We start from the raw sequence: 229,138 nt of genomic DNA on the forward strand, positions 1-229,138 counted from the left end.
CAGGTCAGGATGCCATTGGCCTTCTTGGCCACCTAGGCACATTGCAGGCTCATGTTCAGCTTACCATCGACCAGTACCCCCAGGTCCCTTTCTGCCTGGCCACTCTCCAGCCACTCTGACCCCAGCCTGTAGCACTGCATGGGGTTGTGGCCAATGTGTAGAACCTGGCACTTACATGTGTTAAATCTCATGCTATTGGGCTCTGCCCATCTGTCCAGCCTGTCACGGTCCCTCTGCAGAGCTCTCCTACCCTCTAGCAGATCAACACCTGCCCCTAGCTTGGTGTCATCTGCAAATTTACTGATGATCAACTCAATCCCCTCGTCCAGATCATCAATACATATATCAAGCAGGATGGAGCCCAGAACTGATCCCTCGGGGACACCACTAGTGACTGGCCTCCAACTGGAAGTGGCACCATTCACCACCACTCTCTGGGCTTGGCCATCCAGCCAGTTCCTAACCCAGTGCAGAGTGCTCCTGTCCAAGCACCAAGCTGACAGCTTGGCCAGGAGTTTGCTATGGGGGATGGTGTCTTGGTGAAGTCCAGGTAGATTTCATCCACAGCCTTCCCCACATCCACCAGGCAGTCACCTGATCCTAGGAGATCAGGTTGGTCAGGCAGGACCTGCCCTTCCTAAATCCATGCTGGCTGGGCCTGATCCCTTGGCCATCCTGTAAGTGCTGTGTGATTGCACTCAAGATGACCTGTTCCCTCATCTTTTCTGGCACTGAGGTCAGGCTGACAGGCCTGGGATTGCCTGGGTCCTCCTTCTGGCCCTTCTTGTGGATGGGCATCACGTTGGCCAGCTTCCAGTCTTCTGGGACTTCTCCAGTGAGCCAGGACTGTTGAAAAAATGATGGAGTGCGGCTTGACCAGCTCATCTGCCAGCTCTCTCAGCACCCTAGGATGGATCCCATCCGGTCCCATGGACGTGTGGGGATCCAAGTGGCTAAGCAGGTCTTTATCTACATCCTCCTGGATTACAGGGGGACTATACTGCTCCCTCACTCCATCTGCCAGCTCAGGAGGCCAGTTGTCCAGAAGACAACCTATCTTGCTATTAAAAATTCAGGCAAAGATGGTGTTAAGTACCTCTATCTTTTCCTCATCTTTTATTACTATATTCCTCTCCATGCCCACTAAGGAGTGGAGGGGAATATTGTCCTTGCTCCTCTTCTTGCCATGAATATATTTATAAAATCAGTTTTTGTTGTCCTTCACAGCAGTGGCCAGTCTAAGCTCTAAATGGGCTTTTGCCTCTCATTTTTTCCTATGTGACGTAGCAACATCCTTAAACATTTCATGGGTAACCTCTCCTTCCTTTCCAAGACAAAACACCCTCTTTTTTCCCCATAATTCACTCAGAAGTTTATTGCCCATCCAGGCTGGTTGTCTACCCTGGCAGCTCATCTTCTGGCATACTGGGACAGCCTGTTCCTGGGCCTTCAAGATTACTTTCTTGACATAGGTACAGCCCTCCTGGACCCCGTTGTTTTTAAGGGCTGTTACCCAAGGTATCTTCTAAGTTAGTTCCTTTAGTAACCTGAAGTCCACCCTCCAGAAGTCCAGAGTGGAGGTTTTCTTGCTGCCCCTCTTAGCTTGACTGCATATAGAAAACACAATTATCTCATCATTACATGCAACTTGGGTGATGCTCACATTTCTTTAACTTTGAATTTCCAGCAAATACTTGTGAGGTTTTTCCTGTTGAAACTGCAAATTTCTTAGTCATTTGCCAGTGAACTACGTCACTCCAGCTCAACTAAAACTTTGCTTGGGTTACTTTGCTTGGGTTCTGGGTGCCTAACCTAGCATCCTATAGTTGTCATGTGCAGCAGAAACATGGTAAAGAAAAGGTATTTTATAATGCTGGGGATTTAAGGGTGATTCCTGTAAGCGTTGTCCTAACTGGAGCAGTGAGCCCTCACTCCCAATGTTTAAGTAGGAGCTGGAAGCGTGGGCTGTACTGCCAGAGAGTTGGGCTGATCAGCCTGCTGCATTACAACATGTTGCTCATTTCTGAGAGATTTTGCCAGTAACAGATTTATCAAATCCAGATGCCTCCTTTGCTGAGGGCCTGGCTTTCTCCGTATAAAAGCCTCATGCTGGCCTCAACATTAATCCTATAGAAATCAGGGGGATTTGAGTCACTTCTCTAAATATGTTCTGCTACAGGCTGTTGCTTCTGGCTTGTGCTGGCTGCCTGTGGCTTCTACCCTAATAAGCATATTTCATGTGTTTTTTCAGCTCCTTCTCACCCTCACAGGCATTGGTGGTAAAAGGCCAAACAGTGACTTCAAGAGGCAAAGTTTCTTTTTTTCATGGTTGAAGTTTATGTTGTCTAGCCATACGTCCTACAAGTGGTGGTATGTATTATGGGCATAACCATAGAGAAGCCTAGAGATGGGCCTTACATTTACATCACTGGGACATGCAAATGCCTTTGAGGAGCAGTGGGAAGAAGGAGAGGCCTTTCTTTATCTGAAAAGTGGGTCAACGTGAGCTTTATTCTAATTCTGCACCTAAAAGAAAAGCTGAACTCATCACCAGGCAGAATTAATCTCTTTCAAGTAAACCATTTCATGGGCTTGCACTTCACCCAAAGAAAGCCACTGTAGCTGAGGGGAGACTTCTGCTGTGCTGAAAACATTACCACCTTACAAGTACAGATCCCCATTCTCTCAGCACTGGACCATTAGAATCATAGAATCAATAAGGCTGGAAAAGATCATCAAGTCCAATCTGTCACCCATGACCTCATGACTACTGATGCATGGCACAAAGTGTCATGTTCCCCTCTTCAACACCTCCAGGGACAGTGACTCCACTACCTCCCTGGGCAGCCCATTCCAATGGCTAACAACTCTCTCTGTGAAGAACTTTCTCCTCACTTCCCCTGGTGCAGCTTGGGACTGTGTCCTCTTGTTCTGGTGCTAGTTGCTCGGGAGAAGAGACCTAGGGATGACTTCAGCCTCTGCAGTAGCTTAGGTGGGTTAGAGCAGGGACACCCCCAAACTTACTTGTTTACCACATGGCAATGCAATAAAGATTCAGTCTGAGAATGTCTCCAACCTTTAGGTATCTGCTTGTGAGCCCAGTTTCTGAGGACCTGCAATCAGTGGAGCCCAGCGAGTTCAACTCATCTGCAAGTCAAGAAGAGGCTGAGCCCCCTTGAAGAATGAGAGGTGTTTGCGCTGAGGTACCAGATAACATGAGACGGTGCATAGATACAGCTTGCCTAAAATATTTCACTTTAAATAAAAGTTTTAATGCAAACAGCTGGTTAACCTGACAGGGGTTGAAATTGCATTGTTCCATGCTTTCACATGTCTGTAAACAGGAAATGCACAGGACAGAGGCTTGCTTGTGCCTGTGGACAGAAACCATGATGTCTTGTGCTTGATAGGATGTGCAGGGACGCAGTGAGAGTAGAACCATCCCCACTGAGTCAATGTCTGTATCGACCAGCCACAAACTACAGCTACAGTTACACAATACATTTATCCAATTCCATAAACAGAGTATTTAAAACTTTCATTATTTTCATGTTCTTTGTTTGATTTTGTGAGGTTTTTCCCCAATTAACTTTTAGTTATTTCAATATATTTTTGTAGGGGTTTTATGCAGACAGACAAAATGCATTTGACTTTTCAACTTCTAGCAAGAGTTGACTCAGGCTTGGATAAATCAGATTCTGCTTTAGCAGAGTATTAAGCATTTAATGACAGTTCTATATTTTATAGCAGCCTGCATTTACCCATTCGGTGGCTGACCAAGAGAGGAATTCCACATCTGACTGGCTGCAAGTGGGGCTCACAAAAGTTAAATATTAACTCGGATCCTTTATTAGGATCAAAGGATGTCAGGGGCTGGAAGGGACCCAAAGAGATCAACAACTCCAACCTCTCTGCCAGAGCAGGACCATACAATCTAGCAAAGGTCACACAGGAACACATCCAGACGGGCCTTGAAAGTCTCCAGAGAAGCAGACTCCACAACCTCTCTGGGCAGCCTCTTCCAGTGCTCTGTGACCCTTACAGTAAAGAATTTCCCCCTTGTGTTGAGCTGGAACCTCCTGTGCTGCAGTTTACATCCATTGCTCCTTGTCCTACCGCAGGGAGCAAGTGAGAAGAGCCTAACCCCTCCCTCCTGACACCCAGCCCTCAGATATTTATAAACACTTATTAAATCCCCTCTAAGTTTTCTCTTCTCCAGACTAAAATGCCCCAGGTCCCTCAGCCTCTCCTCCTAAGGCAGTGCCCCAGTCCCCTAATTATCCTTGTTGCCCTCCGCTGGACCCTCTCCAGCAGATCCCTGTCCCTCTTAAACTGGCGAGCCCAAAACTGAACATGAACTCAAAATGAAGTCTCACTAGGGTAGAGTAGAGGGGAAGGAGAACTTTCCTTGATCTGCTGGACACACTCTTCTTAATACACCCCAGAATCCCTTCTTGGCCACCAGGGCACATTGCTGTCCCATGGATAACTTGTTATCCACCAAGACTCCAGCTCCCTCTCCACAGGGCTGCTCTCCAGCAGATCACCTCCCAACCTGTACTGGTGCAGTTTATTACTCCTCCCCAGATGCAGGACTCTGCCACTTGTCCTTGTTGAATCTCATTAGGTTGCTCTGTGCCCAGCTCTCCAGTCTGTCCAAGTCTTGTTGGATGGCCGCACAGCCTTCAGCTGTATCAGTCAAGCCTCCCAGTTTGGTATCATCAGCAAACTTGCTGAGCAGACACTCTGTTTCCTCATCAATGTCATTGATGAAGATGTTGAACAGCACTGGTCCCAGCATTGATCCCTGGGAGACTCCACTAGTTACAGCTCTCTAGCTGGACTTGGCACCATTGATCACCACTGTTTGAACTCTATCTTGTAACCAGTTCCTAATCCATCTCACTGTCTGCTCTTCCATCCCACATTTCCTGAGCTTGCTCACTAGGATGTCATGGGAGATAGTGTCAAAGGCCTTGCTAAGGTCAAGGTAGACCACATCCACTGGTCTTCCTGGATCTACCCATTCAGTTATGGCATCATAGAACATTATCAGGTTAGTCAAGCAGGATTTCCCCTTGGTGAATCCATGCTGACTACTCCTGATAACCCTCTTCTCTTCCAAATGCCTTGAGATGCCCTCCAGAAGGAGCCACTTCATCATTTTTCCAGGGATGGAGGTGAGGCTGACTGGTCAGTAGTTCCCTGGAACCTCTTTCTTGCCCTTTTTGAAGATTGGAGTGACATTGGCTCTCCTCCAGTCCTCAGGCACCTCTCCTGTCTGCCAGGATTTGGCAAAAATGACAGAGAGTGGCAGAGCAATAACATCAGCCAGCTCTCTCAGCACTCTTGGGTGCATGTCGTCAGGGCCCATGGACTTGTGAATATTCAATTTGTGTAATTGATCCTTAACCCAGTCTTCACTGACCAAGGTATCTGTGCAGCTACTTGGATTGAGAAGCCTAAGAAGTGCAGAGTTCTGAAAGTGCCAAGGAAAGCAACCTGTCAATGAGCCATCTGCACACAAATATGCCTCTCATTACACCCCTGTGTGAAAATCGTGTTTTGGACACTCAGAAATAGTTTCCACAAAGCCCAGTGCCACACACTCCCTGAAGAAAAGTGCAGATATTTAATGAACTGAGAATATTACATTTCTTTGGGAACAGTCCAGCTTCTCTCTTTTTGACATAGAGCCTTTTCTTGACATAGAGCCCTGATCATCTGAGCTGTGATGTGCCCATCTGGTTTACCAGCAACATCATCTCTCTCACCAATCCTTGGCATTTCTTCTGGTTCTTTATGAATAGGCATGGCTTTTCCAACCACAAACATCAGGTTTGTCTCCAAAGGATCCAGTTTTACGTATTCCTTAAGAAGAAAGAATATTTTTCTGCAATTACATAAAAAGTGGCCATTCAAAAGGAGCTATGAAGATGCTGCCCTGGGTTTGCTGTGTTTGGTAGAGTTAGTGTTAATGGGCTTGGTTTACAAGCCAAATCACCTTAGGAGGCTGCAGCCTATTTTCTTTCCAAACCAAATACTGCTCTCAAGTTCAGTGCTTGAGAAGAATTAATCTAATCCAACAGCTCATGACCGCCAAAACAGAGAGGCCCAAGTCCAGCCATGTGCTTCCACCATGTCTGCACTGGCTCTGGTCTTCTCCAAACCTCTGAGTCAATTGGTTGACTAACCCAACAGAAAACTAATTCAGGAGGAGGAAAAAACTTTTCTGCTGGGTTAGTGAGTGCATCAGCTACAGAAAAGGCCAAGGTGCAATACAGGCCCCCTAAGGGCAGGAACAGGACCATAGAGCCAAGGCCAGGGAGGGGGAAGCAGGAACCTTGCAGTGTAAGCTCTTGAACCACCTCTATTTAATAAAGCAGGAAGAAAGAAGTAAAGCCAGTATTCCTCTCCCAAGACAACAACTGCAAGGAACTGAACACCTGGACAGATTGGGTTTTTTGTTAAACCTTCAGATTTTTTCTGTAATGACTCTTCAGGACAGAGCCACTCCTTAAATTTAGTCTCTGGTCAAGGCAACAGGATGATTTCTCTGACCACAAGTTGCAGGGTATTAATCAAGCTAATGCCATATTCCTAGGGAAAAATAGAGGGGTTAGGTTTTTTGTTTGTGTTTAAAAACAAACAAAAACCAACTCGAGTAAGTTTGAATAAAATATTCAGGAGTAAAGAGACATTACAAAGAAGTATTTTCATATAGCAGGCCCTGCAGTTTGCACCATGTCTAGATCTTTGTTCATTTGCAGGGGAAATTGATGATGTAAAGTGATAAAGTTATCATACTCAAGAGTGTAGTTTGAAGGGCACCCAGGAAACATCTTTTCACATCTTAGGATGGAGGATCTCCTGAAGTAGGTGTCTCCACCTCTTTCAAGAACCACACAAACTCTGCCTATTTACATGTAACCAGTACCTTTCCATTCTCCCACCCTTGTGTTTTGCACTCAGGAACATCTTCATTCTAGCTTTCCACTGAAGGCTAACTGGCTTGTTGATCCTTTAATGTCACTATAAAAAGTTCTAAAAGGACCAGCATCCAAGAAGACAGGAATCTGTGCAATACCATAGAAAACTGTTGCTTGGTGACATTTGGAATCCTTTCCGGGTGGGAATCCAAAACTCAGTATACACTGACTCCTGGGACACCATTCAATGTATCTGGTGCTATCAGAAATGCCCATAAGCATCAAAAATACCCCTGTGAAGCTGGCCTGTATGGCAGAAGCTATGTGCTCTTCTGGATTAGCATCTGAAGGACAGGAAGAGTCTTCACCATCTCAAATAGCACCAGGTGCCTATGATTAAGCATCTGAATTGTACACTAGGTAAACGACATAAGAGTTTTTCTGCTGTATCACCACTGAGAATAGAAAGCTCCTGGCGGTAGCTCATGCTACTGAAACGTGTTTGTGTCAGTGAAAGACTCAATTACTTTAACTCATACCTGGAGGTCTTTTTCATCTTCATACAACAAGCTGTAAAGAGTTGGGAGGGAAAGGCTTTACCTGCAGCTCCTCATCACTGTCTTGAGGCTTCTCAGACTCTATTTCAGACTCAAGCTCTAGAAAGGTCTTATTTTCTGGACAGGGGACCATGGCACCTCTGAGGCTTTCCTCTCCATCTGCTTTTGCTATTTAAAGAGATGAACAATTCTGTGTATGTAATTGTTAAGCTTTATGAAGATCAGAATTAGTATTCAGTATGAGCACTAGCCTGCAATCTTTAATGTGGCTTGGCCAGTGTGATGTAATGAACAGATTGGTAAGATTTTTAATTGGCAATCCAAGCCACATGTTGATTTTGCACACTGATTTTTCTGTTTATTTCTGTTTGCAATTTCTCATCAAGATCCAGGAATTAAATTGATTAGAAGGGGTCTGTGGGACAGAGGGGGGGAAAAATGAGCTTTTATCAGTTCAAGTTAAATCCTCTATAGCCATGAGTAGTTAAATAAAAGGAAAGGCAGCAAACCAAAGTTAAAATCTTTCCTATAACAATGTATGTATCTCTGTATGTACATATATACACGTGCCTGAAGTACAGCTAGTCTATTTATAACTGCCTGAAGAGCTCACATTTACAGATGACCAATTCTCAGGGTGACAGACAATTCTGGACATGGACTGCCAAGCTATGTTTGCCTGGGACAGTGACTCGACCCCATCTTACTAGAACAAAACCTGCTCCTCCCAGTAACTACTGTAAAGATATTGCAAAGGGAATTGAGATTAACTGTCCAAAGTAAACATATGTCTAATTCTGAAGTTTTAGTCAACATCTTTGCTTGTTGCCTGATGGTTCCAGAAAGGCCCACGTATGGCTGGAAGCGATCAGAACGTCAACAGACTTGTTCACATTTTCATAGCTGTATAGCTTCAATCTTTGGAACTAAACTCTTCAATTCAATTTTGTTACTTTTCCCCCCCTCTCTTTCCTCTACTCACACAAAGTGAATACATAAAATAAGATACTAAGGAATCCATGCAAACCACCCTGAATAGATAAGCACACTCATACAGTCCTTCTTGCCTAGTGATATAACTTTTCCTGAGCACACCTACCAGAATAGATGGAGATTCAGCACAAAATTAAGTATTGCATACCAAGATTTTCAGTTCAGGCTGAGCTCCATGAATTTTCATCTGCTCTAGCTAAGGATTTATTGATAATTTAACTCCAGTGTATCTTTATGAGCTGATGACTGTATGATCACATACACTTCAAGTGAAAGCCAGAGCAGAGTTCAAGAGTGTCCTCTTAGGGACAAGATGCAATGAAGTTATGATGATATGGATCAGTAAAGAGCTGATTAAGATATGAATCGTATCTACATAAAGGATGATTGATGCTGCTAATCAAATCTCAGGCTAGCTGTATGTAAATAATTGCACTCAGCAATCTAAACACCAATTCCAATTTTAGAACTGTATTACAGGTAGTGGTTTTGTCCTCTTAACATGAAGTACCAACGAAGTTGGTAAGGAGTTTGGAACACAAGCCCTATAAGGAGAGACTGAGGGAGCTGGGGTTGCTTAGCCTGGAGAGGAGGAGACTCAGGGGTGACCTTATTGCTCTCTACAACTACCTGAAGGGAAGTTGTAGACAGGCAGACGTTGGTCTCTTCTCCCAGGGAGGCAGTACCAGAATAAGAGGACACAGTCTCAGGCTGCACCAGGGGAGGTTTAGGTTGGATGTTAGGAAAAAATTCTATACAGAGAGAGTGATTGGCCATTGGAATGGGCTGCCTGGGGAGGTGGTGGAGGAGGAGGAGGAGGAGACTTGATGGGGTGCTTGGTTGCATGGGTTAGTTGTTTAGGTGGGTTGGATTGGTTGACAGGTTGGACGCGATGACCTTGAAGGTCTCTTCCAACCTGGTTGTTTATTATTACGATTATTACTATTATCATTATTATTTACAATCTATCACTGCTGTGATGGCTGCAATTAAGTGGAAATTAAGTGTTCACCCTGTTAAATAGGCAACTTGATTAAAAAATTAAGAAATAAAAAGTAGGAAAATGTTCATCAACTGATCAGTTCTTACAAGGTGTTGGTGTGTGCATTACCTACATATTCTTTACACTCTGCTTCCTTCATTTCATCCTTCGGAAATTCATCTTGCAGACCAGTTGCCTGGATAAGAAATGAACGCCTACAAAATTAAAAAGATAAAGTGTCACATTAGAGGTCTGAATTTTCTCTTTAAATTGTCCTGTGCAATCTGCTGGGGTGAGGGTGAGGGCACCCCTTCTGAGAGCCAGTTGCTGCTTAACCACAAATGCAGAACAGCGCAATTGCTTAAAAATGCAATGGAGGCAGCCAGGTAGCTTAGCAGCTAATAAGCTGCTCCTTTTTATTCTTACTGCCTAAGTTAAACTATGTCCATGAGACTAAAAGGAAACAGATGTCTCCAGTCAGTCCAAGATTCAAACCACAACTGGCAGCTCTCACTTAAAAGCAGTCCAAAGTTTGGGCAGAAAAATGGTCAGTTCTTAAGACTTGGAGCTTTTTTATGCAATATGGCAGAAATCACTGAGCTGGGACTGGAAAATGAAGATGGATCTTTCCCATTGTTACATTGTACTTTTGATACCACTCGTGTTGACATTTTGCAGCTAAATTAATCTTTCTCTAGGGAAGAAGTTAAATAGTTTCAGTATAAAAGACAGTAATACTATGGACACCTCTACAAACCTATTCCAAGGTTTCTTCCTCACTCAGTGACAGCTATTCTGTATTACTTGAGATTGCAAGGCTCCATGTATTTGTATATTAATCTTCACATTCTTAAACATTTTGCTAACAGTAAAGGAAAAATCTATTATTCAGCACTTGGTCTGAGAAGCTGGGTCTGAGACAATTACAACAGAAGGAAGTTATTTCTAAGCATTATCCAACATTATCCCCACTTAAAGAAAGTGAGCATCACTAGGTCTTAATAAGAGGTTACAATGTCACTGACATCCTTCAGAGTCACAAATCCCACACATAGTCAAATCCTGCCTTCCCTGAACTGGGAAACTACCTTGACTTTGTTGTGGGAGAGCCCAAAGGGCTCTAGTGGCAGGAGAAGGCACTATCCTTTTTTAAAAGCCAAATCATTTTTGAGACTGTAAAGGCATCATTTTACCTGGGTAGTCTCAGATTCTGAAGTCTGCTGTCGATCAGTTTTGTCACTAAACGGGTATTTTCTTCTTCCAGGAGCTGAACAGAGGCTTTCAAATCACTTACTTCTTTTTGGTATATCTTAACCTTTTGACAGTTCAAGAAAAAGGATTCTCTTAGCATTTTGGAAGGCTTTTATTGTAACTATCGTAATAGCACACACCTAGAAAGAATGCAGCTGTACTAGCAAGATTGTGCATTTGGTGGAGAAGCATAAAGACACATTCCCAGGCAGAGGGAAGGCCTCTGGTTCTTTCACACCTCTCTTTACAACACTGTCAATCATAGCTGCACAGTCAGGTGATGCAATCCTGACAGCAGAACCTTCTCATGTAGCCAAACAGGTCTGGGAGAAGTAAGATTTGGGTTTTTCTTTTTTGCTTTCAGATCAGATCTTTGACAAAAACATTCTTTGCAGAGTTAATTCCAGGTTCCTTCTTAGCAAGTGTTGCTTTTCTAATTCCTGCCCATATACAAAACCTTCCTACCCAGAAGTGGTGAAGCTTTCAGTCTGAGTTGGCTATTACATGGACTAAACCCCAGGTTCTGTTTTCTCTTGGTCTGGTGATTACCCATACTGTCATGAAGTTATATAAACCAAAGCATGAGAGTTATTCAATCTCACAATTCCTCTCCATTTTCCTAAAGTACAGGCAAATTTGTACCCCTTCACTGGGAAGTGGAATGTACTATGGAGACAGATACCTTCCCAGAAATCTTAGCCTTGTGCATGTGTGTGAAAGTAGTACCTAGTGATATGAATGCATTTGTTCTCAATAAAATCAAATTAACCCAGCCCTAATCATCCAAAACTGCAGTTAAAAACTAGTTCCCATTTCTGCCAGGCATAAGAAAAGATGTAAGTAACAAGACAACCAGTAACAAAGTAGAGAAGAAGAAGAACCAGTTTCAAACTAGAGAAGGGTAAATTTCACTGTGTTCAGGAATTCATGCTCATTTGGTGATAGGATGCACAAATTCAAGCTCTTCTTTGTTTTTACAGATTACAACATTAATTCTTTCCTATTGGCCCCTACCTCTTTGGCTCAGAAGTTGTGGTTTGGACACCCTCCCTGGAAAGCTAAAGATGTAGGGCTCAGAACTCATTAAGGGGAAGACGGAAAGCTGTATCCCTGCATACTGGCTAGCATCTTAATCTAGTAAGTAAAACAGAGAAATCTCCGCCAGGTTTGCTGATGTGGCACTGAAAAACAGTAAGTTCATTTATTCATTTCCCAACCCCTTTTGCTCAGTTTTAAACTGTGAGGTTGTAAAGCCATGAAAGGGTATTTGCTCCTTCCAATCTCTTGTTTAGACTTGATGGCAACAAAGAACCTGTATTGATTGGAACAAGCATAACCCAACTTTCACCATGGAAAAAGCCAGTGTTTTAAAATTTGGTTCACAAGTAAGTTGTGGTGGGGTTTTCTGTATTTTTTTTACAAGAATATATCTAATTTCCTATTAAAGGACAGTATAAAAGCTATTAAATAATTAGTTTTCCTCTCTTTAGTGTATTAATCTCCAGGATAACTTTATCTCCTATGTAAAGCCCTTTCTCCAAAAATGCTTCCAACATCCATATCCATTTTCTTTCAATACAGCAGCACTAGAACTTTAATGCAAATCAAAACCACACCCTTCAGATACTTACATGGTTGAGCCTTTATTCTACATTATATTTCAGTCTATACAGATACCAATACATAATTCTATGGAATGTTGCAGTCCTTCATAGAGCTGCTTGGGCAGGAAAAGGCACCCTTCATTTGTGAAAGCAGATGTCCATCTTTACCTTTATTCACCACATACACTGTATGCTACCCAGGATATGGATTAATTACAGGAAAATTGCTCTCCTTGTTCTATGAAAGTCTTCAGAGGGCATCACTGAAAAACGGTTATGGCTGTAGGCCATGGTATTTCAAACAGGGTAAACTATACACAAGTGATCCTCTTACCTCCTCTTTTAGCCATGCATTCCCTTCAATTTCTCCACAAATGTTTTTGTGTAAGTATCTTACAGCATTCTGAGAAAACACAATTAAAGATAATCTCAGCTGAAAGCAGGACTTCGGCAGTGCTGCATACTATAAAGAAGAACCTTCTGCTGTTTAGCAGGAAATAATTAAGAAACATCCACACAACAGACTGTAGCATCCCCTGAGGGATTACAAGGGGATTTAGCCCTCAAGGCCAGCTGTTTCTTCCCCATTATCCTGCCCAGGGCAGTTCATATGTCAAGCAATTTACCAACATTTTGTAATTTCCCATATTAAGATAGGGTATTTTCCTGTTGCCCAATGAGTTTTGCTACGTTCCCACTACTGCTCGAATCCTGTTTTCAGGAAATCAAACCTTTAGTTACTAAAAAAATCCAAGAAAAATCACAGATGAGGCAGCAGTGATCTCTGACAAGTGACTTAAGCATGTAGAGGTCTATGCTAATCAGCCAAGGCTACAATTTAATTATTGTCAGTAAGTGGAGAGGAACACCTGGCAGGGAAGATGCCTCTGTAGATCGCCATAAACACAGTCCTTTGGATTGTGTTCAAATAATGAATGAATTCCAGCACTGAAGTCAGGGAGTTTAAATATATAATGGGATCAGCCAGTGATTTGTGCTGAAGTATGAATGTAAGGAATCATCACTATAAATACTTTGTCAATCATCTGCAAATCAAAGCTAGCAGACATGACCAAAAAATTATAAATGTATGTGTCAGGAACCCTGTATTTTACTGTAGATTGCACTGTCTTGGCATTTTAAAAACATAATTGACAAGTAGGAAAAAAAAAATCAAATTGATGCATATTTCCACGCAGACAATCTCTCAGTCTGCTATTGTTTTCTGAAGTCAATGCAAACATCAAAATCACAGCAGAAGTAACACATTGTTGAACAAAGCACATCAGTTCATGGTGCCCCAGTTTCCCATATCTCATTTGTGAAATGCCCTCACATCCATTCCTTGTCTGGTGTAGAGAAAAAAAATGGTATGTGTGTTTAATAGTAATTGATGCCATATTTAGTAAGATGATTTACAGTTAATTTTACTTTCAAATTATTGGAATATTTCCAAGTCTTGAGTTAAAATAAATCCGAACTATGATGCAGTTATCACTTTTAAAAATAAAAGACAGAAGGAATACCTCAAGGGCCTGCTCCTTACTTATCTCCACGTGCTCCTCAAGCAGTTGGTCATTTTTCTCATGCACTGCTTTTAAAGTGCCTCTATAATGTTCTTCAAAATGAAGAAACACAAATCAGAAAACATCATTTAACATCAATTTCTCCCAACAACAAATGGATAATTGGCATGTTGTTCCTAAACTGCAACTTCTCAGCCAGCACCACATACACAAATCATAGACTCACAGAATCAATAAGGTTGGAAAAGACCTCAAAGATCATCAAGTCCAACCTGTCACCCAAGACCTCATGACTACTAAACCATGGCTTCATGTGCCATGTCCAATCCCTTTCTGATCACCTCCAGGGACAGTGACTCTACCACCTCCCCAGGCAGCCCACTCCAATGACCAACACCACTTTCTGTGAAGAACTTTCTCCTCACCTCAAGCCTAAACTTCCCCTGGTGCAGCTTCAGACTGTGTCCTCTTGTTCTGGTGCTGGTTGCCTGGGAGAAGACACCACACCCCACCTGGCTACAACCTCCCTTCAGGTAGTTGTAGAAAGCAATGAGGTCACCCCTGAGCCTCCTCTTCTCCAGGCTAAACAATCCCAGCTCCCTCAGCCTCTCCTCATAGGGCTTGTGCTCAAGGCCTCTCACCAGCCTTGCTGCCCTTCTCTGGACACGTTCAAGTGTCTCGATGTCCTTCTTAAATTGAGGGGCCCAGAACTGGACACAGTACTCAAGGTGTGGCCTAACCAGTGCTGAGTGCACAATGACTTGCCTGCTCCTGCTGACCACACTATTTCTAATGCAGACCAGGATGCCATTGGCCTTCCTGGCCACCTGGGCACACTGCTGGCTCATGCTTAGCCTACTATCAACCAGAACCCCCAGGTCCCTTTCTGCCTGACCACTCCTGCAACTAAAGGTACTGATGACAAAATTACCTGTGCCCCTGACCCCTCAACCAGTTTTCCCAGAGCCTTGAAGTCCTTTTTGATTGTCTTTGGATCTCTGGTTTCAACCTCATTGCTCCCTACCTCCATAACTATCAAGGGAATAGTAATCAGAGGACTGTACCAGACTAGGCAGCCTTCTGGTAATATCTCTGACCCAAACTCTTGGGGGGCAGCAGACTTCCCTGTGGGAAGGATCTGGCCGACATATGGGGCCCTCTGCTCCCCTCAGGAGGGAATCACCAGTAACAATAACCCTCCTCTTTTTTTTTTTTTTTTTTTAAGGGAACAAGTCCTGATGTGGGGGGCAGGCTATTTGGCTTTAGGCAACACCTCAGATGGTGTGTCTTCTGTATTCTCATTTACCTCACCTTCAACTTCCAGTGCCCCATACTTGTTTTGTAAGGGCAGCTGGGAAGGTGAAGGGAGTCTCGAGGGTTTTACTTTGCAGGTCCTAACAGGGACCTGTATCCATTTCCTGCTGCATCTTGGGTCACCTCCCTCTGCTAGGGGACCCTCCTCAAATCCAACTCTCTTTCACATTCCCTTACAGTCCTAAATCTAGCAACTTCTTCCATCAGTTCAGCCACTAGATTAAGCAGATAATTGATCTGCTCACACCTAATGCAGGCGTTATCTCCATTGCTCTCCATTTCAGGTGCCAGGCTCCAGCACTCTCTGCAGCCAGTTGCCTGGACTCCTGCCTGCTTAAGTTCGACCTCAGTCTGGGTCGACACCGATCTTTTGTAAACAGTTTTGCGACGAGTTACCACCATCCCTATCCCTGGCCATGTGACCTCACTGGAGAACAATTCAGGAACGAGCCCATGTGACTCAGCACCTCCCTCCCTCTGGTGAAAACACCCGCTGCTGCAGTAAGTCTCCACCCATGCCGCACCAGCCTCCCCGGAGAGGAAAGCTGGCTCGGGGGATGGGGGGGAGGCGCCGTCCGCAGGAGCTCGTGCAGGGGTCCTGCCTCAGTGCGCTGCAGTTGCAGACCTCTCCCACATCATTGTGGAAGCTTGTTAGATTTTGTTTGTTTGTGTTTGCTTCTATTTTGTATGCTAAAAGACTGTACTCCCCAGCCACTTTCTAAGATTGATTTTAAGAAGTTGATTAAAGTAGAATGCTAACATTCAGTATGGGCAGCATCACTTGCCAGTATATTAATTAGGCAACTGCTATATGCACCTCTGTAACAGTCTCTCTATAAATATACTTCCGTCCAACCACAAAAGATTGGATCTGCACCCTATGACATGCAGGAGATCAGGCTGGATGTTCCTACTGGCTCATTCTGTATAAAAGCCCATTCTTTTTTTTTCAACTCGTATTTCAGCAGCTGTATAGCAAAGTTCAAAACTGATTAAGAACATTGAAAACACACAATGAAAAATAGCAACCTCTCCTGAACACAGAGATGGGTATTTGACAAGCTGTCTATCAAGATAGAAAACTGTGCAGATCTTAATTGTGGTAAAATATGTATCAAGGGACAAAAAGATAGCTAAGATGGCTCTTACTCACAATAGTTGATGCCTGGTAATGGCTGGCACAGAATGTACAGAGACCCTTAGAGCAGTGTCACTGCCTGTTACTACCAGCTGCCGTCATGCATACTGAGAGGGACATCAAGGGAGAAAACCAAGACATCCCTCTCCCATTGTTTTACTGTTATGCAACAGTAAAATATTTAAATTATTTTAAAATAATGCATTAGTAAAGAAATCTTTGGAAAGCACTCATTACAATACATAGGCTCTCAAATTAATTCCCCTGTCGTGTCACTACTGAAACAGTTCCCAGTGTTTGGATATGGCTGTACTGACAATTTTGCAGGGCCTTATACATGAGACTATGCAACTAGATAGCAAAGTTCAGACCACTGGCTAAACAGCTCCTTCTAATTCTGTAAACCTGTATGCTCAGCTGAAAAGACTGTTCCAAGAATGAACTCATGTTACTCTCCTGTCAAAGGAGTTTTCAACATGTAAAGTGCTTGTAGCATGATGAGATGCAACAGAAGTGGAGTCAACATTTTCAAGTAGGACTGCTACAGGTGTCTGGTGTGTAGGTGACCTAAATAGATGTAGACTTATTTTTAGAAAACTGCTGACCTTCACAGTAACATTTTTCTGATACTGAGTTGCCTGTATTTTACACAAAAACAATTGGAAGGCAAGACCAGCTGTTTCTTTAAATGCTCATAAATTCTGTAACTTTGTTGACTTCATTGATAAGGGGACTTTCACAAAGATAGAGCAAGAAAGAGTTCTTCCATTTCCAGGAATATGAAGCCTACCTTGAGTACACTGTCTGTAGTGGTTTAAGCCTTAACTGGGACTTAAGAGCTCAGATGGGGGCAAGGCTGAGAATCTCTTCCCCGCTCCCCGCTCCTCCCTCCTCCTTCCCAACATAAAGGGGAAAAAAAGCAAGGGAAGGAGCAAATCCACCAAGCAATAATTTGGAGCCGGCTTGGAAGTAAAGAGTTTTCTTTAAACAATATATAGCTGTATCTATATCTATATCTACACATAACAATAACAGGTAAGGTTCACAAGGGCAAGGAACAAGGATGGATGGGAGGGGGGAAAAAGGAAAAAACAAGAATACAAAACCAGTCTCTGAAGAGGCACGGAGGCAGCAGGGAGAAGGATCAGGCTCGACCACGTGGCAGAGGAGCAGGAAGGCAGCTGTATTAGCTCTTGTCCAGGAGAGGCAGGAGCCAAAAAGGAGAGCTAATGGCTGCAATGTCCTCCCTTTTATACCCTAGCTGGGCAGGGAGGGGGGAGTGGAACAGACTCAGTTTTCCAGGGGGAAAATGCCCTGCAGGGAGGCCAAAGCACTCGCAAGCCCTGCAAGTAATACTCAAAGAGCCTGTAAGACTTGCATTACACCAGCTGTAACCTACCTTTAGCTCTGTTAAGATCATCTTTTACTTCCTTAATGTCTTTTCCCAGATTTATAATCTTAATGGCCTGTACTTTTCTTTCCACATTTTTGTACTCCAACCAGTAATCTCTTTCTTTCTGCTTTGCCAGAAGTCTTTGTTCAGTTTCTTCCATTTGGGACCGCTGATCTATTAAAATAAGAACAATTTCATTACAAATTTATTGAACTAATACTTCATAATCTTTACAACTTCATCAAATTCCTTAATAAAGGCACTTTCACTGGGATTGGAGAATGAAGGATGATTCTTCTACACTGCAATGCATTGCAACATGATGGCCTTGAATAGCATTGAGGGTGACTATCACTGCTGAACACAGCTTGATCTTACTCTGCCAAGGACAGACAACAGTTCTCACTGAAATGTAACCAATGACACATGTATCTCCCACAGAGAATGATAGGGATGGCAGCCAGAACTTCCAAGAATCAAAACTAGTCATTTTTGCTGCCATCAATATTTTTTTTACAAATCTTCCAGTGGAACCAGTGCACAGGGCTTTCATGAGTTTCAATCTTACAGAAAAAAAACCAAAACAACAGACAAAATCAAGCCACTGTACTTGCAGAGCAATATATACCACATGGAAGAAACATTTACTTATAAGCCCTTCACAATCTCATACCACATTGAGAGAGCTTAATTTTGGGAAGGAAAAGTCTTATGCTTTTTATGCAACAAGAAAATTGAATCTCTATTTAAAATACTAAAAAGAGGTAGTCAATCCTGACTGCAATCCCCACTTCCATAACTCGCAACATACCTTTCAGAAGTTGTTCTTTGTCCTTAACATACTGACATTTGGTTTTCAGTGACTCTTCCACATCATCCCTAGTTACAACCTCCTTTTCATCCCGTTCTTTCTCCTCGTCTTCTAGATGTGTTATTATGCGTCTGACCTGCGTTTGCCATTCTTTCTTCAGAAGCTCATTCTATGAAAGAGCAACAGAAGACAAGGGATGCATTAAAACAGTTTCAAACCAGTTTTCAAAGTGACAAACGTAAGTAATGATGAAAAGTAAAACCTGACGTAGTGCCAGGATGCACTGCAAAAACACTCAGCTGAACACCCAGTCTTCATGTTTGGAAAGGATGGAGCAGAAGACAGAATCTGAAAGTCTCAGAAGTTTCTCAGTAAGTTCAAGACCATTACAAGGAAATGACAGACAAATCTCTTTTCGGTGGTGCACAGTGGAACAATGGATGCAAACTCAAACATAGAAGGTTTCACCTCAACATGAGGAGAAACTTCTTTACAGTGAGGGTGATGGAGCACTGGAACAGGCTGCCCAGGGGGTTTTGGAGTCTCCTTCTCTGGAGACTCTCAAAACCCGACTTGATGCATTCCTGTGCAGACTACCCCGGGTGATCCTGCTTTTGGCAAGGAGGTTGGACTCGATCTCTGGAGGTCCTTTCCAACTTCTAACATTCTATGATTCTGTGATTCTGACTGCTTGTGGTGGTTTTAGGCTATGCCTTTAAAATTTAGCTGCAGATTTTGAGCAGAAGAGTAGAAAAATATAAATAAATCACTATTGAGTGAAAAAAAGGAAAGCAAAAGATTATTCTAAACAAATTCATCGGGTAAATGTTTGGGATAAGAGGAACTGTACTATAACAATTCTTCCCAGTCCCATTTCCCATTCCTTTTCTCTTATCATGTGATCTCAGATGTTTTGCTTTGCTCAGGAGAGAGATAATGTGCTTCTGGCTGGCCTTGGGATAACTCTAACCCCCTGCTTTTCTCTCCACTTTCTCTCTTTTGGGACAGGGGGTGGGGGAGCAGTGGAACAGCTTCTGCTGGTCTTTTGACCGGGGGGTTTTCATGTTGTATGCTAATTGCAAATATCTGAATAATATTGAAAATATTGTACATTTTGTACATATTAATTGCATTCCATTGTAGAGTGTGGTTTTTGCTTGTAAATACAGCTTCATTTGCTTCTCACTGAGTTGGTCTGGCTAAAAGTTAATGCTGGGGGGGAAACTTCAACCTACCACACTGCTGTACTTGGTGCAGCATATCAGCAGCCCTCCACTGCCTAGAAACAACGTTCCTTGTGGGTCAATTTAATAATAGTATTTTTTGGTAGGAGTTATTTGCACCACATCAACATTCTTCCTAAGAATGTAGCACCTTCATATAGAAATGTCATCAGACAATCAAGTCACTTGCATATAACCACAGCAAAGAGTCTTGTCAGAGCTGGGATAGTTATATCTACCATGATTTGAAATGGCTGATTGTGTGTTTGCTCCCAAAAGAGACCATAAAGGAGCAAAAAAACACACCTGCCAAACAGTAACGGTAACTATGCAGTAGAGAGATTCCCAAGCATTCCTGACCTCTGGAAGGATAGAACTCTACACCACTCAGAAACATTAAACAGAAAACAAATACAAAGAACTGTCAAAACATGGGTAAATTAGGTAAACAACACTTCAAACATGCCCTGAAGTACCTTGCACAGTCTAAAATATGACTTTTTGAGAGACCATGAAATAGCAGCAAAGTGGGGGAATAACCATAAGAGACTCCAAATGTTTGCAAAGAGCCAAATGACACTTCCACTGATAGTTTAGGTCACAAATGAAACACTATCCAGGCTTCAACACCGAATGGGACACCAAGAAAAGCTAAGCAGCTGCTTATAAAAGCAGGGCAGCATCAGGCATGAGACATTGTTTATTTCAATGTTTCGCTGCTATAGGAAGTGAAGAGTGCGGCATTGTTTTTTTCTATATGATCTATTTTCAGGGTTCTTGAGTGATTTGAACTGATTTTGTTAGGTGCCTGTACATATATCCATTTTCACAGTTGACTCTCTCAGTCATCAGGTGCCATATTGCAATTCTTTATATATAGCTCTTTAAAGTATCACTCAGGTGCAATCAGTAGTTATAAAACCTTGTTCTAAAAATGATGCAACACAACTCTTAAACTCCAAGAAAACTAAGTCTTCATCAAGTGCTACAAGTTGCATCTAGACAGTTACGTGATGCTCTTTCTTCTTTGTTCAATTTCCATTGCAAGTAAGTTTGCAAGAATAACTAAACTCTTAGAGAAACCTGTGCAATTCCATTACCTCAGGAGTGAATCAAAAGTCAGGACTTGGTTAGGTCTGCTAATACTATTGACAAAAATGAAATTATTACCATTTATTCTTTCTGTGCTAAAATACTGAGGAGTATTTACAGGACTGCTTAAAAGGACACATCTGAATGTACTGCAGTGAAGTTACCTACCGGAAAGGGGCTTACTGTCCTGTTTGTTGCTGAGTAAGATTAAACACTTTGTTAATGAAGATTAAATGCTTGGCTGCTGAGGATCCCATCCCATGTGCATTGCAAAACACCTTCACTGAGCTCTCATAACCTCACTGCTGACTCCTGTTCTGCAATGTTCTGCTTCTGCAGCTCCTTTCGCTGCATGGTTAAATTTAGAACATTTATTCTTTATGTCACATTTAATTCAGATAACACCAACTTTTAGCACCTGAAGAGACTCACTCTAGTTTCATTGTTTGTAAGTAATTCACTGCAACTTAGTGATGCTAATATTAGGACTAGAAGAATCAAATTAAATCTGTGGGCTGGCATACCACATACCAAATGGGGAAGAAGGATATATGGTCACTCACTTTTTCATGATGTTCTTTGTTCTTTTTTTCCACTTGTTTCAGATCAAACAAAAGCTGATCAACTGCATCTTCTTTTGTCTCAACTCTGGAGAAAGAGTAAAGAAAGAGATATTCTTACAAGAATAAAAGCTAGATGAATGTTATTTAAACTAGACACAAATACTACTGAAATATTTATTTTTGTATCATATTGCTTGGCTCTTTTGGGTAGATACCACTGTGTGCTTACTCCACATCAAGAAATTATTTCCCATATACATCTGGACCTTCATGTTAGTTTGGACCTCATTCTTGTCCTGAGAAACAGACTCCCCGATTATAGTGCTCCTTTGTGAACACTAGGGACCATTCAGCTGGTTTATTCTTTCTGGATGTGGCTTTACTGACCTATTGCACAGGTCTTTTTTAGGACAAGACTATTTGTCCTCTGGAAATAATTACTCACCACTCGTTACAGAGGAAGCCTGGGCAACTCACTCAGACAAAAGTCAGATGACTTCTGAACTTGAGAATTAAATGGGATTCAATTCTTCTGAAAATGTGCTTTTTTTTTTAGTTTCATAAACTGCATTTGTACACCAAGAACTAGTTAGCCTTTTAGAAATGCTAAGGGAATGGGGAGAATCCAGGTAGTACCCTCTAATTATGTTTATATATTTTTGTCAAAGAACTATCTCACTGCTTTCACAATTTTCATAGACTACTTGTTATCTTCTTTGCCACAGCTGCAAAACAAGCTTTTTTTTTTTTTTTTTTTTGGTGTTCTCTCACCTAGAATGAGAAACAGTCAATTGCAGATGCTGTCTATTTGCAAAATTCTGTGTAATCTTTCCTGCTGTTCCTGGAATTCATGCAGCATGCAGCACAACAGAGGCAAGTATTACAATTATCACAATATCTTTTACTGTTTCAACAGCTAATGTTCCTTGAGGTTTTGTTTGGGAAGGGTTTTTTTGCCCCTCCTTATTGTATTAAGTTGTTTTGAAGTAAAGTAATTTTTTCCTGAATCACTCAGTCATGCAAATTCCAGGTTGCTAGATTTGCATCCTCCCAGGTATTCTTCAGGTTTTCCACTAAGTACAGGGATATTAGACTAGAACAAAGATGTAGGTGGTGATGGCTACAGCAAAAGTATATCACTTATTGGGCAGAGGTGGCACCTTGTCCATACAATAGGACCTCCTACATGACCTGCCATTTTAAACCATTTCTGCATTTCGAAGTATTACTGACAGTCTTAATTTCTGCTGATGAAAGATTTTCCATGATGTGGCAGTCTGTACCTGTAACTTTGTTAATGTCAACAATTTATATGAGTAGAATTTGCTATTTTGCCTGCTGCATATTGGAACTCTCCTCTTTAGATCATTTTTCTATGGCATTTGTTAGATTAAAGCTACAAACCAGATAGACTGATGTTACCTTTGATAATATTCTCTGTATATCAGGTTTCATAGAGACAATTTAATAACAAAGAAACACTTCTCTCCATACTACTTTGTTCAATCAAGTTATGGATTACAGAGATGAGAGAGGGAGAGTGAAAAAGGAGAAAGGGGAAGACAGAAAGAATATTTTCTCCCTTTTTCTCCTACTGTTGCTGTAGAAACTAAATATCCTGTGTTAATATAGCATCCATTTCAGTGGAAGACTTCAGGCAAACAGGTTTCCTTGGCTATTTGAATATACATAAAAATAATTTCATCAGAAAGCAGTGTGGCCTTTTTTCTTAGACTAGTATTACAGTTTGCTTATTTCTTAGCAAAATAGATGGGTCAGTTTGTTGACTTTTTGGATGCCATTTATTTGTGATATGATTCGGCTCAATCCAGCCTGTTTTGCTATGGAAACTTGTGCTCTGCTCTTGCATTCAAACCCTGTAAACTCCTATAGATGTTTCCAAAATATATGTAGTTACTCTTCAGTTTGTTTACCCCACTTTTTTTTTCATTTGTACACTAAGGCAGTACTCCTTGCTCCCTAAACACTGATAATTGTTCAGCATTGGATACTGCTGAGGTTTTCCCCTTTTGAGCTCTCCTTTATCAAGAGATGTGTGGTGTGGCTGACACACTGGAAGGAAAGGATGCCATCCAGAGGGACCTTGACAGGCTGGAGAGGTGGGCACAAGCCAACCTCATGAGGTTCAACAAGACCAAGTGCAAGGTCCTACATCTGGATCAGGGCAATCCTAGGCACCAATAAAAGCTGAGCAGTGACTGGCTTGAGAGGAGTCCTGACTTGGGAGTGCTGGTGGATGAGAAGCTCAACATGAGCCACCAGTATGCACTTGCAGCCCAGAAAGCCAATCACATCCTGAGCTGCAACAAGAGAAGCATAGACAGCAGGTCAAGGGAGGTGATTCTCCCCCTCTGCTCTTGTGAGACCACACCCCAGTTCTGGAGCCCATATTATGAGAAAGATATGGATGTGCTGGAATGTGTCCAGGGAAGGGCCACAAGGGTGATCAGAGGGCTGGAGTTCCTCTCCTCTGAGAACAGGCTGAGAAAGTTGGGGTTCTTCAGTCTGGAGAAGGCTCCAAGGAGACTTTATTGTGACCTTCCAATATCTGAAGGGGGCCTACAAGACACCTGGTGAGGGACATTTTAGGATGTTGGATAGCAATACGATTAGGTGGAATGGATCCAAACTAGAGGAGGGTAGATTTAGATTAGCCATGGGGAAGAATTTCTTCAACATAAGGGTGGTGAGACACTGGAACAGGTTGCACAAAGAGGTGGTGGAAGCCCCATCCCTGGATGCTTTTAAGGCCAAGATGGATGGAGTTCTGTGCAACCTCATCTAGTGGAAAGTGGTTGGAACTAGATGATCCTTGAGGTGCCTTCCAGCCCTGACAATTCCGTGACTCTGTGAAAATCACAGAGCTTATTTTTTCTCCTTTTAATCATCTCCTCAAAAGACCAAATAAATTAGACTATTTTGTAATTACTTCCAATATTGCCTTCTTGGCTCTTATTTTTCTTCGGTTGATTTTTTAAGAGACTTTGAAGTCAACCCTCCATTATTATCAAAATAAACCAGTTTCTTTTGTGCTCCACTCACAGCTGCACCAAGGGAGCAAACTGTAGGTCTGGCGGGTCTGGCTAGTAACTACATATCTCTGTGGACAGCAAGGAACCCTAAAAAAAACCAACAATCAAATGTGATCTTGCAACTTCAGAGTATGCCAATCCAATCACATACTCTGTACAAGTGAAAAGTTAAATATATTAAACCTACAGAAATTCTAGTAAGACTTCTGGAAAAGCTGTAAATTGCTCTTCTGATGTCTCCTCTTTCTTCTTCTCTTCCATTCTTTTTTGCTGTACTTGTGCTAGAAATTAGATCTAAAGGGATGAAATGGCAAGCCAAAAAAAAAAATATTATTTACAAAACGTGTTATGTTCAGCAGCCTGTTACAGAGTGCTCCAATCCTCCCCCCCCAATTCACGGGGGTTTCAAGGGGGAAAGATAAAGGCACGAAATTGCCTTCCCCTTGCCCTAGGGACAGGTAAACGGCACCCATTCTTCCCGCCGGGGCAGAGGTCCCTCACTGGTATGTACTGGTGGGGGAAGTCCGCTGGGTTTGGAAGCTATGATTAAGTGGCACCCATTATACATTGGCCTTGGACACTTTGTCTAGAAACGCCTTAAATAAGGGCTCTTCCTCTCGCTCTCATATTCCGCTCTCACCCTCATCTTTCTCTCTCTTTCTCGCCTTGCTTGCTCCACTCGGACCTGGCTTCTCCCTGGATCTGCCTGCCCTGGGGTCCTGCTCCCTGTCTGCCTGGAGGGACCCTGCCTGCCATGAAGCTGCGTCCTCCTTGCACTGCTCAGACAGTGGCAATGCACAAGCTTCCCTCGTAGCAGCTGTGTCTACAGACACTTTTATTCTGGCAGGTCCTCTTCCTTTGGATTTGTGCTGCGTTGTCCACAAATTGGATTATAAACCTGCAGTTCTGAGAGCCTGCCACCGAAGAGGGACCTAGGAACCGTCTCCAAATTCCGTCCTCGTGAGTAAAACCGGAATTCTCATCGGCTTTCTCAAGGTCTTGGCTTGCCTCTGATTTTATAAGTGGGGTGCAGCTGTTTTGTGACTTAGCCTTTTCCATTTTTTGAATCCTCTAAATTGTACTAAAGTTGCCCATAAGCATCCTGGTAGAATTCACAACCAAATAGAACCTGTAAATAATTTAATAAGTTTTACACATCATTTTGGGGCGGGGTTTTTGGGAAAATAAAGATAACTATATTTTTGTAATTCCTGCCTCGTTAATTTAACCCAAATCCAATCACAGCCTTTGTTACTTGTGACAAGTTCCCAAAAGTTCTGAAACAAAACAAGATTTTTTTTTTTAACAACAGTAATCCTGCCCAGGATAGCACTTAGTCCTATGGTTTTGGGACACCCTGAAGTGTTGTCCTGAATGAAGATACGCTCATGGACAGTGTCCTCTGTCACCAGTTACTTATTACATCTCTTGCTGCAGGCTGTGTTTTACATTCTTGCAAATGAAACAAGCAGTTGTTCCTTTTCCCATCCTTTGGTTCTTTTTCAGGCTTGTTTCATCAAGTCCACTTGTTAATATGCATCTCTTTCCCTCTCCTTCGGTTCTCCTAGCACTATGAATATTTGCCTTTCACTGCAACTGTGATATCAGTTTCCATTGTTGGAGCTGGAACAAAACCACTCTCTGAAGGGATACGCATGTCAGCAGTATTCTCCCTAGGCATGTTGCCACAATCACCAATCTCAGAAAGCAAATGACAATGAATAATTCTGTAGTGTTAGCATATATGTTATATAAAGAATTTTAAAGTCCCAAGAAAAGGGCACTTAGAAAGATTTCTCACTTCTAGCAGTCACATGATCAAATGTCATAATCAGATTACTGGCATCTACCATTTACTGGCATATCCAGCAGATCCCAGGACCCAAGCTGGGCTAACACTTCAGCATTACAAACTTGTAGAACAAATACTTCCCCCCTTTTCTTACAAAAAGAGAGACCAAAAGTTACATGTTTCTCTTTGGTTTATAGACTCCACTTTACTTGTGCCTGGATTGAACTTAAAAGAAATTTAGATGCATCTTTCTACTCCCAGTCAGCTAGCAGAAGGAAGCCTAGTGAAGGGGAAGAGATTAAAATGAAACTATTTCACTGGGCAAGAGAGAACACATCTCTGATTTAATCATTAACCATTCTAGTAATCCAGCATATGAGATATAAAAAGATATTTTTTTGTGGGGGGTATTGAAAGATCACCACTACAAAGCAACACAAGCAAAGGCAACATACTCAAGTGTTCTCTAGAGCATCAGAATCAGGACATGGTTTAATGGTCATAGTGGTGTTAGGTTGATGGGTGGATTTGGTGATCTTAACGGTCTTTTTCCAACTAAAATGATACTATGATTTAGTTCATACAACATAGGAGGTTCTGTCTGCCATCAGCAATACCTGGAACTCCTGAAATATCCCAGACTTAAGTTTTAATAGCTGCTACATATTAGTAAAATATTTCTACTATAGAACTCCCAATACAGTCGTGCCTGTCTCACAGTGTCACCATGTGATTGCAGTAAACCTGACATTTACCATCCAAGGAAAACCTCTTGTACCAGAGCATCCACTTGACTCTGAAGCTGTATTAAGTCCTTTACATTTATACACAACCTTTGCAGGTAACAATTCAATAAAGTCCTTTTAATGAAACTTTTAACAAGACTTTTAAAAGAGAACAGGTGAATTAAGAAAAAAAAATGAATCTGTGACAGGAAGTTAGGTATTTAGCTCCCCTAGCCCCCTTTGAAATGTACAGCCCAAAAGCACAGGCGCAGTTTACATTTTTAAAGTATGAGAAAGGATTTGCTGTCATTGGTATTGAGTTCACTTTCACTTAAGCACTTTTTTTTACTGATTATTTTTCCCAGAAGTGGAAGATCACTGCAGCAATCTCTAGTTTTCTTATTATTATTTCTGTATCACTTAATGGATAACCAAACCCTCTGCTTAAAACTGGACACAAACAGAAACATTTGGAGCAGTAGCACTTTGGAAAATTTTGCCTTTTTTTTTAACAACTCTACCCACAGGTGAGCTTCAATGACAGATTTATGATATTCTTCCTGTGCAGGGAGAAAGCCTCTAGGCTGTAAAACAAGGTAAAAAAATTTAAAAAAAAAAAGTCAATCTAGAATAATACATTTGCTGGATTGTGCAAACCACAGAAAATGCACACAAGAGATAAGGAAATGTTTAAGGGGACTGAAAACTGACTTGCAAATTCTAAACCAGCAGGAAAACATTTGCATTTCTTCTCCTAAATAAATCACGGGGCATAACTCGTTACCAGACCCCCGTTATAACTATCAGCACTTCTAAAATCAGTAACTGCACTGCTATTACAGCCTTGGGAGAAGCAAGCAGATCCCATACGCCAATTCAGCTACTGTGACTTCCCAGACACTGCATGGCAGCCCACCAGTTGCAGGAGCCCAGCCACTATCACCACCTACATCTGTGCTCAGACTGTGAGCCCTGCATCTCAAGCAGCTGCATTATCAATACCCTCTGCTCCCTCAGCCCTCATCAGCACTCTGCAGCTGTATCATAACCCCTTTCTAATATCTAAACCAGGCTAAAACCTTCCTCTGCTCTCACAGTATCACAGACATTGGAAGGGACCTCTAGAGGTCTAGTCCAGCTCTCCTGCTAAAGCAGGTTTGCCTAGATCAGGCTGTACAAGAGTGCGTTCAGAGGGGTTTTGCAAGTTTCCAGAGGAGACCCCACGGCCTCTCTAGGCAGCCTGTTCCAGCGCTCTGTCACTCTCCAAATAGTTTTTCCTTGTGTTCGGGTAGAACTCCCCGTGTTCTAGTTTGTGCCCCTCGTCCTGTCACTGGGGGGCACCACTACAAAGAGGATGACCTCATTCTCTCGACCTCCACCCTCAACACCTTTCTTCAAGACCGTAGCACATATTCCCCACTGCCCCCTTCACAACTGGATACCTCGGTGGACACAGCTGGGCCACCATTCACAGTGGCCTGGAAATGCCTCCTCACTGCCACCAAACCCCGCTGGGTGACTAAGCACACCCCCCCACCCCCACCCCCCCCCTCACCCCCCAGCTCCGTCTGTCCCCCACCACCTCTGAACACCCATCACTACCAACGAGGTTCCCTACAGGGCCAAGCTCTACCACGACCCTCATCCAAGCCCTCCTCATGGCCCATGGCACCTACGTTCCCAAGACCTCAACAGTCACAACAGCCGGCCCTGTTCCCGACACCCAGTCAACACCGGATCCTTGCTGCCCCCACACGCTGTTTCTGCTCCGCGGTCCTTCCTTCCGCAGGTCCAGCCGGCGGGGGGCGGTCACGCAGGGGCGGATGCTAGTCAGGCAGTACCCGCCCGGCGCCACCACGACGGCCAGGACCCGGCCGGTCGCCGAGGCAACTGGGGCCCGGCCCCGCCCCTCCCCGCCTTTCGGAGGCAGGCGGCGCCCTCTGGCGGCGACATGGGGGAGCCGCCGCTCAGGGAAAGCCCGCGAAAAGCGGCCCGCCCTGGGCAGTGAGGCGGCCATGGCTGCGAGAAGTGACGGAGACGCTGGAGGTGTGTTCGCCTTGTGAGCCCCCTGCCGGCATCCCAGTTTAGGAAGTAGTCTGTAGAGAAGGGATTAGGGGTACTGCTGGATGAAAAACCCATGCAAAGCTACAGGCTTGGGGCAAAGTGGCTGGAAAGGACCTGGGGGTGCTAGTGGACAGCTGGCAGTCAGATGTGTGCTCAGCTGGCCAAGAGCGTCCTGGCTGCTGTCAGAGCCAGTGCGACAAGCGGGATCAGCGAAGGAATTGTCCCCCTGTACTCAGCACTGGTGAGGCCACTCCTGGAATGCTGCGTTCAGTTTTGGACCCCTCACTACAAGCAAGACTTTAATGTCCTGGGATGTATCCAGAGAAGGGCAGGGAGGCTGGTGAAGGGTCTGGGGAGCAGGTCTCATGAGGAGCAGCTGCCGGAGCTGGGGTGGTTTGGTCTGGAGGGGAGACCTCACGGCGCTCCACACGTACCTGAAAGGAGATTGCAACCGGGTAGGTTTTCATCTCTTCTCCCTTATAACAAGTGGAAACAGCCTCACACAGTGCCAAGGAAAGCTTAGGTTGGATGTTAGTAGAATCTTCTTCACTGGGAAGGTTCTTAAACACTAGAATAGCTCCCCCAGGGGGGCTGCTTGGATCACAATCCTTGGACATGTTCATAAGATGCACAGATGCGGTGCTGAGGGGCATGGCTTAGCACCAGACATGCTAGCATTAGATAATGGTTGCACTCAATGATCATAAAGGTCATTTCCAATAAAAATTACTCTATGATTCTTTGAAAAGCTGGAGATGAGCTGGCAGTGTGCAGCCAGGCCAATCACACCCAGGCTGTAGCAAAAGAAGTGTTTACCATCACAAGTGTGTCAGGGGTGTGATTCTGCTCCCCTCTTGTGGTGAGGCCTCACCTGCAATACTGTGTCCAGGTCCAGGGTCTTCAGCACAGGAAAGAAATGTGGAAGCAGATCCAGAGGGGACCACAGAAATACTAGAGACTGGCATCCCTCTGAGGAAAGGCTAGGAGTTGGTCTTGTTCAGCCTAAAGAAGAGAAGGCTCCAGGGAGACCTTATTGCAGCCTTCCAATAACTAAAGAGGTCTATCTGCATCCAGTCCATATCTGCAGCTAAACTCTAGCAGCTGCCCTGCCACCCAATGAATGCTTCCCAGCAAGGAAGGGGGAATCAGGGAAAGGAGAGAAGACCCACAGGTTGAAATGAACACAGATTTAATGGAAGAGCCAAAATCATATCAATGTCATCAGAAAGTATATAAAATTATGCTCAGCAAAGATACATCACTCACAACAATCAGGAAGACAGTGCTCCAGAGCTAGCAAAGGGAAAAAGAACAGAGAGAAGAGGAGCCCATGCAGGAAAGTCCCCTCAGCAAACTTCCTTCTTTATACTGAGTGTGATGCTCATGGCCTAGGGTACACCTATGAACCAACACTTATCAGCTGTCCTGGCTAACTCAGAAAACTGCTGATGGGCTGCAGCACACAGCTGGCCTGTGAGTCACAACAAAACTAGGACATGGGCCTATAAGAAAGATGGGGACAGGCATTTCAGTAGGGCCTGTTGTGACAGGACAAAGGGTAACAGTTCTAAACTAGAAGAGAGGAGATTGAGACTAGATATAAGGCAAAATTTTTTACAATGAGGGTGGTGAAACACTGGCACAGTTTGCTCAGAGAGGCTGTAGGTGCCCTATCCCTGAAAACATTCAAGGTCAAGTTGGACAGGGCTCTGAGCAACCTGATCTACTTGAAGAATGCTCAGCTTATTGAAGACGTTTAAAGGTCCTTTCTCAACCAGAACTATCCCATGAAATGAGAAAAGCAAATGTTAACAACAGCATGGGAGTAATTCAAGCCTTGAGAGGGATTTACATGTGGCTGGCCAGAATTTTATCCAAACGGATATCTACAGCAGCAGGCTTAAGGGCATTGAAGTAAAATTGAAGTAAAATTGCTGCTGTCTTAAAGAAAAAGAGCATTTCCAAGTCTCAAAGTGGTACCTGCAGTTCCAAACCAACTGTGAGCTGGGTCAGCTATAACTGCAGAGATGTTTTCTCAGGAACAAGCTCCCTAAGTCATCCAAAGTACTGAGGTGGAGCAAGCTCCTGCACCTGCAGTAACAGGCAACCATGCACTTGTAATGGGTTGGGGAAGATCCCCTCCCCACCACAGGCAGAAATAACGACTCAGACAAACGGATTGCAAAAGTGATGGAAAGTTTGAATAGAAAAACAATAAAAAAACAACAATGAACATTTTACAGAGAACCACAAGCACCGTGACAAAAGAGAGAAATCCCACAACATACCCAAGAACGTCCCATCCCCACCTGGGGGTACACCCAAACCCCCCCCCCAGGGCTCTTTCCTCCCAACCCCCAGCCCAGCCTTGGGCCTGGGCAGGTGCAAGGGAGGCAGCTCAGGCCATTTTACCTAGGCAGCAGCAGGGGACAAAAGAGGAAGTGAAGACCCCGCATGGACATTTTATAGGGGAGCAGGGCATTATGGGAATGAAATACCTGGTTTCCTGTGACCACCCCCTGGGCTGGGCCCACCCCTTGGGACCTCCCAGGTGTGGTCTGTGCAGTGGCATCTGGGCCAACACCCAGCCTAAACTACCACAGCACTACTGCCTATAACTTCTTTTGCCCCATATAGCAATGTTGTGCAAAAAGCAGTGGGGGACAGAATGAGCATAAAAAGATGGCAGAGAGAGATGGAGGCTGATCCCAAACTATGTCTGTGTTGCTTTTGCTGGCCAGCGGACTTCCATTGGTTTTGGATGAGCTCTGTACATTGTCTTCCTTCATAGGACATTGCTATCTGAGCCACATAACCTGGAAACCACACTCTACCACAAAATTAAACTGTAAATTACTATAATAAATGCCTTTGTCCTCATCCTTGGGTGAAAGTCATATTTGCCTACTTCGTTCAGAGTATTTGGCCAGTCCTGTGTGAATTTCCATTGTCCTGTGATAACTCCTGTTTGACAAAGTATAGCAGTCTCTGTAATTAAGACATATTCATTAAAGCAAGGACAGAGCACTTTTAGTCCTAAGGGCAGGGATCTTAATCTGTAATCCATCTGTATTGAAGACAATAGGAAAATGCTATTTATGTTTATTCAGTGGCCTCATATATGGTAAGAAATGAGAAAGCAAAAATCAAACAGCCCCCCCCAAAAAAAAACCCCAAACCACCACAACAGCAAAAAATACTAAATCATAAAAACCTAGCTATTTTAATGTCCTTCTCCTATGCTATGGATTGAATGATGCTACAGAGTAGCCAGCTGACATGTAAGACAGGCATTAAATAGAAGACAGAGAATAGGAAAGAACATCATCTTAAGGCAAAGACAGGAACAGCCTTGACCTTCATACTTTGTAGCACAAGATCTTTAACTTGAACATATTTAAATGGTACTATTCCAAAAAGTTACAGGGCTTAAATTCACCTGTGGACAACATTTACTTTTTTCTATCTGCATGGCCAGGCAATATTTACATCTTTCAGAAAGTCTGCTCTTATATCCTGAAAGAAAAAAAAAAAACTAAGATAATACTAAGTTATGCTGGTTTGAGGCTTAACTGGAGTTTAAGAGCTCAAATGACAGCAAACTGAGAATTCCTCCTGCTTCCCTCTCCAGAGCAACCGCCAATGTAGTAACTAAAGTGATATTGGAAGAAATAATTTCCAGATATGGGTTGGTAAACCAGACAGATTCTGATCGAGGCACTCATTTTCATCAAAGGTGGTCCAACAATTAATGGACAGTTTGGGCATACATTGGGAACTTCATACCCCCTGGCACCCACAGACCTCAAGGAGAGTAGGAAGAATGAGCCAAACACTGAAACAAACCCTCACCAAATTAATGATTGAAATTCAGATGACATGGTTTAAGTGCCTACCCTTGGCCTTGCTCTGGATAAGGAGACAGCCAACATCTGATGTTGGTGTATCACCCTATAAAATGATGTTTGAGTTACCTTATTTACAAGGTGGGAGGGAAATGGCTAATTGTGAACTGGGGGACCAAAAACATTAGAAATTATGTGATGACAATTGGGAGAACTTTACAACATTTATGGGCTCAAGGGATGTTATCTCAGTCAGTTCCTTTAGATTTCCAAATCTACAAATTTAAACCAGAAGACTGGGTTATGATAAAAATGGGAAAAACAAACAGTTATACCTCAATGGGAAGGTCCCTTTCAGGTCTTGCTTACCACAGAGGCTGCAGTACAGACAGATAAGAGACGACAGACACACACAACCAGTTAAAGGACCTGTGGATCCTTCCACTGAATGGACTGTGGTACCCCAAATGGAGGACCTAAGGATGGTTATCAGATGAGTCCCAGTATCAGAATAGGAGTGGTAATGGTCCTTGCCTGAAAACATAACAAACTAGAAAAAAGTTGGGGTTCAAAATTGGTAAAACCTCTCTGGACAAGGGTACATAATCCAAGCAGAGTATTTGTGGGGATTGAAGGAGGCAAGACCAGGTAGACCTCTATAATTGCCATGAAGAAGATCTAGAACCACGGCTGTGGGCAGCAACCCCATAGGCCATGTGAGTGGAGTTGCAAGTCAAACCAGACTCCTAATTCCCGGGATTAACCACTCTGAGGGAGAAAGTTGTCAGCCAGACCTCGGTGTATATACACCATACTCATTGCGTTTGGTACCTGTTAAAGTAAGAGATGAAATGTTCTCAGGCAAGGAACATCAGTTGTTATCCCACTCCTTTTACCAGGAAGTTGAAATTAGAGTCCTTTTTGCTTGTCATAGAATTGTTGCCAGGTTATGTAACTGTTCCCCTCCCACATTTGAAACAGGTGAAATGGTGGAACTGGGTGGGGAAGAAACATGACTCAAAGGAATCCTCTTGGGAGGATTTCTTAGGTTATTATGGCTCAAGCCAAATGTAGTAGAAAGAAGGGGAGGGATTATGAGAATATGTTATATTTGGCTTTCACAAGGGGAATTTCTGGGGACAGTGGGGCTCAATCTTTGTGTATTGGGAGAGAAAGGTGAGCTGTTGAGATGTCTGAAAACTGGCCGGGTCAAAAGTGCAAGTTTTGTCCCAGCCCTGCTGGAGAGGGGTGGGAGCATGCTGTGGAAATATAAAGGGATTGGTGGAGATATGTATGAATATGTATGTTTGATGTCTATATAAGTTTAACTTGTGTTGTTATAGTGTGCCTCTAGCAAACTTGCTATGTGCCCAGCGCTGTCTTTGTCTTTATTTTACAATAAACTGTTTGTAAAATTCAGCAGTGAGCTTGTTCCTCACAGTTGTAAGTGGATTCAGTCCTTTAGAGAGCATGGGAGCAGCTTGGAGAGGCCAGGCCTGACCATGTGGAAGAATCAGGAAACTGGCTGCAGCTCTTGTCCTTTCAAGCAGGTGAGGCAGGAGAATGAGAGCAAAGGCAGCAATGTCCTCCTGTTTATAGGCTTGCTGGAATGGAAGAGGAAGTGGAATAGACCACCTTTGACCCAGGGCACCTCTCCTCCTGGGAGGGGGAAACCAAGTCCCTCTCTGTTCACCTGGATCAGGTTTCTTTTATCCTCCGTGGCTGGGGAGCAAGGCTTTCACAGCCCTCCACCCAGAATGGGTGTAACCCAGCACATATGTTCATCTGTTTTGCAGGTGAACAGTGTTGTCAGGATCAGGCAGTGCTTTTCAGCTCTTCCTTGACCCTCTAACAAACTTGAAGACCGAAGCCAGGCAGATCTGATCCATAAGCTTCCTGGAGCCTGAGATTAGGCTGACTGCTCTGTTAGTCCCCTGGATCCTTCTTCTTCTTGTTGAGAATCACAAAATCACAGAATGTTAGGGGCTTGAAGGGACCTCAAGAGATCATCTAGTCCAACCCCCCAGCCAAAGCAGGATCACCTATACCAGATCACACAGGAATTCATCCAGGTGTGTCTTGAGTATCTCCAGAGAGGGAAACTCCACAACCCACCTAGCAGCCTGTTCCAGTGTTCTGTCACTCTCACAGTGAAATAATTCTTCCTCCTGTTTCCATGGAACTTCCTGTGCCTCAGCTTCCACCCATTGCCCCTTGTTCTGTCACTGAGCATTACCGAGAAGAACCTGGCTCTGTCCTCCTGGCACTTACCCTTTACATATTTATAAACATGAATGAGGTCACCCCTTAGTCTCCTCCTCTCCAAGCTGAAGAGCCCCAGCTCCCTCAGTCTGTCCTCATCAGGAAGATGTTCTACTCCCTTAATCATTTTTGTGGCTCTGCACTGGACTCTCTCAAGCAGTTCCCTGTCCTTCTTGAACTGAGGGGCCCAGAACTGGACACAATATTCCAGATGTGGCCTCACCAGGGCGGACTAGAGGGGGAGGAGAACCTCTCTCAACCTACTGACCACACCCCTTCTAATACAACCCAGGATACAGCTGGCCTTCTTGGCCACAAGAGCACATTGCTGGGCATAACAATTGTCTTTAAATGGCCATCATGAACCAATATATACAATGTATGTAATATATATAATATATACATATAAAGAAATACATGTGCATAAAAGAGTTACCTAAAGGGAACCAGGAACAGAAGACAGAGGAGAGAAACAGCTTCACATTTCAAGGAAGGACCACATAAAAGTCACATGTGCCCCTGAATCTGAATCTGTTTCAGAACTGAATGCTGATGAGCTTGAGATTTCCCTTTGAGGCAGACCTGGCTGTGAATGCAATGTATGCTCATTGGTACATAACTTACAGAGGGACTTCATCCTCCTTCTTTTGATAGTTTTGTAAAAGTAACCAGACGATGGAAATCTCAACCTCCAATACTAGGAAAAATGTTCCTTCCCTCAAGTGGGGGAAGATGCATTTTGTGACAGGATTTACCCTTCATTCTGCTATGTGGTCAGAAATGTCAGAAACTGGCTGCACTGTGAAGTGAATTCTACCTTGCTATGTGTCCCATGAGCTAGGCCTGGAGAATTCCAGCTGAGAACCAGCTCAATACCAGTGGCCTTTCGGTCAAAAGAGATGTGGGTACAAAATAAGCAAAATACTCTCTGTACTCTTGGGCAAGGTCTTTTCCTCCATAGGAATAAAGAAAATAAATATTTGAAGGTTTAAACTTGGAGAGCAGAGCTCCAAGCACCACCAGGCTGATAGAAGGAGACATATTAGCCTTGATGGGTGTCTCGGTCCGGAGAGGGAAAGAGACTCAGTTCTTTTAGAATATTCCCGTGATGTGAAATTAGAGGCACAACAAGGCCAAAATATCAACAGCTAGACTATTTATTACATAAATAAAGTGGACATAAGAAGGGGAGAGGGAGAAAATAGAGAGGGAGAGAGAGAAGAGAGAGAGAAGAGGAAAGGAATTATATTACCACACCCCTCAACCCCCAAGACAGTTTGAGTCTGTGGAGGAAAGGTGCTGCAGGAGATGTTGGGTTGGTACAGGAACGGTGCTGAGGCTCTGGCTGGAGAAGAGCTGTGGTCCTCTGGGGAGATGTTGGGTTGGTACAGAAACAGTGCTGAGGCTCTGGCTGGAGAAGAGCTGTGGTCCTCTGGGCAGCCTGGGTCTGTAGAGAAAGGGTGCTGAGGCTTTGGCTGGAGAAGTGTCTCTGGGCAGCCTCTTTTCTCCGGAGCAGCATTGTCCCGGGCTTTCCCTTCTCAGCGGCATGGTCCTTCTCCTGTGTTTTCCTTCATCTCCATTTTTCTCCTGCGTTTTTCTTCCTTTAATCATCCAGTCCAGGAGACACAGTCCCCCACATTTTTCTTCTGCGTTTTTCTTCTTAAGAAGCCAGTAGTGGCTCCAGTCTTTTATACAGTTTTTAGTCCTTAGGTATGTATCCAAGTATTGTCCCTCAGGAATTCCAGGGGCCAGGAAATCATCCTTAGGTAAATGTCCAGGTATCGTTCCCCCAGAAATCCTCCATCCTCATCTTCATGCCCCCATGCTCATTACACATCAGGTGGTGAATACATTGTGTCACCCTTCCCAGGGTACTTGATGGGTGGAGATTATCTTGTACATGCATATTCCCGAAGGTGGCCTAGGTCCATTGTTGTCAGGCCAGCTGTGGCCCAGTGAGCAATGTTATCTTTGCACCTTCCAAGAGTCATTCCAGTAGCTCTGCCCAACACATATCAGCTATTGTCTGGGCAAGCAGCAAGTGATTTTATCTTTGTTGAGTCACACCAAGAGAGACAAACTTTTAGTCTCTCACAATGGGTCATAAACCATGGGAACACAATGCAGCAGTGCAGTTGTGAAAGAACACAGATACCTGATTACAAATGGTCTTTATGTCCTGAAAGTGCAAGAATTTGCAAATATCATAGATTGTTGTAACGGAGTCCCTGATCTTCTAATTTTTCTCTGACACTTGCTAAAACCTTGATAAGATATAGGTATTAGTGTGATGCATTTTCCTGTAGCCAATCCTAAGTTTACAACTGTTGCTCGAATGAGTCTAATAACCAATCACAAACTGTTTCTTTGTTGTGTTAGCCTTTATAAAGAAAAGATTTTGTACAATAAAGTTGACACCTGGCCTGAATCAGGTTGCGTCCCATCTCTTAATCATGGCAAATATTTTTTGGAAGAAGTAGCTTGTGTCTGAGAGATGCTGAGTTTGGTAACATTCACTTAGAGCAAACTTCTCACTTCCTTTTCTGCAGCTTAACCAGGCCATCACTGGGGCTGTGGTGGCTATGATAGGCCTCCTTCTTCACACAGACGACTTTCAAGGGTGCACATTTGGCCAGGTGTCCCAGCTAACTGAATATGGTATGAGTTTTAGGAAGATATGTAGGTTAAAATTGCCTTTCCTCTTTAAAATTGTCTCCTTGACTGGGGAAAGATGTCACCTCCTGTCCTACACTGCCTCTTCTATCTGGTGCCCTGTCCCAAACCCCATGGTGCACATGAGACTGAACCCAGGAAAGGCTTTCAGACTCTCTCAAGTGTTGCTCTGATTGGAAAGCCAGGGAGCACATGACTGTTTTGACCTGGGATTTCAGTCATTGATGCATCTTCCTGTGTCATTTCAGCCCTCCACTACCTGCACGAAGACAAGTATCTTACTGTGCAGCAGGCAGCAGCTCATAGAATCAGAGAATTGTTAGGGTTGGAAGGGATCTCAAGGATCGTCTAGTTCCAACTCCCCTGCCTTGGGCAGGGACACCTCACACTACATCAGGTTGCTCAGAGCCACCTCCAGCCTAGCCTTAAAAACCTCCAGGGATGAGGCCTCTACCACCTCCCTGGACAACCTGTTCCAGTGTCTCACCACCTTCATGGAGAAGAACTTCTTCCTAATATCCAATCTGAATCTACCCATTTCTATTTTCTTTTTCTGAGAAGACCTGCAAAAGCTTCACAGCATCAGGAAAGTGAAGACTAGGGAGACCATACAGTCAAGAAAATAGCAACCAGGCCACAAAGAGTTGGCTGCCAATGCCATCAGCAGAGAAGAATAAAGCATTGCACATTGAAAAGGAGCCAGGGTGCTTCCTTTGGACCCATGGTCTCTTGGCAAGACCTTGTCTGGAGGAGCATTGTTGGGCTACTTCTGGGAGTTTCAGCTCTGGTTATGTTGCCCAACACTCAATGGGAGCTTGTCCAAGAGGAATCTGGGGAAAATCTGAAGAGGGAATGAGAATTGCTGTTCCTTGTATTACAAAATACACAAGAGGTGTTCAAATACTCCAGTAAACATTGGAAGTCTTGTTCTGCTTTTATAACTCTGTCTGAAGGCTGAGATGGAGTGAAGGTGATAGGCACTTCCTGACAGAGAAACAAGCAGCTCTGGCAAGATTGCCTCTTTAAACGTTTTCTCTCTCTTTTTATTTTTTTTTTTTTTTAACTTTGGAAATGTGGTAAGAGAGGGCAAAGTCATAGTGACATTGGAAATTTCCATGCTAAGTGCCAGAGCCACCTTTTATGTATCAGAACTTCATATTCTAATCAAGTTTAAATCTGAAAATTCACCTTTTTACAGATGTGCACACACAGGACAATTGTCACAGACTAAAACTGTATATGGAAAGGACCAGAAAGCACCTACTATAAAGAGTCAAGTGGCAAAGCACTATTTAATTAAGTGTGAAGAAACATTTCTTCTCAAAAGCACAAACTATCTTGAGCAATCCTTGAGAAAAACTATTCATGAACTGCTTCTTACCTGCTAGTAATCATCAAACAGCAAATTAAGGCTTTATGTCTGTTCCTCAACTGATGTTTTAAAGCAATCTCTAGCAATGCTGCAAAATAGCTCATATTTAAAGATGCACTGCTCAGTGGCAGCAGGACTTATGTTTGTTTTATTTTGCAGCAAAAGAACAGAAAAATAATCAGGCCCTGCTTCTGCTTTTTAATGCCATCTCCTTCATGATCATTATTATCAAGCAAATCTATTTCTTACCACAGAGGGCACCATATACAGCTAAAGCACCCACAGTTTCCTTTCGTAGCTTACAATGTTGGCATGCATTTCCTTGTTATGTTTTAAAAGGATTTTTAAGACTTGCTTTTTAAAGATGTAAAGAAATTTCTACTTTATGGAGGGACAGCCCTTGCATACATAGTCCCACAGATTTAGTCTGAATCCATTTCAAGAACAAATCACTAACCTAAATGTGACTAGGAGAGAACTCTCATGTATTTCAACAGACACAGCACACACCCCCATACACAGTTTCCCAGCTGTCACTCGTCACAATGCTGCTGGCCTCTGTCACCTTGAACTTCCAATAGCAAGGAGCTGCTTTTCTCTAAACTTAGGTACAAAGTCCATGCTTAAAGGGGTGATGGTTTGGGCAATGGGTACACCACACTCATCAGTTCCAGCAGAGGCCATACACTCCCATACCTGCCAGCTGATACAATGTGTCTAGTCTAAAAAGGCTCAGCCTTATCCTTGCTCTCCTTCTTCTTTGGGACCGCAGTGAGAGGACAGGAAAATAATTTCATATACCAAGCGTGCCAAAAAGGCCTCCAGATCTTGATCTGCACTGAACAGTGGTTCGATGTCAGTTTGACTAGATACAGCTTAGTACACTGCATTAGGCTGAATAAAAATATGGGGATAAAAGATACCCGAATTGAAACTGTGGGGAGAAACCAAATTTCAAGGTTTTACAATTCACTTTGACCCATGCAAACTGAATTGAAGACTTGTTAAAGCTTATTAAGCCAGAATTTTACTGGATAGTGCATGAAGTGTGCTCTAGTCCCTATTGTTGTCACCAGGAAGGGCCATATGTAAAATACAAACAATTGAAAAGACAAGCAATTTGCCAAGCCTGTATACCAATGCCATGTATACAAAATTCTCTTTAAAAAGTGTTAAATAGTTTCAACACATCCAAGTTTGAGTAGGAGGTGAAACAAGAATTCACGGTTAGCAGGAAACCAGCACCAATGATTTGGGGAGTGAATGGGTCCAGGTTTGGAACATAATGAGGAACTAATTTAAAACCAAGCTGCCGCAAGTGAGACCAGAGCAAGTGCCTCCTGGGCTGCCCACAAGGTAGGCCTCATTCCCAGATACTCCAGAGACTGAACTCCTCCAGCTGCTGCAAAACACAGGAAAAGAACATGAATAACAGGAAAACGCCACCGCACCAACTCTCCGCATGGCAGGGGTCCGGTGCTGTTCCCTAGCTCTCAGAGGGACTCCAGAAATCACCCTGGTGCCTTGGCTTCAAGAGGAATGACCCGGTGAAACATCCTATGAAATGGCATCTTGTATATTTTGTGTTACTCATTAAACAGCAAAGCACTAACAGCTTCCTGGACTAATGACTGAAACCTCCATTATCACTGCCTGCGTCTTTACTGCAAACAGGGGCGTATGTTTGCACCTCTTAGGTTGCTTATCATCTGGTAAAGTGAAATGCTGATTATTTTACCGCAGGAAAGCTAGTCAAGTCCACTGGATATTCCCTGCGTGGCCTTCATGTCAAACATGGAATATGAAGTTTCCCTTGTGGAGACCTTTCTGCTGTGGACTGAACCCACTTCTACGAGCTTCTGCTTCAGAAGTGCCGCTCACATTCACCCCGAAGGCTCCTACTACACCTGAGACAGACCGCTCCTCCCCGGTCCCTCGGAACGCCCTCTCGGGGCCACAGGTGACGGGAGCCGGAGGGCAGCTCCGGCGGGAGGGGCTCCGGCAGGCCAGAGGCGCGGGGACCCGCCCTGCTCTGCGGGACGCGACGCCGCTATTGGCTCGGCGGCGGACCGGGGTGCCTCGTCCTGCGCCGCCGACTCCTTCCCCTCAGGCAGGCGGGGAGGTGGCGTGGACAGCGGCTGCTGGCCGGGACAAGGTAATTGAGGCTGTCTCCCAGAGGAGGAGAAGGACTGGGGGAGCCGCGGAGGGGTCCTGCGGTGTCAGGGTGTTGCACTGCCCCAGCCCGCTGAGACGGTGGGAGAGGTGAGGCTGCCCTGAGAGATTTCGGGGAGTGGGGGTGTCTTGCTAATGGAGTGACTCGCTGACACGAAAAAGAGGCACATACACCACACGTAATGCTGGAACAGCGTGAGGTGAGGAAGGGGTGTTAGCTGAGGAATGCGGCTTTCAGCAGCAGAGCTGCTCTGTGTTCCCGTGTTTTTGCCTGAGGATGGAGGAGGTCCCACAGGTGTCTCCCCTCGCTCAGCCTCTGTTACTAAGGCTGGGGGAATACGCCACTTGTCAGCGGCTTTACTCCGAATACTTCTCGAGAGCCAGTGTGAAGAACTGCTGGCTCCTGCCTGCAACGGGGGCTGTGTCCTGGGACACTCCTGTTCTGCTCAAGGGAGCCTGTCTGGTGGTGAGAGCTGAGTAACTGTAAAAACTTTCCTGCACCTTGTTTCTGTAGAGATCTACTTTAATAAAAGAGCTCTCCTTATTTAAAAAGGATGCTTAGATCTCAGTTGGGAGATGCTAATGACCTTTGTGTAAATAGCAAACACTTTAAACCGCTAAATTAGTTGTATCTTCTGTGCTGTGTCTGGAGTGACTTGGACCTAGCGCCGCACTCGGTTGCGTGTGAGCAGAAGGATCTTTTCTGCCTTTGCCATTGCAGGATAAAGGTCACTTAAATCTGGGGGCAGACTGTCAAGTGGCAAGGGAAATATTTCTGAATTTTCTCAAAAGTGTAAGGGGAGGGGATTTAAAGCATGTTTGGTGAAAACCCTAATGGTAAATGAAGCAATTAAAGTGTTGCAACAAAATATTTATGTGTTTGTGTGTATCAGAGAATTGGAGATGTCTGTGATGGGATGTTTAAAAGACTGATAAGTCAGACTGCTTTACTAAACTGATACACAGCAGAAGTACAGATTTCCAGTCTTTACTTCTCAGTTAGCATCAATGGTTATCACTATGTTGTCCAAACATTTCTTGAATATCACATCTCTAAGTGGTAGTAATCATGGAAATGCTCAGGGCAGTGGAGTTGATGCACTGTATTTAGCGCTTAAAAATACAGTTTCTGATGGTCTCTGTTGCCAGAGTTAAAGTACTAGAGAGCCTTTTGCCAAGAGGAATCACAGGCAGCATTTTTTGCTTTACATTACCATCCTTCTTTGCTCATTGTTATTAACTTAAGCACCTTGCTGCTTCCCTGGAAGAGAAGAGGGTGATCTCACCTGCCTTTGACATAGTTCATATTATTTGAGGGAATAAAACCCAAGTTTTGCTAGGCATCCATCTTATTATTTATTTTGCAGGATTATTGTGGTTCAATCAGATGTATCTCCTCTTTGTTCTGCAAGTTTATTTTGGCTTCACCCGCCCACTACACCGTTTGCTCTTATGTTGGAGATTTTACTATTATCAAATTTTTCTGTGTGCTATTCAGACGAGTATGCCACAAGTCTCGGTCCATTTACACTTGTGTGTTACCAATATATTTATGCATAGCTGTGTTATAAAATACTTCTGGTAATGTTACAGTGTTACAGAATGCCTATGCACTCTACACATCCCCTCCCCCCCCCCCCCAGATTTAAGTCCCTGTGCCTAGGTTTAAGGCAAGCATCCTGCTTAATCTGCTTCCTACTTATGGGTGCAGCAGCCGCTGCTTTGGTTGCAAAGCATGTTCTTGAATTTTCTGAAGCTGTCGTTGGACCTGTCTGATGTTAAATAAATTTCCTTTTAGCATTTCTAGTAGTCTAGAATAATGTATTATCAGTTATGTTGTCAGGTGTTTAAAATTCAGTGGAATAGTTCTTTATGGTCTTGTAAATGCTGACAAAGGCCAGAAAAGAAAACAATCCATTGCCCCTTAAAATGAATGACAGAAAGGTGGATTTGTCTTTTCTCTAAAGCACTGGGTAGAGACCATGAACAGGTATTCTCTGGTATAAACTCCTGTTGGTCTGCATGAGACACTTGCCAGATTCTCAGCTGGAAGTACTGCTCCAATTTAGTACTTGGAGGAAAACTTTGATGCTTGCCCAGAAGCTGAGATTTTGACTGTTACATCTGAAGGAAAGTCTTAACTAGGGAGCTAAACAGTCTGAATGTCTGAAGAATTACTTTTTTTTCTACCCTGTATTGTTTCCTGTGCTCCTAGCAGAAGGGAATAGAACAGACTTCAAACAAGAACATACTAAGAAAACATTACTTCCAGAGAAACATGAAAGTAAGTCATATACAATTTTTCTACTGAAAGACTAATTTTTTTATTTCAAATTGAAAGTGATGGTTCTATCATGTGGAAGTCAGTCTCTATTCAGTAGTGACTTGTTCTGTACCATAGTAAGAAATTTTTTTTCTCTCCACAGAAAGTTCTCTTCCTCCAGTCTGGCTGCTGACTAACAGACAGCTGCTAAAAGCAGTAGGTGGCCTTTTCATGGTTAAAATCCATCACCTGTTACACTTGAAGTCAACTTATTTGGGTTGCTCAAGAGCCAGTTTGAGGAGGCTTCTTAGTTTGGTCATGTCAAGCCAGTGATGTTGCATTTGCTGTACTAGCAGTCTCCAGTTGTTCAGTTTATTTGGGCATAAAGTGGCAGACAGCTGGTTTTAGCAGATTTACTCATGCTTCATTCTTGTGGTAGGGAGTTGTTCCAATTCACCTAGGTACAGCAAGTGGCTGGACTAGATTCTTACCTTATGGTATAATGTTTCCTTCCTATGTGTAACTTGACTCTTTATTGCATTGAGTGTGGCAACAGGAAGAGATATGTGCGTGAGAAGGGGGAAAAGACAGTTTTGCCCTCTTCTTGACTTATATCTCTTTGCCTGGATGGTGATGCCAGAGTATTTTTGACCTGAATCCTACATGGTATCCTGTGCATTTACAATATATTAATGGAATGATTTGATAATTCTGTTTTCTTCCATCTTACTCCTTTTCCTCTGGAGTATAAATCTTGTAAAAGTTTTTTTTTTTTTTTCTTTTAACTTTCTATCTCAGTCAAGGAAATTCTGCATCTCTTTCTCTGTCTCTAAATATGTGTGTGTAGCAATAAAAATGAAGGTTCTTATTTGCTGATTAACAATATCATTGACAGATGCATTTGTTCTACAAAAGAATGAAACTGAATATAGGTAATATCCATGCGAAATTACCTGCCTAGTGTCTGATTCTGACTCATAAATTAGTGATTTACTTATGTACAGGCTGGGTGGAGTATGGCTAGACTATATAATCTTAGCCATGTAACTAGAGCTCCAGCATATTCAGGAACTCCAAGGTTAGAAATGGTTTTGGACCATCAGATTTTTAGATGTTTAAAATCTATCTCCCTGCTTTTCTTCTCTGCTGAATTTAAATGGCCCATGTGATTCAGAAATAGCTTAGAAATTGAACATTGGCTATGAAAGATTAAGGGTGAGGTTCAAAAATCCTGTGTAATTGTGCTTTAGACACCATAAACAGAGATTCCTAGGTAGGAATATCAAGCAACCAGAAGTAGTGAGCCCTTTGACCTTCTTATTCTGATTCTGCCAGCACAAAACTGCTACGGTCTTCTTTCTGACCATGCTGAATTTGCAGGTTGCCTGTATTCCAACTGGATATTCCATGGATATGTAGCTCTTTAAGTTATGGGTTGGGGTTATTTTTTTGGTGGTGGTTGGGTTTTGATGTTTTTCGGTGTGGGGTTTTTGGATTTTTTTTTCTTAGGTTTGTGATAACTTGTTAGTGGAAATGTCATGAATTTTGATTTGTTTCATTGTGAATACAGTACTTGTCTGGAGATTAAGAGACCTGGATTGAAAATTAATACCCTTGGGCTATTCTCCGGTTGCTTCTCCTCTACTAGAACTCAGCTGCTATGTAGCCAAGAATACAGGGCTTCCTGGATGAAGAGGGAAGTCAGGAGGGAGCTTGATTTGCAATGTGTTGGCCTGACTGGGAGAAAGGGAACCTGGGCTCCTGTTTCTGCTTGCAGCACTTTAATGCTCATTCTGTGAGCCAGGTGGTTTAACCCTTGGTAGTGTGGTGCTAGGAAAGGTTAAAAATGAACCAACTGAAATGTGCAGAGATGGGCTTGAATTTGGGGATGTGAATTTGGATCCTCTTGGGCAAGACAGAGCTAACACCTTGCACAGCTATGTGCTTAAAGAATGAGTCACTCTTGCAAAACTAAATACCTGTCCTGGCATTACACTCCAAACCCCAGTCTCACCAGCTCTCGTCTCCTGATTTTGTTACCTGTTCCTGAGAAACAATTTCAATTACAATCTTTGGCTCCCCCTCTCCCATCTCTTTGCTGTTTAGGGCAAATCCCATTCACACAGTATGGTTTGACACACTGTATGTAGTGCAGCTGCAGGCTGACACAGAAACTGTCCCTGCCTCCTCACTTCTTATGTGTGGAGCTGGGGTTAGCCCTCATGCCTTTTGAGGCTTCTTGCATCATAGCACTCACCCTGTGCTCAGAGCCAGCTGCCTCACTTTTAAGGTGCCTGAGAGCTCTGTTCAGATCTGGCTGTAAGTATTCAGTGAAACTGGTGCTAGTCAGGGAAAAGACTGGGTTTTGTGTGACATGGCCCGGCCTAGCCCAGCAGTGCAAATAATCTTGTGAGTGAAGTTTTCATGGCTGGTAGACTTCCTGTTATTCTTACAATTTAATATCACTATTAAGGAGGACTGACGTTGCTGCTAGCTGGTTTCAGCTTGGCCTGAATGAACCTGCTCACAGAGGGAATATTCATATTATGGGTCTATCCATTAAAACATCATTATGCATAGATAGAGGAGTAATATTCCTCTTCATATGGAGCAATAGTAAGCTTTTTAATAATGAATCTGTTAACCAGCAGTAACTCTGAAATAAAGACTTGATTACAAGGATTATTTTTGATGACAGAGTTGAGATCTGATTCTGACTGTTCTATCTTCAGGCTGTAGGCAGATGGAATAATTGTGATATTTGTCTGGAAATTTCTCTAAAGTGTTTGATCACCCACCTCCCTCCTTAGCTTTCTTATCACTGCAGGACTCCTAAAGAACAAATTTCTTATTTTTTTTTCTCCTCTGGCACTTTATTTCTGTGAAAGGCCCTGTTCTGGGGTAGGCATCTACCTTGATTACTGTAGCAAGGCCCAGATTAATTGAGGCAAGCTTGCTTAGTAACCTTCAGATTACATCAATTGTTAAGTGGGTAATTTTAACCTTAAAAACTTGTATGAGTGTTTAAAGTCAGCAACTAGCCATCTCATGAGAAAGGACAGCCCAAGGGCTTGTTTTGTTCACTGGCTCTTTGTGCACATTAGTAATCAGTTAAACAGAGCTAGAGCTACAGTTAAAATAATAAGGTTAGTAGCTGATAGGTAAGCGAGGCAGTGACAAATTAGTGCGATTCAGGTCAAAAAGGGATGATTTTGTTTCCCACAGCTACTTAGTTATACAGATAATCAGGTCTGAGAATGATGGAGTGGTATTTTACAACATTCAGTGTGATCTTGGTTTTGTATTGGTGTACAGGCAAAGCTGCTCTGGTGAAACTGAGATGGGTGGCCTCCCTCAGGAGAGGCAAAGGTGATGCAGAAAGCACGGTGGTCTTGATGTGGCAGTTCTGTGCTCAACCTGTACCACAAACCTGTATTGTACTCTTCCTGCAGCGGGAATGTGATCTGAACACTTGGCTGTGCAGTGCTTTAGAGCAGATCAAGGTGATCTGTAAAAGGGGCAATCTATTTAACCAGCTGGCGGCTGTCCTTGTTCAACCAGTTCATTGCCTCAATTCATATGAGTGAGGGGGGAGATGGGAGACTCATCACAGGAATGCAACAGATACTGGCTAGTGCATTCCCATAATAATGAGATAAAAATCTTCTGAGAAGTCATGTAGACAGGTTTTGAAATAAACTTTTCAAAGTTTCTTCAGAAACTGTATGCTTAAGAGTCTTCCAGTGGATGTCCAACAGTGAAACTGCTCTACAACTGCTCTCTGCTTACTGAGTGAGGATTTAGTGAGACTGAGTCTAAGTATTTGAATGCAAACCTTTTTGCTTTTTGTAATGTGGATTTCTTTGCTAGCTCTGCTAGCTCCTTGTAGAGGTAACATCTTCAGAAAGGATGCATTAGCAGAATCAGAGCCATACAGTGCTATGTAAACTGCTACTCAGCTCTTTGCTTTCATGTAAGAGATTATGTAACCAAGGTGCAGGAAGCATGTAATTTCCCAGTGCCAATGATAGGAAATACTTGTTAATTAGTTGCACTGTTTTGCACAATTCCAACAAAGGAAATCACTGCTTAGATGATTTACAGTTATATGATATCTGCTCAGAGAATCTGGAATAATTTTTTTTAAGCAAAGAGGTGGGGGATATAGGGTTAGTTGCCCTGTTGAAATTCAGATTTCTTATGTATACAAGCTACTGAGTGTAAGCTGAACAAGGGAGAATTACACTCGCAGAATTAAGCAGGTTGGAAAAGACCTTTGAGATCATCAAGTTTAACCTATCATCCAACTCATCTAATCAACTAACTGTGGCACTAAGTGCCTCATCCAGTCTCTTCATAAACACTTCCAGTGATGGTGCCTCCACCACCTCCCTGGGCAGCCCATTCCAATGGCCAATCACTCTTTCTGTGAAGAAATTTTCCTAACATCCAACCTAAACCACCCCGGTGCAGCTTGAGATTGTGTCCTCTCATTCTGTCACAGGTTGTCTGGGAAAAGAGATCACAGAATCACCAAGGTTGGAAGAGACCTCAAAGATCATCAAGTCCAACCCCTCACCACAGACCTCATGACTAAACCATGGCAAAGTGCCATGTCCAATCCCCTCATGAACACCTCCAGGGATGGTGACACCACCACCTCCCTGGGCAGCTGATTCCAGTGGCTAACAAATCTCTCTGTGAAGAACTTTCTCCTCACCTCGAGCCTAAACTTCCCCTGGTGCAGCTTGAGACTGTGTCCTTTTGTTCTGGTGCTGGTTGCTTGAGAGAAGAGACCAACCTCCTCCTGGCTACGACCACCTTTCAGGTAGTTATAGACAGCAATGAGGTCTCCCCTGAGCCTCCTCTTCTCCAGGCTAAACAATCCCAGCTCCTTCAGCGTCTCCTTGTAGGGCTTGTGCTCAAGGCCTATCACCAGCCTTGTTGCCCTTCTCTGGACACATTCAAGTGTCTCAATTCCCTTCTTAAACTGAGGGGCCCAGAAGTGGACACAGTACTCAAGGTGTGGCCTAACCAATGCAGAGTACAGGGGCACAATGACTTCCCTGCTTCTGCTGGCCACACTATTCTTGATGTATGCCAGGATGCCATTGGCCTTCTTGGCCACCTTGGCACGCTGCTGGCTCATGTTTAGGCAGCTGTCAATCAGCATCCCCAGGTCCAGTTCTGTATGGCAGCTTCCAAGCCACTCCAACCCCAGCCTGTAGCTCTGCATGGGGTTGTTGTGGCCAAAGTGCAGCACCCGGCACTTGAATTTCTTAAATATCATCTTGTTGGACTCTGCCCATCTGTCCAGCCTGTCAAGGTCCCTCTGCAGAGCCCTTCGACCCTCTAACAGACCAACATCTGCTCCCAACTTGGTGTCATCTGCATATTTGCTGATGACTGATTCAATCCCCTCATCCAGATCATCAATGAAGGTATTAAAGAGGATGGGGCCCAGCACTGATCTCTGGGGGACGCCACTGGTGACTAGCTGCCAGCTGGATGTGGCACCATTCACCACCACTCTCTGGGCTCAGACCTCCAGCCAGTTCCTAACCCAGCACAGAGTGTTGCTGTCCAAGCCTTGGGCTGACAGCTTGGGCAGGAGTTTGCTGTGGGGGATGGCATCAAAGGCTTTGCTGAAGTCCAGGTAGACTACATCCACAGGCCTCCCCACATCCCCCAGTCAGGTCACCTGATCATAGAAGGGGATCAGGGTGGCGAGGCAGGATCTGCCCTTCCTAAATCTATGCTGGCTGGGCCTGATCCCTTGGCCATGCTTCAGGTGCTCAGTGATTGTTCCCCAAGATGATCTGCTGCATAATTTTCCCTGGCACTGAGGTCAGGCTGACAGGCCTGTAGTTTCCAGTTTCCTCCGTCCACCCGTTCCTGTGGATGGGCATCACACTCGCCAGTTTCCAGTAGTCTGGAACCTCTCCAGTGAGCCAGGACTGGTGGAAAATGGTGGAGAGCGGCTTGGCCAGCTCATCTGCCAGCTCTCTCAGCACCCTAGGATGGATCCCATCTGGTCCCATGGACTTGTGAGTATCCAGGTGGCTCAGCAAGTCCTGAACTAATTCCTCATGGATTTCTGGGGCAATACACTGCTCCGTGACCCCATCACCCAGGTGCAGGTTCTTCCTGCCCTTCTTTTTAGAATTAATGTATTTATAAAAATGCTTTTTGTTATCTTTCACAGAGGTGGCCAGCTTCAGTTCTAACTGGGCCTTTGCCTCTCTAATTTTTCTCCTGCATAATCTAACAACATCCTTAAACATGTTGAGAGAAGCCTTCCCCTCCTTCCAAAGGTGATACAGCCTCTTTTTTTTTCCTGTAATTCCTCCAGGAGCTGCTTGCTTATCCAGGCCGGTCGCCTTCCCCGCTGGCTCATCTTTTGGCACATGGGAACTGCCAGTTCCTGTGCCTTCAAGAGCTCCTGTTTGAAGTAGGCCCAACCATTCTGGACCCCTTTGTTCTTAAGGGCTGCTACCCAGGGAACTTTACAAATAAGTTTCTTAAGCTGAAGTTTGTCCTCTGGAAGTCCAAGGTGAAGGTTCTGTTGGTGCTCCTCTCTATCTCCCTGCATATTGAGAACTCCACTATCTCATGATCAATGCACTCTAGGCAGCCTCCCATGATCACATCTCCCACCAGCCCTTCTCAGAACAGCAGGTCAAGCAGACCCTGGCCCCTGGTAGGCTCACTTAACAGCTGCATCAGGAAATTGTCCTCCATGTGCTCTACGAATCTTCTGGACTGCCTCCTCTCTGCTGAATTAAGTTCCCAGCAGCTGTCTGGCAGGTTAAAGTCACCTACAAGAACAAGATCTGATGATCTTGAGACAGCCTCCAGTTGCTTATAGAATAATTTTTCAGCCTCCTCATCCTGTTTGGGTGGTCTATAACAGACTCCAACCAGGATGTCAGATTTGTTAGGCCTCCCTCTGATTTTAACCCACAGGCTCTCAATCCTTTCATCCTCCACTTCAAGCTCTATGGCAAAGAGCAACTCCCTAATATACAGAGCCACCCTTCTACCTTTTCTCCCTCACCTGTCTCTCCTAAAGAGCCTATAACCCCCAGTGTAGTACTCCTGTCATGTGTATTGTCCCACCATGTTTCTGAAATGGCAACTATATTGTAGTCATCCTGGTGGACCAGGACTTCCAGTTCTTCTTGTTTGTTACCCATACTGCGTGTGTTGGTGTACGTGCACTTCAGCTGGGCTCTCAATTTCTCAATTAACTCTAATTTGTGTCCCACTCTCTCCTTTTCAGAGAGACTGATTTCCTCACCCACTCCCTTCAGACCTAGATTAAAGCCCTCTTAATGAGCCCTGCCAACTCCAGTGCTAGTACCCTCTTGCCCTTTCTAGATAATTGCACCCCATCAGGATCCAGCAGGTCGGGTGCCGTAAAAGTTGCCCTGTGATCAAAGAACTCAAAATTCCATTGCTGGCACCATCCCCTGAGCCAATTGTTGATGGCATGGGTTCTCCTGTTCCTCTCAGTGTACACCCCTGCCACTGAGGGAACTGAGAAGAATACCACTTGTACTCTTGCCCCATCAATCAAGATCACACCCCACCTGGCTACGACCTCCCTTCAGGTAGTTGTAGATGGCAATATGGTCTCCCCCTGAGCCGCCTCTTCTCTAGGCTAAGCAACCCCAGCTCCCTCAGCCTCTTCTCACAGGGCTTGTGCTCCAAATGCCTCACAAGGTTTGTTGCTCTTCTCTGGACACGTTCCAGCAAGTCAACATCCTTCCTAAACTGAGGAGCCCAGAACTGGACACAGTACTCACGGTGTGGCCTAACCAGTGCTGAGTACAGGGGCAGAATGACCTCCCTGCTCCTGCTGGCCACACTGCTCCTCATACAGGCCAGGATGCCATTGGCCTTCTTGGCCACCTGGGCACACTGCTGGCTCATGTTCAGCCTACCATTGACCAGTACCCCCAGGTCCCTTTCTGCCTGGCTGCTCTCCAGCCACTCTGACCCCAGCCTGTAGCACTGCATGGAGTTGTTGTGGCCAATGTGTAGAACATGGCACTTAGACACGTTGAATCACATGCTGCTGGACTCTGCCCATCTGTCCAGCCTGTTGCGTTCCCTCTGCAGAGCTCTTCTACCCTCTAACAGATCAACACCTGCCCCCAGCTTGGTGTCATCTGTAAATTTACTGATGATGGACTCAATCCCCTCATCCAGATCATCAATAAAGATGTTGAACAGGGTGGAGCCCAGCACTGATCCCTGAGGGATACCACTAGTGACTGGCCTCCAGCTGGAAGTGGCACCATTCGGCACCATTCACCACCATTCTCTGGGCTCGGCCCTCCAGCCAGTTCCTAACCCAGTGCAGAGTGCTCCTGTCCAAGCCATGGGCTGACACCTTGGCCAGGCGTTTGCTATGGGGGATGGTGTCAAAGGTCTTGCTGAAGTCCAGGTAGACTGCATCCACAGGCCTCCCCACATCCACCAGTCAGGTCACCTGATCATAGAAGGAGATCAGGTTGGTGAGACAGGACCTGCCCTTCCTAAATCTATGCTGGCTGGGCCTGATCCTTTGGCCATCCTGTAAGTGCTGTGTGATTACACTCAAGATGACCTGTGCCATAATCTTGCTGACAGGTCTGTAATTCCCTGTCTCTTTCTTCTGGCCCTTCTTGTGGATGGGCATCAGTCATCTGGGACCTCTCTAGTGAGTCAGGACTGTTGAAAAATGATGGAGAGCATCTTGGCCAGCTCACCTGCCAGTTCTCTCAGCACCTTAGCATGGATCCCATCTGGTTCCATAGGCTTGTGGGGATCCAAGTGGCTGAGCATGTCTCTAACTACTTCCTCTTGGATTACAGGGCAATTATATTGCTCCCTTACTCCATCTGCCAGCTCAGGAGGCCTGTTGTCCAGAAGACCACCTATCCTACTATTAAAAATTGAGGTAAAGAAGGTGTTAAGTACCTCTGTCTTTTCCTCATCTTCTCTTACAGTATTTCCCTCCGTGTTCACCAAGGAGTGGAGATTGTCCTTGCCCCTCCTTTTACCATTAATATATTTATATATAATATATTTATAATTTATCACAGCACATTCTATCTGGGGAACACTGCAAGTGAGAGATAAAGCAGGCATGTTTTCTAACCTGCAACAAATACTTGTGAGAAGAGAGTGGAGGTGTTGGTGGCCCTTCTCGCTTCTATCTTCTGTACCAAATCTGTACGTTTAGGGTGGTGAGTCTCAACAGCATGAGCAATTCTTTCCCATAAAATAAAAAGAAGCCATTGGCATCTTTGATTAATTAAGAGATGTTTTATGGACTTTGTGACTTTCAGGTTTTTTTGGGTGGCAGTCTTCTGGCTGTTTCTTGTGAAACTTCTCGCTGGGATTTGAATGTCTTCTAATTCCATTGGGAAATGTTCAGAAAGTGTTAGCCATTAAATGCAGAAGTACATCAGATAGTCCTGCGTATGGTCAGGAAATAATTTCCCCTCCAAGCGATAGGCTTGCTTCCAATCTTTATTAAATGTTGTAGTGTTTTACTTAAATCCATTTTCAAACAAAATATAAAAGCACTCTTAGGATGGACCCTCTGTGTATCTAATGCCAAATACTGACACAAAGAATGAGACAGTGACAATGGGATTTTGAGTCTTAGGACACCACTCCACCCCCAACTGCCAACTTTTGGAGGAAGTCTAGTCCCTCTCTAAAGGGACATGAAAATAATTGTTACACAATAGGCAGTGCTCTTTCTTCGGAGATCTAAAGGTCTGAGCCACCTTCATAATTATATTCCAAGTCTCTTACTCTAAAAAATGTTCTTTGTATTGTAAATCTTGATGAGAAGAATTAGCAACAAGAAGAATGAAATTCTTGCAAGCAGGCTGTTTTTAATTCCAGCAATGTACCTATCAAGATTGAACCACAATGAAGTGCTGATGCTGTGCTGTGCAAGGAAATACAACTAGATCTGAAGAACCCTGGAATGTATAACGAGATATTATGATGCTGTTGATATTAATTTGCTGGAATCTGTGTATCTGCTTAATTTTAAAATTCTTTTAAGTGTTTTTAGGCTTTGGGTGATGTGGAATAATGGCATTGCATCTGTAGTTAATCTGACAGTAAGAGGTTACAGGGAAAAGAAAAGCTTAGGTATCTTTCTCTAAGGCTTCTCTTTAATTCATGAACCTGTTATTCTACAAACCATATCCTCCTGAAACACTGACCTAATGGTTGTATACCATCATAGAGAGACTGACGTTTTTAGGTACTGCTGCCAATATCCAAGCCCTGTGAAAGAAAGGGCAAGTGTGTGATTAGAGGGGATTAGGCTGCAACCAAAGTAAATAATTCTTTTTCTCTTCTAGTTTTTCAGTTGTTACCTTTTATCCTTTTTGTTGCTAACATTTTTCTTTCTTGCTCAAAGTAAATTTTGTATAAAAGCAGGATAATTGCCTGTATAGTCTTTGAAGTGATGGAGGTCTTGACTTCTTACCGAACAAGCATAAATTAAATCACAGGCAGAGCCACGTGGGCCAGCAAAGCAGATGTTCCTGGAGAAATGGGGAGTCTTTCTCAAGTGCTTGTATTACTCTAGCCACATTTCTCCTAGCTGGGTGAAGATCATTATATAAGATTGTTTTTAACCTGCAAAGTACTCACAAAAGGGATTGTTTTGGTGCTGTTGAGTAAGGGTGCTGTAAGCAACACTTGTTGTGTAATATATTTTCAGGACTTTTTTTCTCCTCCTATTGTGGGTTTTTTTGAGCAGTTATCTGATCCTATAATTAAGTAAGATTCTTTCCTTTAACTGTATTGTGATGAATATTGCACAGGAGAACATGTAGATTTACTACTGGAATAGAATGAAGCATTGCTATGTTGGTAAGAGCAAGTTCAATATTGCCTTATTATAGATATCTCCCACTTCTGCAGAGGTTCCTGTTCCTCCAACACTCCCCACAATCAACTAGCTAACTTCTCTACATTCTATGGACTGAACATACATGTTGGTAAATGCTATTCTCTCAGTCAGTCACTGGGACTTTTGGAGATAAGCTCTGTGCACGTAACCATCACCATTTTGAATGTGCTCTGATAACACCCCTTGAAAAAAAGCAGCTGGATTGGCTACAGGTACACATATCTGACTTAATGGTCTCTCCCTTTCTGCCCCGTGAAGAATTAAAATGACAACAGGCCTTCATGTGTTTGCTTGAAGGTCAGGTCCTTACTGTTGCTGACAACCATGGTTAAAACTCTTGAATGATGACTTAAGCCTCTCTAGGATGTTAGCAGCCTTTCTTTCTCCACTGCTCAAACTGAAATCCATAATCCTCTGATTTTCTGCACAAATGTGTTGATGAACATCTTAAACTCTTTGCACTTGTGCCAGCACTGGCATTTGGCTTCATTAGCTGCTGTCTCTTCATGTGATTTGCCTCATATTTACAGATAAATTATTTTCTTGAAGCCTAGGATGGTGCTGAACTGCCTGTGACTGTATTGCTTGACATGTCAGTGGGGAATTACATCTTTTTAGGAGACTGTGATGATTTATTTATAAAGCTGTAGCTTGTAGAACTCAGAGGTACCATTACTGCCTAATGTGACCTTACAGAGTGGCAGTGGCCAATTCTGTGGAGCTGTTACTGCTCTTGGTCAGGATTCCTTGCTTCAAAATAAAGGTTTATTATTTCCTAATCATGGTTGTAGGCCAAACTTAATTACTTCTCTTCTGAGAATGAGTTTCTCTGCAGATACAAATTATGTTACACAATTTCATTCATCTGTTTTCCTCAGCTTCCTGTTGCCTTAGGTTTGGGCTTCCAACTCATCCTCGTTGCTAACACAGATATATCAGTGGAGAAACATAAAAAATAAATAGCGTTCAAATGCATAACCCCAAACTCTCATTTTTAAGGGGAAAAAGGTGACTTGTAAGTGAATGAATGCTTTATGTGATGATGATCAGCCCAGCCTGCAGTTTCAGCTGAAGGAGCTGGGAAAATGGATGTAAAAGCAGCCAAAAGGGTGGAATTTGTCACTTTCTGCCGCTTCTAGAAGATCTTGCCTGCAAGAGATTCTTTGGAGCAAAATTCTAGCAGCTTAGCTCTACTGTGCAAGGATCACTTGAATGTAAATTTAGGTCATTATGGAAATCTCATTGATTTGGATGGAACAGCTGACTCTTGGGTTTTGCTGTTTGTTTTCTGATCCTGTTCATGAACATCATGTCAGCCATGGTAAACTACACCAACATCTTCCTTGCCTCTCCTGTATTACATCCCATATGTATGCACTGCATAAAAGCCTTAAAATCTAAACTATGCTTGTAGTACCTCCTAATGTGGTGTCTCATGATGTTTGGAATGCAGTATTTGAATTAATATTCCCCTTTTGTACTTAGGAGAAAGCAGCAGTTGGGGCAAACAAAGCTCTCTATAGGGTAAACAAGTTTGTGGACTGTAGGAAGAGGTTGTCATTCTGTTATGACTTCTGTTCTAGAAAACTGAAAAGTCTTCCTTAAAGGAATTGAGGTGTATAACTGCCTGAGAGGTTTTGAGAAATTGATCAGATTTTTGGATGAGTGCTTAGCCTAAAGCATTTGGAATTCGTGAGTGACTTAATGTGTGTGGAAACTACTTCTTGGATCTGTTTTCAGTTTCTTTTACAATATGAGTTACATAAAACAATTTCAGATTCCTGTTTATTACAGGGATTAGAAGCTTTTTATGAAAGGGGACTTTTTTTCATGGTTTCACTTGAATTTAAGGTTTAAGGGTGTTAAAAAAAGGCCAAATATCACAAGACTTACAAATGTTAGCCAACAGCACATGACAGCCTTTCTCCAGAAACCAGTCAAAGTGGTATTTCTGCTGATTTAATGATTTAATCAGTGTGATATGAATTTTTCAGTCCTATTTGACGCTTGGGTCTGAAAACTTTCCTGGCAAACGTCCCACTGAACCTGCAGGGACACCAAAGAAACTGCTGAGAACTCCCAACTTTTTGTTCAATAAATAGGGGCTTTTAAGAGAGAGAGAGGAAAAAAAAGTAAAAAAAAATAGGTCAAAAGAATTGAGCTTCGAGTGGTAGTAGTGGGTGACTTGGAGGAAGGTGTTGACTTGTTTGGTTGCCCTTTCCTAATTATTATTTTTAAATTAGCCAGAGGTGTTATAACAGGTGCCACCACTTTTTACCTTCTGTGCTTAGAATCACTGCTGTCCTGTGCAGAAAGCCAGCCTTGCAGTGACTTTTGTCAACAGGTCTCGTGAGGTTGGCCTGGTGTACTAGACACAGAAAGAGGTTTCTTCTTGCTTCTGCAGGCTAAAAACTATTGTGGTTTCAGTTTGTGACTGGCATAGTTTCTGTGACTAAAGACTTGCTATCACAGTGAAAAATTATATGATTTGCACTATATGAGTGATAGATGTTAAAGGGAGGTGGGAGAAACCCACCTGATAATTGCTGGGTTTTATTTATGGTGGATTTTTTGTTTGTTTGTTTGTTTTTAGCTCCTTATCCAGTGAGATCATGGCCAGTTTTTCAGGTAATTGGGCATGCCTTGACTGAATCACTGTTGTTAGCTTTGCAAAGGAACATAAAGCGCTTCAGTTGTACTGCTTAAGACTGGGGAAGCTTTAGATCATAAAGTTGGAAGAAAACCAATATGATACCATGTAAATCTGAATACCGGATGTGTGCAAGTGGATTGGCAGAACAAAGTCATGTAGGATTCTCCTCTGAGCGCCAGGATGGTAATGTGCTCCATTTAAGGCGGACATTGTATGTTAAACTTTGCAAAATACAACCTTGTGAACTGTGGAACCATACTGTATGGTATCTACTGGGTGGGGGGGGGTGGGTGTGTGGAATAAAATGGTCAAGAGCCTGCCAGGATAGAAGAGCAACAGAGCTGCTAAAGGGTGTAAAGAACAAGTCCTGTGAGAAGCAGATACGGGAACTGGGGTTGTTCAACCTGAAGAAAAAGAAGCAGAAAGGAAACTTCATCACTCTCTACAACTACCTGAAAAGAGGTTGTAGTAAGGTGGTGTTTGGTTTGTTCTCTGAAGTGACAAGTTATAGGACAAGAAGAAATATCAAATTGTGCTGGGAGGTTTAGGTTGGACATAAGAAAAGTTTCTTCACTGAAAGGGTTGTCAAGCCCTGAAACAGGCTGCCTAGGGAAGAGGTGGAATTGCCATTCCTGGAGGTACTTAAAAGACAGATGTGGTGCTAAGGCATATGGTTTAGCAGCAGATTTGGTAGTGGTAGGTTAATGGTTGGACTTGATGTTCTTAAGGGTATTTTCCAGCCTAAATGATTCTATGGTTCTATAGGTGGTATCTTGCAGCTGATTGTAAACAAGACGGAAGTGCAACCTGAGTTGCAGAAACTGCTCTATGGAATGATGGTATGCTCAGCCCTTGCAAACTGTTCTTTTGGGGAAGGCTGATTTAGGGAACTAGTTTTATTAGTTTATATATTGCGAGACTTTGATAAAGCTTGCAACTGGTTTTGTAAATGCTGTCCAACTTCTTTTTTTTTTCTTTCTTTAGATTTCTAAATGAACCTGATAGTATAGCGCTTCTTCCCTTCTTTAAACACAAAGACATGGTAAGATGCCATTCTTACAACAGCTTTCTTGATTGATCTGAGGCAAGAGAGTCACCTGACTTACATGAAAAAATCTTTGATAATTCCAGTTCAGAGCTGTCCAGGTTTTGTGGTTGCAACATAAGCCTGTGGGCAGTAGCGCACATGCTGTCCAGTCAGCCTCCAGGGCTTTGGATTAGTGCTGTGGATGTTGACTGATGTACCAGATGGTGTGAATAGTTTCCATATGATTGTCAAAACAGACATCCATAGCTCTTTGTAAAATGGAGTGGTGTTGTAGATCCTCAACAAATTGAAGACTGTTATGTTTGTTGGTAGCCTTACAGTAAGCACTCTTTACTTCTGCTTAAACTTAAAACTTTAATTTTCAAAATACAAATAAAGTTGGCAGGTTGTTTGAAATACTGTTACCGCAACCTCACAGAAAGAAATCACAACAAGAATCATGGAGCAGATATATGGCAACCAAACATAACCACATGCAAAATATTGCTGGGTATTGGGGTAGTCAAGGTGTTACTCATTAACTTGGCTGCAGCTGCTTTCCACATCTGTAAGAAATAGTATTATCTTTAGATGAAGCTTTCCCTTGACTAGTGCTGGTGCCACTACCTGGTTTTAATCTCCTGATTGGACTCTGTGACCAGGGGAGTGAGCACAATGACTTGTTGCATGACTCTAGCGCTTATTAGATCCATACAATGTCACCAACCTGCCTGCCAGATCACAGTGCCAGTCTGCAAGGCCCTAAGGCAGGCACACACAGACCTAAAGGGTTGTGGTAGTCACTGCCTAATAAAGAGAACTGTCCAATAACAACATCTGCTACTCTTCTGTCTCTCACCAGGTTTATCACTTCTGAGGCTTACATTTAAATTCAAGCTATTTATTTATTTTTCTCTGGCTTTATGACATCCATGGTGCTGTATCCCTGAGGCACCAAGAGACTTTAGACCAGATAACAACTGACTCCTCACCCCCCACACCTCTTTGTTCCTCTGAGGTTGTTTTGTTTTTTTTTAGAAGAGGTTTGTCTTTGCCAGCTGAGATTGCCTTGTAAATGCATAGTTCTCTGGAATCATGGCCTATAAAAGGCAGAGGCAAATCTGTATTTTAAATTATTGCATGTAAACGCAGTTTGGTTTGGATAAAGCAGTGAGGTTCATGTTACCACATGACTACTATTTCCATATACTCAAGATGGTTATGTAGATTTTTTTTTTTTCCACATCTATTCCATATGTTCTGTAGGATGTCGGCGACGGAGAACGGAGTCAATATGAACGACCAATATGATCTAGTATTGTTCATTTATTAAGGGAACCTCTACAGCTTATATAGACTCGGAGAGCATCGTTGGCATAGCTTCATTCATTCCCCACGAGTGACCACACATCGTACTATTATAGATTATTGGTCAAACTACTAATAACACGCAAGGTGGTTGATGCAGGTGCACGTCCTGTTATTCCCAAATAACTCTCTGTGTTTATAGCTACCAGTACCTTGCTTTAGTTACATGCTGCAGGCACAGCACTGTTTTGCTAAACTGCTAGCTACTTCTGCACTTATGCTAGGCACGGCCTACCACCACGTCAGGCTCTAAGCTTATATTGCCAGATTGCTTACACCACTTATTGCTATGATTGCCACAGTAGGATAGTGATTTGAATACATAGGATTGTATTCCTGACATAATTATATACTATTAGTGGTAAAATTTTATGAGTAAAAGTTGTATTTATATCTTGGGAACTAAATTGTATTGCAGCCTGTGGTGACCATAGATAACGACTTCCCAAAGCAGGGGCTAGAACAAAAGAAAGGGAAATGATTCAAATGAATGGTTACCTTCTTCTTGGCCTTAAGGTAACTAGTCAAAACAACTTGGCAGTTCTGACTCACTCCATCCAGCAACTTCTAGAATGTTTAAAAGGTTTACTAGTTTCAGTGAGGAGTGTCATGTGTTTTGGGGGGAAAGACTATTTTGGTTAAAAGTCTATTACAGAGTTCCCATTTGAGGGGATTCTGAGGAAATAAGCTCTTGAACCTGTTTTTAGTCTGAGTACCATGTGAGAGGCTCTTATAAACATAGACATTTTTGTTACAGAAGGAACATGAAGTCCTGCAGGAAGAGACATTGTACCAATTTGTAAACACACTCCCTAGTCTTGAATTGGAGCACAAAAATTCCTCTAACATTTACAGCCTCCTCTCAGCTCACTGCAATAAATTGTTGCAATTGGCAGGGTTCTGATTATTTCCTCAGGGGTTTTCCTTAGGGCTGCCTTTCTGATCCCCTGGAAAGGGGAAAGGAGTCTTTGAAGATTCAGAGTAGGAAGACAAGTGTGGAGGGCAAGGCACGCAGTTTGGTAGGAGTGCAGTGGGGTCCAAAAGTTCGATGATTTTTCCTAATGGAATGGGTCTTTTTGTTTTGTTGGATTGGTGACTTGACAAAAAAATGGTGTCCTGGAAATGTGCTAACGTGTAAACCAGCCTGGCAAGCTCATGAGCTTTAGTGTGACTGGTTGGGTGTGGTTTGGTGGTTTGTGTTGGGTTTTTTTTTGTTGTTGTTTGTTTGTTTTTAAAGTCTTCTGTTCATGGCATTCAGACAATCTTTCTTTACATAAACAAAATCCAACTAAAATCCAACTTCTAGCCATTGCCAAGTTAGTTCATGGTCTTGATCTAAATCGGTGCTGACAGAAGGTGAACACCATCGATGTACAATGGGCTACCTCACTCTGTCCACTGCTTTGCTATGAATCAGAGCTGCAAGTAGCAGTGAATTTTTCTTCTGAGACACTTAACTCTTGTCTATCTCTGTATGAAAGACAGACACAGATTTCTTCTGTGCCCTTGAATATAATGTCAACTTGTGACTACACTGTTGTTTTAAACTTTAAATTAATGTGGTAAGTATTCATGGCTTATTTTCTTGGTTGGGTTTTTTCTTTCCACTTCCCTCCACTCCAAATTGTTATGCTGATTTAAGGAACAACTCAAAATGCACTTACTTTAAAATGTTGTCATTTGAATGACATGTGGTTCTATGTTTTAGAGTGAGAGTTGTCATATTGGAAATGAATATATTTTCATGGCCCCCTTGTTTAGGAGGCCTGTAAAACAGGTTTGACTCTGACTGTTTGAACTTCACAAAGTAGTTTAATCACACTGAAAAACTTGTTTCTTTTAATTAAAACTGCATATATAATCTATTTCCCTGAAATTACAGCTTGTTTTTCGTTGTCTCTTTTTAGGGTATGTTTTGTTTGTTCTTGAACACTGGATGTGCTGGGTCACTGAGCTGTTACTCCAGGAAGCAGAGCTGAGGAAACAATCTGAGAAGACACTTGTGCCATGGCAAGAAGGAATGCAACGCTTTCCCAAAAGTCTCTCATCTAGAGGAGCATGCACATACCATACTGCTAAAAAAGTAATATTTGGGGCTCTTTAAACCACTTGACTGTAACCTGGCCCAACCTTTTCAGAACCTGCTGGAAAAGACTTATCTTTTTCTGTATATTTAAAGCAGACTACAAGACCCTCCTCAGCAGGATTTAAGAACTTCCTGGGCACTTTGCCAACCTCTGCACACATAACAAGATGCTTGACTTAAGCTTCCTAACGCAGGAGGAGCAAGAGGCAATAATGAAGGTACTGCAACGGGATGCAGAGCTTAAAAGAACTGAAGAAGAAAGAGTCAGGTAAGGGATCTAGTGCCCTGGGTTGTCCTGGGAGGGCCTACACAGTTCACATACTGAGTTACTCAAGGTGTAGGAGTAAATAAAACCACTTGTTGTTGTTGAGGGCCCCATTTATAGGCCCCCACTGTATATGTGGTTTGGAGATTTTTTACTCTGCACGAGATTTAGCATAGTCTCTGAATGAAATGCCTCTACCACACAAATGGTGCACTACTGGCTAAAAGGCTGTTGATTTGGACCCTTAAAATTCCCTAAGGAACCATGCATGCATGGTGTGCATCTGGCTTGATTTCCTCAGACAAGATTCAGTTTGCAAGTGCCAAAACCTCTGCAAACTGAACTAGTGTGTAATAAGTTGGGTGATTTGATTCCCAGACTGAGGTCAAACATAAGCAGGTAGGTGTCCAGGCACTGGCTGCAGAGAGTGCTGGAGCCTGGCCCTTGAAATGGAGGGTAGTGGAGACAACACCTGCATTAGGTGTGAACAGATCAACTATCTGCGTAACCTAGTAGCTGAATTGAAGGAGGAAGTTACTAGACTTAGGACTGTAAGGGAATGTGAAAGGGAGTTGAACTTGAGTAACCAGGTTCTGCAGGCTCCCCTAGCAGAGGCAGGTGACCCAAAAAGCAGCAGGGAATGGATAAGGGTCCCTCTTAGGAGACATAAAGTAAAACCCCTATGCCTCCTCTCACCTTCCCTGCTGCCCTTGCAAAACAAGTATGGGGCACTGGAAGTTGAGGGTGAGGTGATTCTGATGGCAGAAGACAACACCATCTGAGTTGTTGCTTGAGGCAAAACAGCTTACCCCAAACATCAGGACTTGTTCCCTGAAAAAAAAGAGGAGGGTTATTGTTATTGGTGATTCCCTCCTGAGGGGAACAGAGGGCCCCATATGTTGGCCAGATCCTTCCCACAGGGAAGTCTGCTGCCTCCCTGGGGCCCGGGTCAGGGATATTACCAGAAGGCTCCCTAGTCTGGTACAGCCCTCTGATTACTATCCCTTAATAGTTATGCAGTTAGGGAATGATGGTGTTGCAACCAGAGCTCCCAAGGCAATCAAAAAGGACTTCAAGGCTCTGGGAGAACTGGTTGAGGGGTCAGGGGCACAGATAATTTTTTCATCAATACCCTTAGTTGCAGGAAGGAATACTGAAAGGAACAGGTCAGCAGCTGTAATTAACAAGTGGCTCAGAGGCTGGTGCTACCAAATGAATTTTGGGGGTTTTGATCTTGGGGAACTTTCTATGGCACCAGGTCAGCTAGCAACAGATGGAGTACACCTGTCCCAGAGGAGGAGAAAGATCTTAGCACATGAGAATGGCCTATCCCCCAGAGGGAAAAAGGTTCTAGGAAGGGAGTTGGCAGGTTTGCTTGACAGGGCTTTAAACTAGATTCAAAGGGGGAAGGGGCTGAAACCAGTCCCCCCAGATAGGAGTCTGGGGGTGGTAAGCTGGAGTCAGAGGTGAAACCAGCAGCTCAGCTAAAGTGCATGTTCACTAATGCACAAATCTTGGGTAACAAACAAGAGGAGTTGGAAGCCCTGTTACAGCAGAAAAGCTATGATGTAGTTGCCATCACAGAAATGTGGTGGGATGACTCACATGATTGGAGTACTGTAATTGATGGCTACAGGCTCTTAAGGAGAGACAGGTGAGGGAGAAGGGGTGGAGGGGTGGCCCTGTACATCAGGGAGGCTCTAGATGCCATGGAACTAGAGATCAAAGATGATCAGGTTGAGTGCCCGTGGGTGAAAATTAGTGGGAAGACCAACAAGGCAGACATCCTGGTTGGAGTCTGTTATAGACCACCCAACCAAGATGAAGAAGTTGATGAATTATTCTATAGGCAGCTAGAGGCTGTCTCAAGATCACCAGACCTTGTTCTCATGGGCGATTTTAACCTTCCTGATATCTGGTGGGAACTTAACACAGCAGAGAGGAGGCAGTCTAGGAGGTTCTTAGAGTGTATCAAGGATAGCTTCTTATCCCAGTTGTTGCGTGAGCCTACCAGGGGTAAGGCTCTGCTTGACCTTCTTTGTACCAATACAGAAGGGCTGGTGGGAGATGTGGTGGTTGGAGGCTGTTGGGGGTCCAGTGACCATGAAATAATTGAGTTTTCATTATGCACTCAAGCTAAGAGAGACAGCAACAAAGCCTCTACTCTGGACTTCGGGAGGGCGGACGTCAGGTTACTCAAGTAACTAACTCAGAAGGTACTTTGGGAAACAGCCCTTAAAAACAAAGGGGTCGAGGAGGGCTGGACCTACTTCAAGAAAGAATTCTTGAAGGCGCAGGAAGAGGCTGTGGAAATGTGCCGGAAGATGAGCCGCCGGGGCAGATGGCCAGCCTGGATGGGCAATGAACTTCTGGGTGAATTAAGGGATAAAAAGAGGATGTATCATCTTTAGAAGAAAAGTGAGGCAACACATGGCATGTCTAAGGATGTTGCTAGATCATGCAGGAAAATAATTAGAGAGCCAAAACCCATTTGGAGCTTAGAATAGCCACTACTGTGAAGGACAACAAAAATCCTTCTATAAATATATTAATAGCATGAAGAGGGACAAGGACAACCTCCATTCCTTGGTGGACATGGAGGGGAACATAGTAACAAAAGATGAGGAAAAGGCAGAGGTACTTAACACCTTCTTTGCCTTAAATTTTAATAGTAGGATAGGTTTGTCTTCTGGACAACTGGCCTGCAGAGCTGGCAGATGGAGTAAGGGAGCTGTATGGTTCCCCTGTGATCCAGGAGGAAGTAGATAGAGATATCCTTAGATGCTTGGATCCCCACAAGTCCATGGGACTGGATGGGATCCATCCTAAGGTGCTGAGAGAGCTGGCAGATGAACCAATGAGCTGGCCAAGCTGCTATCCATCATTTTTCATCAGTCCTGGCTCACAGGAGAGGTCTCAGATGACTGGAAGCTGGCCAATGTAATGCCCATCCACAAGAAGGGCTGGTTGAATGAGCCAGGGAATTACAGGTCTGTCAGCCTGACCTCAGTGCCAGGCAAGATTATGGAACAGGTCATCTTGAGTGCAATCACACAGCACTTACAGGATGGCCAAGGGATCAGGCCCAGCCAACATTGGTTTAGGAAGGGCAGGTCCTGCCTGACCAACCTGATCTCCTTCTATGATCAGGTGACCTGATTGGTGGATGTGGGGAGGCCTGTGGATGTAGTCTACCTGGACTTCAGCAAGGCCTTTGATACTGTCCCCCACAGCAAACTCCTGGCCAAATTGTCAGCCCATAGCTTGGACAGGAGCACACTGCGATGGGTTAGGAACTGGCTGGACGGCCAAGCCCAGAGAGTGGTGGTGAATGGTGCCACATCCAGCTGGTGGCCAGTCACTAGTGATGTCCCCTAGGGATCAGTGCTGGGCTCTTTAATATCTTTATTGATGATCTGGATTAGGATATTGAGTCCATCATCAGTAAGTTTGTAGATGACACCAAGGTGGGGGCAGGTGTTGATCTGTTAGAGGGTAGAAGAGCTCTGCAGAGGGACCTTGACAGGCTGGACAGATGGGCAGAGTCCAGCAGCATGGGATTCAACGTGTCTAAGTGCCATTTTCTACACATTGGCCGCAACAACCCCATGCAGTGCTACAGGCTGGGTTCAGAGTGGCTGGAGAGCGGCCAGGCAGAAAGTGACCTGGGGCTACTGGTCAATGGTAGGCTGAACATGAGCCTGCAGTGTGCCCAGGCTTCCAAGAGGGCCAATGACATCCTGGCCTGTATGAGGAGCAGTGTGACCAGCAGGAACAGGGAGGTCATTCTGCCCCTGGACTCAGCACTGGTTAGGCCACATCTTGAGTCCTGTGTCCAGTTCTGGGCCCCTTAGTTTAGGAAAAATGTTGACTTGCTGGAACGTGTCCAGAGAGAGGCAACAAAGCTTATGAGGGTTTTGGAGCACAAGCCCTGTGAGGAGAGGCTGAGGGAGCTGGGGTTGCTTAGCCTGGAGAAGAGGAGGCTCAGGGGATGACCTTATTGCTGTCTACAACTACCTGAAATGTGGTTGTAAGCCAGTTGAGGGTTGGTCTCTTCTCCCAGGCAACCAGCACCAGAACAAGAGGACACAGTCTCAAACTGTGCCAGGGGAGGTTTAGGCTGGATGTTAGGAAGAAGTTCTTCACAGGAAGAGTGATTGGCCATTGGAATGGGCTGCCCAGGCAGGTGGTGGAGTCACCATCACTGGAGGTGTTTAGGGAGAGACTTGATGGGGTGCTTGGTGCCTTGGTTTAGTTGATTAGGTGGTATTGGATGATAGGTTGGACTTGATGATCTCAAAGATCTCTTCCAATCTGTTCTGTTCTATTCTGTTCACTAGCACCCCAAATAAACCTGTATGGATGCAGTCAACAATGGATGCCTGAATAAAGGTATACCTCAGATGTGAAGCACTGAAGCTGCAGGCTATGCTCCATTGCCAAGAGAAGTTCTTGCAATCCATGGCTGAAGCATTATGAGCAGCAGTTGCATAGTGGTTTCAGCTAATAGAGACAGCTGCCTGCTATTTTGGTAGTTATCCTTTTTTTTTTTTTTTTCAATGTGAAGGGAAGGATGTAGTGCAAATAAATGTTTATAGATCTTCTGTAGGATTCTTTCTCATTGCAATCTTCCTCATAAAGACATATTTCCTATTTAAATTTTTTGAAATTATTCCTAGCATGATGCATCTGTGATATATCTCTTCTGCTGAGGAATACCTGTTGACAAATGCCCTCTGTGCAGGCAGGTGTACCCTATCCAGTAAATGAAATAGCAGCCTGTCACTTGAAGTCCTTTGGTCCGCATGTTGAGTTATTCCTCTTGCTCCTTTCAGTCCACAGGCAAACCAGTAGCTTTTGCTGCTTAGAAAGGCTTCTTCTCTCAAGACATTGGCTTCACTGAAAACTGAAGGTGAAATCATTACAGGCAACATCCCTTTTTTTCCTTACCTTTTTCTCCCCACTATTTTAATTCAGCTTGAGGAGAAGGTATTTTCACCACATAGTTTTGTGTCTTGCTTCGAAAAGCAGAACACTGACTCTGCTGTAACAGAGTCGACTTTTTTTTTTACTGCAGGCAGACAAACACAAGCTTCAGTCATGGAATGGTGCATCAGTGCCAGGTCTGAAAGAGCTCAGGGAAAGTAATTGTAGATTTGAGTTTGAAAACAGTATCTGGGGAAATGAATCCTTCCTGGAACAGAAAATCAAAAAAACCCCTCTCAGTCATGGTCTGAAAGAGTTGTCAACAAGTATTTTTGTCTGAATAACTCTGTAATTCTAGTTCAACAGAGTGTGGTGGAAAATGTGAGGGACTGAAGGTTGTAGCAGCCTGTAATCAGCATGTTTGTTTCTACAATGAAATGTGTCTTCTGGTTTTTGAATATTATAACTTCTGGGAAGCTGGAAGCTTGCATCTGAAACTCATTTTTCTGTATACATGTGGCACATGGATAGAATAGAATAGACCAGGTTGGAAGAGGCCTTCAAGATCATTGTGTCCAACCTAGCATCCAATACCACCTAATCAACTAAACCATGCAACCAAGCACCCTAGCAAGTATCCTCCTGAACACCTCCAATGACAGTGACTCCACCACCTCCTTGGGCAGCCCATTCCAATGGGCAATCACTCTCTCTGTGTAAAACTTCCTCCTAACCTCTAGCCTAAATCTCCCCTGGCACAGCGTGAGACTATGTCCTCTTGTTCTGGTGCTGGTTGCCTGGGAGAAGAGACCAACCTCTGCCTGTCTACAACCTCCCTTAAGGTAGTTGTAGACAGCAATAAGGTCACCCCTGAGTCTCCTCTTCTCCAGGCTAAGCAACCCCAGCTCCCTCAGCCTCTCCTCATAGGGCTTGTGTTCCAAGCCCCTCACTAACTTTGTTGCCCTTCTCTGGACTTGTTCCAGCAAGTCAACATCCTTCCTAAACTGAGGGGCCCAGAAGTGGACACAGTATTCGAGGTGTGGCCTAACCAGTGCAGTGTACAGGGGCAGAATGACCTCCCTGCTCCTGCTGGCCACACTGTTCCTGATGCAGGCCAGGATGCCATTGGCCCTCCTGGCCACCTGGGCACACTACAGGGTCATGTTCAGCCTACCATCGACCAGCACCCCCAGGTCCCTCTCTGCCTGGCTGCTCTCCAGCCACTCTGACCCCAGCCTGTAGCACTGCATGGGGTTGATGTGGCCAATGTGCAGAACCCGGCACTTGGATGTATTAAATCTCATGCCATTGGATTCTGCCCATCTGTCCAGCTTGTCAAGATCCCTCTGCAAAGCCTCTCTACCATCCAGCAGATCAACACCTGCCCCCAGCTTGGTGTCATCCGCAAATTTACTGATGATGGACTCAATGCCCTCATCCAGATCATCAATAAAGATGTTAAAGAGCACAGGGCCCAGCACTGATCCCTGGGGCACACCACTAGTGACTGGCTGCCAGCTGGATGTGGCACCATTCACCACCACTCTCTGGGCTCAGCCATCCAGCCAGTTCCTAACCCATCGCAGTGTGATCCCATCCAAGCCATGGGCTGACAGCTTGGCCAGCAGTTTGCTGTGGGGGACAGTGTCAAAGGCCTTGCTGAAGTCCAGGTAGACTACATCAACAGGCCTCCCCACATCCACCAATCAGGTCACATGATCATAGAAGGAGATCAGGTTGGTCAGGCAGGACCTGCCCTTCCTAAACCAATGTTGGCTGGGCCTGATCCCTTAGCCATCCTGTAAGTGCTGTGTGATTGCACTCAAGATGACCTGTTCTATAATCTTGCCTGGCACTGAGGTCAGGCTGACAGACCTATAATTCCTTGGCTCATCCAACCAGCCCTTGTGGATGGGCATTACATTGGCCAGCTTCCAGTCATCTGAGACCTCTCCTGTGAGCCAGGACTGCTGAAAAATGATGGATAGTGGCTTGGCCAGCTCATCTGCCAGCTCTCTCAGCACCCTAGGATGGATCCCATCTGGCCCCATGGACTTGTGGGGATCCAAGTGTCTGAGGAGAGCTCCAGCTACCCCCTCCTGGAACCGAGGGAAACTATGCAGCTCCCTTACTCCTTCTGCCATCTCTGCAGGCCAGCTGTCTGGAAAACATTCTGTCCTGCTAGTAAAAATTCAGGCAAAGAAGGTGTTAAGTACCTCTGCCTTTTCCTCATCCTTTGATACAATGTTTCCCTCCATGTCCACCAAGGAGTGGAGGTTGTCCTTGCCCTTCCTCTTGCTGTTAATGTATTTATAGAAGGACTTTTTGTTGTCCTTCACAGCAGAGGCCAGTCTAAGCTCCAAATGTGCTTTTGTCTCCCTAATTTTCTTCCTACATGACCTAGCAACATCCTTAAACATTCTATGGGTTGCCTCACCTTTCTTCCAAAGATGATACACCCTCTTTTTTCCCTTAGTTCTATTAAAAATTCATTGCCCATCTAGGCTGGCTGTTTGCCCCAGCAGCTCTTCTTCCGGTACATTGGCACAGCCTGTTCCTGCACCTTCAAGAGTTCTTCCTTGAAGTAGGTACATCTCTCCTGGACCCCTTTGTTTTTAAGTGCTGTTTTCCAAGGAACCTTCTGAGTTAGTTCCTTCAGTAACCTGAAGTCCACCCACCAGAAGTCCAGAGTGGAGGTCTTCTTGCTGCCCCTTCTAGCTTGACTGAATACTGAAAATTCAGTACATTTTAAAACACTACCTGCATTATATCTCCAGCCAAGGAGATGCAATATATTTTAGAGTTCTACAGCCTTGCAGACTTGAAAGATCCCAAGAGCTGTGATCAAATGTCTTCACACAAACATCTCACACTGACAAAGTGTTGTTTGTATGTGTATATAACAGAAGCCTTTTAATGTAATCTCTTTCCCTTTAGAATAAATTCTGAGGTTTAAAAGGTGTTCTAATTATGCCATGTTCATGGACTGTGGACATACTGGTAATGTGACAAAAGCCTCTTTGAGCAACTTCCTAGTGGAATTTTACAAATCACCTGATGGAGTCCCTTTGCTGGTAACAGCTCTTAGTATTGCTTACTTGTGATAAAGCTGTGTTTATTAGACTAGCCCAGCAGCCTAAATTCTTTGAATGCTGCAATAAGTTCTTGCCCTGTCCTGAGGTTCCTTTTTTGTTGATCTGAATCAGGCTCATAGATTTAAGAACCACATGGTTTTGTGTACAGTGTCCCAAAGGAAAGTGGATATGGTAGTTTTCTTCTAATGGGCAAAAGGGTGATGAAATTTCAGATGACAAGAGGATGTGATGCAAGGAAATACATCCTATTTTATTCCTAGTGCAGGAAGATTCCTCTCTTTGCTCCATTATCCCAAGAGCTGCTGCCAGCCCCTGAATGGCATGTTACTGAGAAGGGGAAAACTGATAGGAAATGGAAGAGCTGAGGGACAGCTTGTCAGGACTAGAGGCTATTTTCAGCGTACTTCATACTGATTTTGGTTTTTTCCTTCCTTCTTGTCTAGGAATCTCTGATATAGCCTGCTCCAGATGAGTTTGGGTATCGAATTGAATTTCCTAACTGTTTTGTAGTTCAGAATTAACAGAGTTTCAGGCTCTTTCTGGAGACAGTAATAGGGAACAGAACTTCAGTGCCTATGAAGTTCTGGACTGTATTTGGGTGACTGGCCCCTGGCACCAGTGTGTCTGAAGCAGAAAGCTGTTGTGGTTGCCTTTGTGACAGGGTTCCCTGCTGTGGCTATTAACCCTTCCCAGCAGAACCTCCTGGAAATGCCTTTGGGCTATCTTTGGAATTGTTTGCTCACTGTGTAAACTGAAGGAGAGTGATGATAGAGGAAATTCTGATGTAGATTCGTTTGTGTGGTGGGTGGTGACTGCCATGTGCCAAACCCTTTTAATACATACATTGGTGTGGCACTGAAAAAAACATGAAACAAAACAAACAAAAAACCTCCAAACCCACAAACCCCAAAACAACAAAAAAACCCGAAACACATAGGGGTTCTAATTCTGCTGCATGCTACATACACTCAGTGTTCAGTGGGAGTGCTTGGCTGTTGAAACCCTGGTGAAAATAGTGCTTTGATTCTGGTCAACTTAACAGATATTATTTAAAGTCACTTTTCAACAAATTTTCTCTGTATCGTAGGCTGTCAGAAGGGAAACTTTTTGTTTCTTAGGACGGGATATATTTAAGATACTGAGGTGAGCTGAATATTTGTACTGCGGAACCAGACCGCTGTACTGTCAAAATGGTGTTCAATGACTTGCCAGAATACCTTTTGAAAATCTTCATAAAATACTTTGCTGATAGATACCACAAGGTGAGCTTAACAAAGACAAGGTTCCTGGTGGAGATGGTTTTGAACGTGGGTGCCAGTTCAAGTTTAAAGGGCCGACGAAGATAGAGTTTAGAGATGCTGTCAAAGCTACCTTTCTTGCTTCTGAAAATCACCTGTTTTTAATACGTGACCCCCAGGGTATTTTTTCCAAAAGTTCTATCAACTTTCAAACTTTGTCCTCTGCATCCACTCAAATGATTGTAGCAGCTTGATAGTGTCTGTGTAGTTAGGCACCAATTGCAACTCCATAATTATGAAGTATCACTCTTTTACATTGCCATTCAATACCTGGGGACTCATCAAAAGCTATATTTCTGCCAAAATATTAATTTTACCAGTTCTCCATCTCCTTCTTTATAAACACCTTTTAACATTTTCACTACTTCATGATAAACATTTGGATATCTATGAATGAATGAAAAAATAACACAGGCTTACAGGCAAGGCAAGAGCACAGTATGCATCTATGTGCTCTACATTCTCTTCTGACCAATAAACAGAATGGCTCTTTGTCTGACTGAGGCCTCCTAGGCTGGCCATCATCCCTTCTGATCAACACTGCTTTTTCTTTTTGAAAGTTTGCTGAAACTCTGGATCAGGAATGCCACACTAACTTTCTCTAAATGTAGATACGTTAAGATCCTGTCAGAGCAACATGATTCCGAAGTTCTGCTCAGGGTTCTGATGTTATCCTTAATCCCTAGTGGATTCAAATTAGTAATAAGCAAAATGCAATTAATAAGAAAATAAAGTAAAAAATTCATGTGGAAGTTATTATTAAAACACATTTATAAACCCTTAACTTGCTTTGAAGCATGCTTAATTCTTGTAACTTTTGGGTCATATATATGTGTCAACAAGGAGTTTGCTTATGATGGGAGCAAAGCTTTATAAACTGAAATAAAGTTTAACCTTAGTGATGATAAAATTTGCATAGGTTCATTTATTGTAAAAGACTAAGAATTGTTTTGAACGGTTTCACTGAAAAATCAAACAGATAAGTCTTAGTACTGGGAATGCTGTTTGGCAGAACCTATAAGTGAATGCACATACTCATACTTTCTAGCAACCTCTCTTCCCCAGATTATGTCATCCTATACTGTTGTCCAGGCTGACAATAGAATAGAATAGACCAGACCAGGTTGGAAGAGACCTTCAAGATCATCATGTCTAACCTATTATCCAACGCCACCTAATCAACTAAACCATGCAACCAAGCACCCCATCAAGTCTCTAATACCAAGGGTCCATAGTCCCAGGATAGCTGTCCCTTTGTTGTGAAGTTTTGTTATTTTCCATGGCAGATATACTTGGGTTGTATATGAAAAAAGGGAGGATTGGGGAACCTCCATGGAAATAGCATGATAGAATGGTTTGCACTGGAAAGCACCTTTAAAGATAATTTAGTTCTAAGCCCTTGCCATGGGCAGGGACATCTCCTACCAGACCAGGTTGCTCAAGGTGTGATCCAACCTGGCTTTGAACATTTCTAGGGTCAGAGTAACTTTAGGCAACCTGTTCCAGTGCCTTGATACCCTCATGGGGAAGAATTTAGTTGTAGTGTTTAATCTAAAACTAGCTTCTTCCAGTGTGAAGCTATTAGTCCTTGACCTGTCACTACATGCCTTTGTAAAAAGTCTCTCTCCAGCTATCCTGTAGCCCCCTTCAAATACTGGAAGGCTGCTACATCTCTAGAGTTTTCTCTTCTCCAGGCTGAACAGGCCCAACTTTCTCAGCCTCTGAAGATAGGAGACATGCTCCAGCCCCCAGATCATCTTTGTGGCCCCTTTTTAAAACAAGCAAACAAAACGGTGGAAGGCTGTTACAGAAACAAAACAAGTGGAAGCAAACAGAAACCAAAGGCTGATAGACCTTTAAAGATTGCTACCTCCCATATTCAAACCTCAACAGTCTTGCTACAGATGTCCTGAATAGAATAAATCTGAGCCTTCATATAGAGAAAAAAGTGCTTAAGCAAATGTACCTATTCTGTACGCCTGCCTAGGGAGTATCTAATGACATGATTTGTAACATATTGCTTGTAAAATCAAGCTTAATCCAAACTTAACAGTGCAGTATAAATGAGTGCTAACTGCAGGTGCCATAGTAGATAAACATACAGAGATGGAGTCTTTCATCATCAGAATTCATATATAGTTTAAGTGAAATTTGGGCACAGCATGCAGTCCACGCTACACGTGGCCATCTTCTATGAGAGAAATGATGTATAGTAGAGTTAATCTGGTCACTGTTTCACAGACACTTGCTTAGCACAGAAGTTGGGATCATAGTTTTGTTTTCTGGTTCTGGTGGAGACTGTATTCCATTGGACAGCAGAGCTGCCTGCTTTCTCTCCAAAATCAATTGACTTATATCACACCTGGCATGTGACTCCTTCATTCTAATGCTCAGGCACGGATGTGCCTGTTTCCCCTTCTGACTTCAGAATAAATGTCAGTTTGTGTTAGTTATCAAGACTTGAGCTGACTGCAGCCTTGTTAGCTATTCAAGGATCCAAAAACAAGATGCTAGCTGAAATGCCCCTGCTTACTGCAGAGGGGGTTGGACTAGATGACCTTCAGAGGTCCCTTCCAACCCAGACCATTTTATGATTCTATTCTATGATTAATTCATCAGGGTATTGTTAGTAGACCTAGGCATAAAATGGAAGAACGCACATGACTATGAACAGAACTAGACTGCCTTTTTTTTTTATGTCTACCTACTCAGGAACTCATTAGCCAAAGAAAACCCAACGGCAAGAATTAAAGAGGTGTTGCTGATAAGTTACTATGATAGCATGGATGGAGAAAGGTTGTGCAGCCCCATTAATTTGCTTTATTCTTCGTAGTGTAGCACTCCATCAGTTGAAAATTACATTGCTTAAACCAATCAAATAGTAACTGAATTTTTTTTTTTTTGGAAGTGTGCATTTACCATGCAAAAGGAATAATCCCTATTTCCAGCATGGGGCTGCCCATTACAAGTGTTTTGGCTGGAGTTCTCTTACAAATGCCAGGCAGACTTTTTTCCGATCTAGATACATGCAAACTAAAGAGGCATGCTCACGCAAAGTGGAGTGTTCAAACAATTACTCCTTTGCCATGTAAAACTTCATTGAGATTGGGAAACAGCCATTGAGGACAGAAAAATAAAAATCTAATCAGCAAGTCTGACACTCATAATACCTGATCTAATGCCTTTTTACTCCTGCACTTGTATGAGTGATACTACAAAAAGTTTATCTGGGCAGTGTTTGGAAGGTAACCCAGAACCTAAATAATTTGTAATCTTTTTGTTGGTTTCGGGTTTGTTGTTCTGTTTGCAGCAAATAGAACTGAGGATAAATTCCTCAAAAGTGTCTCTCCTTCCACCTTCTTCACTCATTTGGCATTTCATTTGCAGGAGGGAGCTTTTGGAAATGCATTTGTAGATAGGGTGGTGTTATCAGGCTTCAAAAAGCCTCTATGTTGCCACCTTTCTTGGGGCGCTTTTTTCATGGGTTCAGAACGGGGGATGTGAGAAGCTAATGAATTTGTCTCCTTGAGCCAAAGATAGACCCTTGAGTCAATTACTTCTTAGTTTGAAAAAAAAAAACAAATCCCAGAATGGACTAACACCACATAGGCACTCTTGTCACATCTTACAAATTTTGTGGTGGTTTGTAATACGGACTATGAATATGGTGTGCATGGCAATGAATTAAGAGACACTGAGGAGAGGTGCAGCTGAGCAATTTTAGGTACCAGTATATATTGCTAGGTGCCATTTTAAAAAAGAAACAGAAGCCATGATCACTTCACACTAACATGCAATGAGCTACTAGCCTACAAAGCACAAGATAACCACTATGCATTTGGTGATAAGAAGGTTGGCAGGGGACTAATTATATCAGAGCAGATTTCCTGCCTTAGAGTGCTACCATGTGATTTAGCCCATTATCAGATGTTTCAGAGCTGGGGAGAAACAGCCCAATCAGTACATGTGTAAATTTTCTCTTTGCCTGCATTGTGCCAGACAGTGTACTGCATGTACTTAGTGTCCTAATGGGATGAAAGATCTGTCATCTTGCCATGAAAAATATTTAACCTAGACATAGTAGAAAAATCACATTAAGTAATGGGAAGGGGGAAGGCAGGCTTATTTTAAAGAGGATTTTAGAGTGAGTTCCTTTTACCTATGTACCTTCATTTTCTTGAGTTTAATGTTCCTGTAGAAGAAACAAGCACTAGCTTTATTATAACTTTAGGCTGTTTCACTCTGAAAACTGTATCATAAGCTAACTGGCATTTTAACAGACCACTGAGGGACTCCAGAAGACATGAAACTGTTACTGTATTTTCTAGAATTGCAAGCTTGGCAACTGAGCCTGCAATCTGAATCTGTCTGGATGCCTACTAGTTCTTTGGTCACCAAGAAGGAACAAAATGTAATGACAATTTGGTGAGCCTTTCTGCTGACTGGGTAGCTGGTATAGAATCAGCTGTTGGCTTTTAATCCTGTTGGGGTGTGCTGGGATGCATACGTACCAGTGGAAAACCACGGTTGCAGTCTTTCTCCATGATTCCTCTCAAAGTAAGCCAAAATCTAAATCTAATGTTTAGCAGGGAAACAGGCCTACACAATGTAAGTAGTCTTACGCTGGATATTAGGAAGTGTTTCTTCACTGAAAGGGTTATCAATCATTACAATAGTCTGCCCAGGGCAGTGATGGAGTCACCCATCCCTGATGGAGTGTAAACAGTGTGTGGGCCTGGTGCTTAGGAACATGGTTTAGTGGTGATCTTGCAGTGCTGGGTTGAAGATGATCTTGAATGTCTCTTCCAACCAAAGATATTCTGTGATTCAGTTTGATATTACTGCTAGGGCTTGCTCACTGCCGCTTGAATTCTCAAGTGCTGCTATGTAAAAATTGCCATTCATAATCTCAGCAGTTGTTTTTGCAACAGGTCTGTGATGTTTCAGTGAACACAGCATTTTTAAAAGAATTTTTTTTCCTACCAAGATCTAGAACTAATACTTTCTCTGGCAATAGAAATCTGCTGCTTTATTTGTGGTTGGTGAATGTCAGGGAATAGCTTTAATACTTATGTCCCTCAAAAGATGGGATTGAGAGACTAACTACCCCTCTTGAACAGGAAAGTAAGCCAAGCTAACAAAGGTCAAGCAATGCCAAGGTGAGAAGGTAAAAGTAATTTGTAAGCCAGCTGCTATGACCTTCTATCCCTTCTTACCATATAAACTCTATCAGGTGATTTGTAGAGGAAATACTGGGTGAATTGGGAGCACATCTGTACCTTTGTTAGCAAGCATAGTTATCTCCAAAGCCTAGAAGGTCTGTTGAGCTGGTGATGTTAAGGTATGCTAATTTCTATAGGCAGCAAGGAGAGTGGGGAGCAAGGTCTCTGGCTTTTGCTTCCAGCTGCATTGGCCATGGGTGTCATTTAATGAGTATAGAGCCATGGTGGATCCATGCCTCCGTCTCTATCCTGCTTATGTGATGCTATTGAGTTATGGATCTGAGAGTCAAACAAGCAGGTAGGAAGGCTGACACAGTTGAGAGGCCTGAGGTCCTGTCTGTTTCCACAGTGACTTATTGGTCTGAGCTGATTTGTAAAGTCTCCTAACACACCCTAGTTTCAGTGATTGAATACAAAGGGGAATGGTGTGGGCAGTGTTTGGGGTAAAAGGGTTGAACCAAACAGGGTGAGGCCATTGAATATTTGTCCTGTGACTCAGTACCTTCTCCCTAGAGAATGCCCTGAAGCGTTAGCTGTGGTCAGAGCTCTGCTGCCCTGCAGGCTGTACAAACAGCTGAAAAGCCAATCCCTAGCCCAAAGGAGCATCTGTTCTGAAAAAGCAAATAATGCATGGGAAATGAGGTGAAAGGGAGATGCAGTCATCTGTGTAAAACATTGTTGCGTGCCATATTTTCACTATTCCTGCTGGCTGTGCTCATAAACCTGTTCAGCAATGAACACTTGGCTCATACCTAGGTAATATATTGGCTTGAGGACAGAAGGAAGCTACGGCTTTGTTCCTGTTCGAACTTGGAAGGCCTGCAGCATAGGTCAAGTACATATTTTGACTCTTGGTGAAGCATAGAGCTATAAACAAGAAGGAGCTCCAAATTTTAACTGGCCCAGCAGTGCTATGGACTGTTGAATATTGACATAAAAAATGCTAGTGGTGACCTCAACTCCTGGCAGTCTTGTCTGTGTATAGCTGATTTGAGACAGAGAAGTGGTTTACACTCCCAGGAGGGACTGGCACTTGACAGTACTTTCAAAAAAAAGTTTAGATTATATTCTAATATAGTTGATGCATTCAAATAGTCTTTTCATTTCTGGCCATACAAGGATGAAGAAGCTCAATGATAGGTGAGAATAGTCTACATTAGTGTGGGGGTTGGAACTGGTTCCTTGTCCTTTCTCTGCTGTGAATGATTATAGAATAGAATAGAATAAACCAGGTTGGAAGAGACCTTCAAGATCATCGCGTCCAACCTATCATCCAACACCACCTAATCAACTAACCCATGCAACCAAGCACCCTGTCAAGTCTCCTGAACACCTCCAGTGATGGTGATTCCACCACCTCCCCGGGCAGCCCATTCCAATGGGCAGTCACTCTCAAGTATATTATTATATACTTGACAGGCAAATACAAAGTATGAAAAAAGCAACTGTCTGTCATAGCTACTTGATTGCACTGCAAGTTCCTTCTAAACATATGAGCAATATAAATCTGGCATGACCCTCCTTAGGGTTGGAGTAGATGACCATTAAAGGTTCCTTCCAATCCAAACCATTTTACAGTTCTATGATGTGCCATCAGACATGTGGAAGATAGCATCATCCCACAGTGTGTAAAGGGTGACTGCCAGGAGGACAGAGAAAAGGGGAAAAAAGGGGTAATGGGTACAAGTTACTCCTGGGAAGGTTCCTGTTGGGATCCAGAAGAAAATTTTTCACTGTGAAAACATTTAGATATTGGCATAATCTCCTAAGGGAAGCAGTGAAGATTCCCCTACATTGAATAGTTTTAAGACTCAGCTTGTTATGAATTTATGAAATTAATATGACAAATATGGATATAAATAAAAATATTAGTAATGTTTATTAATATGAACATTTGCCTAAAACTATTAAATAGGTTTGATGTACAGTTGGAATATATATTTACAGTGGTAATGTACAGTATTTAGGCAAATATAACAATTTTAAGCAAACTGGGAGGAATGAGAGGGAAAGAGAGGATTCCCCAATGCAAAATGGCACTCAACTATGGGGGGGGGAGACTCAACAAGAACTGTTAAGACAAGGAGGCAATGAATTAATTACTCACAAAAGGTTCTACCCCACATAGGGGGGCTGCTGCTGTGTACAGCCATTGAGGCTTTTTGGGGTGCTCTCGTGTGCCAAGCATGGCTGGTTGCCAGCAGGAAGGCCATGCAGTCTTGATGGCTGGTGTGGCTCCAGCAGGACGGCGGGCTGGTTACGGCACGATTAGTGCGACGGGCTCTTGCATTTCCCTGGGTAAACTGAGGCATGGCTCAAATTCTAGTTGCAAGTGGAAGCGAGGCTTGGATCCAACAGCTCGTGGTTTCTGGGTGTGCACTGAGTAGGCTTATGGCTTCTATCCCAGGCTCTGGACCAGGCAGCTTCAAGCAGGCAAGGCCAAGGCAAAGCCAGGTGAATGCAAAATCAGCCTATATTTATCACTTGCCTGAGATTCAGTTGGGCCAATAGGGCAACCAAAGCCAGCAAACATTTACCCAATGAAAAGGAATTCTGCCAGACTGTGGCCATAAAAGGCAGAAACATAAGCCTGGCTGGGGAGAAGCAGTGGCCAGTGCATATGCCCTTATCCCAAAAGGAGACTTGTTTACCAGACATTTTGGGGCTACCTTTTGTTCCTTTTCTCTCATTACCCCAACTCCTGTAAGAAGGAGGGGGAGGAGAGGGATGGGGACCATGTCTAGACACATCAGGGCATGTCTGGGTTTATGCTGGGCCTGTTTAGCCCTACCACCACAGCTTGACAGGGTATTGGGCCATCTCATTTAAATTATGCTATCACTTAGAAAGGTTGGACCAGATGATCCTTGGGGGCACTTCCAACCTGGCATTCTGTGAGTGAGTCTGTGTTTAGCCTTAAAGTTTCTGAGGAACTTGATTTGTTCTGATCTCTCCCCTGAGTTCTGTTTATTAGCTTGTTTGCTGAAGTAAAGGACATCAATGGAGAAAGCAGATTGTGGTAGTTTCAGGCTGTGCCTGGAAAATTTTCCACAGATCCTGAACAGAAAGTAGTAGAATGTAAATAAATCACCATTGGGTGTAAAAAGGAAAATAATAAGTCTAAATAATGCCATTGGATAGATAACAAACATAAGCTAGTTGTGTATACCAGCTTTCTTTTTGGCTTCTTCACTCTCGCAGGTACTAGCTCTGGCTTCTGCTGGCTTTGCTGACCTTGGCTGCATTGCTTTGTTGTGGCTGAGTATCTAACAAACAACTCTGCTCTTTCTCCTGTCTCGTGTACAGGGGAATAGGGAAGAGAGCAGGGAATGGGAAGCTATTATTAGCCCCCTGGTTTGTCCAGGGGGGGGTTCTTGTACTGTTTATAAATTGTAAATACCTGTAAGTATTGTGTATTTTGTACATGTTTGTTGCATTTCATTTTAGATTGTAGTTCTGCTTGTAAATAACAGCTTCATTTGCTTCCATCTGAGCTGGTCTGGCAATTTTATGTTGGGGGGGGGGGGGGTAATTTCAACCCACCACACAGATGAAGCCTGACTTGACTTTTTAAAATTAAGTAATATTTAAATCTGTGTAGTATCTTTCCTGGTTTGCAGGTTATTTTCCTGGCCATGTATAAGCATATGCCTAGTGTGTTGCATGCCTTTCAAGGAAATAAAACAACCTCTCAGGCTACACACAGTGAATTCACATTCTGTTTAATTGTGCTCCAGGAAAGCAGGATGACCTTGAAGCCTGAAAAAAAATTAAAACTTTGTTTCACAGTATTTAAAATAGCTGCAGTTTGTGCAATAGATAAACTCCACAAACTTATGTTGCTGTTTGTGCCATATGATGTTGTCTTTCTTTGTAACTCAGTGTATTCATGTAAGGATTTTTAGTGTAACCCATGGGGAAAAATGGCACCATCTTTCCAGTGCACTTATGCAATCTGGACGTAAATGTAGTGGCATGTGAACAATCTGAAAAGGCATCTTCTGAGCCTCAGAACAGCCACAGACTTCATTCTGGCACAGACTTCTTATACTGCCCTTCTAGTTTGTAATTTTTATCTTTGAATTTGGCCTTTGGAGGCAAGAAGTAAAGATCTGCAATTACAGGAAGCTTCTCCACAGCTGTGTCTACTTGAGAGTTTTATCATAGCAAAGTGTTTATTTTTTTTAAGAGTTACTTCAGCTGATGCTTTGAGGGTAAGAGTGTTGAGGATTTTTCCATTCCCAGTTCATTGTCATCTTTCATAAATAAATAAGGAGAGTAATAGGCCATAGTGACCCCCCCCCCCAAAACAGTAGCAAAACCAAAAGCAAAACACAACACCCCCAGACCTCCTGAAAAGGTCTTTTACTGTGTTCTTCCTCCTTCACAGGCATTTACCAGAAAAAGTCAAAGATGATGTTCAGCTGAAGAATATGAGCGGGCAGTGGTTTTACGAAGCAAAGTCGAAGAGGCACAGAGATAAGATACATGGAGCAGATATTATTAGAGCTTCCATGCAACGGAAGCCTGCCACTCGTGGTAAGCATTTGGTTTCTATTTTCTTTTGGAAAGGCTGTCTCTTACTTAGCTAACTTCAGAGACTGTTGTCTGTGATATACAAGAATAATATCAGTATCTCTATAAAATTATGCAAAAAGAGATTTCCCATGTAGCTCAGTGTAACCTTTCCTCTCCCTCAATGCTAGGGATGAAAGACAATATTTTGTGATGACTGCTAAGAGGAGAGACTGCCTGCTGTTTATGTTTAGGACTAAAAGCCCTCTGTTCTCCTGGACTTCATTTTCATTTTAATCTTTGAGGCCTTATGAGCTACCCTAGAACATGCAAAGAACTGGAGACTGAGGAAATTGCGCTTCCATGTGGATTTCCAAGATTTTGGATGCTTGCTCTGAGACCTTTGAGGTTCCTTTTTATTTTTCAGGAGACCAAAGTTTGCTTTGAAATGGTAGGGATCATGAGCTAGAGCTAGTGCTTATGACTACTGAAATATGTATGCTGGGAGCTCTGGCAGCCAGAACTGACATCCTGTGTCCACTTTACCTTTAAATGCACCCACCATCCTCTACATCATGGTGGATGCCCTCAAGTGTTCTGCTGGAAATGTTTGTTAAAGCCATTTGTGTTCATATGCCAGATAAGTTGCAGATGTTAATTTAGTTGTACAGATAGGTAATAGTACATTGTGTGTAAAGTGAGTAATGTTGGCAAGCTTGGTGCTCACTTGATGGTAAATATTACATTCTGAAGGTCTTACTTGATTATCTTGGGAAGATAATGTGTTCTGTTTAACATCAGAAGTAAATAGTGTTTTGTTTGGAAAGAAACAAAATGAGAGCAGAACGTAAGATCCACTCTACTGGATCAGATCAGAAACCTAGCTCTCAGAATGTTAAGTGATGGAAGTGAGCTCTGGGGATCATCTAGTCCAAGCCTTCTACTACAGCTGTCTCACCTGGAGTACGTTGCATAGGAACATGTCCAGATGGGTTTTGAAAGTCTCCAGAAAAGCAGACTCCAAACCATCCTGGGCATCCTGTTCCAGTGTTCTGTCATCCTCAAAGTTAAAATGTTCTTCTTTATATATGTTCTTCTGTGTTCTGATTTGTGCTGATTTCCCCTTGTCATGTTACTGGCCAGCACTAAGAGTCTGACCCCATCCTTTAGATACTGATAAGCATTGATAAGATCCCCTTTCAGTTGTCTTCTCCAGGCTAAAGAGCCTCTGATCTCTTTATTTATAAGAGAAATTACCTCCAGTACTCTCATCATCATAGAATAGAATAGACCAGGTTGGAAGAGATCTTCACGATCATGGTGTCCAATCCAACCCACCTAAACAACTAAACCATGGCACCAAGCACCCCATCAAGTCTCCTCCTCAGGACCTCCAATGATGGTGACTCCATCACCTCCCCGGGCAGCCCATTCCAATGGACAATCACTCTCTCTGTATAGAACTTCCTCCTAACATCCAGCCTAAACCTCCCCTGGCGCAGCCTGAGACTGTGTCCTCTTGTTCTCGTACTGCCTGCCTGGGAGAAGAGACCCTGTCTACAACCTCCCTTCAGGTAATTGTAGAGAGCAATAAGGTCACTCCTGAGTCTCCTCCTCTCCAGGCTAAGCAACCCCAGCTCCCTCAGTCTCTCCTCATAGGGCTTGTGTTCCAAACCCCTCACCAACTTCATTGCCCTTCTCGGGACTCGTTCCAACAAGTCAACATCCTTCCTAAACTGAGGGGCCCAGAACTCATAGCCTCTGCTAGACTCTGTCTAGTAGATCCTTGTCTCGAACTGAGGAGCACAGACCTGGTCATAACACTCCAAATGTGGCCTAACTAGGGCAGAGTAGAGGGGAAAGAGAGCCTCCCCAGCACCTTGCCTCTGAAAGTTCCTGGCAATGTGTGTAGGCTCCAAGGCCAGGACTAGCCTGCAGCCAATTTGAAATAGAGGAAATATTTTCTGGATTACTATTTTTTGTCCCCATTAATTTCTTTAGAAAGTTCTTTAAAGCCATAAAACTTTACCACTAACTCTCAACACGTTGTATCTTGAGGCATTTTAAAATGAAGATTTCCCACAGAAGGAGTGACCATTTCCCATTCTGGTTTTGAACTGATCGCCATTAACATTACCCTTGAGAGAGAAAGTGAACAGTCATCTATCGTTACAAAACCATATATAATACAGTATACAGAACTTTATGGACTTCTGTTATCAATCTCCCTCCATCTGGCCGCCTAATCTGAAGATTCTTGGTCTATTTTATTGTTCTTTATACAGAAAGTTGGGGGGAGTTGTGGTGTGGTGCTTTTTTTTTCTTTATTTTTTTGTTAGAGAATTTGAGCCCTGTTTCCTCTTAACCTCCTCTAGTTCTACTAAATCCTTTTGACCTAGAGGCATGCCTCTTATGTGTGACTGTTTGAGGCTGTCCCCTTAAGAAAGGGAATATTGTGGTCAGATGTTTGTAAACGAAAGATGGATCTAAACTAATTTCATTGGTAGATTGGGGGGAAGCACCTTTTGAACTGGGAGTACAGCAGAGAATCCTGGGCATTCCTGCACTTTTCTGGTCAGTCTGTCTTCCCCTCCTTCGGTGGCTTGCAGCTCACAGCTGCTGGGCTCTCGGCCAGGTTTGGCCTTGAAACTGATAAACTGCAAGGCCTGTACTAACCGCTTTCCAATTAACACATAACTGCTTTTAATTAATTTTCTCTTTTCTCTCTTTCTAACCCTCTCTGGGGAAAGGGGGAGAGAAGGGGGAGCAGAGGTGGGGAAACCCCCCTCAGTAGAGGAGGGAACTCTCATTTCTGTGTTACTTTGTTGTATATTTCTGTATATATTGTAAACACTGTAAATTCTGTATATATTTCCCTGCGTTCCCTAAACTGCTTTGTAAATATACAGCACCCCCTCCTTTGCTAATCCGGCTGTGAGGTTTTTTTTCCCTTTCAACTTTCTTCCCTCTACTCACAGTGGGGGGGGGAAGGGCCTGGCCTTTCCCTCAACCCTTCGACATGATTCTACCAGATTGTAGTGAAATTTGAGTGTGTGTGGTTATTTATTTATTTTGAAGTTCTCTGAACTGATTTTGCTGTGTGAAGCAAGTAAAGTACTCAGTAGTCAGAATGGACAACAGTTTGCTATTTACTGTAGGCTTCATTACTACAATTCAGCCTTGGTTTTCAGTGGCTAATCCTGCAATTTTACATGTGATTAGTGGGGCACATTTGTGGTTTTGGCTGGTTTTGGACTTGAATGTTATGAAAATCAGCTGTCAAATTATAGCTAAATTTTACAGTAATTTATAGCATAAAGAAAAGTACTGAAAGCCATATTATCTTAAAGGAAGGTTAATTACTCCTAGTCTTGCTACTTGAACAAAGGGACTCACAGACACATTCAGAACTACATGCAACTACTTGGTTTAAATGACTTTTTAGATGTAAAGATACTTTTGCTCATAGTGGGAATAGTCTTACTTTTGCCTGCTAAGAAATTCTTCATTTCTCAACTATTAAAGTACAAAAAGCCGTAGAGGAAATAGTCTTATATTTTTGACTCTGAAAGAGGCTGTCAAAATAGAATTCTGTCCTACCCCAACATGAAATGCAAATGTATTTGTGTTTGCTAAATGAACTGGAGGATAATGAACTGAATCTGCTTGCTGGTGGACAGCAAGTTCTCCTTGGAACAACAATGTGCCCTTGTGGCCGAAAGAGCCAATGGTATCCTGGGATGAATCAAGAAAAGTGTGTCCAGCAGGTCTAGGGAAGTTCTTCTACCTCTCTACTCTGCCCTGGTGAAACCACATCTGGAATAGTGTGTCCAGTTTTGGCCTCCCCAGTTCAAGAAAGATGGAGAAATGCTGGAGAGAATCAAATGGAGAGCCACGAGGATGATTAGGGGACTTGAGCATCTCCACTATAAAGACAGACTGAGATCCCTGGGGCTGTTTAGTCTTGAGAAGACTGAGAGGGGATCTCATCAATGTGTATAAATATCTGAGGGATGGGTGTCAAGAGGAGGTGGGCAAGCTCTTTTCAGAGATGCACAGTAATAAGACAAGAAACAACAGGTTCAAACTTTAACACAGAAGCTTTCACCTCAACACAAGGAGAAACTTCTTTACAGCGAGGGTGATGGAGCACTGGAACAGGCTGCCCAGAGAGGTTGTGCAGTCTCCTTCTCTGGAGACTTTCAAAATCCACCTGGATGCATTCCTATGTGGACTACCCTAAGTGATCCTGTTTTTGCAGTGGGCTTTGACCTGATGATCTCTTGAGGTCCCTTCCAACCTCTAATATACTGTGATACTGTGAGCTGGGGATTTTTGTTTGGCTGATTTTTTTTTTCTTAACTACTTCTGGTAATTTTATTCATAAAGTATTAGCCACCTGTGTAAATTAGAGTTATTACCAACTTCCAGTTTACTGCTGTAGGAAGAGAATAATTGTCTTGATTAAACAAACTTCAACATATTTTCAGATTCCTATGGCTTAATTGTTTTTGTTTCCTCAGGGCACTTACATTTTTTTAAAATGTTTATCTAGCTGCAAAAAATGACAGGATCAGTCTTTTCCAGAGCTGCCGTAGCAAATTCCCCTTAGGATCACTTTAAGGTCTAAAGCAGATGTGCCTGGAGTAGTAGAGCAACGTATTCAGAACAGCATCTGACATTCATAGTAGCATTAAAAAACAAACAAACAAAAAATTCTTTAGAAGTCACCAGATCCTGCAACTGTAGTGGACTTCTGAAGTAGCTGTAGGACTGAATGCAAATACTTTCATTTGCTTCTTAAGAAATCCTGTATCAACATGCAGCAGATGAAAATACTCTTGTTCCATGTTTTAGCTGAAATGAGTCAGAACAAACCAAGCAAAGCAAAGAACAGCTGGGTGAGCAATGTTAATAAAGAAGTCTTTGTACCACCAGAGCTACATGGCACTGGGGAACATCAGGAACAACAACTGAAATTTAATTCAAGGTAAGCTGTTTAATCATACTTAATATGTATATATGGGGACTGGTGAAGCTTGTGAGCTCTAAGTTCCATCCAAAGTATTGTACTTCCCTCTTATTTCCAAGATCATTGAATATTTCCTCAGAATCAACCTAGGAATCCATGCATGTGAAATGCTGACAAATCGTAGTTCTGTATTGTTAATTGTTTCACATTCAAATGAAGAGCAATCTTTAGTTTACTTCTTCAAGGAAAAAGTTGTCAGTGGTGTATAGAATGGCCCCACACATGTTCTCATCTCACAGTTTGGTCTGGCTCCCAGAATTTAGGGCAGAATTTTCCTATTAGAAAACTCTGCAATAACCTCTGCATCTCTTCAGTCACTTAAAGCAGACTATTGATTCAGTGTCTGCTGTACGCTTGCATCATACTAAGAAATTGCTCTTTTAGAACTTTCCAGCTTTTTGGGTGCACAGATTTTTTAGGTGCACCTCTGAGACTTTTTAAGGAGGCCATATGCATTTCAGGTGAAAAGAACCAGAATCTTTAGATACTTATGGAAAATATGTCTGAATCTCTGGAATAGAGAGGCTTCCATTCAGAGTAAGGCCAGATGGTCAGTTTGGATATGCTCGAATGACAGGAAATTGTTTTTGCTGCAGGAAAGTGAATAAGTAGTTTCTGAACTACAGAGTGTTTTGTATTAAGTCACTCTCTCAAGTCTGTAAATGTCCCTAACAGCTCCATTTTGCTTTGAAATAACCTGCATTGATTTCTGAGAGACACATACCTTCCCCATAAAATACCTACATGTAGTAATTTGTTAGCTGTGTGGAAAGCTTTCAGAAAGCTTACATTTGAAAAGGAAAGTGCTGATCTCTTTGCTTAGAGTGGCAGCAGGTAGAAATGAAACATCTTTAAATGGACAGGTTCCTTAATATCTTTGAAACAAGAACCAAGGTGTAACACAGATAATTATTGCTTGTGCTTTCAGTGAACAGAGTGATCTAAGAGACAGTTACTTCTTAAGATGGCTGGTTTACTTCTGATCAGCTCTTTCTTGTCTGTCTTCTAAGCCTCTGTCTGTACCTCACTGTGTTTTCCTTTTGCAGCAATGCTTGTCTCCTACTATGCTTTTGTACAGTATCTAGTAGCAGTTGAATCTTTCCCTTTTTTTGTTCTGCAAACTGGGCATGCATGTTCATGTTGAATAGCACCAAGTGTAAGTATTTGCCTGCAAATCTATAACCTTTCTCTAGAATTGCTAAAGCTTTTGTCTTGTTGCCTCTTGGTTCCTGTCCAGTGCTGTCCAGTCTGTGTGGAGTGTGGGCCTTTATTGTGGTTCTCAGCCTTTTGTCTTGCTGAATTGCAGTGTAGGAGGTTTTTAGTCTGGGTGTATTTATCAGTTTGACTTCATACACTCTGAGATACACTGCATTCACAAAGCTAATCTGGGAAATGTTTGTTCCCTTTTCCCATCTCTGTAGGTTGAAGGTAAACTTGTATTTCCAGACCCTTTGTTGTGAAACTTAGCTGTAAGACCCTGGGTGAGCAAGGAAGAGATACAGAAATTTAGGGCTATGATTACAACTGGTATCTTTTTCCTAGCCTTATTTTCAGGCCGTTTAGTACTGTGTCACTTATGGAGAAGATAAATTATGTTTTTCCATTTGTAAAATGGTTTTTGCATTTGTGAAAAAAAATGTAATTAGGTTTTCCAACTTGTAGAACAGTCTCGAGCCTTGCAGCCTTTCAGTGATGGCTGCCAGATTTTTTTCTAAACCTCAAGGTTAACTGTATTTACACTGGAGAAGACGGGAAAGTTGTTCTCCCCTCAGAAGGGCAGACAATTGCCAGTTGCTTGATTGGAGAGATCTATCTCCATGTGAGGAGGCAATTCCTGTTTGAAATTGGAACTTGGTGAGAGCTGGGAGCTGTTTTGTCTTGCGATGCCACATCTACCCTCAAAATTATTGTCTCATGGCTCTGCTACTTACCAGGCTATCTGAAAGTCTTTTCATGCATACCCAATATTGCTGACAAAAGAAATATTCTATGTTGAAATCTCCTTATACATCTGTATTGAAAAAAACATAGGAGTTGCTTTCCTTCCAAGCTTGGGGTCATATTTTCTACTTGGAGGATATTCCTTTTTCTTGCCTTGACTGTTTTCCATGCCAGCATTTTCTGTGTGAAGTTAAGATACTGAATGCGGTTATGTAAAGCCCATATTTAAATCCACACCTAACTTCCACCTTCAAAACAAAAGCAAATACTTTTTAATATCTGACATATTTAGACAAACTAAATTTACAAAAACTCTGATTAATTGTGGGGGGGAACCCTTGCATCAGTCTGCAAATAGATGAAATAGTTCTTGATATAATGTAGGCGCTGTCTCTTCTGTCTGATTTAACTTCTCCTTACCTAGGCTATAGTTAGTCAGAATCACAAGCAATAACTTGCTTCTGTTATGCTATCAAACCACCGATTTTATAGATCTTAGTTGAAGGAATAGTATATAAGCTCTACCTCTGAGGGATGTGGCATGCCACAGTGGTTGGTTGATGTTGGTTTTTGGTAGTGTTTTTTTGTTGTTGGTTGTGGTGGGTGGTTGTTTCGTTTTGTGTCTTGCACATTTTGCCAAACTCTGCTTTTATCAGATTTTGGCACTTTCCTCCACTTTGATTTCAGTCCTAGAAGTATAAATGTAGGACAAGGATGGAGACAGCAGTACTGACATTGTTTGGAGAGTTGTTTTATTTACATAAAGCTTGCTCAAAGATCTAAAAGATACCAAAAATGGTTTCTGTTATGCCAAGCAGAAGTTGTGTTGAATTCTTTAACAAGCAAAAAAATGCTTGCAAGGAAACAAAGCAGCAGGAATGTCCTTTTGCTGTGGAAAGAAGTTCATGTGCTGAGAGGTTATATTCAAGCATGTATAAATGAATCTTTGGTTTACTTTTTCACAAAGGCTTAAACTAATTTCTCATTTGCTGAAGCTGTTATATGCTTTTTCTTTACAGTTCAAAAACAACAATGTCTCTGCTAGCCAAACCAGAGGAAACACATATGAAGACGACAGTCTCACCAGTGAAGGTATTGAATATAGCATAAGTTATCTTTGACACTTTGCATTTATTTTCTTCTGTGATAAAGTTAATTAAAAGTTTGAGGAATAAAGATAGTAAGTTTGGGGGGGTTGGTGGAAATAGTTTTGGAGGGAGATGATGGAAAGTACTAAAAGTTATTGCTTGACGTAATTTCTAACCTCTTCAGCCCTGGAAAGAATTGTCCTGCTGTGTTCCGGTATCTCTGAAGTCACAGAATTAGAGATAAAATTATTTAAATTGCAACAACTTGGGATTTTCTAGTGTCTTTAAGAAGTGGCTTATCTCTGCTGTTGGTAACTAGAAAAGGAGCAAGATGGAGGCCATCACAAGCACTTTTGATAGTTCTTTCGTTCATATTGTTCAGTTTTTTTGTATCAAATGAAGCATGCTTTCAGACTGCTGTCAGGGTAGTGAGGCAGAGGAATTCACTGCCTTTCATTTATTTTGTCAAGACTGTAGTGGTGTAATAATATTTGACTTCAATTATAGTGGTTTGGGGATTTTTTTTTTAGCAAAGGAGAAATCCATTTAATTCCACTGCATCAGGTGATACCTTAAACAGTGAGGAATCAGAAAACAGAGCAGTCACTCCACCTCAGTTATCAAAGAAAGGTAAGTATACTTATTTAGCATATGACTGAATTTTTTGTGGTTTATATGTTTTTTGTTGTTTTGGTAGGTTTTTTTTTACTTTTATTGATGCTCTTTGTAAGATACCAATCTTAACTACTTGAAGTTATCCCAAGCCCTGTGTAAAATGTGTATGTACTCAGGAAATGTATGTTTGTGAGAGTAAATGGATTTTACTTCCTTTTTTTTTTACTTTGTAGTTCTACTCAGTATTAAGCATATGAGAGGCCTGTTTGTCCTCAGCTGCTGTTAAGAGAACAGAGACATTTCCTTGAATTTGGCATAGTTGTCTTTATGGTCTTGCAGTCATTGTTGTTATTGGCTCAAAAGAAGCAGTTTAACTGTTTGATCTTTATTTTCCCCCTTTGTTTTCTCAGTCCTATTTGTTTTCAAATCCTTCCTTTTCTGCAGTATTCTCTGCAAGCAAGTAGATAAGTGATGATACATAACAATGCAGGCATTTGAAGCTGTAATTTACAGACTCGTACATGGAAATGAGTCTCCTATCTCTGTTGTGAAGCTTATTAACATGGACAAGGACTTGCCCATCAGGAATAATAAAAACAATTATTCCCCTACCAGGAGGTCATTTATGAGTTTTACCTTGTTCCATATGAATGTCGAAATAGCCTGTTTCCAGTTTTGAAAGTTTACATTCTGAACCTGAAGAGGTCAGTGTGTATTAAAAATCTGCCTTTCCCAGCAAACTTTGTCCCTTGCAGGACTAATGCTGATCAAAAATGGGATGCTGTCTCTGTCTTTGGAATTATCAAGTAGGTAATATTGCTAGAATTAGAAATAACTTTAGGATTTTAATCTGCTGAAAAGTCCTATTGCATACAAATGAAATTAACACTTACGTTGAATTTTTGCCTGTGTTTTACCATGGATCTTTTTAATAAACCTATTATTATGACTGTATTTGAGAACTTCACTGCCATATCCCTCTGTTTATGCAGATGAACATCATGTAAACTTGTGATTTCTTTTCTATATATCTTACAGAGGTCTTGTCATTATCAGAAGAGAGCCAACCTAAACTGAACTTACAAAATGATGAAACAGAGAAACATACAAAGCCTTCTGTAGAAGCTACTGATGAATCACAGAAAGGACTAATTAAGCGTCCTGTCCCAAAAGCTAGAAAGTTAATTCACAAAGCAACAGATCCTGTGTCACAGAGAGAAGTTGTTCCAAAACCAGCCAAATGGACCGAGAAGATGAATGGTGCTGGTACACCACCCAGGGGCATTCTGAAGCGCAGTTCAAGTTCAAGTTCCACTGACTCAGAAGCTCGTGTTAGTCAGATGTTAGATGTTCAGAAAAGGAATGGTCTTCCTACCACAACTATTTTTGAAGGAGAAGCTGAGAAGAACTCTCTTACAGAAGAAGCTGAAGACTCCACACAAAGTTCACTGGAAAAATTAAAACAAGTGAGGTTCTCATGTAGTATAGGTAAAGGAGAACCTCTGCAAGGCCCAAGGGTATACCACAGCAGAGAAAAAGCAGAGTTTGAATTGTTAGAAACTGACAAAATAAAGAGTAGTGAAAATGTTGCTATTGGATCAGATTCACTTGCGAACATGGAAGTTTCTCCTGTAAAGCCTTTTGGAACCAGTTCTTCAGCTTTACAAACAAAACCAATAGATGGCTTACAAGGAGGTCCATCGACATCTGGCCCTTGTGACACTAATAGGTCAGGCTTCCTGGCTAATCAAACCTTGCAGGGAAAGGCAGTTACTCCTGAGCAACTTGATACTTCACAGAAGACCTCCAGCAATACCTTGCCAAATAGCAATAATGAACTGAGTGGTGATGAGACACATGAAAATAAATTCAACCAGACTCTGAGCCATGGATCAAAGTCACACAGAAACTTTACTGGTAAGAGACTAGTGGGAATGGAGAACAGTTTGTAGTAACATATAGCATGTGTTCATTAATGCTTGAATTGCTTGCGTCTAAGAAATAACAAGCAGGAAGCAGAAATGGTAAGAATGTGCTGCATATTGCAGAACTAAATTAAAAAAACACTTTTCTGTATTTTAATGTTCTAATGTAGTAATTTTTAAAAAAATATCTTTTATTGGTAGTCTTAAGAATTAACAATCAGATCAGAGGCTGGACAGTCACCTGTATTGTGAATTATGGAGGAGAAGTGATAGCATTTGGATAAAATTCATGGTAGATCTGTCTGCACAGGAACTGGAGTAGTTTTGGTATACTGCTGTCAACTGCTCTTGGTAGTAATCCAGTTGTGACTTGGGCATTTGATTATGGGACTAAACAAAAATATGCTGGGTTGTCCTTCCCCAGCCCAGCTCTCCACCTCAACTTGCCCCCCTTCAATGTGGCCATTTTCCTTAGGATGAGAATAACCAGTCTTAACTGCTTGCACCTTCAAAAGTAATATGATTAATCTTCCAGAAGGATATCTCCTTGCATGAATCTATTTTTAACTTTACCTGCAGTGTTGCTCTTACAATAAACACAAGGACAGAGAACTCTTTTTCTGTGCCAAAAGTTTAAAAACCCTCAGAACTGAGTGATTTGTTCTGTTTTGTTTTTCCAAGATATGTTGAACATTTGTAGAGTTGTGTGTCTGATTCCTAACTCTAAGTTTGTTTACGTTGTAGAAAAGCATCAGCTTTCTGCTAAGACAGAAGTACATGTGGTGTCAAATACCAGTTCTACAAGCCTTCAACAAGGTAAGCCTGATCTTGTTGAGGAGCGAGATGTTAAAGCCACTTTCAAGCCTGACAAAAATGCTGAGGAACTCGTTAAAGTGGCTGATGAATCTGTATCAAAAGTTTTAGATTGGTTTAAAAGAAGTTCCAGTACTGAAGACAGGAAACATTTTTCAGCCAGATCCCAAGACAGGGAACCCCAAGAGGAAGTGAACATCTCATCCAGAACAGCAGTTCCTCCTGCAGAACAGAGTGGGCCTAGCATGGATAGAAAAACAGAAGTTACAAAAGAGGTAACATTTGGAAAGATTAAACAACAGAATAGTATTTCACCTACATTTATTTCAGAAGATGCAGATCTGATAGAGAGAATGAAACGTAAGAAGGGGGAAGAAAACGAGGAGCAGAATTACAAATCACTAATTGAAATTGACTGTACAAGAGTTCAAGAAGTAGAACATGGTCAAAAAATCAAGCAACAAAATAAAAAATCAAGTTTGATGGAACATGAAGAGCACAAGCTACCAGCTCAGAAATATCAGTCAGAGAAGGCAATACAAGAAAAAAGAAGAATAAAGGAGATCAGAGCATTCTGGGAAAGGGATAAATCTGTTCCCAGTCGTAAAGAGAGAGAAGTTAGTATCAATGCTAATGCATCAGGTGGTGGTGCATTGAAAGGTCTCAGAGATACTGAGAAAATAAAGCCTACTGCTATATACCTACCTAGTGGATCAGGTGATCAAAGCAAGTATACATTAAGAAGCTATGGACTAAGTTGTATAAGTCAGGCTTCAAAAAATGAACATCAGAACTCTTATGACCTTGGGCCAGTCCATCCACATGAAAAAGTAGAAAGAACAGCCTCATATGATGGTGAAGTTCCTGAATGTACAGAGCTGCCAGAAGCCAGTAACTGGCAGCCAAGAGTTGGTGCTACTTTATGTTTCCCAGAAAGCAAAGATGAGAAGGAAACACTTAAACAAAAAGCTGCTGCTCCTTATCAACAGAAGCCAAATATCCAGGTTTTGTCTTTAAAAGAAAAAATGAATGAGAAGTCCAAGAATCAAATTGCAGATCCTTCACAGTTCCAGAGTCTGAGAAACTTCTGGGATACTGGAATTAAATTACAGAATAACGTTGATTGGGAAGCTGTTTCTTTGCCAAATAATGCTAGTTTAATAACCTGTGAAGTAAAATCAAAGGAAGATGAAGGCAACAATATATTGAGCAAGCAAGAGTTAATTCAACAATCACAAACACCTGAGAGAGAGAAAACACAGAAACTAGATCCTGTAGTACATGAACTGCCTCTGAGATCACCTACCCTGAATGTGACACACACACAAAATACAGACACTGTCCAGCTGGACAGAAAACCAGTTATATCAAAACCCCAGGACGAGATTGGCCTTTCACAGCAAGAAGTTAAAGACTGTACAGAAAAAAATATTGTTTCATTAAAAGAGCATCATGCTTCCTTGCAGTTGCTCCAGTCACCTGGTGATAAAGATGCTTCCAAGGAGACAGCAGTAGGTGAGTGGCTATGTTTATCTATAGAAAGAGTGGAGAACAAGACTACTTCATTAGATATCAGTCTTCCTAAAAAGGAAGTTTCAGAGACTGTGGATAAGGTTGTCCTGCCTAAAGCTGAGCTTAGTGTATTCATATTAGGCCTGAATAAGTTAGAAAAGGAAGCTTCTGAGACATCATCTAGCTTGAATCTAAAAGAAAACATTTTGAAAGAGTCTGCTTTTCACTCAAATCAGTGCAGGGTCTTTGAAAGAGTGGTAGAACAGAGGCATGGCACTTCTGTTGATCAAAAAGAAGAAATTAGAAAAGGTATGGAAAAAATGAATGTGCCATCAACAGATGAGCATGCAAACAAAGGCCTCAGGAAACTCTTTAGGGAATTTGAACCTCTTTATCTACAGCATCAAGCAGCAGACAAGGATAATACTCTTGAGGGTTCTCAGAGCCCCCGAGCTGGTTTGCAGAACCTGCTCAGAGAAACTTATACATCTCAGCCTTCTGAATATAGAAGGGTGGGATTAAAAAAATCTGATGACATACATAGTATATCACAAAATAATTGTGCTGTAGAACCAATGTGTCAAGAAGATACTGGTCACCCTGAAGAGGTCAGCGAGACCATAGAAAAATCTGTTGCCCCATCCAAGGCCAGTGATTTGAGCTCTGCTTTAGAGAAGCTGGTGACGGAGGCCTCTGAAACACCACCTCCTAAAACAAAACATGCTGATAGTGCAGTGCAGAGAACTGCTGAGGTGGAATTTGAAAACAGGACCTATCAGCATGATGGAGAGTTGCCACAGGAGATCAATGAGACGGTAGAAAAGTCTGCTGCTTCATCCAAGGTCAGTGACTTGAGTTGTGCTTTAGAGAAGCTGGTAAAGAAGGCCTCTGAAACACCACCTCCTAAACAAAAATGTGGCAATAGCACAGTGCCAAGAACCACTGAGGTTGAATTTGAAAGCAGGACCTATCTGCATGATGGAGAGTTGCCACAGGAGATCAATGAGACGGTAGAAAAGTCTGTTTTCCCATCCAGGGTCAGTGATTTGAGTTCTTCTTTAGAAAAGCTGATAAAGGAGGCCTCTGAAACACCACCTCCTAAACCAAAGCCTGCTGACAGCATAGTATGGAGGCCTGCTGAGGTGGAAGCTAGTAGCACAGCTTATGCACATGGTGGAGAGTTGCTGCAGGAAACTGATGAGACCATCGAAAAATCTGTTGCCCCATCCAAGGTCAGTGGCTTGAGTTCTGCTTTAGAGAAGCTGGTAAAGGAGGCCTCTGAAACACCACCTCCTAAACCAAAGCCTGCTGACAGCATAGTATGGAGGCCTGCTGAGGTGGAAGCTAGTAGCACAGCTTATGCACATGGTGGAGAGTTGCTGCAGGAAACTGATGAGACCATCGAAAAATCTGTTGCCCCATCCAAGGTCAGTGGCTTGAGTTCTGCTTTAGAGAAGCTGGTAAAGGAGGCCTCTGAAACACCACCTCTTAAACAAAAACGTGCCCACAGCCAAGTGCAGAGAACTGCTGAGATGGAAGTTAAAAGCACAACTTATGAGTATGATGAAGAGTTACCACAGGAAATCAGGGAGAACATAAGAAAGTCCATTGTCACACATAAGGTTAGTAGCTTGAGTTCTGCTTTAGAGAAGCTGAGGGAGTCCTTTGAAACACCACCTCCTACATCAAAACATGCTGACAGCACAGTGCAGACAACTCCTGAAAAGGATCTTAAAAGCAGGACCTATCAGCATGATGGAATGTTGCTGCAAGAAATCAGTGAGACCATAGAAAAATCTGTGGTGTCTAAAGCCGAAAACAAAGTGTTTGACATTAATTTGCAGAAGCTACTGAAAGAGGTCTCTGAAATACCAGCTTCTGTGCTAGAAAATACAGATAAGAAATCACAAGGTAAAATGTAGACTAGTCAAAGTATGCATGCTCCGTGTCAAGATGAGAGAGATCCTCTTTGAGAAATAGAAGAAACAATAGCAAAAACGTCTGTTTCAAGTATTGCAAAACTCAGTGAATTCAGTAGCTCTTTAGAAGCTCTTCTTCAAGAAGCATCTGAATCTTCATCTCCAGAGTAAAATATCAATGCTTCAGTACACAATCTTGCAGTAAGTGAAATTAAAGATTTTGATATTTCCTAAAGAAATGGATCTATTTATAAAATAGTGAAGAGAAACCTGGCTCCAACTGATCTTCTTTCCATGGAAGGAGAGACCTGTATGACTGCAATCAAAGCACTTGAGACAAATGAAAATGGAAGAAGTGAAAGCACATCCTTGGATGCCTCTGACAATCATTCAGAATTTAAAGCACTGTTGAAATTCAGAAGAACAAGCATGCCAATTAAAGATGAGAGCAGCTCCCTTCAGCCAGAAGGAGATCAACTGCTTAATCTCACAGCATGAGAGCAGTGATGAGGAGGACAGGGATGGCTCAAACTTAGATTCCCTCTTTGGAACTGGAAGTTCAACTTGTGAGCTGTGGTTAAACCTGGCTACCGTTTTTATTTTGCTTTGGTAGCCAACTTGAAATAGGATAACCACAATTCTGTGTGATACTTATTTCTTAAATGAGTGCTGTGGATATGTGTTTGGGAAGGATAGGAAGACAAGTCCATTCTACATTTGGGTAAACCCCTTTAGTAAGAGAAATTTAGCTTCATGAATCAATCACCTTGTTTTCGTGATTAACCTTTTTTTCCTCCTCTTCAAATTAATAACATTGTAATGCTTAAAATCTTGTATTTCTTTTAAATATCCCAGATTAAGGGGGGGGGGGAATTTATTTTTTGGGATTGTACTAATTGGTTGAATGTCAACTTGAGTCAATGCAAAGACTGTGACAGCCATTGAAGAGCTTGAGGTAGAGGAGCTAACATTTTTCATCCTTCCCTGAGATACTGGGAATATTTTCCTCACCTAGGCAAAGTGAGGAATCTGACATTTCCAGGGCTTGCCAGATTACTCTTGAGCCTACTTTGAAAGTGAGGGTCCAGTGGAAGTCAGTCAAAACTCAAAACAAACGAAGGAAAAATAAATTATTTGGGTTTACTTATAATTACAGACAGCAACTCTGTAAGGTCTGATTGGTTGGCTGATGGGGAGGGAAGTGGGATAGGGAGAAGAATATGTCTTCAAGGTTGCTGGAGGAACTAGGTCTGTCTTGATTCTACCTTTGAAGACAACTGCTTAATTTCAGGGATCCAAATATCTCCACAGATGGAGTTTCTGTGGTTGTTACTCAAGTATTGAAACAAAATTAATTTGAGAATAAAACATAACTGACAAACTAAAGGGAAAATCTAAAGTTAGTAACTATTTTTTGTACTAATTCATAACAAGGTAAGTACAAAAGGGCTAACATCTGAGTTTACCATATAGGGCTCTTTGACAATGAAGTACTGCAGTTGGCTGAAACCCCTTTATTAGTTGGTACAGAGATACATACACAGGGTAAATGAGCCAGTCTCACTACTGATGACTGAGAGAAGTGAGAGAGTAAATAGGCATTTAAAATTAGACATTTATTTTGTTTAGTTATAATTTATTTTGTCTTTTCATTTAATGTTCATTGTCATTGCTAATAGTCAAAATAAATTCTCATGAGAAATCCATGGTTGGCTTTTTAGTGACTCACTTGAAATGACAGGTCTGTGTGTGCAGTGTTCATGTGTTTTGTCTCATGACAGGTTCAGAAGAATTAAATCCTGTTTTGATGGCTTTGAAAAGGAGTGCAGATAGGAAAATGCTTTCCAAAAGTCTAGAGGACATTCCATCAGCCACCTCAAGTGAGCACAAAGCTTGTGTGTTTCTCCCATGACCTCCAGTTTGGCTTAAATGTGTTCATGCTGGTCTTCCATAGTGCTTTGCCAAGTACTATTTTGCCAAGTGGTATGTTTCTCACCAAGCTGTATGGAGCTTAGTAGAACTGAACTCTTCTCATATGGTTTAGTTTTCAGTTCTTTGATTCTATTTTGAAGCACCATTGGTTTATGAAGCAGGCATCTTTCAAAGATGCATTCTGTTAATCAGTGATGAACTCTTTGTTGGATGGTTTTTCAGTAGTGAAAGTACTGGCAACTACCCAAAGCAGCACCAGCTGCTGTTGGCTGCTTGCTTGGGTTAAATTAGTAGACAGTAGAAGTATGAAAATATCATCTTAGTTTAGTGGTGCTTCACCTGTGTATTCTAGCAGTTAATATACCAAACTCATTTTAACAGTAACAGTGAGACAAGACTGGACTTCAGATTAATTTCTGACTTCCCACTGTAGCCTCCTAGGATTTATTTTTTTTTAATTTTATTTTAAACTACTACTTCTGTCTTACATTCTCCTGCCCTTGAATGTTTTTATGCTTACCTCCCATCTGATGAGGAAGACATAAACTGAACTGAAATTTGTAAGCTGAAGTATGAAGGTGTAGATTTTGAAAGATGTTGGCTATTGTTGGCAAATTATTCTTCTAATACTACTTATGCTGTTGCTTGCTTCTAACTAGTTTCTAGGTTTCAGGTATGCACTAACACTGTTGTAACAGCACACTGATAGAAACTGGGTCAACATGAGGCTGCTGCTTAGACATAGGCTTGAAGAATGTGTGAAAGAGAAAGCATCTCATATACACAAATCAGCAGAGCCATGGTTAAATACGTTTTGGCTTGGTTTTTGTCATCATTGCTCTTAACTCTACCACTGCCATCCATTTTACCACACTGAAGAGCAAAATTTCTAACTGTGTTTTACTTTCTTCCTGCACAGATAAAGGAAAAATAAATAATCCAAAGGAAGAGTTAGCTCTTAGTGCTGAAGATGGTAAATATATTTTGTATCTGCATGGAAATTTATTGGGTTTTTTTCAATGGCCTTTGTTTGCTAGTGAAGGATTTTTTTTCCAAAGCAAGCTTTTAGAGTTGATTAATTTCAGTGTGACTGAAATGCTTTTGTAGAACTTTGTTGTGGTTTATTGTTCAAGGAATATACTTCTGTTATGGCCTGATGTATCTGTAGAAACTATTTGCAATTTACCACTATAGTATTTTGGCCTTCGGTCATTCAGCTGAAACAGGTACTGAGCTTTGAACGTCAGCTTCTATGGAAGACTTGGCCAAAGTAAATATTGAATTTCCCTCCTTTCATGTGTTGCATTATAAGATACAAGATGACTTTTGCTAGTGCAAAAAAACAATAGCATGAATACATCAGTTGAAAGACAACCTCTCTTACAATCTCTGTCTCAATCCAGCGAAGCAGAATTGCTCCAAGCAATAGATGAACTAACTGCTAGATCAGCTACTGTTGATATCATTGGCCCCTTAGCACATGCCTTACTGTTAAATTTGTCTATATACCTTTAGAAATTCTACATCAAAATAAAAGTTCACGATAAACACAAAAGAAAATAATCAAATAATGTTCCATATAGTAGAATATAACAAACAATTCTTTATTTACTGTGTTTACTAGTTTTAGAGTAGTGCACAGCTGCATTTTTTATCATGTTTTGGATACTAGTAGCCTATAGTATAAATAAAACTATTATATCATAACAAGATGTGTGAGTAAATTAACAAGACTTAAGTACACTACTGCATTTTGCTTTCAGATGGAGACTCCTGCTAAAACCACTTTTCACATTCTGTATGGAACGTGTAGATACTTAGCAGAAAGTTGTATGGGGGTTAAGTTAAATATATTATGTGTGAAGTTTCAAAAATGATAAACACAACCAAACTGATAGCTGTGCAGACAGAAGAAAGCAAGTTTTCTTGCAAATACTATTCCCCTTTTTGTTTTTCTTAGCTCATACACTCACGTTACTGTTGTTATAATACAGCTGCTCCTGTTTTGCATCCTTCAGTGATGCAAAACACAGAAACATGGGGTCTGGAGAAGTCAAAAAAGTTTCCACATAAAATGTAGATGCTATTTATAACATTGCAAAGCTGTTTGTGCTACTGAATGACTGTTGTCAATACTGCACTGAGCAGGTCTGAAGCTACATCAGCATCAAGAAAGGAATGAAAATGCAGCAGGAAGTGAGTAATAAGGTTTTGCAGACAGCACAGAGACTTCTGCAGTGATACTTAAACTAACACATAAAATATCCTGTTTTGTTTAATAACTAACAAGTGATACATCTGTGCTAGATTCTTGCTCAGCAGGGCAACTGCATCTAACTGCAAACTGACAATTACCGATACATTGAGCACTGTTTGAACCTCAATAGCAAAAGCTTGCAAATCTTGCAAACTCTCCTGCCATGTGTATGGTGCTTCACTTTGTGCAATAGCAATGTGCCCCTCTAGCTGGCTGTTTGTTGACAAATAATTCCTTGTCACAGAATGCTCAGTATTGATGCACATCACAATGTGCACCTGGTTCAAAGATAGAGAGCTTTTGGGCATTATTAAATATAAGGCAGGCTTATGCAATTAAGCTTTGTACAGTGAAAGCAAAACATGAGCTTCTACAGAGGTATACAAGAGTTGAAGAGTTGGGCTGCAAAAAAGTGCATTGAGATATGCATCTTAGAACTAACTAGGACTACTTGAAAATTTCTTTTTCGGGTCTAGAAAATTCTTGATTTACATCAATATTCCAATTGCAGTTATTTAGATGGAGTAAATAAAACAATTTGCCTTGTACAGTAACTTCCTACCAAGAGCCTTACAGTGACTTAAAAGTCGATGATATGGTTAGTGCATAAATGCACATATCTGTGTTCTAGTTAAACTGAAAATGTTTTTCTTCATCAGATTTGATCAAAATTTGCTTGCAGCACCCAGGCTTGTACATCCTGTCAAGCAGTGTAAATACCTCTGCTCCTGCAGGCAAAGCTCTTGAATATCTCCTATAATGCTGACCAAAGTAGATTATCCTTCCTCATGGTAGCTTCTCTGAGTCCTAGTGGGTAAAAACCTCACACCTTTCATCCAGGTTGTAAGCTGGTTGTGCATGTGCATGGATTTAATCTGAAATTGTTTGTTTCTAAGTATGTCCTGTTATGGAATCTCACTGTTTTGGTGTACAAAAATATTTTGGAAGCCTTTTGAATTGCTACTCTTCAGTTTCCACAGTGCCTTCACAGCCTGATAAACTGTTTACCAATCCTGACAAACTCAAAGGGCTGAGCAAGTCCATACCATCATTCCTACAAGAAGAGGTAAGTTCAATGTCTGAAATACTGTTCCTAAAGCTTTTGATTACCCAGACAATTCGCATTTGTCAAGTAGTGCTTTCCATGGTCTGCCAAGTCATTTTACTGCTGGACCATGGCATGGAGTTGAGCTTGTGGTGTAGCAGTCAGGAGATGACCCCAAACAGCCAGTGGGTAATCAACCTTTCAGAAGCTTTAGTCCAGTAACCAAAGGCTTATTCATACTGTACAGCTCAACATACAGAGCATGTTTTATCAAAGAGATTGAAGCACGGTGAATGTTTGATATTATTCACAAAAGGGAATCTCTATCCTTAAAACAGGTGGTGGTCTTCCGTCTTCAGAACATACATAAATATGCATACATCTGTTTTCTTCAAAGCCTGAAATCTAAGATGAGCATGTAAGATCATAAGAAAGTTGTCATCTGGTAACCCTTCTCAGAGGGGTATTAGTTTGGTGTTCTGCTTAGGGATGTAGGTTAAGGTACCAGGCTGTTAACTATGTGTAAGTAAAACTTCAGAATTTCCAGCAAAACATTGGGTAATTATCTGTAATAATAAATAGACTGTAAGTCTGTTGTTGTTGTTATCATCATCATCATGGTGTGGGCCTTGGAACAGGTTCTGAGGCCATATCCAAATCTCCTAAAATGACACCAAACACTGATGTGGTAGGTGATTTGTACTGTCTGGGCTCTAACTCCCCAGAGTAAGTAAAGAGATGAGTGGAGACTCTACACCAAGCACAAACTTCCTGTTGTAAATGCCTAAAAGAGGTGACTGTTGGACACAGGGAACAGGAAACTCTGGAGAATAGGAAATATCACTGCTGAACTTGGCTTGGTGTTGAACACCAAGTTATGACTCCCACCTACCTTTTCTCTTTCCTTTTTTTTTTTTTTCCATTTTAACCTGATCTACAAACAGGTAGAACTAATAATTAGTATTCTTCAATTTAGTTTCTTAAAGATATATGTTCCTGTCACCTGATAATAGGGAGATGAGACCAACCTCCACCTCACTCCACTCAAGGAGTTGTAGAGAACAATGAGGTCTCCCCTCATCCTCCTCTTATTCAGACTAAACAACTCCAGTTCTCTGAGCTGCTCCTCACTAGCCCTGTTCTCCAGACCCTTTACCATCTTAGTTTGCCCTTCTCTGGACAAGCTCAAGCAATTGTTTATTCTGATTTTCTCTTACAAATGAAGAAATTATTGTCTAAGTTTGTAGTAAGAAGGACACTAGGGGAAATTAATCCACTATTGAAGGTGCCATCAAAACCAAAATCATTCTTGGCTTTGTGTTGAACACCATCAATTCTTTTTTTGTTGTTGTTTTTATTCTTTTTAAATGCCATAGTGTGAATGTGCATCTGTATGGCAAATGTGCATGCAAAGATTCCTCTTTCCCAAGCTGTTAGCAAATGGTGATGCAAACATTTGAGTCCTGTTAGTGAGGAATATGCACTGGTGGACACAGCCTTAAATGAGAGACAGGAATTTGGGACATAGATACAACAAATACCTGTGACTGTACTATAAAATGAGGAATTGTTGCTTACCCCAGCCCTTACTGCTTCAATGGAAGTATAAGCATGAATATTTTGGGTTCTTTTTCTGTGGCTAGAAAGTTGCCCAGTGGAAAAGCACCTGGGGGTATTGGTTGACAGCCAGCTAAATGTGAGTTAGCATGTGCCCATGTGGCCAAAAAGGCCAACAGCATCCTTGTGTGTGTCAGAACTAGTGTCACCAGCAAGAGTTGAGAAATTATTTGTCCCTCTGTAGAATAGAATAGAATAGACCAGGTTGGAAGAGGCCTTCAAGATCATCATGTCCAACCTATCATCCAACACCACCTAATCAACTAAACCATGCAACCAAGCACCCTATCAAGTCTCCTCCTGAACACTCCAGTGATGGTGACTACACCACCTCCTCAGGCAGCCCATTCCAATGGGCAGTCACTCTCTCTCTGTAGAACTTCGTGTACTTGGTATTGGTGCATCTTCACTTAGAATATTATGTTCAGTTTTGGAGCCTTCACTACAAGGACATTGAGGTGCTGAAGTGTGTCCAAAGAAGAGCAATAAAGCTAGAAAAGGGTCTAGAGCGTGTGTCTTATGAGGAGCAGGTGAGGGAGCTGGGGTTGTGTAGACTGGAGAAGAGGAGGCTGAGATGAGCCCTTACTTGTCTCCACAACTACCTGGAAGGAGGTTGTAGTGAAGTGGGTGTTGATCTCTTCTCCTAAGTAATAAACATTAGGATGATAGGAAGGAACTGCCTCAAGTTGTGCCAGGGGAGGTTTAAGTTGGATATTGTGAAAAATTTCTTCACTGGAAGGGTTGTCAAGCCCAGGCTATCCAGGAAGTGGTGGCTTTCAAGGAGCCTTGCCCTGGATAGGATGGACATTGCTCGGTCCTTAGCTTTTGGCCTCTGAACTGGGGAACAATCCTGATCTGCTGTTACTTAGCAGTATAGACACAGGCCAGAGAGGCTGCAGTAACTGGACTTACTCAAAATTCTCATTCTGGGTATTTATTTCTATAAACATTTTATTAATATGTGTGGAAATTTGCTTTACTAATCTTGCATCTGTTAGTAAAAGATCTGTGACAGCAGCTCAAAACTCTATAAAGGAGAGGAGATTCCTTGTAAATTGTTCATGTATGGAATGCAATGGGGAGATGATGCCAAGGCAGACGTGGCAGGTAAAGCGTTGAGGGATAGTACTGAGACAGAAAGGGATTGTGAACTCGTAACCTGATAATGACCGAGTAAACCAAAACTGCAGTTCCCACATGGAAAAGCAGGGCCAGCCTTGCCCTCTTGCAGGAAAGGCTTTTTGCAAAAGCTGTTTACTCCATCTAGTGCTGTTTTGCTGTCCATGTCACCCTCCAGCAAGCTACTTTCAAGAGAGAGGGTACAGAATAGCATTTGCTACATAGCAGAATGCTTAGGTCTCTTACCAGCCCTTTATCGCTTGCAGAAGGTTGTGTGACATAAGCTGAATTAAATTCTCTCAGTAAAGTTAACTTTGCACTTTTTAATTGGTATTTGAGATTTAAAACCAAAAAAACAAGCCTGATTTTCATTACATTGTTGTTTTTTATAAGCAGTAGGCTTTCCATCAGATAAATTCCCTTTCAGCTTTAAGTGTATGACATAATTCAAGACACAAATTATTCATGTTGCACTAAAAGGCGATTTAAATTCATGCTTCTACTGAGTCTTGGTCTGCGTTACAGTTCTGTTTGGGTTTGATTTTGTGTGTGGGGGGGTTGTTTGTTTTTATGTTCCTTGCAACTATAAAGAACCTACAAAGACTTTCTTTCTGTGATGTTTTTGTAGAGTGATGACAAAGAGACAGATACAGCATCAGAAAGCAGTTATTCCCTTGGCAGAATCAAGAAGAGTCCCAGTTCTCTAACCAATCTTAGCAGCTCTTCTGGCATGGCCTCCTTATCCTCTGTATGTAAACCAAAGCCGTCTTGTAATGGCATTTCGCTTTTGCTGACCTCTTCAGAATTGTTTCAGCTTCTTTCTTATTCCTCTTAATCTCTCCTCCTTGGCTTCTCTGTCTCCTTCCTTCTCAATCTGCTATGTGAACCTGCGCATGTAATTGGCTAAAATTAATTCAGTTTTACTTCTTTTGTTTTCTAGTAATATATTGGAGGCTGCTCAAGACTCTACTGTGCATCATGCTTTATAAATACAGAACCAAGAGATGGATTTTACTGTGAGAATTTATATTTGTAGCTGAAAACTAGGGACAGTTTGTATAAAACAAATATAAAAGGAGGAAGCAAGGGGAGAAATAAGTGAAAGCAAGAGACAGTATTGGTACATGGAGTGTATAATGAAGCCAGTGAACTACCTAACCAAAAGTCATTAGTTTATGTGGACTTTTTGGGGAAAAGTAGAATTTTGAGATATAAAAGATTGTACAACCTTCTCTTTCTACATAAGTAGTGTTTGATTTTCAGTGTTTTATTTAGGCACATCATTCAACCATACAGATTTTATCACTAATTGTGTTGTCAGTACTCTCAGAAGGCCTGTCATGCTAAACTCTTAAGCTCTGCCTTCTGCAAAGAAGATCAGCTGAAGAGATGCATAAGTAATATCTCAAGGATCTCATCACAGACCATCTCCAAATGTACAGCACCCTATCATTTTTATTTCTGCTATCTCAATGCAATCAACTTCTTTGTTTTTTCCTAGAAAACTTGGCTTAACACCTTCTGATTTGCAAATAACTTTCTTTTGTTAATCTGTATAACAGCTGACACTGAAGGGACATGGTTGATTTCTTTACTGTCTGAATTCTGAGCATGCCTTCTACTCTAATCTTGCTGTATCTCGTGAAATGCGATGACTGGACCTATTTTCTTCTGTTGTGTGATACAGGTGAGCGGAAGCCTAATGAGCATTTATAGCGCAGACTTTGGCAATGTTGATGTGAAGGGAAACATTCAGTTTGGTATTGATTATGTAGAACAGCTGAAGGAGCTCCACATTTTCATTTGCCAGTGTAAAGACTTGGCAGTGGCAGATGTTAAGCGACAACGTTCAGACCCGTAAGTACAGAGAATGTATTTTCTTTTAACATGAAAATGAAAACTGATGGCTTTTTCCAGTCACTCTACAGCATGTTGGAGTAAACAACCCAATAAGTAAATGAAGAGGATCTAACATGTTCAGTGGTTTTCCACTCTGAACTGACTGTAGAATTGCCCCTCTGAATTGGTGCATGTATTATCACGGAAAACTCAAAACTTACAGTTTTGAAAGGGGTCTACAAAAAAGCTAGGAAGGGACTTTTTACAGAGGCTTGTAGTGAATAGGACAAGAGGAATTGAAGCTTGAGGAGGGCAGATTTAGATTAGAAATTAGGAAGAATTTACAGTAAGAGTGGTGAGATGCCATAACAGGTTGCTAAGGGAGGTTATGGATGCTCCCTCCCTGGAGGTGTTCAAGGCCAGGTTGGATGAGGCCTTGAGCAGCCTGGTCTAGTGGAATGTGTCCCTGCCAATGCCAAGGGAGTTGGAAGTAGATGGTCTTTAAAGTCCCTTCCAACCCAAACCATTCTATGAATCTATGAAGAATAGGAAATTCCCTTTTAAAATTCAACTTTCCAGATGGTAAGTCCTGCTTTGATAAGACTTCAATAGAATTAGAAACCTAAATATAATATCTAGGTATACTATAGTTAAATGTTCTGTATTTTTATGTGTTTAAGAGACATTTCAACAGATTTCCGCCACCCCCCCCACCCCCCCACCCCCCCATAGTATGAGGCTAATGTCTCACTTTGGAAACTATCGTTACAATTACCCCTGCTGTTCCACTTCTTAAATGTAACAAGCTGAACAAATTAATGGCTAGTTAAGTGTACTTCTTTTTCCTAATGAGCAAATACTTGTGTATTTTGGAAGGGGAGGTTGGTTTTGGTTTGGTTTGGTTTTTATGTGTTGTTGGGGGTGTTTGTTGGTTTCTGGGGAATTGTTTTGTTTGTTGTTTTGCTTTTCTAACAAGCCTGTCTAAATTTTAGGTATGTAAAGACCTACCTCCTTCCAGAGAAGTACAAGCTGGGGAAGCGTAAGACCTCTGTCAAAAAGAAAACTTTTCATCCAGTCTATAATGAAATTCTGCGGGTATTTATCAAACTAATCCTAGATATGAAATACTGCATGCATAAAGTATGAGGAACCTTAACTTTTAGGTAGTGGTGGTCTGGATGCTCTCGAAAGAGAGGTTAGGATGAGAAGGATTGTTCTGGAGAAATACCCGTGTCCTCCCATTGATAGATTAACTGCAGCGTACTCTGGATATAGCATTGAGAACACCAGTTGTAAGTAAGAGCTTAAGATGGTTGAAATAAGTAAAAGACAAGAGTTTTGTTCTAATGTGAAGAAGAGGGCAGTTATAGATGTATAAACCCAGACAGTTTTTTTTTTTAACCTTGTCACTTTCAAACACAGCACTGATTAAAATCCAGCTTCTTTTAATTTTTTTTTATTAACTTTTTTCCCCTGGCAGTATAAAATTGAGAAGGTTCTCCTAAAGAACCAAAGCCTTAATATCTCTGTCTGGCACAATGATACCTTTGGGAGGAATAGTTTCCTTGGTGAAGTGGACCTGGATTTGGGAACTTGGGACTGGAATGATAAATCCAACAAGCAGATCAACTGGTTTCCACTCCAGCCGAGGGTAAGTTACTAAGGCTGAGTTAGCTGGTTTATATTTTCCACTGTGTAAGTGGAAAATCAAATCACTATTGCTTTAGGCCTGGTCTTGTGTGCTCTGTGGGTTTGGTGATGGCTATAAACACAAATACTACTTTATTGCTAGATGGAACATACAGTTCTGAGGCTTCAATTCGTCTAGTAAGCTAGCTGTTATAGGAGGAAAAACTTTCTCATAGTCTGAGGAGTAGGAATTTCAAGGTACTTTTTACTTACATCACATTGCTGCCACAGATACCTGAAGGCGCTTGTTCCATGGATATGATAGAAGCCTCCTTGAGAATATAGAGCAAGTTCAGCAGCAGTTTTAATATCATCTGTAACAACTTTCAAGTCTGCATGCCTATTGTTTGTTAATTGGGTGTCAGCCAAAATCTAAACTTCTAGCCAAGCCACTGCCAGAGGTTCTGGTTTCTTTAATTTTTATTTTTTTCCCCTTGAATTTACTTCATTCCAAACTTGGCTTAATACAGAGTTTAATAATTTGCAGAACAAAACAGGAATGTCATGGTTGCCTTCACTAGTTTAATTCCACTGATTTTAAAACTGCTCTGGGCAAATAAATATTACCAAATGTTAACAGGTGTCATGTACTAGCTACTGGTGGTCTATGACTCTCTATGAAGAAGTGACATATTTTTGTGACTTTTTGCAAAATCACTCCTCGAGGCTGATTTTTTTTGTTTGTTTGTATTAAATTAGACAAAACACTCCTATAAAAAAGACTTTATAAAAGTGTACTCTCTGTTGCACAAAGAGCAAGTTCACTGATTGAAAGAGCATATGTTCTACTTTCAGGTGCACAACAGTGTTGAAAAGATGCACCCACAAAGCCTTTTGGCCGCTTCAGGGTCTTGTTTTCAGCTTTAGTGGAGGAGCTATTTATGTGAAGCTCTGTCAAGTAGTTAAATATGCCCTAAAATCTCTCATGTCATTTAAACTGAGGGAAGACTATTGGATAATTCAAGAAGAAAAAACCAAGCTTGTCTCATATAGAAGTCAAGCTTGTTCCAGTGGAAAACCATGCATGAACTGCAAGGTTTCAGATTTCTTTCCTTTTCTTCCCTTTAAATTTCAGACTTCAACTATGGCTGTGACATTAGAAAATAGAGGGGAGATGAAATTAGCCCTTCAGTACGTCCCACACCCTGTTGGAGGTATGCATTGCTGCTTTGGGTTCGTCAGGCCTTTGAGGGAGTTGTTTTCCTTTCTGTTTCTTGTATTTTTTTGTTTTGCTTTGGCTTTTTTGTTTGCTTGCTTTTTGTATATTTTTTAATTGTTTTCTTGGTTTGTTTTGTTGTTGTGGGGTGGTGTTTTTGTGTTTTGCTTTGGGTTTTGTTTGTTTATTTTTTTTCTTCTGATAAAAGCTCTTCACTGTTTTTCAGCCAATTGTTTTAATGTGAAAGTAGAATTTATTTATTTATTTTGGTTTACTAGAGGATTAAATCAACCTGGTCTTGAATTCAGGTGAGGACCCAAAGATCAACCTGATCTCCTTCTATGATCAGGTGACCCGTCTGGTGGACGTGGGGAGGCCTGTGGATGTGGTCTACCTGGATTTCAGCAAGGCCTTTGACACTGTCCCCCACAACAAACTGCTGGCTAAGCTGTCAGCTCATGGCTTGGACCACTACACTCTGTGCTGGGTTAGGAATTGGCTGGAGGGCCGGGCCCAGAGAGTGGTAGTGAACGGTGCCACATCCAGCTGGTGGCCAGTCACCAGTGGTGTCCCCCAGGGATCAGTGCTGGGCCCCGTCCTCTTCAGCATCTTCATCGATGATCTGGATGAGGGGATTGAGTCAGTCATCAGCAAGTTTGCAGATGACACCAAGTTAGGGGCAGATGTTAGTCAGTTAGAGGGTAGAAGGGCTTTGCAGAGGGACCTTGACCGACTGGACAGATGGGCAGAGTCCAGTGGGATGGCATTCGACGAGTCCAAGTGCCGAGTGCTGCACTTTGGCTATGGCAATCCCATGCAGAGCTACAGGCTGGGGTCAGAGTGGCTGGAGAGCTCCCAAACAGAGAGGCACCTGGGGGTGCTGATCGACAGCCACCTGAATATGAGCCAACAGTGTGCCCAGGTGGCCAGGAGGGCCAATGACATCCTGGCCTGCATTAGGAATAGTGTGGCCAGCAGGAGCAGGGAAGTCATTGTGCCCCTGTACTCTGCTTTGGTTAGGCCGCACCTTGAGTACTGTGTCCAGTTCTGGGCCCCTCAGTTTAAGAAGGACGTCGAGATACTTGAACGTGTCCAGAGAAGGGCAACAAGGCTGGGGAGAGGCCTTGAACACAAGCCCTATGAGGAGAGGCTGAGGGAGCTGGGATTGTTTAGCCTGGAGAAGAGGAGGCTCAGGGGTGACCTCATTGCCCTCTACAACTACCTGAAAGGTTGGCCTCTTCTACCAGGCAACCAGCACCAGAACAAGGGGACACAGTCTAAAGCTGCGCCAGGGGAGGTTTAGACTCGAGGTGAGGAGGACATTCTTCACCGAGCGAGTCATTCGTCATTGGAACGGGTTGCCCAGGGAGGTGGTGGAGTCATCGTCCCTGGAGGCATTCAAGAGGAGATTGGACGTGGCACTTGGTGCCATGGTCTAGTCATGGGGTCTGTGTTGATAGGTTGGACTCGATGATCCTCGAGGTCCTTGCCAACCTAAGTTATACTGTGATACTGTGATCACATTAGGATCTTCTGTTAGATCTGATGTTGTTACAGAACAAATTGTCTTCTTGTTATAACCTTAGATTTGTAATGCAGTCTACATGTGTTGTGAAATTCCATTGTCTTGCTAATAAATCAGGTTATAAATAAGCAGGCAGGTGCTGTGCTTTTCTAAATAGACAGTGAGAACAAAGTAAATCCAAGCAAAATCAGAAGTAAAAAATAGCAATAAATATTTTAAATGCAGCACAGTCTGTTTGGTTTAATGTTGTCTGGCAACTGATACCTGGCTGATCTGACAGTGAACTCAGACCTTTAATCAAATATAAAGAGCGCAAAGGAGCTTTTTTGAAAATGCAACTGGCAATAAATGCTAACATCACGTAGACTGAAGTCAAGTTGATCTCTTTATCTAGGAGGCTTGGAAAGAGAAAACCAGTAGCATGTATTTGTTTATTTGTAACAGAAACAAAGTCATTGCAACAATACAGATGTGATGTATTACTTTGGGATGACGATTGAAGCTTTAAGAGTGTGGAGATGATAGTAGAATTAAGATGTGAGATGATGAGTCTAGAACAGATGTCACCTCTACAAATGGGCAGAAGCTGCTGCATCAGAGAAATTGCCTTCTAAGGGGGATCTACAAGGCTGAATCAGATGTTTGTTTTTACAGGGAAAAAGACTCTCTCAACTGGTGAGGTCCACATCTGGGTGAAAGAATGCCATGACCTTCCTCTCCTGCGAAGCAACAGGCTCAACTCCTTTATTAAGTGGTAAGAAGTAATGAAATGGTGGCCTATCAATGCTACTGTTGTACTTTGTCATCTTATCTTCTTTCTTCTACATTCAGACTAAAACCCACCTAATTACTTCCTGATTTTTCTTTTACTGTAGTGCAAATTGTCCTGCAGGGCTTCCACCTCGAAGATGTTAAGTGTAGATCAACAAGTAAAGCATACTGGGAGAACATTCTGCCCTTTTGTTCTGTCTACTCAATCACCTGGTGGAAGGGCTAATCAAAGCTATTCCAGCTTTTATTTGTGTTAAAACAAAGCATGTTTGTACAAGAGTATGGTTGAGTTTGGCAGAGCATGGGGGGAGGCAGAAGTGAGAAGCATAGCTGTATTTCATATAATCATAGAATGGTTTGGGTTGGAAGGGACCTCTAAAGGTCATCTAGTCCAACCCCCTCTACACTAAGCAGGGACATCCTCAACTAAATCAGGTTGCCCAGAGCAAGTAGAGATAAGAATGACTAGATGGCTGGGAAATCTCTGGCAGCAACAAAGGTTTCAGTGTCACTAATAATAACAGAGCAAATAAACTCATTTGTGCCCCTTCCCTACCTGACTTCCCCTTCCCTTCCAGACTTTGGTGCATGAGGGTGCATACATGCTGCCAGTATTGCTTGAAAGGGGCTGGGAATATAACCTTTGACTTCATCTCCATGATGCTAAAGCATCTTATATTCAATCACATTCTAACATGCAAAGGACAGTGATAATTAGTAGTTTTTGTGCATTAGGTATGTTTAGTGCAGGCTGTGCTGTGCAGGTGCATACTGATGATGCCTTTTCTTCCTGAAGTACCATTCTTCCAGATACCAGCAGAAAGAGCCGCCAGAAAACAAGAACAGTATCAAAAACTGCAAACCCAGTATTCAACCATACCATGGTCTATGATGGCTTTAGACCAGAAGACTTGAAAGAAGCCTGCATAGAACTCACAGTCTGGGATCACAACAAACTTGCCAACCACTTTCTGGGAGGTCTCAGGATAGGCCTTGGAACAGGTACTGGACAATTAACACTTCAATTTACAAAATACATTCTTTCCTTTTTTCCTCTTCCCTTTCTTCTCTCTTTTTGCAAACATCATTGGAAGGCAGGTTATCTTTAATGTCCCTGGAGATGAAAGTATAGACCACGAGTGGGTGATTAGGTAGGAAAGCATATAAATGTAAACAAGTTTTTAGCACAAGGGCAATAGAAGACATGCAGATAGAAGAATTCTAAGTTTTCCCTACCATCATATTTATCCCTTTCATTGTCTTCTCTGGTCTGAGGGGAGGATGTGTTTGGAGTCTTTCAAGCAAATACAACACAAAATTACATTTCCCACACTAACTCCTTGCATGGTTCGCAAGGATAACCTGTAGCACAAATTAGTATAGTAAATCCCAACTTAAATCTGAAAGTACCCAGGGTTATATGTCAGGACAAAATCAGTGTTCTGCTTTAAAGCCCCTCAGACGTTAATTGCCTATTCACCTTTCTCCTTGGGACTGTGATGAAAAAACTGAGAATAACAAGGGGGAAAAAAACACCTGGAGGAAGATGACAAAGCTTCTGTGTTGAAACTGTTGTTAATGGTATTTGACAGAATTATTCAAGTGTAAAAATGTGGAATTGGATCTTCAAAGCACTAGGTAATCTATCTGAGGTGAAAGCATTTTAGAAGACAGGCAGATTTTTGACTGCTCTCAACTCTGCAGCATATTAAGTAACATTTCTCTTAAACGAACATTTTCCTAGGCAAAAGCTATGGAACTACAGTAGACTGGATGGATTCTACTTCAGACGAAACTGCCCTTTGGGAGAAGATGATGAAGTCACCAAACAGATGGGTAGAAGATACATTACCTCTCAGGATGCTGATGGTTGCAAAATTTAAAAAATAGGCTGGCTTTTTGATTGCTGGTGTCAAAACGTTGGGAATGAAATTAAAGGTGTGGGGATGAAACTTGTAGAAGGAGCACAACAGCTCTTCTGAGAGTCTCCATTTTGCTGGGTTTGTGTCATTAAATGTAACTTCGTATTTAAAATTAAACTTCTGCCTGCAGATTTTGATGTAAATTTAAGGGATTCTTTTTCATATTCACTGAAAATGACTTCATGAGAAGGAATTCAGTGGCAGAGGTAGCTGTGGTAGCAGGATGCTTGTGTTGCTTAACTGAAGTGTTGCTGATCCCTTCAATCTAAACTACCAGGAAAAAAGAACAAGTCAACTCAGCACACTCCTAGGATTGTTTGTGAACTGTTATCAATATGATAGCAACAGGTTGCATTTTATTGATGATCATTAGAATGCCATGTTGGATCTCTCCAGAGAGGAATATGAACATAAAGAATATATACATTTTTTTTGTAGAGTTCCTTTATTTTTTAGGATATGAAAGAAGCATTGTGTGAAGTGGTACTGTTGGTGTCCTGTTCTGCAAGGTGCAGAGTACTGTTAGTTCCACTATACTATAAAAAATCAGGGCTATAATGTTTTTTTACATAACCTGTTGTTTTGCTATCTTCAAAAATCTTTAAGGCAGAGAGGTGAAACTTTTTGCATTAAAATGCTACTCTAAAGGATCAAAACTTGCCAGTTTTAGTGATGACAAGTGTGTTGGGTATTTATTCTGTGAAATGTACTCTTCTGTACCTATATCTGTTAGTGTACGGTTTTGCAGGAGAATTGTCTGTGTCTCAGTACCACTATCAGGAGGATGTGGGGTTATGGTGGTCTGGGTTCAGAAAGCTTAGCAGCACAGGAAACAGGACTGGAATTTGTAACTTTTAGAAATGCTGAAGATAAACACATGATTTTTTATTAAAAACAAAACAACCCCAACAACACAAAAGCACTATCCTTAAAAGCTAAATATGATTTTAATGTTTATTAAATGCCAGAGCATGTTGGCAATACAGCATACAACATAAATCATAGACTCAATAAGGTTGGAAAAGACCTGAAAGACCATCAAGTCCAACCTGTCACCCAAAACCTCATGCCTACTAAACCATGGCACAAAGTACCACGTCCAATCCCCTCTTGAACATCTCCGGGGACAGTGATTCCACCACCTCCCTGGGCAGCCCATTTCAACAGCTAACAACTCTCTCTGTGAAGAACTTTTTCCTCACCTTGAGCCTAAACCTCCCCTGGCACAGTTTGAGACTGTGTCCTTTTGTTCTGGTGCTAGTTGCCTGGGAGAAGAGACCCACCCCCTCCTGCCTACAACCTCCCTTCAGGTAGTTGTAGGCTTCTCAAGGCTAAACAATCCCAGCTCCCTCAGCCTCTCCTCATAGGGCTTGTCCTCGAGGCCTCTCACCAGCCTCATTGCCCTTCTCTGGACATGTTCAAGTGTCTCAATGTCCTTCTTAAACTGAGGGGCCCAGAACTGGAGAGGGTACTCAAGGTGTGGTCTAACCAGTGCTGAGTACAGGGGCACAACGACTTCCCTGCTCCTGCTGGCCACACTATTCCTAATGCAGGCCAGAATGGTATTGGCCTTCTTGGGCACCTGGGCACACTGCTGGCTCATGCTCAGATGGCTGTCATTTAGTACCCCTACATCCCTTTCTGCCTGGCTGCTCTTCAGCCACCCCCAGGTCCCTCTCTGTTTGGGAACTCTCCAGCCACTCTGACCCCAGCCTATAGCTCTGCATGGGGTTGTTGTGGCCAGAGTGCAGTACCCAGCACTTGGACTTGTTGAATGCCATCCTGTTGGACTCCGCCCATCTGTCCAGTCAGTCGAGGTCCCTCTGCAGAGCCCGTCTACTCTCTAACTGACCAACATCTGCTCCTAACTGGGTGTCATCTGCAAACTTGCTGATGACTAACCCAATCCCCTCACAGATCATCAATAAAGATGTTAAAGAGGATGGGGCCCAGCACTGATCCCTGGGGGATGCCACTGGTGACTGGCCGCCAGCTGGATGTGGCACCATTCACCACCACTCTCTGAGCTCGGCCCTCCAGCCAATTCCTAACCCAGCACAGAGTGTAGTGGTCCAAGCCACGAGCTGACAGCTTAGCCAGCAGTTTGCTGTGGGGGATGGTGTCAAAGGCCTTGCTGAAGTCCAGGTAGACCACATCCACAGGCCTCCTCACATCTGCCAGACGGGTCACCTGATCATAGAAGGAGATCAGGTTGGTCAGGCAGGACCTGCCTCTCCTAAATCCATGTTGGCTGGACCTGAGCCCTTGGCCATCCTTCAGATGCACAGTTATTGCCACCAGGATAATCTGCTCCATCTTTTCCCTGGCACTGAGGTCAGGCTGACTGGCCTGTAGTTTCCAGGTTCCTCCATCTGACCCTTCTTAAGGATGGGGACCACATTGGCCAGTTTCCAGTCATCTGGGACCTCAATGGTGAGCCAGGACTGGAGGAAAATGATGGAGAGTGGCTTGGCCAGCTCATCTGCCAGCTCTCTCAGCACCCTAGGATGGATCCCATCCGGTCCCATGGACTTGTGAGTGTCCAAGTGGCTCAGCAGGCCCCGAACTAATTCCTCATGGATTTCTGGGGCATTACACTGCTCCCTGACCCCATCAACGAGCTCAGGAGGCCACTCATCCTGAATTCCTGCCTTGCTGTTAAAAATTGAGGCAAAGAAGGTGTTCAGGACCTCAGCCTTTTCCTCGTCTTCAGTCACAGTGTTCCCCTCCAGGTCCAATAAGGAGTGCAGGTTCTTCCTGCCCTTCTTCTTACTGTTAATATATTTGTAAAAACGCTTTTTATTGTCTTTGACAGAGGTGGCCAGCTTCAGTTCCAACTGGGCCTTTGCCTTTCTTTTTCCTACATAATCTAACAACATCCTTAAACACACCTCGAGAAGCCTTCCCCTACTTCCAAAGGTGATACAGCCTCTTTTTCCCCTTACATCATGCAGGAGCTGCTTGCTCATCCAGGCCGGTTGCCTTCCTCGACGGCTCATCTTTCGGCACATGGGAACTGCCAGTTCCTGTGCCTTCAAGAGCTCCTGTTTGAAGTAGGTCCAACCAGCCTGGACCCCTCGGTTCTTGAGGGCTGCTACCCAGGGAATTTTACAAATAAGTTTCTTGAACAGGCTGAAGTTCGCCCTCCGGAAGTCCAAGGGGAAGGTTCTGTTGGTGCTCCTCCCTATCTCCCTGCATATTGAAAACTTCACTATCTCGTGGTCACTGCACCCTGGGCAGCCTCCCACAATCACATCTCCCACCAGCCCTTCTCTGTTGTAGAACAGCAGGTCAAGCAGAGCCTGACCCCTGGTAGGCTCACTTAACAGCTGCATCAGGAAGCAGTCCTCCATTCGCTCCAGGAATCTTCTGGACTGCCTCCTCTCTGCTGAATTAAGTTCCCAGCAGATATCTGTCAGGTTGAAGTCACCCACAAGGACAAGATCTGATGACCTTGAGACAGCCTCCAATTGCTTATAGAATAATTTGTCATCCTCCTCATCCTGGTTGGGTGGTCTATAACAGACTCCAACCAGGATGTCAGATTTGTTACGCTGCCCTCTGATTTTAACCCACAGGCTCTCAATTCCCTCATCTTCCACCTCAAATTCTATGGCAGAGAGTGACTCCCTAATATACAGAGCTACCCTTCCACCTCTTCTCCCTCGCCTGTCTCTCCTAAAGAGCCTGTAAACCCCCAGTGTAGCACTCCAATTGTGCGTGTTATCCCACCATGTTTCTGAGATGGTGACTACATCATAGTCACCCTGGTGGACCACGACTTCCAGCTCCTCTTGCTTATTGCCCATGATGTGTGCATTGGTGTACATGCACTTCAGCTGGGCTCCCGACTTCTCAATTGACCCTAATTTGTGCCCTAGTCTTTCCTCTGCAGAGGGACCAATTTCCTCATCCACCCCCTTCAGACCTAGTTTAAAGCCCTCCTAATGAGCCCTGCCAACTCTAGTGCTAGGACTCTCTTACCCTTTCTAGATAAATGCACCCCATCAGGACCCAGCAGGTCGGGTGCAGTAAAAGTTGCCCCATGATCGAAGAAACCAAAGTTCTGCTGGCACCATCCCCTGAGCCAATTGTTGATGGTGTGGGTTCTCCCGTTCCTCTCAGTGTACACCCCTGCCACTGAGGGAACTGAGCAGAGCACCACTTGAGCTCCCCCCCCATCAATCAATTGTCCAAGGGCCTTGAATTCTTTTTTTAATTGCCTTGGTGCCCTTCTTGTCAATTTCGTCACTCCCAGCTTGTGTTACCAGCAGATGGTAATAGTCAGAGGGCTGGATTAACTTTGGGAGTCTCCTTGTGATGTCCCTTACTCACGCCCCGGGTAGGGAGCAGACCTCCCTGTGGGATGGGTCGGGATGACATATGGGTCCCTCAGTACCCTCCAGGAGAGAGTCCCCAACAACTATAACCCTTCTCCTTTTCTTTGTGGAGCCGGTCGTTATAATTGGTGGGGACCACTTGGCCTCAGGCTCCACTGCAGATGACTGCTCCTCAGCCCTGTCATCCCCACTGCCCTCGGCCTGCAGGGCCTCCTACTTATTATGCAAGGGCAGCAGAAGAGGAGGAGAGGGCCGGGATGGATTTCTCTTGCCACCCCTGGCAGGGACCTGTTATCCATCCCTTCCCATTTCCAGGGACCCTTCCCTCAGCAGGGGAGATCTGCAGAGCCTTCTCCCACAAATCTAACTCCCTTTTGCTTTCCCTTATTGACTGCAGCCTAGATACCTCCTCCTTCAGCTTGGCCACTTCATCCTTCAGCTCAGCCACCAGACTGAGGAGAACGTTCACCTGGTCACACCTGACACAGGTTTTCTCTCCTTCCCCCTCTATTCCAAGTGCCAGGCTCAAGCACTCAAGCACTCTCTGCAACTGGGAGCCTGGACTCCAGCATGCTGATGAAGCAACTCTGTCTGGGTAGATGCTGTTTTTCTACCCTTCGTTCGAGTGACAACCATGATTCAATGTTTGGTTGAGAAAGAAAAAGAAAAAAAATTTGTTTTTTTTTTTAATGCAATCAGCCGAAAGGCTCTCGAACCAAAATGGTGCCGCACGCACAGCCCGGGCAGGATTCAAACCTCCCGCCGCTGCGTCACGCTCCCGTTCCCATGCAGTCTCCTGAGAGCATGATCCTGCCGGACCCCCTTGCCTACCAGGAGTCCTCCCGACCTGCAAAACCCCAAAAGGAAGGCAAAAAGCTGAGCAGAAAGCTCACAATTCAAGCAGAGCGGTCCGTAAGTGCCGGTTCCGCTCGGCTCTCGAACCAAAATGGCAAAACGGTGTTGCATGCAGTTGCATGTGGAACTGGATAAGTTTCCAACCAGCCAGTGTTTGCCTCTACCATAGTAAGCACATATTGCCTACCAGATCGAGAATGTGGGAGAGTGATATAGTCAATCTGCCAAGCTTCACCATACTTGTACTTGGACTATCTGTCACCAGCTTTGCCTGCTTAATAGCAGCACAAATGTCACAGTCATGGATGACTTGTGTGATAGCATCCACGGAAATGTCTATGGATCTGTGACAAGCTCACTGGTATGTTGCATCTCTGCCTTGATGTCCTGACAAATTGTGAGCCCACCGAGCTAAGAATATCTCACCTCGGTGTTTCCAGTCAAGATCAAGATCAGAGTCCATGTCTACTTGAGAAACTCTTGCAGGTAGATCTGCCTGATGGTTGTGTTGCTGTTCCTCAGTAGCTTTGCTCTTAGGAATGTGAGCATCAATGTGTCTCACCTTCACAATTAGCAATTAGCAATTAGCACAGTGTCCAGTGTTGGAAGTGGTGCCACTGTTGGAGCTATTAGAGTTGTCCTGGGAAACTGTGGAAGTAACAGCTACCCTTCTGGTATTGCTACCTCGGGTTCTGCCACTTTGCAGTTCCCTCAGCCTCCTGAAAAGATTAGAAGTTGGTTGTTGTGAGAGTCTAATAAGTTTGTCTCTCTCTATGTGAGTCAACAAAGATAAAGTGATAGCAGAGCCACTGGAAAGAAGGTGGAAAGAATCCTGTCCACCAATCCTGGATGCAAATCAGCTTGTGATTGCATCGTGATAACACGGGACTACAACAATGGACCCAAGGACCCAGCCATCACACCTTTAGGGCAAGATAATCACCACCTGTTTCCTGAGCTTTGTCTGGATGGAGACAGGGTAGACGGAGATTCCCCCCTCCTCCAGCCAGGGTCTTGCCCAAACACACAGATTTCCTGCCACTGGAATTCCTGAGGGACAATATTTGACTACATACCTAAGGAAGGAAAACACAGGAGACGGGCCAGGCCGCTGAGAAGCCGGGACAATGCTGCTCCGGAGAAAAGAAGCTGCCCGGAGGACCACAGCTCCAGCCAAGCCTCAGCATCCTTTCTCTACAGACCCAGGCTGCCCAGAGGAGCCTCAGCACTGTTCCTGTATCAACCCAACATCTCCCCAGAGGACCACAGCTGTTCTCCAGCAAAAGCCTCACCACGGTTTCTCTACAAACCAAACATCTCCTGCAGCACCTTTCCTCCACAGACTTTAACTGTCCTGGGGGGGATGAGGGGTGTGGTAATATAATTCCTTTCCTCTTCTATCTCTCCTCTCTCTCTCTCTCTCTCTCTCTCTCTCTCTTCTCCCCTTCCCTTCTTCCGTCCACTTTCTCTATTTTCTCCCTCTCCCTTTCTTATTTATCTAATAAATAGTAACTGTCCTGGGGGGGATGAGGGGTGTGGTAATATAATTCCTTTCCTCTTCTATCTCTTGTCTCTCTCTCTCTCTCTCTCTTCTCCCCTTCCCTTCTTACGTCCACTTTCTCTATTTTCTCCCTCTCCCTTTCTTATTTATCTAATAAATAGTCTAGCTGTTGATACTTTGGCCTCGTTTGTGCCTTTAATTTCACAACACGGGAATATTTAAAAGAACTGTGTCTCCGGACCGAGACATCTAATGTCTCCGGACCTTGACAGTTGTTCATGTTCTCACCAAGCTGATCACACAGAGTTATCCAAATACTTCTATGTGATTGCCTCTGTGGTCTGTTTTGGGTTGATCTGTTTTGGAATGACCTCCTTGGAGGACTTCTATTCCTCACAGATGAAACTTGTATACATCTGGAGGAAGAATCTGAATTATTTCCTTGTGTCAATTGGGATATGGAATTTTTAAATTCATCCTTCAGCTCTTTCGTGCAATTCTTTATCTCACCAGACAGAGTTTCAATGGCTGAAACCAAAGAAACACGTGTCATGCTATCCTCCAATTGTCTCATTTGATCGCGAATTGGCCAGCCGTAGGAGGAGCTCCACCATAATTTCTTGCCACAATTCTGCTTGCCAGAATGTTTGCATAATTAGGAGGAGCAAGTTTGATGAGCTTATGTTCTGCTCTGATGTAATCCTTCTGCACATGTCTAAGTGTGACCATTTTAGGCTGTGCCTTTAAGAAAGGGACAGTTGCTGGAACACTCTGGCTGAATGTTTTGAAAACATTCAGATATTCTAAATGAATTTCATTGGTAGATTGGTAGAATGCAACTTTAAGTTTTAGTTTTAGTTCAGTTTGAGTTTCAGTTCCAGTCTGTTCTGTCTTTTCAGCCTGTCTGCTTCTGTCTCTGGGCAACAGCTGCTGGACAGAGCTAACCTTGAGATAACAGATAAGAAAAAAATAATTCTTGCATGCGCTTTGAGCTAACAAAATTTTCCTCCTTAATAGTTACCTTTTCTCTCTCTCTAACCCTTTTTGGGAGAAAAGGGAGGTAGGGGGAGAGAGGGGGTATGGGGGGACACCCTCCTGGCTGGAGGAGGGAGTTTTGTTCTGTATTACGTTCTTTGCTGTATATTTCTGTACATATTGTAAATACTGTATATTGTGTATCTATTCACTGCATCTCATCCTGCTTGTAAATATAGCTTTAATTCATCTCTGCTTCTCTGAATGAGTTAGCCGTGGTTTCTTTGTGGGGGAAGGAGAACTGAACTTTCTGTCACCACCACACTAAGTTCTTGCCTCAGTGCCAAGGTGTTTTGAATATCATCGTCTTCCTCATCTGTCTCATCTTCCTGTAGTTGTTGTCCCCATGCTCCTGCTGCCAGTCTCTTAAGGATCTCTTTAAGCTCAGAAGCACCACCATTAGCTGTTGTCCTACCAGGACCTGCAATCTGCCCTGCTGGATCTCCATCCTGTGATGGTCTCAATAACTCAGCTATATCTTTAAGACAAACCTTCTCTTCCTCCTCAGCAGGTTCTTTTTTAGCAGAAGTTCCCTCATCAGCAGCAGTATCTTGCTGTTCTCCCCCATCAGCTCCTGGATCAGCTTTGTGCCTTCCACCTCTCTTATCTACAGCTGCTACTTGCTTAATTGGAGCCGAGTTTGAATTCACAGCCACTTTAACAGAAGCTGACAGGTTTTGAGACAGACCAGCTGCCGTGGAGGACACTTCTGGTTCTGCCGAAGAAGAAGGAAATGGCTTTGCCTCTCTTATGGCTGCCAAGGACATGGGAGCCACCATGTTAGGAGCTGCCACTGCTGCTGCAGCTGGCTAATTGCCAAAATCACCAACAACACTGTTCAAAGCAGCCTTCCCGATAGCCTGTTTAGCCCTATTCTTAACTGATTCAGATTCTCCATTCTCCTCATCACTAGAAATCTCTGGGGTCAAGTTAGAACTAGGCTTCCTTCTCTTTGGTCTATGCTTGAAGATGAAGCAAGTTTTAGATACCTTCTTCTCCCAGTACAGTGCATATAACAAGTATATAATCACTATCACCAGCAGCAGATTCACACACATCAAATAAATCACCTTTGGATCCCAGCTATCACTTAAAATTACTGTTTCACCTACTGGAATCTTAAACTCCCACATCTCGATGGGGAGAGTGGTAGCAGTTACATTTCTGTACCTATTAAGCCAAAAGAATCCCAGAAACCGGTCATAGAGAAGCTGAATCTTATACTTAAACCATAAATATAATTTATACATTTAAGTATCTGCTTAAACGATCACAAATTAGTCCTAGCAAATACTTATAAATCAATACACTGCAAAATGAAAAGAGTAATTGTTTAAAAATCCACAGAATTTTCATGTTGCTCTTCCGATCTGAGCAGACAATAAATCAAGTAAATTTTGCCCTGCTTCTGGAAAGCAATTATCCACAAGCCTCACATTGGTCTACCAATTAATTTATGTGGTGGTGAGAGAAGTTCAGTTCCCCCCCACACACACATATAAACCACAGCTAACTCAGTCAGAGAAGCAACAATGGAAGGGCTATTTTTTACAAGCAGGATGAAATGCAGTGAATATATACACAATATACAGTATTTACAATATATACAGAAATATACAGCAAAGAACATAACACAGAAAACCTTCCCTCCTCCAGAGAGAAGGGTCCCCCCAAAATTCCTTTCTGCCCCTTTCTCCCTTTTTCCCCAAAAAAGGTTAGAAAGAGAGAAGTAATTTTTAAGAGGAAAATGGTGTTATTTCAAAATGTATGATAAGGAAAGAAAAAAAAAATAGAATTAGTTTCTTATCTTGTTAATTGAAGGTCAGCAGCCAAGCTCAGAGAGAGAAACAGCAGCTGTTGAGACTCAGACTGAAACAGACAGAGACTGACTGAAATTCAAACTGAACTAAAACTAAAATTTAAAGTTTCATTCTACCAATCTACCAATGAAGTTCATTTAGAATATCTTTGTTTTCCTTTTCACACCAAAACATTCAGCCAGAGTGTTCCAGTAACTGTTCCTTTCTTAAAGGCATAGCCTAAAACAGTCACAATTGTGCTGTTTGCAACTGCATAGAATAGCATGTATTTTAATACAGGAAAGAGGTAGGCCATAATTTCAGGGCTCATTTTGGCTCTCTCCAGAAGGGAGATCAAATGGAAAAACCAATTTGGTGCTAGGCTTTTCCCTTTAAGTTTTACCCCAAAAATGTTTTGATTAGTTTCTATTAGTTTACCCCAAAAATGTTTTGATTAGTTTCTATTAGTCTCAGAATCAACCTGTTTGGAACTGCACAGAACAGCATGAATGTTAATACAGGAAAGAGGTAGCCATAATTTCAAGCACTCTGTCCAGAAGGGAGATAAAATGGAAAAAGCAATTTGGTGCTAGGCTTTTCCCTTTAGGTTTTACCCAACAATGTTTTGATTCATTTCTATTCATCTCAGAATCGAGCTGTCTGCAACTGCATAGAACAGCATGTATCTTAATACAGGGAAGAGGTAGGCCAGAACTTCATGGCTCATTTTGACTCTCTTCAGAAGGCAGATCAAATGGAAAAAGCAATTTCCTGTTAGGCTTTTCCCGTTAGGTTTTACCTCAACAATGTTTTGATTAGTTCCTATTTGTTTCAGAATCAACCTGTTTGCAACTGCATAGAACAGAATGTATCTCCACTCAGGAAAGAGGCAGGCCAGAATTTCAAGGTTCATTTTGACTCTCTCCCGAGGGGAGATCAAATGGAAAAATCAATTTTGTGCTAGGCTTTTCCCTTTTTGTTTTACCCCAACAATATTTTGATTAGTTTCAATTCATCTCAGAATCGAGAATTTTGCAACTCCATACAACACCATGTATGCTCAGTGCTTAATTGTTTTATGCCTGTGAAATCATAGTATCACCAAGGTTGGAAGAGACCTCAAAGATCATCGAGTCCAACCTGTCACCACAGACCTCATGACTAGACCATGGCACCAAGTGCCATGTCCAATCCCCGCTTGAGCACGTCCAGGGATGTGTGACTCCACCACCTCCCTGGGCAGAGAAAGGACATCGCTGCCCAGAGAGAACACTCCTTCCCACTGCAGGCTTGAACTCATGATCTTCACCATTAAGGGTCTTATGTGCTACCAGCTGAGGTAGGCCAGAATTTCAAGGCTCATTTTGACTCTCTCCAGAGGGGAGATCAAATGGGAAAAACAATTTGGTGTTAGGCTTTTCCCTTTAGGTTTTACCTCAACAATGTTTTGATTAGTTTCGATATGTATCTGAATCAAGCTGTTTGCAACTGCATGGAACAGCATATATGCTAATACAGCAAAGACATAGCCTAGAATTTCAAGGCTCATTTTGACACTGTCCAGAAGGGAGATCAAAAAGCAATTTGCTGTAAGGCTTTTCCCTTTAGGTTTTACACCAACATTGTTTTTATTAATTCATATTCATTGCAGAATCGAGCTGTTTGCAACTGCATAGAACAGCATGTATCTTAATACAGGAAAGAGGTGGGACAGAATTTCAAGGCTCATTTTGACTCTCTCCAGAAGACAGATCAAATGGAAGAAGCATCTTGGTGCTAGGCTTTTCCCTTTAGGTTTTAGCCCAACAATGTTTTGATTAGTTTCAATTCATCTCAGAATTGAGCTGTTCTGTTTGCAACTGATTAACAGCATTTATCTTAATACAGGAAAGAGATTGGCCAGATTTTCAAGGCTCATTTTGACTCTGTCCAGAAGGCAGATCAAATGGAAAAAGCATCTTGGTGCTTGGCTTTTCCCTTAAGGTTTTACCCCAACAATGTTTTGATTAGTTTCAATTTGTCTCAGAATCGAGCTGTTCTGTTTGCAATTGCATAGAACAGCATGTATCTTAATACAGTAAAGAGGTAGGCCAGAACTTCATGGCTCATTTTGACTCTCTCCAGAAGGCAGATCAAATGGAAAAAGCAATTTGGTCCTAGGCTTTTCCTTTTAGGTTTTACCCCAACAATGTTTTGATTAGTTTTGATTCATCTCAGAATTGAGCAGTTTGCAACTGAATAGAACAGCATATAGCTTTGTCGGTGATGGAGAACGGAGTCAATACGAATGACCAATATGATCTAGTATTGTTCATTTATTAAGGGAACCTCTACAGCTTATATAGACTCGGAGAGCATCATTAGCATAGCTTCATTTTGGTTCCTCACAAGTGACCACACATCGTACTATTATAGATTATTGGTTAAACTACTAATAACACGTAAGGTTGTTGATCAATGTGTCCGTCCTGTTATTCCCAGATAACTCTCTGTATTTATAGCTACTAGTGCCCTGCTTTAGTTACATGCTGCAGTCACAGCACTGTTTTGCTAAACTGCTAGCTACTTCTGCACTTATGCTGAGTATGGCCTACCACCATGTCAGGCTCTAAGCTTATACTGCCAGATTGCTCACATTGCTTATTGCTACAATTGCCACAAATCCCCCTTTTTGTTTTTGTGAGCAATCTGGTCATGGGAGTCCTTCACATCCCATACAGCATAAGTCGATCATCACATACATTGAAGAAAATGGCATTAGCAGCATTATCATTTATAGATCACAAGGGTACTTAAGCAAACTAAGAGTAAATAATGAAAAGAAGAAAAAACATTAGCAAGGAAGACCCAGTTAGGTCTAAATACATTGGAAACAAAGATCAAGGCGCAAAGATTCACAAATATGGCAACCCAATCCTCAGCACTATCCTCTACAATCTGCTCTAAAGGTATGCTACATCTTAATTTTTCCGAGATGGTCAAGAGTCACAAGTTGTTTAAAGTTAGCAAGACTCTCCTTGATCCACGAAGATGAAGCTGGCTGGGCTCCTTCTCCATAGATAAAGGAAAACTACTTGCAGGCAAGCAGTGAGAGTGAAAAAGCTTCCTTGATGGGTTAAAGATGACATTCTGAGTACTCATTATTTTAAAACTGAGCACAGCACAATGAGGCCTGTTTACTCATCCTAGTGATACTATTCTCTTAATGTTCACACAACAGTTAAGCAATCATGACACAGTTCTAAATTAGATGTTTTCTGTTGACATCTCGGATTATCGTGACAGTCATTGAGGTCAGTACTAGGCAGGTCTGATTGTCATTCTCATGACAGTTGTGCTGCATTCGTGCTGTCTTGTGCTGAGAGGGTTGCAGCACTTTGCAAAACTGATGTTTCCAGGTGTTGACATGAGCTAGCTATCTCGTGGTGGCACCATTAAAAACTTTTTGCTATAGGACATTCTCTTTTTTCCCCCCTTTTTTTTGGTTGTTATTTTTTGTTGGTTTTTTAAAATTTTTTGTTATTTTGCTATTTTTTATTGTATCTTTGTTTCTATTTTTTGTTTTAATATATTTTAAAATTATTTTTATTTATTTTTATTTTTCGAATTTTCTTTTTATTATTACTTTTTTGTTGTTGTTAAATTGGTTTTTATTTTTAATTTATTTTTTTAGTAGTAATCCTTATCTTAAAACTATTATGAGCACAAAGAGGACACCTAAAAGGACTTTCACTCTATAATATCCTTATAACAACCTCTTAACTTATGCTACTACCAAAAATCCTTAAAACTTAAGAACTATGTGAAAACCAAACTATCAATTCAATGTCTAAAAAGGAAAATAAAAGGAATGGTAGGCTAATGAAAGAATACTCCTGAAAATTAAAAGCTACTTAACACATCTTTACCTATATTATATGGATATCTCCTAAAATGCAATGGCACACAGAAAAAGAAATGCAGGAGAAAAAGAAAGCGTAAACCAAAGGAAAATTTTTAAGACCTAAAGTCATTACCCATGGTGGGTATACCAAGGTAGAAATCCTTGATACCTAATGCATCAGCCTAAGACAACCAAGCATTAATCCACCTAGGCATAAAAAGGAGATGGATTTGATCCACCTAATGCCATAAATGCACTTAAGTAGCAGAGGTATCAGATGCTTCTGGCAATTCCTCCTTCCATGGTTGAATCCATTTACTGGGGATCTACTGGCTACCACCATCTGTTAGAACACAAGCATAGCCACGACCCATTGTTAATAGTTCTACTGGACCTTCCCACGTTTCTGTTTCTAGATTGCAATATTGTATCAGAACCTTTGGTGGTGAAGGTTTGAGTCCTGAGTAAAGGGAATTGTTATGAATTACTATGGGGGACTCCTGTCGATTTTTTATGAGCTGCAAGAAATTCATAACATATACTGCTTTTGCTATGTGTTCATGAGGGCAGTCAAGTTCTTCTCCACCTTTCTGTTTCTGCAACAGTGATTTCAATACCCTATGGACATGGTCAACAAGAGCCTGTCCAGTAGGAGAATGTGGGATGCCTGTAATTGTCTTGATGCCTCAATTCGCACAGAAATGATTGAAGTGGTGAGAAATGTAGCCAGGGCCATTATCAGTCTTAAGGGTTTGTGGAACCCCAAGACTGCAATAGCTGAATGCATGTGCTTAATAACATGTTTTGCAGATTCCCCAGACTGTGCTGTGGCCCACATAGCATGGGAAAAGGTATCTATAACCACATGCACAAAACGTAGATGACCAAATTCTAAAAGATGAGTGACATCCATTTGCCATAATTGGAGGGCTTGTAGTCCTCTTGGATTCACTCCAAGGCCCATACCACAAGTGGCCTGTTGATAAGATGAGCAAGATTGAACGATACCCTGAGCATCGGAATGAGAAATGCCAAAATGATGTACTAGCATCTTAGCAGACTGATGAAAAAATCCATGAGATAAAACTGCCTGTTGAAAAATATTGGTGGGTGGACCAGCCCAGGCTGGAGCAACAAGCATATCAGCTCTGTTATTCCCAATAGCTAAGCCACCACACTGCTGATGACTGCGGATATGTGTAATAAAACATGAGTGTGCACAATGATTCAATAGAGACACGAGTTGCATTAACAGGAGATACAGACGTTCATTCTTTAAAGACTTCACCATACCACCTTCTGACCTGGTGACAATTCCTACAACATAAAGAGAATCAGAAACAATATTAACTGGTTGTGATTTCCAGTCATGAAATACTTGAACAACAGCTGCTAATTCCAAGGTTTGGAGAGAATCTCCAGGCTGGCCTTGCAGGAGCTGTGAGTGCCATTGACCTGTTTCATTCCAAGTGATTGCAGCACGGTGAGACTTTCAGCCTGCATCCATAAATACCGTATCACCATGTGGTGAAGGCACATTATGCCCCAATACTGAATCTTGTCCCAGCATGTGGGCAAGTTCCCCCTCCCTCTAGGAGGGAGACAAAAGCCAAGGCATTAGCCAGGCTTGCACGCACCCAGCGCATGCAGTGCTTGTGCTTACACCAAGTATGGGCATAATTCTAGCTTCACGCTTTCTATAGGCTGAAGCCAGTTGCTTATGAGAGTGCCCATTGGTCAAGCCCAGCCTCGAGGAATCTGTAAGTATCACCCCAGTTGGTGAACACGTTGCCCCCTCATTTACTTTGTCTCTGTGAGCTGCAGCCTTTGCCATTGAGCTTATTGTTGTTAGCTTCTGTTATACATGCACGCATACTGGAAGCCTCTGCATTGTTGAAGAAGCCCAGAGGGAGGACCTTCGCTGAGCCTGAGGAGCTCAGCATTGCTACAACCAGTCGTGCCGATCGGAAGAGCCCATCGTGCCACCAGAGGACTGGACCAACCCCCGCGGGTAAGATCTGCCCAGTTGCCGGGGAGAAGGGACTTGATCAATACCGAGTGCCGCTCTGAGGAGCCGCCGAGTGCCGCTCTGAGCCCTGTGAATTCCAGGGAAAACCAGAGCATTGTTCGTGCTTGTATTGCACCGGACCCGGGACCACTACGAGAGTCCTGTTGCTCCTTTAACCTCGGTAAAGAGAATCTGCCGCCTAACGCAGCCGCATTCTCCCCCTGAGGCTGTTTGCATCAGCCCCGAGAACCGCCGTGGTTGGGCCGACCCCCGTAGCTTCGCCTGCTTCCGTCGTTCGAGCCCACCTACCGGCCACCGTCGTCCCGCCCTGCCGTGCGAGCCGACTTCTGAGGGCCGATCCCACGGACCGACCCCGACCAGGACCGATCCCTGTTGTCTGAAGGGGATTTAATATTATCCACGTGCTTTCCACCCACTAGCACTCAGTTCAAAGTGTCCGCGTCTAGCAGAGTAAGCGCTGGCGCATAGAAAGATTATAATATTGCTGTGTATAGCCAGAAGCCGCCCGCGTCCCGCCGAGTCTCCATCTAGTGGCCAAGCGGCGGAACTGCACCCTTCGTTATATAAATATAGAAAGGGTTTATAGATAGTTCAATTACGTTATAATCATAACACTAAGCCAGTTGTGGAATGTATTTCACGAACGTGCACTAGAACATGTATATAAGTTGGTGATTCATCGGTTATTAATAGTTTGATAATTAATAAAATAATATTTTTCATAATTCATATTTCATATAAATTTAATAACCTCTTCACCACACACCATCTACAGGTCTTTCAGATCTCAACGGTTTGCAAGAAATTTCTTGGTTCTGCAAAAAGGGTAATAGCTTACTAGCGGGTAGGTGTACACTAATGCGACCCAAATAATCAGAAATTGCAATTTGAAAGGGAGTGGATGTTTCTAACAACCAACAAAAATATTCTCGGGCTACAGGTAAAAAGATTGAATGAGGATCATTTCCACTAATCTCAATGATACGATGCCTGCCCTTAATAACTAATGGAGCAAAAATTTCATCTTGAGAAAGTACAGTTTGGTCGATAAGACAAAAATATCCATTCAATGATGTTCAGTTTTTCCTTGCAGGGTTGACAAATAATTCCTGCCATGTGTTTTCATTCATTGATATGGTTAATTATTAAAAAGGATAATGCCTTGTCTTCTAAGATATGACAAGTGGAATCATGAAGCACCTTAACAAGTATTTTTTGCAGTGCATTTTGTTGACACTCATTAAGATGTCTGCTTTCATTCGTATACACTGAAGATCCTAAAAGAGGCATTAAAGGTGCTATGTCATCATTAGCTATCCCACAGATAGGTCATATCCACTGAATGTCACCTAACAGTTTTTGAACATCTGCGAGAGTAGAGATTTTAGTGGTAAGTGCAACTTTTTGCGACTGAATGGTAGCCTGATTAATTATCCACCCCAAATATTTCCAGGGGGCTGTTTGCTGAATTTTTTCAGGTGCTATTTTCAACCCTTTGCTTTCTAACATAGGTTGAAGCTCAGATAATACTGTCTTAGGATCTAACTTTTTTCCTGCAATTAGAATATCATCCATATAATGGTAGATGAGAAAGTCACGATGAGTCTGTCTAAATGGGGATAAAGCCCAAGCCACATACATTTGGCACAAGGTGGGAGAATTCTTCATGCCTTGAGGCAAGGTTACTCATTGATATCATTGGGCGGGTTCTGTCATGTTAATTGATGGCACAGTAAATGCAAATTTTTCTGAATCCTCTGGATGTAAGTAAATTGTAAAGAAACAGTCCTTCAAATCAATAATAATCAGGTCCCAATTTTGGGAGATCACAGTAAGAGTTGGGAGGCCAGGTTGTAAGGCACCCATCTCCTCCATGATCGAGTTGATTGCTCTCAGATCACGTAATAAATGTCATTTGCCAGATTTTTTCAAAATAGTAAAAATTGGGGTATTCCATGGACTGGTGGATGGAATTACATGCCCTAATTGCAATTGTTCCTGCACTAGGGTCTTGACAATTTGCAGCCTATCTGGTCTCAGCAGCCACTGCTCCACCCATACCAGTTCATATGTTTTCCATTTTAATTTGAGGGTTGGCTGCTGACCAGCGGCCGCTACAAAAAAGGATCAGTAACAAGTCTTGCTCCTAGCTGACTTAAGGCATCTCTGCCCAATAGAGAAACTGGAAGGGTTAACACATATGGTTTTACAGTGATTGATTTGCCATCTTGAAAAGTTAACTGCAGTGGCTCTTTGCTAACCCAGGTTGTTTGCGCACCTCTTACACCCATGACTCCAGAATTTGCCATCAGCAGTGGCCGCTGACTATTCCTCCTATGGTGGGATATAATAGTGACATCAGCTCCAGTATCCACAGGCATTGAAAGTTGTTCAGTTTGTCTGATGGTTACAACCTCTTCTGATTTTCCCTTTTGGATTTCTAAGGCACATAAGATATTAAGCATGCTGGTGGAACCAAAGCTTCCTTGTCCTCGAATCCTGTTAGAAGCTTTAGGTACTCGAGACTCAAATGGTATTAGCTGAGCAATTTTTGTCCCAGCAGGAATGCTAACAGGAGGGGTAATGGTATAGAGCATAATTTTTATAACCCCTTCATAATCAGAATCTATTAAACTGGGAACTATAAAGATGCCCTGTCTAGAGGTAGATGATCTGCCAATTAACAGAGGACAGAGTTCATGACCCAGAGGACTGCGTTGATCTGACTCGATAACAGCAACATTTGTGGACTCAAGGGTGACATCTACTGCTGTTGCCAGGTCCACTCCAACTCTGCCAGATGTGGCTGTGGGGTGGCGGTCCAAGCACCCTGATATGGTGTCATCGTGTGGGGTGCATTCACGCTGTGGGAGCAGTCTCCCTGCCTACGAAATCTTGGGTAGGATGATTAGGTCTTTGACAGTGAGCACACCACTTTTGAGTCTGTATAGCAGTCAGGCAATTTGATTTAAGGTGCCCAGGTTTCCCAGAATTACGGTGTTTTCTACCCAGGTCCTTTCCCTTTTGCAGTGGTCTCTAAGCAGATAAAAACAGACAATGGCCTGGCATATGCTAGACACTGAGTTAATAGATTTTTGCAACAATGGAGTGTGCAACACCTTACTGACATCCCACATTTACCTACTGGACAAGCTATTGTAGAGAGGGCAAATCAAACCTTAAAATGTTATTTGGAGAAATTTGACAATGTACAAGATCCACAGGAGAAGCTAGGGAGAGTTCTTTTTGTTTTGAACCATTTATGTATTTTTGGAGAACAGAAGAACCCTCATGCCCAAATTCATGGCTCTTTAATACAGCAACAACCCTGTCCACAAATGTCAGTTATGTATCACCATCCTACAACTGGACTTTGGATGGGCCCAGGTCCCGTCCGGTATTTAGGCAGAGGTCATATGTGTGTGTCTACTCCAATAGGTCCTTTGTGGGTTCTGAGCAAGTGGATTCGACCGGTGCATCCCACTACTCAAGTGACACAAGAAAATGAGGATTCTTTTGCTTTTGATGATGACCCTGATGGGTCTGACAATTACATCGATCAACCCAAGGACTAATATGTGGGTCACGTGAGCCAACCAAATGGGTAATCTGGACTTTTGCCTAAGCTTGCAGTCTGCTGTGGAGCCTTTTAAAACACACTTGGTTGATGTACCTGTCTCAGTCTGGAGAGGGAAAGAGACTCAGTTCTTCTTGAATATTCCCATGATGTGAAATTAGAGGCACAAACGAGGCCAAAATATCAACAGCAAGACTATTTGTTACATAAATAAAGTGGAAATAAGAAGGGGAGAGAGAGAAGACAGAGAGGGAGAGAGAGAAGAGAGAAGAGAGAGAGAAGAGGAAAGGAATTATATTTCCACACCCCTCACCCCCCCCCAAGACAGTTTGAGTCTGTGGAGGAAAGGTGCTGCAGGAGATGTTGGGTTTGTAGAGAAACGGTGCTGAGGCTTTGGCTGGAGAAGAGATGTGGTCCTCTGGGCAGCCTCTTCAGCTCCATGAGTTGCAGCAGGCAGATCTTAGGACATGGAGAGGGGGTTCAGTCTGCTTCTTCCAGGCTCCACGGCCTCTTTTCTCCAGAGCAGCATTGTCCCGGGCTTTTCCTTCTCAGCAGCATGGTCCTTCTCCTGTGTTTTCCTTCATCTCCGTTTTTCTCCTGCGTTTTTCTTCCTCCAAGCCAGTAGTGGCTCAAGTCTTTTATACAGTTTTTAGTCCTTAGGTATGTGTCCAAGTATTGTCCCTCAGGAATTCCAGGGCCAGGAAATCATACTTAGGTAAATATCCAGGTATCGTTCCCCAGGAAATCTTTCTGGGCATTCCTGTGTGTTTGGGCAGAGGTCTAGATGGAAGGGGGAGGGGGCCCTCCGCCTCCTCCTTCTCCATCTACATGCCCCCACACTCATTACACATGAGGAAACAGGTGGTGAATCCATTGTCTACCTTTTCCAGGGTACTTGATGGGTGGAGATTATCTTGTCCTGAAGGTGTGATGGCTGGGTTCTTGGGCCATTGTTGTAGGCCAGCTGCAGTCCAGTGTTCATGATGTTATCTTTGCACCTTCCAAGAGTCGTTCCAGTGGCTCTGCCCAACACATATCAGCTATTGTCTGGGCAAGTAGCAAGTGATCCATGGTCATGGCTGTGAAGATTTTGAAGGCATGTGTTGTTTTAATTTGTCTGATCACAGCCAATTCATAAAAAGCTTGCTTGGTTAGAGAATCATACTCAATCAATTGTTAAAGATGTTAGTCCTTTCGATCAGTGGTTTCGATCTTGGTTTGGAAATATGTCTCCTTGGCTGTTGGGCCTATTCAAAGAAGGTTTACGCTGGATTGGTATTGTTTTGTTGATTTTGCTTGTTTTGCGTATTGCATATGGATGTATTATGTGAAGTGTAAATGAGGCGACATCTCGGGCTTTTCTTGTTCAGAAGAAAAAGGGGGGAATTGTTGAGGAATGGCTTGAATCTAAGGGACATGGGTCTATGGAACAACTATTTGAGCAGAATGTGTAGGCCGTACTCCATCTTGTTTTTTACTGCTCACAGTTAGCTAAAATGCTGATGTAGCAAGGTCATCGTGGCCTTGTAGCTATGCTTGCAGCTGCACTTTAAGACAACAGTATGTGTCATCATAGCTTTGTAGCTATACTTGTAGCTATGCTTCAAGATAACAGTATGTGAAACAAAGTATAAGTAAAACAAAGAACTAATTAGAGAGGAGCTTGTGAAATTGCATGTAGACCTAACTGCAAGTAGACTGGATATTATAATGTAACCCTGGACTACTAGCCAATGGAATAATGACATTTGTGTATATTTAAATGAGATGCTTTATAAACCGTGCATTTCAACAATAAAGTTGAAGCTTGCTTATAATAATAATAATAATAACAACAATAGTAATAGTAATAAAAAAAAACAGGTTGGAAGAGACCTTCAAGATCATCACGTCCAACCCAACAACCAGTCCAACCCACCTAAACAACTAAACCATGGCACCAAGCACCTCATCAAGTCTCCTCCTGAACACCTCCAATGATGGTGACTCCACCACCTCCCCGGGCAGCCCATTCCAATGGGCAATCACTCTCTCTTGTGGTGAAGAGGTCATCAAATTTATTAATATGAAATATGAATTATTAAAATATTATTTTTATTAATATTTGAACTATTAATAACCAATTAATCACCAACTTATATACATGTTCTAGTGCACATTCATGAAATACATTCCACAAGTGGCTTAGTGTTATGATTAGAACTTAATTGAACTAGTTACAGACCATGTCTATATTTATATAACGAAGAGTGCACTTCTGCCGCTTGGCCACTAGACGGCGACTCGGCAGCTTCTGGCTATACACAGCAATATTACAATCTTTCTATGCATCAGCGCTTACTCTGCTAGATGCGGATACTGTGAACTGAGTGCTAGTGGATGGAAAACACGTGGAAGATACTCGATTCCCTCCAGACAACAGGGATCGGTCCTGGTCGGGGTCGGCCTGTGGGGTCGGCCCTCAAAGTCAGCTCGCGTGGCAGGGCGGGACGATGGTGGCCGGTAGGTGGGCTCGGACAACGTGGCAGCAGGCACAGCTACGGGGTCGGCCCAACCATGGCGATTCTTGGGGCTGATGCAAACAGCCTTGGGGAGAGAATGCGGCTGCGTTAGGCAGTGGATTCTCGTTTACTGAGCTTAAAGGAGCAGCGGGACTCTCAGAGTGGTCCCGGCTTCGGTGCAGTATAGGCACGAACAATGCCTTAGTCTTCCCTGAGATTCACAGGGCTCAGAGCGGCACACGTGACGGCTCCTCTCCCGCTACGGCGGGGCTAGGCATACGTGGACTCGGTATCGATCAAGTCCCTTCTCCCCGGCAACTGGGCAGATCTTACCCTCGGGGGTTGGTCCAGTCCTCTGGTGGCACGGTGGGCTCTCCTGGTTGGTACGACCCTCTCTGCTTCTCACGATGCAGAGGCTTTCAGTATGTGTGCATGTATAACAGAAGCTAACAACAATAAGCTCAATGGCAAAGGCTGCAGCTTGAGGCTTGCTCTCTCGAGCAAGCACAGAGACAAAGTGAATGAGGGGGCAACTTGTTTACCAATTGGGGTTATACTTATAGATTCCTCGAGGCTGGGCTTGACCAATGGGCACTCTCACAAACAACTGGCTTCAGCCTATAGAAAGCATGAAGCGAGAATTATGCCCATACTTGGTGTCAGCACGAGCACTGCATGCGCTGGATGCATGCTGGCCTGGCTAATGCCTTGGCTTTTGTCTTCCTCCTGAAGGAGGGGGAACCTGTCCACATGCTGGGACAAGATTCAGTATCTGGGTGTAATGTGCCTTCACCACACTCTGTATAGAACTTCTTCCTAACATCCAGCCTAAACCTCCCCTGGTGCAGCCTGAGACTGTGTCCTCTTGTTCTGGTACTGCCTGCCTGGAAGAAGAGACCAACATCTGCCTGTCTACAACCTCCCTTCAGGTAGTTATAGAGAGCAGTAAGGCCACCCCTGAGTCTCCTCCTCTCCAGGCTAAGCAACCCCAGCTCCCTCAGTCTCTCCTCATAGGGCTTGTGTTCCAAACCCCTCACCAATTTTGTTGCCCTTCTCTGGACTTGTTCCAGCAAGTCAACATACTTCCTAAACTGAGGGGCCCAGAACTGGACACAGTACTCAATCATATTCATTGGCTGCGAGTCTTCTCTCGACGTCGTCCTGACAAGAATCATCCCAGCAGTTCCCGACAGTGGTCATACTAGATGATTCATGATTGCTTCTACGGCTGTGGCTAGATACGCTGCCATTTGTTGGTGCGTCATTTGTTCTGCCACATCCAGCAGTTGTGTGGTAGTGGCACCTCTTGATAAAATGCTCAGAACCTGTTTAGTTTTGTTGTTAGCATTGTCAAATGCTAGAATATCCATCATTGTATTCTTCATCTCGAGACTCAAATCTGGATTAGAGGCTTCTGCTGCGTGCAGCCTATCCACAAAGGAACCAATTGACTCTGTAGAGCCCTGCTGAATGGTAAAAAATGTAGGGCCAGACTTATCGTCTTGGATTTTCTACCATGCTTTGATCGCTAAATCATGACTTAATCACAGAACCTGATTAGGAAGTCGTATTTGCTGATCTGATCTAATAAAGTCTCCTGCCCCAACAAGTTGGTTAGCAGTGACAACTTGTAAAGGGTCTGCTGGCTGCTGGGGCGTGGCTTCCGTGGCATTGCAAGCATTTTGCCATTTATCGAGAAATTGCAAGCGTTGGTGTGGTGTTAGTTGAGTATTTTCCAACATGCATGTGTCAAAGGGGGTTAACAAGTGTGTTGAAAACAACTGATCTATTATAGCAGTTGTGTATCCTGACTTTAACCCATAGGTAGTTATGGCTTATTTAGCTTCTTTTAACATTTTCCAATCCAGAGATTGCCATATTCTTTATTGACCTTTTAATACCACAGGAAATGCACGTACGGGAAAATCTACAAATTCTCCATCTATTGCTGCCTCTTTCACAATACCTCTCCACTGGCTCAACACCGGATTGGTTCCCCATCCTCCCACCTCCCGATCCCACACACTATTGTCCCTTCATAATACAACTTGATTTTCTGTTGCGATGGTGTTGTCTCCCAATAATTTTTGGGGGGGCTGCTGCTGGGGCAGCTGCCATGGCTACTGCCAGGGCCACCACTGGGGCTGCCACCATGGGAGCCACTGCCATGGCCGCTGGGATGGGGATCACCGGTGGGGCTGCCAGGGCCACCGCTGTGGTCGGTGCTGCCGGTATTCGTGGTGCATCAGTCTGAGCCGCCTCTGTCAGGACCACTGGGGTTCATGGGAGGAGTGCGGTTGTAAAAATCCGTAACTGCAAGCCTCTAAGTGCTCCATTTTGTCAAAAAGGAGCTGCAGAACAGAGTCGGCGCTGTTCGGCTTCTTGGCATTGGTATTTTCATCTTCCGAATCCGAGCTGTCGCCGGTGGTATTAGAGGAAGATGTTGATGAAGGGGATTGAATATGCTGAACCACACGTTTTGCTGCCTTTTTATCGCTTTTCCTCTGCTTGGGACGAAAGGCAGCTGTGGTGTCTGCTGAATGAGGTGTGTTCGCCAAGATGGTGGACATGGTGTCTTCTTGTGTTGGATCTTCATGCGTAGCGACCTCCATTTTGTCTGTGGGCATCTCCGCAGTCAGGTCAGAATTTGCCTCTGTCACTACTGACGAGATTTTTTTCTTGGCATAGGGCGGTAATGGAAGGGTCGCGATTCATGCAGGAAGAAGGGTGGTGGGTAGTTGAAATAGGAATTGTGGCAACAAGGTTGATGAAGCGGCAGGGAGGTGGGGGGCGGAGGGTGCAGAGCCTTCCGAATCTGCCTTTTTTGTCACAGTTACAACCAACACTGCAGCAGCCAAATCAAGGGCCTATTTTTCTGCTTTCATAGATTGCAGTGCATCTGTGATGGTTCGCAACAAGGTGTTATAGTGAAAAGCCCCTTTTGAGCCTTTAGACACCTCATCTCACAGCAAGGCTCCAATTTTGTCCCAGGCTTCTGAAGTAAAGCTTCATTTACTGTGGGGATAAGTCCGTGATCCCAGGCCCAGGCTACTAGCCCTTTTAAAGCCCCAGAATCGTAAGTAATACCTCTCATGGAGAGGATACTTTGGAGGACTTCTAGCACAGCCTCTTCTTCTTTGCTGAGTGCTATCCCCATGTCCTCCCCAGCCGCTTCACTGGATCCTGGGGAGATTCACTTCCTTTTCTGAGCGAGCGCTGCTTATTTTTCCAGCACCAGCACAGTGCTGATTCAACCGTCTTTCCATACCTCTTGGAGCATACCTCTTAGGCTGAGTCGAGCATCATCGTAGTCTGAGGATCCCATTCAGGAGTTTGGGTACCAGATCTTGGCGACAGAGAATGGAGTCAACACGAACAACCAATATGATCTAGTACTGTTTGTTTATTAAGGGAACCTCTACAGCTTATATAGACTCGGAGAGCATTGTTAGCATAGCTTCACTGGTTCCTCACGAGTGATCCCACATCGTACTATTATAGATTATTGATTAAACTACTAATAGCACTCAAGGTTGTTGATCGATGTGTGCGTCCTGTTATTCCCAGATAACTCTCTGTGTTTATAGCTACAGGTACCCTGCTTTAGTTACATGCTGCAGGCACATCACTGTTTTGTTAAACTGCTAGCTACTTCTGCACTTATGCTCAGAATGGCCTACCACCATGTCAGGCTCTAAGCTTATACTGCCAGATTGCTCACACTGCTTATTGCTACAATTGCCACATAGCATAATACAGAAAGGAGGTAGGCCAGAATTTCAAGGCTCATTTTGACTCTATCCAGAAGGGAGATCAAATGGAAAAAACAATTTGGTGCTGGGCTTTTCCCTTTAGGTTTTACCCCAACAACATTTTGATTAGTTTCGATTCATCTCAGAATCAAGCAGTTTGCAATGGCATAGAACAGCATGTATCTCAACACAGGAAAGAGGTAGTCAGAATTCAAATGCTCATTTTGACTCTCAGAATTGAGCAGTTTGCAACTGCATAGAACAGCATGTATCTTAAACCAGGAAAGAGGTAGGCCAGAATTTCAAGGCTCATTTTGATGCTGTTCAGAAGGGAGATCAAATAGAAAGAGTAGTTTTGTGCTAGGCTTTTCCCTTTAGGTTTTACCCCAGCAATGTTTTGATTAATCTCAGAATTGAGCAGTTTTCCATTGCATAGAACAGCATGTATCTCAACACAGGAAAGGGGTAGGCAGTTCTGGGAGTGGAATTTGGGTGCTTTTTCTCCCCAGTTGACAGGAAATCTACAGTGCACATAGGTATATTTTGATAGCTTGGATAGTTCTTCAGTCCTGGGTTCTGTGGGATTCTTTTGATGTTTGTGTGGTATGTACCAGTGGTCATGCTTCATTCACTAATCTTTAGAGGTCCTAACATAGCTCTTGACTTTTTAATTTCAATTGCTAGCATCTGTTTGAGGTGTTTTTCTATCATCACAGTGAAGTAAATAATTATGGTATAGCAAGTACCCTGCAGACATGATTAGCATATTCCATATGCAAATAAAAATACTATGTGCTTTGGCTGTACAGCATAAAAGATAATTATTGCCCAAATGCTTTCTGGAGTCATCAGAGGTGCACAGAATTAGAGACCAGAACTTTGTTTTAAGCTATCCTTCACTTATTTTATAAATAAAAGGGAAATGGAAATGTAAGAAATTTGTAGCCTTGTTAAATGGTCAAAGTGCGATAAATCCTTCTCTTGTCAGTACTGTGAGATGTAGGAAAGGGTGACATCTATGTCATATTAAAAGTATTTAAAACAGTATATAATATGTGTGCTTTTAGTTTAGCAATATTGCTTTTCTGATTTTCTAGCCTGGACAGAGGGAGCAAAAAGCCCTATCTTTACTCATTTGTGGAAGATGAAGGAGAAGCAGCAAAGTAAAGTATTGTGAAAGAAGACAGAGAAAAGAAAAAGAGAAGAGCAGTAGACAAAAGACATCCTAGGAAGAAGATGTTGGACTCTTGATGATCTTTAGTTTGTCTCCAGAAGGGAATTTTAAAAAACAGGAAGAAATCACTACTTAGCAATGAAGAAGAATCTGGAGGTAAAGAAGTAGCTGTGGAAAATTATAAATTTTAGGAGTTAAACACTTCTTCTGAGCCTTTAGTTAAGGCTTCTGCATTTCTGGGTGTTAGACAAGCCTGTTTTTCTCATTTCCTGTATGATGAGGTTCATTCACATCCTTTGGAAATTGTTCTTCATACTAATCATTTTCAGCATGTGTTTCCACAGGAAAGGGAAGAACTGAATAAAACACAGTTTGTCATATGTAACTTAAATTTCCATAACATGTGTAGTAGCAGTGAAGATGCAATAACACCAACCTTAGTACCTGCAAGTAAGCAGAGTATACACTCCAGTCCCTCTACTTCTTGTTACGTATTAAAGGTACATCTATATTGTAGGCATTAAACCATTGCATATGGCACTCAGTGCTTCAGAGATTAAATGGCTTTTAGTGGCTGAGCTAGTTCAGTTAAAGATGACATTCACAGATTGCACTGGGTAGAAAGGGACCCTCAAAGGTCATCTTGTCCAATGCTCTGCAGTGAGCAGGACACCTCCTACTAGATCAGGCTGCCCAGGGCCACATCAAGTCTGATCTTCAATGTCTACAGGGATAAGGCCTCAACCATATCCTTGGGCAACCTGTTCCAGTATTTTACCATGTTCATTATAAAGAACTTCCTCCATATGTGCAACCTAAATCTACCCTCATCCAGTTTAAAATCATTGCCCCTCATCCTATCACTACAAAGCCCTTCTAAACAATCCTTCCCCATCTTTTCTGCAGGTCCCCTGTATTTATAAGGTCTCCCTGGGGCCTTCTCCTCTTCAGGGGAAAGTCAGATACCTGATGAAGGTGTTAAATAAGACTATATGGTCATCCTCACAAGGTTTCATTTGATCTCTTTATACAATCTCTGTATGTGATTGTGTATTTATCCTTTTTGGGTGCAGATATTTGTCCCATTTTCACACTGTGCAAACTATTTAATAGGATTTTGTGTATATAATTTTGTAAATTATGTTAAATCAGTTAGTCTCTCTGGACCAGATATTCAAAATATCAGGTATCTAGCAATGCACTTTCCTGTCATGGAATACAGTGCTCAAATAAGGTTGGATGTTCAAGTCAGGAGTCTAAATTGCTAACTTACTTATGAGCTGAAACACCCTGTTTTCATCTTCAGGCACCCACATAACCCTGAAATCTCAGTTGTTGCCCTTCGCATGCTGGACATACCAATGTTCATCAGAGTGATCCCTCACCTGGGTTTTGTAGCAGTTATTTTCAGCACTTCAGTAGTTCTTTATTGTTTATAACAAAGGCAGATTTTTGTAAAATGGAGTTTAAAACCATCAGCAATTCCTGCATTTTCTGTCCAAAGTTTGTCTTGTCACTTCTTATAAACTCTCCACATACGTATATGTATTTTTAATAATCTGATTGGACTATGTTTCATAACTGCTCCATGAGTTAATCAACACTTCTTCCTATGGTTCTGCTGACTTCATGTGTACATTCATGTTATGTAAGGAAGTAAGCTCTCCTGAACTTGGATGAGTATTACCCAATATAGAGATAGACTTCTGTGTTCTCCAAGACAACGTGGATTCAGTGTGGTGGGTTGAAAATTCTCCCCAACATAAAATTGCCAGACCAGCTCAGTTGGAAGCAAATGAAGCTGTATTTACAAGCAAAATCTACACTCTACAATGGAATGCAGTGAGTATGTACAGAATACACAATATTTACAGGTATTTACAATTTATAAACAGTACAAGAATCCTCTGCCCCCTTCCCTCTACCCCCCTGTACACAAGAGACGAGAGGAAGAGCAGAGAGTTGTTTGTTAGTACTTAGCCACAACAAAGCACAGCCAAGGTCAGCAAAACCCAGCACAAGCACAAGCCAGAGTGGAGGAAGTGAAAAGAGAGCAAGTTAGTTTACCTATGTAAGTTTTATGGCAGATATCTGTCCAATGGGATTATTTAGAATTTAATCATTATTTTCCTTTTTATACCCAATATTAATTTATTTACATTCTACCACTTTCTGTTCAAGAGCTGTGGAAAATTTTCTAGGCACAGCCTGAAACTACCATGTTCAGCTACATGGCTCTTACAGAGGTGGTTAATGAAAACTTTTATTTCTGTGAAGACTTATATTTGCACAGAGCTGTGGGTCCTGTATGAATTAATGGAGCATTTTGGAATGTTTGTGATTTGATTTGTGCTCAGTTAAAATATTCCTGACTGTTAGGAGAAATCAACATCCTGCTTCTGTTGTTCCTGTTTAGGGAAACAAAGTTAACAGAAGTGAATAAATATTAAGTAATTGTGTTAGTTATTTAGTGTGTATTAGCTTCATTATTGTGTTGATTTTGTCATTTATTGCACCACTATTATATTTAATGTATTATGCATTAATGTGTATACTTGCTGCATTTGTTGTATTGTTTAGTTCTGTATGTTTGTAAGAGAGTGAATGAAGTCCTGGCGATTTCCTGCTGTTAGCAGACTAATAATTCTTTGTCTAGGTAACTAGAATAATACTACTGGATTGAATAAGATCAAAAATACTTCATCATTGGTTACTGCAGTAATTGTTTTTATAGACACCTTAAGAAACATGTATTTGTTGCCATAGAAAAAAAGCTTCTCCCTGTCTTTCTTGTATTCTTGTCCTGTGCCTAAAATCAATGTTAATTTCATATTATTTCCTTGTTGATTTTCCAAAATGGTTATCTAGTGAAAAACTGAATCAGAAAAGAGTTCACAGTGGAGTACAGGTATGATACACAGTAACAGACTTCATTGTCTGATGCATTAGGAGATCATAGCTAACAGAATCCAAATCTCCTTTTTAATTTGTAATGAGATGTGACATGCAGTAATTACACTGATAATTACTGTCACTGCCAGTATGGGGTGGATGTGAGATCTTTGAAAATGATAATCTGCTATCTGTGGCAAGTCTAGTTCCTCTGAATTGGGTTCAAGAGTGTAACAGCTGTAACACCTGGCAGGGCAGTGGATTTCCCACAGTAGAATTTCACATTTTTAGCACCCACTTATTTTCAGATCTCATTTTCCAGATAATTCATTCCGCATCTGGAGAAGGCTATCATAATAAAGCATTGTTCCCATCTGTTGGTCATGGCTTGTTTATTTATGCAGTTGATGCCAATTCAGCTATGCTTGCATCTGTTACTTACAGCAGCTGTGTGTTGTTAAGGGCTCCCCAACAGCCTCTAGTTTTAGCTTTTTCTGTTCATAGCCTGTAACAATTTGGCCAAAACAACTCTGTCATCTGTCAGGGTTGTCTGCTTATCAAAAGAGAAAAGTGTGTTAAACCTTCCATCTCCTTGTCCATAAGGAATGAAACACGGAAACATACAAAGGAAGAAAGTGCAGGCCCATTAGTGTAGGAGGCATGTGTTGGGATATATGAAGATGGAGAGGAAAGGCAATTCTGTCCAGATTCTGTGAGCAAAACCCAGGATAGTTTCTTTAAAAATCTCAGGAAGTTGCATATTTGACATGTGCACTGGGTAAAGAAAATAAAGGGGTTGTGAATTGGGTGCGATGGGGGACACTGCATCTTTCATTTCATTCAAGGTAGAAGTATGACCACAGTATCAGTATTGCAGTTCAGCAATGTTTTGCTACTACAGATATGCTGTCAGCTTACAGGAAACAGTCAAGAAATTTCCTGACCCTCACATAGACAAACTCCAGCTTCTTGTCTCTTAGGGTACCCAAAAGAATAAAAAAGTTCCTTTTGTATATCTAAGTGCTAATGTTATACATTTATAAGAGAATTTATAAGAGAATCCCACTTTTGATTTTTACACTCTCAGCTTCAGAGTCTTCAGTGGTAGCTATGGAAGATCATACTTTGTAAATCTAATCATACTCAAATCTTGTACTCTCTATTCAATCTGTGCTGTTGCTTCCTCACTCTGTTTATCATATCTTTATTTACACTGGAAGGCTGTGCTTCCATCCCAGGAGATCCAGACAGGCTAGAGAGATGGGCGAAGGCAAACCTCATGAAGTTCAATGAGGACAAGTGCATCTAGGGAGGAATAACACCAGGCACCAGTAGAGACTAGGGGTCATCCTACTGGAAGGCAGCTCTATGGAGAAAGACCATGGAGTCCTAGCAGACAGCAAGTCATCCATGGGATAGCAGTGTGCTTTTGTGACCAAGAGGGCCAACAGCATCCTGGGGTGCATTAAGAAAAGTGTGTCCAGCAGGTCCAGGGAGGTTCTTCTCCCCCTCTACTCTGCCCTGGTGAGACCACACCTGGAATACTGTGTCTGGTTTTGGGCTCCCCAATTCAAGAGAGACAGAGATCTGCTGGAGAGAGTCCAACAGAGAGCTATGAAGATTGCAGGACTTGAGCATCTCTCTTATGTTTAGTCTTAAGAAGAGAAGGCTGAGAGGGGATCTTATCAATCTCTATAAATATCTGAGGGGTGGGTGTCAGGATGAAGTTGCTAGGCTCTTCTCAGTGGTGCCCAGTGATAGGACAAGGAACAGTGGGTATGAGCAAGAACACAGAAGGTTCCACCTGAACACAAGGAGACACTTCTTTACAGTGAGAGTGGAACAGGCTGCCCAGTGATGCTCACTGTCATGTGAGTAACAACAGCTACAAGCTTAGAAAATGAGAATACTTAAAAAGCAGACTGGTTTGAACTTGTGAGGACAAAAGGAGAAAAGGAAAGCAGTGAAAACCTTCTTTACACAGGACTGTTGCTCTGTTACCATAGTCATGGAGTAATTTGTTCCATGATAAATTTCAGGGCATGTGTCAGATGGGTGTTGAATTGTTATATCCAAGCTCATGATGGGTCAATTATTCCTCTCACTAAAGAGTATCTGTTCTCTCCAAGTGTCTTCATTCTCCACTTCATTACCCTGTCCTTCATCAAGGTGTCAAATTCTGCAGTCACCAAGGACTTCAACTCCCAGCTCACCAAAGCATCCCTGTTGCTTGCACACTCCTGCTGTAGAAAAGCCTCCAAAGCCTGATAAAAGGAATAACATCAGAGTTATTAAGAGCCAACACTGAACAAAAAAAGATTGGCAAAGCAGTCTCAGCACCAGTGCACAGAGCAGAGGAAGCCATTGTTAAGGGTGCATGATGAAGGAATTTGTGAGGAAGCTGCAGATAGGAAAGATTTTTAACACCTGTGAAAAAGTTACCTGTTTAGTAACTGTGAAATTTTATTATTTGAATCAAAAATAAAGGTCTAGTTAATGATAAATTATTTATGATTTTGTGGCTTAATTGAAAGAGCAACAGTGTCAGAGGTTCAGCTGTTGTGCTGAAAAGTATCAATATGAGAAGACAGAATGGTAAATTTTATTTGTCAGGGAATCCTTTGTTTACAGTAAACCTATCTGATTTATTAATTGTGGGGCTTTCTTACAAAATGTGGGTTTTTTTTCCACAACTCTTTTCCCACAAGCTCAGTCTGTGAACATCTGGGAAGACCTTCTTCAGGGAGCTGCACCAGTTTTCCACTGGAGCTGACTTTTACACATATCTGACCTAAATGTTAGGGAGAAGTTCTTCATAGGAAGAGTGATTGGCCATTGGAATGTACTGCCCAGTGAGGTGGTGGAGTCATCATCACTGGAGCTATTTAGGAAGAGACTGGATGGGGTGCTTGGTGCCATGGTTTAGTTGATTAGATAGTGTTGGATGATAGGTTGGACTCGATGATCTCAAAGGTCTCTTCCAACCTGGTTAATTCCTATTCTATTCTATTCTATTCTATTCTATTCTATTCTATTCTATTCTATTCTATTCTATTCTATTCTATTCCTACTTCTATTCTATTTCTTTTCAATGATGGGGACTGTCCCATGAGAGCACAGGTGAGTTGCTTTGCCCTCAAAAACTAACCTCTTGGTAACAGACTTAGACCAAGGGCTACTCTGAAGGAAGGGAATTGTTTGAGTGTTACAGCACTATAAAAGAAACCAGGAATTTCACCTAGACACATTGAGGACCATCTTTATTCTTAGTTCCCAGATAATGGCTAGCTGACTGACCCTGGTGAAAAAAAAACGTGGAACCAAACCAAAAGAAAACCCAAACAAGGATTTGTTTTTCTCTTGTCTATCAAATGTAATGTGCTATTCACTGCCTAAGATGTGACATTTGAAATGGCACACAGCTGGGGGGAGGTAGTGTGTTTAGTGCTGAAGATCCTTACTGTCCTGAAGGGTCAAACCCCAAAACATACCCTAGCTCAGGCAGTGGGCTAAGCACCTGTGAGTGTGCTAACCTGGACAGTTCCTGGGGTACAGATGGCCAAGGCAAATGTATTGCACATGTGATTAACCTTGTAAGCACCTGTGACATTTCCTGGGGTCCAGATGAACATGTAGCACATGTGATTAACTTTGTAACACAGCTGTGAACTGTGCGCGCCCTGGCCATGTTTCTATAGGTCCAGTTACCAGGGCTCTGTGTTACCAAAGGGCATTAATTGTCTTGGGACAGTATTTAAACCAGCCAAGCAGTTAGGCAACTTGCCTTATTCTCACCCACCAAGCCAAATGCTGCTGGAGTAGCAGCTGAAGGGCCTGAGCTAACAGGCAACGACTATACCCAGGCCTTGCACCTGGACCAAGGCAGTAAAGGGGAAAAAGTTCCAAGAGAATTGAATCCCAGAAGAGGCTACAATCCAGCAATGGAGCATACAGGAGAGAGAGGCGCCCTAGCCCTCTGAGCCTGGAGCCAAGGACTACTCAAATTATAGATACAGCATCTGGGAAGATACCAGACAGAGGAGCATGCCGTGAGTCCTCGGCTAATCTGCCATGGAATCCCACTTGTGGGAAACTGCAGATCACAGAACTTGTATTTCCAATTTGAATCACTGTATTGGAGGTTCTTAGATCTATCTTGAATCATTTAACTGTCTTTATATGTGGACTGTAATACCCACAACCAAATAGAACTTGTAAATATACTGTGTAAATAAATTACAGCAGTGTTTGAAAATACCACAACCCAAGATATTAAATTATAAAATACATAAAAACATACATTTTATTACACTTACCTCAACCAAAATATGACTGGTGGATGTAGTAACACAATTGTATGGCTGTTTAGGGCTTTCTCTTAAGATGTTGATTCTGACTCTCACCATTTTTGGCATATCAAGGGGAATGGTGATAAACAGTTGACTGCAGATACCTATTCAATTTTAAGCAATACTTACTTTATCTTTACAGTGGAAGTGGAGTTGAAAAGAAACAGTGTGGCCAGTTAAAGTAAACACATATACACATATATGTTGTAATCCAGTGGTGCACTTACAGTGAATTCTAGCTTTTATCATAGCTAATTTAATCACAGACCTTGTTTGTCTGACTGCTTGGATATTCTGCTGATTTGATGTAGCAATGGTATTCCAAGTATTTTGTTTTCCTTTATTACCTCCTCTATGCTTTTCTTCTTCTCCTTTTAGGGGTCTTTCTCAGATTAAGAATATTATTGCTCTTGCATTCCACACATATTTCTGAATGAATTAGCAAACATTAAAGACTGCTGCATGATTAAACAGAGTAGTAAGGACAATTCCTCCTTACAAGATGGTATCTAGTTGTCCTGGCATTTCTGGATGCCTATAGTGTAAAATTGTTACTGCAGATTTCAAATGGCAGTGACAGGAGTGCTGAGCTAGCTGTACCTGGGAAGTCTAGGGCCTTCACAGAGCCAAGGTGAGCCAAGGATATTCCTGCAGCTGAGTGTAGATTTCTGCATGTTGTTAGAGAAGGTTTTTTGCATGGATATGTGGGAAAATAATTCCCACCAGTGGCAAAATGAGTGGGACAGAAAAACAAAAGACAGTTCCTCTACTCAGGAAAGGTTATCCCAAATGGAAGTTTCCTGGAGCCCAGGCATTTTACTATATGGCTTCTCTTAGGGGCTTTCTGTGTGTTTGTGTCAGACTAATAGTGAGGAACTGCCGCTTTTGAGTGATGGATCTCTGTTTCATGCAGCCCATTTCTGAGTACTAAATATTTCAGTTAGCACAATGTAGTAGTAGCATGATAAGAACTATGATTTTTTTTGCCCTGAACTCTGAAAGAAACAGAGTAATAAATAGGTCACAGTGCTCAGCTCCCACCAAAGGTCTTTCTGTGTTGCTAGTATTTTGCTGTTGTGAGGTAAATTCCCAGTACAATGGAACAGGTGAAATACTCTGTTCTGATTTTACAGACATAGGAAGGTCACATTTGGTTTATGGCAAAGCTGATAGAATCTCTCTTGAGGCCAGTGTGGAGACAACATCTGGAGCTGCTTGTAGTGCTTATTACCAAATCCCAAGAAGCCACTTCCAGGAGAAGGTGCCACATTATTTCCAGATGAACGGATGCTCCCTACTATAGTAGAACCAAAAGTACCATACTTAACACCTTGCTTCTTTTGGGCTTGAGTTTTCTGGCTGTTCTTCTATATACAAACACATTGAAAAATATCAAGCCAGGATAATTCAGTGGAATGTGGAAGAGATTGTTGAAATGTCTGCCTAGCCTGATTGAAGGAAGACAAACACGGAAAATGTGGTAATTCTTAATGGTCTATCCTGGAAGTTGCAGTTTGGAGAGTTCATGTTACCTTCTGTTCTACAGGTCAGACTGCTTATCTCCTCCATGCTGTTCTGGAGAAGGGAGCTGGCACACAGTCCCTGCCTATAAGAGTTCACTGGGGATCTCTTCTACCCAGAGGAAAAATTGAAAGTGATATCATTATAGCACAGCATCCATGAAATTTTTGGACAGGATAGCTGGGAAGAAATATTTTTGTTGTGGACATGAACACTTGGATTTTCTGGAGGAAATGTCACTGCCAATGAGTAGAAAAGCCCTATATGTCAAAGAAAAGTTTATTTTAACAGAAAATCTACTTTTCCCCCAAGAATGGCTTTCAATCACACAGACTTTAGAACACACCTGCTCACATTTTAGCAGAAGATGCATATTTGCCACACCGGTTCAAACTCTGGACCCCAAGGGCTGGGACTTCAGCCCCTGGCATTCAGCATTATATGCATTCATTGGTGCTGCACAAGAATACTTCATACTGAAGACCAGCTGATAGAATTGGAGAAAGTGGAAAAGCATTTGAAATGGAGCTCTTCAGAAAGCTATCAATAACCTCATACTCAGTTGTGAAGTCATGAAATCAGATCAATGTCCTATCTTCCACCAAAAAAAGATAGCTTTATGGAAGAAGTTTGTATAGAAAACTTTGACTCAATCTGCATAGGTATTCAAAGGACATTTTCCTCCATGGCTATATCCTTTCTTGCCTAGTGAGAATGTGCTAGCTTGACTGCTGCATGAATACAACTGAGGTCCAAAGGGCTCAGTCTTTTGATAAATGACACAGTGAGAGTTCACATAGCTGCTCTTAGCCACACATCCACACTGCTCCAAGTGGATTTTGGGGGACAGCTATAACCCCCTCCTGTTGATAAAATGAGAGGTTTATCATCAAAGCCAAGCTTTTCCTTCAGGTGTGAGGCAATTCTGCTGGAAGAATGCTTGTGCTGATTGCACAATTGATTGTGCAGTTAGCAATGCCAGTCCTCTTCACTGGAGGCAGGCTAACAGCACTAAGCAAGTGCTGTCTCTTACCAAGTCACAAGATGAAGTTTACTGATGCTGCTTCTGGAGGGACACACCTCAAACCAGGTCAGTAATACCCAGGTTCACATTTAATAGAAAACATGATGAAGGGCAAAACTGTGTAAAAGTTGCTTTCAGCACATTGCAAGCTTGCTTTTTTAAAATATCAAGACTGTAAGAAAAGTTTAGAAGCAAACAAATACAGACCAGACCAGACTTATTCAAACCTGTGCCGAACGTTGTTCTCAGGAGCTCACAAACTCCAGCTAAACTCTCCTAGGGTGTATTATGAGTTGACAGCATGGCACATCTGAGTTAACATATAGGTGACCATCTTTTTCCCTCTCCTGTTTATCCTTTTTAAATTTTCCAGGCAGATTTCTTCTGCAAACAGCATTGTCAGTGCCTTAAGTCAAACAGAAGCCACATGAAGGTGGTTATTGCAGCACTAAGCCCTGGCAATAAGCAGCCTGCATTGGTTTGAGATCTAACATGCACTACTAGAGATACACAGCTGCTAGTGGCCTCAGAATTAAAGCAGAGCCTGGTTGCTTGTTCTCAAAAACAAAATCTGGGTCAGTAGTAAGTAATAAATACTTGTGGATGGTAACTTCAAGCTCAAATTTCTCCTCAGGTTAAATCACTAACATTACATCCTCTTCAGATGGTCCTCTTGGCATCTATTTGAAGCTGCAGCTGGTGCCATATGTGGTGCAACAGTACCAGTACCACACCTGAACTCCAGGCATTGCATTTGCTGGAGCTATGTCAGGGCTTAGCTCTGTAGTATGGGGCCCTTTGGTCTTTGAGGCATTAGTCTTGTCTCCCTGCTTGCTGAGCTGAAGTGGGACTGTGTGTCCCGTAGAAAGGGGATTTCAGTTGGGGGGATAGTCTCCTTCTGTAATAGTGATTAATAGAATTAACATCTCCTCATGCTCCTGATGAAACATACTGTGAATCTACACATTTTCTAATGCTAAAATGGAAAACCAAACCTTTTACTGAGAAGTGTTTGTAGGGAGTCAATTCAGGCAATGTAGTGAATACAGATGGAGACTATAGCTGAAAATGTTGGTTTCTTTCTACTGTTCATCACATTTTTCATTTTTGCCTGTCTGCAAAGACATGTTCTGAAAGTCTTTTCACACATATTGCACTCAGTTACCACCCACAGATGGTGGCTGTTTATTCTTTTCTGTTGTTTTCATTGATCTAACATGAAAGTCACCTTGAACTGAAAGAGTGTTGCCCTTGCTAGGGTGCAAAGTATTAAAAAATATGAAGATATGCATAAAAAATTTAGGGGCTAGGAAAGCTTTTTTAGGGATTGCTGCTATAGGTGGTCATGGTATTAATCTGAAGAGTTCACAAAAAGGCAAGATGCTGTTAGCAGGGTGTGTCACACATTTCAGTATTTAGTTTGGTATTTATTTTTTCTTGAGCAGAAGCCTATCTAGGTACTTAGTGATAAGTTTTTCATTCACATTAAGACAGGTAACATGGGGTCAGTATGTAATTTGCCTGTGGATAAATTTTAAGAGGTATATAATGAGAAAAAAAAATCTTTTGCAAGAAAATTCCTGCCAAGGATAACCATTCACCTTTCTTTTATGCAGCTGCTTTATAGACAAAGGAAGCTCAGACCCTTCCCTGACAAAAGGCAATGCTTCAGTTTAACAACCTGGTCTTTAGTGCACAAATATTTTTTGGCACATGAATAAAAAATATATGTTTTCAGGCAAATGACATTGTGAGTATGTCTGCAGCACTGGCAGATGAGTGTTGGTCTGTTTGTTTTCTAAATATATGGCTAAATGCATTTAGTCCCAATAGTGATGGCTGGGACAAGTGGTCCTGTGCTTGCTAGTCCCATGCAGCTCCGTCAGCCCTTCTGGTCAAAGGGCAGCCACACAGTCATTCTGTGCTTTCATCCCAAGCACAAAAGCTACACACAAATTGCCTTCAGGTCTTCCTTGACAAAATTAATTTTCTTTGCCTATTTCTCACTTTTGTATCATAGAATCTTTAGCTTAATTCTGGCTGTAAGAGCATCAGGAGATTGCATATTTTACTACCACAGAGACATAGGCTACACTCAAGTTTATGAGGATGTGCTTTTTAAATGGCACAAAAAGAGCAAAACTCTATCATTTTCTGTAGTTGGTGATCACTTTAGAAATCTTTTCTGCTGTAAATGTGTGACAATTCATGCATGTTGGAATCTGGTCCACCAAGAGGAAACTTCCTAGTAACAAGCTGGTGGCTGATGAGTAACCTGTGGTCTGTTTTACTCCCTTTTCCAAGCCTACACACCCTGTATTGCTTAAAAAGAGATCAACACACTCATACCATAACCATAACCTTTTTGACTGCAAAAGCTTTGAAGTTTGCACCATGCCAAAACACTGAACACAATATCCCTCACTTCCCACCATTGTCTGTGTCTCCTACAGAAACTTTTGCTCCTGTATATATGTGGCCTTGTCAATATGTGGTTTACATGTGCTTTGGCAAGCACTTTTTAATTTCAATTAAGTCAGTGAGAAGCTGACAGGTCAGGTCCACCCCTTCTCAGCAACTGGCAAAGACAGATAGGAGAACACTTATGCAGTAGCTTGGGTGGAGAAGGTAATAGAAATCACAGGATCACAGATCACAGGATGTTAGGGGTTGGAAAGGACCTCCAGAGATCATTGAGTCCAACCCCCGTGCCAGAGCAGGACCATATAACCATATAACCTAGTGCAGGTCACACAGGAATACATTCAGATGAGTCCTAAAAGTCTCCAGAGAAGGAGACTCCACAACTTCTCTGGAAAATCTGTTCCAGTGCTTTGTGACCCTTACAGTGAAGAAGTTTCTCTTCATGTTGAGGTGGAACTTCCTGTACTCTAGTTTATATCCATTGCCCCTTGTCCTATCACAGGGTACGACTGAGAAGAACCTGTCTCCTCCCTCTTGACACCCAGCCCACAAATATTTATAAACATTTATTAAATCCCCTTTCAGAAATTTACATCTATTGCTAGGTTGTTTTTTTTTTTTTCCTTGAATTAAATTACAAGTGCTTCTACAAGGGCTTGGGTCTTCTTACAAGCTATGTAATACCGAGCTCAGTGGCACAGCTGTTTTGATTTTTCCAGCAGTGCTCAACACAAAACTTGAAGAGATTGTTGTTACAGGCACTCTAGACACCAATGCACACGACTTCAGTTAATTCCCATAATATTCACCTAGTACTTATGACCACATAATACTTCAAATACATTTCTTATTTGTGATCTAAATGGGGTTTTATGAACTGAAGTGTAGAAGAGAAAGCCAAGTCAGTGGTAAGACCCACACTTGAACAATTTTCATTTAAGAGTTGGAATCTAAATGCAAGCACTTGCTGAAATGTACATGTGTGTCCAGGATACAACTGAATTCAACAGGAGGAAAATCCAGTGATTCAGGATGCAGATGCTCATGAATACTGTAGCCACAAATATGCTTCCGGAGGAAGTCTAAATAAATTAAGGAACTTCAAAAATCTCTTTATGTGTTTTCTTCAGACACACAGACTTTAAACAAGATGAAGTCCAGCTGTCCACTGTTGAGTGGTATCTAGGATTCCTAAGGGTCTCTAAGACATCTGTTTCAGATTGGCATATATGACATAAGATTTATGGAAGATCCACTTGGTCTGGCTGCTAGATGCTGGGTGAGATAATCCATAGCACCTAAAATAGCACTGCTCCCTGTCCGTAAAGTCATTCCCACTGGTGGGAGGAGGACCCCACCTTTGCTCCCCTCGCCCCCTTCCCCTTTCCCTCTAGCTAATGAGAAGAAAAGAGAAGAGTAGAAAAAGGATGTTAGGAGAATTTTAGTTAGCTCAAAGCAGTTATTAAGAAGTTAGTTTTTCTTATCTGAGGGTTTGCTAGATAAAAGAGGCCTCCCTCTCCATCCAAGGGCACCATGCATGCCAAAAGAAAGACAGAAGGTGAAGTGAGAACAGAATGTAAGATCATAAAACTACATCCCACTCATCTACCAATGAAATTCGTTTAGAATTATCTTCCTTTTGTTTTCCTTTTTACACCCAAACATTCAGCTAGAGAATTCTGCAGCTCTCCTTTATTTAAAGGCACAGCCTAAACTGCCATAGGGGTCCAGGAGGGCTGCGCCTACTTCAAGAAAGAATTCTTGAAGGTGCAGGAACAGGCTGTGCCAATGTGCCGGAAGGTGAGCCACCGGGGTAGATGGCCAGCCTGGTTGGGCAATGAACTTCTGGGTGAACTAAGGGAAAAAAAGAGGGTGTATCATCTTTGGAAGGAAGGTGAGGTAACCCATGGAATGTTTAAGGATGTTGCTAGGTCATGCAGGAAAAAAATTAAGAGAGGCAAAACCCATTTAGAGTTTAGACTGGCCTCTGCTGTGAATGACAACAAAAAATCGTTTTACAAATATATTAATGGCAAGAGGAGGGGCAGGGACAACCTCCACTCCTTGGTGCACATGGAAGGGAATATTGTAACTAAAGATGAGGAAAAGGCAGAGGTATTTAACATCATCTTTCCCTCAATTTTTAATAGCAGGATAGGTTGTCTTCCAGACAACTGGCCTCCTGAGCTGGCAGATGGAGTCAGGGAGCAGTATAGTTCCCCTGTGATACAGGAGGAAGTCATTAGAGACCTGCTCAGCCACTTGGATCCCCACAAGTCCATGGGACCAGATGGGATCCATCCTAAGGTGCTGAGAGAGCTGGCAGATGAGCTGGCCAAGCCGCACTCCATCATTTTTCAACAGTCCTCACTGTTGAGGTCCTCAACAGACCTCACTGGAGAGGTCCCAGATGACTGGAAGCTGGCCAATGTGATGCCCATCCACAAGAAAGGACAGATGGATGAACCAGGGAATGACAGGCCTGTCATCCTGACCTCAGTGCTAGGCAAGATTAGGGAACAGGTCATCTTGAGTACAATCACACTGCACTTATAGGATGGCCAAGGAATCAGGCCCAGCCAGATGGATTTAGGAAGGGCAGGTCCTGCCTGACCAACCTGATCTCCTTTTATGATCAGGTGACCCGCCTGGTGGATGTGGGGAAGGATGTGGATGTAATCTGCCTGGACTTCAGCAAGACCTTTGATACCGTCCCCCACAGCAAACCGCAGAGCTCTGCAGAGGGATCTTGACAGGCTGGACAGATGGGCAGAGTCCAACAGCATGGGATTTAACATATTCAAGTGCCAGGTTCTACACATTGGCCACAACAACTCCATGCAGTGCTACAGGCTGGGGTCAGAGTGGCTGGAGCGTGGCCAGGCAGAAAGGGACCTGGCGGTACTGGTTGATAGTAGGCTGAATATGAGCCAGCAGTGTGCCCAGGTGGCCAAGAAGGCCAATGGCATCCTGGCCTGCATCAGGAATAGTGTAGCCAGCAGGAGTAGGGAAGTCATTCTGCCCCTGGATTCAGCACTGGTTAGCCCACACCTTGAGTACTGTGCCAAATTCTGGCCCCTCAGTTTAAGAAAGTTGTTGAGTTGCTGGAACACGTCCAGAGAAGGGCAATAAAGCTGGTGAGGGGTTTGGAACACAAGCCCTATGAGGAGAGGCTGAGGGATCTGGGTTGTTTAGCCTGGAGAAGAGAAGGCTCAGGGGAGACAATACTGCTGTCTACAACTACCTGAAGGGAGGTTGTAGACAGGTGGGGGCTGGTCTCTTCTCCTAGGCAACCAGCACCAGAACAAGAGGACACAGTCTCAAGCTGTGCCAGGGGAGGTTTAGGCTGGATGTTAGGAAGAAGTTCTTCACAGAAAGAGTGATTGGCCATTGGAATGTGCTGCCCAGGGAGGTGGTGGAGTCACCATCACTGGAGGTGTTCAGGAAGAGACTGGATGAGATGAGACACTTGGTTCCCTGTTTAGTTGATAAGATGGTGTTGGGTGATATATTGTACTTGATGATCTCGAAGGCCTTTTCCAACCTGGTTTGTTCTATTCTATTCTATGTGTGTGCAGTGCCTGACACCTGGCAGGATCCGGCCCAGAGCTGTGGTCAGGCCCTGCTGGTCCATTTCTGTTGCAGCAGTGAGGATGCAAGAACTGTGCTGGCAGCTCAAGCCCAGCTGAAGCCTGAGCTTGCCCTGCTGAGTCATTATGATGTGAGGGGACTAAACCCCCAGCCACCCCAGATAGGTTCTCTTCAGACAGAAAGAATTTGTGGAGCAAGGTTTGAAGCAAGAAGAGGGGGTTGTATACAATTTTTTAATTCCTTTACTTTGGTTTGAAGATGAGACGATGGACCACTGTGCTTCCCAGGACCTCATATTTTTGATGCAAATTGCAGCAAACAGGGCAGATTCCATACACTGTAATGAAGTTTTCCTTTACCACGCTCTACTGTTCACTTTGGCATATTGTGCATATACAAAACAGCCACAATGAAAGTGATCACTGACTTCCGTGTGGTACTGTGATTTCTAGAGTACTGCCCTAATTTTATTTTTGTTATTCTTTGACACTTGATCAGCAGGCCTTTATTTACCTGACCCTGTTTGTATATCTTTCAGAAAATAAAGTAACTTGCAGCAATGTCACATTTAAATAGTTTTGACGTGTACATCTTTGAGATTCATTTTTGAAAATACCCAAAATAGCCTGATAGTACTTTGATGCTGTTGAATGTTGGGGCCTTAGTTTAGCAATCAGAAGTTTGTGAGACTGATTTTTCTTTTTTATGCTATGTTTTTATTTGACATAATTATGAAAGTTGAATGGAATTTTGATGTGAAAGATGATTGCTTATATTTCAGAGGTTTTGATTTTGGAGAACACACTCCTGTGTTTATAGAGCCAATGTGAATGAGTTATTAGATTCTGAATTACCACATAAACCAGACATCTGGGCTTGCCTGCTTCTGAATTAGAGGCACATGATGCTTCAGCAGCTGTTTATGTCCTGATCAGTTCATGCTTTGCAGGTAAGTGGCCCTAGAACATTGGGCCCTAAGCCCAAATGACATGGCCCTAGAACAAAGTATTATTTGTGACTGGGAGAAAGGTGCTAAAACCAAAAGGACTTTTAGTTCTTTGCTATAAAAGACAGCTACATGGCCATGGAAGAGATAGAAGAAACTACTGAGTTTTTCTCTGCAGCCCCTCAGCAGCATGACACAAGTAATGCTCAGTTTAGTCATCTTATTTCTGTACAGAACCACCTAGCACATCGTGCTTCTGAGCAATCCCCCAGCAAGAAAAAGGTTTAAGGATAACCTACCTTTAGGAATGCCATTTTGCTAGGGGCACAAAACTTGTCTTTCAGTGCTACTCTTCCTGTGTGAGGCAATAAATGGGGAGCTAACCTTTATAAATACAATCTGCTAAAACACTTCTTCTTTTCTCAACACTGCTAGCAACATATTTACCAGTACTTTTTGTCCTGTGATTAGGCAGGTACGAGCATGGTTAATTCTTATCAGGCACGCAGGATTTTAGCATGATTAATCTCATGAGTTCTTCTGTCTTACTGACAACTTCTGAATCCATTTCCAAAACCTCTCTTGGTCTACTTCTAGCCCTCAGGTTTGCTGATCAACCAAAGTTTTCCCCTCTGTATTGAAAAAAGAAGCACCATCCTCAGAAATCCCTTTTCCTGGTGGCAGCTGTGCTGCTATTTCTAATTTGACTTTCTAAGAGGCATCAAAAGATTAATTGCAATCTCTTTGTAGGCTGCTAATCCAGAGCTCTATAATACAGTGCTTTGCTGTCCTTCTGAATATGACATTAAGCAGACAATAAACAGACTAGTGCTCATAGGTGCTGCAGTGATATTAGCAAATGTACATTGATACACCTGCCAGAAGCCCCCCTGAAATAACTGCAGCACCCCCAAGGCAATTCCACAGGTCTAGTAAGGTCAAGAGTCACAGGATGATGCATAGTCCTTCTTACTTCTTGTTCATGGGCATCATCAACTTTCAAACTTATGTACTGCTGACAGTTACTGCAATGGAATGTCTGGTTGTTGTATAGGATTCCTATATATGTTATTATTTTGCTGAAATAAAACTCTTCTTTTATATCAGAACTAGGACAAGCTGGCCTGAAACTAAGATGACTTCACTGTCTTGATGAATATATGCACCCTGATAACCTATGATAAGCTATGCTGGTCCATGATATGTTACCATGCCTTAGTCACATGTCTGAAGGGAGGTTGTAGCCAGGTGGGGATTGGTCTCTTCTCCCAGGCAACCAGCACCAGAACAAGAGGACACAGTCTCAAGCTGCACCAGGGCAGGTTTAGGCTGGATGTTAGGAAGAAGTTTTTCACAGAAAGAGTGATTGGCCACTGGAATGTGCTGCCAGGGACATGGTGGAGTCACCATCACTGGAAGTGTTTAAGAAGTGACTGGATGAGGCACTTGGTGCCAAATTTTAGTTGATTAGATGGTGTTGAGTGATAGGTTGTACTTGATGATCTCAAAGTTATTTTCCAACCTCGTCTATTCTATTCTATTCTATTCTATTCTATTCTATTCTATTCTATTCTATTCTATTCTATTCTGGGCATATGTAATTTAGGGTTCCCACTGCAAAAGAAGGTATCACTCCTAAAGAGAGACAGAAGACCCATCTAACAAGAACTTCTCTTTCTCACCAGGAGAGCTGTGAGAGCCAGTAACATGTTCAGTTCAGGCAAATCAGCAAGGGGGCACTTTAATCATTGACCTGAGCTCTCAGACAACTTATTTGTTTATGCAAACCTTGTATACAGTTTGTTCTTATTGGCAAAGATTTCTGGTGCCTTTGCCTTTGTTGCTACAAAAGTGGTCTTCTTGAAATCATAACACAACAGTTCCCACCTGCCCCAGTCAGAGATATTTGCTCTTTAATACTTTTTCTTATTTCAGCATTTCACCTTTGCCTCACATAATTTGTGTAAGCTGGGGCTAGCCATATCTGCCAGTGATACTGTAGTCCAATTATTGCAGGTCTGACTGCCAGTTGATTGTATGGAACCATGCTGGACTCCTACTGTCCTGCTTTACTCTCTTGTCTGCAGGAAGTTACATAAACACATTTAACAGTGTCCGATAATTGAAGATTCAACTCTTTGCTGAAATAGTGAACTTTCTGTTACATTTTTAAATGCAAGGCATACTTTACACCTTGAGCTTCATATACAACAAATGGAAACAAATGGTGTTGGCTAAAATAACTCCAAAGCAAAACCAAGAGAACAGGACTTTTTTTCCTTCTCTTTCTTACTCAGTAGTTGCTTTCTGGTAGGCGGCATCAGATTGCTCCAAGGGCTATTGAAATGGGAGTCGGTACATGGATACTCGGATTTGTTAGCCCCTTTTTAGTGTCTTCCTTTCTAAGTTTAGAGCTTGGCACAGTGCTTACAAAAAGCAGCTAGCAACTTACCACTGACCATTTGTTTCTTGTGTCTCAGGGCACAGTCCACCTCAGAGTTTGAGCAGACTGTTGTTAGACCGAAGTAAAGATATTTTTGAGTTCATGAAAGAGGTGTCTTTAATCTGTAATAACCTCCATTTTGGCTGCAGACTGTCAGCTGAGTTTCTTCTGACATGTTAGGGAGGCCCAGCAATGACAACAACTGCTTTCATAAAGCACAACGAGGAAAGCCTTTAAGTTCTATTTTATATTTCATATAATTGTCTCTCTTTGCTTATGCTTGCTGCTAATGGACTGAAAATGCCAATGTAGTTTGTTTGGAGCAGTTGGCCTGGATTCCTTTCAGTGCTTCAGGTGTGACTAACATTTTGCTGAAATTCCCCTAGAGACAGCAGGATAGGCTTATCTTCACTAAGAGATAGAGCTGTCCTGAGAAGTAACATTAAAAAATAAAGTATTCTTGCATATACTTACTACCCCAAGGTAGCCACCTGGGAAACATTAACAAGGCTGCATTTGCAATCGTGTTTGTTTAAAGAGAGCAGCATGAAAATTCACAGGAAATTCTCTACAGTTCCCTGAGTACAGCACAGCTTCTGCACAGCTCATCCAGCCTGTATCTTCAGGCAGTTTGACTCACAAAAGATGGTAAAGGAATTCACAGATAGGCCTACAGCCATCAGGAATTTCCCCACCTCTCTTAGGCCACAAGCCATGTCCTATGTACTCCCCTTTCCTCAGGGCTCTCTTCTGACAGAGAACCAGGCACAGGCACATATATATTTTGCTGTGACATGCTCTTTAAACTGTCTGTGCTACATAAATGATACAGATGAGTGCCCAGACAGGTAACAGGCAGGAAGGTTCCTTATCAATTGATAGATTGATTGACTGTTATGCAAATATCTCTATTTGCTGTGACTGGAACACCAAACCATATTAGAGATCTACCATTTATTCTTTAGAGATTTTAGCCTGTTATGGCTTGTATTGATTATGCTTGTAAAAATAACTGATATTAGGTGGGCACTAAGATTTTCATTTATACAGCAAGGACCCAATCCTGTTACACCAAAATATGTGTGATGCTCTCCATTTATTTCAATGGGACAGAGTAGCTGCTTTGTATTCCACATTCATTTTTGTGCAAACTAAGGAAAAATTCATTCATTTTGCTTAAAAAAAATAAGAATTTCACATAGTTCAACCCTTCACCCTTAATGTACCTCCTTCCATCTGATGCAGATTAAGGTAAAATAAATAGAGGAATGCCATCCAGAGGGACCTTGACAGGTTGGAGAGGTGGGCACAAGCCAACCTCATGAGGTTCAACAAGACCAAGTGCAGGGTCCTGCATCTGGGTCAAGGCAATCCCAGGCACAAATACAGGCTGGGCAGTGACTGGCTGGAAAGCAGCCCTGAGGAGAGAGACTTGGGGGTGCTGGTGGACGAGAAGCTCAACATGAGCTCTCAGTGTGCACTTGCAGCCCAGAAAGCCTGCAGCAAGAAAAGTGTGGCCAGCAGGTCAAGGGAGGTGATTCTCCCCCTCTACTCAGCTCTGGGGAGACCCCACCTAGAGTACTGCACCCACTTCTGGAGCCCCTATTACAAGAGGGATGTGGAGGTGCTGGAATGTGTCCAGAGAAGGGCCACAAGGATGATCAGAGGGCTGGAGCACCTCTCCTATGACGACAGACTGAAGGAGTTGGGCCTGTTCAGTCTGGAGAAGAGAAGGCTCCAAAGTGACCTAATTGTGGCCTTCCAGTATCTGAAGGGGGCCTACAAGAAGGCTGGGGAGGGACTTCTCAGGATCTCAGGTAGTGATAGGACTAGGGGAGTGGAATGAAGCTGGAGGTGGGGAGATTCAGGCTGCATGTGAGGAGGAAGCTCTTCACCATGAGAGTGGTGAAGCCCTGGAATGGGTTGTCCAGGGAGGTGGTTGAAGCCCCATCCCTGGAGGTGTTTAAGACCAGGCTGGACGAGGCTCTGGCCAGCCTGATCTAGTGTGGGGTGTCCCTGCCCATGGCAGGGGTGTTGGAACTAGATGATCCTTGTGGTTCCCTTCCAACCCTGACTGATACTATGACACTATACTATGAAAACTAGGGCAACACGGAGATTACAAGGCAAAACACTAAATGGGTATGTGTGCCTTTTTGCTTTTATTTATCAGGATATTTCTCATTCTTGTGGGACTAGCTTCTGAAAACAACTTGACCTTTTTCAATTTTCTACAGTAGTCAGTTCCTCACAGGGTTAGGCTGTTTCAGAACTGTGAAAACACCAATGAGGCGGGTTCCACATGCCCTTTTTGAACATTTTATTTCTTGTTTCTGTTTGTTCTGTGTTTTAAATCTTTCTGCCTTTCATTTGCATGTGTGAACTGCATGATTTTGTTCAGCTGACCTCCCATCCCACAGAAGAAGGCTTCATAACTTGAGCTGTTTAAATACAAATGGCTTTTAAAGACAGACCTAATTGGTGTTTCTTTTCATAACAAAACCAAGTGAGTTTTCCTCAGGTGTATTTGTACGCATGCATACATGTTTAAAGCCTTCTTATTCTGTCATTCATCCTGGTGGTGTTTTATTGCAGAGCAAAGTGCAAGGAAAAATTCTCTCTACTTAGAAGTTCCTGTTCACAACAGAGACGGAGGAGTTTAGTAAGGATTTATTCGAATAAAGGGAGAGCCCACAGGACAATTCCTGGTGGTATCTATCCAATTGCTGGGAGTCGCAGCCCCCTTTTATCCTAGATTCCCGGCCGCAACTTTCGCTTTCCTTCTCCCTATAGGCTAAGGTACTCAGGATTTACAGCCTTTCCCGAAAAGCCTACTACATGTCCCCCTTCACATGCAACCCCCCTACTACATACATTTAAATTAGGTTCCTCATGGCTTTGGGTGGAGAAGTTAATATTTAGTAGTCTATTAAGCCTGCGCTCTGGTCAGAAAGTTCAAAAGTTTAGATTGTGTTCAGTGTCTTGTTATCCTCTGACAGACTCCCACTGATTTGCCTTGAATTTATGATAAAGGTCTTTTGCAGCTGCTGCTTCATTGTTTATACACATAGATAAGGGAAACTGTCTGGTTCCCCTCCCTTCTTCTTCCAGTCCCCCTTCATACAAATCTTCCTTTGTAAAAATACTAGTTACTTTTAATCCCATTGTGAGAAATTGTTGTTAATATTTGGCTTTTGTAAGGGGAATTGCTGGGGACTGTGAGGTTTGATCTTTGGGCTGATTGGTTGGTCATGGTCTTTGTTGTGTGGGGGTTTGGGAGAGAAAGGTGAGGTGCCGACATGTCTGAAGACTGGCCAGGTCAAAAGTGCAGGTTTTGTCCCAGCCCTGATGGAGAAGGGTGGGAACATACTGGGGAAAGGTATGAATATGTATGAATATATATGTTTGACGTCTATATAAGTTCAATTTGTGTTGTTATGGTGTGCCTCTAGCAAACCTGCTATGCGCCCAGCGCTGTTTTGCTTTTATTTTATGATAAACTGTTGTCTTTAAAATTTAGTAGTGAGCTCCTTTCTCACACCATCAAAAGCAATCTTGAGGGAACAATTAGAAAAATGTCAATGGCCCTTACAGCAGAACCACACAGCCAAAGTATCAGATATTATAAATAAGCTCAGCTCTGTTGACTGGCTTGGACCCACACCATTACAGAGCAGCTGAGGATTTGAAGTTCATTGGAGTGAACGGATTGTATCACTTCTTGAATAATATCATTAGATATGTTATCATTAATCACCTAACAGATTCAGGTGATTTCTAGTAGTGCCACTAAACACTTCCTTTTGTACAACAAAGGATGATTAGTACAGAATTTCTACTTTGACTATTGACTGCCTTTCCCACAGGGCCTGACTCTCTATTTTGATTATTCATTATAACAACAGAAGGTCTGCAAGGTGTATTACCTTGGCTTACTGAACAAGTGATACTTATACACAGATGACTAATGCCAGGAATTGGCCTCAAGATGTGGAAGGGCAAGTCCAACATAATGTCTGCTCCAGCTTGGGGCCTGATCCCAGGCAACACAATCAGAGAAAGTGAACTCTGCATCAATGCTCTAAGCCCAAGCTAACAGAGAGCAGGGCAGATTTACAGAACTAAGTTCACAAGTCTCAACTAGCTTGATCCTCTTTTCAGATCTACCTTTTGCCTCTCAGACTAGACATCCTTCAAAATGCTGTCCTGCTACTAGATGCAGGGGGATGCTGCAATGTATCTTCCAGCAGATGGTGAGTTTTGAATAATTTCAGTCTTTGGATTTAATTTTGTGGCAGACTAAGTCAAGACTCTGCAAACCTTCAATTAACTCCTGTTTTCCTACTGCATTTGGGAGAAATTATTGCTGCATCATATTTGATTTATTTAAGTGTTTGCTTATTTACTTATTTCTCAGAGGTTACTGATGATTAACCTGAAATCTCAGAAGCCAGCTCATCCTGAAGTTAAAGTGAGCTTCAGCTTAACAGACTAACTGGAGGAATGGAAAGCAGCTGAAGAAACATATCTGTGCAAAATTCTTCCTTTCTCAGAAGACTGTTAAAGTACCTTTTATAAAAAGTGCAATTATGGATTCAAAACCGGTGATTTTTTTTTTCCCTCCAGTTTTGGGGTATTTTTGTTTTTAAAGAAAATAGTTCAAGGTTATATATCATTTTTATGGTCATGTAACGATTGTGAAATTGGCAGTATTTCAATAACTCATGATCATCTAGTGAATACAATAAACCAGATCTATTTAAAGACCACAGCATGATATGAGAGGCAATTTCATTTATATGCAAGTAAAGGTAATTAACAAGACAGGCAATGCAACAAAACACAGAAAGATGGGACAGCTAGTTATCTTTTTTTTTTTCTTCTCCCCTGAAAATAGTCTAAGCCATGCACTATAACTACCTTACTGAACATGAAGATAATCTTAAAGAATAATTAAAGATAATATTTTGAAACATATCACCTCAGATCACCAGCCATTTTCTAGGAGTTTTAGGATTTTTAAAGCTCAGATGCTCACTCTGAATTGGTGTTGGGGAGAGTGTATCATGCTCTGCAGGAAGAAAGGGATAATTCAAAACTAGAATGGGAGAGCTCTAAGAAACAAAACTTTCAGGGAAAGCCAAAGGAATGCGGACCTGTAACCATATCCTCAGGTGGGTGCAGAAAGTTACTGCAGCATCTAATTTCCTGGTTGATAAGTGGATAGACATTTTATCTTATCAAGGTCTTTTGACCAGAGGTTGCTAGTAAAGAAAGGCTCTGCTTTCAGGACATACATACTGATATTGTACTTATTTGTAGAAATATATGAGCAGTCAGTGAAAAATTTTCACAGTTCAGTAACTTGTGGATCCTTGTGGAAGTTAACTTGTTACTGATTATATTCGTGAGTGCATACAAACTACTTTTCTACATTTTATTTACATGGCTGTTTAATTCTCAGATCTATTTTCTATTCTATTTGTCTCTTGTGCAGCAAGTTCATTGTGTTACCTGCTTTTTTTTTAACAGCAATCCAACTGCTATAATTTTCCTGCCTCTAAATTCTTCAACTACCAGATATACTGCTATGTAATTGAACTTCTATACTTTGATTATAGAGTTTATTTTCCATTCTGTATAGTCACTACACCAGGGCAAGCTGGTGGAGTGATGCTTTATACCTTTGATACCTAGTCGGATTCAATTAACTCCTTTTTCTGCTGAAATAAATTTGTGAAGTCAGTCTCACTGAAAGTTAAGACCTGCATTGAATTCCAGGATAAAAAGTATCTGTTTGGGTGGGTTGGATTGGTTGATGGGTTGGAACGATGATCTTGAAGGTCTCTTCCAACCTGGTTTGGTTTATTCTAATAAAGGTTTATTCTAATAAAGGATTTTTTATTCCAGTCCTGGGCGGTATGGGGAAGCAGAGGGCAGGCAGCATATATGTGATTTCAGAAGTGTGGTTGAAGGCAGTATCTCTGAGGAGAGCAAAGAGAATTGAAATATTAATGACAGGGTAAGGAAAGAAAAGAATGTCATGGTTTGAGGCTGGTGCCTTTGAAAAAACAGAGAGCTCAGTCTTCCAGGAGGACCAGAAAGGTCCAGGGATGGACCAGAAAAGTGTAAATTGTTTATTCTATCCCATAATTCTGCTATCTCTTTATAAGCACACTGTATAATTTGTTCTTTCTATTTTCTCCCTCCTTATGGCTCTCCGGAGGGAGTCCTTATCTGGTAACAATGGGGGAGCAGGCCTGTTTATGGCCTGCAGAGGCCTGACTAATTTGTATTGTGCAATTTTGGCCTGTTTAGGCCTAATGGAAGGGAGGCAACAGGGGTGAGGGGAGAAAAGGAGCACTGGGGCTTGTGGTTTAGTCTGGTTGGGAGAAGATTTTTGTGGGTTTTCATGTATCCTGTACAGGTATTAGGTGTTAAGGATTTGTGTGTTCTGTATTTTCCTGTATGTTTTTGAATACAATTTCTGTATTTCTCTCCAATTCAACGAGAGTGTCTTTATTTTACTTCCTCTGGGAGTAAAATTATATCTGTCCACTCTTTAAACAAAGAGGAATGACTTAACAGAGAGGTAGAAATGAAAATGCAAAGTGATAGAATTCAGATCTATGGTCCAACTGGTGCCGCACTTAAAAGTCCCCTCTTCCTCCAAGTGTCTAGGAAGCAAATCCCAAGTGGTAGCAGTTGTCAGCTAATTGGATCTGGCAGAGATGGAGTTAATTTTCCTTACAGCAGCCCTCATAGTGCTATGCTTTGCATTTGTATCTAGAAAGTGTTCACAACACACCAGCCTTTTGGCTACTGCTGAGCAGTGCCTGCTCAACATGAAGGCTGTCTCACCCCCACCTCACCCCCAAAAGGCCAGTAGGTTGAGACTAGGCAAGATCTTGAGAGGGGACATAGCTACCACAGTGTTTGTCTTCTGGAGCAACCACTGCTTCCTGGGAAGCTACTGGACATTGCTGATCCTGGGAAGCAGAAAATAAATCTTCCATTTTTCCTTTGCTTTCCTTTGCCTCTGTGTGCAGCCTCTGCTGTTGCTTTATTAAACAGCCTTTATCTTGACCCATGGGTTCTTTTCGATCTTCCTTTCTCCCCCCCCCCCTCCTGCTGAGGAGAAGAGTGGCTTGGTGGACATCTGGTGGCCAGTACTGGTCAGCCCACTTGCAGTTCTTTTTGGTGCGCACAATGGGGCCTGAGGAATTCAAGATAAAGATGGTAAGTAGGAAAGGAAAGAGGCAAAACATGGGCTGAACACAGCTAGAAATTTAAGAACAGAATGATTGTGAGGAATTGTGGTGATTGTAGTTGTGGTGAGGGGATGAAACAGATGCCTTTTCACAGAAGCCACCTCTGTGAGAGGCTACTAGAGGTTCTCTTTATGTCTGGTACAGCCAATGCCAGCTGGTTTCAAGATGGAACTTCTGGTGAAGGCTGAAGCCATCAGTCACAGTGGTAGTGCATCTGTGGTAACACATTCAAGAAGGGGGAAAAAAACTGCTGTGTAGCAGAGAGGAGTGATAATATGTGAGAGACACAACTCTGCAGGTCAATGAAAAAGGTGGGGGAGGAGGTTCTCCAAGTGATGAAGCAGATTCCCCAGCAGACTCTAGCAAAGACCATGGTGAGGAAGGCTGTTCCCTTGCAGCCCATGGAGGTTAATGGTGTAGCAGACACTCATCTGCAGCCCATAGAGGAGCCCATGGTGGAGCAGAAGGATGCATCAAAGAGGCTGTGATCCTGTGGAAAGCCCATGATGAAGCAGGTTTGCTAACAGGACATGTAGCCTCATATGTGACCCATGCTGGAGTAATCTGTTCCTGAAGGACTGCACCCTGCGGAAGGGACCCACTCTGGAGAAGTTTGTGGAGAACTGTCTCCTGTGGGAAGGACCCTACATTGCACCAGGGGAAGAGAGCAAGGAGGAAGGAGTAACACAGACAATGAATGATGAACTGACTCTAACCCCCATTCCCCCATCCCCCAGGTCACTCAGTGGGAGAGGCTAGCTCAGGAGTGAAATGAAGCCCAGGAAGAAGGGAGGGGTGAGGGAAAGGTGGGTTTACGATTTGGGTTTATTTCTCATCATCCTACTCTGACTCTTGATTGGCAAGAAATTAATTTCCACAAGTCAAGTCTGTTTTGTTGCGATGGTAGTTGCTGAGTGGTCTTCCTGTCCTTATCTTGACCCATGAACCTTTTGTTGCATTTTCTCTTCCCTGTTCAAATGAGGAGGAGTGATAGCGCAGCTTTGGTGGGCACTTGGTGTTCATCCAACAGCGATCCACCACACAGCTGGTGAGACCTTGTGTCTAATAAAACAAGTTCTTAGACAGAAAGGCACAGATTAAGTATCACTCAAATGTTAGCATTTTCCTGGACTTCAAAATAAAGTAGGAAAGTCTAAAAGTCAAGACTGTTTAATAAGACAGGTAGTTGAGGATTAAAGCGTCAAAGACTGTAACATAAGCAATTGCTTTTTTTTTTCTTTCTTTCTTTCCTTCCCCCTTCCCCCTTTCCCAACCCCTTCCTTTTCTCTTTTAAGGTGCTAGAACTCCCTTTCTTATTAGTTATAAACTGCAGCTGCAAAATATCACCAATGCTTTGCTTAATTGTGGACAGAGTGGAACAAAACTGATATTTAATTTGAATATAGAAGTACAAAATGCTTTGTCAAAACTGGACATGGTGATTTGTGGTTGTGTTTTCAGGAGGTGTCTATCAGATAGCAGTAATTTTAGGTCCCTGAGTTAAACCATCAGTAGTTCCTTGCTGAACATAACTATTTTGATGGATGATATCTTGCAGCTGTCAGCATGCTGAACTTGCTTGTTGATGGCTCTCAAAGGACTGGTTTAATGACTGTAGAAATGATGCAGGAGGTAAACTTGGAAAGAAAATGTCATGGAAATTAGGAAAACATTGGAAAGAAGGAACATTTGCTCCCTGAATAAGCATGTTTTCACATATATCTAACAATTCAGAAAATGGAAAAGTGAAAAAAAAAATTGTTTTTTTTCTGTCATTCTCAATACTTAGGCAGCTGGCAAAAGTCTGCCACTAGCAGGCTGAAACCTGGCAGTAAATAGGTTTGAACAACAATGTAGGCATAAATATGAGAAATGGAAAACGTTGCCACATTTGACTACAGGACTCAGGATGGTTTCTCTGCCTCTTACCGCGCCCTGCTCTGACAATGAATGATGTCATGATCAACTTGCTTCATGATGTAGTATGTTTAGAGTGAATGTTAGTGGTTCCATATCAACACTGTGTTGTCTGTGTAGCTTGATATTTTAAATATGTTTGTTTCATTTCCTTTGAAGATTATTTAGCAGAATTGAATCTGTGAGCTTTGCAACTAGTTGCCTTTCATTTTGGACATAATTTCAAGTCTAATTACTACCTACATCACTAAGGCTCCCTTTGAAGAGGTACAGTCCTGATACCAATATGTGGAACAATCACCTATATTTAGAAAAACAGTATAATTAGCAAATCAGGTTGTCATTTAGGTAAATTTATGCCAAATAAAAGCCTGTTCCAGCATCTTTAGTGAATTAGTTGAACACTTTGATGCTTAGGAGTTGTACAAAGCCCTCAGCACACCTGTGCCTCAGACATAAATGATGCAAGAGGACCAGAAGGAGAGGCATCTGGTTCAGCAGCTCTCTACCATACACTGAGCACACAATGCCAGCACTCAGGCAGCACTGGAGCCACTTCAGTCTCCTCTCTCCTTGTGTATATCCTTGGCATACACTATATATATATATATATATATATATATATATGGTATAAAGGTTCTCTTTTGTTTGAGTTGACATATAATGGTCACATGTATAATAAACCTTCCTAAAAATGCAGTAAGTTCAAACCTTCTGTTGCCCTTTTTTGGGGGATTTCCCCGCCCCCCCCCCCCCAATGCCTGAACAATTTTTGCATCCTTTGTAAGTGTTGCTGTAAGGCTCTGTGCTACCACTTTGTCCCTCTCTTCATGTGCTCCCAACTAATTCCACCTTCCCTAATTTTCTTCTTCTTCTGTTCCTCACCATTCCTTACTTTTTCCAATAGCTTCATTACTACTTTGTTCCAGGTTCACCTCTTTTATTGTTGTGTTGCTGTAGTGAGTGTCTTAGTTTAAAGAGCTGACAGGTATAATTTTACCCCTCCCCAAAAGAGTAAAATAGAACGCTCTTGTTGAATTAGAGAGAAATACAGAATTATATTTGTAAATATACTGAAAAAATATGGAATGCATGAATCCTTAACACCTAATAAGTATCCGCTCCCCGTCACCCATGACTCCCTTCCATTAGGCCTAAACAGGTCAAAATTGCACAGGAAAAATTAGTCAGGCATCTGAAAGCCACAAACAAGTCTGAGATACTCCCCTACATTATCAGATGAGGACACCTGCTGGAGAGCAGAAAGGCGGGAGAAAAAAAGAGCAAGCCTACCCTACAGCCTGCTTATAAAGAGAGAGCAGAAGTACAGGATAGAATAAACAATTTACATTTTCCAGTCCATCCCTGAGCCTTTCTGGTCCTCCTGGAGGTCTTCCACTTTGTGGTTCTTTAAGGCATGCAGCCTCAAACCATAACAGTGAGGCATGTCTTGCTATTTGGACATCAAGTGGCATATTTTATTGGGAGGGGGTATGGAGCACCCTGTACCAACTCTCCTGTGCTAGCTTCTCCTCCCAAACTGTGACTTCAGTGTGAGAGTATCTGGACATTCTAAGCTCTTTCTAGAGCTCTGTGAAGATGTACCCTATTCCCCAGCAGAGCGATAAAACACTTCCCAGCCATTATGGTGCAGGTCATAGCAGATGGTCACTGTCTGGTAGCAAGTTACTGAGCTCCCAGGAGCTTAGCCAAGTCTCTCCCTTCTATGTTTAGAATCAGTAGAAATAGTTTACATGGAATCTGTGACTGGAGAACCTCTGTTTGTTTGTTTGTGTTTCGTTTTTATTATGAGGAACATGCAAGCTGGAAGCAGGAGCTAGCTGAACACAGTTGCCAGGGAAGCAGGAAGGGTGGTACTGATGGAGAACCAGTGATTCAGTACCAGTAATAGCTCAGTTGTTTCAGGTAGCACCTTGCCTGAAGTAAGAAACATACAATGTCTCTTAGTGAATATAACTTCCTGAAGAGGACAAAAGGGCTCCACAACAATTTGAAGAGTATTATTTTCCCTGGTACTACCACAAATTAGATTTTTCCAGATTTTTTTCGTAATGTACTTGCTATGCAAAAGCTTTCAGCGCAGAAAGGGCTGTTTGTTCTTAAGCTTAATATAGCTTATATCTTCAGTATGTATTTGAACAACACACATAAAATAAAGAATATTGGTGTTGGAATGTTGGGTTTTAATTAAGGCCTTCTACCTCTCTACAGAACTGTAAGTGTAGATTTAATATTTCTAGAGAGAATGATGACTCCGGGAAGAAGACAGGTGTGAGAAAGGAAAACAATCAATGAAGGCTGCATATTTATACACTGAGAAATCAACCTGAGATGTATGTAATTCAGATTAATGTAAAACCTGAGAAATAATCCTGTGGGGTTTTTTAAAACAAATATTATCTCCTTGAATAGAAAATGGTACTTTTAAACAAACATGCATTATGGTAAGCGCTTAGATAAATCTTGTTGACATTGTTTTATGAAACATTTTTTCTCTCAGAGATTTAATTCTATGATATAAAAGATTTGAAGACAGTTAATCTTGTGACTGATGGAGGTAAAATGGAGTACTGTGAGGGCATAACTTTAAATGGTATTTTCTCTAAATACTCTTACATCAATACCACTGAATACTATGACAGGCTTTGGAAAGTGATGCATTCTAAATGTGGACAATGGGTTTTGTTGATTCATCCTGATTTCCTTATTGTCCAGATTTGGGACCTTTTGGAAATCTCCCCATTTTTTTCCTGGATTCCCTTCCTAGGCTTTCTTCATGTAGCAACCGGAATGTGAGGCTAAGGTGCATAACTAGACCTTGTTGTAGCAGGAAGCCAGGACCTGTAAGGGGTATCTGTGTGTAACACCTGGGAAATGCAAACAGCATTTGGAGGGATGAGAGCAACCTGGCATTTGGTGCATGCCTGGTTGGCAAGCCCCCCTATTAGTACTTCCAGGACACTGCCCAGAGTTCTCCTGATTGGGCAAGCCACCAGGAAAGAAAGGGTGGCTTGCTTTTCAGCTGCTTTCTGCCTTCCCAGGCTTTTCTATTCTGATCCCCAAAAGACCACTTACTCTGCAGACTCATATGATGGCTGTCTGAGACCTTGAGTTCCTTATGAGGCTTTCAGAATTTTAGACATGGCCTTTTCCTCTCCTTTGTGCTTGTTGTATGATGTGGTTCATCTTTCTTGCATAAATTAGTTGTTAGCGAGGGGAGAGCAGTGAGTAATTCTGCCTCTCCATAAAGCCAAGCATTTAAATGCATTTCTAGTGTCATGTTGTGTTCAGTCTAGCTGAACTGACATCGTGCAGCAAAGCACAGCAGCCAGTTAGGAATGACGTGGCTTTTGCTGACTCTTTTTCAAGCTGAAGAGTTATTTTGTGGAGCTTTCATACGCGGTCTTTGTTTACAGCTTTTCTGGACTCTCTGAAAAGCAGAATCTCAGCTGAACAAGTGACGTTTATGGGAACGCAGACCCTTCAGGGAGCTTCAGTACAAGCTAAGGGAATTACACTGCCTGGCGCAGGCTCACAGTCGGCGTGAAGGTCAGTCCCCTCCCTCTCCTCCTCGGAGCTCAGAGAGACAGGATACGAAAAGACCCTTAGAATAGAATAGAATAGAACCCTTAAGATAATCGAGTAAGAATCCTGTGCAGCGCAACATCAAACAGAAACGCCTCCTCATCAGGGAGAAGGTGCCGGTCCCAGTGGTAGTGCTGCGGCCAGCTTGTGGGGGGTTATCATCTACTGACCATAGCCCTCAAGCAGAGGTCGTGCGCGGACGGCGTGACAGAAGCCACCCACCCTCCGCTCCCTGACGGCTGACGAGGGATTGCCGGCAGAGCTCCGCTCTCCACCCGCCAGCCCCCAATGGACGGCTCCGTGTACGGCGGAGGCCGAGGGGTCGGTGCGGCGGGCAGCCCACCGGGCCCGCGCCCGGCCCCTCTGCGCAGGGGCCGCTGTGTGCGAGAACGCGGTGTCAGGGAACGTTTGCGGGAAGCCGGCTTCCTCTGGCGGCCCCGAGCTCTTCTCTGAAGCGGCGGCCGGCCCCTCTGGGGACGCCGCAGAGCCTCCCCGCTCAGTCTGGCCTCTCCCGCGTCACGGACCACGGGCGACAGCTAAGGAGGCGTCATTAGGAGCCGCGAATGCGGTCGGGAGGCATACTGCACCAGCAACGGGACCCTGCCTGGTAGAGAACTAAAGCTGAAGCGGCTTGAGCGCTGCATCTAAGCACCGCCAGTTCCCACAGGGAGGAGGGGATGGGGGCCCGCCCGCGCGCAGCTCCGCCCCGCAGATACTGAGTGCCTCGAGGACTAGGCTGTGTATGGCTGCCCGAAGGGGAGCTGGTGGGTCGGGGCAAGCCGCCTGGCAGGGTCACCTCACTTTTCGTGTTGGGGTCGGCGTCGCTGCCAGGGGCTGCAGGTCCTCGCTCCGCCAAGCGGTCCCGGGGCGGCCTGTGCCCTGCTCTGCCCGCGGCGGGCTCCCAACTTTACACGGCGTGGCAAGCAATGTGCCGCTGAGCCGCCGAGCTGCTTTGACGTCTTGATCCTCTCCGAGAACTTAACAGGATCGCAAAGCCCTTCGAGCAGCTTTTCCCGGTGAGCCGGGTTTAGGCGTGCGGGCTTTGACTATAATCCGCCCGCGCAGGGCGGAGGGGCGGCTGCGGCGGGCTGTGCCCCGCCGCCCCCGCCGGGCCTGGCCGGGCCGCCCCGCCGGGGAGAGCTGCGGCTGCCGGGGCTTTCCGGCACCGCCGGCCGTGAGCAGGGTCTGCGCTGAACACGCGGCGCGGAAGGGTAGCGCTTTCTGTCGGTGTGACTGAAGGATAACCGTCCCGAAGCGCCTCCATGCTGGCAGACCGACAGACACAGACGGAGTTTCTGTTCGGGAGTAAAGCGTGGAAAGGTGAGTCTGAAGGAAGACGCACTAAACCTTCAGTTCTCAACCTTGATTTTTTTTTTTTTTATTCCTTCTTCTTCTTCAACCACCCCCAAAGAAAAGTGTTAGTTTGGCTGATTGACGTAGAGCTCCGCCTGTTCACAGTTAAATTGTTTTCAGGACATAAACCCGTAGAGAAGTGGGGAATTGCCCCACTCCTGTTGACTGCGGCTTTGCTTTACCAGTTTCATCCATGTGTCCCTAACTTCTCTGCTTTCTGGTGCCACTTGGTATAAGCATGAGGTTGTCAAACCCTATATGAAGAAAATGCTAGGAAATACTGCAAGCTCAATGAAAGGAAATCACATTCCTGTGATTCTTGGTGCTTCTGCTAAATTAACTTTGGTTTTAGCAATGTGACATATTTCGCAAAATGTCTGCCTAAGAACGTGCAAAATAATGACTATAATTAGTGTCCTTTGTTAATGTAAGGTCCACTCACTTAAGAGGAAAACCCCCCATGCTTATTGCTTCAAATCTCTGCAGAAATTATATTAAATGTAAATGTTATTGGTTAGTAGCAGATACCCTTTACTATATTTTGTTTTCCAGATTCAGCACTGTTAGAAGCAAATAGTAGCAAATAGTAAAAGGATTGTTGTATTTAAAATCTGTAGTCTTCATTGTTAAATTGTAGTTTCAGTGGCTACAGTTTTTGAAATAGCATAACTTTGCCTCCAATTGGCATATTTATTTTTTTTCTGTGATATTTTTCATGTTGTTTTCTTTGAATATGCATGCTAAACCTATCTGATTAGAAAAACACATGGTACATGTGGTAATGGGACTGTCACTATATGCAACTATCAAGGATAGTCGTGGTAAACAAGCAGTGAATAACGGGAGTGAAGAGCACATTGGCTTTAAAAAAATCATACACCGTCTTTCCATGTGAGCATCTCTCAGCATTGCCTTTGGTATACCTCTGTACATCCTAGCCTTTGTTATCCAGTTTGCACCCAGGCTCTGTAACTTCAGTTCAGCACGTTTTCCTGCAGCCTTTTCCTGTGTTGCCATCTCTTTTCATTACCGTCTATTAAATCCTCCTCGCTGGAACGGCTTGTTCCTGCATGTGAAATGTGACACAAATTGCCTCTCATGTTTTCCTTCCCTAGCCAAATGGGTTGGCTGTGGCAGTTCACATGCAGCAGACAGGGAGTGAATATAAGTGGGTACCATTCACATGTATACATGTACACATCTGTAAGCATGTATAAATTTTCTAGGTACTTGCTCAGAAATGTAAACTTGCTGTGTTTTAGCTGTATTCGTGCCCTTGTTTTGGTCACCTTTAAGAGTTACCGTGGCAAATGAATGCCCTGACAGAGATGTTGGCAGAACTGGTAAATTTTAGACAGTGATCAGAGAAGCTTTGCTGAATAAGAAAGTGGGTATCTCCATCACATTAACCCATACTAGTAACAGAAACAACATGATGTGACTTGATTGTCCAGTTGACTATAATTTGTAATTTCCTGTATTTTAATCACAGAATGTTAGGGATTGGAAGGGAACTTGAAAGATCATGTAGTCAACTCCTGCCTTGCTAGAGCAGGATCACCTAAAGTAAATCACACAGGAATGCATCCAAGTGGGTTTTCAGTATCTCCAGGGAAGGAGATAATGTACAGTGCTATGTTGACTATACACAGCTAGTTTCTCCTGAACAGTTTCCAGTCTAAAAAAATTATATTCACAGAAAATGGTCTGCAAACAATTTTAATAAATCTTAGAAAATTGAACTGTATTTATAGGAATTCGTAGATTTAGAAGGGAAATTCAGTCCAAATAATTCAATCTATTAAAAAGATTATTTTGTTATTACAAGGTTGCCAGGGACTCAACCATCAAATGGATGAAGGATAATCACAAAAATATACATCATATGTGTATGAATATGCAGTTTTATATGCAGTATATGTACATCCTGGAGCACCTGTGAGGGGTAGCATATTTGTTAGATCTTTAGTGCTGAGGTTACTAGGCTATGCTTATAAAAAATGTTCATTGTCGGGAGATACCAGTGCCCACAGACTACAGAAAATGCAATATGATTTACCAGAGAGTAATAAAATTTGAGAAGTGTACTTTCAAAAAGAGGCCATAAGATTTAAGAATTGATGATTTAAACTGTTATGCATAACAATTCATGAGGATAAGGTGATGTAGCCTGCTTACTATTTTTTCAACACTTTGGGCTTGTTCCAGTAGCTTTTATACAAAGTTAGTTTCTGTGAGAGTGCGCCAGAGCTAAATCTGGAAGTTAATTTACAAACCTCAAAATCCCTGAAGGTTGAACCTTTTCTTCAAATTGCATAGTTGATTAAAGGACCAGTGTGAAATCTTTGAAGTCCATTAGTTGTCTGTACTGGCTGATAGTGTTGGAAGTGCTGACTGTCACATGTAACATACCCAACATACATAAGGTACAGCTGAATTACAACCATTACAAAGTGATGTAACAAGGATCATGTAGGTGGAAGTCAAATCCCAGTTTTATCAGGGTTGAACCTGAGAGGCTGTGTGAGGATTTGAAACGTGTCTTAACTAAAGTGCTTCTGTAGCAAAAAGTAAAATGTTGAAAGCCTCAAGAACAACAGTGTATTACCAACTACAGAAACATGTAAGACTTACTATAAAATTAGGTGTAAAGTCACCTTTCACTTTGTATTGGTGATACTGATCTTACCTTGAAAAGCTGTTCCTTGAGTTCTGCCATATTTTCTGTCTGTGGTCCTTTCAACCTAAATAAATAAGATTTAAGAATATTAATTGGAGGTATAGACAGCTTGATCTTCCATGAGTACTTTATAAATTACTCCATTTGCTTCATATCAGAAGTATTAATATTGGTTTGATTAAATTAAATTAGAGCAAGTTAACATATTCTGGCCCAAAGGGAAACTGCAAGAGTAGCCCAAATGTGACCACTCAATGCATTTGGGAGGGAGACTATAGTAATTCAAAATTATTTCACACTTGTTTGACAGGCTACAGAGTTCATCTTGGTGGCTTGGCTGATCATATAATCATTCAGGTTGGAAAAGACCCTTGGGATCCTCAAGTCAACCATTAACCCTACTCTACAAGGTTCACCCCTAAACCATATCCCCAAGTACCACATCTAAACAACATTTAAACACATCCAGGGTTGGTGACTCAATGACATCCCTGGGCAGCCCATTCCAATGTCCAACCACTCTTTCTGTGATTTTTTTTCCCTAATGTCCAGTCTAAACCTACCCTGTTGCAGTTGAGGCCATTCCCTTTTGTTCTATCACTAATTACCTGTGAGAAGAGACCAGCACCAACCTCTATACACCATCCTTTGAGGGAGTTGTAGAGAGCAATGAGATCTCCCCTTAGCCAACAACTTCCTAAATGTATATGTGCCCCTATACTCAGCACTGGTTAGGCCACACCTTGAGTACTGTGTCCAATTCTGGGCCCCTCAGTTAAGAAGGACATTGAGACACTTGAACATATCCAGAGAAGGGCAGTGAGGCTGGTGAGAGGCCTTGAGCACAAGCCCTATGAGGAGAGGCTGAGGGAGCTGGGATTGTTTAGCCTGGAGAAGAGGAGACTCGGGAGACCTTCTTGCTGTCTACAACTACCTGAAGGGAGGTTGTAGCCAGGAAGGGGTTGGTCTCTTCTCCCAGGCAACCAGCAGCAGAACATGAGGACATAGTCTCAAACTGTGCCAGGGGAGGTTTAGGCTCGATGTGAGGAGAAAGCTCTTCACTGAGTCGTTAGCCATTGGAATGGGCTGCCAAGGAAGGTGGTGGAGTCACCATCCCTGGAGTTGTTCAAGAGGGGATTGGACATGGCACTTGGTGCCATGGTTTAGTCATGAGGTCTGTGGTGAGGGGTTGGACTTGATGATCTTTGAGGTCTCTTCCAACCTTGGTGATTCGGTGATTCTGTGATTTAGATGTGTGCCTCTGTGTTGTTTTGTTGCTTTGGGTTCTTTTGCTATTGAGCATGGGCTATATTGTCTGAAACCTGGGCCATGAAGCTGGTCAGAGGCCTTCATGTTGCTCAGGCTGCACTGGATGCTGAAAGCAGGCATTCCTGCTGCTGCTCTGGTATGTCTTGTCAGAGCACTGTGACCCCATGAGAAAGTGTGTGTGAGTGTATCCTGTAATCTGTTCATAGCAGACTTTGGAGAAAGGGGAAAATCAGGTTTTATCATAGAATGCATTGGGTTGGAAGGGATCTTTAAAGGTCATCTAGACCAACCTTCCTGCACATCTTTAATTAGATCAGGTTGCTCAGAGCTGTATCAAGCCTGACCTTGAATGTGTCCAGGGATGGGGCCTCCACCACCTCCCTAGGCAACCTGTTCTGGTGTTCCACCACCCTCATATAAAAAACTTCTTCATAATGTCTGATCTAAATCTACTTTGCTCCAGTTTAAAACCATTGCCCCTTGTCCTGTTGCTACGTGTCCTCAATAGGCCCTCCTCAGCTTTCCTGTAGGCCCCTTTCAGGTACTAGAAGGCCACTGTATAGTCTCCCCAGAGCCATCTCCAGCCTGAACAACCCCAACTCTCTCTGCCTGTCTTTATAGGAGATGTGCTCCAACATTCTTATAATTTTTGTGTCCCTCATCTGGCCCCTCTCCAACAGGTCCATGACCTTCTTGAGTTGAGGGCCCTATAGCCAGACACATTACTCCAGGCGAGGTCTCGCTAGAGCAGAGTGGCAGACTCACCTCTCTCAATCTGCTGGCCATGTTTCTTTTGATGTAGCCCAGGATGCGATTTGCCTTCTGGCCTGCGATTGTGCATTGTTGTCTCATGTTCAACTTTTCATCTGCCAGCATCCTCAAGTCCTTTTCTGCAGGACTGCTATCTTGGCTTGCTTAATTTGGCTTGCTTGATTTGAAGCAGACTTGAAAAGTTTCTCATGTTTGAGCTGCAGTAGCTAAGCACAATGCGGTTTGCTGCAAATGGGTGAATAGACCTTAGAAAGGCAGAAATTACTGCTGTGAATTAGAGATGCCACCTTCTTTTGGCCTGGAGTTAGATGCCCAGTTATTTTCAGTCTCCTGTTTTGGCTTCAGTCATTTTCTGTTGGCTAGCACATCTAGCTTCCTTCTCAGGGCCTTATTCCTGGGTACCTTGATTTATTTTTTGTGTATCTTCCCTAGGCAACACACTTGATAGTGTGTCTCCTAAATTTTAGATACTGCAGCCTTCATACTTCTAGTTATAAGTTTTTATTGTTATAAAGATGTAAGTAGAATATGATTTTCAAAATTAGGAAGTGTGTATGTATGAGAGACTGAAGTTTTTGTATGTTGCTTAGACTCATGTTTGTTGTCAAACAACTGTCTTTATAAAACAAGTCTTTTGCACTAGACAGTGCATATAGAGTAATTTGACACAAAACATCACTTGGTATTGAATCCAAAAGGAGAAGGATAAAAGAGTACATGAACTAGTTGCATTTGGAATAGGGAGAGTTATCACTAAGGTATGATTTGTCATATTTTTTGTAGAAGATCAAGTCTTTCTCATTTAGCCTATGTTTCAGTCTCAGTGATTTATGCATTGACAAGGAGTATTCTTTACTGTGGATTGTTACTCATGTCTTTCGGGTTGGTATAATTGGTAGCAAGGAAAGAAATACTAGCTGAGAAAGCATGAGAAAATTCTGTTGAAGTCATTGATAAAGATGTCAGTCTTTCAAGAGTTTCATTTTGCTGTCTGACACTGGAAAAATCTTCAACCTGAGGCAGGTTTTGTTTTCCATAGTTTGACCTGATGTGCTTAAAGGTAAGTTAATTTCATTCTGGAGAATTAAAATTTACAAGGATACTGTAGGGATCCAGTTCTCCAATTTGGTTGCCTGAAACTGGATAACTAGATTCAGGCTCAGAGGACTATCTATGTATGTGTCTCTCCCTCTTATGAAATCACTTGTGAGTTAAATACTTGTTTTATGTGCCTGTCATGAATTTATCAGCCTTTAGGTAACCAAGTTTTACCCTCAATGTATGTATTAGCTTGAAATGTTCAGTGCTCAGAGTGTGCTTAAGAGACATTAGAGATTTTATAAAAGACAGATACCTACTTGCATTGGGTGCAGGTGCTCAGTGGCTGGCAATGGGGCTGCGGGACCGAATAGAATAGAATAGAATAAACCAGGTTGGAAGAGACCTTCAAGATCACCGTGTCCAACCTATCATCCAACACCACCTAATCAACTAAACCATGCAACCGAGCACCCTATCAAGTCTCCTCCTGAACACCTCCAATGATGGTGACTCCACCACCTCCCTGGGCATCCCATTCCCATGGGCAATCACTCTGTGTAGAACCAGCCTAAACCTCCCCTGGCACATCTTGAGACTGTGTCCTCTTGTTCTGGTGCTGGTTGCCTGGGAGAAGAGACCAACCTCTGCCTGTCTACAACCTCCCTTCAGGTAGTTGTAGAGAGCAAGAAGGTCACCCCTGAGTCTCCTTTTCTCCAGGCTAAGCAACCCCAGCTCCCTCAGTCTCTCCTCATAGGGCTTGTGTTCCAAACCCCTAACCAACTTTGTTGCCCTTCTCTGGACATGCTCTAGCAAGACAACATCCTTCCTAAACTGAGGAGGGGCCAGGGGCTGCCTGTGCCAGGCACGACCATTTGGAGACAGCTTCAGCAAAACCATCAGAAGATGTGGCTGAGCCCCTCAGCCAAGACAATGGTGCCTCAGGAAAAACATATTTAAGAAAAAGTAAAATGCTTCCCAGGCAGTATGTGAGGAATGCAGGGGAAAAAAACACTGTGAGAAATATCTCTGCAGACACTGAGGTCAGAGAAGGAGGGGAGGTATTTTTCCAGGTGCCACAGGAGAGATTCCCCAGCAGCTCTCTGGAGCAGACTGTGCTTTTTTTGGGGTGACTTCCCAGCATGGTCTCCAGTGGATGCCTCAGAGGAGGTGGAAGAGAGCATCAGGAGCCCTGGAGGTTGCATTTCTGCTTGAGGAAAGCAGAGAACCTGGGGGGTGTGGGAAATGCAGAGTTCTCTGGGTGAGACTGGGAGGATTGCATAAGGAGGAGTAAGATGATGAGCCGCTCTCATCTGTGGTGAGGAGTTTGGGAGGCAGAGGTGTTGGACACCCAGTCTAGGCACTGTAGAAATCATCCTGTGCCCTGAGACTCTGAGCTGGGTGCTGAGAGTGCAGGAGGAGGCTGGCAGTGGAGGAGCAGTGCAGAGGACACCAAACTGGGTGGCAGTGGTGATCTGCCTGGGGGCAGGCAGTCTCTGCAGAGGGCCCTGGGCAGGCTGCATCCATGGGCTGAGGCCAAGGGGATGAGGTTGAACAGGGCCAAGGGCTGGGACCTGCCCTTGGGGCACAACAAGCCCAGGAAGGCTGCAGGCTGGGGGCAGATTTGACGTGGCACTTGGTGCCATGGTCTAGTCATGAGGTCTGTGGTGACAGGTTGGACTCGATGATCTTTGAGGTCTCTTCCAACCTTGGTGATACTGTGATACTAGTGGAGCAGATAACCACTGTGGAGAACCTCACAGCGGAGCAAGTAGCTGTATCCTGAAGGAAACTGCAGTCAGTGGAAAGGAGTTCAAGCAGGAACAGGTTCTCCTAACAGTAACTGTGGCAAATGGACTCGCACTGGAGCAGGTTTATCCTGAAGTACTGGAGCCTGATGAGTACAGTGGAACAGTTCACAAAGGACTATAGCCTGTGGGAAGGAGCTATGCTTGAGCAGAGGAACTGTGTAAGGAGGAAGGAGCAGCAAAAAGGAAGCATTTCAGACTGACCACAACCCCCCCATTCCTTGCACCCTGTGCTGCTGGGTAAGATGGAGATGGTGGAGGAGTTGAGAATATAGGAGTGAAGTTGACTCAGGGTGGGGAAAGAGGGAGAGAGCTGTTTTTGTCTTAATTTCTCACCAATAAATTGATTTTCCTCAAGTTTGCCTCTGATGTTAACTGGTAAGTGATTCTGTTCTGGAGTTATCTGGAAGAATAACTCAGCCCATGAGCTTTCTCATACTACTTTCTCCTGCTGGACTGCTGAGAAGGAGTAAGAGAATGGATAAGTGGGTGTCTGACAGCCAGCCAAGGCTAACCCATCACATTGTTGCAACGAGTACATTTTTAAATACAAAACTCAATTCTTAAAACTGTCTTATAAGCACCAGATTTTAGTGGCAGTTTTGAAGTTGGAGGTCCCAGCTAGCTGGAACTGTCTCTCCACAGAGAGCCTCTGCAGTGTTTTCCTGCCAAATGACTTCTGATGGTTCCATGCTCATTTTAAGCTGCTCCCTAGTCAGTTGCTTGCCAGATTTTTAATCCAATTTTGAAATTCTGATCTCCTCCTTAAACTGTTAAACACATTTGCTGTTAGGAATCTTGGAGGCCTGAAAGGGACAAAAGTTTCTCTTTTATCAGACAGCCAGTAATTTGTCAATTTTATGTGCTTCATACAGGGCCAACCATGTTGCTTCAGGAGGTCTCACCACTTGCATTGTACCTGAATCACTGCATTGCTGATTTCTCCTAGTCCCGTGTTGTGTCTGTCTCTATACCGTAGCTGGGTATGCATGACCCAATTTAGCAATAAACTTTCATCCACTCTCCCTACCTCCTTCTGAAAATACTTTAATGTTTTTTATGGTTTAACAGTAGGCTTGTATTTCTGTGAAAATTTTTCCCTCCTTCTTTCCTTTGGATTAGTGCAGAAATAAGAGTTCAGACCACGCTCTGTATTGAAGTTGGATTTTACAGCTAAAATCATTGTAAGGGCTATGAAATGAGCTCAATTTTTTTTATTTTATAGCTGCTTCTTCTGTACTTTTCTAGGATGACCAAGCCCCATTTCTCTTTCACTTTTTGTTTTTTCTATGTCCTTAACCATTCTTGACATACTTTTATTCTTCAGAATCTTTGTTTATTATAAGGACTGATAGTATTCCTGTTAAGCCCACACTGTTGTTTCATGGAACAGTTTTAGTGGGTTTTGTTTGTTTGTTTTGTCATTAGCACTTTCCATGCGTACATCATTAGTTATTGTGTCAGCAAACCTTCCCTGCACTGAGCAAGAGTGTTTCACTGAGCTGCACATATAGAGTGTTCAGTTTCCCATTCTGAGAGCATATGTTTAATTTGGGTGCATGTAAGGCAGTAGTTCACATGCTTTTCACTGATTTACCTATATTGCACATCAGTTGACATCAAATTGAGAAATAGATCTAGTTGATGTGGGTCAGACTCAAGTTCCTTGCACCCCTCTTTTTTTTATCTTGCTATCTTGAAATGTTCATATCTCAGTGTTCCTTCTTTTTATCAGCATCATTAATGAGAGTTTTTCCTATGGAACCCTGAGGAATATTGTTCTTAAACTTTTGCTGTGGTGACCATGAATGATGAATCCCATTCTTGTTTTGTGTCTTCTAAGAAGCTAGTTTTTAATCCAAAATAGTGTTTGGTTTCATATCCTGTGACTTAATTTTGTTTCTTTAGTGGTATAGCTTTTGGAAGTCTAAATAAGGTACACAACCATTTCCTCTATTCCATGCTTCACTGGCATACTTAAACTGTTCCAGGAGATTTGGAATATGAAATTCCAGTATCTATTAGTAGTGTCTAACTCCAGACTAGTAATACTTAATTTCAGGAGATGACTAACATTTGGAGAAGCCATACATCACATCTACAGTGTTTGAAATGTAGAAAGGCATTATTCAGGTTCAGAATCAATGTATCTTTTTAACAGAGTTCCTTATTTTGTTGGAGATTACAAACCAAGTGAACCCTGTTTTAAGAGCTGTTGTAGATAGACATCCATCTGTGAATCAGTGGAACTGAAAAGAGCATTATTGTTGCATAGTGTGGCAAAATTAGCAAGGTCTTAACTTGGTACTAACTCTGTGATGGAAATACGGCCTTAGAAAAAAGTCAAGGCTTTGTTACCTGTTTTATGAATCATTCTTCTTTTCCCATTATAAAGCTTTTAGGACCACAAACTAGAATAAAGGAGAAGCTTAACAGGGGTTACATGGGTGGAGCATATATGGCATTGTTATTGGAAGAGTTACAACTCCCTCTCTCCATCATTCCCTCCCTTCTCCAATGTGATGAGTTTTAATATTTTAGAGAACAATAAAATTATTTGGCTGAGCTTTAAAGGAGAGCAGGGTCTATACAGAGCAGTAAAATTCAAGCAGATCATGCCACTTTACTCTTAAAGTGGTATTTTGTGAGAGTATAGCTCAAAGCAGTGAAAATGAAATAGGTAGCATGAGCAACTATTAATAGAAAGATTTTGGTACTGTGCCTTACTTTCTGTGTGTATGTAATTTCTCATCAGGAAGCATGCTGCTCTGTTTTGAAGTAAAGTGGTTGTGACACCCTGCTTACTGACTCATAGCCTCCTGTTGTAACTTCAACTCTTGGCAGCGAGACAGACTGTAATTTGTAGGCTACTTTTGTGGATTTTGGTAATATGAAATTTTGAAGAAATCAGTAACAGCAGAATTTGAATTGTGTTCAAATATGAGAAATGGGAGTTACCTTAATACTGTTTACAGCAAAATAGATGTTCTAATAACTAAAGCATTATTGTGTATCATCTAACTCTGTGTGTAGTAGAAGCAGTAATGGTAATTTAAAAATGATTTATGGAAAATCTTCCTAGAGAAGAGATATTTTTAGCATCTTACCTATTTTAAAATGTATTCATTTGACTGGCTAATTTATTAATAACAATGTTTGTCTAGCAAAGGCTGAGTAATTTTAAAGGAAATACTATTTTATATTTATAATGGTATACGTTAACATAGTCTTAAACAGTTTGATGGTGTTTTTTGAATAGAGACTGTGAGACTGTTCCAGTTAACATTTTTATATGTAGCTCTGCTTTTAGCATAAATTATCTGTACTTCAAGAATTAGTTCTTGAGTGAACATTCAAATCTAAGAGTAGGTTGAAAGGTCTGGCTTTTTTTTTTTTTTTTAATACCAGTGTGTGATAGAAATACCTATCTTTTCATCAGTAAAACTTTACTCAGACTGTATCTACAGGGCTCATTTTAAGGAGACATACAGTTATACATTGACCTGTGTTGAGACACAATTAGTAATGGGAAATACTAATTAGGTTTTCAGTTGCTAAATAATGCCCAAGGGCTATTTGTAGACTTAATGTCATTATTTCTCCATGGAAGAATCAAGTTTAATCTATGTTGTATTTTAAAATATATTAAATAATTTAAAATGTTGTATATGATTACCTTTAATGTTCTGAGAGTTGAAGGAAGGGTAAGTCATAGTTTCATAGTTTCATTCAGGGTTGGAAGGGACCACAAGGATCATCTAGTTCCAACCCCCCTGCCATGGGCAGGGACACCCCACACTAGATCAGGCTGGACAGAGGCTCATCCAGCCTGCTCTTAAACACCCCCAGGGACGGGGCCTCGACCACCTCCCTGGACAACACGTTCCAGGGTTTCACCACTCTCATGGTGAAGAACCTCCTCCTCACATCTAGCCTGAATCTCCCCACCTCCAGCTTCATTCCATTCCCCCTAGTCCTATCACTACCTGAGATCCTGAGAAGTCCTTCCCCAGCCTTCCTTTTTTTTTAAGGAAGCAGGTACATAACATAGATCTAATCATGGGTTGTGAGCTTTGCTTCAGGAATAATTCAGGGCAGAATGCTAGTTTCTGTTAAGATCTGTATTTCATTTGATGCTAAAGCTGAATGTTGTATGGTCAAAGAGATAGAGGATGAGAAGCGAAAAAGGTCTGAGGTAGTTGAATGATCCTGAGAGAATTTAATTCTAGTCATATCTCAAAAAAAGTTTATGAATGTATCTTCACAATTAAAAACATTGAAAATTCAGAGCTTTTAGTGAAAGGCTTTCAGTTGCTCCTTTTTAAGACACTTGTCTTAAAACATGTTTTGCAGGTGATAGATGTGATGTGACTCTGGTAAGGCCTTAAAGGCCCAATCTGAAAAGCAGTTTAGGTCAGTGTTCTAAATCTTGTAGGAACTGGACTGCTAAATTATCTTAACAGAGCTTGTCTTGAGGCAGGGTAATAAAAATGATATATAGAAATAATGGTAGAAAAAACCCTAGTATGTGTTTAGTGAAGAGTTTGGACAATACAGGATTAATGCATAGCACATACTAAACCAAGGGATACATTTTGTTAATTACCTGTTGGTAAATATGCATTTTCAGAGTGGAAAACAAGAATAAAACAGGTTATATTAACACAAGAGGATCAACTTCAAGTGGAATGGGCTGTCCTAGCACATGTATTACCTAGCTTTTTTTATGTCTGGCTTTCTAACTGTATCCTTTGAATGGGATTTTAAGTACAATTTCATTACAAATAATAGGTATGAAAATGTAGGTATCCAGAAAGCCCAAAGACTAAAAAGAATATAGTGTCATGTACCCTGTTTCATTGGTCATGATGAATTTTCTTTATTAAGCTTTTAATAGCACTTTTTTTTTTCTACATGGTGCAAATGAATCAAGAAACAGGTATCATATTGTGTGTGTAAATATCTACTGGCTATTCTTCAAATTGATTAATTTGCTTTTTACTCATATATTGCTTTAATAAATCACTCTTTTTAAGTAATGAGCATGTTTCTTTCACATAATTCACAAATATTTTTTCCCTTCTGTTTCAGCTGTCATGTAGATGTTGATATGTAAAGCAAAATGGCAAAAATCAACACCCAACATTCCTACCCTAGTATGCACAGATTGTCTGTCAGAACTACTGATGAAGATATTGAAAGGATTGAAAATGGCTATATCAGGTAATGTATTCCTCTCATCATAATCTCTAGCTCTGCATTGTCAGTGTTACATTGTGATATTATTGGCTCAGGGCACATAACTGAGGTAAATGACATAACAATGTCTACCTAAAGTACAGAAGAGACAGCAGCAGGAAGGTTGTCATGGCTTGCTGTTTTGGAACCATAACCTATAGTACCTTAGGAATGAAGGTCATTTTTACATCTGTGGGAATTACACCAACTCATTAAGGAGAAACCTCTTTCTCGAGTCACCATGTGGACAGCAGGGTACAAAGAAAAAGAAGTCCTCCTGGTGCCATGCAGTGAAAAGCCTCTGAAGTTTTCTTTAAAATGTAGCCTCTGTAAATTGCCATGTTCCTCTAATAAGGAACATTTGTAATGCATAAAGAATATCAGCATTTTCATACTAGATTTTCAGAGTCTTTCATTGTATGCTGGACCTGTAATATTTCTTTTTCATTCACCTTTCTTGGTTTTGATAGTTTTGAACTGGCAATTTAAAATATGCCATTAAGCTTGCACTTGCATTTTTACACAGTAACAGACATTTGTCTAGTCTGGACGAATCCTGCTGGGCTTGCAGGAAAGTGTCTGATGATCCACAGCACCTGTACAGGGTGGAAAAAAAATGTTTTCCTTTTGATTTCTCAGTCGTTTACTACCCCACTACAAGGACTTTGTCAAACTGTCACTTGCTGTTCAAATGTGTACCCAGACTCAAAATCCTGCTGGGTTGATAGGACTGCCTGTGTTATGATACTTTTGGGATTACATGCCCCTAGCATTTAGCGTGATTGTGATCCCTGTCCTATTTGAATTGCCTTTTTTTTTTTCCCTCTGATTGCTCATGTGATACTTTCTGTCATGTAGATGTACCTACACTTCTGAAAATGGAGCTGCTTTTATTCTGCACAGAATGGCTTGCTTGTCTTAGTTATATTACCCTGTGGTCTCCTTAAGGAGAATTGCAAGAGCTGTGTACCTTTGTCTCCATTTACAGTGGTACCTCAGAAACAGAGAAAACAGATAGAAATTAGTCTCATCCTTTCCTTTTGTTAATGTCCTTATTATGGAGGATATCAGTGATTGGCAGCTCACAGAATGGAGTTACTGGCATGGCTGTGAGAGTGTGATTATAAAGGTTTAAATGTAGAATAACTGCAGTCATCTGCAGTTTCAGAGGACAGTGGCTTGCTTATGACAGATAGAGGGGCTGAAATACGAATTCCACCTTATCCTGGTGGTCTTGAAGAGACATTTATTTTAGAGAAAGCTTGCTGTTACTAGTAACAATTAGAGATGTTTATAGAGGACTAAAAAGATAAGTCTCACTCTGTAAAAGACATCTCACATTTAAGGTTTATGGATTGCTGAAGTGATTGCTAATAAGTGTATACAATACCTATCCAAAATTTTAGCTCTTTTTTCTACACAGCTATAGACATTAGAAAAAAAACCCACAGGTTTTCTAGAGTAGCAGCATTTCTTCTTTGTCTTAATATTCCTTCAGCTCCTGTTGGCTCTAGTTCAACAAAGCAAGTATAAGCATATTGCTTAGTTCTTACTAAAGTCAATGGGTGTTAAATTTATGCTTGATGCAAAAGATGTGCTTAAGTGCTTTTCTGATGTGGAGTAAAGTATTATCAAGGAAAAGCATTCACCTCAACAGTTAACAGAAAGCTTCTGTTCTTTAAACTGTCATTCTCAGCTGTGCTCTAGTAGGTGATTCATGTGCCCATATTCTTACAGTGTAGCATGCTATAAAGTTGGTCCATTTTGTTGAAACAAAAATCAGCAAAACCAAAAATAATAAATGAGTCTTCATTTTTAAGATCCAACCTCTGTATAGAAGGAGGTCAAATAGGCAGCACATTCATTTATAGACAGAGGTTGGCTATCTTAAAGTGTGAAGTAGGATTCAGTTGTGCCTTGTAGACATCTGGATTTCACTGTTGTTATGTGAGTAGGTATATTAAATTCCTGCTGTTATCAGTGGAGATGTAATCAGTACTAATAGACAGTGGAGTCTAGGGATCTGTTCATCTTAACACTGAAGTTGAATAGCTCTTCAGGCTCATTTGGCTGTTTATGAGAGCTCTTTAGTTCCATAACATAGACGTTTCAAGTTATTTGAGATACCATAGAGCATCTGAAGCATTTAGCTGGGGCTAGTGGATGTGACATGAGACCTCTGTGTTTTGGACAGGTCAGAGAAAGTATTTTGAGGTATTCCAAGTGGTACTAGACCACAACTGAGGGAACTGAATCAAGCCCTAAGATAGCAATTCACTATAATGGTGTAATGATATGTATATTTTTATATAGTTTATAATTTAATATCTTGGGCAGTGGTATTTTCAAACACTGTTGTAACTTATTTACACAGTATATTTTCAGGTTCTATTTAGTTGTGGGTATTACATTCCACATATAAAGACAGTTAAATTATTCAAGCACAGAACCTCCAACACAGTGATTCAAATTGGAAATACAGGTTTTGTGATCTGCAGTTTTCCCACAAATGGGATTCCATGGCAGGTTAGCTGGGGACTCATGGCTTGATCCTCTGCCCAGTATCTTCCCAGATACTCTGGCTATAATGCGAGCAGTCCTTGGCTCCGGGAGGGCTAAGGGGCCTTTCTTTTGTCATGTCCAGTTCACAGTCTGGAGCTTGCCCACGGCTCAGAGAGGTCTAGGGGGCCTTTCTCTTGTGTGCTCTGTCACTGGTGTGGTAGGTTGAAAAGGCTGATCCTCCTATCACAGGCGAAAATGAGACTCAGACAAACGGATTGCAAAAGTGGTGGAAAGTTTAAATGGAAAAGCAGTGAAAATTTTACAGAGAACCATAAGCACAGTGACAAAAGAGAGATCCCAAAGCATACCCAAAGGCATCGCCCCCACCTGAGGGTGCAGCCAAACCCCCCCGGGCTCTTTATGCTGCCCACCCCCCCGGCCTTGGGCCTAGTGAGGCCCAAGAGGCCGCAAGATGGCTTCCCCCATTACCAGGTAGCGGTAAGGGAAGAAAGAGAGAGTGCAGGACCCCCCGCTGATGTCTTATAAGGGAGCAGGGCATTATGAGGTGAAACACCTGGCTTCCCGTGCCCACCCACTGGGCTGGACCCTTCGGGACACTGGAGGTGTGTCTCATGTGGTCGCAGCAGGGGGCACCCAACCTGAACCACCACAACTGGGCTGTAGCTGCTTCTGGGATTCAATTCTCTTAAGAGTTTTCCCCTTTCTGTCTTGGTCCAGATGCAAGGCCTGGGTGAAGCTGTTAGTCCGCTAGAGCAGGTTCTTCAGCTGCTACTTGGGCAGCATTTGGCTCTTGTCTCTTTGTGGTAAGCAGGCCCTCAGCTGCTACTCTGGCAGTATTTGACTCGTGTTGCTTGCTGGCTGAGAACAAGGCAAGTTGCCTAACTTCTTGGCTGGTTTAAATACTGTCCCAAGACAATTAATGCCCTTTGGTAACACAGAACCCTGATAACTGGACCTATAGAATGGGGCATATCCAAACATGGCCAGGGGCATACACAGTTCACAGCTGTGTCACAAAGTTAATCACACATGCTACCTGTTTATCTGGACCCCAGGAAGTGTCAAGGTTAGCACATTCACAGGTGCTTAGCCCGTTGTCTGGGTTAGGGCAGGTTTTGGGGTTTCACCCTTCAGGACAAATGGGAAATTAGATATTCAGCTTATATTAAAAGCAGGTCACTGCCAAATTCCACTCTTGAAGTCTGGCTCATTGACGTTACTCAGAAGGGCTTCACTTTAGATGATCATAACTTCAAAATAATTACTACTAAATGAAAATTCTGAATTATTTGCATGTATTTTAAGTGCAAATGGACTTTTGGAGTTTGCTTGAAGATCTTTGTGCAAATTTAGAGCTGCATTAAATCAAGGCAAGGGACAAGTACAGAGCAGGTGCTGATGTAAATATCCTTCTCAGACCTTACTCTGCTAGGTACCTTGAAAGCATGGGAATAAATTGGCTCTATAAAGAGCACAGAAGAGGCATGAAGAAATGTCAGCATCAGTGAATTTTCTCTAAGATATGGTGACAGTGCTACCTTTGTGGAAGTAAAACTGTGGGGGCTAAATTTGCCCTCTTCAAGAAACTGCTTAGAGAAGTCTTGTGGGTTAGGGCTCTGGAAGTGGTGGTGGGAGCAGGGCTCAAGAGAGCTGTTTGGTATTCAAGTACCACTTCTGCCAAGCTCAGGATCAGTATCTCTAAGAGAGGAAATCTGGACCTGGATAGTTGAGCTCAAGTGGAAAAAGGAATTTTGCAGTACATGGAAGAAGGGACTAACCACTTGGGAAGGGTGGGGTGAAATGAGGAAATCCAAGGCCTTCATGGGACTGAACCTGGCTAGGAACATCAAGGTCAACAGGAATCGTTTTTTTTCAAGTATATCAGAGACAAAAGGAAAACAAGGAAAAACTAGGACTGCTGTCCATGGCAAGTGCCATGGTGACAGAAGATGCTAAGAAGCTGGAGTTACTGAATGATGCCTTTGCTTCAGTCTTTACTGCTCAGGTCAGCCCCCAGGAGTCAGGAGTGCCTGACTTGGGAGACAACAGAAGAAGCCTGGAGGAAGGCAGAGTTTCCCTTAATTGAGGAGGATCAAATTAGTGATCAGTTAAATAAACTGGATACCCACAAGTCCATGGGTCCTAATGGGATGTACCTGTGAGTGCTGTGACACCTGACAGAAGTTATTGCTGAGTCGCTTTACATCATCTTTGAACAGGCGAGGTGCCTGAGGACTGCAGGAAAGCCAGTCTTACCATAGCCTCTAAAAGGGCAAGAAGGAAGACCCAGGAAACAACAGGCCAGTCAGCCTTACCTCCACACCTCGAAAGATGATGGAACAGCTTGTTCTGGGTGTCATGTCCAAGCATGTGGAGGAAGTGAAGGTTATTAGAAGTAGTGAACATGGATTCACCAAGGGGAGGTCATGTCTGACTGATCTGATAGCCTTCTTTAAAACCAGTAATAATGAGTAAGTAAGAACAGAAGTAGCAATATTAGAAATTGTTGCTGTCTAAGATAACACAGAACATGTTTTTATCTGTAAAAAGGAATAAAATGGCTTACTGTGAGCCATAGTAGTTCAGTCTAGAAGACTGACAAGTCCAGTATCCTTTCTGCAGCGGGTTTGTAGGTAGATGCTTCAGGAAAAGGCGGTGGGGGTGGGGGAAGGCAGCAAACTGCAAGTATCTACAATGTACTTCTCTCTGGTACTGTCCCAGCACTGAGCTTGGGAGACTTCTTGAGCTGAATGTAGGCTCCCTGTAGCTAGTCATCCATAATGGATTTCTGTTTGTTCATTCTCCCCAAGAGGCCATATTAGCTTTGGCATCTACAATATTCTCAGCACCCACAACATAAACTAAGTAATAAAAGTTTTCCAATACTAAGCAGTGTCTATTAGTGTCTATGGATCTCTCATTAGAAGAGATGTAGAAAACAGTGAATGAGTTGAGAATTCTGTGGAGTATCAGGACCTGTCCTTTCTGGTATGGTTTTGTGGTGGGTTGAAATTACCCCCCAACTAATTGGAATTTACCCTCAGAGTAAATTACCAAAAAGAAAAACTTGAAACTCAGAAAGCAAAATTAAAGTTATATTTACAGAAAGGTAAACTAAAATCTAGAGGGATAAAATGCGATGAATGTGTACAAAATATATTTACAATTCAGAAAAAAACAAATACAAAGATCCCCTTGTACAGAATCACCCCCATGTATGGTCCAGGGGGACCACTGTCAAAACCTCCTGCCTTTATTTCCTTCCTGTCACCTCACAGACAGAATATTGAGCCAGCAGAAGGTCAGGAAAGGGAGATAATGGAGCAAGCCATGCAAGCCACAGAAGAGAAGAAGTGAGAAGAGCAGGATGGTTGGTGCAGCGAGCTTTATCCTAGTCAGCAGACAAATGGAATGATATAGACAAATCAGTTGTTACTCTTTTGTATCCAATGGCTAATTTTATTTACCTTTTACTATTTTTCTACTCAAAGTCTTTGAAGTTTTCCCATTCTTGTTTATAATTAAAACATTAGCTAAGCTACCAGCTCCAAACCATAACAGTTATGTTGTGTAGAAATAATAAAATGTTAGCTTTCTGTTAGCCATTTTCTCAGCTGTGAGCACACACAAAATTGGGCTGCTCATGGATGTTGCCAAGTCTTGTGAAGATACTCAAAGTATCAATGTTTTCCTGGCAGTCCACATTAACACTGATGTGAGAGTTCTTGTTTGCATTACAAAAGGGGAAAAAAGTAATCCTTAATCAGTGTCTCAGAGTCTTGTAGAAGTAAATATCAAGAGTAAAAAGCAGAGAAAAACCTAGGAGTCTGGCAAAAAAAATCCACAGTGAGCTTAATGGCATAACTACTGTCTGCAGTTGTGTGCGCCTGGGCTGTTGTGGTGTTTTCCATGTGTGGCAGTAGACTGAGGTGCCTCATCTCATTGCTGCCAGAGCAGCCCTGAAGATCTGCAGCCTGTTTTGCTATACAGTAGGTGAAGTTACAGTTATGAAGTGAGCAGCATTAGGCCTGGAGTAGTGAAACTGGTGGCAACAGGCCAGTAAGAACAGCAGTGATGCTGCTCAGGGCTAACAACCGTATAATCACTTTTCCATTTCAGATCAAGCAAGAATGATGACAAAATGAGATGTGTATTTGCTTTGAGACATAAATAGGAACCACACTGGTAGAAAATTGACTGGTAAGCCCAAACAATGTCTAGAAGGACAGTACTGAAAAAAGCAGTGGGCAGTCACTATAAAGGCCCCTGTGGATGAGCTCCATGTTGAAGGAAAGCTGATGATGCCTTACTGGAGGTGTTAAAGTAGAAAGCATGCTTCCCGTAATTGTGTATCTGCACACCAGAATAGTATTGACCAGTCAGGGATCAGCTTCTGAGCTTGCAGGAATAGATGGCAGAGCCTTCACTGACTTCATGTGGTATTGGATGGCTTCAGAAAAGTAGCAGTATGTACTTAGCTCTGTGTTTTATTACAAAACATATGCCATTTTAGTAGGACAAGGACAGTTTGCTGCATTGTTTTCTGATGTGGTGGAAAAAATCAGATGAGGAGGTGTCTGCTGGAGACTGTATGGAGTTCTTAAAAAAAGAAATTTGATTTTGCAGAACCCATTCACTGTGTGAGGATGCCTCTTCAGAACTGCAGAGAGTCATCTCTGTGGAGGGAAGGCATGTATCTGAGTCCCAGACAAGCTCATTCACGGGCCAGGGAGCAATGGCAAGGTAATATGCTAACTAATACCATTTACAGTATTAAGTTTAACTTTTTGAAAGAGATTGGCACAATTAGTAGGCAAAGTAAGAAGAACCACGGCCTTCCAAAGAAATTGATGGAGTCCATCAGAAATCAGTCTATAAAAAGTAACAGAAGTTGGTTTTGATCTTGATTTGAAACTCATTGTTTACTCATTGCTTATAAAGCCCTTAGAATCCTAGAGATGCTGAAAGAACTTGCACAATCTGAATACATGAAAGTAAATTATTTTTACATTATTAGATCTGAAAATACATTGATTCTTGAGGAAATGCATGATGAGTGGTAAGCGTTTCTCTGAGTTTTTAGAATCTCAGTGGTATTTGTTTGCAATGTGTTAGGAGCCTTAGTCGGTGAAATTGAAGTCAAACATTTGCTTAAGTGATTTACTCAGCAGGATTTAATCATAAACTTGGAGTTTCAGAAACTTAGTGTGTTTGCTTCAAATATTTCCAGATGATGTTACAGAGCTTTGTCTTCACACACCATTATTGCACACAATACAGACTGTACTCAGTTTAAAAATAGTATATTTCAAAGAGCAAAGAAAAACTCATTATAAGCCTAGAGTAATTTAAAGAGTGTTGCTTGCACTTCAGCCTGTTGGATGGTGGAGAATAAGCTTATATTTTTGTGTTTGGTTGTCAGACAGCTACACTAGTGTGTGTAGATGAAATGTCTACAAAAAAATTGGTTCAGATGGAAAACATTTAGAAGTGTGTGTTTTGTGTAACCATAAAGCACACAACTTTACAAACTCATGTTGAAAACTTCCTTTTTAGTCATTTTTCTTATGTTGGCTTTTACCCTTTTCCAGGATAGTTTTAATTACACATGTATGTAGCTGCTGTTACTTATGCTCTGAGTATGCAAAGAAGCCTGTGATGAACACATGAATGCTTAGCAATTTAAATACGGTAATGGAACGTGCCTCTTGCATGCACATTTCAAGGATCTAAGACAACAGCATTTGATGGACTTCACTGAGTATCTTACTTGAGGATATAAAGGACAAAAAAAAGGAAAAAAGGAAAGCATGGCAGAAATAAGAAAATTCTGTTTCTTTGTTCAAATAGAGAGGCTCTCAATCTCATTTGGTAAAATCTGCTTGCTCTTTAGCTAACTGGTCTCATCAAAATGCTTTATTTTCTAATGGAAGTAAGAACATCTATATTAGTAGTTTTCCATACTAGTGCTTGTGTGAAAGCTGAGTTCTGCTCAGGCAAAGAGAAAAATTCTGTTGTTTGGTTTTATGTTGCTTTTTTGAATAGAGTGAGTAATCTATTAAAAATTCTCAGACTTTTATTTTGCATTCTTGTCAGGCTTTCAATTTTCCTACTTCTTGGCAAGTGTAGGTGATTTATATGATGCTGTCTTGGTATAAGAGCACTAGAAAGAGCTATAGAATTTGAAATATCTTTTTCTAATTTATGATACATGATATTATTCCTGCCTTTTTTGTCCTTTATATTTTAAGATATGAGAATGTGAGCAAGATCTATGAGGAGGTGTAGTGAGGTCTTTGAGAACTGCAATCAAAAGCAGGTGTACTTTACTATAAGATTTAAATTGCTCATATCAACCTCTTTATGGATTCTGAGCAGAGAGAATGTAAAGAACTTTCCTTGAGTAGCCTGAGGTCTGCATAAGCAGTTAAGCATTGTTCAGGATTTAATTATGCTATTTTCAAGGTCAGGTTTGGGAACCCTGAAATAACACTACTTTTGTCCAAACTAGACTGCTGATAGGAAATTATACAATGTATTTTATGGGCAACAAATATAACAAATTTCCTTTTGAACTTTGAAGACTTTGTGTAGATTTGTAATGTGAATTAGTGGGTAGAGACAAGAGTAATAAATTAATTATCTTGGAATGATTTTTTGCTTATCTCATTTCAGTGCCCTGTTAGAAATTTAGAATCAAGAGGTAGTGCTTCCTATGCAGTAGGCAGGCTTATATGTGATAGGCAATTAATATGTCTGCAGATAGGCACTTTAAAATCACAAGGATGGGTCTTTGTGCAATCAGATCTAAAGAGATCCTTGCTCACTGCAAGTGGGTTGGACAAGATGACATTTAAAGGTCTCTTTTAACACAAATAACCCCATGATTCTGTGAATTTTTATCATTCCATATTTTGATGTCCATGCTCCCTCACCAGCTATTCACTTTTGTTTCTGCTATGTGTACCAGACCTGGAGCATGTAATCCTATATTTTATATCTCCTGATTTTGTGTCAGACCAGGATTCACCAATTATCATCAAATTTCAGAATTTTAGAATAGAATTGAATTAACCAGGTTGGAAAAGACCTTTGAGATCATTGAGTCCAACCTGTCATCCAACACTATCTAATCAACTAAACCATGGCACCAAGCACCCCATCAAGTCTCTCCCTAAACATCTCCAGTGATGGTGAATCCACCACCTCCTTGGGCAGCCCATTCCAATGGGCAATCACTCTTTCTGTGAAGAACTTCTTCCTAACATCCAGCCTAAACCTCCCCTGTCGCAGCCTGAGACTGTGTCCTCTTGTTCTGGTGCTGGTTGCCTGGAAGAAGAGCCCAACCGCCACCTGTCTACAACCTCCCTTCAGGTAGTTGTAGAGAGCAATAAGGTCTCCCCTGAGCCTCCTCTTCTCCAGGCTAAGCAACCCCAGCCTCTCCTCATAGGGCTTGTGTGCCAAACTCCTCACCAATTTTGTTGCCCTTCTCTGGACATGTTCCAGCAAGTCAACATCCTTCCTAAACTAAGGGGCCCAGAACTTGACACAGTACTCAAGGTGTGGCCTAACCAGTGCTGAGTACAGGGGCACAATGACTTCCCTGCTCCTGCTGGCCACACTGTTCCTGATACAGGATGTCATTGGCCCTCCTGGCTGCCTGGGCCCTCTGCAGGCTCATGTTCAGCCTACCATCAACCAGTACCCCCAGGTCCCTCTCTGCCTGGCCACTCTCCAGCCACTCTGACCCCAGCCTGTACCACTGCATGGAGTTGTTGTGGCCAATGTGTAGAACCTGGCACCTGGATATGTTAAATCCCATGCTGTTGGACTCTGCCCATCTGTCCAGCCTGTCGCGGTCCCTCTGCAGAGCTCTCCTACCCTCTAACAGATCAACACCTGCCCCCAGCTTGGTGTCATCTGCAAACTTACTGACGATGGATTCAATGCTCTCATCCAGGTCATTGATAAAGATATTAAAGAGCATGGGGCCCAGCACTGATCCCTTGGGGACACCACTAGTGACTGGCTGCCAGCTTGATGTGGCACCATTCACCACCGCTTTCTGGGCTTGGCCCTCCAGCCAGTTCCTAACCCAGTGCAGAGTGCTGCTGTGAGGCCATGGGCTGACAGCTTGGCCAGGAGTTTGCTGTGAGGGGTGGTATCAAAGGCCTTGCTGAAGTCCAGGCAGACTACATCTGCAGCCTTTCCCACATCCACCAGGCGGGTCACCTGCTCATAGAAGGAGATCAGGTTGGTCAGGCAGGACCTGCCCTTCCTAAATCCATGCTGGCTGGGCCTGATCCCTTGGCCATCCTGTAAGTGCTGTGTGATTGCACTCAAGACGACCTGTTCCATAATCTTGTCTGGTACTGAGGTCAGGCTGATGGGTCTAATTCCCTGGCTCATCCAACCGGCCCTTCTTGTGGCTGGGGATCATATTGGCCAGTTTTCAGTCTTCTGGGACCTCTCCAGTGAGCCAGGACTGTTGAAAAATGATGGAGAGCAGCTTGGCCAGCTCATGTGCTAGCTCTCTCAGCACTCTAGGATGGATCCCATCCAGTCCCATGGACTTGTGGGGATCCAAGAGGCTAAGCAGGTCTCTAACTACTTCCTCCTGTATCACAGGGGAACTATACTGCTCCCTGACTCCATCTGCCAGCTCAGGAGGCCAGTTGTCTGGAAGACAACCTATCCTGCTGTTAAAATTTGAGGCAAAGAAGGTGTTAAGTGCCTCTGCCTTTTCCTCATCTTTTGTTACTATGTTCCCCTCCATGTCCACCAAGGAGTGGAAGTTGTTCCTGCCCCTCTTCTTGCCATTAATACATTTGTAGAAGGATTTTTTTATTTTTCTCACAGCAGTTGCTAGTCTAAGATCTAAATGGGCTTTTGGCTCTTTTAAATTTTTTCCTGCATGACCTAGCAACATCCTTAGACATGCCATGTGTTACCTCACCTTCCTTCCAAAGATGATACACCCTCTTTTTATCCCTTAATTTACCCAGAAGTTTGTTGCCCAACCAGGCTGGACGTCTGCCCTGGTGGCTCATCTTCCAGCACATTGGCACAGCCTGCTCCTGTGCCTTCAAGATTTCTTTCTTGAAGTTGGTGCAGCCCTCCTGGACCACTTTGTATTTAAGGGCTGTTTCCCAAGGTACCTTCTGAGTTAGTTCCTTAAGTAACCTTAAGTTCCTCAAGTCTTCCCGCTGGAAGTGCAGAGTAGAGGCTTTGTTGCTGTCTCTCTTAGCTTGAGTGCATAATGAAAACTCAATTATTTCATGGTCACTGGACCCCCAACAGCCTCCAACCACCACATCTCCCACCAGCCCTTCTGTATTGGTACAAAGAAGGTCAAGCAGAGCCTTACCCCTGGTAGGCTCACGCAACAACTGGGATAAGAAGCTATCCTTGATACACTCTAAGAACCTCCTAGACTGCCTCCTCTCTGCTGTGTTAAGTTCCCACCAGATATCAGGAAGGTTAAAATCGCCCATGAGGACAAGGTCTGGTGATCTTGAGACAGCCTCTAGCTGCCTATAGGATAATTCATCAACTTCTTCATCTTGGTTGGGTGGTCTATAACAGACTCCAACCAGGATGTCTGCCTTGTTGGTCTTCCCACTAATTTTCACCCACGGGCACTCAACCTGATCATCTTTGATCTCTAGTTCCATGGCATCTAGAGCCTCCCTGATGTACAGGGCCACCCCTCCACCCCTTCTCCCTCACCTGTCTCTCCTTAAGAGCCTGTAGCCATCAATTACAGTACTCCAATCATGTGAGTCATCCCACCACATTTCTGTGATGGCAACTACATCACAGCTTTCCTGCTGTAACAGGGCTTCCAACTCCTCTTGTTTGTTACCCAAGATTTGTGCATTAGTGAACATGCACTTTAGCTGAGCTGCTGGTTTCACCTCTGACTCCAGCTTACCACCCCCAGACTCCTATCTGGGGGGACTGGTTTCAGCCCCTTCCCCCTTTGAATCTAGTTTAAAGCCCTGTCAAGCAAACCTGCCAACTCCCTTCCTAGAACCTTTTTCCCTTTGGGGGATAGGCCATTCCCATGTGCTAAGATCTTTCTCCCCCTCTGGGACAGGTGTACTCCATCTGTTGCTAGCTGACCTGGTGCCTTAGAAAGTTCCCCAAGATTAAAAAAACCAAAATTCTTTTGGTAGCACCAGCCTTTGAGCCACTTGTTAATTACAGCTGCTGACCTGTTCCTTTCAGTATTCCTTCCTGCAAGTAAGGGTATTGATGAAAAAATTACCTGTGCCCCTGACCCCTCAACCAGTTCTCCCAGAGCCTTGAAGTCCTTTTTGATTGCCTTGGGACCTCTGATCCTTGCTCCCTAACTGCATAACTATTGAGGTATAGTAATCAGAGGGCTGTACCAGACTAGGCAGCCTTCTGGTAACATCCCTGACCCGGGCCCCAGGGAGTCAGCAGACTTCCCTGTGGGAAGGATCTGGCCAACATATGGGGCCCTCTGTTCCCCCCAGGAGGGAATCACCAACAACAATTACCCTCCTCTCTTTTTTTGAGGGAACAAGTCCTGATGTGGGGGGCAGGCTGTTTTGTCAGAAGTCAGTTGCCCGTCCTTGACCACTTGGTTTGCCTCCACTTGGCCAGGATGTTCTTCTGTTGCTCTTGCAGTGCTGGTACAGTGGACTAGGAACTGATGTGTGAAATACTTTCCTGATCCACTATAAAAGGTCATGCATTAAGTTGTGGGTAGTGACAGGGTCCACACAGTTAATCCATCAAGTTTAGTTTTGTGGCAGGTGGAGGAGTGCAGAAATGTCCTTAGTAAGGATGACTTCAGCTATCTGATGTTCTTGTCTGTTTCAGTCAGTGTTTTACATCTGTTCCATGCAGGCTATCACGATTTGTCATATCTGTGAGGTCATGGGCCACAAGACATTTGCACCATGAAGACCAAAGACCTGATTCTTTCCTAGAACGGATCCGAGACCCAGAGCTTGTAGAGGTGTCCAGCAGGCAAACAAATATCCGCTCCTTTCTGGGTATCCGAGAGCGGCCTGGGGGAGTAAACAGGTAAGAAGATGTGTTTATTCTTTAAACAAAGATGACTGAGGTTATGCTATTTTCTTTGTGACTAGGATGTAAGTTTTATTTTAAGAAGAGAGTAAGGAGCTTAACATAGGAGATGAACAGAGTGTCTAATGCTGCCCAGGAATCTTCATGTAACTGAATGTGTCTTTCAGCAGCCTTTCTCTTTCCCTTGGAAACTTGCTGGGGCAATGACCGTGAAATAAAGGCTTTTGATCACGCTGCTTCAGGCAGAATGGTTTGTGAAAACTGGAATTTTATCATATACTACCTGTGCAACTTCATGTTGTTAAACTCTGCTTTGCTGAGGGTGAATGCAGTTTCTGTTCCAAGAATCAAGGGTGTTGCTAACTGTGGCTTTTCAGGACATTAATTTGATGCACGTTATCTGCAAGTGTTAGGAAACCCAAAACATGCAGTTGTGCAAAATGTGTCATTGTTTTATTACTCTTACTCAGAAGTTCAGCTACTAACACTACAGAAGGTTCTGACGCAGAAATGAGAAAATCTTTTAGCTGCTGACTTAACTTGTTAGTACATACTCGGTCTTTGGTACAGAAGGCAGATTAAGTCTTACCTTAAAATTTTTCCAATAAATCAACAGAGGTTTGCAACACAAACCTTCATGTGTTTAGAGTTTTTTTACTTGATGAATTATTACTACTCTCTAAAGGCATGATCTAGTGCTTTAAATTTAACTCCAGCTAAAAGAGGAAAATGAAGCCCCAAGACAACGGTTGACTTTCTCTTTGGCATTATGCTTTGAAGCACAGATTGCCATATTTTTTACGCAGTTGAAGTTTGGTAGGTAAGCAAGTAATAAATTGATTGGTTTCAAAATCTCAGCTAGTAATTCAGATTAAAGCAGGAACCTTCAAAGTGCTGTGCATAATACAGGCTACATGTAGTCCAGCACAGCCTTAATATCTTTGCTTAATCTATTCCTTAGAAATGCAGCTCAAAAGCACGTTTGTTGAATCAGCCAGACTGCTGTCTGATATTTCAGACTTGTGGATCTGTAGCAACTGCAAATTCAAATAAATGATCCTAGGCAAACAAACCTCTATTTAAGGCTAATAGAAGAAGTGAATTTGGGACTTGCCTTCTCAGTTCTATACTGCTACCATGTGACAGTTAACTCCTAGTTATTCTACCATGAAGACTTAATTGTGCAGCTCTGGTAGGTATGCTTATTACTTCACTGCAAGCTTTGACACTGCATCTGTGAAGACTTGAAAGGATCAAAGAAAGCTTAAAATAGTAGCCAAATGAGTACAGGGCTAAAAATAGTAAGATACATGTTGCCAGGCAGTAATACGCCTGAGAACAAGCTTTGAAAATCAGATGTGGTCATAAGCGTGTGTGCCAAGCACGTGGTAAAAAGAAACTGGTGCCTTGAAATAGTTATGTAAAGACGCTTATCACTGCAGTCAAAGTTGACCTTCCTAATCTTATCAGTGCATATGTGAGAAGCTAGTAAGGCAGTCTGTCATGTCTGTAAACACGTGTATGAAATACCAACAGTCTTTACACTCTTTAATGTGTTTTATTTAACTTGATGCAGTCACTGGCCCTTGGCCAGGTTTAATGTCAACTATAGCAACAACACCAATGAAGAGTAAGTACTGGTAACTTCCAAACATCTTTCTGCTAGCTACTAGCTCCTCTCTTTTCCCCTTTCCATCCTAGTAGTATAAACTATCCCTATAATATATCCATTCTATATAATATAGATTTATTGTATTCATTCATAGTATAAACTCCTTGTACCTAAGCCTTTCCTAAATGTATAGTTTAAATATAAAGATCTAGTTTTCCTAGTCTTCTCCCTGTTAACTTCTTTTTGTCTGAAGTTACCCTTACCTCTCAAAGAATGAATTTGATTAAACACTTAGTCCCTACCTCCTCTAGTTCAGCTGGTTGATTTTACTGCATTGCCAATTCATTTATTAATTCTTCAGTTTTAAAATGTGATTCACATATTCATTTTCTAATAGTAATTGTCCCCTTTTAACCTACTAGTCCCTTTTTTGCAAATCAAGTGAGAAATGGATACTTATCCAGGGCACCAAGAAAACACTCATGTAGCAGTCTAAATAAAACTAATAATTTCTTTAAAATCTGTGTTTCAGTTCAGCAGATATTGTTGGTATAGATATAGAAAGAGTAATGGGCAACATAGTAAAGTTTGCATTACAACAGACAGAAGTCCGTTTGGAGTCTGTCTTATGTATCTCACAGTGTTAAACCAAAGAGAAACCTCTTGGAAAGGTGAAAAGCTCCAGTGGTTTTAAGTCACCCAACACCAGTGTTTGTTCCATGTCGTAGACCACAGCTATCTGAGGACATATCTGCCCTGTAGCAGCTTCCACAAATGGCCCTACCCTTTGAAAGCTGTGTTTATTCGTAGTTCTTACTTTCTGGTATGACTGCTAGACATTTTAATTATTGAGGGGCAATGTTAATGCAACTGTGAACTGCCATTTGGATCAGGCACCATGCATATTAACATGCAGTAAAATCTTGACTTTTTTTAAATAGGAAGGAGTTTTTGAGGCAGGTTTGAAAAAGAAGCCATGAAGTCCAGGGGGGTCAGTGGCAGAGTGTCACGATGTAGTTGGCCTTGGAGCCTTTGTACCCCTTACTCCAGAAACCTAGGGGCCTGCCCCTGGTTTCACCAGGAGGCTTCTGCCACAAGCTCCATGTAGGACCATTCTCACCGGCCACAGTGTACAGCACATTCTTGATCTCTGGTCTAGTTCGAACAGGTCCCAGAACCTCCTGTAACAAGCACATTTGTAGACAGGACTGCCATTCACTGCATATACCTTTTTCGGATCTGAGTAATATGAGCAAGTGTATGTGAAAAGCACAAGTAAGATCTCTAAACTTTTTACCTGATGGTTTCTGTGAGCAGCACATCTTCAAATATTATTACATATTCTGTCTGCTGTGCAATGATGCTGTCACTGAACTAATTTGTCCTTTATTGACTTCAGTGCAAGGGGAGAATCAGACTCAGTTTTGGCAGTTCAAAGGAGAACATGTAGCTGCCACTGGAATCAGAAGTCCATGGCTTTCATCCAAACCAGACCTTTTGTGTGGACAGTTACTTTTATATATGCATTACCCACATACACTTGGGATGTCCAGAACGTTTAGGTGTTTCTGTCCAGCCAGCATGGGGCCAATTCCTGTTTCAAGTAATAAAGAAATTTCAAATACAAAACAAGATCTCAGATGATGAATTTCTGCTTGAGCAAATGAGTGCACTTCTTTAGCCTACATGATTCTTGACCAATTCAGGTAGCAGATTTTAGCTTTAAGATTAAGTATTGGCAGAATCTTAAGAAATATATCAACTTTCTGAAGTTTTGAAGAGGATGCATGAGCCTAACAGTGTAAGTTATCATAGTTCAGGACTCTTCTGTTCAGGTGGACCTAAGAATGGAGGAAGTCAGGTCCTTCTTTATATCTGGCTCCCATTCTAATTCTAAAGGCTGCACATATTTGAACAGTATGGAAAAATCCATATCTGGAATTAAATGTTGCAGCTTGAGTCTGTGCTGGATACTATGAAATTATAGGATATATTGAAGTTAAATGGTCCATATTTTGCTTTATTGCATGAAAAGCAAGTAATAAATATGGAGACAATTGTGATGTCATGAAGTCTACACAAAATTCCCATTTGTTTGAGCAAGGATGAAACTTCATGATTAATGCTCAGCCTTTGAATATGGTGGCAATCAAATGCTTGGCAGAGCAACTGAGGCAAGGCTTCTTCCACCAGATATGGACACCTGCATCTGGTCTAGGCAACCCATTCTTCCTTTACAGTTGATGGAAAGAGAAATATACTTTTAGGGCACAAGTCATCTTGTAGATATGGCCTATGAGATATGGACTAACTTGTAGATACAGATCTCTAATGTAGAGAACCAAAAGAGGTTGGCTTAATCATGTTGACTATAAAGCATTTATAAAAAGACTGCTATTTAGTTAAATGAGACACATGTCTTTATTTAGACATTGACTGATTCTTTTCCATGGCAATTTTTGAAGCCAGAGGTGATTAATTAAATATAACTATGTTGGTTTTAAAGAACTAGGAGAGGAAATTCAGCATCATTTCATTTAATTGCCATTAAAGCTTCCGACAGTCACTGTGAAGTTTTGGATATGCAAAGAATGTTGACAGTTTGTTAAAGCTGTCTCAGGTTCTATTATAATTTGATAGATTACTTTTTAAATACCTGAGTTCTAAAGAATGAAACAAACTAGAAGCATTTAGTTAAAATCAGCCTGGTACACTATTGTCAGTATTGTCACTGGAAAGGTCAAGAAAATGTGACTGACTAATGCACAAAATCAGCCAGCTGGTTACCTGGTGTCATAGTGTGGTGTTGTTAGTTTGAGAAGCCTCAGTCTATAAACCTGTTTTTACCATTTAGATGCCTGTCCTACCCTGCCCTCAGTCTAGTCTAGTTTCCTACACTTTAACATCCACTCTCTCCCTTAACTGCTAGAATATTACTAAGCCTTGCATTGTGTTATGCAGCAAAAACGATGAAAAGAAAGAGGTTAAAGAGGAAAAGAAGGAGGAAAAGAAGGAGGAAAAGAAAGAGGAAAAAAAGGAGGAAAAGAAAGATGACAAAAAAGATGATAAAAAAAAAGAAGAGTAAGTATAACGAATGAACATGTGCTTGTGACCTTCCTCCTACACTACAGAGCAGGATATGGGATGTCGTCGTAACACTTTCACACCAGTTACTGTTCTCTAGGCCGCAGAATGTTAGCCTGTCAAATCTTTAGTATGTTTTCCCCTTTGGAAATGTGCTACGGCTCAGAATAGTTGTTGGACCTGTAAGACCTGTCATGAACAGCTTCCTAGATCAGTAAAAGGGAATTTAGGGAGTTCACATTGATTTGCTGTTGAAGATCATCTCTTGAGGACATTTGCAGGATAGCAGCAGCCAGCTTTGGAGGTTTGCATGGGCTTTTCATTGTTCCAGAATATCCATCATGATTCAGAGCACATGAACCAAAAATCTTGATTTGGACAAAGAGCAAAAATGTAGAAAGTGTCAGATCTACTAGTAAGTTTAGTTATTACACTGACTAGCATATTTAATTACTTAATATAGTGCAGTTCATTACTAGTTGTCACTAAAGTTTGCTTCTTCCAGTTAGGAGATACTGTATTTCTGAAAAAAAATTAGATCATTTGAGTGCTTTTGGCAGAGGTGGGTCCTGCTCATTTTGTTCCACCTAAGCTGACTCAACCATAGCACAATTTAATGTTACTAATCATTAAAAATAGCAGTGATAGATAAAAAGAGAATACATTTGGGTGGACTTCACAATTAAATAGAATAGAGTGGAGTGGAGTAGAGTAATACACTGCAAGTTTCTGTGTATGTAGATGATGGATATACTATTGTAGGCATGGGGACATGCAGTTAGGAGTTGCTTCCAAATGGAATCTACTTTATCTCAAGATTATGACTTCCTTAATCAAAGCTTAGTTTGATTAGAAAGCTTTTGTTCTAAGGATTCTCTTTTGGCGATCACTATTGAAGTAAGAGCCTGAATTTGCAGTAGCCAAAATTGTTTAAAAATATTTCAGCAAAGAAAATAAATATTTTAATGACTAGAATCATAGAATCAATAAGATTGGAAGAGACCTCAAAGATCATCAAGTCCAACCTGTCACCCAAGACCTCATGACTCTTAAACCATGGCACCAAGTGCCACATCCAGTCCCCTCTTGAACACTTCCAGGGATGGTGACTCCACCACCTCCCTGGGCAGCCCATTCCAATGGCTAACAACTCTCTCTGTGAAGAACTTTCTCCTCACCTCGAGCCTAAATTTCCCCAGGCGCAGCTTGAGACTGTGTCTGGGAGAAGAGACCAATCCCCTCCTGGCTACAACCACCCTTGAGCTAGTTGTAAACAGCAATAAGGTCTCCCCTGAGCCTCCTCTACTCCAGCCACATTGCCCTTCTCTGGACACATTGAAGTATCTCAGTGTCCTTAAATTGAGGGGCCCAGAACTGGACTAAGTACTCAAGGTGTGGCCTAAGCAGTGCAGAGTACAGGGGCACAATGACTTCCCTGCTCCTGCTGGCCACACTAAGAATAGAATAGAATAGAATAGACCAGACCAGGTTGGAAGAGACCTTCAAGATCATCCAACCTATCAACTAATCCATGGCACCAAGCACCCCATCAAGTCTCCTCCTGAACACCTCCAGTGATGGTGACTCCACCACCTCCCTGGGCAGCCCTTTCCAATGGGCAATCACTCTCTCTGTGTTGAACTTCTTCCTAACATCCAGCCTAAACCTCCCCTGTCACAGCCTGAGACTGTGTCCTCTTGTTCTGATGCTGGCTGCATGGGAGGAGAGACCAACATTCACCTGGCTACAACCTCCCTTCAGGTGGTTGTAGAGAGCAATAAGGTCTCCCCTGAGCCTTCTCTTCTCCAGGCTAAACAACCCCAGCTCCCTCAGTCTCTCCTCATAGGGCTTGTGTTCCAAACCCCTCACCAACTTCATTGCCCTTCTCTGGACACGTTCCAGCAAGTCAACATCCTTCCTAAACTGAGGGGCCCAGAACTGGACACAGTACTCAAGGTGTGGCCTAACCAGTGCAGCCTACAGGGGCAGAATGACCTCCTTGCTCCTGCTGGCCACACTGTTCCTGATGCAGGCCAGGATGCCATTGGCCCTGCTGGCTGCCTGGGCACTCTGCAGGCTCATACTCAGCTTACCATCAACCAGCACCCCCAGGTCCCTCTCTGCCTGGCCACTCTCCAGCCACTCTGACCCCAGCCTGTAGCTCTGCATGGGGTTGCTGTGGCCAAAGTGCGGAACCCAGCACTTGGGTGTGTTAAATCCCATGCTGCTGGACTCTGCCCATCTGTCCAACCTGTCGAGGTCCCTCTGCAAAGCCTCTCTACTCTCCAGCAGGTCAACTCCTGCCCCCAGCTTGGTGTCGTCCACAAATTTACTGATGATGGACTCAATCCCCTCATCCAGATCATCAATAAAGATGTTAAAGAGCATGGGGCCCAGCACTGATCCCTTGGGGACACCACTAGTGACTGGCTGCCAGCTGGATGGGGCACCATTCACCACCACTCTCTGGGCTCGGCCCTCCAGCCAGTTCCTAACCCAGTGCAGAGTGCTCCTGTCCAAGCCATGGGCTGACAGCTTGGCCAGGAGTTTGCTATGGGGGATGGTGTCAAAGGCCTTGCTGAAGTCCAGGTAGACTACATCCACAGCCTTTCCCACAGCCTTTCCCACATCCACCAGGGGGATCACCTGATCATAAAAGGAGATCAGGTTGGTCAGGCAGGATCTGCCCTTCCTAAATCCATGTTGGCTGGACCTGAGCCCTTGGCTGTCCTTCAGGTGTGCAGTGATTGCCCCCAAGATGATCTGCTTCATAATTTTCCCTGGCACTGAGGTCAGGCTGACAGGCCTGTAGTTTCCAGGTTCCTCCATCCGGCCCTTCTTGTGGCTGGGGATCATGTGTGGACCTCACAATTCATTTTTTCCTCTAATTACATACAACATGCCTAATTGATGTCTATTCCATACCAACCTTTCTCATGATGGGGAAGGGCATTTCTGAGGATATTCTACACATGTTGTTAGCCATGCTGTTCTTCAAATCTTCTTTAAATCCCAGACCTGTATGGTTTATTTAGCATCTTTTCATTGTCAGGAGGCCTGTGGAACCAGGGCTGTAAATGTGTGACATTTGATTTTTAATAATAACATATATATAGTGTATAACTACAACTAATATATATACACACACGGAGTCTTACTTGGCTAAATATGCATTTGAATACGTATGTGTTTACTTCTTTATGTTCATACAGTCACTTCCATAATAGGAATTGCCAAGAACATAAAAATGTATCTTCAATGGAAGACTTTTGTTCTCTAGCAGGGGAATGTAGCCTTCTAGCTGGGATGATAATAAACATTTAATGTTTTACTTTTTTTTCAGTGGAGGTCCAACGCAGGAAGGCTGTGGGTTTGAGCATGGGCAATGTGAATGTCTGCGTTTTTCTTTCCAGTCTTACTTTTTCTAAAGTTGGGTCAAGCAAATAAATAGACTGTGTCAGATGGCATGAGTCTAGTATTTGGTATCTTGTCGGGAGCTGTCTGCATGGATACTTTCTCTTCTAAAGCAGCTGTGAGTTCATTGTGGGAAGAGCGGCCTCCAGAAGAGGGAGATCCAGCAGGTCGCTTCATTACACTTCCAGCATAACATTGTACGTTTCACTTTGCAGGAAGAAAAAAGAGATCTTTGTAATAGACCCTTCAAGCAATCTTTACTACAATTGGCTGACTATAATTGCAGCACCTGTGTTCTATAACTGGTGTATGCTAGTGTGCAGGTATGGATTTAAGTTAACAATTTTAGATTTCAAATCTAGTGTCTTGTTAAGTTTCCATATGTAAATCATCCTCTTATCTCTTGGCAGTAATTTTTGGGCAGCTTACCTAGCAGATTTGTTGTCCATATACCCTTGGGGATATACCGTATACAGAGCACTGGGAATAAATGCTCAATGTTTCTTCTTTTGTCTTGGAAATTTTGTTGTAACTCGCAATCAGCGTCCTCCTGAGTGTTGGCCGTTGCCTTTGTGTGCCACCTACTGGCTGCCTACAGCGATGTGCCTTGGTGCAGGCTCAGTAACCGCTGATGCAGATAGGTCTTTCAGTCACCAGCAGGGAGCAGAAAGGAGGGCTGGGGGCAGTATAAGGCCTCCATAGATGCTTGAAAGATGGGAAGATCTTGCTCGAGTGTTTATTTTCCCATGTAAAATGTTGTGATAGTTTCAGGCTATGCCTTTAAAATTTTTTCACATATTTTGAACGGAAAGTAGTAAAATGTAAATAAATCACTATTGGGAGTAAAATGGAAAATAATGATAGTTCTGAACAATCCCTTTGGAGAGATAAAAAACTTAAACCAAAAAGTTGCTTCCTTGGGCTGGGAGATACTAACTTTGTGCTTCTGTTGGCTTCTGCTTGACCTTGGCTGCATTGTTTTGGCTAAGTCTAACATCTCTCTGCTCCTTTCTCTTGTCCCTTTTGTACAGGGGGGTAAAGAGGGGCAGGGAGAGAGAAGCTATTAGCTTCCCCTGCTCTTTGGCCAGGGGATCCTTGTGCTGTTCATTAACTGTAAATACCTGTAAATACTGTACAATTTTGTACATTGCATTTCATTATAGACTGTAGTTTTGCTTGTAAATACAGCTTTCATTTGCTTCCAGCTGGGGGGGAGAATTTCAACCCACCACAAATGTAGTTTGATCCAAAGTAATGGAATGCTGTGGAAGTGGTTCACTTAAACTGTGTCAGCTAGCAGGGGGTGATGAGGATGGTTTGCTACTCCAAACCAAATCTTTTATTTGGGAATTATCTTAATAGAGATGTGTAACCCATGAGATCTGATGCATGTTTAATTGAAGGGTTATGTGTAGCCCTCTATAAATGCCCTTGTGTGGCATATATGTGTTTGAGTTTTGCTCCTGGCTTAAACACCTTTGAATTCTGAAAGATCCTAGTGTCTGTTGAGACATAGCTCTTGTGTGAAGATGGCTAGGCATGGAAATATACTGCCCTTAAATTTTCCATGGTGGCAATGTGCATTAACATGCTGCTGGGACGCAGGTACTGCAAGTACTCTGCTTATTCATAGTTTCATAGTTTCATTCAGGGTTGGAAGGGACCACAAGGATCATCTAGTTCCAACCCCCCTGCCATGGGCAGGGACACCCCACACTAGATCAGGCTGGCCAGAGCCTCATCCAGCCTGGTCTTAAACACCCCCAGGGACGGGGCCTCGACCACCTCCCTGGACAACACATTCCAGGGTTTCACCACTCTCATGGTGAAGAACCTCCTCCTCACATCTAGCCTGAATCTCCCCACCTCCAGCTTCATTCCATTCCCCCTAGTCCTATCACTACCTGATATCCTGAGAAGTCCTTCCCCAGCCTTCCTGTAGGCCCCTTTCAGATACTGGAAGGCCACAATTAGGTCACCTCGGAGCCTTCTCTTCTGCAGACTGAACAGCCCCAACTCCTTCAGTCTGTCCTCATAGGAGAGGTGCTCCAGCCCTCTGATCATCCTTGTGGCCCTTCTCTGGACACGTTCCAGCACCTCCACATCCCTCTTGTAATAGGGGCTCCAGAACTGGACACAGTACTCCAGGTGGGGTCTCACCAGGGCTGAGTAGAGGGGGAGGATCACCTCCCTCGACCTGCTAGCCACACTTCTCCTGATGCAGCCCAGGATCTGATTGGCTTTGCGGGCTGCAAGTGCACACTGAGAGCTCATGTTGAGCTTTTTGTCCACCAGCAATTGTTGTAATTGTTGTAATGTTGTAATGTTGTAATTTTTTATTTTAATAATTTTTGTTTCTTAAGAGCCTGCTTTGATGAGCTACAAGTTGACCATATTAAATTGTGGCTACTCTTGGATTATGGATCTGATATCATCTATGTTTTTGACACATTTGTCAGATTCAGGACAGGTGAGTTTTCCCGTTGCTTTACAGTGTTTTCAGATACACCGTGGGTATAAAGGCAGGAAACAGAAATTCCCCTGTGGGGTGTGACCAGTGTAGTATCTTGTCTTCAGGAGAACCCAGCAGTGGAGGCTTTGGGAAGATGAAGCATCTTACAGCTTGGATTGTTTTAAGGCTAACACCTATATGCCACTTGCCTCTAATTTTAGTTCCAGCAATGCCTGATATGCATGACAGACACTGACTGAATAGCCACTATAACAGGCTGTGTGGGGAAGGGAGAATAGGGCACTTTGCATGGCATGATCATTGTGTGCATGATGTATTATTGCTTGTGTTCATTAGATTGGGCAAGAAACTACCTGCACCCCACAAGTGCTTCTTAGCCAACCTGAGCAGCACCCTGCTCAGAAGTGATTTTTGAGTTGGTCATGTGCAAGATCTGGTGCTTCGGTTCTGCCTTTGTGAAACCTAAAGAATCTGTGAAGACCATGCTAAGTCCTGTGTGAAGCAGTTCTCTTCAGCTTCCCATCCCTGTTTCTGTAGCTCTGACAGGCTCGCTCTCTGAGGGCAGGGTCTGGCTTTGAACTGGGATCTAGGCAGCCCCACAATTACCACTACTTGCATTGGCCTTTCTGGTGCATGCCTGTCCAGCTGTATGGTCAGTTTAACTATATTTCACCTATTTGCTGACTGTGCACTGTGAAGAAGAAAAGATCTGTGTCTCTCAGCAGCTGCTTGTGTTTAGCATTCCCTGTGTTTTGATACTTTCAAAAGGATTTACTATAGGACTTCAGTTCTATGAAGGGACAAAAAAAGAGCTGAGGGGCTTTTATCTCCCTTCAGGAGGAAAGCATTTTAAAAGTTATCTTGAATACTTGTCAGTCAGAAATTCATCTGCCTGGCCCATTTTTCTGTTTTGTTGTGTAGCTGTATTAATAAGGGCATATTTGATGAGCTTTCTCAGCAGTTTTCTGGGAGGTTACACATTCATGGCACAGGAGCTACTTGTGTTTGTACTGCCCATGAGTTTGCAGATACCAGAAGAGAGACACACATATACATGAGGGAACTGTTCAGATACACTCCTACTCCAGAAACACAGCTGTGCTGTGTGGGCCTCAAATGCAGCTTGGTCTTCCTCAGCAGATGCTTGCCTGAGGAAGTTGTTGCTTGTAGATTTCTAAAGGATTAGCAAAGTTTGATACTCCCCAACACACAAGGGAGTGCTTTGTGTTTCTCAGTGGACTTTTCCTCCCGACTGTCCCAGTGGGCAGGCAGTTGGACATCTTCACTTGCAGTTGCACCAAGTATTTTGCAGTGCATAGGCTGCTCCCTGCAGAACATTTTCAATGCCTTGAGCTTCCAGAGGTACAAAACAGCACTGCAGCTGTACTGCTCACACAGCCTTCCTGTAAGAACTCGTACATAGTTGCAGATTGCATCAAGGTCTTTTAAAATGACAGTTTATGTCATCTCATATTTTTAATTCTAATACTTAACAAAGTCTTTTGAATGAAGAAATACCAGTGTACAAAATTTGGCTTAGTAGCCAAAGTAGTTCACTCTGATTGTGTACACAATTGCTTAACACTTGCCTAACTTTAGTTATGACTCATGCCAGTGGTTCAAGACAAATGGGACATTTGAATCTCCTCTCTCTTTTTGCAAAGATGCCTAAAAGAAAAAGATACAGCTGTCCCAGAACAGAGTAGAAAACTGCAGAGAGCAACATGGTAATAATAGAGATGTTGAATTTTATCTTTATATGTCAGCTTTGAAACTTAATTAAGTTAATTAACTGCCATGTTGTCAGTTATCCACAGTTTAAGTTACCCAGTACTGTTGATGGTATTTTCATTCTAACAAGTAAAATACGTGTTTTTATTCTTTCAAGGCTTCCTTGAACAAGGCTTGCTAGTTCAGGATGAAAAGAAATTACGAGAGCACTATACCAAAACAATGCAGTTCAAACTGGATGTGCTGTCTCTTCTGCCAACAGACCTGGCATATTTGAAGCTTGGTTTGAACTACCCTGAGCTACGATTTAACCGCCTGCTGAGGATTGCTCGTCTGTTTGAGTTTTTTGACCGTACTGAAACCAGGACAAATTACCCAAACATGTTCCGTATTGGCAATCTCGTCTTATACATCCTTATCATCATCCACTGGAACGCCTGTATCTACTTTGCAATTTCAAAGGTCATCGGATTTGGAACTGACTCTTGGGTCTACCCCAATGTGTCTGTTCCTGAATATGGGCGCCTGTCTAGAAAGTACATTTACAGTCTGTACTGGTCAACACTTACACTGACAACCATTGGAGAAACACCTCCCCCAGTGAAAGACGAAGAGTACCTCTTTGTGGTCATTGACTTCCTGGTGGGTGTGCTCATCTTTGCCACCATTGTCGGTAACGTGGGCTCCATGATTTCCAACATGAATGCTTCCAGGGCAGAGTTCCAGGCCAAAGTGGATTCCATTAAACAGTACATGCATTTCCGGAAAGTAACTAAGGATTTGGAAGCCAGGGTTATTAAGTGGTTTGATTACCTCTGGACCAACAAGAAAACAGTGGATGAGAAGGAAGTTCTCAAAAATCTGCCTGACAAGTTGAAAGCTGAAATTGCCATCAACGTCCATTTGGACACACTGAAGAAAGTGCGCATATTCCAGGATTGTGAAGCTGGACTTCTTATTGAGCTGGTGCTGAAACTGAAACCTACTGTCTTTAGTCCTGGGGACTACATTTGCAAAAAGGGAGATATTGGGAGAGAAATGTACATTATCAAGGAGGGAAAACTGGCTGTGGTGGCAGATGATGGCATAACCCAATTTGTAGTCCTAAGTGATGGCAGCTACTTTGGTGAAATCAGCATCCTAAACATCAAAGGTAGCAAATCTGGCAACAGGAGGACAGCCAACATAAGGAGTATCGGTTATTCTGATTTGTTCTGTTTATCTAAAGATGATTTAATGGAAGCCCTCACAGAATATCCAGAAGCCAAAAAGGCTTTAGAAGAGAAAGGGCGCCAAATTCTGATGAAAGACAATTTAATAGATGAGGAAGCAGCAAAAGCAGGAGCTGACCCAAAAGACTTGGAAGAAAAAATAGAAAAGCTTGAAAGCGCTCTGGATACACTGCAGACTAGATTTGCAAGGCTCATGGCAGAATACACCTCATCGCAACAAAAGGTGAAGCAGAGACTTGCCAGAGTAGAAACACGAGTGAAAAAATATGGTAGTGGCACCTTATCAGTTGGAGAAGCAGAGGCTGAAAAACCTGAGGAGAATAAGCAGTAGTGGAGTATTTAGATTTCCTCATTTGTTGGAGAGGGTTGAAGCATGTGAAAGCCATAAATGTATGTAAATATGTGTGTGCATAGACATAATTATTTTTATATGAACTGAAGACAATGGTTTTTAGCATTTTTAACCGAAGCAGTATTTTCTTGTAAATAGAACATTGTCACCTTCTTCTTAGGGGGAGATTTGGTCTGGCATGTGGTACTTTTTTGTACTGGGAGTGGGTTTCTTACAAGTCATGCTCAGAACATCTGTTGTACATGGTATGTGTAGTCTTGACATATTGTCTCTTCCCATGCAAGTTGCATTAAGGTGGCGTTGTACTTTTGAGTAGAAGGGGTTGGGTCTTTTTTAGGGGCTTAAAAAGTATTTATAGAGTACATGCTCAACCCTGCAATCTAAGTAGTTGATTAAAGACATGAACGCACATCTGGTTTTCTCAGTCTCTTTGTTGTTTCACAGTGAAGTGTTTGTGTAAGGTGCTGGACTACAACTAAGCAGCAGCAGGCACCTTGCTGATGCAGCATAGCCCTGCCTGTCTCTCAAAAAGCCACAAATCTGGACGCTTTAGTCTAATTCTCTGCAATAATCTGGGCTCTGCACGCTGACAGAGTAGCAGTGCTCATTCACATCCTTTCTGGCATGGTCTGCAGCTGCTTTACTTGGGAAATGAGTAGGAGATCCCCTCCATTTTAATTTAGTGGAGCCCCACCCTCATTGGTAAAACCCTCACTTAGGAGGGAGTTCCCAAAAGCTCACTGATAGAAGGCAATGGGGGCAATACGGCTTCATTGAACCAGGTAAGAGAAAAGAGGGTCCTGGTGTGTGCAGCTCCTACGCAGAATCTTGAATGAATACCCCCTCAGGAAGTGGGCAGTCCCAGAGGGAGACTACTGAGAAACTGTGTGAGCTAGCTGGACACCTTGTCCCTGCTGCAAGTCAACTTTCTCCTGCAAGCAGGTTTCTGCAGGGCAGGGAGAGCAACCCCAAGCAGTCATTCCTGCTACTAGGTTTGCTCCTCATTTAAGGATGCCTATTCCCCCTCCCTTAGCTATTTACTGCCAGCTTTTCTCCAAAGTAGCTGTTGCACTACCATGTTTCCATCAGTATAGAGAGATGAAGACCCCATCTACTCAGCTTCTACTGGTAGGAACCTAGTTGTGGTGGTTGCTTTTCTACTTGGTGTATTCTCCTTGTCTCTGCTGATGACCTGAGTCTGAGGTGAATACTCTTGTCTGGTCCATTGAGCCTGTCATGGTATTAAGGACAGACCAGTACAGAGAATGGTTCTTGCTCTGTCCCATTGCAGCCTCATGATTTGCATCTTAAATAGCTCTCTCAGCCTCCTCCACGCTGCTGCTAACACAGCTGCTCAGAATACGCCCTGGTCTCTGGGCAGGCAGTTGTCCCCCTCCTATTCACACTTCTAAGGCTGCTGAGAGAAATCTGACAGTGACTAAGGAATGGGGCCTTGCCAGCAACACTGGCAGGGGGCCTATAGGTAAATGTCCATGTGTGTGCTAAGTCTGAACTCCTGATGACAACTAGCTTTAGGTAACTACTGTAGGCTGTGTTTAACCTCTGATGTCACAATTTCCTCTATCTCTAAGGGCTTTGGAAAGTATCTGAGATCTATATGCAGCCTGAAGAAGTGAGGAGTTTTGGTATCCTTATTCTCTTGCACAGCTTGAGACAAATGGGGGAGGTAAGAAAGACTGCTTTTGGCAGAGGTCTAGTGCCCTTGCTCCCACACTGAAGAAGGCAGGGTTGAGGTGGAGCTGGGTGTGGGCTGACTGCAGTGTACCCCTCTGAGCACAGTGTGGTCAGAGGCTGCTGAACTTGAAACTCTTGCTCTGTAACAGAGGCAGGTCTTTCACTCAGCTGTGGCTGACATTCACTGTTGTGTTACAGTATCCAGTAGGAGTTTCGTATTTTTTTCCATGTTCTGCATCAGTCATCAGTCTCTGTAAATATCTCTGCTGAACACACTACAGCTGTTCCAGCCTATAGGGTACACACAAATAGAACTGTTTAAAGTATTAATAATTGCAAATGTATACCTGTTAAAAAAGCCTACAGCATCTTCCCCTTAGGATGCCTCTTGGTCTGGTTTCCCTGTGCCAGAAGAAGCTGTTTTAATGCTATTGGCTTCAGTCACTTCAAAATGTACTGCTTTTGGCACGACAAATCACAGCCTCTGACGTCTTTCATCTCTGCAAGATGTTTTTCTCCCTTCTTTAATGTGGCTACCATTTGTACATTACAATATTTCAGGTAACATTCAAGAAACAGTGTTTTCTCTTATCCATATCCCTCTGGATTTTAGCATTTCATGGCAGACTTCGATCATGCCAGTATTACACATCCAAGAAAATCATTAGCTGGAAGACAGACCTGGAGCAACAGAAAATCAAGTTGGAATGGTGATGTTCTCTCCTCACCACAGGGCAGATTGCACAAAGCTTTGGGCCCATGTCCAGTTTTGACACCATCACTATTTTCAGGTACCACACAGACATGAGACTTTAACCATGATCCTGTTTGCCCACTGGCTCCTTGTGCATTGCCACCCATCTCCTTTTCTCTTCTTTCCTATCTCCATGCAGGGTGGCACAGTGAGGATAGTGCCTTGTCCAGCAGAAATAAAACTACAGTTTTCTGCTACTTGCACACACATACCACCCAGAATCACATCCTCACCCCCTCTAAGGCGTCAGGCACTACAATAAGGAGGAATGGGACAGCTCCTAGACAGCATTTGAGCATATGCCCTGAAGCTGCAAACAGGTTTAATGGCCACAGCACTCACTTTGCACAGGTGCAGCATCAAAATGCCAAAGCAAGCCCCCCCCCCCCCCAGTGTGGTACTGTTGCTCCAGGGGGCCTTTGCTGAGCCAGACAACCAATGGACAAGGCCCCAGCTATCTGAACATCTGCTGCAGATACAAAAGTAGAATAAAGCTGGGGTAGCAGCAGCACTACTGTGCTCCAAGCGCTGCTTGGAGTGAGCTTTCCCACAGCAAGGGCCTGAACTCATAGGCCCTGCTCCCTAGCAGCAAGCCTTGCTGCTCTCTGAAGTGCTCTCAGCAGCAGCACCCCATCTGTTTTCCCTCACCCCCTGCTCGTATCTTAAAGTTTTGACAGTAGAAAGCTCTGCTCTGAAAAATTCAATGAATTGCAACAGAGATGGTGGTTGACTGCACCTGTATCTGCACAGTCTCCTTCGCACATGCAGCTGAAGACTGGATTTAGCTTGATGGTGCAGCTTTCTGCAGAAACAGCCCTGAGAAGGAACAGCTCTGCATTTAATCCTTTTCTTTCAGCTATCTACTTCAGTTTTATTCCTGCCAAATATTTATTAATGTACACCCAGAGAGGGCTCTGCTTTACATTCAGAAACAAACTTTATTTTCCTGTTGCCCATAAAAGTCTAAGTGTTTTCTCTGAGCTGGCCCATACAGTGCTTGTTTAGAAAACATCTACTTCTGCATTGCTGCTAATAGCAATGATGAGAGAGGGTTTGATGGGCCAAATTTAGTCCAGGTTGTCCAACGAGATAATAGAGTCAGGCTTACTAGCAGCTGCTTTTCATCCTGAAGGTGTGAGATTATATTCATTTGTACTTGTCTTCAAAGTCCTCTGGCTCTTCTGTTAATGTTTCCATCCTGGAACAGACAGAATCAAACTCTTGTTTACACAATTAGGCATTCATAAAAACCCTTTGTGCATCCCTGAGAGCAAAATGAATTATGTGCTAAAAGGATCTGGCAACTGTACAGGCAGCTAAAGTACAAGCTTTTAGCTGTGGCAGCTTTCCCGAGGGAAGACATTGATCTGGTAATCCTGCCCCCTCCGGCTCCCCCCAGTCCAGAGGCTGAGGAGAATGCTGTCTGAGGAGTCCTTACTAGAAGGATGGAAAAACCCCTGCTCCCTTCTACTCTGCCTTGGGTAGATGGGGAGAGAAATGCATACAAGCCTGGAGGAACAACCTCTGGGGCTAAAAATGGCCAGGACTTTTGTTTATGAAATTCGGATTCTGTAACTGCTTCCAGCTCAAAAATCAAAGGCCAAGGCCTGTTGCTGCCAAATGCCCTCACAGCTTCACTGTGGAACATAAAATTCTGTTGTTCTGCACTTGCAATCCTTAGAGCAGAGTGAGGGTGTACTTGTGTTATTTAGGCAACACTGGTTTCTGCAGGCTCAAGAGCAGGACAGCAGGGTACACTTGGAGCTTCAAGGAAGAACAAAACCATTACCTTTACTCCAGATAAAGTAACTGTCCTCACAAATATTTTTCTTTCTTCATCATCTCTTACCATTTCTTCCTGACTTCTGCAAGGCAGAGTGCAGGATGCAGTGCCAGTGGCTACAGCTCCCATGATAAGGCTGTCTTCCCAAAAGGAAACTGTCCACCTCTAATAGAGCCCTGTCTTAGTTGTATAGGTAAATTGTGGGTAGGTTACTAAAACCAGAAGTGAAGAAACATCAAAGGAATTTACCAATGCTTACTATTTAATTTTTCTTTCCTTAACATTTGTACTGGCTGATACCAATCTTCCTGCAACAAGGTAACTGAGAAAGCATCACTGGACTGACAGGCAGCTTGATGAACAGCTACTAATTTCTCACCTTTTTCTGTTTTGACATGTCACATCTTTAGCATCCTGACAAGAACTCCTCAAAACCATTCTGTTTCTACTGCCCCTACCATAGCCCTAGAAAGGGAGCCACCCCAAAACAGTCACTACGCTTGAGCAGCCCCTCCAGGTGGGTAGCACAGTGAGAAACAATGGGCGCTACCTGCCTTTTACCAGAGAAGATAAAGAAGCATGAAAGGAATTTTTCTGTTTGGGGGGACAGCTTACCTCCAGGGCTGATAAATCAAACTGTCCCTGCTGAAAAGATCCCCTTTTTTTTAAAGGATACCTGATTGCCAGTTCCACATTGAAGGACAAATATTTTACTCACAGAACAGGGCAGATAATTCAAGAAGCTTCAGCGAGATTCCCATGATTTTCAAATTATTTTTAGATTTAGGCTGTTTCAAGCAAGTCCTTGGGGCTTCTTGTTCACAGTATCCAATGAATGCTTGACTCAAGGGACCTTCTCTTACAGCAGCAATTTTGGGCACTCTGTGATGAAAGAAATGATCCAGAGGTGGGTTTTTAATGGATTTTGACTACTGAAAACCCAACACTTCATCTCCTTTCAGTAACACAGCTGCCTCCAATCCCATTTGCATGAACGTTAATTAAAAAAAAGCTTATGTCTAGCAACAAAAAGCTGCAGCACTTTTCTAGGAAAGCATTTCATGCCTTTCCAAGCACATCAGCTGCCACTACAGCAAATTTATTCCGTCATTTCTAGTCAGACTTCTCCATGTGTCATTCAGATGAGAGTACTGACAGAAAGGATGAGGCTCCCAGCTACCAGCAGACTCACAGAGGTGCTGTCCTATGGCAGTTTTAGGCTATGCCTTTAAAAGTTAGCTGTAGATTTTGAGCAGAAAAATAGAAAAATATAAATAAATGACTATTGGGTGTAAAAAGGAAAATGAAAGATTATTCTGAACAGATTCACTGAGCAGTTGTTCCATAACATCTTTCACCTTTCACTTCCATTCCTATTCCTTTTATTTTCTTCTGTTGTCTTGTCTGTTCTGCTTTGCTCAGGGAGATAAATACCTGCTTCCGGCTGGCCTTGAGAAAAGATAAGAACACTAACTTTGCTTCTTTGAACTAACATTCCTTCTTCTTGGCTCCTCTTTTCTTCTGTTACAGGTTGGGGAGGAGGCTTTGAGGGGGGAGTGGAGCAGCTTCCCTGCAGAGAGGGTATAGGAGGGGTTCTGTGCTATTTTCTAATTGTAAATATCTGTATAATATTGTAAATACTGTATATTCTGTACATACTCATTGCATTCCATTGTAGAGTGTAGTTTTTGCTTTGTAAATACAGCTTCTGTTTGCTTCCAACTGAGTTGGTTGTGCTTAATTAATGTGAATGGGAAACTTCAACCCACCACATAACACAAAATAATTGGTGCCTATTCAATGTGGGGCAATTGCTTAATCCCTGCTCAGACTTAAGGAAGCAAAACGAAGCTGTTTTGGGTTCTGTGGCATTTGATATATTCTGCCCTTATGGTGATAATTTACAAATGGTGTATCAGGCTAATGTTTGATAAGCTGGGAAGATATCTGGTATATAAATTGTACCTTTGGTTTAAGTACAAATTGCAACTGTTGTATGATCACTTTCTAGGGTTCTTTTGGCTTAAGAAATATGGGAATGGGACTACAACTACTTTACCTGAATAAATATATGAATGTAGCATTCCTGTAGGTGAAAGTTATGTGAGCAGTAGCAGCTGGGATTCCAAAGTTGAAATGATCAATAAAAAGGTTACTAATGTTTGATAAGTGGGACAATTAATAAAACTATTAATAAATTTATTAATAATAAACTTCTGCGCCAAACGTCCATAAACTTATTTACAATTTGTTTAGGTTCGTGTATCCGGTGGGGAATTACTTACACAAAACATAGGTAATACTAATGATATGAACACTTTAGGTAGAGGAAGGATTCGATTAAAGTAACTACACTCCTGATATCAAAGTTGAAGGGAGAGCGAGGAGCTGCAATTCCTGACTCGGTGCTCCTGATAAAGCAAAGGCAGAAAGAAGGAAATCAATGTCCAATATGCTTTTATGAAGTCAATAACCAGGATCACTTATGGAAGCAACATTGTCCGGAAAATTCTGATCAGTCCAAGATGCGGTGTTGAGAGCAGCATTCAGGAAAATTTATAATCCAGAATTTTGTTCTCGGTATAATTTTTGTAAAGCCAAGGAAAAGTTGTCCAAACAAAGTAAAACTGGAACTGCGTGGTGAGTGCTGGAGGGGGATGGGAGAGTAGCACACAGCCAGCAGGCTGGGAGATGGGCAGGAGCCAAGAGGAAAAAAGGGAAGGGTTACTAAAGAACCCCTCTATTTAACTGCTTTTGAAACAAAACTGTCCACTGGCAGAAAAGTGATTTGAAACTTAGCCAATCACCTTCTGAGCATCAGCACAGTGGTGAGTGGTCAGGGTACCTGCCAAACAGGTTTGCTGACTTTATGTTGCTGGCAAGTCTGGACAAGTCTCTGTGCATGTTTTCTTTTATCTCCCCCTGCTTCTTAGGGGCTCTTACTGAAACCTGTTTGGGCCTGGTCATGCCCAACCAGGACAAAAGTGATTTATTTGCTGTGAACCTACTGTTGGTGATAATAGTTGTGTTCTTGGTAATTGCACTGTAGCAGGAGAGACGAGCAGCTAGTAAGTGTTCTACTTTTAGATGCAGTAGGCATAGGAGTGGGAGAAGCAGTCCTAATTTGAATCCAGAGATTTCTAGTGATGAAGAGACAGGGGAAACAGCCAGGAATAGGCAGGGAGGAGTTATCGGTAAGGCAGCTCTCAATGCGACCACCAGCAGTTCTGCTGTTCAGCCAGTGGCAGGGGGGCAAATGCAGCCCACAATGGCAGCAACTAAGATGGCAGCCACAGTTTCACTGGCAGCCATTAGAGAGATAAAATCATTTCCTCCTGCAGCAGCAGGACTGGAGATGACCTCTGCAACAGCAGCTGGATCTCAAAACCTGCCTGCCAATGCTGCCTCCTTGCAAACTCCCAGGGTTTCTGCTAAGCCTGCTGTAAATTCAAACACAGAGCCAGTTAAACAAATTGCAGCTTTGGATAGAAAGGGCAGGTGCAAGCCAGAGATGGGAGCAGACTCAGGGGAACAGCAAGATCCCTCTGCTGAGATCCCTCAGAGGACAGAGAGAAAGTTTGCCTTAAAGAAATAGCTGAATTGAGATCATCACTGAATAGTGGAGATGCAGGACAGAATACAGGTTCTGGTAGGGCAGCAGTTAATGGAGGTGCTTCTGAACTTAAAGAGGTCCTTAGAAGAGCAGCAGCAGGATTATGGGGACAGCCACTTCAAGAAGATGAGACAGATGATGAACAAGATGACATCCAAACAGCAAACTCACCTAGATAGGAAATTAGGCATGTGAGAAAGGATTACATCAGAGGAGAGAATGAGACAAATCCAGCCTGGCTTGGCAGGTGTTTTGATACAGGTGCACCAGCTTTAATAGTGGGAGACAAGTCAGCATCTCAGCTTGGAACCCTCTCAAAAGATAGTGGAATAGATAGACATATTGGTAAGGTTTCTCTGTGGACACATCTTTTCTGGCAGCTGTTATGAGATACCTATCCATAGATGACCTCCTGTGGTAGTGAGAAAGTTCAACTACCCCTCCACACAACCACAGCTAACTCAGAGAAGCAGATGAAAAAGGCTGTATTTTACAAGCACAATGACATGCAATTCTCAATTTTTCCAGAGTTTCAATGGCTGAAACCAAAGAAACACATGTGAGACTATCCTCCAATTATCTCATTTGGTCAGTGAAATGGCCAACTGTAGGAGGAGCTCCACCATAATTTCTTGCCACAATTCTGCTTGCCAGAATATTTGCATAATTAGGAGGAGCAAGTTTGATGAGCTTTTTAGCAAGACCAGTTCCTACAGGAATTTTATCAGGATTCAGAGTTCCATGGTTACCATGGAGTACCTCTCTGACAGCAAATTCTCTCAGACGCTTAATTCTCTCATCCATGGTAGTCCAGGGTTTAGGATTCCATGGAAGGTGTGACAGTTTTAGGCTGTGTGACTCTATTCTAACAGACAGGATGGTCAACCAACCTCTGATCTTTTCAGGAGACTAAGGGAACTGCAGTGTGACAGAGCCTGAGTAGCAATACCAGAAGGGTAGCTGTTACTTCCTCGGTTTCCCAGAACAATAGCTCCAACAGTGATTCCACTTCTAACACTGTGCAAACTGCACAGGCAGATGTGTTCCCCGTAATTAGGGGTGCCCTGCCTCCTGCCAGGGGGAGGAGGAGGAGGATAATGGAGATAATCTATTGGGATGTGTACATCCAGTGGCCTGGCACTTCAAAATTTCAGAAGTACAGGGCCTTGGTTGACACAGGAGCTCAGTGCACCATAATGCCATCAAATTATCAGGGATCAGAGCCTGTGACTATTCTGGGAGTCACTGGTGGATGTCAAGAATTAACTAAGATACAAGTTGATATAAGTTTTAACTGGTAAACAGTGGAAGAAGCATACTGTTGTGACAGGACCTGATGCACCTTGTATTTTGGGAGTTGATTTTCTGAGAGAAGGGCATTTCAAAGACCCTAAGGGTTGCAAATGGGCTTTTGGAGTAGCATCTGTAGAAATTGATGGAGAAAAATTGAAGCTGTCTATTAGACCTGAGCTTTCTGATGAATCTGCAGCTGTGGGACAACATGTGACAGAGGACATTAAATTGCCGGTTGCTTCTCAGACTGTGCATCACAGACAATACAGAACCAACTGTGACTCTTTGTTGCCCATTCAGAATCTGATTTGTCAGTTGGAAAGTCAAAGTCATTAGCAAAACTCATTCACCTTTCAACAGTCCAGTGTGGCCTGTGTGAAAGCAGAATGGAGACTGGCATCTGACAGTTGACTTCCGTGCCCCTGAATGAAGTGACACCACCTATGAGTGCAGCAGTACCAGACATGATGGAACTGCAGTATGAGCTGGAATCCAAAGAGGCCAAATGGTATGCTACCATAGACATTGCTAATGCATTTTTCTCTATTCCCATAGCAGAGGAATGCAGGCCTCAGCTTGCTTTCACCTGGAGAGGAATCCAGTACACTTTTAACAGATTGCCAGTGGGCTGGATCCATAGCTCAAGCATCTGTCATGCAGTGATCCACGATGCTCTGGAGAAAGGCGGCGCTCCAGAACACATCCAGTTCATCGATGATATCATCGTTTGGGGTAAAACTGCTGAAGAAGTCTTCGAGAAAGGTAACAAAATCATTGACATACTCCTGAAAGTAGGTTTCACCATTAAGTGAGACAAGGTGAAAGGACCTACCACAGAGATCCAGTTTCTGGGAGTGCGATGGCAGGATGGACGCCGACACATTCCAGTGGATGTGGTAAATAGAGTCTCTACCATGGCAAGTCCCATGAACAAGCAAGAGACCCTACGTTTCTTGGGGATAGTGGGATTTTGGAGACTGCACACTCCTGGATACAGTCAGGTTGTGAAACCTCTGTATGATGTGACTTGAAAGAGAAACAGTTTCCACTGGGGACCTGAAAAACAAGCAGCCTTTGACCAGATAAAACAAGAAGTATTTCAAGCAGTGGGTCTGGGACCTGTCCGAGATAGTCCAGACATTAAGAACATTTTGTACACGGCTGCAAGTGACAATGGTCCAACCTGGTGCTTGTGGCAAAGAGCTTCAGGTGAGACACATGGACATCCTCTTGGTTTCTGGAGTTGAGGCTACAGAGGTTCAGAGGGAAATTATACTCCAACAGAGAGATTCTAGCTGCCTATGAAGGAGTACAAGTTGCTTCTGAAGTAATTGGAACTGAGTCACAATTACTTTGAGCTCCTAGACTGCCAGTTTTGAATTGGATGTTCAAAGGTAAAGGCTCCACACCATATCATGCCACAGATGCCAGATGGTCCAAGTGGATGGCTCTGATACCACAGAGAGCTCGAATGGGAAATCTTGAAAGACCTGGTCTGGTGGAGGTGATCTCAAGTTGGCCTGAAGGTACCAACTGTGCTAAACCTCCAGAGGAGAAAGTAACTCGTGCTGAGGAAGCTCCTCCTTACAATGACCTTTCTGATGATGAAAAGAAATATACTTTGTTCACAGACGGTTCCTGTCGTCTTGTTGGAAACAAGCAAAGGTGGAAGTCTGCAGTGTGGAGTTCAACACGCCGAGTTGCAGAGGCGAAGGATGGAGAAGGAGAATCCAGTCAGTTCGCAGAGGTAAAAGCTGTCCAGCTAGCTCTCGACGTAGCTGAACGTGAGAGATGGCCAAAGCTTTATCTCTACACCGACTCATGGATGGTAGCCAATGCTCTATGGGGTTGGCTAAAGGACTGGAAAAAATGGTTGGCAGAGAAAAGGAAAGCCTATTTGGGCAGCTGACCTGTGACAGGACATTGCTGATCGAATTGAGAGAATTCCAGTGAAGGTGAGACACATTGATGCTCACATTCCTAAGAGCAAAGCTACTGAGGAACAGCAACACAACCATCAGGCAGATCTAGCTGCAAGAGTTTCTCAAGTAGACACGGACTGTGATCTTGACTGGAAACGCTGAGGTGAGATATTCTCAGCTCGGTGGGTTCTCTATTCATCAGGACATCAAGGCAGAGATGCAACATACCAGTGGGCTCATGACAGATCCATAGACATTTCTGTGGATGCTATCACTCAAGTCATCCATGACTGTGACATTTGTCTGCTATTAAGCAGGCAAAGCAAATTAAGCCCTTGTGGTATAGTGACTGATGGTCCAAGTACAAGTATGGTGAAGCTTGGCAGATTGACTACATCACTCTACCATGCTGTCATTCTGGTAAGCAATACATGCTTAATATGGTAGAGGCAAACAGTGGATGGTTGGAAACTTAGCCAGTTCCACATGCAACTGCATGCAACACCATTCTTGGTCTGGAGAAACAAGTCCTGTGGAGACATGGAATTCCAGAGAGAATTGAGTCAGACAACAGAACTCATTTCAAAAACAATCTTGTAAAGAACTGGGCCAAAGAACACAGCATTGAGTGGATATTCCACATCCCCTACTATGCACCAGCTGCAGGGAAGATTGAACACTACAACAGTTTGCTGAAGACCACTCTTAAAGCCATGGGGGGTGGATCTTTGAAAAACTGGGAGAAACATCTAGCACAAGCAACCTGGCTGGTAAATAGTAAAGGCTCAGTGAATTGAGCTGGACCTGCACACTCAGATTTGCTACAAAAGGTAGAAGGAGAGGCCAAACCTGTCTGAGGAGTGGTTTCTGCTGAAGGTGCTGGTCACACTTACTGCGTAATGCAAGAGAATGGTGAAATTCAGTGTATTCCACAAAGAAATTCAACTTTAGCTGAAAGAGTTTGAATTCAGAGTGTTGTACAGATACAACATTGCGCCCAAAGGAAGAACCCATGAAGAATCTATGTTGCATGAACCCTAAGCACCCTGAGAGGCCCCATTTCTTTTCTTCGCCTTGTCTGCAGAGAGACAAACTTTTTTCTTGTTTCCTGGTTTTTGGACTTCTGAATCATCTACATCTGAGGACAGCCAGAATGGACTGTGAACTTTACTTACAAATTGTAGATATTGTTTTAGATTAGATGGACGGTACTAACAGCCAATGAAATTGTTTGGAAGGGGTAGATTGTGAGTTTTAGACTATGCCTTTAAGATTTAGAATAGAATAATCAGGCAGGAAAAGACCTTCGAGATCATCAAGTCCAACCTATCATCCAATACTATCACTAAACCATGGCACCAAGTGCCTCATCCAGTCTCTTCTTAAACACTTCCAGTGATGGTGACTCCACCAGCTCCCTGGGCAGCCCATTCCAATGGCCAATCACTCTTTCTGTGAAGAATTTCTTCCTAACATCCAGCCTAAACCTCCCCTGGTGGAGCTTGAGGCTGTGTCCTCTTGTTCTGATGCTGGCTGCCTGGGAGAAGAGACCAACCCCCACCTGGCTACAACCTCCCTTCAGGTAGTTGTAGACAGCAATAAGGTCTGCCCTGAGCCTCCTCTTCTCCAGGAGAAGCAACCCCAGCTCCCTCAGCCTCTCCTCATAGGGCTTGTGTTCCAAACCCCTCACCAGCTTTGTTGCCCTTCTCTGGACACGTTCCAGCAAGTCAACATCTTTCCTAAACTGAGGGGCCCAGCTGTAGATTTTGAGCAGAAAAGTAGAAAAATATAAATAAATGACTCTTTGGGGTAAAAAGGAAAATTAAAGATTATTCTAAACAGATTTATTGGGCTGTTGTTTCATAACATCTTTCACATTTCACTTCCATTCCTATTCATTTTCTCCTGTGTTCTTGGCTCTTATGCTTTGGTCAGGGAGATAAATAGCTGCTTTTGGCTGGCCTTGAGAAAAGATAAGAACACTAACATTGCTTCTTTGAACTACCATTCCTTCTTCTTGGCTCCTCTTTTCTTCGGTTACAGGTTGGGGAGGAGGCTTTGAGGGGGGAGTGGAGCAGCTTCCCTGTGCTCTGGCAAAGCCAGAGGGTGTACAAGAGGGTTTCTGTGCTATTTTCTAATTGTAAATATCTGTATAATATTGTAAATACTGTATATTCTGTACATATTCATTGCATTCCATTGTAGAGTGTAGGTTTCGCTTTGTAAATTCACCTTCCATTTGCTACCGAGTTGGTTGTACTTGGTTAACGTGGATGGGAAACTTCAACCCACCACATGCCCCAATCAAAATATTTCCAATTCAGGGTGAAGGCCAACTGCCTTGAAACAGTTTCACCTGCTTTAACCTAACTGCAAACATTGGTAGCTGAAGGAGGACAAACAGAATGAAGGAGCAAGGAAAGAGCCATGCAAGTTCAACATTGCAGCACCAAGTAGCTCAGCTTGCTGCCACAGGGGAAGAGAAGCTGCTACAGAAGAGACTCACTGACCTGGAACCCTTGAGAAAGCAGATGTGAAAACCCCTTTCATATTAACCAGGCAGTTTTCTGCAACTGATTTTCACTTAAACTTTGGTGGCCAGAAGGGGCCCATGCCAGACTGATGGGTGATGGGGACATCTCTGGTGGAGCACACTTCCCATCCCTAGCCATCCCCAGTAATGAGGGTGGGAGAATTATTGCATAGCAAAGCAGAGCTATCTACTCCATACAGGTTTCAGCGCTATAGGGCTTCACTCTCACCTATATTAAGTGAGTTAAACTAAAATAAAAAATTACAGAGGAAACTTGGAGGATAAGACCAACTAATCATGCCATCAGCTAGTAGGAGACTCTAGAGGCTGCAACCAACCCTGGAATAGAAGATTCCCAGAGGAAAGGTAAAAAAAGGGCAGGATATGGCTGCTGCTTAAATACCCCATTTTTACCACCCACAATCATGCAGCCACAATAGTCAGAGGCAGCAGGCAGATCACCATTGCTTCTGCACCTGCAGCTTCCCCCATTGCAACTGCTGGTCTGCAGGGGAACACAGCAGCTGAGCCCTGGCTCCAGGCCACCCACTGTACCTTTGGGAGAAGCCAAGAGCATGAAAGAAAGAATGGACTACAATCATCCTCTGAAGGAGTCAATGGTAGCAGCAGGTGGTCTCAGAAATAAGTGACTCGAAGTAAATGTTTGTTAGAGCTGAGACACCAAGGTGGCTTCTGTGCTCCAAAATCAAAGGCAGCAAGAGAAAGGCTTGGATGATAAAGTCAAACTGCTTATCCAAAAAGCTGTAGGTCTGGAGCATGATTGCCTGAGAGGCTTGAGGTCTTCTGCTGTCTGGAACAAATCCTGGCACAGAAATGATGCTTTCACCTGGGCTGGCTGTTGCAACCAGGACAGATAGGAGCCTGGCCAGGGCAGAGCCCAGTAGCTGCAGCCCTACTCCAAAGCAACTGACAGGAATTTTGTTGGAAAAGGACATCCACTTGGGGAGTTTAGTTTAGGAATAAGAGACTATCCCCAGAGATTCAATGGAAAACAACTACCCCAGGAGCAGCCCTTATCAGATGCTCATTTATAAATAAGTGTGTTGTGTCCTGACAAGAAATATCCACATGGGTGAGGCCAGAATGTCCTATTAAAAAGCAGAATTAAAAATAGATCAGTGTACACAGCACAAGAGAGATTATTCATTTGAAAGCAAGCTTTTATCTAGAAAAGATTCTAGTGCTGAGCTTCCCTTTTTTGGGATAAAATATATTAGGAAATAATAAAACTCCCTTAACTGTATCATTAGCTCATGTGATCTTTACCCCTTGCTGCTCAATTGTTAAATACTTGCAGCAAGAAATAGGGAAATCAAATGCAGCAGCACGACACAAAAACGTTCAAACAGTTGCCATTTTATAGACAGTTGCTTGTGAGCATCATTGCTTGCACTGCTGTACTACACAGACCTGGAAGCAAAAGGATGAAGTGGGAAGAGAGTTATGGGATTTTTTCTGTACCTGAATCCACTGGCAGAGGAGGAACATGCACCAGAGCTTTTGGTGTGGCTTCATGCCAGCTTTACACATAACAGTTCAGCCATAACTCTTCCAGCTGTGCATTTTTATCTTCACTTGACACAGCTCAGTACCAGTTGTCAGCCAAGCCTGAATGAGCTGCAGCATCCCTGCATGCATAGATGCTCACAGTTTAGCTGTGCTGTGAGTCATTCTGAAGGCAGGAGTCTGACTCCAGCAATCCCTGGCTGACTTTGAGTCAGCTCTGCTGTAGTCTCTAACCTACGCACAGATCTACCCAGGAAGACAATGTAGCAGTTCCTAATTCCCCTTTGTTATCCTAAAACAGAATATCAATTCCCACCCTCTATTGTATCTCTGATATCCTTGTCTCTTAGAAGTTTCCCCACAGAGAAATCCTGGAGTAGGGTACATACGGAGCAACAAACATCCCTGGAACGCAAGCGTACTAGGTAAACACCAACTACTTCTCAGGGCTGCTCTCTGGATGTGTTCTAAAAGTACTGCAGAGCAGAACAAACCCACACCTGCACACTGCAAAGTAGCACATCTGTGATCAGAACCACCTGCCTACCACCCCCTCATCTTCCCCAGATCCATTACAACTGTCCTTGGTTAAAAAACCCATATAAACCCAAAACAAGTCTCTACTTCTTTCATGCTCCCTAGTCTAAATCAAAATCCATTTTCCAATTGTTTCTTTTCCCACTTTTCTCCCAACCCACCCCAATTTCCCATCTTAGCCTTTCACTTACACCCCCCATCCCAGCTAATGTGACTTCTCCAGCCACTGCACAAGAGGGACTGATGTTTCATTTAGTAGGTTTCAGAGAAATGCAAATGTGCAGGCTAATGGAAGACAGACTACTTTTTTTCCAGAAAAGAAATAAATTAAAGAATACTGCAGCTTTCCAAGACCATGAGCTTTTTCTACTTGCGGTTGTAGGCCTGCGAAATTCCCTCCTGTTCAAGAACATGAGACCCCAAGCCAACACCTACCATGTCCCACCTTCTGCTCTTTAGAGAAAAAAGCTCACAGGAGGCACAATCCACAGGTGCATCAAGGCAAAAGTTGCTTTTTCTGCTCCACGTGTATTCTGTCCCAGCAGCTCTCAACAGCCTGTGCAGCGCCTGGTCCATTTGGTCTCGTAGTTGCAGTGAACGAGCCACTGTGTTTCAGGTTGACCATGATGCCACTTACCAGAAACTCAACCAAGGATGCACTGGAAACTTCTGGGGCAACAGGAGGGGTGGAAGATTCCCATGTTCACTGA

At 42.7% G+C, this 229,138-nt stretch overlaps 3 protein-coding genes across 21 annotated transcripts; 2 read left to right on the forward strand and 1 right to left on the reverse strand.

Annotated features, from left to right (window-relative positions):
- Positions 1–2,543: 2,543 nt before the first annotated feature.
- Positions 2,544–28,710, reverse strand: CCDC83 (coiled-coil domain containing 83). 2 transcript variants are annotated; one of them, XM_068140301.1, is made up of 11 exons: positions 28,623–28,710; positions 24,617–24,723; positions 21,377–21,461; positions 18,499–18,667; positions 17,694–17,861; positions 13,843–13,934; positions 12,651–12,719; positions 10,655–10,776; positions 9,591–9,676; positions 7,530–7,654; positions 2,544–5,871 (listed from the first exon to the last, which is right to left on the reverse strand). In XM_068140301.1, exons 2-11 carry the CDS (start codon positions 24,688–24,690, stop codon positions 5,650–5,652), a joined length of 1,212 nt encoding a protein of 403 aa, XP_067996402.1. In that variant the 5' UTR covers positions 24,691–24,723; positions 28,623–28,710; the 3' UTR covers positions 2,544–5,649. The 2 variants fall into 2 exon arrangements, with proteins under 2 accessions (XP_067996402.1, XP_067996412.1); XM_068140311.1 differs by lacking the exon at positions 28,623–28,710 and adding an exon at positions 25,070–25,780.
- A 708-nt stretch (positions 28,711–29,418) lies between these two features.
- Positions 29,419–113,986, forward strand: SYTL2 (synaptotagmin like 2). Of its 15 annotated transcripts, none has more exons than XM_068140390.1 (20): positions 43,524–43,618; positions 61,486–61,932; positions 80,861–81,009; positions 85,843–85,975; positions 88,978–89,050; positions 89,577–89,676; positions 90,700–91,578; positions 92,331–93,914; positions 97,612–97,710; positions 98,682–98,735; positions 99,911–99,958; positions 100,991–101,085; positions 104,429–104,548; positions 105,488–105,657; positions 106,632–106,734; positions 107,120–107,290; positions 108,404–108,482; positions 110,664–110,763; positions 111,577–111,782; positions 112,525–113,986. In XM_068140390.1, the coding sequence occupies exons 2-20, from the start codon at positions 61,832–61,834 to the stop codon at positions 112,668–112,670; spliced, it is 4,410 nt and encodes a 1,469-aa protein (XP_067996491.1). In that variant the 5' UTR covers positions 43,524–43,618; positions 61,486–61,831; the 3' UTR covers positions 112,671–113,986. The 15 variants fall into 15 exon arrangements, 14 of the variants coding, with proteins under 14 accessions (XP_067996472.1, XP_067996424.1, XP_067996445.1 ...); XM_068140420.1 differs by having other exon boundaries at positions 43,526–43,618; positions 92,331–92,402; positions 112,525–113,982; XM_068140401.1 differs by lacking the exon at positions 99,911–99,958.
- Positions 113,987–172,130: 58,144 nt separating this feature from the next.
- On the forward strand, positions 172,131–213,182 carry CNGA3 (cyclic nucleotide gated channel subunit alpha 3). 4 transcript variants are annotated; one of them, XM_068140462.1, is made up of 9 exons: positions 172,131–172,452; positions 185,143–185,274; positions 192,439–192,555; positions 198,691–198,870; positions 200,450–200,503; positions 203,447–203,566; positions 207,199–207,306; positions 209,347–209,453; positions 211,345–213,182. In XM_068140462.1, the coding sequence occupies exons 2-9, from the start codon at positions 185,174–185,176 to the stop codon at positions 212,748–212,750; spliced, it is 2,193 nt and encodes a 730-aa protein (XP_067996563.1). In that variant the 5' UTR covers positions 172,131–172,452; positions 185,143–185,173; the 3' UTR covers positions 212,751–213,182. The 4 variants fall into 4 exon arrangements, with proteins under 4 accessions (XP_067996563.1, XP_067996586.1, XP_067996581.1 ...); XM_068140485.1 differs by having other exon boundaries at positions 211,450–213,182; XM_068140471.1 differs by lacking the exon at positions 172,131–172,452 and adding an exon at positions 178,095–178,265.
- Positions 213,183–229,138: the final 15,956 nt, after the last annotated feature.

Source organism: Melanerpes formicivorus, unplaced genomic scaffold (assembly GCF_026170545.1).
Source record: "Melanerpes formicivorus ecotype bairdi unplaced genomic scaffold, bMelFor1.0.p_v2 SCAF_1, whole genome shotgun sequence".
NCBI lineage: Eukaryota > Metazoa > Chordata > Aves > Piciformes > Picidae > Melanerpes > Melanerpes formicivorus.

Bases quoted from the DNA above. Each gene is read 5' to 3' on its own strand.
- SYTL2 (XM_068140371.1), top strand. From the start codon at position 61,832: ATGCTTGACTTAAGCTTCCTAACGCAGGAGGAGCAAGAGGCAATAATG. The intron at 89,677-90,699 runs GTAAGTATACTT...TATATCTTACAG, and splicing joins ACCTCAGTTATCAAAGAAAG to AGGTCTTGTCATTATCAGAA. The intron at 91,579-92,330 runs GTAAGAGACTAG...TTTACGTTGTAG, and splicing joins GTCACACAGAAACTTTACTG to AAAAGCATCAGCTTTCTGCT.
- CNGA3 (XM_068140462.1), top strand. From the start codon at position 185,174: ATGGCAAAAATCAACACCCAACATTCCTACCCTAGTATGCACAGATTG. The intron at 198,871-200,449 runs GTAAGAAGATGT...AACTTGATGCAG, and splicing joins CGGCCTGGGGGAGTAAACAG to TCACTGGCCCTTGGCCAGGT. The intron at 200,504-203,446 runs GTAAGTACTGGT...TGTGTTATGCAG, and splicing joins AGCAACAACACCAATGAAGA to CAAAAACGATGAAAAGAAAG.
- CCDC83 (XM_068140301.1), bottom strand. From the start codon at position 24,690: ATGGAAGAGAAGAAGAAAGAGGAGACATCAGAAGAGCAATTTACAGCT. The intron at 18,668-21,376 runs GTGAGTGACCAT...GCTCTTTCATAG, and splicing joins ACAAAGAACATCATGAAAAA to AATGAGCTTCTGAAGAAAGA. The intron at 9,677-10,654 runs GTAAAATGATGC...TTAATTTTGTAG, and splicing joins CAGAATCTGAGACTACCCAG to GCGTTCATTTCTTATCCAGG.